General features: G+C 45.2%; 2 protein-coding genes and 1 long non-coding RNA gene across 8 annotated transcripts; 1 reads left to right on the forward strand and 2 right to left on the reverse strand.

Moving 5' to 3' along the window:
- Positions 1–65,737: 65,737 nt before the first annotated feature.
- On the forward strand, positions 65,738–184,938 carry LOC141100321 (adhesion G protein-coupled receptor E3-like). Of its 2 annotated transcripts, XM_073588712.1 has the most exons (20): positions 65,738–65,823; positions 79,589–79,624; positions 113,392–113,571; positions 121,575–121,670; positions 135,782–135,910; positions 136,575–136,658; positions 138,559–138,738; positions 144,889–144,959; positions 145,433–145,516; positions 150,206–150,374; positions 151,511–151,621; positions 151,705–151,892; positions 153,315–153,476; positions 159,054–159,248; positions 160,452–160,687; positions 160,893–160,953; positions 161,042–161,133; positions 162,793–162,961; positions 163,056–163,154; positions 183,606–184,938. In XM_073588712.1, exons 1-20 carry the CDS (start codon positions 65,793–65,795, stop codon positions 183,663–183,665), a joined length of 2,433 nt encoding a protein of 810 aa, XP_073444813.1. In that variant the 5' UTR covers positions 65,738–65,792; the 3' UTR covers positions 183,666–184,938. The 2 variants fall into 2 exon arrangements, with proteins under 2 accessions (XP_073444813.1, XP_073444814.1); XM_073588713.1 differs by lacking the exon at positions 138,559–138,738.
- On the reverse strand, positions 179,855–184,049 carry LOC141100323 (uncharacterized). The gene is made up of 2 exons (XR_012234674.1): positions 183,947–184,049; positions 179,855–180,951 (listed from the first exon to the last, which is right to left on the reverse strand). It is a non-coding gene; the product is annotated as an uncharacterized lncRNA (long non-coding RNA).
- A 10,159-nt stretch (positions 184,939–195,097) lies between the features above and the next one.
- Positions 195,098–229,255, reverse strand: TECR (trans-2,3-enoyl-CoA reductase). Of its 5 annotated transcripts, none has more exons than XM_073588717.1 (13): positions 229,118–229,255; positions 211,457–211,507; positions 207,795–207,846; positions 207,002–207,046; positions 206,611–206,714; positions 203,826–203,941; positions 203,324–203,429; positions 199,682–199,754; positions 198,612–198,655; positions 198,249–198,306; positions 197,985–198,073; positions 196,796–196,841; positions 195,098–195,478 (listed from the first exon to the last, which is right to left on the reverse strand). In XM_073588717.1, the coding sequence occupies exons 1-13, from the start codon at positions 229,130–229,132 to the stop codon at positions 195,351–195,353; spliced, it is 927 nt and encodes a 308-aa protein (XP_073444818.1). In that variant the 5' UTR covers positions 229,133–229,255; the 3' UTR covers positions 195,098–195,350. The 5 variants fall into 5 exon arrangements, with proteins under 5 accessions (XP_073444818.1, XP_073444816.1, XP_073444820.1 ...); XM_073588715.1 differs by lacking the exon at positions 229,118–229,255 and adding an exon at positions 228,955–229,090; XM_073588719.1 differs by lacking the exon at positions 211,457–211,507 and having other exon boundaries at positions 229,118–229,215.
- Positions 229,256–288,358: the final 59,103 nt, after the last annotated feature.

Genomic DNA, 288,358 nt, shown 5'->3' on the forward strand with positions numbered 1-288,358 from the left:
TAATGGCTAGAAATGAGTCAAAGGGAGAGGCTGGTGAAAAAGATAAGCCCAGACTTAAAACCTCCAATTGTGAAGGGGTTAATTCAATAGAGGACAAGTTAATTACCTGCATCTTAGTAGAACCCTGCATAGGCTGCCCATACGTTTTTTTCGGGGTGTGGCCCCTTCCAACATTATCATTTTTTCTCAAATTATAGGTTCGTTGTTGCGCTTTGCTGCTCTCCCTTGAGGATGCCGAGGAGATGGAAGAAGAGCGAGATGAAGATCGCCCATGCATACCACTGGAAGGCCATTTATAAATAGTACCATTATTAAAATCCTTTAGGTCTCTTTGAAATTTCCTGATTTTCACCTCCTTGACCTCCTTTTCCCAAATTAAAAACTGGTTATCCAAATCCTTGTTGAAAGCCTCAATCTCAGGGGCAGATAAACACTCCAACAGCTTCTGACGCGTACAATCTATATCGGTATCCAGCTTTTCAAGTGTTTTCCTATCGTTCCCAATAAGGAGCTCTATAAGGGATTTGGAACATAAAGTACAAGCATCCTCCCATCTAGTCCTAAATAGAGGGTCATCGATATTAAAAGAGGACATAATCCGAATACGCAATCCCCTTGGTATCAAGCTTTTAGCCAAATAGGTCTCTAGTGAGGCCTTATTCCACCATGTTCTAGTTCTTTTTTTAAGAAAAAATTTAAAAGAATTTTTAAGCTCTGTTTTCACCAATACCTGATTGCATGGTGTCCCCACAAAAAACAGTATCCACGCAAGAGAGCCAATTTTTGTCCCTTGCTTTGTAATCCATTCTGGCAGCAAGAACTGTAAATAAAATACAGTATTATAACAATTATCCAAAATAACAAATGCCTAATAGACAAAAATTCTTCAAAAGAAGTACATCCAACACGAAAAAGGAAGCAATGTCTAAAATTTCAAACTTTATTACGACATAATAAAAATTCTCAAAAAAATTTTTTTACAGATAAAATGGAGGACATAACAAACAGGTAGCCCCACCTTGGGGTAAACAGCAATGCTACATATGTGTATAACGATTGAAATGCTCTTATAAGAATTTTTGCAAACAGAAGCCATATGCATATAAGCCTGATTATACATAAAAGCCTGAAATGGGACCGTAATGGTACATGAAAATGCTGAATACAATTGTGCGGCTATTATATGCATATGAGAAAATGAGCAAGCCAAATTCTAAATCCATTCAAGACTCGAAGGTAAGGTTTTTTACCACTTACAATACCAACTGGCGCGGCATGCAGGATTCTTTAAAGAAATTCTGGCCCATCTTAAAAGAGGATAGGGGTTTGGCCAAATATTTGTTGGATTACCCATCTATCACCTATAAAAAATCTCCTAATTTGAAAAACTGCATTGTTCGCAGTTATTATCCGGGTCCTCAGCCGGGGAGGGCTTTTGGATCCAGGGGTCCTGTTTGGGGCTTTTTCCCATGTGGAAGTTGCATTGCATGCCCCAATATGACACGAGCCACCACATTTGAATCCAGTAATGGTAAAACTTTTTCGATTACACAACACATTACTTGTGACTCGTTTGGAGTGGTATATTATGCCCATTGCCCTTGTCCTAAAATCTATGTAGGCTTAACTTCAAGACCATTGAGGACCAGAATTAGGGAGCACTATCGTGACATTGTCAATGCCGCCGATATACAGGATGTTTCCTCCCTAAAACCGATACCACGGCACTTTAAATTGGTGCATAGTTGTAATGCTGGTCTATTGAGGGCTTTTGGTATAGATAAGGTAAATATCGATGTCAGGGGTGGTGATTGGAGGAAGATGCTTGCACAATTGGAAGCACGATGGATTTCCAAGATCGCATCTATTCAACCTGATGGTCTCAACGAGGTCATCAGTTTTGCTTCCTTTTTATAGTTCTGTTTTCTGTAGCTCTGTTTCTTTCCCCTTTATTTCTTTTTAGTACATTGTTTTAATTTTGTCTTTAATATTTCTTTTAGATTTTTATTGAGGTGTTGCTGTCTTTGCCTCTGTCTGCATATCAATTTGGATGTGATGTCCTATGCTTGCTCATCCCTGATTGTCTCACTTGGAAGAAGCTCTCCTGTCCCATGCCTGCTCATCCCTAATCGCTCTACTTGGAAGAAGCCCTAACATGTTATGCAATTGTTTTTCATACATGGACTCGGATGGTTTCCTTTTGGGGGGTTCTTCCTAAATATATTTATAGTACATTTTCATGAGGATGTATTAATCTGTGTTTTTATTTGGAATATAATTGCTATTGCACTATTACTATGATGTCTCTTAGTAGCACATTATTGATTCACCCATTTGGCACTTTTTGTTTATTTAGGATAACATGTCCGCTTATTTAATTGATTCATCTTATTATCAGTATATTTTATGGTTGTCACTGGTAACACGTTGTTATTATTTTAGTATATAACTAAATTTATCACTTCCCCTTTTTATAAAGGGTATATTCTTATCTAAATAACCGGGTATATAAAGGATTTTTTGTTTATCTAGTACATGCACTGTCACCTTCACTCTTTCTCCTTCATATCGCCCTGCTTTATTCCTGATAATGTGACGCGCTCTGTGTGTGATCCGATTTCCAGCATCGTCATGGCGACACGTCCCTGTGCTGCCGCCTCCCCTCTCCTGCTCTGACGCATCGAGTTTGGAGGAGGCGCGGCTTCACACGGCGCCGGTCTGTGACGGTGTCTGCCCTGGCCACGCACAGGAAGCGCTTGTTATTTTTGCCCTTTTCATTTCACCACTATATAAAAGAATGCAAAGGCAGCTCCATTGTATCCCCCTTGAGAAAGCTACCGCGAAACGCGCGTCGGGTTTCCTGCCCGCACCCTAAGGTAAACATGCCCTAGCAGCCGCTTTTTATCATCTGTTTGGATATATACTGGGTTTTATTTTCTCATTTTCACCAGCGCATATTGATTCTATACTGCCCAGCACTTAGTTATCTCCAATTTGGCTTGTTCATTTTCTTATATGCATATAATAGCCGCACAATTGTATTCAGCATTTTCATGTACCATTACGGTCCCATTTCAGGCTTTTATTTATAATCAGGCTTATACGCATATGGTTTCTGTTTGCAAAAATTCTTATAAGAGCATTTCAATCATTATACACATATGTAGCATTGCTGTTTACCCCAAGGTGCGGCTACCTGTTTGTTATGTCCTCCATTTTATCTGTAAAAAAATTTTTTGGAGAATTTTTATTCTGTCGTAATAAAGTTTGAAATTTTAGACATTGCTTCCTTTTTCGTGTTGGATGTACAGCTATTGCACTAGTTGCCCATTTGCTTCAGAATACTATATAAATGTATCACTATCAACCATAAAGCTCTCCACAGTGCTGCAGCTCCCTGCATTCCCTCTTTAGCTTTATTAACCACCCTGCTAAAGCTCTCTGTTCTGCCAATCATCTAAGACTAAGTCCGGAGTCACACTTGCCGCATGAAAAATCGGTCCGATTTTCTCGGCCGAGAATTGCAGGAGTATTCTCCTTAGGTCACATGCACACGTAAGTAAGCCAAAATCAGGAGTGGAACTGTCAGAGGAAAAACATAATAGAAACATTTGCACCACTTCTGCATTTTTCACCCACTCCTGGTTTAGGCTAATAAATACTGGGGTAAAAAATTCACCAAAAATACTGGATGTGTGCCAGTTCATTTTCCCACGCTCCAGAGTTCAGCGCGGGTCAGGCTGTGAGGGAGCGCAGACTCAGTGATGTCACTGCTAGTCACTGAAGCTCCGCTCTCAGCATCTCCTCATTCACCAGTGGTTTTTCAGCTGGGATGGTCGCTTCTTAGCACCATCCAGGTTGAAAAATGTATATCCTCCAGATTTGGATTACGGCGTTGGACACAACGATGGACACTTTTGGTATATTGTTGCTTTTTTATTTTATTTTTATTCCAGGAGAATGAGGGCTTCGCATGGATTAGGTGTGGTTGTAAGTATGGTTTAATTAAGAATAATAAAGGAGTCTGTAGGATATCATGAAATAGAAATCCTTTTCTATAGTGACTTAAGATAGATTACTTAATTTGCATACGATTCAGAATTACATATCTCTTTCCTTTTTTAGATATAACCGCATTCATATATAATACCACATACACATTCGCTTAAACTTTACTCTCTACAAACATTCACACTGCGCTTTTACACAGGAAGCGCCATTGCCTGTATATTTTCATTGAGATGACGAGCATTCCAGTGCCACCTCCCACAACACGCCCCCTCATCTTACTAAGCCTATCAGCGCATTCAAATGGACGCTGACGTCACTTCCGGTGACGCGGTCCTATCAACCTGACAATGTCCCGCCCACTGTCTATTTAAAATCCACGGTGCACGCTATGGGCACCCTGGCTACAAGCGGTGGATACCGCGTTTTCCTGATACACCACGCCGCCACCCACCAACGGTAAGCCCACTCCAAACTGGACATCCAAATATATGCATTATTCTGTAGCGCTATTTAACTCCTCACACACCATACGCTTTTGTTTGACAGCTTCAGCATACAGCGTGGTGTGGGTTCTCTAGTGTATTGAAACCTACAGTTGATTCCTAATCTGGCTTTAAGTGAGTAATTCTATTGATGGCTCATTATCAATTCCACTCCCCAATACATTGAGTGAAATCTCTTTGTTCTTTATGACCTACAGACCCTTCATATAGGATTCTTTTCGGTATCTCACAGATTACTCCAGTCATAAAATCCTTATCGGTTGGTATTCATAAAACCTTTTTGGTATTTAACATAGGAACATGGTATATTTACATTTAGTCCTCTGTTTTAGTCACAATTTTCTTTCTTTCAAGATGAATGAGAATCATTCTCAACACGGAATAGATCATCCACACCACTAATATAGTGGTACCTTACTATTGAGTGAGTAGTGACTTACCATTGATTTGTTACTAACTTAATACAATCATTGTTATGTATACTATATATGTACTCCTCTTTCTGTCACTCTAGATACATTACAGACTCTTTCAAGAGAGCAGTCTGGGTAGGTTATACACGTCTCCTCCCTTTTTTTAAAAAAAAATTTTTTTCTAAGAAATGTTTTTCCTCCCTTTCCCTATACCTCAACCCGTCCCACCCATCACTAGTGCACTACTATGAATACATTGTGTTATCCTCTGTATGTTATTTTAATCACTTGTACACCATGTAGCTTTGACTTGTATTGTACATTTGTATCTGATTTGCAGCTTACTGATGAAGGCTTATATGTGAAAGCCGAAACGTCTAATTATTGAGACTGCAATAAAAATCTTCACTTTGCAACAAGTTGAGTGCCAAAAATTTATTACATTATTATACTGGTGTGGGAACCTTCTTTTGTGCACCAACGCAGTAGTGCCACGATATATTTGTTGATTTATTTCAATTAAAGGATTTTTTACTGGGTGTCTGTGTTTTCTATACAATTTGACTATGGGGTTAGTAACAGGGGCGTCTTATTGACGCCTCTCTATGTGACTTCAACCCCCCAACTATTACCCCATATGCCACCACTACAGGGCAATGGGAAGAGCAAGGCTATGTGTCAGAACTGGTGCATCTTAGAGATGGATCTTTTCTAGGTTGGCTGATAGCTGATGTTTTTAGCTGGTGGGGGTTGGGGGTATTCAGTATCCATGGCCCATTTTTAGGCTATTAACATCAGCTGTCTGCATAGGCATTGCTGGCTATTAATTATTGGGGGACCCCATGCCATTTTTTTTTCGTAAAATAATCTTTTATTCGTTAAATACATGTCCAGAATTTTGCACACACTATACTAATTGTATTTGCCACTGAAATCTTTATATCTACCTATTCAATATGGATTTACTGTATGCAATTCATCTCTCCTATCCTGTCTCGGCGCCTACAGTGATTTTACAGAAGGCGGCAAATGAATTACCGGCTATTCTATCTATCTCGCTATGAAATATAAAGACATATATATATATATATATATATATACACACACAGGGGTTGGACAAAATAATGGAAGCACCTAACGTTTTGGCATCATAATCTTCGAACATGTTATAAACATGTAAACCGTGACATATGGTAATGTTTTGTAGTTGATTATTTGTGTTATGTGATATGTGTATGTAAATTAACTGTTTGTTTTGCAGAATTGTAAGGACATTGATGAGAACCTGATACTAATGGCAGACCTCTCGGATTTTCAAAGAGGCCAAATTGTTAGTGCTCGTATGGCAGGCGCTAGTGTAACAGAAAGTGCCCGAATGCTTGGCATGTCAAGAGGTAGTGTCTCCAAAGTAATGACTGCGTTTGAAAGAGAAGGAAAAACGTCCGCAGCAAAGCACAGGTCTGGCCGAAAGTCGAAGTTGACTGAAAGAGACCATCGGACTCTGAAGCGAATTGTGAGAGAGGATCACAAGACCACGGCTCTGAAAATCACTGATGAGCTCAATGAACACCTACAGAACCCAGTTTCCACGAAAACTGTTCGTCGGGAGCTGCACAAATCTGGATTCCACGGAAGAGCTGGAATTAGAAAACCGCTGCTTGCAATGACAAATGTTTCCAAGCGTTTAGAGTGGTGTAGAAACCTCCAGAATTGGTCCCTCGAGCAGTGTAAACATGTGATATTCTCAGACGAATCATCATTTACCCTATTTCCGACCTCCGGCCGACTGTACATTTGGAGACAGCAGAAAGAAGCATTCCATCCAGACTGTCTTCTCCCAACCGTAAAACATGGCGGATGTTCTGTGATGATCTGGGGTGCTATTTCGTGGAGATCCCTGGGCCAATGATATCCCTTCATGGAAGAATTAACAGCCGCGATTATTTAGGCATTTTGGGCAACCAAGTGCATCCTATGGTTCAAGCACTGTACCGGGAGGGGAACGCCATCTTTCAGGATGATAATGCACCAATTCATACAGCTAGAATCGTTAAAGCATGGCACGAGGAACATTGTAATGAAGTTGAGAATCTCATCTGGCCCCCACAATCCCCAGACCTCAACATTATTGAGCATTTATGGTCGATTTTAGAGATTCAAGTTAGACGCCGATTTCCGCCACCATCGTCGCTCAAAGAACTGGAGGTCGTTTTAACTGAAGAATGGGCTACAATTCCTTTGGAAACAATTCACACCTTGTATGAATCCATACCTTGGAGAATTGAGGCTTTAATCGCCGCAAAAGGTGGACCTACACCATATTAAACTAACTTTTGTTGATGTTTCCAGGTGTTTCCATTATTTTGTCCAACCCCTGTATATATATATATATATATATATATATATATATTTATATATATATATATATATATAATGTGCCACCGACATCTATATATATAAATATACAGTATATATATATATATATATATATATGTGTATTCTTTGTGTATATATCTATTTTTTTCTGACCGGCAGTGTGCTTTTACTGTACACCCCACACGAATTGTCGGCTTTTCAAAAGACACCGATGGGTATTTCTCGCAAGTCACATGGATGGTCCGTGTGGGTGTGCAATTTTTTTCTTGTACCCATAGACTTGCATTGGTGAGTCTCGGCCGATATACACAGCAAACTGGTGATGGGAGCTGCCCCATAGAGCGGTCTGAATGCTATTTGATGTTTTATTGCATAGCACTCATCCGTATTCCTCGCTAGGGTGACTCCGGCCTAACACTGAGGCCACTTTCACACGTTCAGTATTTAGTGAGTATTTTACATCAAGATATGTAAGCCAAAACCAGGAGTGGGTGAAAATGCGGAAGTGGGTGCAAATATTTATATTATTCTTTTCCTGTGATTGTTTCACTCCTGATTTTGGCTTACAAATAATGATGTAAAATACTGACAAAATAATGAACATGTGATTGTGGCTTATGTGTCTGTTTACACTAGGGGTGGGGAACCTGTTTTCATGTGGGCAGGTCCCCGGAGTCTCCAATGCTCGGGTGGCAGCCGTATTCTGCCGGCTGCCGACCCTTTAACCCCCAAGTGCATAACACGCAGCGTTCATTATAGAACTGTGCCTGACCTGCACATGAATGATAACTTTGTCAGGGTGGGCGGGGTTAGCGCTGGGGTGGGTGGGATTCGAACCCAATGCTTTACTGATCTCCTGTCCCAGAAGAGGAGCTGCTGCCAGAGAGTCCAGAGCGATCTCTGTACCGGCAGCTCTGTGCTTTTCTACTGGTGATCTGTTTCCCTTAGCTATGTGCCCCCCTGTGATCTATATGCCCCCCTACCTATGCAGCTATGTATCCCCTCATGATCTCTGTGCCCCCCAGCTATGTTACCCTATGTGATGTGTGCACCCCCAGCTATATGCCCCCTGTGATCTCTGTGCCCTCCAGCTATGTGCCCCCTGTGATTTTTTCCCCCCATGAACTGTGCCCCCCTAGCTATATGCCCCCCTGTGGTTTCTGTACCACCCCAGCTATGTGCACCCCTGTGATATCTGTGGCTCCCAGCTTTGTGCCCCCTGTGATCTGTGTCCCCTGTTATCCCTGTGCCCTCCTGCTATGCACCCCCTGTGATATTTGTACTCCCATGTCATCTCTGTGCCCCCTATGATCTCTGTCCTCTCCAGCTATGCTCCCCTCCATGATCAATGTGCCCCCCAGCTATGTGCAGCCCTGTGATCTCTGTGCCCCACCCCTATGATCTTCATGTCACCCCTCTGTGATCTGTGTCCCCCCTGGTGATCTATGAGCTCCCACCCCAGTGATCTATGTGCCTCCCCGGCGATGCCTGTCCTCCCCCAGTGCTGTATAACCACCCTCCCCAGGTGCTGTATATCCCCCCACAGCTGTATGTGCCCCCAAGTGATGTGTATATTCCCCAGTGCTGCATTTATCACAAAAGTGCTGTATATCCTCCCTAGTACTGTATATCCCCCCACTTGTGATCTATATAGCCCCAAGTAATGTATGTGACCCCACCAGTGAGGTTTATTCCCCCATAGACATATATACCCCCAGTGTTGTCTGTGCTTCCTAGTGATGTTTGTATCCCTTCAGTGATGTCCATTCACCTCAGCTTCCCTGGTGATGAATATGTCCCAGCATCTCCTGTGATGCCTATCCCCCCAGCCCCTCCTGTAATTTATATGACCCAGTCTCCTGTGATGCATATATAGCAGTTTCAATGTTTCCTATATGTATGTACAGCAGTCCCAGCGTCTCCTATGTCATGTATATACAGCAGTCCCAGCATCTCCTATGTGATGTATATACAGCAATCCCAATGTTTCCTGTGTGATGTATATACAGCAGTCCCAGCATCTCCTGTGTTTTGTATATACAGCAGTCCCAGCGTCTCCTGTGTTATGTATATACAGCAGTCCCAGCTCTTGTGTGTGATGTATATACCGAAGTCTCAGCATCTCCTGTGTGATGTACACTACTGTTCGAAAGTTTAGGGTCACTTAGAAATTTCCCAATTTTTTAAAGAAAAGCACAGTTTTTTTCCAATGAAGCTAACATTAAATGATTCAGAAATATACTCTATACATTGTTAATGTGTTAAATGACTATTCTAGCTGCAAACGTCTTGTTTGTGATGCAATATCTTCATAGGTGTATAGAGGCCCATTTCCAACAACCAACACTCCAGTGTTCTTATACTTTGTGTTTGCTAACTGTGTATGAAGGCTAATGGATGGTTAGAATATCCTTGAAAACCCTTGTGCAAGTATGTTAGCACAGCTAAAAACAGTTTGGCTGATTAGAGAAGCTATAAACCTGACCTTCCTTTGAGCTAGCTGAGAATCTGGAGCATTACATCTATTGGTTCCATTAAACTCTCAAAATGGCCAGAAAAAAGAACTTTCATGTTCTTAGAAATGACGGCTATTCCATGCGAGAAATTGCCAAGAAACTGAAGATTTCCTAAAACGGTGTTTACTACTCCCTTCAGAGGAGAGCACAAACAGGCTCTAACCAGAGTAGAAAGAGAAGTGGGAGGCCCCGCTGCACAACTGAGCAACAAGACAAGTACATTAGAGTCTGTAGTTTGAGAAATCAATGCCTTACAGGTCCTCAACTGACAGCTTAATTAAATAGTACACGCAAAACGCCAGTGCCAACGTCTATAGTGAAGAGGTGACTCCGGGATGCTGGCCTTCAGGGCAGAGTGGCAAAGAAAAATCCATATCTGAGACTGGCTAATAAAAGGAAAAGATTAATATGGGCAAAAGAACACAGACATTGGACAGAGGAAGATGAGAAAAAAGTGTCTTGGACAGTCAAATCCAAGTTTGAGGTGTTTGGATCACACAGAAGAACATTTGTGAGACGCAGAACAACTGAAAAGATGCTGGAAGAGTGCCTGACGTCATCTGTCAAGCATGTTGGAGGTAATGTGATGGTCTAGGGTTGCTTTGGTGCTGGTAAAGTGGGAGTATTATACAAGGTAAACGGGATTTTGAATAAGGAAGGCTATCACTCCATTTTGCAGTGCCATGCCATACCCTGTGGACAGCGCTTGATTGGAGCCAATTTTATCCTACAACAGGACAATGACCCGCACACCTCCAAATTATGCAAGAACTATTTAGGGAAGAAGCAGGCAGCTGGTATTCTATCTGTAATGGAGTGGACAGCGCAGTCACCAGATTTCAACCCCACTGAGCTATTGTGGGAGCAGCTTGACCGTATGGTACGCAAAAAGTGCCCTTCAAACCAAACCAACTTGTGGGAGAGGCTTCTGGAAGCACGGGGTGAAATTTCTCCAGATTACCTCAGCAAATTAACTGCTAGAATGCCAAAGGTCTGCAATGCTGTAATTGCTGCAAAGGGAGCATTCTTTGACGAAAGCAAAGTTTGAAGGAGAAAATTATTTCAAACAAAAATCTTTTTTTCAAACCTTGTCAATGTCTGGACTAGATTCTCAATTAATTTGGCAACTCATTTGATTAATAAAAGTATGTGTTTCATGGAAAACACAAAATTGTCTGGGTGACCCTAATCTTTCGAACAGTTCTGCGTCTCCTATGTGATGTATAAACAGCACTCCCTGTGTCTATGTGATGTATATACAGCAGTCTCAGCTTCTCCTATGTGATGTATATACAGCAGTCCCAGCGTCTCCTATGTGGTGTATATACAGCTGTCTCAGCTTCTCCTATGTGATGTATATACAGTAGTCCCAGCATCTCCTATGTGATGTATATGTTTTACAAAACTTATGACAAAAAGTTGACTGCTCTCCTTGCTGACACAAACCTGGAAAAGCAGCTCTAAGAAGCAACATGATCAGTATCACCTAACATCATAGCTGCACCAAAGAGAAGCAGCTCCAGCTGTCACATTAAGGGTGAGTTACCGTAATTAATTGTTTGACTAAATATACCGGGGCCATTATTAAGGTGATCATTTTTGTGTGGCTCCCGAATGATGGTAGAAATTTCCAAATGGCCCCCGGTGAAAAAGTTTCCCCACCCCTGGTTTACACAGAACAATTGAGGCACAAAATTACCACTGATTTGAGTTCCAATAAGGACCTGAAAATAATTACTACAGTTTACCTATTTAGATACTGTATACTGTTAGCGTTATTACATCCTTTACTGTTCTACAAGTTGTTTTTTTCCCACAATACACCTATCACAACTTGAAGTTTAGAGCAGGGTAGGTTTTCAGAATAACAACTGAGAACTTTTTTCAGCCCCTCGTATCCAATAGTCACATGTGTATGTTATGTAAAATAAATTGCTTGTTGGAAGATTGGTGAGGAAGACTTGATCAAGAGGCCTGGATTAATATGTTATGAGACTGAGTGCAGACAATAGGCCAGGGGATCAGGTGGATGTAAGCATTATCAGGATAACAAGGTCAAAGCAGTTGTAGGGGAAGTGGACTGACCTATGGACCTGTCTGCAGCGGGAGGGTAAGTGTACAATGTGCTTGACGTGGACTGCTGTATATGAAGGTGGGAGATAGCTGGAGATAGTAAAGGATGGTGAAGTACTGGGTTTGGCCACCAGGGTGAGACCAAGGACAGCAGAAGCAGAAGACAGTGTAATACTGTAGTTTGGCCACAAGATGGCAGCAGGAAGCAGTAAGGAAAGGGCTTAACATCAGCTTAAGGCTACGAAATCGCAGAGTCATGGGGGCGGAGTTACAGGAGCTCTTTAGGGGAATTCCCGAGAGAGGGATATAAGAAGGGGTAGAGAGTTCCAGAAGAAGTCAGTCCAGGGAGAGGAGCTGAGGAGGGGAGAAGACTGAAGGGAGAGACAGACCGAGAAGAAGCTCCAGTAGGGACTGAGAAGAGAGACAGTCAGGGGGGTGGCCCTGACAGGAGAAGCCGCAGAACAGAGGAAGCCCGGGGGTACCAGAGAGATGGACTCAGACGGGTGAAGCGCTGTGGTGGTAGGCCTAGGGTAGCCACAGTGAAATAGCCGCGAGGGACGTCAATTAGGAAAAGGAAGAAAGTGAAGGTACCCGGGCCTGTTTGCGGAAGGTGTCAGGCAGCTGCTGTGTGGTGCTGCGGTCATCGAGAGGACCGCCAATAAAGGTGACCTGTTGGACGCACATCTGTCTCTGTCTCAATTCTGTTCGCGGCGGAAAGTGGACCACCCCGCCGGCGGTTCACGTACGTACACAGTCAATTAGTGGCTCATTTTTGGTTGTTTGCACAGTTGTGAGAACCTGCTATGTAGTGATTTTTAAAGTCTTAGGGTCCCGTTTCACATAGCGACACTCCAGTGATCCCGACAATGATACGACCTGGTAAGGATCGCTGGTGCGTCACTACATGGTCGCTAGTAAGCTGTCAAACAGGCAGATCTATTCAACAGAGCAGTAACAATCCGGCGATCCATATAACGACCTCGGCGGTCGTTGGTACCTTGTCACACAGCAGCTATTATGACGACTCACGCCTGCGTCCCTGAGTTCTGCGTCGTCAACGAGGTCGCTCGTCGGCGTCAAACACAGCGATGCATGCTGGCCAGCGGGACGCCAGCGATCAAAAAATGGCCTAGGACAATCGAGCACGATCAGCGATATCCAGCAGGGGGACCGGTCGTCGCTATGTGTCACATGTAGCGAGATCGCTGGCGAGGTTGATGTTGCGTCACAAAATCTGTGACGTTTCAGCGATCTCGCTAACGATCGTGTTATGTGAGACGGGGCCTTAAACCACTTAAGGACCAGAGGTATTTCCGTTTTTGAGTTTACATTTTTTGCTCCCCTTCTTCCCAGAGCCATAACTTTGTTATTTTTCTGTCAATATGTTTTTACGGGACGAGTTGTACTTTTGACTGGCACCATTGATTTTACCATATATGTTTTACTGGAAAACAGGAAAATATTCATAGTGTTGTGAAATAGCAAAAAAGTGCAATTCCACAATTGTTGTTCTGATTTTTTTTTTTTACCATGTTCACCAAATGCTAAAACTAGCCTGCCATTCTTATTGTCCAAGTCATTAAGAGTTTGCAGATACCAAACCTGTCTAGGTTTTTTTTTATTTAAGTGGTGAAAAATAAATTCAAATGAAAAAAAAAAGTTGCCATTTTCCAAGACCCGTAGCGTCTCCATATTTAGGTATCTGGGGCTGGGTGAGGGCTTATTTTTTGAGGGCCGATCTGACGTTTTTATTGATACTATTTTGGTGTAGATACGATCTTTTAATTGCTCGTTATTGCATTTTATTGCAGTGCTGCAGTGAACAAGAAAAACTTAATTCTGGGGTTTTGATTTTTCTCACTATGCCCTTTACTGATCGGATTAAATATTTATATATATATTGATAGATTTTGAAAGTGACGATACCAAATAAGTGTATTTTTTTAAATTGTTTTATTTTGAATGGGGCTAATGGGTGGTGATTTGAACTTTGATTTTTTTTTTTTATATTTTTAAAACATTTTTTTTTTTACTTCTTATTTGCTTGAATAGCCTCCATGGTAGACTAGAAGCATCTGATCGCTTGTGCTACATAGAGCAATTCTCCAGCCCTGCTCTATGTAGCAGAAATGGTTGCTTTCTATGAGCGCTAGGGATCTGAGAATGACAACCATGGGGGTCTCCTGCAGACCCCAGGTTGTCATGCCAACACATCGGTGACCCGTGATCAGGCGACACGGGCGCCAATGGTTGGGGTTAATGACACGCTTCCTGCGCGTGCATGTTAAATGTCGCTGTCAGAGTTTGACAGAGGCATTTAAAATGTTAACAGCCGCGGGTGGATCGCGATTCCATCCGTGGCTGTTAGGGGCACATGACAGCTGATCAGATCAGCTCTCATGGGCCGGAAAAGGTGCGGGCTCCAGCGATCTGTTAAATATATAGAATAAAAAAATGTACCAAAAATGAAAAAGACCTAAAGTAGAAATTTTGGTCATGGTTCTCAGTATTTAGTGAGGCCATAATGAGCTGCATCCTTTGCAAAGTTAACTTCATACTATAACATACTATACTATAACAGGCCCTCCATTTCTACAATATGATATGTCCTTGTTTACCATGTGGTACAGTAGATAAGGATCTTTCTTCATGTAGAAATTAATGTTCTGAGTAATCTTGCTGTTGCACATGCTTATCTTCATGCCTTCCTCATTTTTTTTTTTAGAATTTCCTGCTTTGCAATATCAGAACCAAAGTTTTTCTATGCATTCGGTACAATTTTTCATGTGATATTGGTAGAATATTTTTGAAGTGCTTTTCCTGTCCTTTTTAATTTTGGGACTGCCTGAAATGACACCTAAAAAGGGGCAGTACATACGTGAGTGAAATTGGGATTTCATGTACAGCTCATTAATTGTGTGCAAAGTTAATAAGAAAATGAGTCCACGACAGCACCCACTTGGAGAGAGGGATCCGCCCATAGGAACAGGAAACCTACAGAGATAAAAGAGGGCGGTCCGCCTCTCCTCAGATGGATTTCAGAGTCCCCGGAGGACCGCCAATTATTAGGCCATTATATTATTCTATATGCTCATTCTATTTCTACAACTAAGATGGTGTATATATATATATATATATTATGTTAACTTCTAGGGAGGGTTAGTGAACGGGTGCTGTCGTGGACTCATTAGAAGAGCATTACCGGTAAGTAATCCGGCTTTTTACTCTTCGCCACGACAGCACCCACTTGGAGAGACTTTCAGAGACCTTCACCTGGGAGGGACCACCGTGCCGAGGACCGCTCTACCAAAGGTTAGGTCGGATGAGCATGATAACTCCAGTCTATAGTGGTTATAAAAGGTAGAGGGCGTTGACCAAGTAGCAGCCTTACATATAGACTCGATTGCGACATCTCCCCTCTCTGCCCAAGAAGAAGCCATTGCTCTGGTGGAGTGTGCCTTGATGCCTTTCGGGGGATCTTCATTGCTCGCGGAGTATGCCAGGCTGATCGCATCTCTGATCCATCGTGACAGGGTACCCCTTGTGACCTCATATCCCTTCTTTTGGCCCTGGAAGGAAATAAATAGAGCCCTACTCTTCCTCTAGATCTCTCGATGTATTGTAATACTGCTCTTCTAACATCTAGCGTATGAAATTTTTCTTCCTCTGGAGTAGAAGGGTTACTAAAAAATGAGGGGAGGTGGATTTCTTGTGATCTGTGGAACTTCCCTGCTACCTTTGGTAAGTATGAGGGGTCTGGTTTTAATATTAGCTGATCCTGGAATGTTAATAGGAAAGGGGGTTCTATCGATAGTGCTTGTATGTCGCTAACCCTTCTGGCTGAGGTTAGTGCAACTAGCAGTACTGTTTTGAGAGATAGGTGTTTAAGGGATATTGAGTCTAATGGTTCAAACGGAGCACATGTAAGGGCCTCCAGCACCAAATTCAAGTCCCAAGGAGGGACCCTAGGTATATGTACCGGTTTGCTCCGCTCACAGGCCGAGATAAATCTGGTAATCCATCTATTCCCTGCCACATTATAACTATAGAGGGCCCCTAGAGCCGACACCTGGACTTTTAGAGTGTTAACAGATAGTCCTAAATTCTTTCCCTTTTGTAGAAATTCTAGGATTGCTGTTATTGGAATTTCTCTGGAATCAGGGGCTGTGTGAAACTCTAGGAATTTTCTCCACACCCTGGTGTAAATTTTTGTTGTAGACAATTTCCGACTTTGTAGGAGAGTGTTGACTAGCCCTTCCGAAAAATCTCTTGCCCTCAACATTTCCCTTTCAAGTTCCAAGCCGTCAAGTGGAGATTGTCCACTTGAGGATGGAAGAATGGCCCCTGCGAGAGTAGCCTGGAGGTTGAAGGAAGCACCCAAGGGTCGGTCACTGACATTGCCCGCAGGCATGAAAACCACGGTCTCCTGGGCCAGAATGGTGCTATTAAGATTATTCGTGCCTTCTCTGCCCTGATCTTCCTGATCACCTGCGGTAGTAGTATGATTGGGGGGAAGGCATATGCCAGTTTGAACCGCCATGGGGCCTGGAGGGCATCCAGGATCTCTGGGCTGTCTGTCACATTCAGAGAGGCGAATCTTCACACTTGTTTGTTTTTCCTGGTGGCGAAGAGATCTATCTGGGGAAGGCCCCATAGTGACACGATGTTTGTGAATATTTGCCGGCTCAGGCACCACTCTCCTTGCCGCAGTGTGTGGCGGCTTAGAAAATCCGCTTCCGCATTGTCTTCTCCTCTTATGTGGAGGGCTGAGAGAGATGAAAAATGTTTTTCGGCTAAAGACAAGATCTTCCTTGCGGAAGACATTAATGCGACTGATCGAGTCCCGCCTTGCCTGTTCAGATATGCGACCACTGTGGTGTTGTCTGACAGGATTCTTACGTTCTCTCCTTGTAACTGTGGGAGAAAATGATATAATGCATGATCCACTGTTTTTAACTCTTTCAAGTTTGATGAATCGTGCTCTTCCCTTATATCCCATAAGTCTTGGGTGAAGGTGCTTCCCATGTGGGCTCCCCATCCTGTGGGGCTGGTGTCAGTAGTAATTATACGGGAGGGTGTTACTACCCATGGTACTCCTCCCGATAAGTTATTCTCGTCTAGCCACCATGTTAGGGAGGTTAGGACTATCTGAGATAAAGTGATTTTTTTACTTAAATTCCCCTGGTCCTGAATCTCCTCCATGAGGATTTGATGCTGTAAATCTCTTGTATGGAATTGGGCCCACCGAACCGCCGGGATGCAGGAAGTAAGGGACCCCAGGAGGGACATTGCATCCCTTAACGACATGTGTGGTTCGTTTATCACTAATCTGACCTTCGTTTTAATTGTTGTAATCTTTACCTGTGGTAGCAGACATTTTTGGCTTATGGAGTCTAGCTGAAGACCCAGGAAGGACTGAACTGATTGTGGTTCGATTCTGGATTTCTTGAAAGTTATTACCCAACCAATAGCCTGTAGGGATAAGATTGCATCAGCCACTCGTTCCTTACATTGTTTAGTTGAGTTACCTATTATCAAAAAAATCATCCAAATAGGGTACTATCAGCGTGTCCTTCTGGCCTAAGAAAGCCATCACTTCCAGCATCACCTTTGTAAAGACTCTTGGAGCGATGGAAAGGCCGAATGGCATGGCTGTGAACTGAAGGTGTTTTATGGTGCCCTCGAGGAAGACCGCCACTCTGAGGTATTTCTGGAATCTGTAATGGATGGGAAGATGATAATAGGCATCTTTCAGATCCAGGCCTGCCATCATACAATTGGGAAAAAGGAGCTTAATTGCTGATCTAATAGACTCCATCTTAAATTTATGATTTATTACAAAAGTATTCAGTTTCTTCAGGTTAATTATCGTCCTGAAGGAGCCATCGGGTTTAAGTATCAGAAAGAGAGGGGAGTAAAATCCCCTCCCTTCCTGTCCTTTTGGCACCTGGACCAAGACTTTTTTGTCCAGAAGACTGAAAATTTGAGTCTCTAAGGCCCGCTGTTGGACTGGGGAGTTAAGGGATGTTACGATGACTGAGTTACGGGGCACATGATGGAACTCTAATTTTAGTCCTTCTCTAATAATGCCCAGGACCCAAGGGTTGGTCGTGATTTTCTCCCATTCCTGAAGGAAAAATTTTAGTCTCCCTCCTACTGGAGGGACTGGTTCTTTAGCTCCGATCTCTGCGGAAGGAGGATCCCCTAAACATAGCACCTTTTCCTTTTCCTTCTTTCGTGGCCCAGCGGTTCTGATTCTCTGCTGTTCTTCCCCTACCAAATGGTCGTCTCCTGAATGCTCTCCTATAAAATGGGAGAGAGGGGTTAGGGAACCCTTTTCTCCTTTCTTTTGCTTTAGCAAGGATTTCGTCCAACGCTTTTCCAAACAAAAACTCACCCTCACAAGGTATGGCACAGAGCTTTGCCTTGGATTGGGTGTCACTTCTCCAGCTTTTAAGCCATAGGCTTCGTCTGGCGTTATTAAGCAAGCCTGCTGTTCTGGCTGCCATGCGTAGTGAATCGGCTGATGCATCTGCTATGTATGTCGCTGCGCCACGAATCAGTGGTATGGCTGCTCGTAGCTTGTCTCTGGAGACTTTTTGTTCCACTTGTTGGTCTAGCTGATCAATCCAGACCAGCATAGAGCGAGCTGTGCACGTACTGGCTATTGCCGGCTTAAACGTGCCCGTGGCTGCCTCCCATGCTCTCTTTAGTGAGGCATCCGCTTTCCGGTCCAGTGGGTCTTTTAGAATCCCTGCGTCTTCTACTGGTAAGGCCGACTGCTTTGAGGCTGAGGCTACTGCCGCGTCGACCTTCGGGACCTTAGACCACGTTAACTATTCCTCGTCGCTAAAGGGATACCTTCTTTTTGAAGTCGAGGGAAGATAACCTCTCTGATCCTGCTTCTCCCATTCCTTTTTCACTAAGGCCTTTATTGCCGGTATAACGGGAAAAACCCTCCTCCTCCTATCTGTCAATCCCGCAAACATAATCTCTTGGGTCGTTTGCGGCTCCTTAGTGTCTGTGCAACCCATGGTGTTTCTTACAGATTTCACCAAGTTGTCCATGTTCTCTAACGGAAAACATGAACGACCCTCCATATCAGAGGAAGATGATGATGTAGACGTATTGGAGCTGTCAGAGACTACTGCTTCGTCTTCATCTGTATCTAAGCTAACTGCCGTTGGTTTGTTAGCCTTAGTTTTCTTAGATATGCCGCTAGACTGGGTTAGGGCCTGTAGTTCCTCCCTTATTATAGCCCTAATATCTGTGGCTGATGTTGAAGCCTGTTTTGTATTTTCAGAAATGCATTTTTTGCACAGCCTCTTTGTATAAGAGTCCGGTAAAGGACGTGTACAGAGGGCACATTCCTTGTTTTTTGATTTTTCCTTCCTTTTAGCCTATGGTGGACATAGCGGAGGAGAGAGAGAGAGGGAGAGAGAGAGAGAGAGGTTCTTTAACAGCTTGATAGGCAGAGAGTCGTCCACTCCCCCAGAGAACTGTAGGTACCGGTTCAGGAGGCTGAGAAGGGGTTCTTTTGGCATGACTTCTGTGGCTCCTATCCGAGGAGCCTCGCCGTTCCGCTGCCGCTGTATCACCTGCCTGGGGATGCGTGTCCTGTCTTTGGGAAGACATGTCTGCACGCTCTATCACTATCCCCCTCGGTTTTTTATGCCACCCTTCAATACCTGGTACCTCCCCCTCCCAGGTGCGCCTGCTTCCGGTGCATTCATTAGCCTGCGCCCGGCCTGGAAACACCGTCCGGCGCCGCTATATTAAATCATGTCCCTTTTTTTTTTTTTTTTCCCTGGAGGGGGCGGGGAGTGCTCCTCTGCTGGTATCGCGCGGCTGTGAAAGACCGCGCATGCGCTGTCCGCTGAGGAACCTCCGGTAACCCGGAAGTTCCTCCTTACCTCTTCCCAGCGCTGTACCTGCGTCCTCGCTGTTTCAGAACGCCAGAGATAGCTTCTCTATCTCGGCTCCGCACTCCCACACGGACCGGGATGGCTGCCTCCAAGATCCCGGTGACGTGTATCCATATAAGAAAACCCCCGGTCGGCTCCACCCGGTACCGGTGTTTCTTCTTGCGCTGTCACCGTCTTAGACGAGGGGGGAGCCGGATTCCAGCACTCCCCCGACGCTGCTTCTGGACCGGAACCCCTGCCGTTCACACGGACACTGCACAGGCGGTTCCTTGGCCCAGGTATGTCTTCTGTAGAGATCCTGTGGTTCCGATAGGAACAGGAAACCAACTGAGGAGGAGAGGCGGACCGCCCTCTTTTATCTCTGTAGGTTTCCTGTTCCTATGGGCGGATCCCTCTCTCCAAGTGGGTGCTGTCGTGGCGAAGAGTAAAAATGAAATTATCCTTTAGCTACATGCATGGTTTCAAAACATCAAACAGTGATCCAACTTACCAGATGCGATGCTGCCTTCAACACACAAAGGCCTAAGGGAGGCCGTTGTACTTAGATTTCTTTGCTGTTTGAAGCAACGGCTCAATATCTGGAGACTACAGAGCTTAATTTCTTGCTTTTCCATCTCCATCCTCACTGTAGGGAATTTAGAAACTTCCTGCAAGCAGATTTTTCTATATTATCATATTACTGTATATACTCGAGTATAAGCTGACCCAAGTATAAGACGACCCCCCTAATTTTGCCACAAAAAAATAGGAAAACTTATCGAGTATAAGCCTAGGGTGGAAAATGCAGCAGCTACTGGTACATTTTAAAAAAAAGTAAAAATAAATACCAATAAAAGTAAAATCAATTAAGACATCAGTAGGTTAAATGTTTTTGAATAGCCATATTGAATCAGGAGCCCCATATAATGCTCCATACAAAATACGCCCCATATAATGCTCCATACAGTTCTTGATGGCCCCATAAGATGCTCCATACAAAATACACCCCATATAATGCTGCACAAAGGTTTTTAATGGCCTCATAAGACGATCCATAGAATATGCCCCATATGCTGCTCCATAAAGGTTATGGGCTCCATATGCTGCCCCATAAAATGCTCCATAGATTATGCCCCATATGCTGCCTCATAAGATTCTCCATAGATTATGCTCCATATGCTTCCCCATACTGTATGATGCTCCATATATTATGTCCCATATGATTCTCCATAGATTATCCCCCATATGCTGCCCCATAAGATGCTCCATATATTATGCCCCATATGATGCTCCATATATTATGCCCCATATGATGTTCCATATATTATGCCCCATAAGATGCTCCAAATATTATGCCCCATATGCTGCCCCATAAGATGCTCCATATATTATGCCCCATATGCTGCCCCATAAGATGTTCCATATATTATGCTCCATATATTATGCCCCATATGATGCTCCATAGATTATGCCCCATATGCTGCTGTGAATAAAAAAAAGACATACTCACCTCTCTTCGCTGGGGGCTAGGTGTCAGTGTCCTGAGCAGGTGGGGACCCCGGTGCGCTATGGGGTCCAGTTGCCGGTGTCACCACTGGCTCAGGGCCCCGGCACATGCTATATTCACCTGTCCCCGTTCCACTGCTACGCGCTGCTGTCTTCCAGGTCCTCTGTCAGTGACTGTTGAGGCAGAGGGCACACACTAACTATGTCACCTTGACCTCTGACCTGAATGTCACAGCCAGAGGATGCAGAGGACAGAGCGGCATGCGGCGGTGGAATGGGGACAGGTGAATATTGCATATACTTACTCTCTCATGGTGCGGTCTCTGCAGCCCCTGCTCTTTTCCCATGGTCTCCAGCAGCTCTTCCTTCAGCGGTCATGTGGTACCGCTCATTAAAGTCATGAATATGTGCATATTCGTGACTTTAATGAGCGGTACAATGTGGCTGCTGAACACAGGCGCCGGAGACCGTGGGAGAAACAAGGGCTGCAGAGACCGTGCCATGAGCGGGTAAGTATGATCTGACACCCCCACTACCCCTCCGACCCCCTGGCATATATGACTCGAGTATAAGGCCTGTTTCACACTTCAGTTTTTTTGTGTCAGTTAAAATCCGCCAAAATGGCGGAAAGCGGATCCGCTGCTAACTGATGTGAACGGATGCCACCGGATCCGTTTTTTTGACGGATCCGATGAATGAAGAATTTTAAAGGAACCGCTGCCCGGGAAGGAGAGAGAGAATTTTTTCTGTCCGCCAGAAATGATTTCAGGGTTAAATTCCCGGCTGACTTTCTTTCTCTCGGCATGCGCACTATAAAAATGCAGATCCTGCAGCAAAAACAACATTGCATGGTCCGTCCAGGCATCTCGGCGGACACAAAAAAATTGACGGATCCACAAAAAAACGGATCCAATGGATGGCCATCCGTCAAGATCCGCCGGTAATGCAAATCAATGGGGAAAAAACGGATCCGCCAAAAAATGGCGGATCCGTTTTTTTGCAAAAACGGCGGATTTTGACTGATGGTCGAAAACGGAAGTGTGAAACAGGCCTAAGCCGAGAGGGGCACTTTCAGCCTTAAAAAATGGGCTGAAAATCTTGGCTTATACTCGAGTATATACGGTATTTATGTTATATTTTTAATTATATTATTGGGCTTTCTAGTTTCTTGGAACAAAAAAACACACAAAGGAAATAAACTAAAAACACAACTCACTTGTTCAATTTCCTGCCGACTCATTGCTGATGTTCTGGCAGTCTTTGCTTGTCTTTGTTAACAGGTTGCCTGTACATGGAAGCAGGAGACAATCATTGGCCTCAGTGGTCACATGTTGTAAATGGTATCATGACTAGAGATGATCGAACTTGTTCAGAAAACGTTCGCCAATCTCAACTTTGGCACAAACATTGCACATTCAGATTCCTGTTTGGAATCCAGAGCATTTTCCTCAAAATCGGCAAAATTTGTCCAAAGTTCGGTAAATGACTAAGTTTCCACTAATAATCTTGTTACAACCTTGGCTGGTATAGTGGTGCTGTATGATGAGCAAGGGGGAACGTGTGTGATGAAGGGATGGGGTGGGGAGTGGTCAGAATAGCGGCAGAGTGTATTTTTTAATTAACTTAATGTATGGAGATTCCGGCAGCCAATCGGGTGTTATGAGCGGTGGAACGCACTAAATAAAATTATAAATAAAGTGCTTTCACCGCTCGGGGTCCACCGTGCGGTAGTTGGTAAAACCACTGCTAGATGGTTGCAGAGCTATCAGGCGGTGAAGTGCACAGGGTTTGGACGAGACCCAGATGCAGAAAGCAAGCTCTGTTGAACACACAGAGCTGCAAGCATAAAGTCATATAAAGTAATGCTGGAGCGAGCTCAGTTTTACTCACAGAGCTGCAAACACAAAGACAAGCTCTGTTGCAATCCCAGAGCTGCAAGCATACACAAGCTCTGTTTCACTCACAGAGCTGCAAGCACATACAAACTCTGTTTCACCCACCGAGCTGCAAGCATACATACATGTATAATAACGCTGAGTCTGTTTTTAGACTCACAGAGTCTCAGCGAAAGTGTCACGGTATTTACAGTCACAGAAGTAGCCTTCGGCAGCAGGACTACTCCCTCTAGACCTACCGTTTGTCAAGACACGAGGCGTCGCAACTGCGGACGCGGGTATAGGCTGCAACTGCAGCGCGGCGAGGGCCGCAGGCAAGACACTGCAAACTGCTGGCGCAATGCAGACGCTAAGCTGCTGAAAAGGTATAGCTGGAGCGCGCTGGCGCTAGCGCTGCTACTGGCGGCTGCCCAATCACTCACACAATCGTAATATCAGAGGGAAGGGGTTTCATAATAAGTCATCCACCAGTCCAAGCAGCCATACCAAACACACAGCAGCAAGTATGAGAATACTAGCGCATGGCGGAACGGCCATGCGCACTTTTTATAGCGTACGGGACATGCCGGAAATCTCCAGAGCCCTGAGCTGAACCAATGGAATCAGGAGCAGGACCTGAGCACCTGACTCCTGAACTCCAATGGGAACTCATTCCACGAGCATGCTCAGAAGCTGGCCGAAAGGACTTAGCCTCTGGAGACAAATGTGAGGATCTGAATCTCTGCATATGTATGGCAGGACACAGATTCCTAACATCGGGGAAACCATCCACAACATCCATATACGAGGGCTTCTGTCATTGGCTACCGAAGTCACATGTCCCTCCCCATATAAAAAGTGGGCATGTTAATTTTGCACCATTTTGTCAGTATAATGGCTTAGAGAGACTGCTCCTGCTGCAAGTAGTCAGATAGTTAGCTAGGCGGTTTATTGTCAGCTAGATAGTGTCAAATCGACCTTTCAGAATCTAAATTGTCTGTGCTAATAGAGTGGTGCAGCCAGGAGTCCACATTTCAGAATCTAAATTGTTTGTGCTAATAGTGTGGTGCAACCAGTAGTCCACATTTCAGAATCTAAATCCTTTCTGCTAAGAGTGTGGTTCAGACACCAGGTGACATTTCAGAATCTAAATCATTTGTGCTAATAGTGTGGTGAAGCAAGGAGATCATATTTCAAAATCTAAATAGTTTTTGCTAATAGTGTGGCCTAGCCAGAAGTCCACATTTCAGAATCTAAATAGTTTTGGGCAAATAGTGTGGTCCAGCCAAGAGTCCACATTTCAGAATCTAAATACTTTCTGCTAATGGTGTGGTCCAGTTAGGACTACACAGTTCAGAATCTAAATCCTTTCTGCTAATAGTGTGGTCCAGACACCAGGCCACATTTCAGAATCTAAATCCTTTCTGCTAATAGTGTGGTCCAGCCAGGAGTCCACAATTCAGAATATAATTAGTTTGTGCTAACTGTGTGGTCCAGCCAGTCCACATTCCAGCATCTAAATCTTTTGTGTTAATTCTGACAGGTGACTGACAGATGTGGGCCTAGGGTTGAGAAAGAGCTGGTCAAAAGAGGGGAAGGGTACATCCAACATGAGTGGGAAAAAGCGAGGTCATGGAGGAAGGGGGAATAGGCTTGGTGTTCGAGGTGTACGTGGGGTAGGTGGTAATATTACTGAAAGCTCTACTGAGCAAACACTGGATCATCCTATGTGAAGACAACTGACATCTTCTGTTACTAGACAGGCTACCTGACTTCCTTTGTTTGGCAGCCGCACAGCGGTACACCCTGTAGAAGAGGGCCAGAAAGAGCATGTGTTCCAGTGGATGGCAAGCGCTGCATCAAGTAGCCACGCCTCCTCTTCCTCCACCTTAAGATCACACACAGTACAGCCCTCAAAGGTGGCACGCCAATTACCCTTATTTGCCCCGTGTCACAACTCTCCAACCGGCCAACTATACAGTAGGATTCTGGGCCGGATGAAATAGGGTCCGAGCAGAATCCAGACCCTTTCTTGTCACTAGACGTTAACCCCTGGGGATGTAGGTGATCCTGATGAGACTCATCTTCCTGCACAGACACAGAGTGATGCGACCATGACAAGCAAGGCATCCTCAGCCACAACTCTGGCTGTGGCCAGCATAGGTCACGTGTCTGTAGTTCGCAGTACAATCTGTACAAGGTGTAGATGAGGGCATCCCGCAAGCTCTCTGCTTCACGGTAACCCTGGACTCTGATCTCTCCTCCAAAACACATATCCATGCCCTTTCCACTTGCTGATGACTGCAACTGAAAAATATTTCCTGGATTCGTACATCTGCAAAACCCCTAATCCATGCACTAATCATCTCCCGCCTCAACTATTGGAACTTCCTGCGCTATGGCCTCCCTTCTAACAGTCTCGTACCCCTCAAATCTATCTTAAACTCTGCTGCCTGACTAATCCAACTATCCCCCCACTTTTCCTCGGCCTCTTCTCTCTGTCAATCCCTTCATTGGCTCCCCATTACCTAGAGACTCTAGTTCAAAACCCTAACCATGGCATACACTGCCATCCACAACCTGTCTCCTCCATACATCTGTGACCTAGTCTCACAGTACTTACCTGCAAGTGTAAAGGGGGTTAAATAAAATTGTTCATTGCTGTATTTATTACTTATTGCATGTTTACATGTATTACCGCACGTATGAAATGGTACTGCTACCCCCTTCTGGGTATTACCATTGTTTTGTCTTTATGTTTTATTGTATTATTGCTTGTATTTGCACATAGTTGTGATGGTTTGTCATTTACAGTATACGGAAAGTGTAGTGCACTTTTTTGGACACTAGAGGGGGGCACTCTAGTGTATAGAACTCGTAGAAGGATAGGGTTAAGTGTAGGAGGAGCTGCCGGGAGTTAAGGTTAGAGAAGAAGGGAAGTTAGTTCAAACAGGGCCAGGGTGCCCAAAGTGTCCTCACGGGCTATAGACCCAGGACGGCTCGGCAGCCACACAATGTTAAGCAGCGACACCCCACATTATCCATGGCCACCGGACATCAATACAGTGGGCCGGAGTGAAGATGCAGTGACTCATAGCCTTTAGAGCGGGAGTCAGTTGGAATGAGGAACAGAAGGATATTGAAGCTTTGCAGGGAACGGTAGAGATGGGTCGGATGCTTTTCCAGAGGCAACCAAACCAGGTGGCTGATGATTTCAAGTCTGGAGCGAAACAGGCAGAAAGAATTGTCTTCATGGCGAGGTTAGGCCAGGAAGAAGTTGGGAAGCAGTCTAAGACGGCCCGGTCTGGACTTGTGCCGTATAGAAACGTCAGCAAAGTAGGGAGAGCTGAGGAAGCATGTAAAGATGTATCCAATGATGTGCCAACTGTGGATGTATTGTGTGAAGTTATCACTAAAGAAACCGTTCAAGTTACTATGGACTGTGTCTCAATTACTGGGGTCGTCTCGGAGAAGGGCCATCGACGCTTGGGAAGTACCCAGGCGGACCCAAACCTGGAGATGCAGGTACAGTGAACAGTGAAATGCAATTCTCTGTGAGGGAAGGTCGGGACACTGATGCTTTAGTGTCTCTGGCCACGACTATAGTCCTGGCCTCCCCCTTACACATGCAACCTCGGATCCTCACAAGATCTCCTTCTCTACTCCCCTCTTATCTCGTCTTCCAACAATCGCATACAAGATTTCTCTCGTGCGTCCCCTCTACTCTAGAACTCTCTCCCCCAACATATCAGACTCTTGCCTACCATGGAAACCTTCAAAAGGAATCTGTGGGACCACCTCTTCCAACAAGCCTGCAACCTACAGTAGCCATCATTCCATCATACTGCTGCACGACCAGCTCTACCCTCATCCACTGTATCCACCCATCCCTTTTAGACTGTGAGCCCTCATAGGCAAGGTACTCTTTCATTCTGTACCAGCTGGTGACTTCTATCATTTAAGATTATTGTATTTGTTTTTATTATGTATACTCCTTTTCAGATGTAAAACACCATGGAATATTTGTCGCTATAACAAAAAATAATAATAATAACACCACTATGTGACTGACAAAGAAAGGAAGTCGAGTATCCCGTCCAGTAACAAAAATTGCCAAAATGCTGCTCAATTATACTATTTCTACTTTTGGCCCCCTTGAAGGTGTTGTCTCTGCGTTTGGTTTTGCCTCCCATTAAATTCAATGGAGTTCGGATATGTTCAATGAACTATTTGGCGATCATCGGGACATTCACCAATCCGAACTGAGCCTTGAAAGGTTTGCTCATCTCTTATCATGAGCATGCACTGAGCAGTGAAGCCACAAACTATCACTGTAAAGTCATCCCTCCTGGTCAGTTGGTTGGTGTCCGACTACTAGTTAGTGTTACAGGAAAAAAGGAGAAAAAGGATCCATTGGCTGAATTCTGGTAAAAAGTTCTGATCTTTATTTCACATAATTAAAAATGGATTGACCAGACAATATAAAAAGTAGTGCCCATTCTGATGCATTTCTGGCCATAGTGTGGCACCCCAGAAGTCTGGTTGCCACAGTGGCATTGCCTCCCTCACAGGGGGTGATGTCATGCCTGGAAGCAAGGAGGGTTTCCTTAGCCAGGTAATACCAACATCCAGACCAGAAGGGGGAGCTCTAAATCCAATTTCCTATAAGTTCTGGGCTGGAGGTGGAGTTAGTTAGTTGCAGTCTGTGAGAGTCTGTACAGGGGACAGGAGCTGTGAGGAGCTCCTCCCAGAGCAGAAGGAGGAGAGAGGAAAGTGGAAGTTTAGGAAAGCCTGGGGATTGGAGCTGTGACCAACCTCACCCCACGGATGAGCGCTTAACACCGGACGCTGGAGTCCGTGGCTGCACGTGTACAACAGTCCCAGCAGCCAAATCTGGAGGGCATGAGACTGCAGGCCTCCTGGTCCCATAACACACCTGAAGGCACAGCAGTATACCAGAGCCAGAGCCACCACGAAGGAGTGACACCTGTAAAAGGCTCAAGCTGCCTGCCATACGGGCAAGGACTAAAGAAAAGTAAGGAACAGAGGACTGAGCATAGCTTCAGGCAGCAAGGACCTCTGAGAACAGTGTAGTAAGGAGGCCTCCAACACCATCTGACTTAGGGGATCTCAAATTGCATCCAGGCTACCCAGATCTCCATTACCATCTGTACTCAGTGCCCTGATCTGCACCACAAACTGTGAGTAAAAGTGTGAAGACAGCCCCCCGTTGTGTCCTCCTGTTTATTTGCTACGTCACCTCAGCCCTGCACTACAACCATCATCACCATCATTTTACACTATTACTGCCCTGGGAATTAGCTCTACCTGTGGAGAGCTGTACCAACTCTGCTGCATCACCATCAGCCCCAGCGGTCTCTTTAAGCAGTGTAGGCTATCCCTTGCCGAATACCACAGGTGGCATCACGAACTATATCTTATAAACTTTATTCCCCTTTTATCATCATTTTCATTGGACGACCAGGGCCATGAACCGGGTCACTGCTGCCGTGACATATCCCCTTAAAAACCGGCCTGGACCGAATTTCCCCACAGCCCTGGCGGGCGCTCAAGTTGCCCACAGTGATAGAATGTGGCAGTGTTAACAACGGAATTAATATATAAAGGGTTAACGCCTGGCCCTTGTGCTATAGTGACATAATTAGCATATATTTACATTGTTGCAAATCTAACTAAAAAAAGGGTACAAGGCAAACATCAAAAAGTGCATATCAAATTACTAAATATACTGCAAGATATGAGATGATACAACAATATAATACATCATTGAAAATGCAGACAGTAAGGGAAATCTGTTTCATGAAAATTGGGTTTATGTCTGAAACACCAAAGAGGAATTGCTTAGAGGTCATTTATAGATGTAAGATGTATAGTTGTAATATTTATCAAAGCACAGATCATTTTCTCGAAGTGAGTATGATGTATTATTAAACAAAATGTTTTCTGTCTTTTTTTTTTTGCATATTTTTGCTTTGCAATTTAAGTTTAATTTATGAATACTTATTGAATTATTTTGTTTAATGATGATAACTCTCATATACTCTTGTTCACATTTCGAGAAATTGATCTGTGCTCCAGAAGTCGTAAGAGACGACGCCATTTGTGGGTAGCGAGTTGCAGAAGGTCCAGCATGGTGAAACAACGACTGAGTCGAGTGAAGCCTCCGAGGGTGCAACCGGAGAAATAGAGAAACCGGAGGAGATCAGATCCACATCAAGGATGAGGCCTTCCCCTCTGGGGTTCCTGCCAACTGAGTACAGGAGAACCAGGAATCGGCAGCTGGTGATTGACTTAAGGGACCTGGGCTGGTTGGAAGAGAGAAGGAGGTGGGCCAGAACCAGGGCCGGGGACATGCTAGTGTGCATGCTAGCTAGCTACAAGGTATCGAGAGCTGGCAACCTTGGGAGAGGTCGTCATCTATTACCCGCAGCATAAACTGGGTTCCATACTGTAGAAGAATTTGGGACCTGCCACCATGTTCTGTTTGACCAGAGGGTAGTCTAGACAGAACATCTACCCCGAAGGCTGCAGGAACTGATGGCCAGAATCAGAGTCACCTTCCTAAAGATGAAGGGATGTCATTTGTCATATGCCATAGGCGTTATCCGGGAAGGCAGGGAGCAGGATGAGCCCTTCCTTCTGAATGAAAGGGCCTGGGAGAGGGTCATTGAGGTGCCTTGAATTGGGGCTACCACCTCCAGGGCATCAGATGGTCCCAGGGGTCCCCACCTCCTATGTGAGAACATGTAATGGTTCAAGTGATGCAGGGGGGCAGTAGTCCATTTCTACATGTTGGGAGCTCCAGGTCACTTGCGGCCCATCGGGCTCCAGGAAGCAGGTGGAGGAAGTCCTCAGAGGCACCTGAAGAAAGACAAAATGAGGATGCCTAAACTAGAAGGGTGAAGAGGAGTCTACTTTGTAAGCTCAGACGTGCTCTTTGCACAAGGAAAATGTAGTAAAAGAACAGTTCTGCATTCCTGTGGGAACGCATTGACCATGAACCCCTAAGTGGTAGCCAGGACTGCCAAAGTTTTGTGTCCCCCCTATCCCAGTTTGTTTTACACATGTTTGCATATCCCCTTGCTGGATTGAGGGGCTGTGAACTTTTAAAGAATCCCAAACCCTTTACTGTCCCTACGGATTGTACACATTGCCCTCATGAATTCTGTCCCCTCTCCCCATGGACTCTGCCCCCTGATTTTCCATGAACTTTGTCCTAAGGGACTGCGAGCCTAAAGGCCCCTTTACATTTAGCGATGCACCAGCGATCCCGACAACGATACGACCTGGTCAGGATCGCTGGTGCATCGCTAAATGGTCGCTAGTGAGCTGCCACACAGGCAGATCTCACAGCGATGTTGCGACGCAGCAGCGGTTGTTACTTACCTTTCAGATGCGGCGATCCTGACGTCCTCCCGCCTGCGTCCATGCGTCGCTCGTCGGCGCCAGCAGGAAGCGCCCGACGAGAAATGGAGCTGCGCAATCTCACACGATCAGCGACAGACAGCGGGGGAGCCGGTCGGAGGTAAGTATCACACATAGCGATATCGCTGCTGCGTCACAAAATCGGTGACGCTTTAGCTATATCGCTAGCGATATCGCTATGTGTAAAGGCCCCTTTAGTCTAGGGTGGCACTGTGCAATTTGAAGGGATTGTTACTCATGAAAAGGGATAGAGAGGAAATGAACAACCTGATGTTTCTAGCATGGAATTCAAAGTGATGTGCCCTATCCCACATGTCACAATCTGATAAACTTGAACTGACCAATAAACGTTTATTGGCTGAAATGAACTTGGTGTCCTCTGAGTTGTTTGTGGTGGCTCCTGAAGATGGAGGCTTGCAGAGAGTGGAGGCCTGCGCCCTACTAGTGAGTGTAATGCACCTCACACCTGACAGCACACTGGGACTGGAACATGGTTTTCCTGTAAAGTGCCAGAGCATAATGGGACAGTAGCTCGATCATGACTGCTGCACTTAGCCACTTTACAATTACACAATGAGATCCTGGACAGGGATGTTGAAGGGAATCGACCCAGCAGCAAGATTTATTTCTCTGTGTGAGGAGGAGCACATCCAGAGCCCTACAATAATAAGACATTAAATGGGCTACTGCTATTCATGTTTCTGACCATACTGTCAGAAAAAGACTCCATTAGGACCAGATTCCTGTAGTGAGACCTGTGCACAAAGTCCCATATCATGCAGCTTAATTGGAATTCACTAGAGAACACCAGAATTGGGAGGTCCTCAGATGGAAGCAGGTTCACTCTTACGTCCACATGGCTGACATGAAGGAGTCTGGAGACGCAGTGGTGTTATGCTGCCTGCAACATCATCTAACATGACAGATTTGGCTGTGGGTCAGTGATGTTATGGGAAAACGTGTCCTTGGAGGATCACATAAACATCCACGTGATAGCCAATGGTACCCTGACTGGTGTTAGGTGATAGGATGAAATCCTAAGAGCCATTATCAGATCTTATACTAGTGCATTGTTTCGTCCTGAGGAACAGAGGAAGTAAGCAGTTCCTGGATGATGAAAGAATTATTACCATTGACTGGTCCTCATGTTCCCCAGACCTGAATCCAATATAAATCCTCTAGCACATCTTCAGATGCATCTAACGCCACTAAGTAATGCCACAGACAGTCCAGAACTTCACTGATGCCATAATCCAAATCTGGGAGAAGACACCATCCACTGATTCATGAAAAACATGCCCTGACGTTTTCAGAAGAATGATATCTAAACTATCTAGACTTCTCGCAATGATCCAGAAGCAATTTGATGATGAGCAATGCTTTCTCCAGCATGACAGAAACTGTCACGATTCATTTTTGGTTTCGTGGCAGCTTTGGTTCTGCTATAATTTAAAAGTGTTTTTTTTTTCATTTTTAGCCAGCAAGGGTTAATGTCAGTTTCCTTGCTGGCAGTTGTTTTGTTGCTGCTCAACTGATGTGGGTGGTGACCACTCTCTCCATCCTTCAAATGACGCATCAGCTGACTGTTGGTAATAGAGTTATTCTATGAAGACCAGCCTAGGAGTTTGTTTTCCAAACGTTTTATTGGAGTTTTAATAAATGGGGAAGAAGGTGTAGGGGAGGTAAGGAAAAATGAAAAGGAAAAGAGGAAGGACAACAATGTCCAAATGTAAAGAATACATAAAATGTAACTTGTTAATGCAGAAGCATATTATACAATGAACTATTATAAAGGTAAGTATTTAAGCATATAATATATTAAATTTGTTCCAAGCCAAAGCCCTAACCCCAAAGGGGCCTAGGCAGGCGCACTTTGGTTGAAGACCTTAAGAGAACAGCTCCAGCCATCTAGACCATTTCCTAGCATGTTTGGCAAATTGATCATGCATATGTGCAAATTTCAGTTCAAAGGAATGATGAAGGCTAATTTTGTCTATAATATCGTTATTTTGTGGAGGTTTTGGATTTTTCCAAAGGAAAGCGATATTGTGTTTGGAAACTAGTCAAATGTGCATAATCAACAGCCTGTTAGTAGGGTCAATTTTGTCAGCGTCTAGAGAAAGAAGGGCCAGACGAGGAGACAAAATAAGTCGTGTTCCTAAGATAAAATCAATAAGATTTGAAACCTTTCTCCAAAAGGGAACAATTTTGGGACATTGCCAAAATATATGCATAATATTTCCTGGCCTTCCACAACCCCTCCAACAGAGCGGAGAATTGTCAGGATTGATTCTATGGAGTCTTCAGGGGTATAATACCATCTCGTCAAAAGTTTGAAGTGGGTCTCTTGTAGTGATAAGGAAATGGTAGAGGCGTACGAGAGGGAGCATGCCTGTTCAAGGCCAGGAGCGTCAATTATTGTATGTAATTCGTTTTCCCATTTGATAATATTTTGAGTCTTGACCACTGCAAAGCTATTATTACACCACTTGTAAGTATACTCAAAACTCCAGAAAATATTATGGTCTATATTACAAATAAGATTAACTGCTGGTTCAGAAATTCTTGGTGAAATAGCAAGGAACTCATGGAGTTTGTCTTTAAGGATGACATATTGTAAAAAAGCAGGAGTAGTAGATTGAAATCTATTCTTGAGTTTGTTATAAGGTGTACAAAGAGTACCATCGTATAAATCTTTGAGTCTTTTGAGACCAAGTGCAGACCAAACGGGGTCAATAGTCTGATTGGATGCTTGAAAAATAACTGATAAGTAGAGTTGAGCGATACCGTCCGATACTTCAAAATATCGGATCGGAATGGATCGGCTGATCTTTAAAAAAAGTATCGGTATCGCTGATGCCGATACCGGAAGTCCCATTCAAGTCTATGAGACTTCCGGTATCGGAATTGGAAAAACCCTTTCCTGCCCTTGTACAGCCTCTCGGGGGTCTGTACGGGCCTTCCGGGGGTCTCTGCCGGCCTGCCGGTGGGCTGTGCGGACTGCTCGGGGTCTGTGCACCCTGTGGGGGTCTGTACCGGCCTGCCGGGGGGCTGTGCCGGCCTGCCGGGGGGCTGTGCGGACTGCCCGGGGTCTGTGCTGATGTCCGGGGGTCTGTGCAGGCATCGTCCGATGGGACTACAAGTCCCATCGGGCGATGCCTGCTACCATGACAGTGATTGACACATTAGCCAATGATGGGACAGTAGTAGTCCCATCATCTGGCTAATGTGTTAAATGTAAAAAAAAAAAAAAAAAAATACTACATACATACATACTACATGCTACATACATACTACATACTACATATATACTACATGCATGCTACATACATGCTACATACATACTACATACATACTACATACATACTACATATATACTACATGCATGCTACATACATGCTACATGCTACATACATACTACATACATACTACATGCTACATACATACTACATACATGCATCATACATACTACATGCTACATACATACTACATACTACATATATGCATCATACATACTACATGCTACATACATACTACATACATACTACATATATACTACATGCATGCTACATACATACTGCATGCATGCTACATACATACTACATACATGCTACATATATACTACATGCTACATACATACTACATACATACTACATGCATGCTACATACATACTACATGCTACATGCATGCTACATACATACTACATATATACTACATGCATGCTACATACATACTACATGCTACATGCATGCTACATACATACTACATGCATGCTACATACATACTACATGCTACATACATACTACATACATACTATATGCATGCTACATACAGTACATTCATACAATACATACATAGACATACAGTACATATAACATAGAGTAACATACTTACCAATACTTGTCACATTGTTCCCCGAAGCCATTGTCGTCTACGGAATAAATATTAACATAACAAACCACAAAAATACTCACCCATGATCCAAAGCAGTCCACGAGTGTGTCCCACGACGATCTTGGGTAGAGAACTGCAGCATCAGCTGATGCTGCCGCTCTCTACGGGCTGCAGGAATCCAATGACGGAAGGTAGGTATCCTTCCGCACTGTATTCCTCCGCCACTTAAAAAAAAAAAATCCCTAGTCTGCAGTATGTATGTAGCATGCATGTATTATATATGTAGTATGTATGTAGTATGTATGTAGCATGTAGTATGTATGATGCATATATGTAGTATGTAGTATGTATGTAGCATGTAGTATGTATGATGCATGTATGTAGTATGTATGTAGCATGTAGTATGTATGTAGCATGTATGTAGTATGTATGTAGCATGCATGCAGTATGTATGTAGCATGCATGTAGTATATATGTAGTATGTATGTAGTATGTATGTAGCATGTAGTATGTATGATGCATATATGTAGTATGTAGTATGTATGTAGCATGTAGTATGTATGATGCATGTATGTAGTATGTATGTAGCATGTAGTATGTATGTAGTATGTATGTAGCATGTAGCATGTATGTAGCATGCATGTAGTATATATGTAGTATGTATGTAGTATGTATGTAGTATGTATGTAGCATGTATGTAGCATGCATGTAGTATATATGTAGTATGTAGTATGTATGTAGCATGTAGTATGTATGTATGTAGTATTTTTTTTTTTTTTTTACATTTAACACATTAGCCGGATGATGGGACTACTACTGTCCCATCATTGGCTAATGTGTCAATCACTGTCATGGTAGCAGGGATCGCCCGATGGGACTTGTAGTCCCATCGGACGATGCCTGCACAGACCCCCGGACATCAGCACAGCCCCCCGGCAGGCCGGCACAGCCCCCCGGCAGGCCGGTACAGACCGCCACAGGGTGCACAGACCCCGGGCAGTCCGCACAGCCCCCCGGCAGGCCGGCACAGCCCCCCGGCAGGCCGGTACAGACCCCCACAGGGTGCACAGACCCCGGGCAGTCCGCACAGCCCACCGGCAGGCCGGCACAGCCCCCCGGCAGGCCGGTACAGACCCCCACAGGGTGCACAGACCCCGGGCAGTCCGCACAGCCCACCGGCAGGCCGGCACAGACCCCCAGCAGGCCGGCAGAGACCCCCGGAAGGCCCGTACAGACCCCCGAGAGGCTGTACAAGGGCAGGAAAGGGTTTTTCCAATTCCGATACCGGAAGTCTCATAGACTTGAATGGGACTTCCGGTATCGGCATCGGCGATACCGATACTTTTTTTAAAGATCGGCCAATCCATTCCGATCGGATATTTTGAAGTATCGGACGGTATCGCTCAACTCTAGTGACTTCTTTATTAGAGCCTCTTTTTGGAACAGAAAATGTTTTCCAAGCTCCAGAAATAGCTTGAAAAATTGGATGAGAGTTTTCAATTAATTTTTTTATGAAGGAGTTGGTTCAGAATTAGTAGGTGAAGAGGTTTATAATTGTTAAAAGACAATTCTAGTTCATGCCAAGCTGGTGTCTTCTCATGTGGCCACCAGAATGTGCTTTGTTTGACTAAATTTGCAGTGTAATAAGCCGTGATATTTGGGGAACCAGCTCCACCATGAGATTTATGATTGTAGAGAATGTTTTTTGCTATTCTGGGTCTTTTGTTATTCCATATAAAGGAATTCAATGAGGCTTGGAGATTTGTAAGATAAGAAGTGGGAACTTTTAAAGGAAGAGAGCGAAGTAGATATAGGATTTTTGGGAAGATGTATGATTTAACCATCATGATTCTTCCCCACCAAGAGAGTCCATCATCTCTAGATATACGAAATTCATTAAAAAGCTTTTTGGTAAGAATCTCTAAGTTTTATTTCATAAGACAGTTTATATTTTTGACAAATTTTAGGCCTAGGTATGTCAGCCCATCAGTAGCCCAACCCCAAGGCGAGAGGCCCTCAATTTTTCCTTGGTCTATTCCCAGGTTAAAGCCAAGTATTTTGGATTTAGAGTCTTTATTTTAAAATAAGAGACCTTGGAAAAAGTCTGGATTAAAGTTTGTAAGGCAGTGATAGAGTTGCTTGGATCGGTAAGGGTAAGAATTATATCATCTGCATATAACGCTATTTTAAAATCTCTATGCAAGGTTTTAATTCCTGAGATCTTTGTACTATTCCTGATTAATTGAGCCAGAGGTTCAATGGCCAATGCGAAAAGAAATGGTGACAAGGGGCAGCCCTGTCTAGTCCCATTAGCTATATTAAACGTAGGGGAAAGATGATTGTTGGAATATACCCTCGCCCCAGGGCCGGAGTACAAAGCCATAATACCTCCCGTGAGTCGAGAATTCATTCCAAATTTTTGGAGAGTTGCTTCGCGATAAGACCAATTAAGGCGGTCAAACGCTTTCTCAGCATCAAGAGAGAGAACAGTGGCTTTGAGGTTTTTCGAGGAAATGAGCTTAATTATGTTAATGAGCCTTCTCGTACCATCTGTGGATTGTCTTCCTTTAATAAAGCCTATCTGATCGTTGGAAAATAGTGTCGGGAGAAATTGATTTAGTCTAATAGCCAAGATTTTTGTGTAAATTTTTACGTCTGTGTTGATGAGGGATATAGGTCTATAACTAAAAACTTGGCTAGTGTCAGAATTTGGTTTAGGGATTACAACAATGGTTGCTTTCAGCATCTCTTTGGGAAATTGACCTGATTGGAAAGCTGAATTAAATACTTTTACAAGGTGAAGGGCCAATAAATTACTAAAATACTTGAAATAATCATTACTAAACCCGTCTGGTCCAGGTGATTTAAATGTTTTAAGTTTTTTTTATAGTTTCCAGGACTTCTTGTTCAGTGAAGGGAGAAGACAAAAAAGATAAGTCTTCAGAGTTGAGTTTTGGAAGGTCCATGCTGGAAAGGAATGATCCAATCTCTGAGGTAGTTGGCTGCAAATTAGGGTTATCCTGATTAATATTATACAGATTTTTGTAATAATCGGCAAAAGCCTTTACAATATCTTTTGGGTGGACCAGAGATGTACCATTAGAGGAAGTTATAGTGTCAATTCTATTCCGTTTCCGTATATTCTTAATTCTGTTTGACATGTATTTTGAAGGGCGATTTATAGATAAGTAATGCTTGCATTTTGCCGATCTAATAGCTGAGTCGTAAAAATTGAATATGAGTTTCCTTAATTGCATTCTAAGATCGGTAAGTTCTGATAATACAGCTTGTTTGCTAAAGGAAACAGAGGATCTACAAAGTTCCTCTTCTTTAGATTTAACTGACTGTTGTAGGATTTTATCTCTGTTAACTTTTTTTGTCTGGAGGAAATTGGGATCAAAACTCCCCTCAGTACTGCCTTGTGAGTGCTCCAACAGGAAAATGGATTTAGGAGGATGGAGTCGTTTTCACTAAAATAATTCTGTAAGGCTGAGCTGATTTCAGATTTGGTGGAGGGGTTATGAAGCAAAGAGAAGTTGAATTTCCACATGAATTGGGGGTGCGTTGGAGGCCCTATTGTCAATTCTGCAGTTACCGGAGAATGATCTGAAATAGATTTATTAAGTATGAAGACGGAGGAGAACCTTGGCAAGGAGAAGACATCTGTGAGTATCAAGTCTATTCTAGAGGCCGACTGATGGCCATCAGAAAAATGAGTAAATTCTCTAGATGTGGTGTTCAAACAGCGGAATGAGTCGAATAGCTCGTGATTATAAATCCAGCAGTTCAAGGATTGCGATCTTTGTCTGCTGGGGGAGGTGGAGTCTAGTGTATTATCTGGCACCATATTAAAGTCACCTAATAAAAGTTCCTGAGTGTAAGGTGTCGATTTTTTTCATTAGCTTATTTAGGAAGCTAAGTTGTCTGATGGTGGGAACATAAGTATTAACTATTGTGAAGGTGTGGCCGTTCAATTTGCATAGGAGAATATGATAGTGACCTTTTACGTCCTTGACTTCAGAAAGAAATTCAAAGGAAATTGAATTACCAATCAGGTTTAAAACCCCAGCTTTCTTTCGTGGGCTGCAAGACTCAAATACAAATGGGAAATTTTTGAGATTTATAGGAGGGTGGTTGTCTTTTTTGAACTTAGTTTCTTGGAGGCATACAACCTCAGGATGTAACCCGTTAATTTCTTTACCAATAGAAAATCTCTTCCAAGGGCTATTTAGCCCCCTGACATTATAAGACACAACTTTTATTTTCATGTTACAAGAGTGGCAAGGACCGTATGAAGTGGGGTAGATGAAATAAGGAAACCAGAGGACACCTACCTTTGAAGAACTTAGTTAACAAAAAAAACCAAACCTAAAACTGAAGACCTGTTTAAAACCGAAAACCGAAAAACACAAAACAGTAAGAACAAAATTGTCCTTCAAAAAGAGCCTAGCCGGTAGGCTCTAATTCCTTAGGCCTGTTTCACACTTCCGTTTTTGTGTCCGCCAAACGGATCCGTTTCCGTTTTTTTGACGGAAACGGATGCAAACGGATCCGTTTTTAAAAAAACGGATCCGTTTTTTGACGGATCCGCGGTAACCGCTATGGGACAAAAACGGATCCTGCAAAAAAATGGCTTTTGACGGATTTGAAAAAACGGAAGTGTGAAACAGGCCTAAGTGGGGAAAGTTTGTGTAAGTATCCCATCAGAGGCATGCTTTAGCTGTCAATCATAACTGCACTGTTCCTAGAAGGAAAATAGTCTCATGTGATATATGAGTCCATAAAGAAGTAGAGAAGTAAGAAAACCTGTGGAAAGAAGAATAATAAGCAGAGTAATACACTGAACAAATCATCAAAAAGTGTAGAGAGGCCTTTTAACCAGGAGAGAAAATATGTAGGCAGGGTCTTTCTGTTGGATCATCCCATCTCTGAAGAGGGCCTGGGGTCTTGAGAGTTAGAGTTTCTATGGCGATTGGGTATCCTGCAGTAGGACAGGAAATCTCTTCCTTCCTTAGGCGAGAATAGGACGGTCGTCTTTCCTTTGTAGAATACCAAAAGTTTAAGTGGAAAGCACCATTTAAAGGGGATATTATTTTCCCTCAAGGTGGAGGTGACTGGCTTAACAGACTTTCTTCCTTCAATTGTTTCCTTTGAAAGGTCCGTGAATAGCTGAAGGTGAACATAGGGTTCTGGAAAACCTCCTAGATCTTTAACTGATTTTTGAATTTTTTCCTTGATCTTGAAGAAGTGGACCCTTAAGATGGTATCTCTAGGTAGATCTTTATCGATATTCCGTGGTTTGGGAAGTCTGTGGATCCTATCTATGATGAGATCTTGGTCTGTAAGTGCCGGTAGTAATTTTTTTGAAAATTGTCTTGACGAAGTCTTCCAGTTTATCCGGTGAGATAGATTCTTGTATTTCTTTTATTTTCAAGTTGTTTTGTCTGTTCCTGTCTTCTATTTCCGCAACTTTAATTTTAAGTCTGTGAAATTCATATTTGAGGTCATGGGTGTCTTTTGATAAATCATCAGTGTGTTCTTCCACTACAGTTAGCCATTTTTTGTGGTTGTCTAACCTGCTGCTAAATTTATCCAAGGTGGACTGTAAAATTTTATTTTGGTTTTCAAATGATTGAGACATACTGGACGTGATTTTCTGGGCGAGAGTATCCATGTAAGAGTGTATGGATAAAACATCCAGATTTTGGGAAGGAGAAGGATTGGTGTTATCCATCTTAAATTTTGACCTTTCCGGCGAAGTTTGGTGAATTATCTCCAGACTCAGGACTTGAAGCGTCGGCTGGCGATGTGAATTTTTCAGAAGTTTTACCAGGATTTTTCCTTTTTGATGAGAGAGATGTATCCATGACCTTTTTATGAGGAGATCTGGCCTTAAATGGGTTAACGATATCCACTTGATCTTTAAAGTGAGGATTGTAAGAATCCTGACATTTTTGTGCTTTTTGAGGAGTCGTATTAGACACTTTCGTAGATTTGGACACTGGAGTAGCCTTGTGACTCATCTAGTGCCCTTTTTTGAATCCTGCCTTGCAGGGATTATATTAGAGAGAATTGTTATTATTGGTGATGTTTATACCGAATAAACGTTAAAAATATAGAAAATTCTTGTGTCTTCCTATGCCTTTTTATAAAAGGGACCGTGAGGAATGAGATACACCACAGAATCAGATGGCACTTTAAATATTGTATGATGCATACAGTAAAATCCTTTATTAACTGCGCGCTGATATAGACGCGCTCCCTGTGACTTTAAATGCAGCCGTGACAGGCGGCTAGTCTTCACACAGGGCTCAGTGACGTCAGACCCCGCTCTTAAAATATGCAACAGGGGAGCCGGCAGCTGATACACGGCACCATTGAAGAAAGGCAGATCACCCCAGTGGAGCCGCACAGGAGCGGTGGGGAGCGGGAGTAACATAGAAATAGGCACAAATCACGGACTATTTTGTGTCCTTCCGCCTCACAGATCTGTTATGACAGGAAAATGGCGTACTTGAGATAGGACGTTGAGATGAAAGAGATCCCTCCGCAGCCTTTATAGCTCCCGCAGCTTCGCACAAAGCAGGGGAATATAGCTAAAGTAGGACACCCTGAGACTTCCAAAGGGTCTAAAACAGACAAGAGGAGATTCCAAAAAAAAAAGTCAATGTCTTTTAATTATGCGACGAGAGAAATCCTGTCAGATTAGGCCTGTTTCACACATCCGTTTTTCTGCTCAGTCGAAATCCGCCAAAATGGCGGAAAACAGATCCGTAGGCGGATTGAGAAAAACGGGTGGCAGAGGACCGTTGTTTTGACGGATCCGTGTAAGGTAGAATTTTAAAGGAACCGTGTCTGGAATAAGGAGAGGGAGAGAGTGACGGATCCGTAAAAAAACGGATCCAACAGATGACCATCCGTCAAGATCCGCCGATAATGCAAGTCAATGGGAAAAAAAACAGATCCGCCAAGAAAAATGGCGGATCCGTTTTTTTTTTTTGCAAAACGGCGGATTTTGACTGATGGAGACAAACGGATGTGTGAAAGAGGCCTTAGGCACAGGGTAGGGACTATTTTGTATCCTTCCGCCAATTAGCTGGTATATGACAGGATTTTTGTAAAAAAATATCTCCAAAAGACAATAAAAATCTTTAAAATGTGGTAGACAAGCGTGGAGATACTTTTTCTGAGGACAAGGACAGCGGGTGGGCAATGGAAGGAGCAGGGAAAGGATTTTTTCACTCACGGTTCAAAATGGTGTCACCTTGCAGTAAAATGGCGGGAAAAGGCCTCAGATTTCAGAAATGTCTTTTTTAAAGTCCAAAGCTCAGACAAGGGGTATCAGAATTTACCTCTGAGTAACGACAAAACAATCCTTCCTAGGGTTATCGAAGAGAGCGATTTTCTTTTGCTTTATTTGTCGCTTTAGGAGATGCCTCCTCAGCGATCCTGAGCCGTGCGCGTTACACCATCGCCAGCTCAGGCCATGCCCCCCCACCAGCCTAGGAGTTTGGAGCTCTCTGGTGCCAGCGGTTTATCTGCTACTTCTATGGAGTTCGGTTTCCTGATTCCATGTTTTCTGCTGTGTGGAGCTTGGCAGCGGAGCCTGGAGTTAACTTATTCCCTTTTCATGTCTGTCTCATGCTTGTCACTACCCCCCTATGTTTATACCATCTGCAGTGGTGATGCTAGTATCCTTGCCGGCCAGTGAACTAGCCAGGGTATAGTGAGGTTGACAACTAGGGACTAGGCACGTGACGGCGGCGGAGGGAAGGACCCGCATAGGGCGTTAGGGGAGCTTAGGGATAGGCACAGGTTGTGGTCAGGAGGTGCCCCATCCCTGGATCCCTACTGTTATGGCCTCCCTCTCCCTTTTTCAATCCCGTTCTTGGTGTTTGTTGTGTTGCCCGCTTGACGTACCCATATCCCGTATTGGTCGTGACAGAGATCATGTCACAAGGCAAAAGGATAACCAAGTTGCTCTGTGAACAAAGCATTAAAATTTTGAGTCCATGGACAGGAAACTTTCCAGATCTCAAACCTGTTAAAAACCTGTACTCAATCCTCAAAAAGGGGATATATAAAAAATAAAGCAGAAATTGTGATAAACCCCAAGCACTGATTAGAAAAGAATGGGTCATCAGTCAGGATTTGGCTCAGAAGCTTATATCCAGCTACCGGGGTGAAGGGCAGAAGTCTTCTAATATAAGTGTCAGTGCAGTAAAAATTGAGACTTTCCATAAACTTGACATATTTGTCAATAAAAATGTAAAAACATATGAAATGCCAATAACTGTATGTTAGTAACCATAGAATCATCCGACTAAAAGATCTAAAAGCAATATTTGTGAAAACCAAACTTTGTGTCAGTCTTAAAACCTTTGGCCATGACAGTACACAGCACTGAGTCAGAAAAAGATTTGCTATGGTGAAATTTGATCCGTTTGTGATTTTATTACTTCAATTTTTGGGGTGATTTGGAACCCAGCTCTCAATTGGATGATAATTTTGGTTTCCAATGACCATTAATACGTCATTTTGTTCTCAATAAATTACACAAATTCTGTTAGTAAAGATTGAATCTTTTGTTCAGTGAGATCCGATGTGTAATTTAAGTGTTCTTTTCATTTTTTGAGTAGTTTACTGCAGTGCTCAACATGACCTGACCAGAATATACTTCCTATTATTTTACAGCTCCTGAGAACTTCATCTGCACATACTGTAAGCTTTTGTAATGTTGCCTCAAAATTTGCATTTTTGTCTTGTGTATTCTATTTACCACTTCCTTCTTCTGCTGTAAATGCATCTCATTAAATGAAACCTGTGACTGTAATTCCCAAAGGGTTTCTTTTCCCCCATTCTGTCTATGCACCATCACTGGTAAAATGTTCTGTATTGCTCTTTCTTCCGCTCATCACCTAAAATTACTTTGAAGTGTAACTAAACTTTTAAAACATATTTTTAAAATGCTGTACAATTGTGGGCAAAAGTATTGACACCCCTGCAATTCTGTCAGATAATACTAAGTTTCTTCCTAAAAATGATTGCAAACACAAATTCTTTGGTATTATTATCTTCATTTAATTTGTCTTAAATGAAAAAACACAAAAGAGAATGAAGCAAAAAGCAATACATTGATCATTTCACACAAAACTCCAAAAATGGGCCAGACAAAAGTATTGGCACCCTCGGCTTAATACTTGGTTGCACAACCTTTAGCCAAAATAACTGTGACCAACCGCTTCCGGTAACCATCAATGAGTTTCTTACAATGCTCTGCTGGAATTTTAGACCATTCTTCTTTGGCAAACTGCTCCAGGTCCCTGATATTTGAAGGGTGCCTTCTCCAAACTGCCATTTTTAGATCTCTCCACAGGTGTTCTATGGGATTCAGGTCTGGACTCATTGCTGGCCACCTTAGAAGTCTCCAGTGCTTTCTCTCAAACCATTTTCTAGTGCTTTTTGAAGTGTGTTTTGGGTCATTGTCCTGCTGGAAGACCCATGACCTCTGAGGGAGACCCAGCTTTCTCACACTGGGCCTTACATTATGCTGCAAAATTTGTTGGTAGTCTTCTGACTTCATAATGCCATGCACACGGTCAAGCAGTCCAGTGCCAGAGACAGCAAAGCAACCCCAAAACATCAGGGAACTTCCGCCATGTTTGACTGTAGGGACCGTGTTCTTTTCTTTGAATGCCTCTTTTTTTCTCCTGTAAACTCTATGTTGATACCTTTGCCCAAAAAGCTCTACTTTTGTCTCATCTGACCAGAGAACATTCTTCCAAAACGTTTTGGGCTTTTTCAGGTAAGTTTTGGCAAACTCCAGCCTGGCTTTTTTATGTCTCGGGGTAAGAAGTGGGGTCTTCCTGGGTCTCCTACCATACAGTCCCTTTTCATTCAGACAGATAGTACGGGTTGACACTGTTGTACCCTCGGACTGCAGGGCAGCTTGAACTTGTTTGCATGTTAGTCGAGGTTCTTTATGCAACATCCGCACAATCTTGCGTTGAAATCTCTTGTCAATTTTTCTTTTCCATCCACATCTAGGGAGGTTAGCTACAGTGCCATGGGCTTTAAACTTCTTGATGACACTGCGCATGGTAGACACAGGAACATTCATATCTTTGGAGATGGACTTGTAGCCTTGAGATTGCTCATGCTTCCTCACAATTTGGTTTCACAAGTCCTCAGACAGTTCTTTGGTCTTCTTTCTTTTCTCCATGCTCAATGTGGTACACACAAGGACACAGAACAGAGGTTGAGTCAACTTTAATCCATGTCAACTGGCTGCAAGTGTGATTTAGTTATTGCCAACACCTGTTAGGTGCCACAGGTAAGTTACAGGTGCTGTTAATTACACAAATTAGAGAAGCATCACATGATTTTTCAGACTCGATGATGTTGAGATAGAGCACTGTGGGGGCCATATCATCACTTCCAGGACTCCTTGTTCTTCTTCCCATGAAGATAGTTGTTAATGACATTGGATGTATGTTTGTGGTCATTGTCCTGCTGTAGAGTAGCCAGTCAGATGCCTATCTGATTATATTACATGATGGATAAATAATTGCCTGTATTTCTCAGCATTGAGGTCACCATTAATCCTGACCAAATCCCCAACTTAATTTGCTGAAATTCAACCCCAATCATGCCAGAACCCTCCACCATGCTTCACTGCTCCTGCAGGCAATCATTATTATTCCGCTCTCCAGCCCTTCAGCAAACAAACTGCCTTCTGTTGCAGACAAATATTTCACATTTTGACTCCTCACTCAGTCCAGAGCACCTGCTGCTAATTTTATGCACCCCAGTTCTTATGTTTTCATGCATAGTTGAGTTTTTTGGTCTTGTTTCCATATTGATGTTATAGATAGAGTTGAGCGACTTTTGTTTTTTTAGGGTCGCGTTTCGTTTCGTGAAACCCGACTTTTCCAAAAGTCGGGTCGAGCAAGATCGTCCGATTATAGGGAAAAGTCGGGGTCGTCCCGAAACACGAAACCCAATGTAAGTCAATGGGGAATAAAAGTCGGCAGTGAGAGGAGGACAGGAAACACACCTACTGTGCCCATTTGAATGCCAAAAGCATCAATTCTTCTTACTTAAGCTTGTCAACCTTAATTAACTTCATAATACAAGTTACGCACTGAAAAATGGGGGTTATTTGGCTAAAGTTGTGGGGGGGGAGGGCTGGCTGCAGGTTTTCATGTGCCCTGGGCGAAAGAGCGCCCCTTTAACACATACCACAACTCATCATGCTCCGATACGGCAGATAAATAGCGGCATAGTACAATGAAAAATACCTCACTTTTTACATCTCATGACGAGGCCCATCTATTTCTCCATACAGAATCATTGGTCCCATATAATGTTTGAAACAGTATATGATGAGCTCCACATAATGTTACAGTATATGTTGGTCCCCATGGATGAAGCTCCACTGTCTTATAGGCCCAAATAATGCTCCAAACATAATGGGCCCCATTTCTAATGCTCTAGTGTATAATGGGCCCTGTAAATGCTGCTCCAGTGTCTGATGTCCACCTTTGGAATGTTCCAGTGTATGGTGGGCCCCATCTATCATTCTCCAGAGTATAGTGATCCCCAAAAATTGCTGTCCCAACATTGAAAACAATCAAATAAGTCTCCTCGCTAGGGAATCCCTGTACTTGTCTGGACAGGTGCTGTAGCTTGCTTAACAGCTCGCCAGCCGTTCTCACGCCCAGTATGGATTGCACGTGATTGCACAAAGGTTAGAAAGGGTACCGTATCCCTGGATAACATGTATGGATAGCGTACACATTCAAAATATATGTCTCAGGAGGCAGGCTCAGACGGTGTCAGGCCCAGTATGGATTGCACGTGATTGCACAAAGGTTAGAAAGGGTACCGTATCCCTGGATAACATGTATGGATAGCGTACACATTCAAAATATATGTCTCAGGAGGCAGGCTCAGACGGTGTCAGGCCCAGTATGGATTGCACGTGATTGCACAAAGGTTAGAAAGGGTACCGTATCCCTGGATAACATGTATGGATAGCGTACACATTCAAAATATATGTCTCAGGAGGCAGGCTCAGACGGTGTCAGGCACAGTATGGATTGCACGTGATTGCACAAAGGTTAGAAAGGGTACCATATCCCTGGATAACATGTATGGATAGCGTACACATTCAAAATATATGTCTCAGGAGGCAGGCTCAGACGGTGTTAGGCCCAGTATGGATTGCACGTGATTGCACAAAGGTTAGAAAGGGTACCGTATCCCCGGATAACATGTATGGATAGCGTACACATTCAAAATATATGTCTCAGGAGGCAGGCTCAGACGGTGTCAGGCACAGTATGGATTGCACGTGATTGCACAAAGGTTAGAAAGGGTACCGTATCCCCGGATAACATGTATGGATAGCGTACACATTCTAAATATATGTCTCAGGAGGCAGGCTCAGACGGTGTCAGGCACAGTATGGATTGCACGTGATTGCACAAAGGTTAGAAAGGGTACCGTATCCCCGGATAACATGTATGGATAGCGTACACATTCAAAATATATGTCTCAGGAGGCAGGCTCAGACGATGTTAGGCCCAGTATGGATTGCACGTGATTGCACAAAGGTTAGAAAGGGTACCGTATCCCCGGATACCATGTATGGATAGCGTACACATTCAAAATATATGTCTCAGGAGGCAGGCTCAGACGGTGTTAGGCCCAGTATGGATTGCACGTGATTGCACAAAGGTTAGAAAGGGTACCGTATCCCTGGATAACATGTATGGATAGCGTACACATTCAAAATATATGTCTCAGGAGGCAGGCTCAGACGGTGTCAGGCCCAGTATGGATTGCACGTGATTGCACAAAGGTTAGAAAGGGTACCGTATCCCTGGATAACATGTATGGATAGCATACACATTCAAAATATATGTCTCAGGAGGCAGGCTCAGACGGTGTCAGGCCCAGTATGGATTGCACGTGATTGCACAAAGGTTAGAAAGGGTACCGTATCCCTGGATAACATGTATGGATAGCATACACATTCAAAATATATGTCTCAGGAGGCAGGCTCAGACGGTGTCAGGCACAGTATGGATTGCACGTGATTGCACAAAGGTTAGAAAGGGTACCGTATCCCCGGATAACATGTATGGATAGCGTACACATTCAAAATATATGTCTCAGGAGGCAGGCTCAGACGGTGTTAGGCCCAGTATGGATTGCACGTGATTGCACAAAGGTTAGAAAGGGTACCGTATCCCCGGATAACATGTATGGATAGCGTACACATTCAAAATATGTCTCAGGAGGCAGGCTCAGATGGTGTTAGGCCCAGTATGGATTGCACGTGATTGCACAAAGGTTAGAAAGGGTACCGTATCCCCGGATAACATGTATGGATAGAGTACACATTCAAAATATATGTCTCAGGAGGCAGGCTCAGACGGTGTTAGGCCCAGTATGGATTGCACGTGATTGCACAAAGGTTAGAAAGGGTACCGTATCCCTGGATAACATGTATGGATAGCGTACACATTCAAAATATATGTCTCAGGAGGCAGACTCAGACGGTGTCAGGCCCAGTATGGATTGCACGTGATTGCACAAAGGTTAGAAAGGGTACCGTATCCCTGGATAACATGTATGGATAGCGTACACATTCAAAATATATGTCTCAGGAGGCAGGCTCAGACGGTGTCAGGCACAGTATGGATTGCACGTGATTGCACAAAGGTTAGAAAGGGTACCGTATCCCCGGATAACATGTATGGATAGCGTACACATTCAAAATATATGTCTCAGGAGGCAGGCTCAGACGGTGTTAGGCCCAGTATGGATTGCACGTGATTGCACAAAGGTTAGAAAGGGTACCGTATCCCTGGATAACATGTATGGATAGCGTACACATTCTAAATATATGTCTCAGGAGGCAGGCTCAGACGGTGTCAGGCACAGTATGGATTGCACGTGATTGCACAAAGGTTAGAAAGGGTACCGTATCCCCGGATAACATGTATGGATAGCGTACACATTCAAAATATATGTCTCAGGAGGCAGGCTCAGACGGTGTTAGGCCCAGTATGGATTGCACGTGATTGCACAAAGGTTAGAAAGGGTACCGTATCCCTGGATAACATGTATGGATAGCGTACACATTCAAAATATATGTCTCAGGAGGCAGGCTCAGACGGTGTCAGGCCCAGTATGGATTGCACGTGATTGCACAAAGGTTAGAAAGGGTACCGTATCCCTGGATAACATGTATGGATAGCGTACACATTCAAAATATATGTCTCAGGAGGCAGGCTCAGACGGTGTCAGGCACCGTATGGATTGCACGTGATTGCACAAAGGTTAGAAAGGGTACCGTATCCCCGGATAACATGTATGGATAGCGTACACATTCAAAATATATGTCTCAGGAGGCAGGCTCAGACGGTGTTAGGCCCAGTATGGATTGCACGTGATTGCACAAAGGTTAGAAAGGGTACCGTATCCCTGGATAACATGTATGGATAGCGTACACATTCAAAATATATGTCTCAGGAGGCAGGCTCAGACGGTGTCAGGCACAGTATGGATTGCACGTGATTGCACAAAGGTTAGAAAGGGTACCGTATCCCCGGATAACATGTATGGATAGCGTACACATTCAAAATATATGTCTCAGGAGGCAGGCTCAGACGGTGTTAGGCCCAGTATGGATTGCACGTGATTGCACAAAGGTTAGAAAGGGTACCGTATCCCCGGACAACATGTATTGATAGCGTACACATTCAAAATATATGTCTCAGGAGGCAGGCTCAGACGGTGTTAGGCCCAGTTTGGATTGCACGTGATTGCACAAAGGTTAGAAAGGGTACCGTATCCCTGGATAACATGTATGGATAGCATACACATTCAAAATATATGTCTCAGGAGGCAGGCTCAGACGGTGTCAGGCCCAGTATGGATTGCACGTGATTGCACAAAGGTTAGAAAGGGTACCGTATCCCTGGATAACATGTATGGATAGCATACACATTCAAAATATATGTCTCAGGAGGCAGGCTCAGACGGTGTCAGGCACAGTATGGATTGCACGTGATTGCACAAAGGTTAGAAAGGGTACCGTATCCCCGGATAACATGTATGGATAGCGTACACATTCAAAATATATGTCTCAGGAGGCAGGCTCAGACGGTGTTAGGCCCAGTATGGATTCCACGTGATTGCACAAAGGTTAGAAAGGGTACCGTATCCCCGGATAACATGTATGGATAGCGTACACATTCAAAATATATGTCTCAGGAGGCAGGCTCAGACGGTGTTAGGCCCAGTATGGATTGCACGTGATTGCACAAAGGTTAGAAAGGGTACCGTATCCCCGGATAACATGTATGGATAGCGTACACATTCAAAATATATGTCTCAGGAGGCAGGCTCAGACGGTGTTAGGCCCAGTATAGACTGCACGTGATTGCACAAAGGTTAGAAAGGGTACCGTATCCCTGGATAACATGTATGGATAGCGTACACATTCAAAATATATGTCTAAGGAGGCAGGCACAGACGGTGTCAGGCCCAGTATGGATTGCACGTGATTGCACAAAGGTTAGAAAGGGTACCATATCCCTGGATAACATGTATGGATAGCGTACACATTCAAAATATATGTCTCAGGAGGCAGGCTCAGACGGTGTCAGGCACAGTATGGATTGCACGTGATTGCACAAAGGTTAGAAAGGGTACCGTATCCCCGGATAACATGTATGGATAGCGTACACATTCAAAATATATGTCTCAGGAGGCAGGCTCAGACGGTGTTAGGCCCAGTATGGATTGCACGTGATTGCACAAAGGTTAGAAAGGGTACCGTATCCCTGGATAACATGTATGGATAGCGTACACATTCTAAATATATGTCTCAGGAGGCAGGCTCAGACGGTGTCAGGCACAGTATGGATTGCACGTGATTGCACAAAGGTTAGAAAGGGTACCGTATCCCCGGATAACATGTATGGATAGCGTACACATTCAAAATATATGTCTCAGGAGGCAGGCTCAGACGGTGTTAGGCCCAGTATGGATTGCACGTGATTGCACAAAGGTTAGAAAGGGTACCGTATCCCTGGATAACATGTATGGATAGCGTACACATTCAAAATATATGTCTCAGGAGGCAGGCTCAGACGGTGTCAGGCCCAGTATGGATTGCACGTGATTGCACAAAGGTTAGAAAGGGTACCGGATCCCTGGATAACATGTATGGATAGCGTACACATTCAAAATATATGTCTCAGGAGGCAGGCTCAGACGGTGTTAGGCCCAGTATGGATTCCACGTGATTGCACAAAGGTTAGAAAGGGTACCGTATCCCCGGATAACATGTATGGATAGCGTACACATTCAAAATATATGTCTCAGGAGGCAGGCTCAGACGGTGTTAGGCCCAGTATGGATTGCACGTGATTGCACAAAGGTTAGAAAGGGTACCGTATCCCCGGATAACATGTATGGATAGCGTACACATTCAAAATATATGTCTCAGGAGGCAGGCTCAGACGGTGTTAGGCCCAGTATAGACTGCACGTGATTGCACAAAGGTTAGAAAGGGTACCGTATCCCTGGATAACATGTATGGATAGCGTACACATTCAAAATATATGTCTAAGGAGGCAGGCACAGACGGTGTCAGGCCCAGTATGGATTGCACGTGATTGCACAAAGGTTAGAAAGGGTACCGTATCCCTGGATAACATGTATGGATAGCGTACACATTCAAAATATATGTCTCAGGAGGCAGGCTCAGACGGTGTCAGGCACAGTATGGATTGCACGTGATTGCACAAAGGTTAGAAAGGGTACCGTATCCCCGGATAACATGTATGGATAGCGTACACATTCAAAATATATGTCTCAGGAGGCAGGCTCAGACGGTGTTAGGCCCAGTATGGATTGCACGTGATTGCACAAAGGTTAGAAAGGGTACCGTATCCCTGGATAACATGTATGGATAGCGTACACATTCTAAATATATGTCTCAGGAGGCAGGCTCAGACGGTGTCAGGCACAGTATGGATTGCACGTGATTGCACAAAGGTTAGAAAGGGTACCGTATCCCCGGATAACATGTATGGATAGCGTACACATTCAAAATATATGTCTCAGGAGGCAGGCTCAGACGGTGTTAGGCCCAGTATGGATTGCACGTGATTGCACAAAGGTTAGAAAGGGTACCGTATCCCTGGATAACATGTATGGATAGCGTACACATTCAAAATATATGTCTCAGGAGGCAGGCTCAGACGGTGTCAGGCCCAGTATGGATTGCACGTGATTGCACAAAGGTTAGAAAGGGTACCGGATCCCTGGATAACATGTATGGATAGCGTACACATTCAAAATATATGTCTCAGGAGGCAGGCTCAGACGGTGTCAGGCACCGTATGGATTGCACGTGATTGCACAAAGGTTAGAAAGGGTACCGTATCCCCGGATAACATGTATGGATAGCGTACACATTCAAAATATATGTCTCAGGAGGCAGGCTCAGACGGTGTTAGGCCCAGTATGGATTGCACGTGATTGCACAAAGGTTAGAAAGGGTACCGTATCCCTGGATAACATGTATGGATAGCGTACACATTCAAAATATATGTCTCAGGAGGCAGGCTCATACGTTGTCAGGCACAGTATGGATTGCACGTGATTGCACAAAGGTTAGAAAGGGTACCGTATCCCCGGATAACATGTATGGATAGCGCACACATTCAAAATATATGTCTCAGGAGGCAGGCTCAGACGGTGTTAGGCCCAGTATGGATTGCACGTGATTGCACAAAGGTTAGAAAGGGTACCGTATCCCCGGATAACATGTATTGATAGCGTACACATTCAAAATATATGTCTCAGGAGGCAGGCTCAGACGGTGTTAGGCCCAGTATGGATTGCACGTGATTGCACAAAGGTTAGAAAGGGTACCGTATCCCTGGATAACATGTATGGATAGCATACACATTCAAAATATATGTCTCAGGAGGCAGGCTCAGACGGTGTCAGGCCCAGTATGGATTGCACGTGATTGCACAAAGGTTAGAAAGGGTACCGTATCCCTGGATAACATGTATGGATAGCATACACATTCAAAATATATGTCTCAGGAGGCAGGCTCAGACGGTGTCAGGCACAGTATGGATTGCACGTGATTGCACAAAGGTTAGAAAGGGTACCGTATCCCCGGATAACATGTATGGATAGCGTACACATTCAAAATATATGTCTCAGGAGGCAGGCTCAGACGGTGTTAGGCCCAGTATGGATTCCACGTGATTGCACAAAGGTTAGAAAGGGTACCGTATCCCCGGATAACATGTATGGATAGCGTACACATTCAAAATATATGTCTCAGGAGGCAGGCTCAGACGGTGTTAGGCCCAGTATGGATTGCACGTGATTGCACAAAGGTTAGAAAGGGTACCGTATCCCCGGATAACATGTATGGATAGCGTACACATTCAAAATATATGTCTCAGGAGGCAGGCTCAGACGGTGTTAGGCCCAGTATAGATTGCACGTGATTGCACAAAGGTTAGAAAGGGTACCGTATCCCTGGATAACATGTATGGATAGCGTACACATTCAAAATATATGTCTACGGAGGCAGGCACAGACGGTGTCAGGCCCAGTATGGATTGCACGTGATTGCACAAAGGTTAGAAAGGGTACCGTATCCCTGGATAACATGTATGGATAGCGTACACATTCAAAATATATGTCTCAGGAGGCAGGCTCAGACGGTGTCAGGCACAGTATGGATTGCACGTGATTGCACAAAGGTTAGAAAGGGTACCGTATCCCCGGATAACATGTATGGATAGCGTACACATTCAAAATATATGTCTCAGGAGGCACGCTCAGACGGTGTTAGGCCCAGTATGGATTGCACGTGATTGCACAAAGGTTAGAAAGGGTACCGTATCCCCGGATAACATGTATGGATAGCGTACACATTCAAAATATATGTCTCAGGAGGCAGGCTCAGACGGTGTCAGGCACAGTATGGATTTGACGGCCCAGATTACACAGCGGAGGAGCAGGGAGAGGTAAAGATTGCAAATGCTGGGGCCCTGCCCAAGCAAGGGGGGCCCACTCGTGGGCGTCGGTACTGGCACTGGGCCCCTCATAGTACAGCGGTGTGTCTGACGGCGGGTGTGCACCACCACCGTCAGAGACACTTGATTGCACTATGAGGGACCCTGTGCCAGTGCCCGCGCCCAAGAGTCAGCCTACCCACCTGTCCAGGGCAACGGCACTCGGGGGGGGGGGCAGCACAGTTAGGGAGTTTTAGAAAGTGGCATATGTTGATGTTGGACATTCAGCTGATGCAAAAGGCGAAATAGGTGAAGTACCAGGAAGAGGTGGACCAAAGCAAGCCATTTTTCTGTCACCCTATGTGTCATCAGGGGAAGGTGGGACAAAATCCTTGGAAACCCATGCGTGGTTCATTTTAATGAAGGTTAGATCATCCACATTTTGAGTTGACAGACGGGTCCTTTTTTCTGTCAGGATTGATCCAGCTGCACTGAAGACTCTTTCCGATAGCACACTTGCAGCTGGGCAAGCGAGCTCCTGTAAGGCATATTGGGCCAATTCAGGCCAGGTGTCCAGTTTAGCGGCCCAATAGTCAAAGGGGAATGACCTGTGTGGGAGAACATCGATATGGGAGGAAAAGTAGTTTGTAACCATAGTTGACAACTGCTGTCTCCTGTCACTTTCCATCGATGCAGTATTACCAGTTGTGTGAGCGGTATTTGAAAAATCAGTCCACAACATTGTCATGAAACCCCTGTCTCCAACGCCACTTCTGCTGTGTGCACCACGAACACCTCTGCCAAGCTGCCCCCGGCCCGTACGGCTCGTGTGAGAACCATCACCGCTGCTGTGTGCTGGGAATGCCTCAAGCAACCGATTTACCAGAGTTGCTTGTTTATTAGCCAATATTAGGTCAAGGTTCTCCTGTGGCATGATGTTTTGTAATTTGCCTTTATAGCGTGGATCCAGGATGCTGGCCAACCAGTAGTCGTCATCGTTCATCATTTTGGCAATGCGGGGGTCCCTTTTTAGGATCCGCAAGGCATAATCTGACATGTGGGCCAATGTTCCCGGTGTCAATGATGCACTGCGAGTGCTGGGTGGAGGAGCACTTTCTGGCAAATCCACATCCCTCCAGTCACGCACAAACCCTGTACCAGACCTTGCCACGCCAACATTTTCACTTGCCCCACGAGATGCATCCTCCTCCCCTAAGTAATCATCCCCATCATCCTCCTCCTCCTCTTCTTCCTCCACCTCGTCCAGGAGAGGTCCCTGAGCAGACAATGGCTGAATGTCATCAAGGATTCCCTCCTCCTCTTCCTCCTCATCAACATTGGCTGCAGACGCCTGCTCCTTAAGGTGCGTCAAAGTTTGCATGAGCAGACGCATAAGTGGGATGCTCATGCTTAGGATGGCGTCGTCTGCGCTTACCAGCCGTGTGCATTCCTCAAAACACTGAAGGACCTTATAAAGGTCTTTCAGCTTCGACCACTGCACGCCTGTAAACTCCATGTCTGCTCTCAAAGTGCCTGGCCGTGTATCCTCCCACAAATGCATTATGGCCTGCCTCTGCTCGCACAGCCGCTCCACCATGTGCAGGGTGGAGTTCCACCTTGTTGCAATGTCGATAATGAGGCGGTGGTTGGGAAGGTGGAGCAATCGCTGCAGCTTCTGCATACGAACGGAGTGTACAGGCGACCGGCGGATGTGCGCGCACAGTCTTCGCACCTTCTGGAGCAGGGCTGTTAACTCCGGATAATTTTTGAGGAAGCACTGCACCACCAGGTTCAAGGTGTGAGCCAAGCAAGGTATGTGGCTGAGTTTTGAAAGGGCTATGGCTGCCACAAAATTACGGCCGTTATCACTAACTACCTTGCCTGCCTCAAGATGTACACTGCCCAGCCATGACTCAGTTTGTCGCTTCAAGTACTCGGCCAGCACCTCGGTGGTGTGTCTGTCGCCCAAACACATCATCTGCAACACAGCCTGCTGACGCTTTCCACTAGCTGCTCGATAGGGGGACACATCGTGTGCAACAGTGGCAGTTGCAGATGGAGTGCTCGTACGACTGCGCTCTGTGGACGAGCTTTCGCTTCTGGAGGAGGAGGAGGAGGAGGAGGGTCGAACGCCTACAGCCAACTGTTTCCTATACCGTGGGCTAGGCAGCACTGTCCCACCACGGCTGTCCCCTGTGGACCCTGCATCCACCACATTAATCCAGTGCGCAGTGATGGACACGTAACGGCCCTGGCCATGCCGACTGGACCATGCATCAGTTGTGAGGTGCACCTTTCCGCTCACTGACTGCTTGAGTGCATGGACAATGCGGTCTTTCACATGATGGTGGAGGGCTGGGATGGCTTTGCGAGAGAAGAAGTGGCGACTGGGTAGGTCATAGCGTGGTACTGCATAGGCCATGAGTTCGCGGAAAGCTGTGCTTTCCACCAACCGAAAGGGCATCATCTCAAACGAGATTAGTTTGGCAATGTGGGCGTTCAAACCCAGTGTACGCGGATGAGAGACTGAGTACTTTCTTGACCTACTCATAGTTTCTGGGAGGGTGAGCTGGACTTGAGAGCTGCATATGGTGGAAGTAGCGGTGGACAGGGCGGACTGAGAGAGGGTTGATGATGGTGATGGAGTTGTTGTTCTTTCTGATGGCCTAGAATCAGTCTTTCGTTGATATAACAGTGGGATTCCCTGACTGCTGTGGTCTTGCAACGACACCTCAACATTTGCTGCTGTGCTAACCGGTGGGCTTACAGTGGGGGAAACAATGTAGCGTTGCTGACTACCTTCGTTGTGATCAGTTGCACATGTGGCACTTGAGGTTTGGTGTTGTGTCCACGCTTGCAAGTGCATGCTGGTTAAATGTCTAAGCATGCAACTGGTATTCAAATTTTTCAGATTTTTCCCTCGGCTAAAGGTCTTTGCGCACTTCTTACAAATAACCTTGGCCTGATCATGAGGATTTTGTTCAAAAAAGTGCCACACTGCACTCTTCCTACTTTGGCAGACATTTTGCGGCCTAGCACGCTGTGATCTTTTGACCCTCTGGACAAGCTGTCCAGCAACTCTTTTGATGTTTGGAATCTGTCTTTGGAGTGCTCCGGGCCTGCCAGATAACAGCTGTTGCGATGTCGATGTCTGCTGTGGATGCTCCTCATCTGAGCTATTGGAAGCAGCACCCTCTTCCCCCAATGGATGCCAATCTGGGTCAACAACTGGGTCATCCATCACCTCCTCTTCTATGTCATGTGCACCTTTCTCTGTGTCACCGTGTATGGTGGTATAGTGTGCGGGAAGGGGCACCTGAGTCTCATCAGGGTCAAAATCTGGCTCTGTACACTGCGAGGACAATGTAGTGCTCTGAGTGAATGTACCAGCAGAATCATCCATCAGCGGCTGTGCATCAGTGCACTCCATGTCAGATTCATCTTGGCCTGGGTAATGCACCATTTCACTTGATAATCCAGGCATGGTATGTGAAAACAGCTCCATGGAGTAATCAGTAGTATGGCCTGCGTCATCCTTCAATCTTGGTTGGGGTGAAGGACACAAGGAAAGGTGTGGTTCATGAACATGAGCCCCCAATGACGACTCAGTGCTTTTACTTTTTACAACTGAAGAAGAGGAGGTGATAGAGCTGGAGGCTGAGTCAGCAATGTAAGACAAAACTTTTTCCTGATGCTCTGCCTTTAAAAGCGGTTTGCCAACTCCTAGAAAACTAAGCGTTCGAGGCCTTATGTAGCCAGACGATGACGCAGGGTCAGCACCTCCTGCATTCGGTCCTATTTTGCTATTGCCACTACCATCAGATCCACCACCAACACCATCATTACCAGCTGCCAACCCCCGCCCAATTCCACGGCCTCTTCCACCAGCCTTCCTCATTTTTGGTAGAAATGTAGACAAAATCCAACAAACTATATAGTAATGTAAAACAAGGTACAAGGTGTCTATAGGACAGGGGAGATTTAGAATTTCTGCACACACTTGTGGACAGTGGACACTTTTGGATTGTGTGAGGCCCACTGATATCTGAGCGCTATGTGACAGGCTCGATGGCACAGCTGCCTGTGACCAAAGTGACGAGAGGATAATGGAGATTTTGAATCTCTGCGCACACTTTTGGACACTGGACACTTGTGGATTGTGTGAGGCCCACTGATATCTGAGCGCTATGTGACAGGCTCGATGGCACAGCTGCCTGTGACCAAAGTGACGAGAGGATAATGGAGATTTTGAATCTCTGCGCACACTTTTGGACACTGGACACTTGTGGATTGTGTGAGGCCCACTGATATCTGAGCGCTATGTGACACGCTCGATGGCACAGCTGCCTGTGACCAAAGTGACGAGAGGATAATGGAGATTTTGAATCTCTGCGCACTTTTGGACACTGGACACTTGTGGATTGTGTGAGGCCCACTGATATCTGAGCGCTATGTGACACACTCGATGGCACAGCTGCCTGAGACCAAAGTGACGAGAGGATAATGGAGATTTTGAATCTCTGCACACACTTTTGGACACTGGACACTTGTGGATTGTGTGAGGCCCACTGATATCTGAGCGCTATGTGACACGCTCGATGGCACAGCTGCCTGTGACCAAAGTGACGAGAGGATAATGGAGATTTTGAATCTCTGCGCACACTTTTGGACACTGGACACTTGTGGATTGTGTGAGGCCCACTGATATCTGAGCGCTATGTGACAGGCTCGATGGCACAGCTGCCTGTGACCAAAGTGACGAGAGGATAATGGAGATTTTGAATCTCTGCGTAAAATTTTGGACACTGGACACTTGTGGATTGTGTGAGGCCCACTGATATCTGAGCGCTATGTGACAGGCTCGATGGCACAGCTGCCTGTGACCAAAGTGACGAGAGGATAATGGAGATTTTGAATCTCTGCGCACACTTTTGGACACTGGACACTTGTGGATTGTGTGAGGCCCACTGATATCTGAGCGCTATGTGACACGCTCGATGGCACAGCTGCCTGTGACCAAAGTGACGAGAGGATAATGGAGATTTTGAATCTCTGCGCACACTTTTGGACACTGGACACTTGTGGATTGTGTGAGGCCCACTGATATCTGAGCGCTATGTGACACGCTTGATGGCACAGCTGTGACCAAAGTGACGAGAGGATAATGGAGATTTTGAATCTCTGCGCACACTTTTGGACACTGGACACTTGTGGATTGTGTGAGGCCCACTGATATCTGAGCGCTATGTGACACGCTCGATGGCACAGCTGCCTGTGACCAAAGTGACGAGAGGATAATGGAGATTTTGAATCTCTGCGCACACTTTTGGACACTGGACACTTGTGGATTGTGTGAGGCCCACTGATATCTGAGCGCTATGTGACATGCTCGATGGCACAGCTGTGACCAAAGTGACGAGAGGATAATGGAGATTTTGAATCTCTGCGCACACTTTTGGACACTGGACACTTGTGGATTGTGTGAGGCCCACTGATATCTGAGCGCTATGTGACACGCTCGATGGCACAGCTGCCTGTGACCAAAGTGACGAGAGGATAATGGAGATTTTGAATCTCTGCGCACACTTTTGGACACTGGACACTTGTGGATTGTGTGAGGCCCACTGATATCTGAGCGCTATGTGACACGCTCGATGGCACAGCTGCCTGTGACCAAAGTGACAAGAGGATAATGGAGATTTTGAATCTCTGCGCACACTTTTGGACACTGGACACTTGTGGATTGTGTGAGGCCCACTGATATCTGAGCGCTGTGTGACAGGCTCGATGGCACAGCTGTGACAAAAGTGACTAGAGGATAAGGGAGATTGGATTGCTTTTAAAAAAGCAGTTTGCGGAGCAGTGGGTAAACAGCAATGCCAGCGTGTCAGGAAGCCTTAAAAGGCAGCCCAACAACCAACACCACTGATACACCACAATATAGCCTCCCCTTGCACTGCACACACAGTGACTTGTGTGTTGTGCAGGCCAAATCGCTAGCAGCAGAAGCAGTTTTTTTGTCTTCTTCCCTGCCTAACGCTCTCCCTACAGAATCAGCAGCAACCTCTCCCTATACTAAGATCGGCAGAAGTAAGATGGCGGTCGGCGTGCACGCCCTTTTATACCCCCTGTGACGCCCACCAAAGCAAGCCAATCACTTGCATGCCCTTCTGAAAGATGGTGGTGACCCGTGCCTAGGTCATCACGTTGCCCACAGTGTCCGTGGATCCTGATTGGCTGAAAAAGAGCGCAAAACAAACTTTTGAAACGCGACTTTGGCGCGTAAGTCGCCGACCTCATCCTAGGGTCGGGTTTCGTTTCATGAAACCCGACTTTGCCAAAAGTCGGCGACTTTTGAATTTTTTCGACCCGTTTCGCTCAACTCTAGTTATAGATTTTAGACCGCAAATCATTTATGAAGACCACTTGTGGCCAGACTTCTCCAAACAGTAGATTAGTGTAGCTGGGTTCCACTGGTTTCTGCAAGTTCTGAGCTGATGGAACTGCTGGATATCTCCTCATTTCCAAGAGAAGCAAGCATGGTGTGTCTTTCATCTGGTCAATGACTGTGACTATGGTCCTCAATGTTGCCCATTTCTTGGGGTCTTCCATGCTGAGGAATATAGTCAGATACCTATCCATCATGCAATACCGTCAGGGAGGCATCTGATTGGCTCCAAACTTATTCTGCAGCAGGACGACCATCCCAAACATACAGCTAATGTCATTAAGTACTATCATTAGTGGAAATAAGAACAAGTAGTCCTGGAAGTGATGATATGGCCCCCAAAGAATTCTGATATCGACATCATCAAGTCGGTCATGAAGAATAAAGAAACAGAAGGATTTGCACAAACAAAATCCACAGTAAATCTGTGGTTAGTTCTCTAAGATGTTTGGAACAATTGTAAGGATATGGATATGCTGCCCATGCTTCCCTCTTGGAGAAACAATTTTTTTTGTCATTGTTAGGAAATGTTATGTGATGTGATATGTTATGTGATGTAATGTGAATTGTGATGTGCGTTAAGATGTTAGTGATGTTGATAATATGTGTAGTTTTGCCATGGGGATAGTTAGAGTTAATTTGCAGGACAAGCCCAGAGTGGGATGTGATAAATCACAGGGAAAGTGACAATTTCCTGCCAGAGAGGCAGTTAGGGCCTGAAGTACATAGTGAGTGGACCTAAAGGTCCAAGGTGGATAGTGCTGGATTCTGGGATGACCCTAAGTGATAGGAGACTGAGGAAAATTGGATAGCGAGACCTGGAGTAGAACTGACTAAGAGAAAGAGTGATCTTCCAGAAAAAGGGTACCGCAAGTGGATGTCTAGCCACAAGACCCAGAGCTTATAACTCTAGAAGGTAATGGGCCTAACTAGACAGGTAAAGTGTCCCTAGCGGGAGTTCCGTAGCATCAGCATTAGCGGCCATACTGGCACGTTAAAGAGAAAGGAGGATGTGCAATGGTAGGATGAGTAAACAACAAGTGCTAAACAGGAATGTAGTGTTAAGTTGGCTTGTGGTGAAGTAGTGAGAAAGAGTGGACATAGAGAACATTGGAGTAAACTAATGAAATAAGCTGTGTGGAAAATGCTTCGAGTTGTACAGGAAATGTTCATAAGACTGTGTACCCGCTATCCCTTTGTCAAAGATCACATAAAGGGTGGGTCGTGCAGATCCCATCGTTGCCTCCAATTGTCGTCAAGGATACGAAGCTGAGGGGTCACACCTATCCCACCACTGTTACCACTTTGTTACAGATGACACTGGGGAGTTCACACAGAACCACCCACTGTTAACTTTTTGTTAGGAGAATGCGACTCAGCTTCCTCCATTCGTCGGGACAATTACACAACTGTCTGACGAGTGATGTACGAGGCCGTGGCTGCTTCCACTACTAGGCCGGTTATTGGGGAACTCACAGTGAGCGTAAGGTATATACACCTCTCATTCCAACACAAGGAATATATATATATATATATATATATATATATATATATATATATATATATATATATAGATATATACCCTGGTACGGTCACTGCCAGAATAACAAAAGAAACTTCTCGCTGCCACCACCAATAGTTTATAAAAGCCAATTGGACACCTGTTACAGATAGCGTATGGCTTCAGGGGTGTGGTTTACAGAACAAGAGGAACACAGCTATTCAATTCTATATTTATTCCAGAAAGATAGGCTATGTTTATAACAAATATACATAATGTTACAGAATGGGAACAAAACAGTACAGTGTTTATAATTACATAAAATAAAAAGGGATAACTAAAGAAACTTACTAAACGTTGGTCACAGAAGTGGCTCCGAGCTTAGCAAAGGGAAGCACTTAGATTGAGAGAATGTCCGGTGAAAATGTGTGTCAAGCCTACATAACAATGTATCTTCCTGTTATTGAACAAGAATTATAATTAGCATTGGCTTTTTATTAGTTCCTAAGTTATGCCCACACACCTCCCCTTGATGACTTCATGTGAGTCAGATTGTGGGATGTCCTGGGTCTGTAAGAATTTTATGTTCAAGCAAAAAAAGAAGCACACTGTAGCGCCATAAAATGCTAAAAGGAAAAAGGAATTGCATTACTGCATTAGAAATATGAAAAATTGAGAAAGTTTAGCGCATAAAATGGCCAAGTTATGTGTACCTGGAAGCCACATTAAGGCATTTCTCGTTTTCCAGGTCCCTGTCTATGCCAATCCTCACTAAGACTGAAGTCTCCATCTGAATGGGAACCTATGAAAAATCCTCTGTTTAGACAGAAGTCTATATCTCTGTGGAGGGGAAATTTTTCATATTTCTAATGCAGTAATGCAATTCATTTTTCATATTTGCATGTTATGGCGCTACAGTGTGCTTCCTTTTTTGCTTGAATATATATGAGTTGGTGACTCTAGGGTAAGCACCTGTTCACACAATGTTTATGCTTAGATGTGACGGTCAGTTTTTGAAATTTGTATTCATTTACTTTCTGACTGAACACTCCACCTGTTAGCCGCAGGCGTTTTTAATCAAAGCAGGGCCACTTCCCCTCCACAGAGATATAGACTTCAGTCTAAACAGAGGATTTTTCATAGGTTCCCAATCAGATGTAGACTTCAGTCTTAGTGAGTATTGGCATAGACAGGGACCTGGAAAACGAGAAATGCCTTAACGTGGCTTCCAGGTACACATAACTTGGCCATTTTATGTGCTAAACGTTCTCAATTTTTCATATTTCTAATGCAGTAATGCAATTCATTTTTCATTTTTCATATTTGCATGTTATGACGCTACAGTGTGCTTCCTTGTTTGCTTGAATGTAAATAAGTTGATGACTCTAGGTTAAGCGCCTGTTCACACAATGCTTATGATTGGATGTGACGGTCAGTTTTTGAAATTTGTTAGAATTTTATGAGCTCCCCAAATTACAAGATATCTTCGCCTCTAAAGATCACTGGCGTTAAATATTGGCGTCAAATTTTTTATCATGATGTTACTGGTACATAGAGATCAAATATAACAAGTAAAGCATCATCTATCAGGCAGTTATTCTATTGGAGGGATTTTAATGGCCCCACAGCGATGTGAAGGGAAGCGTCATATCCGTCTTTCTGCTATAACGCTGAAAATCTGTATCCCATAAAATATTAGATTGATACAAAACCCAATATTCCTATCTTAACACTGGAGCTGGCCTGTCTAACGTGCATTGTTCAGGTTTCTTTCATCATAAGAGCTTCTGCCTGTGGGAGGACAATTTTCCTCCTTTTTGTACACAGAGCTCAGCCTTCTTGTCTCAGAAGAATTCCATGTTTTATTACCTGGCCACTGCATGGGGTTGCTGGCGCTGCTTAAAAGGTTGCTTTAATGAGTTTTTCTCTCCCTAGCTATAAATAATTTCCTCTCTTCCCCCACATGTTCCATTGTGAGGTCTTTCTTCCAAAAGGGGTTTGGATTGTCAGCTCTGTCTCCTTCTGGAGATGACTTATGGATTTTAATTTCTTTCATGACACGCTTCTATATACAGTATATATTCCACCCTAAATACCCATTTAGTAAAGTTTATTTTTGAATTGTGATTTCCCTCATTGAACTGTGAAACATTGATCCTGACGAACCAGCGTAATCGCTCACATGCAGCCTGCACGGGCTTAACTCCCTCACAGCACAAGTCCGCACACCCATCCAGGACCCTCATATTCATGTAATGTGTCGGGGAGCAACAGACAGGGCACCTTGTCCCTGTTGAGTTCCTTCAAAAACTGTGTACAAGCGGCAAGTGTAACTAGAAGAATTGATGCTGTTTTGAAAACAGAGTACACATGAAATATTAATTTAATTTAGATTTCTCTTTTGTTCATTCACTTTACATTTCCTTAATTACTGTATATACTCGCGTATAAGCCGAGATTTTCAGCCCATTTTTTAAGGCTGAAAGTCCCCCTCTTGGCTTATACACGAGTCATATACGCCAGGGGGTCGGCAGGGGAGGGGGTGTCAGATCATACTTACCCCCCCTGGCACATCTCTGCAGCCCCCCTGCTTCTCCCACGGTCTCAGGCTCCTTCCTTCAGCGGTCACGTGGTACCGCTTATTAAGTTCATGAATATGCACATATTCATGACTTTAATGAGCGGAACCACATGACCACTGAAGGAAGGAATAGCTGCTGGAGACCGTGGGAGAAGAGGGGCTGCAGAGACTGCGCCCGGAGGGGGTAAGTATATGTGATATTCACCTGTCCCCGTTCCACCGCTGCGCGCCGCTCTGTCCTCCTCGTCCTCTGGCTGTGATGTTCAGGTCAGAAGGCATGATGACGTAGTTAGTGCACGCCGTGCCCTCAGCCTGAACGGTCACTGACAGAGGACCCGGAAGACAGAGCGGCACGCAGCAGTGGAACAGGGACAGGTGAATATCTCAAATGCCGGGGCCCTGAGCCAGCGGTGACACCGGCACCTGTCCCCCATAGCGTGCCAGTGTCCCCGCCTGCTCAGGACACCGACACCTGGCCCCCAGCGACAAGAGGTGAGTATGTCATTTTTTTTTAATTTGCAGCAGCAGCATATGGGGCCTATTCTATGGAGCATCTTATGGGGGCATAATCTATGGAGCATCATATGGGGCATAATCTATGGAGCATCTTATGGGGGCATAATCTATGGAGCATCTTATGGGGAAGCATATGGGGGCATAATCTATGGAGCATCTTATGGGGGCATAATCTATGGAGCATCTTATGGAGCATCTTATGGGGGCATAATCTATGGAGCATCATATGGGGCATACTGTAATCTATGGAGCATCTTATGGGGCATAATCTATGGAACATCTTATGGGGCCATAACCTTTATGGAGCAGCAAATGGGGCATATTATTCTATGGAGCATCTTATGGGGCCATTATTAACCTTTGTGCAGCATTATATGGGGTGTATTTTGTATGGAGCATCTTATGGTGCCATCATGAACTGTATGGAGCATTATATGGGGCCCCTGATTCAATATGGATATTCAAAAACATTTGACGTATTGATGTCTCAATTGATTTTACCTTTATTGGTATCTATTTTTATTTTTGAACTTTACCAGTAGCTGCTGCATTTTCCACCCTAGGCTTATACTCGAGTCAATAAGTTTTCCCAGTTTTTTGTGGCAAAATTAGGGGGGTCGGCTTATACTCGGGTTGGCTTATACACGAGTATATACGGTAATAAAAATAAACTACTACTTGTCCATTTATTAAAGCATTCTTTGCAGCACGTTTTCCACACATACCTAAAACTTTTGCACAGGACCGTATATGAATGGGGTTGTCTGTCCCAAGACCCTCACTGCAAGACTGTGCATCTCCCACCTAAGCACACACATGTGTACTGGCTCAATCGAAAGTCTATGGGTTGATACACCAATGTGTTCTCACTCGTAAAGAAGTTCGGAGCTTCTGCTTGAGCTTTATAATTCTACATGCACTTATTTCCCCATGAGGCTACTAGTAGTAAAAGATCACTGTAATTTGCCCAATAGGCAGATGCCGACCATCACTTGGCACTTGCCCGGGCCATGTAGACTAAATCCACATCTGGACTTTCACAAGAAAAATAACATTTCTTTTAATTTTGAGTCACAGCTTTTTTTTTTTCGGAAGGAAGTACAATGTAACGAGGGTTATCACAAGAGATCGCTCTCACTTCTCTTTATCTCTGGCCATAATGCAGAGCTCGAGAAGACTCCTGCTCTATGGTGAGTAGCTGGATTTTTATATTTTCTTCCTAAAAATGAGAGAGAAAATTGCAAACGTAGGAGATCTCGACATGGGCATAGGGGGTCACCTACAATTACTTATGTATTTCCAAAGTGATAAATGTATTATTTTGTATGATCCTAGTGTTTGATCATTAAGCACTTAAGGCGTATAAATGAAACATTTGTACACGCCAGTTCTGACGAGAGCTAACATGTATGCATTAGAATATGCACAGTAATATTATAATGATTTGGCATGAGTCTAAACTTCCAATTATTATACCCTCACTGATTAGCTTGTCTGATTGCCCACCATCCCTACATTTTTGAGGTTATGGTTTATCTACCTTGCACTGATGAGGGGTAACAAGTCCGAAGCATCTATAAGGAACTTGGTAGAAATCTTTTTAAGCCTGGAAGCGTGGTTACAATACTAAACCATTCCTGTTTGGAAAAGTGTAATGAAAGAGTGTAAAGAACTTCTCTCTCAGCGAATGGATTTCAGGCAGTAGTTTAACTCCTGATGATCTAGGTCTGCTGTTGAGACGCTTATTCCTGGTTCAACCAAGTGCGATGCTTGGGCTGCAGCTTTATTGGGATCAGTGAATATTTGCCACTTGTCCTTGCAGAACTTATTGGTTTGGAGAATCCTAAAATAGCCCCGGGCTCCTTTACCTTTAAATAAGGGCTTGTGATTGATTTCATTCTTGTGCAATGTGCATTGTTGTGTGATTTACTTCTTCTTTTTGATTTCTGCACCTGGATGAGAAGCGTAAAAACATGTAGCTGTGTGTAGTGTGCACAAGCTCCATACAGTACTGTACTGCAGACCTGTCCTTGAGAAAATCTCCTGATCACAGTATGGGCTTGTAAAAGGCTCTAAAGAAGCCTTCTTCTGAATGGTTCAAAATTTCAAGTGGAGGCTTCACTAAAAGTTAAAAGTATCTAGAAAACATTGGACACAATAAATGACATCCAATTAGGCACACAATGATTTTTTTTCATGTGGACTCTATGTAAGCCAGGGTTCATGGTCCCAATGAAATCTATTACTGCCATATTCAGAGTCTGTGAGATACAAGTCCCATAGGAATGGTCAGGTACATGTGGCCTCAGCCTATATCTCAGCTCTCGATCCCAGGGCATTCCTAGGCCATGGTGAATACACTGAGTTGTGACTGTGCAGTACACAAAAAGTGAGGAGAGCTGGAAAGACTGTTCCCTATGGCATTAAAAGGCCATACAGTGGGTACGGAAAGTATTCAGACCCCTTTACATTTTTCACTTTGTTTCATTGCAGCCATTTGGAAAATTCAAAAAAGTTCATTTCTTTCTCATTAATGTACACTCTGCTCCCCATCTTGACTGAAAAAAACAGAAATGTAGAAATTTTTGCAAATTTATTAAAAAAGAAAAACTGAAATATCACATGGTCATAAGTATTCAGACCCTTAGCTCAGTATTGAGTAGAAGCACCTTTTGAGCTAGCACAGCCATGAGTCTTCTTGGGAATGATGTAACTAGATTTTCACACCTGGATTTGGGGATCCTCTGCATTTCCATCAGGTTCGATGGTGAACGTTGGTGGACAGCCATTTTCAGGTCTCTCAAGAGATGCTCAATTGGGTTTAGGTGAAGGCACTGGCTGGGCCAGTCAAGAATGGTCACAGAGTTGTTCTGAAGCCACTCCTTTGTTATTTTAGCTGTGTGCTTAGGGTCATTGCCTTGTTGGAAGTTGAACCTTCAGCCAAGTGGGAGGTCCAGAGCACTCTGGAAGAGGTTTTCATCCAGGATATCTCTGTACTTGGCCGCATTCATGTTTCCTTCAATTGCAACCAGTTGTCCTGTCCCTCCAGCTGAAAAACACCCCCATAGCATGATGCTGCCACCACCATGTTTCACTGATGGGATTGTATTGGGCAGGTGATGTGCAGTGCCTGGTTTCTCCACACATACTTCTTAGAATTATCACCTAAAAGGTCTATCTTCATCTCATCAGACCAGAGAATCTTATTTCTCATAATCTGGGAGGCCTTCATGTGTTTTTTAGCTAACTCTATGTGGGCTTTCATATGTCTGGCACCGAGGAGAGGCTTCCATTGGTCCACCTCTGCCACAAAGGCCCGACTGGTGGAGGGCTGCAGTGATAGTTGACTTTGTGGAACTTTCTCCCATCTCCCTACTGCATCTGTGGAGCTCAGCCACAGTGATCTTGGAGTTCTTCTTTACTTCTCTCACCAAGACTCTTTTCCCACGATTGCTCAGTTTGGCTGGACGGCCAGGTCTAGGAAGACTTCTGGTGGTCCCAAACTTCTTACAAGTAAGGATTGTGGAGGCCACTGTGCTCTTAGGAACCTTGAATACTGCAGAAATTCTTTTGTAACCTTGGCCAGATCTGTGCCTTGCCACAATTCTGTCTCTGAGCTCCTTGGCCAGTTCCTTTGACCTCATGATTCTCATTTGGTCTGACATGCACTGTGAGCTGTGAGGTCTTATATAGACAGGTGTGTGCCTTTACAAATCAAGTCCTACCAGTTTAATTAAACACAGCTGGACTCCAATGAACGAGTAGAACCATCCCAGGCTGTGTCCCCACGTAAGCGTTTTTATTGCGTTTTTGAAGCGTTTGTCCCAGTCAAAACGCTTCAAAAACGCATACAAGAAGCATCCCATTCATTTTAAATGAATTTCGCACTTTTTGTGCACATTGATGCGTTTTTTTCAGCGAAAAAAATGCTTCGCGGTAAAAAACGCAGCATGCACATTAATTTTGCGGAAAAGTCCACGTTTTTAGCTATTTTCTATGAGTCAGAAGAAGCGCTGAAAAAAACGCATCAAAAACACGTTGTTTTTCCGCAAAAACGCGTGGAAAATGCGCAAAAAACGCACGGAAATAAAATTTTATTTCTTCGCATTTTCTGGGAAGGAGTCCGGTTTTGAAGCAGAAATTTTCTGCCTACGTGGACACATAGCCTCAAGGAGGATCACAAGGAAATGGACAGCATGTGACTTAAATATGAGTGTCTGAGCAAAGGGTCTGAGTACTTATGACCATGTGATATTTCAGTTTTTCTTTTTGAATAAATTTGCAAAAATTTCTACATTTCTGGGTTTTTTTTCAGTCAAGATGGGGTGCAGAGTGTACAGTAATGAGAAAAGAAGGAACTTTTTTGAGTTTACCAAATGGCTGCAATGAAACAGAGTGAAAACTTTAAAGGGGTCTGAATACTTTCTGTATCCACTGTATATCTTTTTTTTAAGCCAAACATTTCCTGCAAGACTCACTTTTGTCTAGCGAACATCTGGTTATATTTGATTTTTTTGCACCTGGGATTTAGTAGAATAATTTTCCCACGTTGTTGTATTAAACCACTACACAAGTTCTTCCAAACTTCCCCCTGTTGTGTGTGAATAGGGTTCACATAAAGTGGATGTGACAACCTGACAAGTCTACATAAGTGCCTGATAAAATGCCAGGTATTTGTTATGCATTAGTTATTTATAAGCAAGTAAAATAAATAAATATGTACAAAAAAATCATACCAAGAAGAATCATTTTAGAACATTTTCCACCTTTAATGTGACCCACAATCTTTACATTTCAACTGAAATAGAAATATAACTAAAATAATGTGGTTGCATAAAGGTTATAACCCCTTAATGACCAAGCCAATTTTGACTTTAATGATCAAGCCACATTTTACAATTCTGCCCTCTGTCCCTTTATGAGATTATAACTCTGGAAAGCTTCAACATATCCCACTGATTCTGAAAGTGTTTTTCCGTGACATATTGTACTTAATGTCAGTGTTAAAAAATTTTCAAAATGACTTGCGTTTATCTTTGGCGAAAGTTTTGAAACTTTGGCAATTTTCAAACTTTCAATTCTTATGCACTTAAATCAGAGAGTCATGTCACGCAAAATAAATAACAATTGCCACATGTCTACTTTACATCAGCACAATTTTTGAAGCATCATTTTTTTTTTTGTTATGAAGTTAGAAAGGTTAAAGTTATAAGAGCTTTGACCAGCAATTTATCATTCTTCCAACAAAATTTACAAAACCATTTTTTTAGGGATCACATCACATTTGAAGTCACTTTGAGGGGTCTATATGACAGAAAGTACCCAAAAGTGACACCATTCTAAAAACTGCACCCCTCCAGGTGCGCAAAACCACATTCAAGAAGTTCATTAACCCTTCAGATGCTTCACGAGAACTAAAACAATGTGAAAGGAAAAAAAAAACTTTACTTTAGCTCCAAATTTTTTATTTTTACAACGGTAGCTGGAGAAAATGGACCTTAAAATATGTTAAAATATGTTGTGCAATTTCTCCTAAGTACAGTGCCTTGTGAAAGTATTCAGCCCCCTGGAAGTTTTCAACCTTTTCCACATATCATGCGTCAAACATAAAGATACCAAATGTAAATTTTTGGTGAAGGATATACAACAAGTGGGACACAATTGTGAAGTTGAATGAAATGTATTGGTTATTTAAAATTTTTGTGGAAATTCAAAAACTGAAAAATGGGGCGTGCAATATTATTCGGCCCCTTTAACTTAATACTTTGTTGCGCTACCTTTTGCTGCGATTACAGCTGCAAGTCGCTTGGGGTATGTCTCTATCAGTTTTGTACATCGAGAGACTGAAATTCTTGCCCATTCTTCCTTGGCAAACAGCTCGAGCTCAGTGAGGTTGGATGGAGATCGCTTGTGAACAGCAGTTTTCAGCTCTTTCCACAGATTCTCGATTGGATTCAGGTCTGGACTTTGACTTGGCCATTCTAACACCTGGATACGTTTATTTGTGAACCATTCCATTGTAGATTTTGCTTTATGTTTGGGATCATTGTCTTGTTGGAAGACAAATCTCCGTCCCAGTCTCAGGTCTTTTGCAGACTCCAACAGGTTTTCTTCAAGAATGGTCCTGTATTTGGCTCCATCCATCTTCCCATCAATTTTAACCATCTTCCCTGTCCCTGCTGAAGAAAAGCAGACGCAAACCATGATGCTGCCACCACCATGTTTGACAGTGGGGATGGTGTGTTCAGGGTGATGAGCTGTGTTGCCTTTACGCCAAACATATCATTTGGCATTGTTGTCAAAAAGTTTGCTTTTGGTTTCATCTGACCAGAGCACCTTCTTCCACATGTTTGGGGTGTCTCCCAGGTGGCTTGTTGCAAACTTTAAACTACACTTTTTATGGATATCTTTGAGAAATGGCTTTCTTCTTGCCACTCTTCCATATAGGCCAGATTTGTGCAGTGTACGACTGATTGTTGTGCTATGCACAGACTGTCCCATCTCTGCCGTTCATCCAGAGTGATCATGGGCCTCTTGGCTGCATCTCTGATCAGTCTTCTCCTTGTTTGAGATGAAAGTTTAGAGGGACGGCCGGGTCTTGGTAGATTTGCAGTGGTATGATACTCCTTCCATTTCAATATGATCGCTTGCACAGTGCTCCTTAGCATGTTTAAAGTTTTGGAAATCATTTTGTATCCAAATCCAGCTTTAAGCTTCTCCACAACAGTTTCACGGACCTGCCTGTTGTGTTCCTTGGTCTTCATGATGCTCTCTGTGCTTCAAACAGAACCCTGAGACTATCACAGAGCAGGTTCATTTAGGCTGTGTGCCCACGTAGTGATTTTTATGCGTTTTTTCCACGATTTTCGGCTCAAAAACGCTGCGAAAACGTTTAAAAATTGTGTACAGAACGCCCCCCATGCATTCCTATGGCATTCCGCACATGCTGTGCTAATGCTGCGCTTTATTCCGCGGCGGAATCACATCGCGGAAAAAATCGCAGCATGCTCATTCTTTTGTGCGGAATCGCAAAGAATTGCCGTGATTCCGCACCCATAGGAATGCATGAGAATCGCTTACTTCCCGCATGTGGCTATGCCCACCATGCGGGAAGTTAAGCGTCTCATGTGCGGTTGGTACCCACGGTGTGGAGGAGAGGAGACTGTCCTCCAGGCCCTGGGTACCATACCCCTGTAAAAAAAAATAAAAAATAAAAAATCGGGGTATGTTTACCCTCCGGCGTCCCGCGCTGCATTCCCGGCCTAAGCGTTCCCAGTAATGCCTTGCGGCAAGGTCCTGTGATGACGTAGTCTCGCGTTACTCTAGCGGTCTCGCAAGATCGCTATAGCAACGCGAGACTGCGTCATCACAGATCTCGCAAGGCATTACTGGGAACGCTGAGGCCCGGGATGGCAGCGCGGGACGCCGGAAGGTAAATATACCCCGATTTTTTTATTTTTTTTAGCATTTTAACATTCTATCTTTTACTATTGAGGCCGCATAGGCGGCCTCAATAGTAAAAACCTGGTCACACTTGTCAAACACTATGTTTGACGAGTGTGACCAACCTGTCAATCACTTTCCAAGCGATGCTTCAAATCGCTTGGAAAGTGCTTGAATATCGCACGCGAAAATCGCGATAAAATCGCGGTGAAATCGTGCGGGAAAAAAACGCGCGATTTCTGGGAAGGAGTCCGGTTTTTAGTGTCCGGAATAAAACGCTACGTAGGCACATAGCCTTATACGGAGACTTGATTACACACAGGTGGATTATATTTATCATCATTAGTCATTTAGGACAACATTGGATCATTTAGAGATTCACAATGAACTTCTGGAGTCAGTTTGCTGCACTGAAAGTAAAGGGGCCGCATAATACTGCACGCCCCACTTTTCAGTTTTTGACTTTCCACAAAAATTTAAAATAACCAATAAATTTCGTTCAACTTCACAATTGTTTTCCACTTGTTGTTGATTCTTCACCAAAAATTTACATTTGGTATCTTTATGTTTGAAGCATGATATGTGGGAAAAGGTTGAAAAGTTCCAGGGAGCCGAAAACTTTCGCAAGGCACTGTATGACAATACCCAATATGTGGGTGAAACCCACTGTTTGAGTGCACGGCATGGCTCGGAAGTGAAGGAGCAGAGTTTGACCTTTTCAATCCAAAAATGGTTGGAATGGAGAGTGGATGTCATGTTGTGCTTGGAGAGCCCCTGATATACCTAAACAGTGGAAAGTGACCCCATTTTGGAAACTAGACCTCATAAGGAATATATCTAGATGTGTTATGAGCAACTTGAACCACCAAGTGCTTCACAGACGTTCCTAACTTAGAGCTTTGAAAATAGAAAATTACATTTTACCCACAAAAATGTACTTTTAGCCACAATTTTTTTATTTTCACAAGGATAGCAGGAGAAAATGGAACTGAAAATTTGTTGTACATTTTCTACTGAGTTCGTCGATACCCCATATGTGGGGTAAGACTAGTATTTGGACACACGGTAGGGCTCAGAAGAGAGGGAGCACCGTTTGACTTTTTGAATGCAAAAACAACTGTAATTGACAGCGGACGCCATGTTGTGTTTGGAAAGCCCTTGATGTACTTAAACAATGGAAATACCCTACAAGGAACCCCATTTTGAAAACTAGACCCCTCAGGGAATTTATCTAGAGATGTCACGAGCACCTTAAACCCCCAGGTGCATTACAGAAGTTTATAAAGTAGAGCTGTGAAAATGCAAAATCACATTTTACCCACAAAAATGTACTTTTAGCCACAATTTTTTTTTATTTTTACAAGGGTACCAAAAAAAAATGGACCCAAAAGTTTGTTGTGTAATTTCTCCTGAATACGCCTATACCCCATATATGGAGGAAAACCACTGTTTAGGTGCATAACAGGGCTCAGAAAGGAGGGAGTGACGTTTTGGAATACAGACTTTGATGAAATGGTCTGCAGGTGTCATGTCGCATTTGGAGAGCCCCTGATGTGCCTAAACAATGAAAATCCCCGACAAGTGACCCCATTTTGGAAACTACACCCCTCAAGGATTTTAGATAGGGCTATAGTGACTGTTTTGAACCTACAGGTACTACACAGAATTTGATAACATTAGATTGTCATATTGAAAATATTCATTTTTTTTTCACAAAAACTTTGCTTGAGTTCCAAATTTGAATTTTCTCAATGGATAGGAGAAAACGGACCCCATAAATTGCTTTTCAATTTGTTCTGAATGTAATTATACCCCATATGTGGTCAAAAACTTTTGCTTCGGCACATGGCAAGGCTAGGAAACGAAAGAGCGCTATCCCTATTATAGATTATAAATGCTGTCACATTTGAAGAGCCCCTGATATGTGAAAACAGCAGAAACCCCCACAAGTGACCCCATTTTGGAAACTATATACATGTCATAGGAGAGAGAAATTATGCCTCCCAAGACTCCCAGTACCTCCGCCATCCTTGGACCCTCTTGATCCATCCCCCTTCCCACCATCTTCTTCCTGGGATGAAAATTGGTGGACGCATGCACCGCCAAGATCTGCCCAACGGAAATTTTTCCTACTTGTTCCTTTTGATCACTGTGATAGATCATTACACACAGAGTGATCATTATATAGAGTCATTACACACAGAGTGATCTATTACAAGTGTTTATTTCTGTTAATGTTGATTATTATAAGAGTCAGTGATAAGTGGTCATAGAGGAGCGCTTAGGAAGCAACCCAGGGGCAGACAAGGATGTCAGGTCTCCACCGCAGCTCCAGCCGAAAACCTCCAATGGAGGATAGGAGCAATGAGACATTTTTCCTAATTAAATCTTCTTTAAATTTATTTAATTTGCTATATAGTTTAGTATTATACTCAGTGAATTCAGCAGAAGAAGAGAATTGAGTAAGTTTCTCCTTAGTTAGGGCAAGTTGGGATAAAGCAGAATCAGCAAGAGAATTACGTTTAGAAATAAGGAGATCCATCATGTGCATGGAGCATTTAAACCGAATATCATCCCAGGATTCAGAAAATGTAGTATCATTAGGAAAAGAAGATTGTTGGGCTATAATTAGACCTTTGGGCACATATTGTTTTAAGAAGAGCACATCTATATGATTTGTGATCTCTATTTTACTAACATTTTCATAGTCAAGAAATAATTTGATCACATCCCTTCTTTCTGTATCGTTTAATTTCTGAGCAGGGAATTGATCCTTGGGTGCTGGAGGATTTACTAAAGCACCTAGTGCTTCTATGATGGATGTAATCCTAAGGGATTCAGATTTCAGTTTAAAATAATCCACAACAGTTGCAACTAGAGTTGAGCGACTTTGGTCGGATCAGGTTTCATGAAACAAAATTTGTTTCAGATGAAACTGGTCCGACTAGGGCAAAAAAAGTCGGAGTTTTATCCGAAACCTGACCCCAATGCAAGTCAATGGGGAATAAAAATCGGAACTGAGTGGATGAATGTCATCCACTCAATGCCGACTTTTATTTCCCATTGACTTGCATTGGGGTCGGGTTTCGGACAAAACTCCGACTTTTTTTGCCCTAGTCGGACCAGTTTCATCTGAAACAAATTTTGTTTCATGAAACCCGATCCGACCAAAGTCGCTCAACTCTAGTTGCAACAAATAAAAAATATACAGCAAAAAATAATGAATGTAAGGTACAAAGCACAAGGCAAGGCAAAAAGTTAAAAAATGATAAGGCACTTGTTGGGGAGCCAGACAACAATTATCGGGTGGACAAGCAGTAATTAAATGCAGATTTCAGAGAGAGAAAAAAAAAAGGCAGCAATGGATTAAACAGTCTACAGGCAGCAAGAGGAAGATTCAGTGTGCAGCAACTTGATTAGTAGTAGACGTCTGATAAGTAGCCAAGTGTTCAAATGCTGAGTATAGGTTTCCTCGGAAGACCACAACCATGCGAAAATAAAAGCAGACAATGGCCCCAGATGAGAAGTACCCCAGGAGGCAAGTTATGAAGAAAGCATTAATGGCTACTAACCTGTTAGGGTTATGCAGCCATGCATAACAGTGGTAAAAGTGTAAATAGAGGTCACGAGGCAACTATTGATTCCTCCGATATGGTGACAGGAAAGCAGACGCTTGTTGATGGGGGAATTCACGGGGTGCAGTACAGTGACCAGCACTACACTTACAATGAATTGACACACACAGCTGGAACCTCCAGGGTAAGCAGCTCCCTCAGGAAAATGCGACCATATGGAAAGAAGTATGAGAAAACAGGAGGCCCCGATGAGAAGTACCTCAAGGTGAAATTAAAAAGATCAAAAGATGGCTACTAACCTGTTATAGTTATGCAGCCATGCATAACAATGTTAAAAGCATGTAGTTAGTCCGCTAGGGATTCCTCAGGTGTCAGGCACCGACCGGTTAATCCAGGAATGCAGCCACACTGAAGAAATCCAGAGAGATGGGAGCGTGGGTTGTGTCTGAATGCAATAATGGTCACGTGACGGAAGGTCCTGTGAGTCACGTCACCAGGAAGGTCCTGTTAGTGGATAGTCGAGGAACAAGTGAATAAGAGTCAGTGCTAAGCGGTCATAGAGGATTGAATGTGGTTACGGCCTACAGTACGTAGGTCGAACCAAACAAACGATGCATGCTAGATTGAACAAGCATCGACAGAATATCCAAAATGGCTTTCTCCTACACAGCCTTTCTAAACATTTTTTAACTGTGCATCAAAAAAATCCAAAAACTTTGAAACTAACTATTATTGACCACATACCTGATACCGTGGCTGATCGCTTCAACAGTTTAATCAATAGAGAAAGCTTTTGGATATTCAAGCTTGGCACACTTGCCCCTGAGGGTCTGAATTTAACTATAGATAAAGTGACCAGATAACTTTATTTGCCTTTTTATCATCAGTGCGTTTTACCTAGATGCTATTGTTTACATGCTTTTATTATTAATATGGGTTCTCGCTTTTTTTATTGGTCTTTTTACTGGTCTACTAACCTGTTAATAATTTTATTCATTTTTATCTATATTATTTTATTGCTCCTTTTTGCACATTTTATACATTTAAAACTTGTTTACCTCATGCTGTTCTGTCTCACGTTTTATATAGGTTGCTTTTATCTTCTTTTTTTTTATCTTCTTTTTTTTTTATTATAATATATGATGTCATCTTGTCATAACATGTGACTATCGTAACATGTGACTGTTTTGACTGTTGTGATTGGCTGCTTCCCATTTAAATACCCCATCCCCTATGTCATTAATAAACTTCCACCTGATGAAGACGGATCCTCCGTCGAAACGCGTTGTGGTTTAAACCCATCTCTTGTTTGAGTCTCTTCCCTGCGCTCCTAAGACCGCTTCCAATTTTTCAATGTTGATTATTATGTCTTACAGCCACTAACACACCCAAATCTTTGCTGCAGGGTTTTAAACATGGAATTTGTGGCCATGGGGCACTTGTAAGACCCGGCTGGAGGGAGTGAACTGCCCCACTGCTATCCTGTCGTTCACTCCAAAAAGAAAAGCCCTTAACGGATTTTTCTAAAAATTTCCTTGGCCAAATAACTTGATCAGGTCCACACTTACTGTTATTCTGCAGTGCAGCCATAGCTATGCTTGTGACTGCAATGTACTACAGCGGCCTCAATACGCTTCTATGCGCATCCTGGGGGATACATATCGACCCTCGCATATGATATCCCTCAGTGCCTCACACCACATAAAGTGATACTGGTCAGATCAGAATTTTAAAATGTGGCTTGGTCATTAAAGACCTTAAGGTCAAAATTGACTCTTTATTATGGGGTTAAAGTTAATCAGAATCAGTGTAAATGATGGCAGCAATATACTGGCTACTATGTAACATTAATGTCATTGTTATCGGCTAATTCTGAAGACAACCACATCCTCAATTAAAAAAGAGGATGCAACCACTTTATTTTAGCTTTGTTATATTTATTTTCCCCATCAAAATGATTTTAGTTTGTTTGTCAGTTCATATGTACAGATTAAGGGTGACGTTAATAGCAGAAAAAGTTCTGAAAATGTTCTTCTCTGTATGATTTGTAATTTATCAGGGGCATGTAGACTTTTTATATCCATCGGTATTCTCATTAATACATACAGTGGGGAAAAAAGTATTTAGTTAGCCACCATTGTGCAAGTTCTCCCACTTAAAGATGAGAGAGGCCTGTAATTGACATCATAGGTAGACCACAACTATGAGAATCAAAATACGAAAACAAATCCAGAAAATCATCTTGTCTGATTTGGTAAGATTTATTCTGCAAATTATGGTGGAAAATAAGTATTTGGTCATTAACAAAAGTTCATCTCGATATTTTGTTACATATCCTTTGTTGGCAATGACAGAGGTCAAACGTTTCCTGTAAGTCTTCACAAGGTTGGCACACACTGTTGGTGGTATGTTGGCCCATTCCTCCATGCAGATCTCCTCTAGAGCAGTGATGTTTTGGCCCTGTTGCTGGGCAACACGAACTTTCAAATCCCTCCAAAGGTTTTCTGTGGGGTTGAGATCTGGAGACTGACTAGGCCACTCCAGGATCTTCATATGCTTCTTTCGAAGCCACTCCTTCATTATCCTGGCGGTGTGCTTGGGGTCATTATCATGCTGAAAGACCCATCCACGTTTCATCTTCAATGCCCTTGCTGATGAAAGGAGGTTTGCACTCAAAATATCACAATACATGGCCACATTCATTCTTTCATGTACAAGGATCAGTCATCCTGGTCCCTTTGCAGAGAAACAGCCCCAAAGTATGATGTTGCCACCCCCATGCTTCACAGTAGGTATGGTGGTGTTCTTTGAATACAACTCAGCATTCCATCTCCTCCAAACACAGCAAGTTTTGTTTCTACCAAACAGTTCTACTTTGGTTTCATCAGACCATAAGACATTCTCCCAATACTCTTCTGGATAATCCAAATGCTCTCTAGCAAACTTCAAATGGGCCCAGACATGTACTGGCTTAAGCAGGGGGACATGTCTGGCACTTCAGGATCTGAGTTCATGGTGGCATAGTGTGTTACTGATTGTAGCCTTTGTTACGGTGGTCCCAGCTCTATATGCAGGTCATTTACTAGGTCCCCCTGTGTGGTTCTGGGATTTTTGCTCACCGTTCTTGTGACCATTTTGACCTCACGGGGTGAGATCTTGCGTGGAGCCCCAGATTGAGGGAGATTATCAGTGGTCTTGTATGTCTTCCATTTTCTTATTATTGCTCCAACAGTTAATTTCATCACACCAAGCTGCTTGACTATTGCAGATTCAGTCTTCCCAGCCTGGTGCAGGGCTACAATTTTATTTCTGGCGTCCTTCGACAGCTCTTTGGTCTTCACCATAGTAGAGTTTGGAGTGTGACTGTTTGAGATTGTGGACAAGTGTCTTTTATACTGATAGCAAGTTCAAACAGGTGCCATTACTACAGGTAATGAGTGGACGACAGAGGAGCCTCTTAAAGAAGAAGTTACAGATCTGCGAGAGCCAGAAATCTTGCATGTTTTTAGATGACCAAATACTTATTTTCCACCATAATTTGCAAAATAAATCTTGCCAAATCAGACAAGGTGATTTTCTGGATTTGTTTTCTCATTTTGACTCTCATAGTTGTGGTCTACCTATGATGTCAATTACAGACCTCTCTCATCTTTTTAAGTGGGAGAACTTGCACAATTGGTGGCTGACTAAATACTTTTTTACCCCACTGTATGCAATATCGGTCACGCTAAGGCTGATTTCAGTACCCATATTACTCATAGGCTGGTTTCAGTTCCCATATATGTACCACCTGGACTCATACAGTGATTTCAGTTTGGTTTAGCATAACCTCAAGGAGTCTGGAGGCTATGGCCATAATATGACCTCTATGGCACAGAACCTCACCTTGCTTGTCTAGACATGACAGCTATATGTAACAGATTATTTTTTTTCCCAGGTCTCTACTTCTTCTTGCATTGCTGCCCAGTCAGAGGTAAGTTGCAGAAGTAATAAAGGGAATAATTTGGATGTGTGGGAGAAGTTTATATGGTGGCTGGTTATGTACTGTGTAATACAGAGATGCTGAGTATATACTGTGTGATGTGTCAGGGGCAGTAGTGTACTTAGAGTCTGATGGGCAAAACGTGGACCCCATCCTGAATACATTTGCACCCTCCATACTGGTATATACACTCACTGGCCACTTTATTAGGTACACCTGTCCAACTGTGTGTTAAGACTTAATTTCTAATCAGCCAATCACATGGCGGCAACTCAGTGCATTTAGGCATGTAGACATGGTCAAGACAATCTCCTGCAGTTCAAACCGAGCATCAGTATGGGGAAGAAAGGTGATTTGAGTGCCTTTGAACGTGGCATGATTGTTGGTGCCAGAAGGGCTGGTCTGAGTATTTCAGAAACTGCTGATCTACTGGGATTTTCACGCACAACCATCTCTAGGGTTTACAGAGAATGGTCCGAAAAAGAAAAAAAATCCAGTGAGCGGCAGTTCTGTGGCCGGAAATGCCTTGTTGATGCCAGAGGTCAGAGGAGAATGGGCAGACTGGTTCGAGCTGATAGAAAGGCAACAGTGACTCAAATTGCCACCCGTTACAACCAAGGTAGGCAGAAGAGCATCTCTGAACGCACAGTGCGTCGAACTTTGAGGCAGATGGGCTACAGCAGCAGAAGACCACACTTGGTACCACTCCTCTCAGCTAAGAACAGGAAACTGAGGCTACAATTTGCACAAGCTCATCGAAATTGGACAGTAGAAGATTGGAAAAACGTTGCCTGGTCTGATGAGTCTCGATTTCTGCTGCGACATTCGGATGGTAGGGTCAGAATTTGGCATAAACAACATGAAAGCATGGATCCATCCAGCCTTGTATCAACGGTTCAGGCTGGTGGTGGTGGTGTCATGGTGTGGGGAATTTTTTCTTGGCACTCTTTGGGCCCCTTGGTACCAATTGAGCATCGTTGCAACGCCACAGCCTACCTGAGTATTGTTGCTGACCATGTCCATCCCTTTATGACCACAATGTACCCAACATCTGATGGCTACTTTCAGCAGGATAATGCGCCATGTCATAAAGCTCGAATCATCTCAGATTGGTTTCTTGAACATGACAATGAGTTCACTGTACTCAAATGGCCTCCTCAGTCACCAGATCTCAATCCAATAGAGCATCTTTGGGATGTGGTGGAACGGGAGATTCGCATCAGGGATGTGCAGCCGACAAATCTGCGCCAACTGTGTGATGCCATCATGTCAATATGGTCCAAAATCTCTGAGGAATGCTTCCAGCACCTTGTTGAATCTCTGCCACGAAGAATTGAGGCAGTTCTGAAGGCAAAAGGGGGTCCAACCCGTTACTAGCATGGTGTACCTAATAAAGTGGCCAGTGAGTGTATATATATATATACAGTGCATACAGAGTGGGCCATTTATATGGATACACCTAAGTAAAATATCAACTTCCTGTTTGTGGCACATTAGTATATGGAAGGGGGGAACTTTTCAAGATGGCTAGTGACCATGGTGGCCATTTTGAAGTTGGCCATTTTGGATCCGACTTTATTTTTTCCAGTGGGAAGAGGGTCATGTGACATATCAAACTTATTGAGAATTTCACAAGAAAAACAATGGTGTGCTTGGTTTTAATGTAACTTTATTCTTTCATGAGTTATTTACAAGTTTATGACATTTAAAATGTGTTCAAAGTGCTGCTCATTGTGTTGGATTGTCAATGCAACCCTCTTCTCCCACTCTTGACACAATGATAGCAACACCGCAGAAGAAATTCTAAGGGGATCATATTCCTAGTAGGAATGGTCAGACATGACACCCATAATGTGGTGGTGCACCATCTTGCTGGAAAAACTCAGGGAACGTGCCATCTTCAGTGCATAAAGAGGGCAACGCATCATCATGTAGCAATTTCAGATATCCAGTGGCATTGAGTAGAGTTGAGCGAAACGGGTCGAAAAATTTCAAAAGTCGCCGACTTTTGGCAAAGTCGGGTTTCATGAAACGAAACCCGACCCTAGGATGAGGTCGGCCACGAGGTCGGCAACTTACGCGCCAAAGTCGCGTTTCAAAAGTTTGTTTTGCGCTCTTTTTCAGCCAATCAGGATCCACGGACACTGTGGGCAACGTGATGACATAGGCACGGGTCACCACCATCTTTCAGAAGGGCATGCAAGTGATTGGCTTGCTTTGGTGGGCGTCACAGGGGGTATAAAAGGGCGTGCACGCCTTCCGCCATCTTACTTCTGCCGATCTTAGCATAGGGAGAGGTTGCTGCTGATTCTGTAGGGAGAGCGTTAGGCAGGGAAGAAGAAAAAAAAACTGCTTCTGCTGCTAGCGATTTTGCCTGTACAACACACCAGTCACTGTGTGTGCAGTGCAAGGGGAGGCTATATAGTGGTGTATCAGTGGTGTTGGTTGTTGGGCTGCCTTCTAAGGCTTCCTGACATTCCTGCATTGCTGTTTACCCACTGCTCCGCAAACTGCTTTTTTAAAAGCAATCCCAATTTTTTTTTTTTTGTCCTGCTGAGGTACTGAGCGTGCATTTTTTCACACCATACAGCGGTGTACGCTCCTCACACAGTACCGTGTAACGGCTGTTATCACAGCCACAGTGAAGCTATCAGTGTGTCACTCTGTGAGAATAAAACGAGGACATGTTCCGTTCTTACAGACCTGCACTCTAGGGAGATTCCTATTCTGCCCAATTCTACATACACTTGTAGTTTGTGATACACTAGCCAATTTCTGCCTGTGACATAGCGCTGTGATATTCAGTGGGCCTCACACAATCCATAAGTGTCCAGTGTCCACAAGTGTGTGCAGAAATTCAAAATCTCACTTATCCTCTAGACACTTTGGTCACAGCTGTGCCATCGAGCCTGTCACATAGCGCTCAGATATTCATTGGGCCTCACACAATCCAAAAGTGTCCAGTGTCCACAAGTGTCTGCTGAAATTCAAAATCTCACTTATCCTCTAGTCACTTTGGTCACAGCTGTGCCATCGAGCCTGTCACATAGCGCTCAGATATTCATTGGGCCTCACACAATCCAAAAGTGTCCAGTGTCCACAAGTGTGTGCAGAAATTCAAAATCTCCCTTATCCTCTAGTCACTTTGGTCACAGCTGTGCCATCGAGCCTGTCACATAACGCTCAGATATTCATTGGGCCTCACACAATCCAAAAGTGTCCAGTGTCCACAAGTGTCTGCAGAAATTCAAAATCTCCCTTATCCTCTAGTCACTTTGGTCACAGCTGTGCCATCGAGCCTGTCACATAGCGCTCAGATATTCATTGGGCCTCACACAATCCAAAAGTGTCCAGTGTCCACAAGTGTCTGCTGAAATTCAAAATCTCACTTATCCTCTAGTCACTTTGGTCACAGCTGTGCCATCGAGCCTGTCACATAGCGCTCAGATATTCATTGGGCCTCACACAATCCAAAAGTGTCCAGTGTCCACAAGTGTGTGCAGAAATTCAAAATCTCCCTTATCCTCTAGTCACTTTGGTCACAGCTGTGCCATCGAGCCTGTCACATAGCGCTCAGATATTCATTGGGCCTCACACAATCCAAAAGTGTCCAGTGTCCACAAGTGTGTGCAGAAATTCAAAATCTCCCTTATCCTCTAGTCACTTTGGTCACAGCTGTGCCATCGAGCCTGTCACATAGCGCTCAGATATTCATTGGGCCTCACACAATCCAAAAGTGTCCAGTGTCCACAAGTGTCTGCTGAAATTCAAAATCTCCCTTATCCTCTAGTCACTTTGGTCACAGCTGTGCCATCGAGCCTGTCACATAGCGCTCAGATATTCATTGGGCCTCACACAATCCAAAAGTGTCCAGTGTCCACAAGTGTCTGCTGAAATTCAAAATCTCACTTATCCTCTAGTCACTTTGGTCACAGCTGTGCCATCGAGCCTGTCACATAGCTCTCAGATATTCATTGGGCCTCACACAATCCAAAAGTGTCCAGTGTCCACAAGTGTGTGCAGAAATTCAAAATCTCCCTTATCCTCTAGTCACTTTGGTCACAGCTGTGCCATCGAGCCTGTCACATAGCGCTCAGATATTCATTGGGCCTCACACAATCCAAAAGTGTCCAGTGTCCACAAGTGTGTGCAGAAATTCAAAATCTCCCTTATCCTCTAGTCACTTTGGTCACAGCTGTGCCATCGAGCCTGTCACATAGCGCTCAGATATTCATTGGGCCTCACAAAATCCAAAAGTGTCCAGTGTCCACAAGTGTGTGCAGAAATTAAAAATCTCCCTTATCCTCTAGTCACTTTGGTCACAGCTGTGCCATCGAGCCTGTCACATAGCGCTCAGATATTCATTGGGCCTCACACAATCCAAAAGTGTCCAGTGTCCACAAGTGTGTGCAGAAATTCAAAATCTCCCTTATCCTCTAGTCACTTTGGTCACAGCTGTGCCATCGAGCCTGTCACATAGCGCTCAGATATTCATTGGGCCTCACACAATCCAAAAGTGTCCAGTGTCCACAAGTGTGTGCAGAAATTCAAAATCTCCCTTATCCTCTAGTCACTTTGGTCACAGCTGTGCCATCGAGCCTGTCACATAGCGCTCAGATATTCATTGGGCCTCACACAATCCAAAAGTGTCCAGTGTCCACAAGTGTCTGCTGAAATTCAAAATCTCACTTATCCTCTAGTCACTTTGGTCACAGCTGTGCCATCGAGCCTGTCACATAGCGCTCAGATATTCATTGGGCCTCACACAATCCAAAAGTGTCCAGTGTCCACAAGTGTGTGCAGAAATTCAAAATCTCCCTTATCCTCTAGTCACTTTGGTCACAGCTGTGCCATCGAGCCTGTCACATAGCGCTCAGATATTCATTGGGCCTCACACAATCCAAAAGTGTCCAGTGTCCACAAGTGTCTGCTGAAATTCAAAATCTCCCTTATCCTCTAGTCACTTTGGTCACAGCTGTGCCATCGAGCCTGTCACATAGCGCTCAGATATTCATTGGGCCTCACACAATCCAAAAGTGTCCAGTGTCCACAAGTGTGTGCAGAAATTCAAAATCTCCCTTATCCTCTAGTCACTTTGGTCACAGCTGTGCCATCGAGCCTGTCACATAGCGCTCAGATATTCATTGGGCCTCACACAATCCAAAAGTGTCCAGTGTCCACAAGTGTGTGCAGAAATTCAAAATCTCCCTTATCCTCTAGTCACTTTGGTCACAGCTGTGCCATCGAGCCTGTCACATAGCGCTCAGATATTCATTGGGCCTCACACAATCCAAAAGTGTCCAGTGTCCACAAGTGTGTGCAGAAATTCAAAATCTCCCTTATCCTCTAGTCACTTTGGTCACAGCTGTGCCATCGAGCCTGTCACATAGCGCTCAGATATTCATTGGGCCTCACACAATCCAAAAGTGTCCAGTGTCCACAAGTGTCTGCTGAAATTCAAAATCTCCCTTATCCTCTAGTCACTTTGGTCACAGCTGTGCCATCGAGCCTGTCACATAGCGCTCAGATATTCATTGGGCCTCACACAATCCAAAAGTGTCCAGTGTCCACAAGTGTGTGCAGAAATTCAAAATCTCCCTTATCCTCTAGTCACTTTGGTCACAGCTGTGCCATCGAGCCTGTCACATAGTGCTCAGATATTCATTGGGCCTCACACAATCCAAAAGTGTCCAGTGTCCACAAGTGTGTGCAGAAATTCAAAATCTCCCTTATCCTCTAGTCACTTTGGTCACAGCTGTGCCATCGAGCCTGTCACATAGCGCTCAGATATTCATTGGGCCTCACACAATCCAAAAGTGTCCAGTGTCCACAAGTGTGTGCAGAAATTCAAAATCTCCCTTATCCTCTAGTCACTTTGGTCACAGCTGTGCCATCGAGCCTGTCACATAGCGCTCAGATATTCATTGGGCCTCACACAATCCAAAAGTGTCCAGTGTCCACAAGTGTCTGCTGAAATTCAAAATCTCCCTTATCCTCTAGTCACTTTGGTCACAGCTGTGCCATCGAGCCTGTCACATAGCGCTCAGATATTCATTGGGCCTCACACAATCCAAAAGTGTCCAGTGTCCACAAGTGTCTGCTGAAATTCAAAATCTCCCTTATCCTCTAGTCACTTTGGTCACAGCTGTGCCATCGAGCCTGTCACATAGCGCTCAGATATTCATTGGGCCTCACACAATCCAAAAGTGTCCAGTGTCCACAAGTGTGTGCAGAAATTCAAAATCTCCCTTATCCTCTAGTCACTTTGGTCACAGCTGTGCCATCGAGCCTGTCACATAGCGCTCAGATATTCATTGGGCCTCACACAATCCAAAAGTGTCCAGTGTCCACAAGTGTGTGCAGAAATTCAAAATCTCCCTTATCCTCTAGTCACTTTGGTCACAGCTGTGCCATCGAGCCTGTCACATAGCGCTCAGATATTCATTGGGCCTCACACAATCCAAAAGTGTCCAGTGTCCACAAGTGTGTGCAGAAATTCAAAATCTCCCTTATCCTCTAGTCACTTTGGTCACAGCTGTGCCATCGAGCCTGTCACATAGCGCTCAGATATTCATTGGGCCTCAGACAATCCAAAAGTGTCCAGTGTCCACAAGTGTGTGCAGAAATTCAAAATCTCCCTTATCCTCTAGTCACTTTGGTCACAGCTGTGCCATCGAGCCTGTCACATAGCGCTCAGATATTCATTGGGCCTCACACAATCCAAAAGTGTCCAGTGTCCACAAGTGTCTGCTGAAATTCAAAATCTCACTTATCCTCTAGTCACTTTGGTCACAGCTGTGCCATCGAGCCTGTCACATAGCGCTCAGATATTCATTGGGCCTCACACAATCCAAAAGTGTCCAGTGTCCACAAGTGTGTGCAGAAATTCAAAATCTCCCTTATCCTCTAGTCACTTTGGTCACAGCTGTGCCATCGAGCCTGTCACATAGCGCTCAGATATTCATTGGGCCTCACACAATCCAAAAGTGTCCAGTGTCCACAAGTGTGTGCAGAAATTCAAAATCTCCCTTATCCTCTAGTCACTTTGGTCACAGCTGTGCCATCGAGCCTGTCACATAGCGCTCAGATATTCATTGGGCCTTACACAATCCAAAAGTGTCCAGTGTCCACAAGTGTGTGCAGAAATTCAAAATCTCCCTTATCCTCTAGTCACTTTGGTCACAGCTGTGCCATCGAGCCTGTCACATAGCGCTCAGATATTCATTGGGCCTCACACAATCCAAAAGTGTCCAGTGTCCACAAGTGTGTGCAGAAATTCAAAATTTCCCTTATCCTCTAGTCACTTTGGTCACAGCTGTGCCATCGAGCCTGTCACATAGCGCTCAGATATTCATTGGGCCTCACACAATCCAAAAGTGTCCAGTGTCCACAAGTGTGTGCAGAAATTCAAAATCTCCCTTATCCTCTAGTCACTTTGGTCACAGCTGTGCCATCGAGCCTGTCACATAGCGCTCAGATATTCATTGGGCCTCACACAATCCAAAAGTGTCCAGTGTCCACAAGTGTCTGCTGAAATTCAAAATCTCACTTATCCTCTAGTCACTTTGGTCACAGCTGTGCCATTGAGCCTGTCACATAGCGCTCAGATATTCATTGGGCCTCACACAATCCAAAAGTGTCCAGTGTCCACAAGTGTCTGCTGAAATTCAAAATCTCCCTTATCCTCTAGTCACTTTGGTCACAGCTGTGCCATCGAGCCTGTCACATAGCGCTCAGATATTCATTGGGCCTCACACAATCCAAAAGTGTCCAGTGTCCACAAGTGTGTGCAGAAATGCAAAATCTCCCTTATCCTCTAGTCACTTTGGTCACAGCTGTGCCATCGAGCCTGTCACATAGCGCTCAGATATTCATTGGGCCTCACACAATCCAAAAGTGTCCAGTGTCCACAAGTGTGTGCAGAAATTCAAAATCTCCCTTATCCTCTAGTCACTTTGGTCACAGCTGTGCCATCGAGCCTGTCACATAGCGCTCAGATATTCATTGGGCCTTACACAATCCAAAAGTGTCCAGTGTCCACAAGTGTGTGCAGAAATTCAAAATCTCCCTTATCCTCTAGTCACTTTGGTCACAGCTGTGCCATCGAGCCTGTCACATAGCGCTCAGATATTCATTGGGCCTCACACAATCCAAAAGTGTCCAGTGTCCACAAGTGTGTGCAGAAATTCAAAATTTCCCTTATCCTCTAGTCACTTTGGTCACAGCTGTGCAATCGAGCCTGTCACATAGCGCTCAGATATTCATTGGGCCTCACACAATCCAAAAGTGTCCAGTGTCCACAAGTGTGTGCAGAAATTCAAAATCTCCCTTATCCTCTAGTCACTTTGGTCACAGCTGTGCCATCGAGCCTGTCACATAGCGCTCAGATATTCATTGGGCCTCACACAATCCAAAAGTGTCCAGTGTCCACAAGTGTCTGCTGAAATTCAAAATCTCACTTATCCTCTAGTCACTTTGGTCACAGCTGTGCCATCGAGCCTGTCACATAGCACTCAGATATTCATTGGGCCTCACACAATCCAAAAGTGTCCAGTGTCCACAAGTGTGTGCAGAAATTCAAAATCTCCCTTATCCTCTAGTCACTTTGGTCACAGCTGTGCCATCGAGCCTGTCACATAGCGCTCAGATATTCATTGGGCCTCACACAATCCAAAAGTGTCCAGTGTCCACAAGTGTCTGCTGAAATTCAAAATCTCACTTATCCTCTAGTCACATTGGTCACAGCTGTGCCATCGAGCCTGTCACATAGCGCTCAGATATTCATTGGGCCTCACACAATCCAAAAGTGTCCAGTGTCCACAAGTGTGTGCAGAAATTCAAAATCTCCCTTATCCTCTAGTCACTTTGGTCACAGCTGTGCCATCGAGCCTGTCACATAGCGCTCAGATATTCATTGGGCCTCACACAATCCAAAAGTGTCCAGTGTCCACAAGTGTGTGCAGAAATTCAAAATTTCCCTTATCCTCTAGTCACTTTGGTCACAGCTGTGCCATCGAGCCTGTCACATAGCGCTCAGATATTCATTGGGCCTCACACAATCCAAAAGTGTCCAGTGTCCACAAGTGTGTGCAGAAATTCAAAATTTCCCTTATCCTGTAGTCACTTTGGTCACAGCTGTGCCATCGAGCCTGTCACATAGCGCTCAGATATTCATTGGGCCTCACACAATCCAAAAGTGTCCAGTGTCCACAAGTGTCTGCAGAAATTCAAAATCTCCCCTGTCCTATAGACACCTTGTACCTTGTTTTACATTACTATATAGTTTGTTGGATTTTGTCTACATTTCTACCAAAAATGAGGAAGGCTGGTGGAAGAGGCCGTGGAATTGGGCGGGGGTTGGCAGCTGGTAATGATGGTGTTGGTGGTGGATCTGATGGTAGTGGCAAGAGCAAAATAGGACCGAATGCAGGAGGTGTTGAGCCTGCGTCATCGTCTGGCTACATAAGGCCTCGAACGCTTAGTTTTCTAGGAGTTGGCAAACCGCTTTTAAAGCCAGAGCATCAGGAAAAAGTTTTGTCTTACATTGCTGACTCAGGCTCCAGCTCTATCGCCTCCTCTTCTTCAGTTGTAAAAAGTAAAAGCACTGAGTCGTCATTGGAGGCTCATGTTCACGAACCACACCTTTCCTTGTGTCCTTCACCCCAACCAAGATTGAAGGATGACGCAGGCCATACTACTGATTACTCCATGGAGCTGTTTTCACATACCATGCCTGGATTATCAAGTGAAATGGTGAATTACCCAGGCCAAGATGAATCTGACATGGAGTGCACTGATGCACAGCCGCTGATGGATGATTCTGCTGGTACATTCACTCAGAGCACTACATTGTCCTCGCAGTGTACAGAGCCAGATTCTGACCCTGATGAGACTCAGGTGCCCCTTCCCGCACACTATACCACCATACACGGTGACACAGAGGAAGGTGCACATGACATAGAAGAGGAGGTGATGGATGACCCAGTTGTTGACCCAGATTGGCATCCATTGGGGGAAGAGGGTGCTGCTTCCAATAGCTCAGATGAGGAGCATCCACAGCAGACATCGACATCGCAACAGCTGTTATCTGGCAGGCCCGGAGCACTCCAAAGACAGGTTCCAAACATCAAAAGAGTTGCTGGACAGCTTGTCCAGAGGGTCAAAAGATCACAGCGTGCTAGGCCGCAAAATGTCTGCCAAAGTAGGAAGAGTGCAGTGTGGCACTTTTTTGAACAAAATCCTCATGATCAGGCCAAGGTTATCTGTAAGAAGTGCGCAAAGACCTTTAGCCGAGGGAAAAATCTGAAAAATTTGAATACCAGTTGCATGCTTAGACATTTAACCAGCATGCACTTGCAAGCGTGGACACAACACCAAGCCTCAAGTGCCACATGTGCAACTGATCACAACGAAGGTAGTCAGCAATGCTACATTGTTTCCCCCACTGTAAGCCCACCGGTTAGCACAGCAGCAAATGTTGAGGTGTCGTTGCAAGGCCACAGCAGTCAGGGAATCCCACTGTTATATCAACGAAAGACTGATTCTAGGCCATCAGAAAGAACAACAACTCCATCACCATCATCAACCCTCTCTCAGTCCGCCCTGTCCACCGCTACTTCCACCATATGCAGCTCTCAAGTCCAGCTCACCCTCCCAGACACTATGAGTAGGTCAAGAAAGTACTCAGTCTCTCATCCGCGTACACTGGGTTTGAACGCCCACATTGCCAAACTAATCTCGTTTGAGATGATGCCCTTTCGGTTGGTGGAAAGCACAGCTTTCCGCGAACTCATGGCCTATGCAGTACCACGCTATGACCTACTCAGTCGCCACTTCTTCTCTCGCAAAGCCATCCCAGCCCTCCACCATCATGTGAAAGACCGCATTGTCCATGCACTCAAGCAGTCAGTGAGCGGAAAGGTGCACCTCACAACTGATGCATGGTCCAGTCGGCATGGCCAGGGCCGTTACGTGTCCATCACTGCGCACTGGGTTAATGTGGTGGATGCAGGGTCCACAGGGGACAGCGGTGGTGGGACAGTGCTGCCTAGCCCACGGTATAGGAAACAGTTGGCTGTAGGCGTTCGACCCTCCTCCTCCAGAAGCGAAAGCTCGTCCACAGAGCACAGTCGTACGAGCACTCCATCTGCAGCTGCCACTGTTGCACACGATGTGTCCCCCTATCGAGCAGCTAGTGGAAAGCGTCAGCAGGCTGTGTTGCAGATGATGTGTTTGGGCAACAGACACACCGCCGAGGTGCTGGCCGAGTACTTGAAGCGACAAACTGAGTCATGGCTGGGCAGTGTACATCTTGAGGCAGGCAAGGTAGTTAGTGATAACGGCCGTAATTTTGTGGCAGCTATAGCCCTTTCAAAACTCAGCCATATACCTTGCTTGGCTCACACCTTGAACCTGGTGGTGCAGTGCTTCCTCAAAAATTATCCGGAGTTAACAGCCCTGCTCCAGAAGGTGCGAAGACTGTGCGCACACATCCGCCGGTCGCCTGTACACTCCGTTCGTATGCAGAAGCTGCAGCCATTGCTCCACCTTCCCAACCACCGCCTCATTATCGACATTGCAACAAGGTGGAACTCCACCCTGCACATGGTGGAGCGGCTGTGCGAGCAGAGGCAGGCCATAATGCATTTGTGGGAGGATACACGGCCAGGCACTTTGAGAGCAGACATGGAGTTGACAGGTGTGCAGTGGTCGAAGCTGAAAGACCTCTGTAAAGTCCTTCAGTGTTTTGAGGAATGCACACGGCTGGTAAGCGCAGACGACGCCATCCTAAGCATGAGCATCCCACTTATGCGTCTGCTCATGCAAACTTTGACGCACCTTAAGGAGCAGGCGTCTGCAGCCAATGTTGATGAGGAGGAAGAGGAGGAGGGAATCCTTGATGACATTCAGCCATTGTCTGCTCAGGGACCTCTCCTGGACGAGGTGGAGGAAGAAGAGGAGGAGGAGGATGATGGGGATGATTACTTAGGGGAGGAGGATGCATCTCGTGGGGCAAGTGAAAATGTTGGCGTGGCAAGGTCTGGTACAGGGTTTGTGCGTGACTGGAGGGATGTGGATTTGCCAGAAAGTGCTCCTCCAACCAGCACTCGCAGTGCATCATAGACACCGGGAACATTGGCCCACATGTCAGATTATGCCTTGCAGATCCTAAAAAGGGACCCCCGCATTGCCAAAATGATGAACGATGATGACTACTGGTTGGCCAGCATTCTGGATCCACGCTATAAAGGCAAATTAAAAACATCATGCCACAGGAGAACCTTGACCTAATATTGGCTAATAAACAAGCAACTCTGGTAAATCGGTTGCTTGAGGCATTCCCAGCACACAGCAGCGGTGATGGTTCTCACACGAGCCGTATGGGCCGGGGGCAGCTTGGCAGAGGTGCTCGTGGTGCACACAGCAGAAGTGGCGTTGGAGACATGGGTTTCATGACAATGTTGTGGACTGATTTTTCAAATACCGCTCACACAACTGGTAATACTGCATCGATGGAAAGTGACAGGAGACAGCAGTTGTCAACTATGGTTACAAACTACTTTTCCTCCCATATCGATGTTCTCCCACACAGGTCATTCCCCTTTGACTATTGGGCCGCTAAACTGGACACCTGGCCTGAATTGGCCCAATATGCCTTACAGGAGCTCGCTTGCCCAGCTGCAAGTGTGCTATCGGAAAGAGTCTTCAGTGCAGCTGGATCAATCCTGACGGAAAAAGGACCCGTCTGTAAACCCAAAATGTGGATGATCTAACCTACATTAAAATGAACCATGCATGGGTTTCCAAGGATTTTGTCCCACCTTCCCCTGATGACACATAGGGTGACAGAAAAATGGCTTGCTTTGGTCCACCTCTTCCTGGGACTTCACCTATTTCGCCTTTTGCATCAGCTGAATGTCCAACATCAACATATGCCACTTTCTAAAACTCCCTAACTGTGCTGCCTCCCCCCCATGGCCGGGGTCACCACCTAGCGCACGACACCGTGCGAGTGCCGTTGCCCTGGACAGGTGGGTAGGCCGACTCTTGGGTGCGGGCACTGGCACAGGGTCCCTCATAGTGCAATCAAGTGTCTCTGACGGTGGTGGTGCACACCCGCCGTCAGACACACCGCTGTACTATGAGGGGCCCAGTGCCAGTACCGACGCCCACGAGTGGGCCCCCCTTGCTTGGGCAGGGCCCCAGCATTTGCAATCTTTACCTCTCCCTGCTCCTCCGCTGTGTAATCTGGGCCATCAAATCCATACTGTGCCTGACACCGTCTGAGCCTGCCTCCTGATGTATAGACATATATTTTGAATGTGTACGCTATCCATACATGTTATCCGGGGATACGGTACCCTTTCTAACCTTTGTGCAATCACGTGCAATCCATACTGGGCCTAACACCGTCTGAGCCTGCCTCCTGATGTACAGACATATATTTTGAATGTGTACACTATCCATACATGTTATCCGGGGATACGGTACCCTTTCTAACCTTTGTGCAATCACGTGCAATCCATACTGGGCCTAACACCGTCTGAGCCTGCCTCCTGATGTATAGACATATATTTTGAATGTGTACGCTATCCATACATGTTATCTGGGGATACGGCACCCTTTCTAACCTTTGTGCAATCACGTGCAATCCATACTGGGCCTAACACCGTCTGAGCCTGCCTCCTGATGTACAGACATATATTTTGAATGTGTACGCTATCCATACATGTTATCCGGGGATACAGTACCCTTTCTAACCTTTGTGCAATCACGTGCAATCCATACTGGGCCTAACACCGTCTGAGCCTGACTCCTGATGTATAGACATATATTTTGAATGTGTACGCTATCCATACATGTTATCCGGGGATACGGTACCCTTTCTAACCTTTGTGTAATCACGTGCAATCCATACTGGGTGTGAGAACGGCTGGCGAGCTGTTAAGCAAGCTACAGCACCTGTGGTTTGCACACGTAAGTTTTTCATTTTTTCAGGAATGACGGTTAGGCCTAATTCTGGAACTGCGGTTGACCTGCACTTACTGGGAAATCATTGTTCGCGGGTAATAATTGTAATCAGTGATCCCCATCACTAACGTTGTTCAGCGGGTTATCGGCACCTGTAAGCGACAAACACTGGCCTTTTCAGTGTAGCGCACATGCAGCCACGGACATGTAAGGGCATGACACACCAGTTATTGGCCAATCTCATGTGCCAGAGCCTCACGTGTCCCTCTAGTAAGCCGGACTCGGACCGCGGGGCATGACGGAGTCTCGTTCGTTAACAGAATTAAGCTTGCAATGTGTGCATCTGTTCTGTAGCTGGCATGGTTGAGGTTTCCCAGGTGGAGTCGAATTTAACCGTAGTCTCCACTCCTGGTGGTGCCCTTCTGGACATTCCTTTAAGGTTCAGCTTTGCAACCATACTGCAAACGTAAAACAAACACTTTGCCTTCATGAACGCTGTTTGGAGGGTCATGACTCGTGGGAATAACGCCGCCCAATCAGTTAACCTGCTAGAGAGATCGTTCGTTGCTCCCAAGCATGACATCACACTCCCTAGGAAGAAGGTAATGCCACTGTGGCGACCGTACTCCTGGGGGCGACACAAGTGCACTGATGCCCAGCCACTGCTCGATGAATCTGCTGGTACATTGACCCAGACCACTACATTCCCCTCGCACGCTACATGGCCTGAATCTGACCCTGATGAAACTCAGGTTACCCTTCCCATATACAGTTCCATCTTACACGGTGACAAAGAGGAAGCTGCAGATGAAAGTGCAGGTTCGGCCCACCTGCCATCAGACACACCACCGTACTATCAGGGGCCCTGTGCCAGTGCCCTCGCCAACGAGTGGGCCCCCCCCTGCTTGCTCAGGATCACAGCACTTGCAAAGTTGAAATACTGTGCAGTGAGATGGAAGATGGGGACGACGAGGAGTCCAGACAAGTACAGGGATTCCCTAGCGAGGAGACTTATTTGATTGTTTTCAATGTTGGGACAGCAATTTTTGGGGAGCACTATACTCTGGAGAATGATAGATGGGGCCCACCATACACTGGAACATTCCAAAGGTGGACATCAGACACTGGAGCAGCATTTACAGGGCCCATTATACACTAGAGCATTAGAAATGGGGCCCATTATGTTTGGAGCATTATTTGGGCCCATAAGACAGTGGAGCTTCATCCATGGGGACCAACATATACTGTAGCATTATGTGGAGCGCATCATATACTGTTTCAAACATTATATGGGACCAATGATTCAGTATGGAGAAATAGATGGGCCTTGTCATGAGATGTAAAAAGTGAGGTATTTTTCATTGTACTATACCGCTATTTCTCTGCCGTATCGGAGCATGATGAGTTGTGGTATGTGTTAAAGGGGCGCTCTTTCGCCCAGGGCACATGAAAACCTGGAGCCAGCCCTACCCCCCCACAACTTTAGCCAAATAACCCCCATTTTTCAGTGCGTAACTTGTATTCTGAAGTTAATTAAGGTTGACAAGCTTAAGTAAGAAGAATTGATGCTTTTGGCATTCAAATGGGCACTGTAGGTGTGTTTCCTGTCCTCCTCTCACTGCCGACTTTTATTCCCCATTGACTTACATTGGGTTTCGTGTTTCGGGACGACCCCGACTTTTCCCTATAATTGGACGATCTTGCTCGACCCGACTTTTGGAAAAGTCGGGTTTCACGAAACGAAACGCGACCCTAAAAAACCAAAAGTCGCTCAACTCTAGCATTGAGGTTTCCATTGATGAAGAATGGTGCCACTATCTTTGTACCCCATATACCACACCATACCATCAATTATGGGTGTCAAATCCGAGCATTCCTACATGAACAGTTTCCTGGAAAGTGGATTGGTCGTCGTGGGCCAGTTGAATGGCCACCAAGGCTCCTGATCTGACCCCCTTAGACTTTTATCCTTGGGGTCATCTGAAGGCAATTGTCTATGCTGTGAAGATACGAGATGTGCAGCATCTGAAACAACGGATACTGGAAGCCTGTGCTAGCATTTCTTCTGCGGTGTTGGTATCAGTGTGTCAAGAGTGGGAGAAGAGGGTTGCATTGACAATTTAACACAATGGGCAGCACTTTGAACACATTTTATAAGTGGTCATAAACTTGTAAATAACTCATGAAAGAATAAAGTTACGTTAAAACCAAGCACACCATTGTTTTTCTTGTGAAATTTTCAATAAGTTTGGTGTGTCACATGACCCTCTTCCCATTGGAAAAAATAAAGTCCTTCGTCACCTCCCAATTTATTACAAGTCCCTGACAGCGTCTTCTCCCACCTTTCAATTCATTATAAAGTGTCCTATGCATCTTACGGCCTCATCTCCCCAATAAATTTTAAGCCCCCGATAGTGTTAAGGATAAGATTATGAAGATATACAAAATATGGACGCTTATATTTAAAATGGACACTTTGCTAAATATGTACTAAATGATGTTCTTATGTGTTCTCTAATTCATGCTTGTCAGCAGGCTATGATTGTATAATCCACTGAGCTTATCAAGAATGAATAATGCCTAATCTGCCTGTGCCAGGGTGTATCAGCTCTACTCCCCTCAGGTTGATCAAAGATCAATATGCTGCGTGCAAGACAGATGTCAGCTTGACCTAATTGATTAACCATTAGAGTAATAATCATTATAGTAATAAAGATAATGACATGTGACATGTGGGAGACAGGAATCAGCAATGACTAGCAATAATTATGTGATAACTAAGGCAATGAGGTAATATGAGGGAAAACACCTTATTTCTCTCTATAAATACTGTACATCTCAACCAATAAAACCAGAATTCATTTGAGACACGCCTCATTGTCTTTGTCCTTTGATTTCTCCTGCCGTAAACCTCCAAGATAAAATTTGGCAGCAGACGAAATACACTCACATTTCGTATGCCCTAACAATAGCATCACATTGATTTGTGGGGTGGAGGACGACATTATCAGGGGCTTAGCACCCTTCTCTACCACCCAATTCATTTTACATTCATAGCCAACGTCCTCCTCCCCTTCCTCTGTTCTTAAGTCCATTTTAAGTCCCTCTTAGTCCCATCCCAATCCCCCATATCCCTCATTGTCCTCTCCCCCACATTCATCATTGTCCTCTCCATCACCTCCATCATTGTCCTCTCCATCACCTCCATCATTGTCCTCTCCACCATCCCAATCATTGTTCTCCCACACCACCTCCATCATTGCCCTCTCCACCATCCAAATCATTGTGCTCCCCATCTCTCCCATCATTGTCCTCTCCCCATCCCATCATTGTTTTCCCCACTACCAAAATCATTGTCCCTTCCCCCACTTCCATCATTGCCTTCTCTCCACCACCCCCATCATTTCCCTTTCCACCACCTCCATCATTGCCTTCTCCCCAGCACCTCATCATTGCCCTTTCCACCACCTCCATCATTGCCTCCCCCACCACCCCATCACTACCCTTTCCACCCGCTCCATTATTGCCTTCTCCCACACCACCCCCATCATTGCCCTCTCCACCACCTCTATCATTTCCTCTCCACCACCCCATTGTTCTCTCCCACCACCTCCATCATTGCCCTCTCCAACACCCCAATTATTGTTCTCCCCTACCACTCCCATAATTGTCTTCTCCACCACCCCCATCATTGTCATTCCACCACTTCTATGATTGCCTTCTCCCCCACCACCCCATCATTGCCCTTTCCACCACCTCCATCATTGCCTTCTCCCCCACCCCATCCTTGCCCTTTCCACCACCTCCATCATTGCCTTCTCCCCCACCAACCCAATCATTGCCCTTTCCCCAGCTCCATCATTGCTTTCTCCCCACCACCCCATCAATGTCCTTTTAACCACCTCCATCATTGCCTTCTCCCACACCACCCCCATCATTGCCCTTTCCACCACCACCATCATTGTCCTTTCTACCACCACCATCATTGACTTCTCCACCACCACCCCATCATTGCCCTTTTCAACACATCCATCATTGCTTTCTCCATCACCACCCACATCATTGTCCTCTCCCTACCCCATCATTGTATTCCCCACCACCAAAATCATTGTCCTTTCCACCACTTCCATCATTGCCTTCCCCCCATCACCCCCATCATTGCCCTTTCCACCACCTCCATAATTGCCTTTTCCCCACACTCCATCATTGCCCTTTCCACCACCTCCATCATTGCCTTCTCCCCCACCAACCCCATCATTGCCCTTTCCCCACCTCCATCATTGCTTTCTCCCCCACCACCCCATCAATGTCCTTTCCACCACCTCCATCATTGCCTTCTCCCCCACCACCCCCATCATTGCCCTTTCCACCACCACCATCATTGTCCTTTCTACCACCATCATTGACTTCTCCACCACCACCCCCATCATTGCCCTTTTCAACACATCCATCATTGCTTTCTCCATCACCACCCACATCATTGTCCTCTCCCCACCCCATCATTGTATTCCCCACCACCAAAATCATTGTCCTTTCCACCACTTCCATCATTGCCTTCTCCCCATCACCCCCATCATTGCCCTTTCCACCACCTCCATCATTGCCTTTTCCCCACACCCCATCATTGCCCTTTCCACCACCTCCATCATTGCCTTCTCCCCCACCAACCCCATCATTGCCCTTTCCCCACCTCCATCATTGCTTTCTCCCCCACCACCCCATCAATGTCCTTTCCACCACCTCCATCATTGCCTTCTCCCCCACCACCCCATCATTGCCCTTTCCACCACCACCATCAGTGTCCTTTCTACCACCACCATCATTGACTTCTCCACCACCACCCCCATCATTGCCCTTTTCAACACATCCATCATTGCTTTCTCCATCACCACCCACATCATTGTCCTCTCCCCACCCCATCATTGTTTTCCCCACCACCCCATCACTGCCCTTTCAACCACTTCCATTATTTCCTTCTCCCACACCACCCCCATCATTGCCCTTTCCACCACATCCATCATTGCTTTCTCCATCACCACCCACATCATTGCCCTCTCCACCACCTACACACACACACACACACACACACACACACACACACTGCTCACCTCCCCGCAGGTTCCCCTGTAGCCACAGCATCTTCATCGCTGGCAGCTTTCTATCTGACACAGAAGCACGCTGAATGCTGATGTCAACCAGTTGTGTGGCTGTGTCAGACAGGAAGGGCGGGCAGTAAGCACAGGACTGATCCTTGCAGCTGCGCTCCACTGCCATATTCTCCGCACATGAGGGCAATCTGGCCAGGGGCCCTGGAGCCTCAAGGCCAGAGAAACAGGACAGATTTCCCTCAATATTAGCCACCCTGCAGGGGCCCCCCTTCACCTCTGGGCCCCAGTGGAGCTGCACCAGCTTCACATGCGGTATGTCCACCCCTGTCTCAGTGCCCAGGACCTGATGCGCAGGGTAATCTGACAAGGAAGATAGAGGAGTACCTGGGCGACCGTACCAGCGTCCCCTGCGATTCCTCTGTGCCATACAACTATTGGATATCCAAGCTGGACACGTGACATGAACTATCCCGCTAAGCCTTGGAGGTCCTGGCCTGTCCTGCCACTAGCGTTTTGTCAGAGCAGGTTTTTAGTGACACCAGCGGCAAAATGACTGAAAATACTGACAGACTGACTCTTAGCAAAATGAACAAGGCCTGTATTGGCCCAGAATTCTCAATCCCAACGCATACTACCCACTTCTCTTGCAGACTATGCGGCAGCTTTGAGACAAATGGGTTCACCCCATGGGCAGTGTCCAGGTAGCATAATCCAGACAGACGAGGATCTGTTTTTGCAAGTTCCAGCTCCATAAGCAGATCGCTTAAATCCAGAAGCTTGTGGGCTTCCTTAAGGTTGATCCTTGGAACGTTCTGCAGTCTCTTGAATAGGGACTTTTCTATGGCTTCAGCGCTGCCATAGGTTCTTTCGAGTCTCAGCCAGGCAGCAGCGAGACCTGCTTCAGCTTGCCCCACTTAGATGGCCCGAAGACTCTTGATACGGTTTGTGAAATCAGGACCCAACCATTTTACCATGAGGTCGAGCTCCTGTTCTGCGGATAGGTAGCGGTCAGCAATGGTGGCCTTGAAGGTTGCTTTCCAGGCTCTGTAGTTCTCTGCACAGTCGTCAAACTTTGAGAGGCTAGTGCTGATTAGATCTTTGCTCACCATAAACCTTGCAATCTCAGACATGTCCGATCCTTCACTCCTTGTTACCATGTTAGCTTGTGTTGCCTCTCGGGCGTATAAGCTGTGTGGCGTGGAAGGGTGAATTGTTCCCAGGTAGAATGATGTTGCTGCAGGGTTGAGCTGTGGTTTAACCTCTGGAGATTTCAATGACTGCAGCTTGAACTGTGGAGATGGACTGGAGTGCATCTTGTGGTCATCTTGTGATGACTGCTGCTCCTGAGGGGACACATTATGGCGCTGGTCTTGGGTCTCTGCAGATGCTGTGGGTAACACTGGCACCGTAAGTTGGGCTGACTTGGACGTTTCCACATTGTTGGGTTGAACGTCGCTAGAGAAGGTGTGTGCTGCAGCTGTCCTCTTGGTTCCTCTTCTTCCAGTGGTGGTAGGCAAATCGGGTCAAGGTTTTGCTTCAATGCTTGCTCGAGTATTTTTACTTCAGCTAATGCGATTTTTTTCCTCCATTTGTTTGATGAATCTTTGACCGAGCCTCTGCTTCTGTTTGAAGGATCTTTGCTTGGGCCTCTGCTTCTGCTTTCTTGGCTTCTGCCTTTGCTTCTGCTTTCGCCTTCTTGGCTTCTGCCTCTGCTCCTCTGCTTTCTTGCTTTCCGCCTCTTCTTCTGCTTTCTTGGCTTCTGCCTCTGCTTTCTTGGCTTCTGCCTCTGCTTTCTTGCTTTCTGCCTCTGCTTTCTTGCTTTCTGCCTCTGCTTCTGCTTTCTTGGCTTCTGCTTTCTTTTCTGTGTAGGAGCGTCTTAGTTTGGATCGCTCTGTGTTTAAACGGGCCTCTAGGATTCTGTCGCTGAGGGTTGAAGTCCTTGAGCAGGATGATTTGTATGACCGAGAAGAGTGTCTGGATGAGCCTGACCTGTGGGATCTTATTTCTTACAGATGAGCAATACGGAGCGCCGTTTTATCTTTGGCGTCTTACACGGCGGCGTCCCTTTCTCTTTCTGTGGAATCCACTTTGCTTAACTCTGATGAGGCTTCATCAATATTAGAGTCTTTTAGATAGGCAACGTACCTTGCGGACAGTCTCTTGTATCTTCCGTGGGCCGTGTCTAGCCGTTTTATAGTGTCCTGTAGACTCGCTGCATCATTTTTGTGGCGTTGGATGCTTGACATGAGGGCGGTGACTCGTTCCCATAGGTCGTCCAGGTTGTCATTGAACTCATCCTTCGTATTGTGATAGTTTTCGACAGCCTATATGGATGGTTTGACAGAGCGTTTGGTCTTGAGTCTTGGTCTGTTTGTGAAGCTGGCTCTGTTTCCCCCTCTTCATAATGGACAGTATCGGGTTGTATTTGCTCTGTTTCGGCAGTGGGAGACTGTGCAGGGTCTTTTTCGGCCATTTTGATTCAAGGTGCACTGTCTCTTTAAGAAACTGAACTTTTGAATTGGGTGCTGGAAATCACAGTGCAGCTAAGTTAAGACATCCTGATAAGATTCCAAATGTGTTTTTAGAGAATTGTGGGGTTTTGCAGTCCGACAATCTGCAGCGATGTTGTATAATATACAGAGAGTCTCTATGCACAATGCGGTCTGGGGTGACGCTGTAGACAGATTCTTAGCAGAGCAGGGCTGCAGTATGTCAGTTGGAAGTCGCCTTGCTACACTTGTAAGGAGAGCTTTAAACTAGAACAACATGGGAAGGGAAGCAAAAGACCAGAAAAAGCCATACACCTGACAAATGCTATTGAGAACTCTGCTATTAGAAGTGGAAAGGAAGAACAAAGACGAAAGAATCTAATTAATAAAAATATTGGAGAAATAGAAACCAATCACAAACTAAAATGTTTCTATACTAATGCACAAAGCATGGGCAACAAACAAGGAGAATTGGAACTACTAACACAGGAAAAGAAATATGATGTCATTGGAATCACTGAAACTTGGTGGGACAATACACATGATTGGAATACAAGACTAGAAGGATACAACTTATTTGCAAGAAACAGACTTGATAAACGAGGAGGGGGTGTCGCATTGTATGTTAGAAACGCGTATATCTGCACAGAGATTGAAGCTTCAGAGACTGGGAGTTCTGTGGAAACTGTTTGGGTAAGAATACAAGGACAGAACAATGGAAAGGACACCATTGTAGGCATTTACTACAGGCCGCCTGTGCAAGCTGAAGATATGGATGAACTCTTTATGCATCAAATGGCCAAGTTCTCCAAAAAATATGACATAGTTGTCATGGGAGATTTCAACTATCCAGACATTTGTTGGGAATCTCTCTCAGGCAAAACTAACAGGTCAAGGAAATTCTTATCCTCTCTTGCTGACAACTTTATCTTCCAAAAGGTAAGGGAGAAAACAAGGGGAACTGCTACCTTGGATCTAATCCTTATAAACAGGGAGGAAATGGTTGAGGAGGTAAAAGTGGCTGGGACCCTAGGAGGTAGCGACCATGCTATTTTAGAATTTTGGATAACTAGAGGCGGAAGACCTGTGAAGACTCAGACGTCAAGGTTAGATTTCAGAAAGGCAGATTTTAAGGGATTCAGAAAGAGAATTGGAGGAATCCAATGGCTGGATATCCTTAAAGACAAAAATGTCCAGGAAGGATGGGAAATCTTGAAAAATAAAATTCTCAAAGCACAGTTGTTAACAATTCCGAAAAGAGGGAAGAATAGGAAGCAGTTAAGGAAACCAGGATGGATGAACACAGAACTTAAGCACATGCTAAAAAGGAAGAAAAAAATGTTTATAAAATGGAAAGAGGGAGGCATATCTAAAGAAGAATATAATGCTGTCTGCAGAACTTGCAGGGCACAAATCAGATTAGCTAAAGCTGAAAATGAATTGAGGCTTGCAAGAGATGTCAAAAGCAATAATAAAGGATTTTGGGGATATGTCAAAAGTAAAAGAAAAGTCAAAGATGCTATAGGATTTTTACAGGATGAAAATGATGAAATGGTAAGACAGGATGTTGAGAAGGCTGAAATTTTAAATTCCTATTTTGCATCTGTTTTCTCTCAGAAAGGAAATGTAACATCAACTGTTATTCACTGTCCTATTAAGGGAATAGAAGAATCCAGGATATCTATAAACAGAAAGATAGTGAGGAAACACTTAGCTAGCCTAAATGAATTCAAGTCTCCAGGTCCAGATGAATTACACCCCAGAGTACTGAAGGAGATAGCAGAAGAAATTTTTGAACCCCTCTCTATAATCTTTGAAAATTCTTGGAGAACAGGAGAAGTGCCAGAAGACTGGAGAAGAGCAAATGTTGTTCCTATCTTCAAAAAGGGGAAGAAGGTGGACCCAGGCAACTATAGGCCGGTGAGTCTGACTTCTATACCAGGAAAGATCTTTGAACAAATTATTAAACAACATGTATGTCAATACCTGGATAAGAATGAAGTGATTAAACAGAGTCAGCATGGGTTTGTAACTAATAAGTCATGTCAGACTAACTTAATTTCCTTCTATGACGGTATCACTGATTGGGTGGATCAAGGAAATGCTGTAGATATAGTATATCTTGACTTCAGCAAAGCATTTGACAAAGTCTCTCATACAATCCTTATTGAAAAAATGATTAAGTATGGAATGGACAAGGCAACTGTTAGGTGGATTCATAACTGGCTTAGTGATCGGACCCAAAGAGTTGTCGCAAATGGCTGCACATCCAGTTGGAAGAATGTCTCAAGTGGGGTACCACAGGGCTCTGTCCTGGGCCCTGTATTGTTCAACATCTTTATCAACGATTTAGATGAAGGAATTGAGGGTAAACTGATTAAATTTGCTGATGACACAAAGCTAGGAGGGATAGCTAATACTAGAGAAGAGAGAGAGAGGATTCAAAAAGATTTAAATAAACTGGAGAAGTGGGCAGCAACAAACAGAATGGTTTTTAACAGGGAGAAATGCAAAGTACTACATCTGGGCAATAAAAATGGAAAAAGCATATATAGAATGGGAGGAATAGGGCTAAGTGACAGCACATGTGAAAAAGACTTGGGTATACTAATAGATCACAGACTGAATATGAGTCAACAGTGTGATGCAGCAGCAAAAAAGGCAAATGCAATTCTAGGATGTATTAACAGAAGCATACAGTCTAGATCACGTGAAGTCATTATTTCCCTCTACTCCTCTTTGGTCAGACCTCATCTGGAATATTGTGTCCAGTTTTGGGCACCACATTTTAAAAAAGACATCAACAAACTGGAGCAAGTTCAGAAAAGAGCGACCAGAATGGTGACCGGTCTGCAAACCCTGTCTTATGAGGAAAGGTTGCAGGATTTGGGAATGTTTAGTTTGCAAAAGAGAAGACTGAGAGGAGACTTAATAGCTGTCTACAAATATCTAAAGGGCTGTCACATTGTAGAAGGATCAACTTTATTCTCATTTGCACAAGGAAAGACTAGAAGCAATGGGATGAAACTGAATGGGAGGAGACACAGATTAGATATTAGAAAAAACTTTTTGACAGTTAGAGTGATCAATGAGTGGAACAGGCTGCCACGAGAAGTGGTGAGTTCTCCTTCAATGGAAGTCTTCAAACAGAGGCTGGACAGACATCTGACTGGGATGATTTAGCGAATCCTGCTTTGAGCAGGGGGTTGGACCAGATGGCCCAGGAGGTCCCTTCCAACTCTACGATTCTATGATTCTATGATTCAGATGGGTAAGGATATAAGGGTGATTTTTTGCCAGGCTTCAAGGCAGTTTTTTGACTGTTCTGTCCCCACATGAGGCGAATGGAGGTGTAGTTGATGGGGCTGGGAAAGATTCCTACCTCCTGTTTCCTCAATGCAGGGCAGACAGGACCATTGTTGCTGTTTTGCTGTTCATGCGTCCGGAGAGATGATACACACCAGGAATTGTGAAGTCCAGACTTGTTTATTTGGAGATCTGGACATACAGCATATGATTGGTAATGCAGTAGGTTCTCCAGACGTGCGGATGTTACAACCAAGGTGATACAGCAAATTGTGAAGCAAGTTGTGCAGCACTTGTGCAGCAAATGTGTTTCAGCAATGTGTGTGCAGCAAGGTGGTCAAAAAACTGAAGCCTTTCACAGCTCGGTACAGGCGCGTCTCTCACGGGTGAATATGAAACTAATAATGGCTGCAAGCAGGAATAGAAGGCGTGACTGACCCGGAAGTGGAAGGCATGTACTAGAATTAATTAGCTGCAGGCTGCTGTACAGAAAAAGGACAACAGGTGGCAGCAGACCAAATGCAAGACTGTACACAAAGAATGGTAAGATAACACAATCTATATAAACCATATAAGAATAACTTTAGACGAAACAGCACAGGGATGAGGGAGTGTCTGGTCCTGCTGCGAGGTGTGCGGTGCTGCTGCGGGGTGTTCAATGCTGCTGTGGGGGCTCTGCCGACATTTTGTGAAAGGCCAGAGCCCCCCGCAGTTCCCTGGATTCCTACGCGACACCTGGTTTTATTCCCCTCTTTACTACAGTATGTCATCTACTGTAGTCGTATTCGAAGATAAAACACGGTGAGAGATGACTTGGATATTAAGGTTTTTTTTTTTCTCTTTTTACAGTAATTTTGCCTTATATACAAGTCATTATACAAGAAAGAATGTTTCCTAAAAAATATTCCTGTAAAATCCATTTTATCTTTGGTTTGGTATGTTTTATTGTCAGTTTGTAAAAGTTGCATAATACTCTGAAAACCTTGTTCCCAGCAAGCGACCTGACGCCACTATTACGGACTGACAATAAAACATACCAAACCGAAGATCAAATGGATTTTACAGGAAAAAAGTGTTAGGAAACATTGTTTCTAGTATAATGACTTGTAACATAGTTTTGAAGGCTGAAGGAAGACCTTATGTCCATCTAGTTCAGCCTGTTTTTAGTGCAGCTGTTCTGCATTGTTGATCCTGGGAAAGGCAAAAAACCCACAGAGTAGAAGCCAATTTTCTCCATAGGGAAAAAAATTCCTTCCCCTAAGCTGGGTCAACCATCTACCTATAATATTCTGTTATTCGTAACCTTCTATACTGTTACTCACAAGAAAAGCATCCATTCCTTTCTTAAATTCATTCAGTGAGTTGGCCATCACCACTTCCTCAGGAAGAGAATTCCAGAGCCTCACTGCTCTTACCGTGAAGAACCCTCTTCTATGCTGGTACAGAAATTGTCTTTCCTCCAAACGAAGAGAATGCCCCCTTGTTCTTGTCACAGTCCTTGGTACAAACAGTTCATTGGAGAGATCTCTGTATTGCCCTCTGATATACTTGTACATATATATTAGGTCTCCCCTAAGTCTTCTCTTTTCTAGAGTAAATAGACCTAATTTTGATAACATTTCTGGGTATTGTAGTGAACCAACTCCATTTATCATTTTAGTCGCCCGCCTTTGAACCCTTTCAAGTTCAGTAATGTCTTTCTTGAGCACCGGCGTCCAAAATTGCACACAATACTCCGTGTGGTCTGACGAGTGATTTGTACAGAGGGAGAATTATGTTTTCATCTCATGTCCCCAGACCTCTTCTAATGCATCCCATGACCCTATTTGCTTTGGTGGCAGCTGCCTGACACTGGGCACTCCAATTTAGCTTCTTATTGACTAAGATGCCTAAGTCTTTTTCCATGTCGGATTTCCCCAGCAGTTTCCCATTTAGTAAGTAATTGTAGCAATTGTTTCTCCTTCCCATGTGCATAACCTTACACTTATGTGTTAAACCTCATTTGCCATTTTTCAGCCCAACTCTCCAATTTACTCAAATCTGTCTGTAGTTGCAAACTGCCCTCCTTTGTGTTAACTACCTTACTTAGTTTTGTATCATCTGCAAATACTGATATTTTACTGTGTAAGCCATCCACTAGATCATTAATAAATATATTAAATAGTAGGGGGCCCAATACAGAACCCTGTGGTACCCCACTAGTAACCCTGGCCCAATCTGAGTATGCCCCATTAATAACCACTCTTTGCTTTCTATCACTAAGCCAGCTACCTACCCATCTACACACATTTTCCCCTAGCCCAAGCTTTCTCATCTTACTTACGAATCTTTTATGTGAGACAGTGTCAAATGCTTTAGAGAAGTCGAGATAAATGACATCCAATAATTCTCCTTGGTCCATTTGAGAGCTTACATCCTCATAGAAGCTGATCAGGTTGGTTTGACAGGAGCGATCCTTCATAAATCCATGTTGATATGGAGTTAAACATTTATTAACATTGAGATATTCCATAATGGTATCCCTTAGAAACCCTTCAAAAATTTTACCCACAACAGATGTTAAGCTTACCGGCCTATAGTTTCCAGGTTCCCTTTTACACCCCTTTTTGAATATTGGTACCACATTTGCTTGCCGCCAATCAAAAGGAACAGACCCTGTTTCTATAGAGTCTTTAAATATAAGGAATAGAGGCCTGTCTATCACATTACTTAACTCCCTTAATACCCGAGGGTGAATGCCATCAGGGCCTGGTGATTTGTCAATTTTAATCTTACTAAGGCGGTTCTGCACTTCTTCCTTGGTTAGGCAGGTAATACTTAATGGGGAGTTTACATTATCACTCTGCATTTCCCCTGGAAAATCCTTTTCCTGTGTGAACACTGTTGAGAAAAAAGTATTTAAAACATTTGCTTTTCCCACATCGCTCTCTATGATTTCACCCTCATTGTTCTTTAAAGGGCCGACACCATCAATTTTATTCATTTTACTGTTTATATAATTAAAGAATAGTTTGGGGTTTGTTTTACTTTCCTTAGCAATGAGTCTCTCAGTTTCCACTTTTGCTAAATGTATGTTTTTTACACATTTTATTTTTTTCTCTATAACTTTTTAATGCTTCTTCATTGCCTTCTTGTTTTAGCTTCTTAAATGCCTTGTTCTTGTTATTTATTGCCCTTTTTACATCCTTATTTAGCCACATTGGTGTTCTCCTGTTCCTAGCCCTTTTATTTCTGTACGGTATGGCTAGCTCGCAGTGGGTGTGTAAAACTGATTTCAATATTTCCCATTTATTTTCTGTGCTCCTATTTTTGAGGACATTGTCCCAATCAATTCGGCGAAGGTCCTCTCTAAGCTGATCAAACTTTGCTTTCCTGAAATTCAGCGTTTTTGTAACCCCCTTCCAGGGCACCTTACTGAAGGACAAGTGGAATTGTATTATATTGTGGTCACTGTTCCCTAGGTGCCCATCGACTCGTACTTCTGTTATTCTATCTGGCCTGTTGCTTAAAAGTAAGTCCAGAAGGGCTGTCCCTCTAGTTGGGCCCTGCACAAGTTGTGACAGATAATTATCCTTGGTCACTGACAGAAATTGGTTTCCTTTCTGAGGTACGCAGGTTTCAGTTTCCCAGCCTATGTCGGGGTAGTTGAAGTCCCCCATAATAATCACCTCATTGTGATTTGCTGCTTTGTCTATTTGTTTCAATAATACATTCTCAGTGGTTTCTGTTATATTTGGTGGCTTATAACAAACCCCTATGAGGATTTTATTACTTTTCCCTCCTTGTATCTCCACCCATAGAGACTCCACCTCTTCATTTCCCTCTTGTATATCTTCTCTTAGTGCGGCTTTAAAGTGGACTTTATATATAGACAGACTCCGCCCCCTTTCCTTTTTTTACGATCCCTCCTAAACAAATCATATCCTTGCAAGTTAGCCGCCCAGTCATAGCTGTCGTCTAACCATGTCTCAGTTATTCCTACTATGTCGTATTTTTCCTCATACATTACCAACTCCAGATCTTCAATCTTATTGGTCAGGCTCCTTGCGTTGGTCAGCATGCAGGAAAGAAGTTTTTCTTACTTTTTCTTAGCTTTCTTCTGAGTACCCTGTCTTGGGTCCTCTGTACCACATCTAGTATCCTTGATTAGTTTGTCCTTCTGCTGCATGTTCTTGTCTGCTGTTTTTCCACCCATCCCCTCTTCTTCTAGTTTAAAGCCCTCCTGATGAGTGTGGCAAGTCTTCTGGCGAATGTGTGTTTCCCAGGTTTTGTGAGGTGTATCCCATCTCTTGTGAGAAGTCTATCATAGAGGTAATTCACACCATGGTCCAAGAATCCAAATCCTTGCTGCCTGCACCACCGTCGTAGCCAGTTGTTCACCTCTAGTATCCCATTCTATCTTCTGATGCCATGACCATCGACTGGGAGGATTGATGAGAAAACAACCTGTACGTTCCGTTCCTTTATTTTCTTCCCCAGAATTTCAAAGTCTTCACAGATAGTTGGTAGGTCATTTCTTGCCGTGTCGTTTGTGCCTACATGTATCAGTAGGAAAGTGTAGTCGTCCTTGGATTTGAGGATATTTGGTATCCTGTTGGCCACATCCTTGATTTTTGCTCCTGGGAGGCAGCATACTTCTCATGCGGTTATGTCCGGCCTGCAGATAGTTGCCTTCATGCCTCTTAGTAGTGAGTCGCCCATAACTACCACTCTTCTTTTCTTTCTGGACGCACTGCTTGTTGCTCGTGAGTGTTTTTGAGTGTCATTTGTTTCCGCCTTTGTTGACACAGTAACTTTTGTTGATAGTGTGTCTTCTCTTGTAGATACGGTATCATCCTGAGCTGTGCCATTTTCGTTCTCCAGCATGAGGGCTTCATATTAGTTGCTAAGCTGTGTGGGTGGTGATGACCACTTGATCCGTTCACTTCTTTTCGTCACATGGCTCCACTTTTCAGCCTCTGTATGTGCTCTGAAGCTTTTCTCACTTTCCAAATCCAGAATGGTTGCTTCTGCTTCATCCAAGAAGTCCTCATGTTCTTTAATTACCTTCAATGTTGCTATTCTTTCTTCCAGTCCCTGCACCTTTTCCTCTAAGAGGGCAACAAGTTTGCACTTCTGACAGGTAAAGTTGAGTTTTTGGGCCGGAAGATCCGTAAACATGTAGCATGTGTTGCAGGTGACCATGTGGATTTTCTTCTTTTCCGTATGCAGGCTATGATGGGTGGAAACTCACGCGCCGTTCAGAGCGCAGTTTTGCGATGTCCTCAAACAGCGAGACCCGGCAAGTCCCAGCGATCGATCAGCTTAAGGCGACTCTTCTCTTCTTCCCTGAATGCACCGGAAATATGCAGATAAGCTTCCTGCTTCTCCTATCCCTGTCTATCACATTACTTAACTCCCTTAATACCACAAATTGTATATTAGGAAAATTATAAAAGAGGGAAAAAATGCCTCCTCCACCCCTTAGGCTATTTTTATATAGGGCATTTTTGCACTTTCTCATTGCTTTCAATGGTGAAAAAAACATTCACCGGTAAATGTAATTTTAACATTTTACTAACTTTTCTGGCATGTGGTATGTGACAAGGTCAGACACATCCTGTTTAATGTATGAAGGAAGGACTCACTCAAACTCACAAAGCCTATGCGGACAATGCAAGAACTGCCAAAAATTAGATGGAAGAGGGACTCTGATACACCCTGCATTAGGCTGGAGTCACACTTAAGAGGTAGAACAAAGAAATGACATCACAATTCTTTTTTTTTTGTGTTAAATAATAGATCTTTATTTAGCTTACAAAAACGCATACAAATCCGCATGAGAAATGCATCAAATCCGTGCGAATTTTTACCTGCGTTTTCTGCCAAGAGATGCAGAAAATTCTGCAGGGAAATCTGCAACGTGTGCACATAGCCTTATACACTGGAAACCAATATTGTGTACGGTAGTCTAGGACAAAGTTGACCTAGTGCAAGTGCAGAGAAGAGCAACCAAGATTATTAAGGGAATGGGTGGACTGCCATACCAAGATATATTTGAACTTGGGGATTATTCAGAGGTCTTTCTAATGATCTTTTTATACTTAGGACTGTGAATCTCGTGCCTTTTAATGAATAAGTCAAGGCGCATAGTGGCATACATCACTATATGCGCCTCACACCAAATCCTACACCAGCCACTGCAGGAGTAAGATTTGTGGTGTAACGAACGCCGCCAATCAGCATGAATTTGACAAAGGAGATAACCAGGCCCTGTTCCAGCTTAGCCCACTTTTTTGGAGCTGGGGTGAATATAACATTAATATGCCAAAAATCGCACATTTTACCACAACCTCACATTTGCACAAATAGTGCAACTTTCCAAATTTCTTTTTTCAATAGAAACCTGGCAAAAAGTGCGTTACTGAATGTCCCCCATAGTCGCAATCAGCCTGGTTAGTTTGTTTACACCAAATATGACAAGAACTGTTCTGTCCCCACATGAGGCGAATGGAGGTGTAGTTGATTGGGGCTGGGAGAGATTCCTACCTTCCGTTTCCTCAGTGCAGAGCAGACAGGACCATTGTTGCTGTTTTGCTGTTCATGCTTCCGGAGAGATGATACACACCAGGGATTGTGAAGTCCAGACTTGTTTATTTGGGAATCTGGACATACAGCGTATGATTGGTAATGCAGTAGGTTCTCCAGACGTGCAGATGTTACAACCAAGGTGATACAGCAATGTGTGTGAAGCAAGGTGTGCAGCAAATGTGAGCAACGAAGTGTGAGCAAAGTGTGCAGCAAATTGAGCAAGGTGGTCGAAAAACTGATGCCTTTCACAGCTCGGTACAGGCGTGTCTCTCCCTGGTGAAAGTGAAACTAAGAATGGCTGCCAGCAGGAAGAGAAGGAGTAACCTGACTTGGAAGTGGAAGGCATGTACTAGAATTAATTAGCTGCAGGCTGCTGTACAGAAAAAGGACAGCAGGTGGCAGCAGACCAAATGCAAGACTGTACACAAAGAATGGTAATATAACACAATCTATATAAACTATATATGCATGACTTAGACGGAACAGCACAAGAACCTAGAGGACATATTCACACCAGCAACCATTTTCCCCTGGTCCTATAACAGGTAATATAGAGGCGGTGTCTGATTATAGTGATGGTAATAGTAATATAGAGGTTGAGGATATACAGTGGGGAAAAAAAGTATTTAGTCAGTCAGCAATAGTGCAAGTTCCACCACTTAAAAAGATGAGAGGCGTCTGTAATTTACATCATAGGTAGACCTCAACTATGGGAGACAAACTGAGAAAAAAAAATCCAGAAAATCACATTGTCTGTTTTTTTTTTCATTTTATTTGCATATTATGGTGGAAAATAAGTATTTGGTCAGAAACAAAATTTCATCTCAATACTTTGTGATATATCCTTTGTTGGCAATGACAGAGGTCAAACGTTTTCTGTAAGTCTTCACAAGGTTGCCACACACTGTTGTTGGTATGTTGGCCCATTCCTCCATGCAGATCTCCTCTAGAGCAGTGATGTTTTTGGCTTTTCGCTTGGCAACACGGACTTTCAACTCCCTCCAAAGGTTTTCTATAGGGTTGAGATCTGGAGACTGGCTAGGCCACTCCAGGACCTTGAAATGCTTCTTACGAAGCCACTCCTTCGTTGCCCTGGCGGTGTGCTTTGGATCATTGTCATGTTGAAAGACCCAGCCACGTTTCATCTTCAATGCCCTTGCTGATGGAAGGAGGTTTGCACTCAAAATCTCACGATACATGGCCCCATTCATTCTTTCATGTACCCGGATCAGTCGTCCTGGCCCCTTTGCAGAGAAACAGCCCCAAAGCATGATGTTTCCACCACCATGCTTTACAGTAGGTATGGTGTTTGATGGATGCAACTCAGTATTCTTTTTCCTCCAAACACGACAAGTTGTGTTTCTACCAAACAGTTCCAGTTTGGGTTTCATCAGACCATAGGACATTCTCCCAAAACTCCTCTGGATCATCCAAATGCTTTCTAGCAAACTTCAGACGGGCCCGGACATGTACAGGCTTAAGCACTGGGACACGTCTGGCACTGCAGGATCTGAGTCCATGGTGGCGTAGTGTGTTACTTATGGTAGGCCTTGTTACATTGGTCCCAGCTCTCTGCAGTTCATTCACTAGGTCCCCCCGCGTGGTTCTGGGATTTTTGCTCACCGTTCTTGTGATCATTCTGACCCCACGGGGTGGGATTTTGCGTGGAGCACCAGATCGAGGGAGATTATCAGTGGTCTTGTATGTCTTCCATTTTCTAATTATTGCTCCCACAGTTGATTTCTTCACTCCAAGCTGGTTGGCTATTGCAGATTCAGTCTTCCCAGCCTGGTGCAGGGCTACAATTTTGTTTCTGGTGTCCTTTGACAGCTCTTTGGTCTTCACCATAGTGGAGTTTGGAGTCAGACTGTTTGAGGGTGTGCACAGGTGTCTTTTTATACTGATAACAAGTTTAAATAGGTGCCATTACTACAGGTAATGAGTGGAGGAAAGAGGAGACTCTTAAAGAAGAAGTTACAGGTCTGTGAGAGCCAGAAATCTTGATTGCTTGTTTCTGACCAAATACTTATTTTCCACCATAATATGCAAATAAAATGAAAAAAAAACAGACAATGTGATTTTCTGGATTTTTTTTTCTCAGTTTGTCTCCCATAGTTGAGGTCTACCTATGATGTAAATTACAGACGCCTCTCATCTTTTTAAGTGGTGGAACTTGCACTATTGCTGACTGACTAAATACTTTTTTGCCCCACTGTATGTTGGAAATGATATTTTAAAGACTGATATTACTGTATATACCGTATACTTCATATAGTTTTATATATAACACATTGTTGATTTCTTCTTACTGTAGGAACTGTGTTCGTGCCCGACAAAGCGAGTAATTTTACTAAGTGTGATCCATCACAGAATCAGTGTCCCACTGATTCCTTCTGTGAGCAGTCAAACAACGGCTACTACTGTATATGTAGCCAATATTCCTACAATGAAAAGGACAAGACAAGCGTCGTTTACCCGGGCGGAGAATGTCTCGGTACTGTGCACCAATTTATTTTGTCCTTTTTTAATTTTATTTTTTAATCACTGAATTCTCATGTTTCTTAGGCACAATCACCTTGTAGCTAGGTGGAACCTCTCTAATGCTGTAATGGGCCAATACCTACCATGTATAATACTGATAACGTTTTATGCCGTAGTGATATTTTTTGGCCCACCACAAAAGTCACCAGGGTTGGGCGCGACTGCTACCTCTGCAACCCTGGAGCTCTGTTCTGCTAGACAAATTATAAATGTACAGTAGGTCGTTAGTTTCTTATTAATCTCTAGAAATATTGCCAAAAACGCATTTGAAGATGAAAACGATGGATCACAGGTACTAATGCTATCTATATAATATACATTTTAAGGTCCCAAACACATTAGACTAGTATTTAAAACAGTTCACTGTACAGTGCTACTCACCATTATTGGCTCCCCTTAATTTTTTTCATAGACTGTACAGTATCTTCAGAAAAAAATGGAAATGAATCAAAGTTATATCCTCAGGATTTTTGTGCTCCTGCACATCTACTGTGCAGCCCCATAACTGGGATGTATAATTACGGTAGTTTACATTAATGGGGTCCTTTGGTTAAAACAAGTTATCACCGTCACATGAGCTCCACAGGAGGTCATAGAATCATAGAATCATAGAATCGTAGAGTTGGAAGGGACCTCCTGGGCCATCTGGTCCAACCCCCTGCTCAAAGCAGGATTCGCTAAATCATCCCAGTCAGATATCTGTCCAGCCTCTGTTTGAAGACTTCCATTGAAGGAGAACTCACCACTTCTCGTGGCAGCCTGTTCCACTCATTGATCACTCTAACTGTCAAAAAGTTTTTTCTAATATCTAATCTGTGTCTCCTCCCATTCAGTTTCATCCCATTGCTTCTAGTCTTTCCTTGTGCAAATGAGAATAAAGTTGATCCTTCTACAATGTGACAGCCTTTTAGATATTTGTAGACAGCTATTAAGTCTCCTCTCAGTCTTCTCTTTTGCAAACTAAACATTCCCAAATCCTGCAACCTTTCCTCATAAGACAGGGTTTGCAGACCGGTCACCATTCTGGTCGCTCTTTTCTGAACTTGCTCCAGTTTGTTGATGTCTTTTTTAAAATGTGGTGCCCAAAACTGGACACAATATTCCAGATGAGGTCTGACCAAAGAGGAGTAGAGGGAAATAATGACTTCACGTGATCTAGACTGTATGCTTCTGTTAATACATCCTAGAATTGCATTTGCCTTTTTTGCTGCTGCATCACACTGTTGACTCATATTCAGGTCCGACCATTAGAAACGACACCGATCAGAAGAATGAGGAAGTTTTATAGTTGATAGGACACTTATCCCCATTAGTGATGAGCGAGTATGCTCGTTACTTGAGATTTCTGAGCATGCTCTGGTGTTTTCCAAGTATTTTGGGCGTGCTCGGAGATTTAGTTTGTGTCGCTGCAGCTGCATCATTTGCAGCTGCTAGACAGCCTGAAAACATGTGGAGATTGCCTAACAAACAGGCAATCCCCACATGTATTCAGGCTGTCTAGCAACCACAAATGATGCAGCTGCGGAGGCACAAACTAAATCTCCGAGCACGCCCAAAATACTTGAACACCCGAGCATGCTCGGAAAACTCGAGTAACCAGTATACTCGCTCATCACTATTCCCCATTTTAATATGGAGCGGCAGGTGAGATGTCTGACCGCGGCTCCATTCATTCTCTTTGGGGTTTCCAGAAATAAACAAGTGCATCCACTGAGGGACTGAATGGATCAGTGGTCAAGTCAGACATGCCACTACAGTCTAATGGGGATAAAAAGGTCCACATTTTGCTGAATGGGTCCAAGTAGTCAGACCCCCGCCAATCAATCCATTATCACTTATCCTGTAGAGAGGTGATTACTTTTTCACAGGAAAACCCTTGTAAGTGCATCTCTGCTGCTGTGTACAAAGTATCTAATCTCTAATGGAAATAAAGAATCTACTCCTAATTAATATCAGAGAGAACAAATGACCATAATACACAACACAATCCACTATATCAAGACCAATATTACCACATACAGGGAAGAAATACCACCACACCTTGACCAGACCACATATTGCCACCACATAGTGACCGAATAATACTACATACAAGGGACAAATACCACCGCACCATGACCAGACCACATAGTCACCGAATAATACCACATGCAAGGAACAAATACAGCCACACAATGACCAGACCACATATTACCACCACATAGTGACAGAATAATATGACATATTACCAGCATATAGGGACCAAATAATACCACATACAAGGAGAAATACTGCCACACTGTGACCAGACCACAAATTACCACCACATAGTGGCCGAATACTACAATACTGATCATGAATACAAAGTACAATACTAACACTAACATTACACACAGGAGCTTTGTATATAGTGTCAGTGTACAGATAATACAATGAACACCAGTGACATTATACACAGGAGCTCTGCATATAGTGTATAGTGTACAGGTTGTACAGTGATCACCGGTGACATTATACACAGGAGCTCTGTACACAGTGTATAGTGTATAGTGTGCATGTACATGTTGGACACTGACTCACCAAAGATGTCTGTACTTGAAGTCCTTCATCTTCACTTTTCTTCTTGAACCAGCACAGACTGCCATCACTTCTTCCAGCCAGGACTCATCTCTGCAAAAAAATAACACACAGTCATAAATAGCTGATCGCTTCCAGAGCACTTTCCCCACCTTTTTCCTGATTTCTACACTACATCAGATGAAGAAAAAAGTCATGTAGTGCCGCCATGCACAGTAACAGGACCTCCCTTTTGTTCCCTCCATGGAAAACAATTTCCTGAAAAATAAATTATATTATAGAAGTAATCATGTCCCTAATTGGACCCTAAAGAAATGATGTTCCCCACTTGTCACCATAAGCTAATATAGCATGTTCCTCATTCTGGCCATCAAACAGTAATTAAGTCTCTCATCCTGGCCCCCTTTATTTTATAATATGCCCCAGATATCCATCCTGCCCCCCAGCTATACAGTACATACTGGCCCTCATATTTCCCTACCATATACAGTATTTGTATCCTGGCTCCCTATATATCTGTCCTGGTCCCTTGTCCTGGATCCCCCATATATGCATCCTGGCCTGCCATATATATGCATCCTTTTCCCTTGTCCTGCCCCCCCATAAATCCATCCTGGCCCTCCATATGTATCCATCTTGGCCCCTTGTACTGCCACTCATATATCCATCTTGACCCCTTGTGCTGTCACCCCATATATCCATCCTGGCCCCCCATGTGCATTCATCCTTGCCCCCATATGTATCCATCCTGGTCCCTTATCCTGCCCCCCATGTGTATCCATCCTGCCCCCCCATGTGTATCCATCCTGCCCCCATGTGTATCCATCCTGCCCCCATGTGTATCCATCCTGGCCCCCCCATGTATTTCCATCCTAGCCCCTCATGTTTCCATCCTAGCCCCCCATGTGTTTCAATCCTAGCCCCCCATGTGTATCCATCCTGCCCCCCCATGTGTATCCATCCTGCCCCCCATGTGTATCCATCCTGCCCCCATGTGTATCCATCCTGCCCCCATGTGTATCCATCCTGGCCCCCCCATGTATTTCCATCCTAGCCCCTCATGTTTCCATCCTAGCCCCCCCATGTGTTTCAATCCTAGCCCCCCATGTGTATCCATCCTGCCCCCCCATGTGTATCCATCCTGCCCCCCATGTGTATCCATCCTGCCCCCATGTGTATCCATCCTGGCCCCCATGTGTATCCATCCTGGCCCCCATGTGTATCCATCCTGGCCCCCCCATGTATTTCCCTCCTAGCCCCTCATGTTTCCATCCTAGCCCCCCATGTGTTTCAATCCTAGCCCCCCATGTGTCTCCATCCTGGCCCCCCATGTGTCTCCATCCTGGCCCCTATGTGTAACTATCTTTGCCCCCCATGTGTATCCATCCTGGCCCCTTGTCCTGGCTTCATGCACACAGAGAGAAAGAGAGGAGAAAAAAAATATTCCTCTTACCTTTCTGCGCTCCCAGTGCCAGGCGGCATCCTCCTCCTCGGCAGGTCCGGCACGCTCATAGTAAAATGGCCGCTGAAATAGCATTCAACCCCCGAATGTGTGCGCCCGTCATATGCGGCACCTGCCACTGGCGTTGTACGCCATTGACGACGAGCGTACACTTTTTAGTATTAATCGCGACGTGTGCTGCGACAGTTCGGGTAATGAACACTGCGAGCGCACGTCCCTGCACATACTCTGCCTGCACTTTTAAAGGACCCACGCCCCTAAAAACTGGAGATTTTTTTTCTCCCTTCTTCTCCTCCTCTCCTTCTACCCACAGCCAAGGGCCCACCGGGGATTTCCCCAATACTCCGCCAGGTCAGTCTGACCCTGTACAGGTTGGAATTTCAAAAAAAGAAACAGAATAAACAGCATGTGCACCCCTACTTAACCCCTTTCTGACATTAGACATAATATTCTGTCATTGTGCACTGGGCCTATTTGACTAGGGACGGATTATTACACCACTGGGTGTCAGCTGAATCTGACAGCTGACACTCCCAACACTTTAACCCCCGATCGAACACGATTACAGCATTCCGGGAGCCATCAGAGGGCTGACAGCCCCTCTGCCTTTTTTTATCGGCGACCCTGCGGCATGGTGCGGGGTACCGATCGTTGCCATGGTGACACAATGTCGTCATGATGACATCTGGGTCACCAGATCTAGGAAACTTGCTGGTCATGCCCAGTGCATGATGAGCAAGTTTGTCTGTCAGTGCAGAGCTGACAGTTCCTACAGCATGGGGTTGCTGCTGTATTCCCATTCTGTGGAAGCGATCAGCCTGCAAAAAATGATAGTGCCACAGTGAGATAAAGTGAAAAAAAGTTAGAAAAAAGTAAATATGTTTAAAAATGTTTAAATAATTGTAAAAATATTTCATAAAAAAATAAAAAAAATTAAAAAAACAAAAGATACGGTATCTCTAAATAAATATTTGAATTAAAAAAATATATAAACATAAAAGTACACATACTTGTGTACTTTTAGTGTGTGTCCCACTAGTTAACCCCTTTAGTGAACACCATAAAAAAATAAAATAAAAAACAATGCTTTATCATTATACTGCCTAACAAAAAGTGGAATAAAACGCGCTCTAGAAGAGGGACATAAATAAACATAGTACTGCTGGAAACGTCATCTTTTCCCACAAAAACAAGCCACCATACAGCTCCATCAGCAGAAAAATAAAAAAGTTATGGCTCTCAGAATAAAGAGATGCAAAAATAGTTATTTTTTTCTATAAAATAGTTTTTATTGTATAAAGCGCCAAAACATAAAAAAATATATAAATGAGTTATGGTTGTAATCATACTGACCCAAAGAATGGAACTGCCTTATCAAATTTACCACACACGGAATGGCATAAACTCCTCTTCCAAAAAATAGGAAATTCCTGAATTGCTGGTTTTTGTTCATTCCACCTCCCAATATGACTGAAAATGGTAACAATAAAAACGTCAACTTGTCACGCAAAAACCAAGCCATCAATTGACTCTGTGGGCCAAAATATGGAAAAATTATAGCTCTCAAAATGTGATGATGGAAAAACTATTTTTTGCAATAAAAAGCGTCTTTTAGTGTGTGACAGCATAGAAAACATAAAAACACGATATAAAACTGGTATTGCTGTAATCACACCAACCCAAAGAATAAAGTCGCCTAATCACTTATACTGAATGACGAACATTGTAAAAAAATAAATAAAGAAAACCAATTCTTCACATGCTGTTGAGTTTTTCATTCTGCCTCCCAAAGACTGCAGTAAGGCTGCGCCGAGCCTTACTGCAGTCTTTGGGAGGCAGAATTAAAAACTCCTGCGCTCTGTGTTGAGTGCTTACACTGAGGTTTCCGTGTAAATCTCTGAAATACGTGAATCAAACGGAACCCCTGGCAGAAGATTCCCTATAAAGGCTCATACTCACTTGCGAGAGACTTGCACGATTCTCGTGCGAGTCTCTCGCATGAAAACCTGGCGCTGCCACTGGCACTGGGACCGGAGCGTGCAGCTACATAGAAATACATGTAGCCACACGCTCCCGTCCGAGTGTTGGCGGCAGTGTCAGATTTTCATGCGAGAGACTCGCACGAGAATCGCACAAATCTCTTGCAAGTGAGTATGAGCCCTAACGAGGCAGATGGAGGCACTGTGGACGCTGTCTGACCTGTGATCTGGCAGTGTCCGTCTTTTTAGGACTGCATAAAAGTGCTGTCAGCCACAGTTTTGTGCACTTCTGAAAAGAAGGACACTGGTGAACAGAGGCCAGATGGCGTCCAGAGTAATGCTGCTGTCTCATTATAGTGAATGGATCCATTGGGGGTTTCATCTGGATCACGTCACTCAGAGATTTAGATGGAAACCCCGATGTAAGTGCTCAGTGTAGAGTGCCGGATAAATATGATCCCAAACGTTATGTAAAACGTTCCCAATAAAAGCTCAGCTCAACCCACAAATTGGGCATCGGCATACTCAAGAGAAATTGCACAGTAAATTTTGAGGTCTATTTTCTCCTGTTACCCTTGTGAAAATAAAAAAAGTTTGGGTCTAAAGTAAATTTTTTTTGTGAAAAAATTAAATGTTCATTTTTTCCTTACACTTTGCCTCAGTTACTGTGAAGCAACTGAAGGTTTAATACTCTTCTTGAATGTAGTTTTGAGCACCTTGAGGGGTGCAGTTTTTAGAATGGTGTCACTTTTGGGTATTTTTGACATATAGACCCCTCAAAGTCACTTCAAATGTGATGTGGTCCCTAAAAAAATGGTTTTGTAAATTTAGTTGGAAAAATGAGAAATCATTGGCTGAATTTTAAACCTCCTAACTTCCTAAAAAAATTATTATGCTTCCAAATTTGTACTGATGGAAAGTAGACATGTGGGAATTGTTATTTAACAACTATATTGTGTGACATAACTCTCTGATTTAAAGGCATAAAAATGAAAAGTTTGAAAATGGCAAAAATTGTCTAAATTTTTGCCAAATTTCCATTTTTTGACACAAATAAACACAAGTTACCGTATATCGAAGAAATGTTAAAAAAAAGTACAATATGCCATGAAAAACATTCTCAGAATTAGTGGGATCCATTGAAGTGTTGCAGAGTTATTACCATATAAAGTGACACTGGTCGGAATTGTAAAATTTTGCTTGGTCATTAAGGTCAAAATTGTCTCTGTCACCAAGGGGTTAAAAATGGGCAAAATAAACCAGTAGCTCATACTAGATTATACATTTGGTGCATGTTTAGAAACTTTTATCTAACTTTTCACCACCTCTTGGTTGCTTTTATAATGGGGTTTCCACTTCCTATTCCATGACATTAGGTACGGACTGGGACAGAAATTCAGCCCTGGCATTTGAAATCACACAGGCCCATGATGTCACTGTCCCCAAGCACCAGATGGGATATATTACTAATATTACCCTGGATGGAGGAAAGGAAGATTTACTACAAGACAAATATTTCTAATGATACCTGTAGCCCGCTGGGGTAAGTGACGAAGCCAGCGACTTTGTGCTCCGTCACAACTCTTAACAGTATGGGTGTCTTTAGACATGGATTCTGTTATCAATGTAGCAGACAATGCAGCCCATGACCAGTCAGGCCCTTCTGGCATTTGCAGAATTGTCAGATGGCCAGTCCAGCCCTGCATGACATTATATAGTCCATCAGGGGATACTTTAGTTGAAGAAAAAAAAGCTGTTTGAACAGGAGAACGCCTTGTAGGGATCCTCGCTTTCTGGCAGCAGTACATACAGAAAGCAGCCTTATCTCCTACATCAAAAAAACACAAAAAAAACAGTCCATATAGTAGTACAATGTCCAGCAATGTGGGCTCACCTGTTTTTCAATGTAGATAATCCTATAACCTGTTTTTATACTCTCACTGTATGTTCACCCTCCAGGGCTCTGTGACACGAAAGGAAATATTTCCCTATGTGCCTGTCGTAGAGATGGATTTGTTGCCAAGCTAAATTACAAAGGGCTCTATGCATGTACAGGTAAGAATCCTGCCATCATGTTAAAGTAATATTTAGGCTGGCTTCACAAGTCCAATATTCATGGTCCAAGAACAGACCACCACTAATAATTTAAAAGATTTGTATCAATCTTTCATTTAAACAGTTTAAAAGGTTGTAGGGTACAGAAATAAAGAGAGGATAAGGGGTGAGGTACACAGGAAAGAAGGGGGAAGGGGACAGATCATTGCTTTTAACACGACAGGAGATAGTCCATACAAACATCTAGTGATTCCACACTGGAATCTCCAGTTAACTCAAGGTGAGATATTTAATGCCACACCGATTGAGGGATTACACTGGCGGTCTCTCCAAGGGGCCCATATGCTGAAGAATTGTTCAAATGCAAGGGTCCCGGTAGCTCCTATGGGTTCCTACATTAATGTGTTTATTCTATTCATAATCTCAGTTTAGGATAGTATTCCATTTAGAAACGATATGTATCTGTGAGGCCATAATTATAAAATTAATTAACCTATTAATTTCATTATTGGTACCCTTCGGATTATTCCCCAAGAGTAAGATTGCGAGGTCAAGTTGCAATGATTTATTTTATATATTATTAATTAATGTAATGATTTTTTTGCCAGAAAGTTTTCACATGTTGACAGGACAAACCAAATCTGCTCTATATCGCCTGGTATATTACATAGAGATGAGCGAATATGTGCGGAAAACGATCGGCAAACATTAATCCGACTCGAATATGGTACATTTGGATTTGTGATCGGTAACACAAGCATTTTTCTTAAAATCGAGAAAAGTCGGTAACATTCGGTAAAAAATAGAATAAAAGTCGGCAATTCATCTGGCGCGTTCACAAAATCACAGCCTTACAGGTTAGAATAGAATAGACAATGCATTGTTTAGTGCTCTCTTTATTTTTTTTTAGCAGTATATATATATACATATATATATATACACTCACTGGCCACTTTATTAGGTACACCTGTCCAACTGTGTGTTAAGACTTAATTTCTAATCAGCCAATCACATGGCGGCAACTCAGTGCATTTAGGCATGTAGACATGGTCAAGACAATCTCCTGCAGTTCAAACCGAGCATCAGTATGGGGAAGAAAGGTGATTTGAGTGCCTTTGAACGTGGCATGATTGTTGGTGCCAGAAGGGCTGGTCTGAGTATTTCAGAAACTGCTGATCTACTGGGATTTTCACGCACAACCATCTCTAGGGTTTACAGAGAATGGTCCGAAAAAGAAAAAAAATCCAGTGAGCGGCAGTTCTGTGGCCGGAAATGCCTTGTTGATGCCAGAGGTCAGAGGAGAATGGGCAGACTGGTTCGAGCTGATAGAAAGGCAACAGTGACTCAAATTGCCACCCGTTACAACCAAGGTAGGCAGAAGAGCATCTCTGAATGCACAGTGCGTCGAACTTTGAGGCAGATGGGCTACAGCAGCAGAAGACCACACTGGGTACCACTCCTCTCAGCTAAGAACAGGAAACTGAGGCTACAATTTGCACAAGCTCATCGAAATTGGACAGTAGAAGATTGGAAAAACGTTGCCTGGTCTGATGAGTCTCGATTTCTGCTGCGACATTCGGATGGTAGGGTCAGAATTTGGCGTAAACAACATGAAAGCATGGATCCATCCTGCCTTGTATCAACGGTTCAGGCTGGTGGTGGTGGTGTCATGGTGTGGGGAATTTTTTCTTGGCACTCTTTGGGCCCCTTGGTACCAATTGAGCATCGTTGCAACGCCACAGCCTACCTGAGTATTGTTGCTGACCATGTCCATCCCTTTATGACCACAATGTACCCAACATCTGATGGCTACTTTCAGCAGGATAATGCGCCATGTCATAAAGCTCGAATCATCTCAGATTGGTTTCTTGAACATGACAATGAGTTCACTGTACTCAAATGGCCTCCTCAGTCACCAGATCTCAATCCAATAGAGCATCTTTGGGATGTGGTGGAACGGGAGATTCGCATCAGGGATGTGCAGCCGACAAATCTGCGCCAACTGTGTGATGCCATCATGTCAATATGGTCCAAAATCTCTGAGGAATGCTTCCAGCACCTTGTTGAATCTCTGCCACGAAGAATTGAGGCAGTTCTGAAGGCAAAAGGGGGTCCAACCCCTTACTAGCATGGTGTACCTAATAAAGTGGCCAGTGAGTGTATATATATTACATAGATAGAAGAAAAGCCGGTAATTCATTTGCCGGGTTCTGTGAAATCACTGCAGGAGCCGACAGGAAAAGAGATGGTTTACATACAGTAAATCCACTGCTACAGGGCAAGTGGGATGATAATTGGGGGGGGGTTTGATGTCAATTTTGTATTGTCAGGTGACATCAAGCCCCGAGGTTAGTAATGGAGAGGCGTTAATAAGACGCCCCCATTACTAAACCCATAGTCAAACTGTATGAAAACACAGACGCCCAGATAAAAGTCCTTTAATTGAAAGAAAGACACAGACTCCTTTAATAATCTTAATTAAACCATACTTACTACCTTGCCTATTCCCCCAATGTCCTCATCATATGCAAATGTCACGTCGCTGCCTGCCCCGCTCCCACGCGCACCACCGCCGCCCATGTCCCGTCATACTCACCAGGTCCGGCGCGTCCCTGCCCTCTCTCCACCGCCTGCAGCAGCTTCCTGTCGGGCACGCGCGCACAGCCGGCCCTACTGTGCACGCGCATACCGCACTCTGTGAGACCGGCCGCCCCCCCCGGCTCACTCTAGGCTTTTGAGGACCCTGACCCGGAAACACCACCGCACTTGCCCTTATCAGGCTGCCCCTTCCTCCTGGCGTTGCCTGATCATCACTTGTGCTAAGCGAGTGATCCTGGCCCCATGCCTGCCTGTCACCTCCGCCCGATATCCGTCCTTCCAGCTCCGTCCTTCCTGCCGCTCTTCCCTGCTTCCTATCACCTCCGCCCTGATTGACGCTCTCCATTTTGTCTCTTCCAGTGCTCATCTGCCCATCACTACCTCCAGCCTGAGTTCCTGTGGCTCACCTTACCCTCCAGCCTGTGTCTCCATCCAGCCTGTGTCTCCGTCCAGCTCGTGTCTCTGTATACCAGCCATGCCAGCCTGTGTCTCCATCCTCTCCATCTTCCGTGGTTCCAGTCTTGCACGTCCGTCCATCTGCCTCTCCAGTCCCCTGCTGTGTCTCCTGTGTCCGCCCCGGGTACAGGCTGCCACGGTAATAGTTTCCCCTTGGCCCGTCCCTAACGCTCTCTGCATACGGGGTGGTCCAAATGGCCCGCTCGCCCAGGAGAGGTTCGTTGCCACGGTCCAGTGGGTTCAACCTTGGGAATCCTAACAGCACGATCAGGCCATGGACCCCGCTGGTACCTCAGCCGCTGCCCAGAATTAACTAGTGTTCCTACGAGAAAATCAGACCCGGATTATGGCCTTTCTAAAGACCATGGAGTCTCGGCTTCGGCATTACAGCCCTCTGATCATGGGAATGCGTCCCAGATGGCCAGCCTCCAGCAGGAGCTCACCCAGCAACGCGACACTCAGACCCATATCTTAAATTATATTGCCTCAGTGGATAACTGTCTCCTCTCTCTCCAGTCCACCGCCGCAGCTCCAGTTCAGGCCTCCATTCCACACCCACCGCCTCGTTTAGCTAAACCTCCACGGTATGGCGGAGAGCCCAAATTGTGTCAGGGGTTCTTGAACCAATGCCAGTTGCATTTTGAGTTGCTGCCTCAACAGTACCCCACCGACAGAGCCAAGGTGGCCTTTGTGGTATCCCATTTGGAGGGCGAAGCGTTGGCCTGGGTGAATCCTCTTTGGGAGCGTGACGATCCTTTGGTCTCCCGGCTCTCCACTTTTCTGGAGACCTTTCACAAGGTTTTCGACGAACCTGGCCACCTGGCCTCCACCACTGAGTCCCTCTTTAATCTCTGCCAGGGTACTCTTTCTGTGGGCTAGTTTGCTATTCACTTCCGCAGCTTGTCCTCCAAGCTGGGATGGAACAATGAGGCCCTGGTGGGAGCATTTTGGCGGGGTTTATCTGCCCGTATTAAGGATGAGCTGGCGTGCCGAGATACACCTGTGTCCCTGGAGGATCTCATTTCCCTGGCAACTCGCATTGACTTATGTTTCCAGGAGTGGTCCCGCGAGGCCGCCAGGGAACGAAGGCCTCTCCGCTCATCTCCAGCGACACGCAGTCCCCCCCGCTCATGATTCGCCTCTACCTCCATGACCTCGGCATCAGAACCCATGCAGGTGGACCGCCTTAAACCGGCAGAGCAGCGCCGTCAAGAGAGGCTCGCTCAAGGCCTCTGTCTCTACTGTGGCAGCTCCTCTCACCTTCTGCGCTCTTGTCCAGTGAGGCTGGGAAATGCCTCCGCCTAGGACAGGTAAGAGAGGCCTCCCTAGGTGTTAGCAATACCTCTCTACCCTTGACACTCTCTGTCTTATTGAATCTAGGTTTGAGGTGGCCTATATAGATTCTGGAGCAGCCGGGAACTTCATCCAGCTCGAGGCGGTCAAAAAATTGCGGATACCTGTCAGGTCCTTGGAGACTCCTCAGCAGTTAGCTTTGGTCGACGGTGCTTCCCATGAGGGAGACCGTTAACTTGGTCACCGAAGAGGTGGAGTTACAGATCGGTGCCCTGCATCAGGAGAAGATAGTCTTCTTCATACTGTCATCGTTATCCCATATGCTTCTCTTAGGTCTTCCTTGGTTAAGGACTCACGAACCCGTACTTGATTGGCGATCTGGTGACATTCTACGATGGGGTCAATCCTGTCAGTCCACGTGCCTCCTTCCTGTTCAGCCAGTCAAATATTCTCGGTCTCCTGCGGTGCCTGCGGGCTTGCCTTCGGCCGACTGGTCCTTCGCGGACGTTTTCAACAAGAAGGAGGCAGAGAGCCTGCCTCCGCATTGTCCCTATGATTGCCCATTCAATCTCGTTCCGGTCTCTACTCCACCCCGGGGTCGAATTTACCCTTTGAATCTTATCGAGTCCCAAGCCATGACCGAGTACGTCAGGAAAATTAGGCCAGGGGCTTTATTCGGAAATCTTCTTCGCCCGCAGGCGTGGGCTTCTTCTTCGTCAAGAAAAAGGATGGTTCTCTTCGTCCCTGCATCAACTACCGGGGCCTCAATGATATCACAATCAAGAATAAGTATCCGCTCCCTCTCATTCCGGAGTTGTACTATCGGCTGCGGGGGGTACAAATCTTCACCAAACTAGATCTCTGTGGGGCCTACAATCTCATCTGTATTCGTTCCAGAGATGAGTGGAAGACCGCTTTTAACACCAGGGACGGTCACAATGAATATTTGGTCATGCCATTCGGTCTGTGCAATGCCCCCGCAGTATTCCAGGAATTCGTGAATGATATTTTCTGAGACCTTCTGTACTCCTGTGTGGTGGTGTATCTGGACGATATTCTCGTCTTTTCCCCAGACTTGTCTACCCATAGAAAGAACGTCCGTCAAGTTTTGTTGCGCCTGCGGGAGAATCGCCTGTATGCTAAGCTCGAGAAGTGCACCTTTGAACAGACGTCTCTTCCGTTCCTGGGGTACATCATTTCTGATTCTGGCTTCTGTATGGCACCGGAGAAGGTGTCCACCGTGCTCATCTGGCCACAACCTCATGGAGTCAAGGCAATTCAGTGATTTCTTGGTTTTGCAAATTATTACCGGCAGTTCATCCCTCACTTTTCTTCTTTAACTGCCCCAATCTCCTCTCTGATTCGTAAGGGGGCCAACCCTCACGTCTGGTCCTCGGAAGCCGAAAAAGCTTTCCTTACCCTGAAACAAGCCTTTGCCTCAGTTCCCGTCCTCCATCGCCCAAAGACTAACAAACCTTTTATTTTGGAGGTGGATGCCTCTGCCATCGGGCCCGGAGCTGTACTCTCGCAGAGATCTTCCTCTGGGCGACTTGTCACCTGCGGCTTCTTCTCAAAGACATTCTCCACCTTGGAACGAAATTATGCCATTGGTCACAGGGAGCTGTTGGCCATCAAACTGGCATTGGAGGAATGGCGGTACCTATTGGAGGGAGCTGTGCACCCATTTAAGATCTACACGGATCATAAAAATTTGGCATACATCCGATCAGCACAGAGGCTTAATCCCCAGCAAGCTAGATGGTCCCTATTTTTTGCCCGTTTCGATTTTGAACTTCACTTCCATCCGGGTAGTAAGAACCTCAAGGCTGATGCATTGTCCAGATCCTTTCTTGCTGGCGATACAGAGGAGGAGCCCAAGCACATCATGGACCTTTCCAAGATCATCACGGTGGCACCACTCAGTCTGTCTGCTCTACCTCCGGCTAAGACCTTCGTCCCTGAGAACAACAGGAGGCGACTCTTGCGCTGGGGTCATGCCTCCAAAATTGCAGGTCATGTTGGGTCAAAAAGACTCTCCTTCTCGTGTCCCGCTACTACTGGTGTCCCACTCTTCTTCAAGATGTTCGAAGTTTTTTAGCTTCTTGCCCCTCCTGTGCCAAGAACAAAGTTCCCAGGCAATTACCTTCTGGTCTCTTGCATCCGCTTCCAGTCCCTTCGGCTCCGTGGCAGCACGTTGCTATGGACTTTATTACTGATCTGCCTCGCTCTTCGGGCTGCACCGTCATCTTCGTCGTGGTGGATAGATTCTCCAAGATGGTTCATTTCATCTCTCTTCCCGGCTTACCCTCGGCACCCGAATTGGCGAAGGTTTTCATTCATCATATTTTTCATCTTCATGGTCTCTCTCAGCATATCATCTCGGACAGGGGAGTTCAGTTCACGTCCCGGTTCTGGAGGGCACTCTGCAGATCCATGAACATCACGCTGGATTTCTCCTCCGCCTATCACCCACAGACCAACGGCCAAGCAGAGCGTACTAACCAAATTTTGGTGAATTACCTCCATCACTTCTCCAACGCTCATCAGAACGACTGGTCAGACTTACTCTCATGGGCTAAATTTACATATAACAATCACTCCAGCGAATCTTCTTCCATGTCTCCCTTCTTTATCGTATACGGGCAACATCCAAGTGTACTCCTGCCGGTCCCTCCTGTCTCGGGTGTGCCGGCTGCTGATCTTCTGTCTGGGGAGTTTTCCAGGATCTGGCAGGAGACCAAGACAGCTCTCGAACAAGCATGTGTAAGGATGAAAAAGCACGCAGACAAAAGGCGCTTGGACCCACCTCTCTATCATCCTGGCGATAGAGTGTGGTTTTCTTCCAAATTCATCCACCTGAAGATTCCTTCGCACAAATTGGGTCCCCGGTACTTTGGACCCTTCGAGATCTTGTCTCGCATCAACGACGTCTCTTACAAGTTAAAGCTCCCCGCCTCGCTCCATATCCCCAATTCGTTCCATGTTTCTCTTCTGAAACTAGTGGTTCTCAACCAATTCCATGCCTCTACTACTCGTTCCCCACGGCCTATTTCCGCTGATGATGTCTTTGAGGTTAAAGACATTCTCGCCATGAAAAGGCTAAGAGGGAGAACCTTTTTCCTGGTGGACTGGAAGGGTTTTGGCTCGAAGGAAAGATCTTGGGAGCCTTGGGAGAACATCCAGTCTCCTCTGGTTTTGGCATGATTTCTTTCCTGTCTTGGGAGGGGGGCGCGTATGGAGGGGGGTACTGTCACGCCGCTGCCGCGCGCACCACCGCCGCCCGTGTCCCGTCATACTCATCGGGACACAGGCGGCGTCCCCGCCCTCTCTCCACAGCCTGCAGCAACGTCTGCTTCCTGTCAGGCTCGTGCGCACAGCCGGCGCTACCGCGCACACCGCACTCTGTGAGACCGGTCACCCCCCCCCGGCTCACTATAGGCTGTGGAGGACCCTGACCCTGGAAACACCGCCGCACTTGCCCTTATCAGGCCGCCCCTTCCTCCTGGCATTGCCTGATCGTCACTTGTGCTAAGCGAGTGATCCTAGCCCCACGCCTACCTGTCACCTCCGTCCTTCCTGCCGCTCTTCCCTGCTTCCTATCACCTCCGCCCTGATTGATGCTCTCCATTTTGTCTCTCCCAGTGCTCGCCTGCCCGTATCTACCTCCGGCCTGAGTTCCTGTGGCTCACCTTACCTTCCAGCCTGTGTCTCCGTCCAGCCTGTGTCTCCATTCAGCCCGTGTCTCTGTATACCAGCCATGCCAGCCTGTGTCTCCGTCCTCTTCATCTTCCGTGGTTCCAGTCTTGCACGTCCGTCCGTCTGCCTCTCCAGTCCCCTGCTGTGTCTCCTGTGTCCGCCCCGGGTAGCGGCTGCCACGGTAATAGTTTCCCCTGGGCCTGTCCCTAACGCTCCCTGTATAGGGGGTGGTCCACCTGGCCTGCTCGCCCAGGGGAGGTTGGTTGTCGCGGTCCAGTGGGTTCACCCTTTGGAATCCTAACAGCAAAAGAGGTAAAAAAACACACAATATTTCTCATCTTTCCACAGAGATGCACATTGTGCTCAGTGTCTGCCTGTGAACTGCTATTCCTTGTCTGAGGGCATCGCGAGCTTGAGAACGTTCTCCTGCTTACGGTGCCATTAGACAGATCCACAGCCAATCAACTCACTTCACCTTTCTGGCGGCACATTGAGAAATTCTCACGGTGATCTGCTGTGAAGTCACTGAGCTTGAACTGTGGTGACCTCATCACTGACTTTTTCCCAAGGTGCTGAGGTCATGGCAGTTCATCCCTGCTGGGAACGCAGCCTCAGTGACCGGAGGTAACATCGATGTCACCACCGGTCACTGATGCTGCACTCGCAGCAGCTCATTCACCAGTGGTTCTCAGTCTGAACGGTCGCATCTTGACACTGTCGAGGTTGAAAACTATTAATCCCCAAGACATGAATTACAGCATGGGACAGAACGACTGACAGGTGAGGAATATTGTTTTTTTTATTTTAGCTTTATTACAGGATAACGAGGGCTTCAGTGGAATTAGGTGTTAGGTGAGTATAACTGAGTGTGCTATTTTTAAATAAAATGGAAAACTGTGTTTAGTCTTATTTCTAATGAAGGACTTTATTCTTGCTGTGTCTTTATTTACCATGTAACTATAGGATTAGTAACGGATAGGTGTCTTATAGACACCTCTACATTACTAATCCGTGGGCTTGATGTCACTTGACAATACAAAGGTGACATCAACCCCACAAATATGAACTCCACTTGCCACCTCTAAAGGGCAATTAGGAGGAGCTGGGCAAAGCGCCAAAATTGGACCATCTAATGCACCTTTTCTGGGCAGCAGTGGGCTGCTATTTTTGCGCTGGGGGGTCAATATCCATGGCCCCTTATCAGCCTAAGAATACCAGCCCCCAACTGTGAGCTTTAGCAAGGCTAGTTGTCAATAATGGGGGGACCTCATGACATTTTTTTAATTATTCATTTAAATAATTAAAAAATATGGTGTGGGGACCGCTCTATTCTTGATAACCAGCCTTGCTGAAGCTGACAGCTGAGGGCCTCCAGCTGTGAATCTTGCCTGGCTTGTGATCAAAAATACAGGAGAACCCACGCAGGTTATTTTTGAAATTGTTTATTTACAGTGCAGGATCGGCTGATGAATACTCCCATACACGGCTCCTGCTCTCACTGTTATTAGCGGCAGCAGGTGTCAGCTGATGGGAGCTGTAGTCTCAATCACTGACACCAGTGCCTGTAGGTAAACTTTATACCTCAGACCACAGCTGAGTGCTCATGCTGTCTTCTGACAGCGTGGGAACAACGGCTCTCTAACTGGTAGGAATTATTTCACTGCTGATCAGAAGCGCTACGCCAGTGTTTGCCACGCTGTCATACAGCATGGAAAACACCGGCTTTTGTGCTGTGTATGTTCGGCTATATTCGGTGATTAAATCGGTGAATATTGCAAATTCGGTGATCGTGAGATGAACCGAATATTGAAATATTCGCTCATCTCTAATATTACATCCCCTAAAGCATCTGTCTGAAGTATTAGGGTATATCTTACACAGTTTTATGGAGGCGTATTATGTTCTGAGCTGCAATTTGATAGATATTTTGATTAGAGAAGTTTGATTACTGCCTCTTGACAAGTTTTCACAGCAGTAAGACCAGGTCTCACTAGGTAGCACAAAACCCAGATCTTCTTCCCATTGAGTCATATATTCCATTTTCTTGTTCTTAGAGTAAAGTAGGGAGGTAGTCCCAAGTCCAAAAGGGTCATAAAGGCATTTTTGTTTGAAAGTTGTAAAGATAGGTGTATTCAAGTCACCTGAGTTTTTTCTAGCGAAATGTAAAACTTGGTTGATGCGCATTAATTCTGTCAAGGGTGGGTCGTATTTTTGAATGAACTCTGGCCTAGTCATAACAGTATTAGCTGGTGATCAGAGATGTTTCGAGTAATCTTTTTAGATAACCATCACTTGAATGAATTGACTTCTAGGCCAGGAATAGGATTGTAAAGTAGAGATAATAGTGGGGAGGGATTTGATTGTAATTGAAAACGGAACCTCAGTTTTTTCCTTAAAGACAGGGTGTGGGGTATATGGGGCCACCCTCGCCATGTTACGATATATTGGGTTTGCTGACCACAAAAGCCCTGTAACAGAAAATGGAGATTCTAAATTTACCCATCTGGGCATATTGGAGATGGAGGAGACTGTTGTCAGTTGAGCCATTTGAGCTGCTTTGTAAACCGCGGGTACTTTAACCAAAATTCAATAGCCTCTTATAGGCCTACTAGATGGTGGCCCGATTCTAACGCATAGGGTATTCTAGAATATATATGCAGTTTATTTTTGAAGATTTAATAATAATAATGCAATAATGCACCCCCCAATCCTGATATGTATGGTTTTCTCACCCCCAATCCTGATATGCATGCTACCCCTCAACCCCCTATCCTGGTATGCATGGTCCTCTCACCCCCCAATCCTGGTATGCATGGTCCTCTCACCCCCCAATCCTGGTATGCATGGTCCTCTCACCCCTCTTTCCTGGTATGCATGGTCCTCTTACCCCCCTTTCGGGGTATGCATGGTCCCCTCACCCCCCAATCCTTGTATGCATGGTCCTCTCACCCCTCTTTTCTGGTATGCATGGTCCTCTTACCCCCCTTTCGGGGTATGCATGGTCCCCTCACCCCCCAATCCTGGTATGCATGGTCCCCTCACCCCCCTTTCCTGGTATGCATGGTCCCCTCACCCCCCAATCCTGGTATGCATGGTCCCCTCACCCCCCAATCCTGGTATGCATGGTCCCCTCACCCCCCAATCCTGGTATACATGGCTCCCTCACCCCCCTTTCCTGGTATGCATGGTCCCCTCACCCCCCTTTCCTGGTATGCATGGTCCTCTCACCACCCAATCCTGGTATGCATGGTCCCCTCACCCCCAATCCTGATATGCATGGTCTCCTCACCCCCCTTTCCTGGTATGCATGGTCCCCTCACCCCCCTTTCCTGCTATGCATGGTCCCCTCACCCCCCTTTCGTGGTATGCATGGTCCCCTCACCCCCCAATCCTGGTATGCATGGTCCCCTCACCCCTCAATCCTGGTATGCATGGTCCCCTCACCCCCCAATCCTGGTATGCATGGTATCCTCACCCCCCTTTCTTGGTATGCATGGTCCCCTCACCCCCCAATCCTGGTATGCATGGTCCCCTCACCCCCCGATTCTGTTATGCATGGTCCCCTCAACCCCCTATCCTGGTATGCATGGTCCCCTCACCCCCCATTCCTGGTATGCATGGTTCCCTCACCCCCCAATCCTGGTATGCATGGTCCCCTCACCCCCCCAATCCTGGTATGCATGGTATCCTCACCCCCCTTTCCTGGTATGCATGGTCCCCTCACCCCCCAATCCTGGTATGCATGGTCCCCTCACCCCCCTATCCTGGTATGCATGGTCCCCTCACCCCCCGATCCTGTTATGCATGGTCCCCTCAACCCCCTATCCTGGTATGCATGGTCCCCTCACCCCCCAATCCTAGTATGCATGGTATCCTCACCCCCCCTTTCCTGGTATGCATGGTCCCCTCACCCCCCAATCGTGGTATGCATGGTCCCCTCACCCCCCAATCCTGGTATGCATGGTCCCCTCACCCCCCGATCCTGTTATGCATGGTCCCCTCAACCCCCTATCCTGGTATACATGGTCCCCTCACCCCCCAATCCTGGTATGCATGGTATCCTCACCCCCCTTTCCTGGTATGCATGGTATCCTCACCCCCCTTTCCTGGTACGCATGGTTCCCTCACCCCCCTTTCCTGGTATGCATGGTCCCCTCACCCCCCTTTCCTGGTATGCATGGTCCTCTCACCCCCCAATCCTGGTATGCATGGTCCCCTCACCCCCAATCCTGATATGCATGGTCTCCTCACCCCCCTTTCCTGGTATGCATGGTCCCCTCACCCCCCTTTCCTGGTATGCATGGTCCCCTCACCCCCCTTTCGTGGTATGCATGGTCCCCTCACCCCCCAATCCTGGTATGCATGGTCCCCTCACCCCTCAATCCTGGTATGCATGGTCCCCTCACCCCCCAATCCTGGTATGCATGGTATCCTCACCCCCCTTTCTTGGTATGCATGGTCCCCTCACCCCCCAATCCTGGTATGCATGGTCCCCTCACCCCCCGATCCTGTTATGCATGGTCCCCTCAACCCCCTATCCTGGTATGCATGGACCCCTCACCCCCCATTCCTGGTATGCATGGTCCCCTCACCCCCCCAATCCTGGTATGTATGGTATCCTCACCCCCCTTTCCTGGTATGCATGGTCCCCTCACCCCCCAATCCTGGTATGCATGGTCCCCTCACCCCCCAATCCTGGTATGCATGGTCCCCTCACCCCCCAATCCTGGTATGCCTGGTCCCCTCACCCCCCGATCCTGTTATGCATGGTCCCCTCAACCCCCTATCCTGGTATGCATGGTCCCCTCACCCCCCTTTCCTGGTATGCATGGTCCCCTCACCCCCCAATCCTGGTATGCATGGTATCCTCACCCACCTTTCCTGGTATTCTTGGTCCCCTCACCCCCCAATCCTGGTATGCATGGTATCCTCACCCCCCTTTCCTGGTATGCATGGTCCCCTCACCCCCCAATCCTGGTATGCATGGTCCCCTCACCCCCCAATCCTAGTATGCATGGTTCCCTCACCCCCCTTTCCTGGTATGCATGGTCCCCTCACCCCCCAATCCTGGTATGCATGGTATCCTCACCCCCCTTTCCTGGTATGCATGGTCCCCTCACCCACCAATCCTGGTATGCATGGTCCCCTCACCCCCCAATCCTAGTATGCATGGTTCCCTCACCCCCCTTTCCTGGTATGCATGGTTCCCTCACCCCCCTTTCCTGGTATGCATGGTTCCCTCACCCCCCTTTCCGTGTAGCTGTGACCAATCAGCGTCGCGGCCCCCTGTCCGCGACCAATCAGCAATGCGGGTGCGCCCCCCCCGCTCTCCTCTCCCCCCCCCGCTCTCCTCTCCTCTCGACCAATCAGCGGCATGCGCAGCTTACTGTTACAAACAGCTGCGCCTGTCGCTGATTGGTTGCGGCCTGGCGGAGGCCTGGCGGCCGTGACCAATCAGCGGCCTGCGATTACGGTTACAGACAGACACGATAAGGCGTTTATATATATATAGATGAAATTTTTGAGTTCAAGTTAAATGTGTAACACTGGTCTCAATCTGGTCTAAATGTCACCATGCTCAACACACTAAAAACCTTTGATTTAGAGGAACAATAAAGATTTCATTCTTTGGACTTTTTTCAATACCCCCCATTTTTGGTTTTTCTAATTTAATTTTTCACAAGTTTTTAAAATTTTGATAATAAACGATATTTGTTTCTGCTTATTTTAGTTGGACACTGCGCCCCCTTTACGTTATTAGATAATTTCTTTCGTCTCTAATTGAAAAAAAAATTAGCAGTCACTGGTGATGAATGCACAGTGTCTTGGGAGCACACCATGTGGGAATCATTATGGGGCAACATGAATGAATGTCTTTAAGCCGTGCTCAGTTTAGGGAACTCTTATTGCTGCAGATGAGGAGCCTAGAGGAATGGTGGCTCTAAACGTGCACAAAGATTAGAATTGGGTATTTGGAAAATCCCTTTAAAGGGAACCTATCAGGTGAGACAGTTTAACTCTGAGTCTGTCCAAAATTAATTTTAATATACCGTAATTGTTTCTGGCAGATAAATGCAGGAATGACTCCGATTGTCCTGCTCGAGCCTCTTGTCATTCACAAGCCTGCCACTGCAATGATATTTGCACAGGACAAATTAACTGTGTTACTCTAGTAAAACTGGATGAAGTATGTGCAGGTAAGAAAAGTGTTTAAATTAAAGGTATTTTCTGGAACAGGAAAGATGTATATCTTTGTACCGTGTTAGCCAGTAGATAGAAAAATATTCAGGATTGAAAGTCCTCAGTAGTTGATACCTTTTAATGGCTAACTGAAAAGATGGTAACACATTGCAAGCTTTCGAGACTACTCAGGTCTCTTCATCAGGCTAGACTAATACAAAATCTGAAGAGTCACATATTTATGCACAATACAGCCTAGAAAAAATCTTATCTATTGCATTTTTTCTAGGCTGTATTGTGCATAAATATGTGACTTCAGATTTTGTATTAGTCTAGCCTGATGAAGAGACCTGAGTAGTCTCGAAAGCTTGCAATGTGTTACCATCTTTTCAGTTAGCCATTAAAAGGTATCAACTACTGAGGACTCTCAATCCTGAATATTTTTCAGGTATTTTCTGGGATTCAGGGATTTTCTCTTGATGTTCTGTCTTTAGTATAGTCCATAAATGTATGACCCAAGCCCCCCCCCACCAACCAAGAGAACCAATGGGCCCCAGTGTGCATTCGAGTGCTGACACTCCTTCATTGTGCTCAATGGTGGGACCGTGCTACAAACGATCATGCATTATTGGCTATGCTAAGAAACGTACTTAAAAATATTTCTTAAATTGTCTTCATCAGTCCCAAGTACCACCACTAGTCCATTGCTGACATCATATAGGACCATGGGAGGCGTGCGTACAGTATTTCCGACAACACAACCAGGTGAGTATTGCATAATAGTCATCAACTTAGTGTGAGATGTTAGTCAAGTCCTTGATTTTTGAAGTTGGTGAGATTCTAAATACAATATGAATTTAGGGTTTCTCGGATTTTACTTAAATGGGCATTTGATATACCTACCTTTTATGAAAAATCATAAATCATCAGACCAGTGGTGGTCAGAGACCCAACACTCGCACCATACAGTTGTTAATAGCTCCAATGGCGGAAGGATATAAACATTGAACAGTGCTGCCATTCAATATGTAGCAGACACTACAGTGTACTGCAGAACAGCTTCTATTCAGCAGCGACTGACTATTACATGTTGAATAGAGCTTCGCAGTTCAGTGTTTCCATCCGGCCGTCACTATAAACAGCTGGAAGGTCCGAGTGTTGGGTGTCAGAACCACAGCGATCTGTTCACCTATCATAAGGGTAGGTCCTCAACATCAAAAGCCCAGAATACGCCTATAATATTAAAAATTCATATAATTTCCCTATTTATTTCTAATCTAATTGAACATACCAACCTATGCTGGTGTTTGTAATGCATTATCCGCTATCATTAATAACATAATGACATTGTCATAGAAGCAACAAGGCACTCTCTCAAATAATATGAAGCAGGTGCACAAGTAGGGTTTCCAGCCCACGTAGTAGAATAAAGGAACTTGGCACTCAAATGGCAAATGGAGTAAATCTTTTGTTTTATTTGCATCCAGACTATGCGTGTTAAACGCTTTCGATCTGATAATGGATCTTCATCAGAACTTCTCTAAAAGAACATCTGTATTTTGCTATATATAAGGGGAAGCAATGCGTTTGGCATAGCGACCTAAGTCGCTTATTTTGTGGCGCTGCTTCCTCTGGCCCTGGCATCCTCCATTTCAGCGGTTACTTCGCGAGTTTCCTGGCGTCCTCCACTTCAGCGGTCATACCGCAATCTATTTGGGCCAGAGGAAGCAGCGCCACAAAATAAGCGACTTAGGTCACTATACCAAACGCATTGCTTCCCCTAAAAGATGTTCTTTTAGAGAGGTTCTGATGAAGATCCATTATCGGATCGAAAACGTTTAACACGCATAGTCTGGATGCAAATAAAACAAAAGATTTACTCCATTTGCCATTTGAGTGCCAAGTTCCTTTATTCTTCCATAATGACATTGTCAATAATAAAAAAAAGAATGATTATCCTTTCTAGAGGGGTTACATGTCAAATGAAAAAGAAAATGCTATACTCCACTGCTAGTCATATTATCCGGTAATAAAATACTGTTAAATCTCACATTAGAACACCATTTCTTCTTGAATTAAATACTGTAAAGGAAGTATTTATCTAAAACAGTGCCAATCTTGTCAATGGGCTGTGTCTGGTGTTGCAGTTTAGTCATATAAAAACAGATCTCAATTTTTCATTTTTCTAATTGCCGATCTGCTGCCATAGTCATTATCTATTGTCATGACCAAAAGACCTTCTTTTGGCTCATTCAAGTGTAGATGAACAGGCGACATCAATCCTTTTTCTTAGCTAGATGGAACCTTGGATGTTTATCCCCTTGCCCCTAGAGGATTATCTGTCCTAAGATGACTACTGACACCAAGATCTGGGCTTGGTCCTCGGACTATGGAAAAAAAAGTTTCCATCCTTGACTCTGGGACATCTTGCATCTCTTCAATGGAATTTTTGTGGATGGTTATATTAGAACACTCCCACCTGTCAATGAGTAGAGATCTCTAGACTTCAATTGAACTTTATTTTTATATTTTTCCCGTGGAAACTGATTTGGTGGAGATATTCTTTTATTGGGAAGTTAATGGTAAACATGGCATATGGAGTATCAAAACTTAATTTCCTAAGATTTTATTAAAACCTCTTCATCAGCCCCAATCTCCACCACAGGTCCATTGCTAACACCGAGTGTGAACATGGAAACATCTACCACAGCGTATACGCATCAGAGGGTGAGAGAAACAACCCACTATACTCTAATAACCACATCACCAATACAGATACCAGTAACATCCCATATCATGCCTCCAAAAACCACAGAAGAACAAGGAACTCCAACACCACCACCAGGTGGGATATTCATAAGAGTCATTAATCCAATGTGAAGTTTCAGTTCTTGAAATTATTTATTCTATTCTTTACAATCTGGTGAAAAGTTAGATATTAGGCATCACATGACTTTATGATTTCTGGGATTCTGATTTTCTTAGTATTTAGAGTTTATACAATTATCACATTTCATTGATAATTCCTGATAAAAGGGCAAAACACACTGGGCTGTGCCGACCTGTGATGGACACTGATTTCTACCAACAATAAAGTAGGACTATTCACCATAGAAGACAACCAACATGGAAGTACTGTCCAAGCTAGATGAGGAAAGTGTTAAACGCTGTAGAAGAATGAAAAAAAATCCAATTCTGTTACTATTCTTACTTGGTGACTGGTATCGAAACGCAACTCCATAATTGCTTGTTTTCCAAACCGTGCCTGTCATATCCTTGTACCAGCACTCAATCGTCATTGTGTCTGACACCCCTCCATTCTGTTTTTATAAAGAAACTTTATCAAGAGCCCATACATTTGGCAGTTGCAGATTATGAATGTTAGGAGGTCAATAAGAAAGTACAACATGGTTTCCCATCGTCCATTTTTTAAACATAGTGGTGGCGATGATGTTACTGAGCAATGATGGAACAAACTGTTCATTTGACCAAAGCAAAAAATATTTTGTAGTTTATAGTTATTTCTGTAGAAAAACAAATCTCACTGGGGCTAGTAACCTACTTACTTGTTATATCAGCCGTTCAGAGGGAAATATTTACGGTATCCACTTGGGGATCAACCATTCCATGAAGCTATATTCTGGTATCAGGGAATTAAATGTGGCCATACATATGGGATTACACATCATACACATAACCAAGCAGAATATTACACTGACAAATAACTAAAAGCAGACGTGTAAGAATCTCCACCTCAGTATACAGACTACGTTATATATAGACAATGTTACCCATTCTTCGCATAAGTACGGAGTGACAAGAAGAATGATGGAAACACATAAAATATGGGGGAAAGAATAGGACGGCACCTTCAGAGCAGGATACGTTTTCAAATTTTGACAAATCCTAGGAGACCTTCTTAACAATTTTAACAGATGGGTCAGATGGATATTAAAATCCAATGTCCCGCCTGTCACTGTTCAGATGTTTTAACCTTCCCTTTGGAACATCACATCATAAGTCACTAAATAACCCAATGAGTGCGCCGTTGCTCACCCTGAACAACAGTTTTATTGCGGAAAAATGTCCCTCTAATATCCAACAGATACATGAAGAATGATCCAACATGGTGGTTATAAGCCCATGAGGATCTTTACTTATCATCCAGGATCCTGCCATTCATTAGCTGCCAGCAGGCTGCTTCTTCATCACTATCCCCTCTGCGTTTCCCATACATATGTACACTTGGTTCATCCCATGTGCTCTAAGTGCAGATTGGGGAGTGAACCGTAGCCAGATACCTTGTCTTGTTTGAGAACCACATAACCCTTCTTTTTTTTAATTCAACATGAGCAACCTTTTTAAATTCGACATTGGCCGAAATACATTAGATGGTGGTCCATTTGGTCAATACTAGTTTTGTATACATGAACACGTACTTCAAAGAAAGGGAAGAGCACTTATTGGGCAATGGGATATCAGATGGGGAGTAGAAAAAACCAGACATAAAATGTGAATGGCTGGAAGAATAACACCCTCAATCCCCCAATGGTGGCTCGCTCAATTCCATTCAATGAAAACGATCCTTTCCCTATTGAATCACTTCAGCATGCAGGGTTGTGTGCAGCAAATACTGCGTAGTTCTCCTGACACAGCATATGGCAAGTATCCCACAAGTGTTTGCATACTGTTACCGTAACAAGCTTCCTTTCTGGCGGCAGACTACGTGGTGTTATAAACCATAGAACTTCCTAAATTCAAAAATGAGAACTGATTTTTAGGAACTATTTTTAGTAAGGTTTGACAAAATGACCACGAGTGCAGTCCGTCTGAAAAAACACCCACAGTGTCTCCATTTATAGCACTCTCCTGATAAACATTGGCATTAGAAAGTCACTCTTAAAAATACATTCTTTTTTATCCAAAAACAGGACAACACCTTTGCACACACAACATAGAAAAAGATTTTCCAGCGTCTCCAGGAGATAAAATAACAATTGCTTTATTGAAAATATAAAATCTTCTTACCATCAAGTAAAAACAACATAAAGAGGCATATGGAGGGGAGCACTTTCCTACGCGTTTCACCCTGAAAGGGCTTAATCATGGAATGCGTAAAGGAGGTCTCCAAACAGATATTTAAGTGCAAAACATGTCAAGGAAACAGGTGATTCAATTAGGTGAAAAACACACCCATTACATTTAACATAGACAAAACCAAATTTGAAAAAAGTGTACAATGCATGGAAACCAACACATACGAAGGGTAAAAAAAAAACACCATTGTTTCATTCATTTACAATTTTCTTTCAAAGATATATATGTACAAATATATACCCTGTGTTAAGTACCCCTCGTATATCCAACTGTGAAAATGTCTAAGTTATTTACTGGAGAGGAAAAAAAAAAAAGACCACACATTTGAATGGCATGAACAAGAGAAAGAGATACCTAAGAATACTGCATGATTAGATCTCTCCTCTTGTTCATACCATGCGGTATTCTACTTCTACTACCAACTATTTAGATGTGACTTTGATTGGCGACCGCAATAAGATTGATATTCTTCCCTATCATAAAGAAACTGACTCTAATTCCATTTTACTAGCTAGCTCATGCCACCCTCCCCATACGGTGAAAAACATCCCCATTGGAGAATTAATCAGACTAAAGCATAATTGCTCCAGGTCTGATCTTCTCCAACATGAAACTAGCAAAGCTGTTGCTAGATTAAAACACAGGGGATATCCCAACTGGTGTTTGAATAGAGCTCAAAAAATAGTGAACCAAATTGACAGATCGGACCTTTTTCTAAATCATCACAAAAATAAACATAATATTAATCACCAATTAACTTTTTCTACCAATTTTTCTCCGCAATTTCAGGATATTGTAAAAATAATACAAAAACATTTACCTATTTTATTACAGGACAATCAACTTAGTCATATTCTAGAAAAAAATAAAATCAATTTTGTGGCGAAAAAAGCGCCCAATTTAGCCCACATCTTGTCACCTAGTCTAGTAGTCAGTAATAATAAAAAGAGCAATTCCAAAAATTGGTTATCATGCACTGGCTTTTTTGGCTGTGGGCACAATTTTTGCATATCGTGCAAACATGCCAAGAGATGCAAATCATTTACCTCCATGTACACTGGTTTGACTTACAACATCGGGGATTTCATTAATTGTAATACCCCTAATGTTGTGTATCTCATTGAATGTACTTCTTGTTCAATTCAATATGTAGGTTGTACAACTTGTCCTCTCAAACAGCGAATACGCAGACACATGTCTGATACTTTAAATCCTTCTGCAGTGAATGTTTCTGCAGTCTCGAGGCACTTTATTACTATTCATAATAGGTGCCTCGATTCTCTCACATTCACTGGCATTGAAAAAGGTGTACAAACCAACTAGGGGAGGGGACCACCGCAGAAAGATTCTCAATCGAGAGTCTTTCTGGATTGGGCACTAGAATACCGCATGGTATGAACAAGAGGAGAGATCTAATCATGCAGTATTCTTAGGTATCTCTTTCTCTTGTTCATGCCATTCAAATGTGTGGTCTTTTTTTTTTTTTTTTTTTTTTCCTCTCCAGTAAATAACTTAGACATTTTCACAGTTGGATATACGAGGGGTACTTAACACAGGGTATATATTTGTACATATATATCTTTGAAAGAAAATTGTAAATGAATGAAACAATGGTGTTTTTTTTTTGTTTTTTTTGCTGCAGTATTTTTCTCTTTCTTTCCGTTTGTTGTAATGCAATCAATTCCCACCATTTGATAACATGCTACGTACAAATTGTTCTCAAATTATAAGATCCTTGTTATAACGCTATCAGCGTACATTATGGCTTCCTTTAAATACCTATATGGTTTTTTAACTGCTTTACATGTGATATATCAAGTAATAAAAAAAAAAAATTTCTTTATAAAACATTTTTTATTTTTTTTTTTTTCCTTGATCTGTTTATTATTATACCCTTCGTATGTGTTGGTTTCCATGCATTGTACACTTTTTTCAAATTTGGTTTTGTCTATGTTAAATGTAATGGGTGTGTTTTTCACCTAATTGAATCACCTGTTTCCTTGACATGTTTTGCACTTAAATATCTGTTTGGAGACCTTCTTTACGCATTCCATGATTAAGCCCTTTCAGGGTGAAACGCGTAGGAAAGTGCTCCCCTCCATATGCCTCTTTATGTTGTTTTTACTTGATGGTAAGAAGATTTTATATTTTCAATAAAGCAATTGTTATTTTATCTCCTGGAGACGCTGGAAAATCTTTTTCTATGTTGTGCCTGCACTATACACCCGGGTCAGGGTGTTTCCGTGCGTCGGAGGTGTGATAAGGAGTGAAGAGGGGTGAGCAGAAAATTTCCTTTTGTGCATTAACACCTTTGCACAGGTTGAGTGTGGTATTGCAGCACATCCCCATTAATGGCAATGAAGCCGAGCCGTAATACCGGACATAATCCTGTTGTGATTCTGCTTCTGGAAGAAAGCAGCAATGATTTTCTAATTTTGTATGCACATTTTCTATAATAAAATGTCGGCATCCTCCAACCACCAGAATGGGGAGTCTGTGACTCTCAGAATAAATAAAAACATATCTTCAGGCCGTTAATAATATAAGACAATAAATGGAGCTGTCCTCTCCTTGTTGTCCTCCATCACTCCAGTTAAGGTTGCTTCAGTGGGCTCGATCCTGACCAGATCTGATGATGTCATCGGACCGCTGAGGCCTTTCATGGTCTTCAGGGATCAGATGACTCTAACGGGACATTATTAGGTGTAAAGTCAGTGATATCTCGTCTCGGCTGCAGCCAACTACAAGCCTAAGGGGTCAGATGATCTAAGAACATGATGTCATCACTTCTGATCCCAGTGGACAGCACTGGAGTGGCATGAGCTAGCTCGACAGGGGTTTTTAATCACCTATCCATGTGATAAGGGATAACTTACCAATTGCTGTGGTCACCACCAATCCCGTGAACCAGGGCTCGTGAGAGCCCCATGCGAATGGAGTGGTGGTTGACCATGTGCACCTCCATTGATCATGTGCACATCCACTCCATTCATATTGAATGTGTGATAGCCAAGCGCGGCACTCAGCTGGTCTTTGACACACCCGTTAGAAATGGATGGAGCAGGAGTATGCATGATCGACCACTGCTGAATTTCCATAGGTTGTCAGTATTGCTGGAAGTCCCAGTCGTTGGACCCCTAGCAATCAGAAAGTTATCTTCTAGTTCATATATCCTCTAACTTCCAATCTTGAGACAACCCCTCTACTATTATTTTTTAATTTAAGTTAGATAACCTATTTACATTGCTTTGTGCTTTACAAGCAATTGGTTCTATCAATCGTCAGGGTCGCAGTTGTTAAACCTTTACCAGTTGAAGATTGATGCCAATTTGACATCAATTTCTTTCCTTATACAACTCCCTCACTTGAAGATGAGAATTCTTTTTTGGTTGCATAAATTTTATAAAAAATATTTTACCAAATATATTCCCAGTTAGACCAGATTTGTTTGTACATTATAGTGATAGAAGACAGAGCGGAGGGGCCGCAGCTGCAGTTTCTGTGTATGTGCGGCTGCATGCTATGAGAGGTGCAACAACAGAGGCAGACATCTGACCGCAGAGACAAAAACTAAAGCCTTGATAATCGAGGCCCTTCTACTTTGCCAGTAGTCTTTCAATCACGGGTAGTGACTGGAAGGTGGAGTTGGCAGTTCTCTAGGGCAACACGAGGAGGCATAATTTACGAATGATAAAAAAGAGCAAGTCCTACAGTATATTTGCAACTTGGACCAATTAAATTAATGGCTATCGAGGAGGGTAGTGTAGTGTATTCTAAAACCACCACGATGGGCACCAGCAGAGCTTGTCACACCCCTGCTTAATTACATCTAACTGGAAGTCATAGCCCCTGCATTGCGAGAATGAGCTGCTTACCTTCTTTTCTTCTCTCTTTCCAGGGTATGACAGATGTCACAGTGAGTCCAGCACCGACCAGGAACTCGAGAAATGTGAAAAATATAATAGCACGGTATGTGATGCTACCAGATCCATGTGCAAGTGCATAGCTATTACACATCACAGAACACTTTTCTTAATGGATATGAGCACTTTTACAACAAACCTTGTCTTACTTCTCCAAATCATAAAAAATATCAAATATAATAACTTAGTTATTTGTTTTGATGAAAAAAAATCCTATTTGTGTATACAGCTGAAATGCAGAACTAGGTGTCCTCAGGTTACAGACTGCAAACAAATTTTTTATTTTAGGTTTATGACTGCTGAATTAAACATATCATTTAAAGTGAAAATATACAGGGTGTGATAGAGGAGCTTCTATCCCGATGGTGGTGCCTATATGGGATCTTGCAGCTACACCTGCTGCACTGGACCTCATTCACATGACAATAATATGAAGTGTGATAGCTTCACACCTGAAGAATAAGTAGACATTATTTTGTGTATATGTATTTTTAGACACATTGATTAATTTTTCTATAGGATCCGCTATGCGTCTTCTTGAAATCCATTGAGAATATTACAGAAAATGCCTGTGAGAAAAATAAAACCAACACTTCTGTCGAGGTAAGAAAAAAACTGACGAGATTTGTAAGGTTTTCATTTCCTATTGTTCTGCTTCTGTCACCTAATTAAAATCCGTAAATCTACTTTCTCCCATTTAGAATCTTATATAATTTTTCTATAAGAATTTTATTCAACCTGTTTGGATCTGAGTGCCCATATAGACAGGTTAGGGGCGTTCAGCCTACTGAAAGATTCTCTTTAAGATTATCTTTAATAAAGCTTAATTTTTTGTTCCCAACTGTTGTGGTTACCAGAAGTTTTCTTACATGTTATTCATTGTTTTAACCAATTAAGAATGTATTAGAGAACCCTTGTTTGTAATTGCTCTGCACTAACCCAAGATAATATCACTGATACATCCCACAATTCCCGTTGGACTGATGAGATGAATGTTAAGTAATTAGACCCTAAAAATTTACAAAAATCCCACTGTATAGATGTGTCAGGCACTGGGGTGTACTGGATCCATATGAGAGGACCTGTGAGAGTTGGGTCCCTATTGGATATTTTACTAGAGCTTGAAGTTATGCCAGTGTGTCACGGGGATACCATGACAGAGAGGGGCCAGGAGATCATGGCGGCTGATTTCAAGTACTCCTGCACTGGTTAGAAGTACTTCACCATCTTATTAAACAGCGCAGGTTTTTACCTTGCTGGCAATGCAAGGGTTAATCAGTTCAGTTGAAGCTCATGGAGCTTTTCTACATTGATTGTTTCAGCTGTTCAGTGTTGGCCACTCCCCTCTGCTATATATGCTCACCTCTGGCACTTAGGAATTGCCAGTGTTCGTTCTTACTGCCTGGTTTGGAGTTGGAGGTATAGTTTGTGGTTGTGTAACAAGGTGGCATGGGATGGTAGTCGTGGACAAGTTCACTAAGTCACAGTCAGTGAGTACCATGGCACCTTGTACATGGCAAGATAAGTGATGTCTCGGTCCTGAGGCACAGTCGATTATTGTCATAGGCTTCTCAGCTGCTGTCATGTCGGCTCCGCATCCATGAGCTCCGCAAATCAGTTCAGAGACAGGATCTTTTTCCAACTGTTGAACTTTACTTAACAACGGCATATTCATCTCATAGGCACCACAAGTTAAACATAGAGACATCTTCTTATATGCATTCATCACACAGGCACCACAAGTTAAACACAGAGACATCTTCTTATCTTTCTCTGCATTCCAGGCAGCCTCTGTCTGTATCCTTGCAACCTCTGTCTCACTCTTGATCAATCTCTGACCCATTATTGGGACAATCCCTGTCCCTCTTCTGGACAATCTCTGTCCCACTCATGCACCAGGCCCACCAGCCTCCTACTCTTTCCCTGGTCGGGCTGCAAGTTACAGGGTAACGGGCTCGCCAACTGAGCTCCCTCCTAATCCCAGCAGCTAGCTTCAGATATTTCCTTGGAATGGTTCTGTCTAAGCTGGTGACTGCCTGCATGATTTTCAGCCTGGGGTCCCTTACTGAAACAGCTTTATACCCACAGCCTGTAATACTCTGCTCATGCATCCTGCCCTGGTAAGGTGCCCAGGCATCTGACAGAACCAAGAATTATCTGTCCTATACCTCCCTGCTCTGTGCTGCTCTGCTCTGTAACTCTGCTTAACCCTTATGGCCTGTTTCACACATCAGCTTTTTCTGTCAGTTAAAATCCGCTAAAATGGCGGATAACGGATCCGTTCCTGTACTGATCATAATGTTTGCCACCGGACCGTTTTTTTAATGGATCCGGAGAAGGAAGAATTTTAAAGGAACCGCTGCCCGGGGAGGAGAGAGAGAGTGAGAGAGAGAGGGAGGGAGAGAGAGGGAGGGAGGGAAGGAGAGAGAGAGAGGGAGGGAGAGAGAGGGAGGGAGGGAGAGAGAATTTTTTCAGTTGCCAGAACTGAGTTTAGGGTTAAATTTCCGACACAGGCATTTCTCCCGGGCATGCACAATAGAAAATGTGGATCCGGCCGAGGAAAAAAACGTTTCATTGTCAGTCCTGTCCGCTCAGCGGACGGCAAAATCTTGGCGGATCCGTAAAAAAACGGATCGAACGGATGACCATCCGTCAAGATCTGCCGTTAATACAAGTCAATGGGGAAAAAAACGAATCCGCCAAGAAAAATGGCGGATCCTTTTTTTTGCAAAACGGCGGATTTTGACTGATGGGGAAAAACGGATGTGTGAAACAGGCCTATGCTGCCTGTATCTAACTGACACTGCTATCTATTTTCGAATGTGCCCCCTTCTATTCTAACCCTGCTATTACTCTACGCTAACTTCTATACCTAATCCTAAACATATACACAGTACATAGCAGATACATGACATCACAGTAGATAAACATTACACATTAATAACAATGAGGTGCCGCAGGTAATCGTGTGAACAGTGTCCAGGGGAGAGGAGGCACTTGAGGTTCCCCGCCACCTCCTTACAGTTGAAGTTGGATTTTGGAGAGTTGTTCAGGAGATTGTTGCTTGGAGTTTGTTTTCTGTGCACTAATTCATTGAGTGTATTTTGTATGATTGCTATTTTCATGTATCCCTGTCCGGCTTCCCTTGTTTGTCTGGTTAGTTTTATCCTATACACAATGGCTTCCAGGGCCAGACTGGGACTAAAATTCAGCCCTGGCATTTGAAGTTACACAGGCCCACTAGTCACATGGTGACTATATAATATCTTTGTACACTTGTAGGTTACAAGAAGTGAGAGGAGATTAACACGACTATATAACATGTAGTCACAGCTGTGCCCAGTATTTCAGCTCAGTAAAGAAGTAAAGAAAATAAAGAACAGAGAGAAAGAAAGAAAGAGAGGAAAGAAAAAGAAAGAAAGAGGGGAAAGAAAGAACAGAGAGAGAGAAAGAAAATGAGGGAAAGACAGAACAGAGAATGAGAAAGAAAGAAAGATTCTATAAAGATACTATTGCAGCCCGGCTCCCATTGTAGTGCCCACCTGAGCCTCCCGATGCAGGACATATCATGATCCGATCACATGGCCAGCATCCCCAATTCCAAGACGATCCTGCTGTCTGTCGGAGGAGGACATGGTGATGGATCCTTTCCTCATGAAATTATCTAATTTCCGGTCAGCTTCCAGCACATCACTTGCGGTGGAACGTCATGTGTGAGTTTTAAAATTCTCCTCGGGGCTCCGCCGTGTACTTCTGTGTCCGTGGGAAAAGCCCACTTTGTATGCTTCGTACACACTTGGCTCCGCTCCGTACAACCCGTACACACACGGCTCCTCTCAGTACACCTCGTACACACGCGACTCTGCTCCGTACACCTCGTACACACGCGGCTCCGCTCCGTACACCTCGTACACACGCGGCTCCGCTCCGTACACATCGTACACACGCGGCTCCGCTCCGTACACATCGTACACACGCGGCTCCGCTCCGTACACATCGTACACACGCGGCTCCGCTCCGTACACATCGTACACACGCGGCTCCGCTCCGTACACATCGTACACACGCGGCTCCGCTCCGTACACCTCGTACACACGCGGCTCCGCTCCGTACACATCGTACACACGCGGCTCCGCTCCGTACACATCGTACACACGCGGCTCCGCTCCGTACACCTCGTACACACACGGCTCCGCTCCGTACACCTCGTACACACACGGCTCCGCTCCGTACACCTCGTACACACACGGCTCCGCTCTGTACACCTCGTACACACACGGCTCCGCTCCGTACACCTCGTACACACACGGCTCCGCTCCGTACACCTCGTACACACACGGCTCCGCTCCGTACACCTCGTACACACACGGCTCCGCTCCGTACACCTCGTACACACACGGCTCCGCTCCGTACACCTCGTACACACACAGCTCTGCTACATCTACCCTGTAAACCCCTCCTGACCCCACACATACTTCCCTCATCCAGCACCATGACAACCAGCACAGCAGAGTCCTGCAGACACCAAAAGGCAGGGCTGTGCACACAGGACCTGTGATGAGGTCACAGGAGGGGCGGAGTCAGGGGTCTGGACAAAGAATCCTGATCATGTGACCTCTGACTCCTCCCCTCCTGTGACCTCATCACAGGTCCTGTGAACAGAGTAGAGAGCAGGCAAGCGACGCTGTGAGTGGCTGTGAGTGGCTGCGGGGGGGCTCATGCTAGAGTGAGGATGCGGTGAGTTTGGTGGGAGGGAGGGCTTATCTCCCTGCAGTGAGGGATAGAAAAATCCCAGGAGGGTTGGAAACTATAACCGCCGTGCCTGCAGAGAGGGCAGACGGCAGGAACAACAGCCAGGCCAGTGGCCGCATCAGCTGGCAAGCGGCCAGATGAGCGGGCGCTCCACATGACAGCGGCCCAGCGGGAAAATGCCCGGTTGGGCATATTACCAATCCGGGCCTGATGGCTTCCCACCTCCCTGGGTGGGGGCAGATAAGGGTTGATGTAGGAACATAGCAAGGCACAAGGTCCCTGAGTATCCACCTTTTGGACAAATCTGGGGGACAAGAATAGACTAGGGCACCACTAATTCTATAGACCTGGTTAGAGCCCATAGTCCCAAGGCACTGCTTAAAACTGTGTATGTACAATAATTAGTTTGATGACTTGGGACATTTGCCATATATCTCAGTAGACAGCACTAGAGTTATTTTTAAAAGACATTTGTATTTAATCTTTTCCTAATGTTATTGGATTTGCTTCTAAATTTCGTAAATTTCCCTATCTTCATAGAAAGTGGCAACTCAAACCACTAACCTTCTCAATCAAACTTCTTTGAAAACATTCAATTCCACCGAACTCCAAACACTTTTCATTGCTGTAATCGAGAAAGTGGAAACTTCACTACTTACATCTTTTGCTACAGACCCCAGAGATCTACAAATAAACAATGCTGAAATCAGTGAGTAGATAAACTTGAATTGCCAATATTGGGCAGGCAATATATGCCGTTTTTCAGGTGGGGGGGAATCACTGTGATTGCAGCTAACTCTTAAAGAGGTTGTCCACTACTTTTACATTGATGACCTATCCTTAGGATAGATCATCAATGTCTGATCATCCTGAGTCCGACACCTGACACCCCTGCCGATAAGCTGGTGACGGTGTTGACCGGCAGCCAGAAGTACTCATTTGTGAGCTGCTCTATCTTCTGTTAGTTGCCAGGGCTTGGTACTGGACATCCGCCTCCTATTCAAATCAATAGGAGACTGATCTGTTGTACCCTGCGGTGGCCACCCTCAGAAGACTGAGCAGCTCGGTAAGTGAGTATTTCCAGCTGGCTGCCACTGACACGGGTAACAGTTGATCGGCGGGAGTGCCGGTGTCGGCCCCCGGCCAATCAGACATTAATAACCTATCCTAAGAATAGGTCATCAATATAAAAATAGTGGGCAACTTTTTTAACTATTATATATCGGTTCCAAATATTCAAAAATGCATGAATAGTCCCTGTACTGACCCTACAGTGATGGAAACATCTCATTCCTGAGATCTTTCCACATATTTTTATGGCAACTTGGATTCCTACCAAGAAATAAAAACAGCTCTCATAGAGATTTATTAGATATGTCTAAATCAATCAGGACTGACCATAGCTTGGATGATGTCCTGGGAAGTACTTCTCCTTCTTATGGTGTACCAAAGAGTGACTAAATAACACTGATGAACCAGTTATGTAGAGATGCCACAATTGTAACAAATGCGTTCTTGACATTGCTTCTGTCCTAAATTTTCCACCATCACCTGTAAGTGATTGAGAAGTGGAAGGAACCGCAGCAACTCATCCACAAAGTGGAGACCACGTAACGTTACAGAGCGGGGTCACCAAATGCTGAGGAGCAGAGGACAGAAAAGCCATCAACACTCTGCTGACTCCAAAGTCAGAGTCCAGACCTCCTCTGGTATTTTGCACTTTGGTACTTTGTTGGCTAGTATTATAAGAAGGCTAATAATATCTTAGAAAGTAGGACATGGCACCTATATGTATGACCAATACACCCTAATAATCACATAAATTCTCTTTTTCATCTTCTATAGCGGCAGAGATGAAGGTTTCTGATGAGCATTGTGATAGAGGATCTTCTATTATTCTAGAAGTCGATAAAAACAATATGCAAGTACCATGTTCACTTGTCAACTTCAATGGTGGTAAGTTTGGAGTTGACTGTAGTGACTTTACAGTTGCGTTAGTTGATCATATGCTTATTCTGTAATATGTATGTGCTTATCAGGTGGAGCCATTTTCATCTCATACAAAGGTCTCAACGCCAGGCTAAATGGCAGCATTCTTGCATCTTTTGGGGATTCTGATAATAGATCAAGAGAAGAAATTATCTCCTCAGTGGTTAGTGGCGCTATCACAAGTGACAAAACACAGAACCTGAGCTCTCCAGTGAGATTCACTTTAAAACATATGATGGTCAGTACAAGAAATTTCCAGAGCTTATATATGTCATGCTATATGTAAGACTGATTTGAACAATGTTATGCACGTACCACACTCACACATGGGGAAAGGGAGTAAGGAAGACTTCTATAGAGAGAAGTCACACCTACACACAACCGATACCTGTACAGACTAGTAAATCTGTAGCCGCACAACTAATAAAAACACCACCTTGGAATTGACTTCCTAAAAGGTAGTTGAGGAGGGGAGGCATGATGCACACACTGCCAACAAAGGGAGAGGAAGGTGTGCAGGTAGACACAAAGACCCAGTGTGAGAAACTAAAAGCATGTTCATAAAAGGGAAGAGAGGGAATAGTAAGGAGAACCCAAAAAAAAATGAAACTACAATAACCTCCTAGAAACCTAATAGTGCTAAAAGGAAAAGGTGTCGGGAAGGATAACAAACAGACACACAGCGAGAACATAAGTGTTGTAAGTCTAGCAGGGAAATGCGTTCGCTAAAGGGCTGGAAACTTAGCACAAATCCACCTTGAAGTATAGCCAGCAAGGAAGTGCAGTGAAAGGATAATATATAACTCCCCAACCAGAAGGTGATATGGCAAACCAAAATGGCAAAATAGAAAACACCTCGAAATCATAAAACCAAGAAGGTGAAATAAAGACAACAGGAACAATACACATCAGCATGTGGTCAGGGAAGGAAAAGAGCAATAGTTAAACAGACTGAAGAACCAACCACAAAGGAACAGGTCACCATATCAAATCCCCAAGCCATGACAGACAAATAATATTTGGCTTCTATTTCTTTGGCAGATGTGTGTGCATATTGGAGACACACTGAGTCCCTACTTCTCTTTACTATAAGCCATAGTCACTCCACGTGCCATTGTATGACGCTCTGATTGGCTCTGGATCCTGGATTTATCATCCGCTAGATACATAGCCATGGGAGGTCCAGTAGTCCCACATGAAAGTCTAAAAGTGCCGTATTGTGGAGCCAAATGAATAAGGCTGTACAGAGCAGTAATATGCAGATGCCGATAGGCCCTTATGCTTGATTAGATTTTTGGAAAGCCTGGCTTAGAAGACATGAATAATCATATAGTACAATTGTCTACTTTGATCCAGATCACTAAGATGGTAATCAAAAAATATCTAGAGGATAATGAATGATTATGGTTGTATTCTTCATAGCCTGCAAGCATTGCAAAGAAGTAATGATTCTGTCTTGGAGCTGGTCATAGCCATTGGATGGGAATAAAATGATGTCTTGTGCAGGTTAATCTAATAATAAAAGGATCACTAAAAAGTCATATCAACTGGACCATTGACTGTCCTTTTCCTGGCTATTATTCATTGTTGGTTCATAAAATCAGCAGTGAGATGAAAAATAGCTTTATGTAACCTACCTATACCTCTTATTTCCATATAGGATGTAAAACCACACTACCCTACACGGTGCGTATTTTGGGACTCCAAAGTGTGGTCAACCCAAGGATGTGAAACTCGGCAGTCAGAGCAAGAGAACAGTACACTTTGTCTCTGTACACATCTATCCACCTTTGCTGTCATCATGGCACCCACTCCAATTGAGGTGATATGAATATGATGCTGGACTTGTTACCTATTTATTGTTGTTTAGGAGTAAATATGCAGCGTGTGCACATCCCACAATCTGTATAATGTGTAATGAACTGTCAAACCCAGAGATGTATCATCAGTCCCTGCAGAGGTAAAAGTTGCAAACACTCTCCATGACTTAAAGGGAACCTGTAATGTTCAAAAATGTTATTTACCTACAGAAAGAAGTATGTGTGCAGGTAAATTAATGAAAGTGTGTCTACTAGGTGATAATGAACCTATATCCTTCTGGAGCCGTTCGCTTTCAGTCAATGGGGCGTGCAAGGACCATTTACATTCATTGCTCCTTATACTTTGAGTGGCGGCTGCAATCACTGCTCATCACTTTGATTGACAGATGGCTCTGCAACGCATCTGTGCAGAGGGAGCTGTCTTTCAAATTTTGACTTACTACCCTTTGCCTTCAAAACAGCATCTAATCTTTTAGGTGCAGTATACAGTTTTTGAAGGAACATAGAACAGAGTTTGTAACAAGCATCTTGGAGAACTAACAACAGATCTTCTGTGGACATAACTTGGGCAAATCCTTCCGTATTGTCATGTAACACCTTACGGAGTGGATGATGATGAGATCAGGGCTCTGTGGGGCCATATCATCACTTCCAGGACTCCTTGTTCTTCTTTGTGCAGAAGATAGTTCATACTGACATTGGCTGTATGTTTGGGGTTATTGTCCTGCTGCAGGATAAATTTGAGGCTCCTTCAAAAGAACTTGGACAGCACATGATGGTGTCCCAGTCTGCTTTGTAATCTTTGCCAAGAAGAGACCTTGCTGATACAATATAACTACCTTGTGTCTTGATTCTTTGCTCAGTCTTAGACCTTCTTCACACATCCTGGTGATTTTTGTACTGAATACAAACAGTACTGGTGTAATCTGTGGTCCGTGTGCCATCTGTGTGTATGTATGTGACATCCGTGTGTCATCTGTATGACACCCGTGTCAGTGTGCTGCCAGTGTGACATGTATGGAATGAAATGCAGCATAGACATTAAAGAGTTTTATGTATTAAACATGTTCAAAGATAGAGAGAGATAGCGATGGGGAACATGATAGATAATGTCCCCAGGCTATTAATATCAGCTCACAGCTGTTTGCTTAGCCTTTACTGGTTATTATAGGGGAGACCCCCCCCCCAAAATAAAATGACTTGGATACCCCATATATTAACTAACCAGCAAAGGCTTACTTTGCTTACTTTGCAGCAATTTTTCCACACCAGGCTAAATCTTTTGCCTCATGTGTCCATGTTGCTGTAGCCCTGACCAGATAATTTAAGAATAGATGGAAGGCAGAAGATCAGATGACTGGAAATTGCATAGATTTTACTGGCCTTCAAAAAGCCCTGGGAAAACCATAATCCTTATAGAGCATGGTCTAGATCAGTGATGACTAGTGTTGAGCATTCCGATACCGCAAGTATCGGGTATCGGCCGATACTTGCTGTATCGGAATTCCGATACCGACTTCCGATATTTTTTCAATATCGGAATTCGGCATCGGAATCGGAAGTTCAAAGTTGATTGACGGCCTGACGTCATCATGATGCGCGGTGTGTGCGCATCATGATGCGCCGTCATTTCGGGCCTTCCGGGGGTCTCTGCCGGCCTGCCGGGGGGCTGTGTGGACTGCCCGGGGTCGGTACCGGCCTGCCGGGGGGCTGTGCCGGCCTGCCGGTGGTCTGTGCACCCTGTGGGGGTCTGTACCGGCCTGCCGGGGGGCTGTGCCGGCCTGCCGGTGGTCTGTGCACCCTGTGGGGGTCTGTACCGGCCTGCCGGGGGGCTGTGCCGGCCTGCCGGGGGGCTGTGCTGATGTCCAGGGGTCTGTGCAAGCATCGTCCGATGGGACTACAAGTCCCATCTGGCGATGCCTGCTACCATGACAGTGATTGACACATTAGCCAATGATGGGACAGTAGTAGTCCCATCATCCGGCTAATGTGTTAAATGTTAAAAAAAAAAAAAAAAAAAAAAATACTACATACATACTACATACATACTACATGCTACATACATACTACATATATACTACATGCATGCTACATACATACTACATGCTACATACATACCACATACATACTACATACATGCTACATGCTACATACATACTACATACATACTACATGCATGCTACATACATACTACATACATACTACATGCATGCTACATACATACTACATGCATGCTACATACATACTACATGCATGCTACATGCATGCTACATGCATGCTACATGCATGCTACATACATACTACATGCTACATACATACCACATACATACTACATACATACTACATGCTACATACATACTACATATATACTACATGCATGCTACATACATACTACATGCTACATACATACCACATACATACTACATACATGCTACATGCTAGCTACATGCTACATACATACTACATACATACTACATACATACTACATGCATGCTACATACATACTACATACATACTACATACATACTACATGCAGGCTACATACATACTACATGCATGCTACATACATACTACATGCATGCTACATACATACTACATGCATGCTACATGCATGCTACATACATACTACATGCTACATACATACCACATACATACTACATACATACTACATGCTACATACATACTACATATATACTACATGCATGCTACATACATACTACATATATACTACATGCATGCTACATACATACTGCATGCTACATGCATGCTACATACATACTACATACATACTACATGCTACATACATACCACATATATACTACATACATACAATACATTCATACAATACATACATAGACATACAGTACATGTAACATAGAGTAACATACTTACCAATACTTGTCACATTGTTCCCCGAAGCCATTGTCTTTTCCGGAATAAATATTAACATAACAAACCACAAAAATACTCACCCACGATCCGAAGCAGTCCACGAGTGTGTCCCACGACGAATTTCCCACGCAGCAATGGCATAAAGTGAGACTAGGGACTTTTTTTTTTTTAAGTGGCGGAGGAATACAGTGCGGAAGGATACCTACCTTCCGTCATTGGATTCCTGCAGCCCGTAGAGAACGGCAGCATCATCTGATGCTGCAGTTCTCTACCCAAGATCGTCGTGGGACACACTCGTGGACTGCTTCGGATCGTGGGTGAGTATTTTTGTGGTTTGTTATGTTAATATTTATTCCGGAAAAGACAATGGCTTCGGGGAACAATGTGACAAGTATTGGTAAGTATGTTACTCTATGTTATATGTACTGTATGTCTATGTATGTATTGTATGAATGTATTGTATGTATGTAGTATATATGTGGTATGTATGTAGCATGTAGTATGTATGTAGTATGTATGTAGCATGCATGTAGCATGCAGTATGTATGTAGCATGCATGTAGTATATATGTAGTATGTATGTAGCATGTAGCATGTATGTAGTATGTATGTGGTACGTATGTAGCATGTAGTATGTATGTAGCATGTAGTATGTATGTAGCATGCATGTAGTATGTATGTAGTATTTTTTTTTTTTTTTTTTTTTTTTAACATTTAACACATTAGCCGGATGATGGGACTACTACTGTTCCATCATTGGCTAATGTGTCAATCACTGTCATGGTAGCAGGCATCGCCCGATGGGACTTGTAGTCCCATCGGACGATGCCTGCACAGACCCCCGAAGCCTGCACAGCCCCCCGGCAGGCCGGCACAGCCCCCCGGCAGGCCGGCACAGCCCCCCGGAGTCTGCACAGACCACCGGCAGGCCGGCACAGCCCCCCGGCAGGCCGGCACAGCCCACCGGAGCCTGCACAGACCACCGGCAGGCCGGCACAGCCCCCCGGCAGGCCGGCACAGACCACCGGAGCCTGCACAGACCCCCTGGCAGGCCGGCACAGCCCCCCGAAAGGCCCGTACAGACCCCAGAGAGGCTGTACAAGGCAAAAACAGGGTTTTTCTTATTCCGATACCGGAAGTCCCATAGACTTGAATGGGACTTCCGGTATCGGAATCGGCGATACCGATGCTTTTTTTAAAGATCGGCCGATCCATTCCGATCCGATACTTTGAAGTATCGGACGGTATCGCTCAACTCTAGTGATGACAAACCTTTTAGAGACCGAAACCGCACCCGAAAAGCCATTTATTTATGGCAAAGTGCAAACATGGCAATTTAACCTGAATACTGAGGTTTCAGTTTAGAAAAAACTGATACTTTAACATCTTTTGTCTTAAAAGAAAACACAATAACAGAGATTTCAATCATGCAAACAACTTTTTAAAGAAAGGTAAAAGTTAACATTTTGCATGTATCTCTGGAAGGAACTGTGTTAGACCCTCTTCACATGTCCTCGTGATTCCTGTACAGGAAAAACCAGTACTGGTGAGATCCGTGGTCCATGTTTGTGTGCCATCTGTATGTACATACTGTATATGGCATCCGTGTGACATCGTGTATCTGTTTGCTGTTCCCTGGCGCCAGCTGCTGAAATCACCAGAACCATCAGCAGTATGGAAATACATCAGTAGAATCCCCATCAATATAGAAACACAGCATCACAACCCTCTTCAGTAGAGAAATACTTCACCAGAACCACCAGCAGTACAGGAATACAACACCTAATCCACATCAGTACAGGAATACATCACCAGGACCACCAGCAGTACAGGAATACATCACCTAATCCACCATAAGCACACAAATACATCACCTGATCCACATCAGTACAGGAATACATCACCAGGACCACCAACAGTACAGGAATACATCACCAGAACCACCAGCAGTACAGGAATACATCACCTAATCCACCATCAGTACAGGAATACATCACCAGGACCACCAACAGTACAGGAATACATCACCAGGACCACCAACAGTACAGGAATACATCACCTAATCCACCATCAGTACAGGAATACATCACCAGGACCACCAACAGTACAGGAATACATTACCAGGACCACCAACAGTACAGCAATACATCACCTAATCCACCATCAGTACAGGAATACATCACCTAATCCACCATCAGTACAGGAATACATCACCAGGACCACCAACAGTACATGGTTCATCAATTGTAATGTCAGGTCAGACCAATATACATTTTGTAGCATATACAGGTCATGATCTACACTGAGCCAAGAGACTCGACATATCAAAATGATCACATAATTAATCCAACCAAAGGTCATATGCACATGTATTTGTTACAGAAATGTCTGCACAATTTCTGCATCTTTTGACAGGAAAAACGCATTATTGAAATCTGCAGCAAATCTGCAAGGCAAAAATAAGCAACGTATGCATGAGACTTCAGTATTTTCATTCTCTTTGCTGGCATCAGGAAACCCTTAAGGTTTTGTGACAAATTTGAGCAGAGCAAATCTGCACTGTGTGCATAGGCCCTAATACTACATAGCAGGACTGCATTTCAGGGCTGTTGAAGTACAATTTTCCATATCAGAAGAAGTACAATGTCCTTCAGCATCACTTCTAAGCCTTTGTTTTCTCAACTCTAGGTGGACGCTGGCTTAAGACTGATCTCTCACATCGGCCTGAGTATATCCCTTGTCTGTTTGTGTCTCTCTTTTCTTACCCTCATCCTCTGTCGGTCTCTGAGAAGCGCTCACACCTCCGTTCTAACCGTTCTTTGTGGATGTCTGTTCTTGGGTCAATTTCTCGTTTTGGTGGGTCTTCAACAAACCCAGAATAAGGTAATTATGGCTCCAGGAAGTACTGCAGGTCTCCTAGAGCTGATGGGAGATCCTGTTTCTTTTCCTTTAGACCTAAAGTCTGTTTATAGTTACTTTAAAAGTGGATCTACATGACTGCTTCTTTCCCAAAACAGTGCCACACCTGTCCACAGGTTGTATGTGGTATTACAACTCATCTCCTTTTGGTTGGCTGCTTTTTGCTCTTATTTCATTAATACAATGCAATATGTTTAATGGCATAAAGAGCACTGATATGCTTCAGTATTCACTCCAGCCTGCAAGGTGAAACCCTTCAAATATCTACTGAAGCGCATGTAAACTTACTGTTGCACTCATAGATTCAAGATGGCACCACCTGAGTGCCAATTAGACCATTGATTTTACCATATCTACAATACAATGCACCGGAAAATGAGAGTGGGGGGGATTCAAGTGTGATGAAATTTTGAGAACAACAGAATATTACCATTGCTTTTTAAGTTTTGATTTTTCAGTATTCATTGTGCAGCAAAGATGACCTGGCCACATGATTTCCCTTATTATAGCGAATACTGGGATGCCAAACATGTTTTTTATGTCATTTAAAAAAAATTGGGTTTGTGTTTCTATATTTTTTTGTTTTTGCGACCTGTAACTTTTTCCATTGATGAACCTGTGTGATAGTTTGGTTTTTGGCTTAAAGAAAAGCATAAAATACATCTCACATATTCTAATCATAAGAGAATGCCCTTCATTGCCTGGAGACTTACATTATACATTTTTTGAGGACCATGTCTGTTTCCATATACCACCCTCTCATAGGAAGCTGCAATATTCACCATATTGACCCATTGTGAAATCCACAGGCCTCTTGCTTCCGTCCATCTCATGGCAATAGCCTTAAGGGCCAAATTAATTTTTCAATAAGAAAAGTGTCAGGATAGTGAGGCCAGGTCTCCTCATCAAGGTTTCCTAATAAACACACCTTGGGGCAGAGTAGAACATAGCCCATTGATGATTATAACCTCACGCCCTATATTTTACTGTCTTTGGTATATATCTGAATTGAAGACTTTATTCATTTGCTATTGTAAAATCATGGCTAGCATGGTGGCCACCAACGGCCCGTCTGTCTCACACCACAGATCTTTCTCTTCTAGGACAAAACAAAAAAATGGAAATGCAATTGTGAATAAAGTCTAACCCTAATTGTCTTCATTTCAGATCCTCTGCGCTGTGATTGCGGGCAGTCTACAGTTTCTCTTCCTCTGTGCATTCTGCTGGATGACTCTGGAAAGCGTCCTTCTCTTCTTGACTGTCCGAAACCTGCAAGCACTGAACTATATGAACTCTCAGCGCTCTAATTTCCCATTTGTCTGTCTGATTGGGTTTGGAATCCCCGTCATCATAACAATTATATCGGTATTATTATATCCAGATCGTTATGGGGGAGAGACACAGTAAGTCCATAGTTGAATCCAGTCAAATTCAGGTTGAATAAAACCAATAATCCTGGTAGACAATTGGATAATCTTTAGTGTCTGCATGGGCTGTGCAGCGACATTATAGTCCAAGATTCGGAACCCAAGATTATCGGACAAGACTGATGAAGCAATGAAAAAATAGAAATGTCCAGTTATGTTTGTCTTCTTTTTTTCCCTTTAGTTGCTGGCTTAAAATTAGTCACGTCTGGAGTTTCCTTGGTCCAGTTTGCATGTTTATCTCTGTGAGTATCTGGTATCCTTCTTGACTTCCGACCCTTCTGCGTTCTGTTATATCCTGATAACTTACTTCCTCTTCGACTCTTTCATTAGGCTAATTTCGTTCTGTTAGTCCTTACATTCTGGCTCCTCAAGAAGAAGTTGTCATCTCTAAACACTAATGTCTCCACTCTAACACATACTCGGTAAGCCCAAGCCAAAAAAACATGTCAGGTTGGATGTCAGGTGTCATGATGTTCCAATTTTGATTAACATTGGATTTATGGTCATTCAGTATATAAACACAAAAATTATGGTGCCGTGATAACATATCATAGTCACCTTCTTTACTGTTTTCATCTCTTTTTTGGCTCACTTTTTACTCTGTAGTAAAACATATACAGTCAACACGTGATGTTGATGTATTATTCTCATCACTGGAGTAACTGGAGTCCTTTAGCCCCTGTGAAAAATGTGGACCTGGGCTCCTACCAGCATGTTGTCAGACGGATGCAACCCTGTAATAATCTCCTCTGTCCTGGCCCCTATCTTTTAATTATGCACCCCATCATGGCCCCTATCCTGTAATAATGTCCCCTATCTTAGCCCATGTCCTGTAATAATGTCCCCCATCCTGGCTTTAATCCTGTAATACTGACTCCCATGTTGGTCCCCCTCTTGTGATAATATTCCCTGTCCTGATCCCTGTCCTATGATAATGTCTCCCATCCTGTGATAATGTCCCCCGTCCCAGTCCTCATCCTGTAATAACGTCCCCTATCTTGGCCCCCAACCTGAAATAATGTCCGCCCATCCTGTCCCCTTTTCTGTAATAATGTTTCCCATCTTGGCCCCCATACTGTAATAATGTTCCCCATCTTGGCAACCATCCTGCAATAATGTCTCCTTTTCTAACCCCAACCATGTTGTGATAATGTCACCAAATCCTGGCCCTTATCCTGCATTAATGCCCCCCATCTTGGTTCCCTCCTGTAAAAATGTTGCCTATCCTGGCCCCCATTCTGTAATAATGTCACCCATCCTGGTCATTTCCTGTAATAATGTCCCCTGTCTTGACCCTTTTCTATAATAATGTCATTGATCCTATAATAATGTCCCCCATTCTGGCCCCTTTCTGTAGTACCTTCCCCCATCCTTGCCCTTTCCTGTAGTACTACGCCCCTTCCTGTAATAATGTTCCCCATCCTGGCCCCTATCCTGTAATAATGTCCCCAGTCCTGGTGCTCTTTTACAACACATTTTAAAAATATACATAAAGAAACCATTCTTCTCATCTGTCTCTGCTACCGCGGAAAACCTCAGCCTTATCTTACTCCACATTCAGTGAATGGGGCAACACATGGCAGTGATGTCATGCACCACTCGCAACTGGTACAGAGACATCAGCTGCCGCCATCTGATTGGCTTGCAGCCTGTATAGCTTTTGTGGTGCAGAGAGCCGGTGCCTCTCTGCACTGCAACACGTTTGAGCTGAATGTATGTCCGAGAATACACATTCAGCTGAAAATAGCACTGACATTGGTTGGTCAACTGACTCTACAGGCCCGGTCGCACACTTTGTGACCGCCATCATTATGCCCCTGTTGAGCGCCAATCTTGGCTTTCTCTGGCATCCCCACAGGGAATGACTGGAGCACAGGATCAGCATGTGCACTGTTGGTCAATTCTAAAAACGTTCCCCATTTTGCTGATCAGTTCGAGTCTCAGCTGTTAGGCTCCCACCGACCTATAGTTATTATCTATTGTTTAAATAGGCAATCTCTTATCTACTGTATATTGGACAACCACTATAATAAACTCTGAAAATATGGAATTACATAATTTGATCCTTACTCTCCCTGCAGCCTTCTGACATTCAAGGCCTTGTCCCAGCTCTTCATACTCGGCTGTACATGGATCATTGGCCTCTTTCAGTTCGGATCTGAGTCTCTCGTTGCGTCTTACATCTTCACCATCTGCAACAGTCTCCAGGGAGTTTACATCTTTGTAGTTCATTGTCTGCTCAACCGCCAGGTGGTTCAGCACCCATTATTTCCTACATTTTCCTTATATGATCGCAGTCTCTAAACGAAGGTAACTGAATGCTCTTCTTACCTTTCCTTTATAGGTACGAGAAGAGTACAACAGAGTTTTCAGGAGGCTTTATTCCAAGAAGTCCACATCGGACACGATGACTGGTAGTACTGTGCCCATGACTATAAAATCAGTAAGTCTCTGTATTATCTAATATCCTATCCTTTTATCATTTTTTGGGTCAGTTTCCTAAAAACTAATGGAGGTATTCCCAGCTTCTCCTATCAAACTGTCTGTGAAAATTAACACCACACAGGTGACATCCAAGTACTGTTCGATTTTTTTCACGGGCCCATAGACGTTCATTGTCGAGTTTCGATCAATATCGCACAAGTCTCCATGCTTTTGTGTGGACCACTGGGTCTGAGGAAAAAAATGGACATGCAAACTACCTCACAGATACAAGTGCTATATGTGAAAAACATGAATAGCCCTCGTAAGTGAAAAACTGATGTTTGAATGAGCCCTAATTGAAATAATTACTAAAATAAATATGACCTTGAGTTGTCCTTTGCCTTAGTTTTTTGAAATAGCTGAAAACCGTTGTAACCTTACTGACGTCTCCTCAGTTCACAGCGGTCGGTCTCGCTGAGTGCAACTTGAGACCCGGCAGTGGCTGCTGCTCCCATCTATGAAGCTTCATTCTCTGAACGAGGCTCCATAAACTGGACAGAGAACACAGGGATCATTGTGGGACCGCCATATGTATTACGGAGGAACCTGTGGATTACCTTTTCATGGTAATAAATGGGGGAAAGGGGGACATTTTTGGGGACTGCTTTTTAAAAAAAAATAGGGACTTTTGTTTGTGTGTTTCATTTCTGGTATGGCTGATGGCTGTTCTAAATATTCTATTAATATCAGCCCGTAGCTGTCGGCTTAGTCTTTGTTGGGTATTAAAAATAGAGCGGACCCCACATCAATTTTTTTGGGGGGTCCCCCTTTTTAATAACCAGTAAAGGCTAAGTAGACAGCTTTGAGCTGATGACCATGGAGCTTCCCAGCCTATTAATATCGGGCCATTCCCAAAATAATAACAGCTCACAGCTGTCTGCTTTCCCTTAGCTGGCTATTAAAAATAGGGGTGACCCCATGCCATTTTTTTCTTTTATTTATTTTTTTATTAGCTAAATACAAGTACAGAAAACTGCACAGGCAAAGCACTGATTATATATTTCATTGACATATTTCTATCTAGCTATTCTATCTACTCTATTCTGACAGTTCAGGCTGTGAATTTACAGTACTTGGCTGATGAAACGTCGGGTTTCCTTTGAGATGTGTGCGTAAAATTCGGACGACACTTGCATGGCCGTGCGCCATTCGATTTTTTTTTTTCATCACACCCATTGATGCGTATGATCCGATTCTCACAGACAGTCACAGCACGCTGCAATTTTTTTTCTCAGCCCGATCCGAGTTGAGAAAAAAATTGCAGATGAGCACTGACTAGTGATGAGTGAGTATGCTCGTTACTCGAGAATTCCTAGCATACTCGAGTGTTCCCTGAGTAGTTTGGGGGTGCTTGGAGATTTAGTTTGTGTCGCCACAGCTGCATGTTTTGTAGCTGCTGGAGAGCCTGAATACATGCAGGGATTGCCTGTTTGTTAGGAAATCCCCACATGTATTCAGGCTGTCTAGCAGCCACAAATCATGCAGCTGCGGCGACACAAACTAAATCTCCGAGCACATCCAAGTACTTGGAGAACACCCGAGCATGCTCGGAAATCTCGAGTAATGAGCATACTCGCTCATCACTACCACTGACTCATTTATGAACATTGGGCAGAGTGAATGGGCCCTCATGTTGTCCCAGACAAATTTGTATGCCCATCAATTTTTCACACAAAAACCCCTGTAAGTTCAGCAGAAATTATGACATTTTGGGGCATTGGACTGGATATGGGCATAGTAAAAAAAAAACAGAGGTTCAGCAATACTGGAGTACTGATATACTATACAGAACACTAGTTTTCAGTATGACCATGAAAAGGACATAATTTGAAGCAATCCAAAAATGTTGCATTATAGTGATAATGTGCAGTGTCCTCCCCGAGATGATCCTGAGATGATCGTAACTTTCATCATCTATATAAAATTCGGAAAGTAGTTGAACACTTCAGCAGAAAATTTGCTAAGACGTACAACCCCCAAAATACTGACAATACCTGCCCAGTAAGAGGGCAAGGTACGGAATTAAACTCTACAAGCTGTGCAAGAGTACCTCAAGAAACACCTATAGATTTAGAGTCTACCAAGGGAGAGACACCCAGATTGACCCACCAATGCTCCCTTGTCCTGAGAGTGAGTGGGAAAATTGTGTGGGAATTGCTGCAACCATGGCTGGATAACGCTGATCATCTCTATGTTGATAGCTTTTACACCAGCATTCCACTCTTCAAGATCCTCTCTGTCAGAGCTACTGTTGCTTGTGGCACCATGCGAAGAAATCATAAAGGCCTCTCAAAGTCGCAAATTGAGTAAAGGCCCTTTTACATTTAGCGATGCACCAGCGATCCGACCAGCGATCCGACCCGGTCAGGATCGCTGGTGCATCGCTAAATGATCGCTAGTGAGCTGTCACACAGAAAGATCTCACAGCGATGCAGCAGCGACGCAGCGCATGATACTCACCTTTCACACACAGCGATCCTGACGTCCTCCCGCCCGCGTCCAGCGTCGTTCGTCTCACACAGCAGGAAGCCCAGCAGGAAGCTGACGACGAGAAATGGAGCCGGACATTCTCGCGCGATCAGCGATGGACAGCGGGGGAGCCGGTCGTTGGTAAGTATCACACATAGCGATATCGCTAGCAATATCGTTATAATGTCACAAAACCAGTGACGTTTTAGCGATATTGCTAGCGATATCGCTTAGTGTAAAACCCCCTTTACTGCTGAGAAAGAGTGACAGCAGAGGCTAATGTAGCAACAACATGCTTGTGGTCAAGGACAAGAGGGATGTCCTTCTCTTGACCACTATACACCATGACGAAAGCTCCCCTGTCACTGTCCAAGGTACCAGAAGTCACAAAGCCAGATTGTATCCTGGATTATAGTAAGTTCGTATGGGAGGTGTAAGGCTCTGTGCACACGGTGCGGATACTGCTGCGTTTCCGCAGCGGTTTTGGCCCTGCAGAAACGCAGCAGTTCCGCAGACCAAGTACAGTACAATGAAACCCTATGGGTTTTCAAAAACGTTGTGCTAACGGTGCGTTTTTTTCCGCGCGGTTTTGCTGCGGTTTACAAACCGCAGCACGTCAATTGTTTGGGCGGTTTCCGCAGCGGTTTCACACCTTTACCATAGTAGAGGTGTGAAACCGCAGGGCAAAACCGCAGGCTAAACCGCAGGAAAACCGCAGGTCACTTTACCTGCGGTTCCGCGTGGAAAAAACCGCAGGTGAATCTGCAACGTGTGCACATAGCCTTAATCTCTCAGGACAGGTCCTCAAACCATACAGTGCCATGCGAAAAGCTAAAGTATGGCACAAGAAGATGTCCGTGCACATTGTACAGATGGCATTGTACAATGCTTCCGTGCTGTTTTGGTGTGCAGGCAATATGAATACCTTCCTTCAGTTTTAGGAGGTTGTCCTCAAGGCCCTAATGTTTGGAACTCAGGAAGGTGAGAGTCCCAGTACTTCAGAAACTGATGGTACCCTTATCGTACCAGGTCGACATTTTCCTGGTGAAGTTCCCCAAACAGCGAAGAAGGTGCTGAGTATGCTGGAAGTTAACAACAAAAATTGCCGTTCAAAAAAGTCAGCCTAGTGTTATACTAACATAATTAACAAATTGCCAAAGGCAAATAATCCCTAACTAAAGACTTCTAAAATATAACTTTTATTTATGCTGATAAAAAGAAGTACTATTAAAAAATGCACTTTCCAGTGTGTATTATTTTAAAACACAGACATATTAGTTTATAGACTCACATCTTTTAAAGTAACTCACAGTCCTATTGACTCACATTTTGTAATTCACAGTCCTAATCCTACTTCACAGAGGCGTAGCTAGGGGTTCAGCTTAGGGGGGCGAAAAATCTGAGTGGGCCCCTAACCGGTAACCCTGATTACAACTCAGGTTGGCACACTTTAGTCGTGAGTATAGGGGAGCCTCAGCAGATGACCGCGCTGTAACTGAAACAAATCTCTATACAAAAACAATACTGATATTACCGCCATATGGTGACCTCATAGTGGTAGATGCCAGTCCTGCAGAATATACAACAGTTTACTATACAGTTACAGACGATAACTTACAGGTGACGTTCTTTCTGATAATTGTTCACATTTGTATCTAAAGGCCCCGTCACACATAGCGATCTCGCTAGCGAGATCGATGCTGAGTCACAAGTTTTGTGACACAACAGCGAGATCGCTGTGTGTGACAGCGATCAGCGACCGGCACCCCTGCCGGTATCGCTGATCGCTGCAAGAAACCTCTGTACTTTTCTTTCGTCGCTGATCTCCCGCTGGCCAGTACGCATCGCTGCGTGTGACAGGCGGGAGACCAGCGATCAGCTGGTAACTAACGTACACATCGGGTATCCAAGGGACGCACGTCCCTTGGATACCCGATGTGTGCGTTAGTTACCAGCTCCCTGCATCAGCGCGCTGGTAACTAACGAACACAGCGACGCCGCGCTCGGCGTCGCTGTGCTGATTGCTGGTGAAGTTGTCTGTGTGACAGCTCACCAGCGATCACATAGCGACTTACCAGCAATCCTGACACGTTGATATCGTTTTCGGGATCGCTGGTAAGTCGCTATGTGTGACTCCAGCATTACTCAGACCAGCATGACTTCTCCAGCCAGGAGTCATCTGCAGATATTACAACAAAGACAGATCTGACTTCTCACATTTCCAGCCCAGTACCCTTCTATCTCCAACCTACACAAACTACTCACCCAATACGGAGCTGCTGCTGCCGTATGTGTCCCTATTACTGCACCTGATATCCCAATGCTGAGCCGCTGCTGCCGTATGTGTCCCTTTTACTGCACCTGATACCCCAATGCTGAGCCGCTGCTGTCGTATGTGTCCCTATTACTGCACCTGATATCCCAATGCTGAGCCGCTGCTGCCGTATATGTCCCTTTTACTGCACCTGATATCCCAATGCTGAGCCGCTGCTGCCGTATGTGTCCCTATTACTGCACCTGATATCCCAATGCTGAGCCGCTGCTAACGTATGTGTCCCTTTTACTGCACCTGATACCCCAATGCTGAGCCGCCGCTGTGATATGTGTCCCTATTACTGCACCTGATACCCCAATGCTGAGCCGCTGCTGCCATGTGTCCCTTTTACTGCACCTGATACCCCAATGCTGAGCCGCTGCTGCCATATGTGTCCCTACTATTGTACCTGATACCGCAATACTGAGCCCCTGCTGCCATATGTGTCCCTATTACTGCACCTGATACCCCAATGCTGAGCCGCTGCTGCCATATGTGCCCCTATTACTACACCTGATACCCCAATGCTGAGCCGCTGCTGCCATATGTGTCCCTACTATTGTACCTGATACCCCAATACTGAGCCCCTGCTGCCGTGTGTCCCTATTACTGCACCTGATACCCCAATACTGAGCTGCTGCTGCCATATGTGTCCCTATTACTGCACCTGATACCCCAATGCTGAGCCCCTGCTGCCATATGTGTCCCTACTATTGTACCTGCTGTGTGGTACTAAAGCAGAGCTCCTCTAACTGCCTCACATAATAATGCCACCATTGTGCCCTATACATAGCAGAATGTCTGTTTTGTGCCCTCACAATAGCTCCCATACTGTATATAACTCCCAGTTTATGACAGACCCCACAGTAGCTCCCACACTGTATATAGGCCCCCATACTGTATGATGGCAGTAGCCTTTAAACTGTACTGTATAATGACCCCTACATTTGCTCCCATGCTGTACAATGACCCCTGCATTAGCTCATCGGCTGTGTAATGGCCCCCAAATTAGCTCTAACACTGTATATTGGCCCCTGCATTAGCTCCCATACTGTATAATGACCCCTGCATACACTGGCCCCACATTAGCTCCCATACTGTGTAATGACTCCTGCATATGTGGCGCCCCTGAGGCTCAGTCACAGAGGTACTGCACCTTCTCCTAAGGTGCGGTGCCCCACCATCCAGGTAAGTTGGAGGCTCCAGACCACGCTCCAACACTCGCACCCCACAAAACAGAGTAGTTCAGCAAAACCACATTGCGGCTCCTTGCTTAGAGAGAGGCAGAGCACCTTTGGTGGTTCCCTGCTTGGAACACTAGACATGCTGGGAGGTGGGTGGAGTTTAGAATACATATAAAAGAGCGGGACGGTTCCAGGATTGAGGTTTAGTTGAATTCAGAGGTTGAGTAGGAGAGGGGAAGCCACTCGAGAGGAGTGGGGATCCCTGGAAGAGGGATGGAAGAAGGAGTGCTGCAGCTGCCTCAGTGATCTGAGCCAGCTGGCACGGGAAAGGAAAGAAGGAGAAGGACATTGAACCGAAGCCTGAGCTTCCATAGAAGGGAAAAGACAAGTACGGAACGTAGGAGTAAAAGGGAACACAGAGGACGTGGGTTAGAGGAAGAACCCTGCCTAGAAGTTCTAAGCGCAAGGCCGGGGCCCGGTCCCCGAGGTTGTATGGACACTATTGGTTCTGCAGCAGACACCGGTGGAGTAGTGGGCTGTAAATGCACTACTCCCATCTAAGACTTGAGGACACAACAGCAACACGGATAGAGAGCCAGGACTCAGGAGTAGAGAGTCCCCGAAGCAGGCTACAGCTGTCTGCCGTGCAAGTAGAGTTCTTGGGAACATCTGTCAGGAGGAACTCCAGTGTAACACAGTACTTAAAGTACACTTAAAGGCGCTATAGAGGAGACGTTCAGAAAAGGCACATAAGTTGGCGAAGTGTTGGAAGGGAGCATTCTATCTTGCCTGGAGGTTGACTGAGTCCCTGACCCGGAGAACACGGCACAGAAGCGGGCACTACAGACTGTGAGTAAAGCTTTGGAACTACATGCCCTGGTGTTCTCCATTCCTTCCTGCGTCCGTCCGCCTGGCACTGCTACATCCCCTGTGCCAAACACTACACCATCTAAGTGTCTCCACATCTACACTGCCCTGGGACAACAGCCCTGCCTGTGGAGGGCTATAACATCATTGCTGCACCACACCATCTGTCTCGGAGTATCTGTCTGCAGCGTCGGCTTAACACCTCCCTTGCCGAACTATTCATTTAACTACATTCCACCATTCAACATCTTCTTATTACTTGGGTGCCCAGGGCCACGGTCCGGGTCACCACCGCTGTGACACGTCCCACTGATACCGGCCCGGTGCCGAGTACCCCACGGCCCTGGGAGGGCGACCCAACTTGGCGTCACGAACAGGATGACGAGACCTGATGCCATCGGGTTCTGTGCGCCTGAGATATGTTGGACTTAAAACTTTTGAGAATGTGCAGAAGACCCAATTTAATAGACTGTAAAATGAACATTAAAAATGGCCGTTGGCGTGGAGAAGAAGGGCGTGACGAGATGGGTGGTCCTAGGAAAAGACCGCGAACAGTCTTGGGCCTCCCCTGCCTGAATGACTATGTGACAGCGACATGGCCCACCCCCCGTGGGGTTCGTATACTGGCTTGGTATGGAGGCACTGGAAGAAGACGCCGCTCCAAGGAGGAGGGGCAGAAGTCAGTGGCGGGAAAGGGGCCGAGAGAGGAAGGAGAAGAACGCCATCTTAGAAGAAGAGGGAAGGAGGCCTGTGGAGTGCGGGGAAGCGGATCTCCCCAGCGCCATGGCTGAAGGCTCCAACCCCGTAGCGGAGATGAACCGTCAGCAGCTGGAGGACGAAATCGCCCCGCTGACCCAATGTTTGCAGCTCTTTATCAGATATATTCATCCTCAACTTTGTGGGGATTATTTTTTTAATAAAAAGTTATATACCGTAATTGGGTTTTGATGCTTGCCACCCTGGATTTACAATATGAGATGATAGGACCCTCACCCCAGCTACAGGGCCAAGTCACAGGGTGTGTGTGTGTATATACAGTATATGTGTGTATATATATGTGTTTATATATACAGTATACACTCACTGGCCACTTTATTAGGTACACCTGTCCAACTGTGTGTTAAGACTTAATTTCTAATCAGCCAATCACATGGCGGCAACTCAGTGCATTTAGGCATGTAGACATGGTCAAGACAATCTCCTGCAGTTCAAACCGAGCATCAGTATGGGGAAGAAAGGTGATTTGAGTGCCTTTGAACGTGGCATGATTGTTGGTGCCAGAAGGGCTGGTCTGAGTATTTCAGAAACTGCTGATCTACTGGGATTTTCACGCACAACCATCTCTAGGGTTTACAGAGAATGGTCCGAAAAAGAAAAAAAATCCAGTGAGCGGCAGTTCTGTGGCCGGAAATGCCTTGTTGATGCCAGAGGTCAGAGGAGAATGGGCATACTGGTTCGAGCTGATAGAAAGGCAACAGTGACTTAAATTGCCACCCGTTACAACCAAGGTAGGCAGAAGAGCATCTCTGAACGCACAGTGCGTCGAACTTTGAGGCAGATGGGCTACAGCAGCAGAAGACCACACTGGGTACCACTCCTCTCAGCTAAGAACAGGCATCTGATGGCTACTTTCAGCAGGATAATGCGCCATGTCATAAAGCTCGATTCATCTCAGATTGGTTTCTTGAACATGACAATGAGTTCACTGTACTCAAATGGCCTCCTCAGTCACCAGATCTCAATCCAATAGAGCATCTTTGGGATGTGGTGGAACGGGAGATTCGCATCAGGGATGTGCAGCCGACAAATCTGCGCCAACTGTGTGATGCCATCATGTCAATATGGTCCAAAATCTCTGAGGAATGCTTCCAGCACCTTGTTGAATCTCTGCCACGAAGAATTGAGGCAGTTCTGAAGGCAAAAGGGGGTCCAACCCGTTACTAGCATGGTGTACCTAATAAAGTGGCCAGTGAGTGTATGTAGAGAGAGATTTGAAATATACGGCTGAGAAACATTCCAGGCATTTACCGATCTTCACTATAGCAGCAAAAAAATAAAGGCGGCACATCATTTATACAAAATGAAAAAAAATGAGTTTTGGTTCTCCTGGAAAAAGGTTCTCAGTAGAACCGAAACATTGCTGAGCCCCAATGGGTTATTAAAACAAATTTTTTCAATTTTGTTAATGGTGCTCTGCCTTCATTTTTTTGCTACTATAGATTTTTACATTTACCTGTGTATAAATTATATATATATATATATATATGTATATGAAGAGGGAAAAACACATTCTTATCTGTGCTGTCCTGCAGCCGAGGTGACGTCTATTAGGGCAGTGCATGATACTGACCACTCCTGTCAGTGGCTCTGAGGTACAAGAAGATTTATGGCAGCTGATTTGCATTGACAGAGACGCCTTCTGAGCTGTTTAAAAATTCAAGTAGCCGCCACAATTCTACTGTGCCTCAGATACAAGACCACAAACAATAAACCATCCAGGACTTGTAAGGAGGAGAGCAGCATCCTGCCCCTCATCACTGCACAGACACCTCAGGGCCCCTGATCCACGCAGCAGCCCGAGTTCTTACTCACAGCATGGTGTCTTGCTCTGAAGGCTGCGTGGTGATGTCTCTCCTGCAGACACACAGGGAGCAGTGTGGGTGTGTCTGCAGTTTGCTGGAGGAAGCTTAAAGGTATAGTGTCCCTGCACTATACAGAGAAGCTTAACTACATTGGTGAGCTGCACACGCTGACAGGGTTAACAATGGCAGAAGCTCTGGGTGTGGGTGGGCCCCCTGAGAGCAAGGGGCCTGGGGCAACCGCCCCCTCTGCCCCCCTGCTAGCTACGCTACTGCTATTTCATAACAGTATTCATGGGTGTGGAGCACGGTGCGGCCGCTACCTATAACCCTATAAGAACCCACTATACAATCACTGGCTGGTGCTTATTAAAATTTGCTCCTAAAACCTCCCTGACATGTTTCGCCAGCGAACTGGCATCATCAGGGGGTTGAGGCTGTAATGAGCATGCTCCATTAATTTATGGATATAAGCAATCCTTAATACAAAGGTCAGGTGTCTCAGGGCAGGTTTCACAATGGTAAATTGTGTCCTTTTGTATTCCCCTCTTGGAGCATACTCTCAAATGGTGCTCCTTCCCTTCTGAGCCCTGCCGTGTGCCCAAACAGTAGTTTTACCGAATAAATGGAGTATCTGAATATTCAGGAGAAATTTCTCAACAAATTGTATGGTCTATTTTCTCCTGTTACCTTTCTAAAAATAAAAAAAAATGGGGCTGAAACATTTTTTGTGGGAAAATTAGATTTTTTATTTTCATGGCTCAATATTATAAAATTCTGTGAAGTACCTAGGGGTTCAAAGTGCTCACCACACATCTAGAAAAATTCCTTGAGGGGTCTAGTTTCCAAAATGAGGTTACTTGGGGGGAGTTGCCACTGTTTAGGCACATCGGGGGTTCTCCAAACGTGATATGGCGTCCGCTCTTGATTCCAGACAATTTTGCGTTCAAAAAGTCAAATGGTGCTCTTTCCCTTCCAAGCCATGTGGTGTGCCCAAACAATAGTATTCCACCACATATGGGGTATTGAAGTACTCAGGAGAAATTGCACAAGTTGTATTGTCCATTTTCTCTTGTTAAAAAATTGGGCAAAAACAACATTTTTTGGGGAAAATGTGATTTTTTTATTTTCATGGCTCAATGTTATAAAATTCTGATAAGCACCTGGAGGCTTAAGGTGCTCACCACACATCTAAGTAAATTTCTTGAGGGGTCCAGTTTCCAAAATGAGGTTACTTGTGGTCGGTTTCTACTGTTTAAGCACATTAGCGGCTCTCTAAATGCGACATAGCATCCACTCTCCCATAAAATTTTGCGTTCAAAAAGTCAAACGGTGCTCCTTCCCTTTCAAGCCCTGCCAAACAGTAGTTTTCCAGCACATATTGGGTATAAGGATAAACACAACAAATTTTGAGGTCCATTTTGTCCTGTTACTCTTGGGAAAATAAAAAATTGGAGGGTAAAGTAACATAATTGTTAAAAAAAAGTAAAATGTTAATTTTTTACTTCCACATTGCTTTAATTCCTGTAAAGCACCTAAAGGGTTAAAAACTTTTTGAATGTGGTTTTGAGCACTTTGTTGGGTGCAGTTTTTAGAATGGTGTCATTTTTGGGTATTTTCATTCAGATAAGCCACTCAAAGTCGCTTTAAATGTGTTGTGGTCCCTTAAAAAAATAGGTTTTGGAAATTTTGTTTGAAAAATTAGAAATTGCTGATCAGATTTTTAGCCTAAGTAAAACAAAAAAATCCAAAATGATGCTCATGTAAAGTAGACGTGGTAAATGATATTTATTAACTATTTTGTGTGACATAACGATCTGGTGTAAGGGGAAAAAAAATTAAAAGCTTGAAAATTGTCAAAAATTCCAATTTTTTGCCAAATTTTTCAATATTTCGATAATTTTCGTTATTTTCATAAACAAACACAAGACATGTTGAACAAATTTTACCACCATGATGAAGTAAAATATGGCATGAAAAAACACTCTCAGAATTATTGGTATCTGTTGCAGCTTTTGAGATTTGCTACCTCATAAAATATAGATGCTTATCAAAATAGTAATTCCACTGCTGCTTTTCTGGAATATATAATATCGGGTCACCATGGCAGTTGGTTCTGACAGCTGACACCTGGCACACAATGCCAGGAGCGGTCCCGCACTGCTCCCAGCACTTTAACCTCTCTGCCCTTGGATCAGAGACCCCGCAACGTCATCGCGGGGTCCCGACCGTTGCCATGATGACTCGATGTCACTGGGTCACCAGAGCTAGCAAAGTTGTTAGATCATACTTAGAGGATGATCAGCAACTTTATCTGTCAGTGCAGCATTGACAGTTTGCATAGCATAGGGATGCTCCTGCATCCCCATGCTATACAAGTGATCAGCCTGCAAAAAATGATAGTCCTATAGTGGGACAAAGTAAAAAAGTTAAAAAATAGTTTTTAAATAATTGTCAAAATATAAAAAAAATAAAAAAAGGAATACAAAATATACAGTAAATATATTGTACCCATAAATAATTGCATGAAAAAAAAATAACCATAAAAGTACACATATTTGGTAACACCATGTCTGGAACAACCCGACCTATGACACTGTCCCACTAGTTAACCCCTTTAATGAACACCATAAAAAACAAGGCATAAAACAATGTTTTATCATCATACCACCGAACAAAAAGTGGAATATAACGCAATCAAAAAGACAAATATAAATATACATGGCACCGCTGAAAACGTCATCTTGTCGTGCACAAAACAAGCCCCGTACAGCTCCATCAGCAGAAAAATAAAAAAGTTGTTGCTCTCAGCATAAAGCAATGCAATAATAATTATTTTTTCTATAAAATAGTTTTTATTGGGTAAAAGCGCCAAAACATAAAAAAGATATAACTGTGGTATCGCTGTAATCGTACTGACCCAAAGAATGAAACTGCCTTATCAATTTTACCACACGCGGTACAACAAAAAAAAAATCCTAACTTGCCGGCTTTTGTTCATTCTGCCTCCTAAAAATCAGAATTAAAAGCAAACAAAACATGTCATGTATCTGAAAATGGTACCAATAATACATCAACTCATCAGGCAAAAAAACAAGCCATCACATGACTAGTCGGCCACAATATGGAAAAATTATAACTCTCAAAATATGGTGATGTAGTTTTTGCAATAAAAAGTGTTTTTTAGTGTTTGAAAGCAGCCAAACGTAACAGACCGATATAAATCTGGTATCGCTGTAATCGCACCGACCCGAAGAATAAAGTAGCCGGATCACTTCTTCCGCAAAAGGAACGGCGTAAAAATAAATAAAACCAATTCTTAACCTGCTGTTGATTTTTTCATTTTGCCTCCCAAAGATCACAGTAAGGCTCAGCTCATATTTATCCTGCGCTCTGCGCTGAGCACTTACACCGGGGTTTCTGTGTAAATCTCTGAAATACATGATTCAATCTTAAGCCCCGGTGGAAGATTCCCTAAAACAAGGAAGATGGAGCCACTGTGGATGCCACTGGACCAATAATTCAGCAGTGCCGTCTTTTTGGTATTGCATAAAAGTTCCGTCGACCACAGTCTTGTGCACTTCTGAAAAGAAGGACAACACGGAAGAGATGCCAGACGGAGTCCAGAGTAACACTGCTGCCTCATTATAGTGAATGGATCCCTTGGGGGGTTTAATCTGAATCATGTCACACAGGGATTTAGATGGAATTCCCAAGGTATGTGCTCAGCGTAGAGCGCCAGATAAATATTATTATTATTATTAATTTATATAGCGCCATTAATTCCAGTACATGAGAAGGGGGGTTACATACAAAGTTATAGATATCGTTAACAGTAAACAAATTTACGATGACAGACTGGTACAGAGGGGACAGGACCCTGTCCTTGTGGACTTACATTCTACGGGATAGTGGGGAAGAGACAGAAGGTCGGGGGTGCAGCAGCTCTGGTGGTGATGAGGCATCAGAATGATCATTGCAGGCTGTAAGCTTTCCTGAAAAGATGGTTTTTCAGGTTCCAGTTGAAGGATCCGAGGGTGGTGGATAATCGGACGTGTTGAGGCATGGCATTCCAGAGGATAGGGGATATTGGGGAGAAATCTTGGAGGCGGTTGTGTGAGGAACAAATAAGTGTGGAGGAGAGTAGGATGTCTTGGGAGGATCGAAGATTACATGAGGGAAGATATTTGGAGATTAGTTCAGAGATATAGGGAGGGGAAAGGTTGTGGATGGCTTTGTAGGTCAGTGTTAGTAGTTTGAACTGGATTCATTGGGTAATTGGGAGCCAATGGAGGGATTTGCAGAGGGGGGAGACCGGGTAGGAGAGAGGTGGATTAGTCGAGCAGCAGAATTGAGGACAGACTGGAGTGGTGCAAGAGAGTTAGCAGGGAGGCCACAGAGGAGAGTGTTGCAGTAGTCAAGACGGAAGATGATGAGGGCATGTACAAGAGTTTTAGTAGATTGAGGACTGAGGAAGGGACGGATTCTGGAAATATTTTTGAGTTGGAGGCGACAGGAGGTGGCAAGAGTCTGGACGTGTGGTTTGAAGGACAGGGCAGAGTCGAGAGTTACTCCGAGGCAGCGGATTTCAGGTGCGGGAGAGAGCATGATGCCGTTTACCATAATAGATAGATCGAGTAAGGAAGATACGCGAAATGGAGGAAAGATAATGAGTTCAATTTTGTCTACGTTGAGTTTTAGGAAGCGAGAGGTGAAAAAGGAGGATATGGCTGATAGACACTCCGGGATTCTGGACAGCAGAGAGGTGACATCTGGGTCAGAGAGGTAGATCTGAGTGTCATTTGCATACAGGTGGTACTGGAAGCCATGGGACTTTATGCGTTGTCCTAGGCCAAGAGTATAGATGGAAAAAAGTAGGGGCCCCAGGACAGAGCCTTGGGGGACTCCAACAGAGAGGGGGCGGGATGAGGAGGTAGTGTGGGAGTGGGAAACGCTGAATGTGCGGTCAGAAAGGTATGAGGAAATCCAGGACAGGGCAAGGTCTTTGATGCCAAGGGAAGAAAAAATCTGTAGCAGTAGGCAGTGGTCAACTGTGTCAAAGGCAGAGGACAGGTCAAGAAGGAGGAGGATGGAGAACTGTCTGTTAGCTTTGGCTGTAAGTCATTAGTAATTTTGGTCAGGGCAGTTTCAGTGGAGTGGTGGGGGTGGAAGCCAGATTGCAGGATGTCAAGGAGGGAGTTAGATGAGAGGTGGGAGGAAAGTTGAGCATGGACATGCTGTTCAAGGAGTTTGAAAGCAAACCGGAGCAGTGATATGGGGCGATAGCTGGGCATAGCAGTTGGGCCAAGGTTTGATTTTTTGAGGATGGGTGTTATGGTGGCATGTTTGAAGCCAGAGGGGAAGGTACCAGAAGTTAGGGATAGGGTGAAAAGATGGGTTAGGGCTGGGATGATCATGTTAGTGAGGTTGGGGAGCAGGTGGGAAGGGATGGGGTCAAGTGCACTGGTGGTGAGGCATGATTTGGAAAGGAGATGAGTAAGCTCTCCTTCAGTGATGTTGGAGAGGGAGATTATTAGGGAAGGGCAGAGGTCTGGTATGTGGAGTGGTTGGGGTGGTGGAACTGTAAAGGTTTGCCTTGTTTGGTCAATCTTGTTTTTTGAAGTAGGTGGCAAAGTCCTCAGCAGAGATGAGGGGAGTTGGAGGTGGCAGTGGTGGGTGGAGGAGAGAGTTGAATGTGCTGAACAGTTGTTTTGGGTTGTGGGATAATGAAGATACAGGGTTTGTGAAATAGGTCTGTTTAGCAGAGGTGAGGGCTGATTTAAAGGCAAGTGTAGCTTGTTTGAAAGCAGAGAAGTCATCTGGCAGGCGTGTTTTCTTCTAACGCCGCTCCGCGACCCTGGATGCTTGTCGAAGTTTTTTGGTGAGTTTGTTGTGCCACGGTTGGCTATTGGTTTGTCGCTCTTTGCCATGCATGAGAGGAGCGACTGAGTCTATGGCTGATGTGAGGGTGGCGTTGTAGAAAGCAGTGCCACTGTCCGTGTTATGGAGTAAAGATATGGAGGACAGAGGTAGAAGAGAGTCTGAGAGTTTGTGGATGTCTAGGTTTCTGCGAGGATGTGCTACTAGCGGGACATGGGGGGGCAGGTGAGAAGGACAAGGATGAGAAGGTGAGTAGATGGTGGTCAGATAGGGGGAAGGGAGAGGTTGTGAGATTAGATAGGGAACAGACGTGCGTGTATTATTATTAAATATGATCCCAAACGTTTTGTAAAATATTCCCAATAGAAGCTTCTACTCAATCCACAAAAAAGCAAGCACCCACTCAGGTCTGTCATCTGTTAATGGAAATATAGGGGGCTTCCACATTACTGGTAGTACAAAGGCTCTGGAAAAGCCAAATGGCTCCTTACACTCCAAAAGAAATTCAGCAAATTCTGAGCTCTCAAATCTAAATGCTCACCTCCCTTCAGAGCCCCACAGTGTACCTAAACCACATATATCGTCCACATGTTTGGCATTTCTGAAGCGATGAGAGCTCGCCTATCTTATAGGTGCATGTCTCCAGAAGCACGAGCTGGGCATAATGTACTGGTCTCTACATCATACTGGTAACTACAACCTGTAGATAAATTCCCAAAGGAGTATAATTTCCAAAATGGGGTCACTTGAGGGGGGATTCTGCTCTTCTAGCAATTAGGGGCTCTGTATATGGAGTCTGCAAACTGTTCTAGGAAAATCTGCTCTCAAGGAGGCAAATAGCGCTCCGTTCCTCTCGAGTCTCTCCGTATTGTGCTGGACTCTCCATGCATGTGTTGTGACTGTGACACAGCGACGACACATGCAGCTGCAGAGCTGAACAGCTGATCAGCCGGCGTGCTCCATATATCCAGGTTCTCGCTGTAGCTTATTCAGTAAGCGTTATAGCTTGCCGAATAAGCAGGGACTCGATCAAATTCACTCATCTCTGTTGGCAAGTTGTTCTTTTCCTGAAATTCTGTGCCCATTTTTCTCCACACATACTGTACCTTTGATCATTGTGGCCAAAGAGTTCTATTTTAACCTCATCGGTCCACAGCCCTTGTTTCTAAAATGTATCAGGCTTACTTAGATGTTCTTTTGCATACTTCTATCACTGTATTTTATGATGAGGATGCAGGAGAGGTTTTTTCCTGATGGCTCTTCCACGAAGGCCATATTTATGAAGGTAATTCTAAACAGTAGAACTGAACAATGTACTGTAAAAAGAAGAGATTCGTTGGATGCAGTGAAGAGCCTGAGGCAGAGAAGGGGTTAACAGAATTTACTGAACAGATTATTATACAAGAAATATTCCACGCAGGGAGGCAAGATCAGTAACGGCAACAACGGGAATTGCACACAAACACAATGCTTTAGAAAAAGGTATACAAAAAAAGGTAACTTATCGCTTGCAGTTCCTGTTGGGGAAAGGCTGGAATATCTCCTGACAGTGTCGCAGATCGTGGACAATGTCTCTGGCTCTGTTACGGAGGAAAGAAAAGCACCGTCAGGAGCCGATGTATCCAGTCCTGTTTGGCTTGGGTGCGCTGGAACATAGAAACAGTCCTTTATGTAGATTCCTCGGGAATGGCGCCAAACACGAACCATGGGCACGCTTGCAGACCGCAGCAGTGTGCGATCCTCTAGAGCAGTCTCTAAGAACGGAGTAAGTCAGCTTATCTGTAACTGCGGGTGGGAAGGAACTGTCCAGCAAAGAAGGGTCTGAAGAAAGCTCGTTAGTGAAACAGTCCAGTTTAAAGTTAGAACGCTGGGGGAGAGATAGCATGGAGTCAGTAGTCGGAGCAATGGGGAGGGAGTCATCCTTCTACTTGTTCTCCTGTCGCTTTCCCGCCCAGTCTCCTCCGCTCCCGCGCTTAGTACCTTTTATCTCCCCCACGCCCCCTGTTGTCCAGTGCAAAGTTCCTCCCCTCGGCAACAGTGGTGACAGTCCCAATAGTTTCGGCCTCAAAGTGCACCGGAAACCGTTGACTCTGCCTTGGCTCATCTTCTTACAGTACCACAACTTCAGAGTCTACTAAATCTTTGTGAAGGTCTTTTGCAGTCAAGCAGGGGTCCTGATTTGCCTCTCTAGCATTCCTAGGAGCATCCCTCACTGAAATTTTGCTTGGTCTTCCAGCCTTATCTTGACCTCCACTGTTAATGTTAACTGCCATTTCTTAATTACATTTTGGACTGAAGAAAGGGCAACTTGAAAACCCTTTGCTATCTTCTTATAGCATTCTCCTGCTTTGTGGGCTTCCACCATTTTCATATTTGGAGTGCTAGGTAGCTGCTGTTTTTGGCACAAGGCTAGAGGAGGCTGTGTTTTTATAAAGCTGGGAAACTTGCATCACCTGTCCTTTCCTAATAATAATAGGGAACAAGCCATAACCATAACAGGCTAATTAAGGTTTAAAACCTTGGTCAAAGTTATCTGAGCACACAAATCTCCAAGGGTGCTGAAACTTTTGCATCAGCCCATTTTCCTTTTTGTAATTTTTAAAATGTAAGATATGACATTTTTTTTTTTGGGGGGGGAGCAAAAATACAAAGGAAATGTATCATCTTTAACGTTATCCCTTTTAGAGATCATTTCATATTTAACTTGCTTAACTATTTACAATAGTAGTGATTTTGACCAGGGGTGCCCAAACTTTTACATGCCACTGTATTTGAGGATTTATTTTTTTGTTAGATTTGCTGTAGTTTCCATTGGTTCCATTTTGCTTTTTGCAGTTTTGTTGGAGCCCTGCTGTATATTACTTCCTCCTCTTGCTGCAGTTGATGCTGGCACAGCTCCTGAACCTGCAACATCCCATAATGTTTTTGTACAGGAAGGTGCTGGAAAAAAAAAATTCACCCTCTTCAAAAGATGCACTGCCTCTCCACCGCTGTGTCGGTCTTTGAGCACATGACTGTTGCAGCCAATCACTGAGCTCTGTGGCCATTCCGAGATAGATGGCACAAACTGCTGAGCCAGGTGATTGGCTGCAGAGGCAGCGCAGCACCCAGGGAGGGTGAGTATTTCTGTGATTACTCTTTAAGGCTATGTGCCCACGTATGCAGAAAATTTCTGCATGAAAACCGGACTCCTTTCCAGAAAACGCACGTTTTCTTCTGCGGAAAAAAACGCATAAATATGCACAAAAAGTGCAGAATGCATTAAAATGAATGGGATGCTTCTTTTAAGCGATTTTTAAGCGTTTTTGCCGGTAAAAACGCTTAAAAAACGCTGAAAAACCGCTTACGTGGGCACACAGCCTTAACGGTATGCATTAACCCCTTAACGACCAGAGGTATTTTTGTTTTCATTTTCCTTTTTTGCTCCCCTTCTTCTCAGAGCCATAACTTTTTTTTTTTTTTTTTTTTGGTCAAAATGGCCGTGTGAGGGCTTGTTTTTCTGTGGGACGAGTTGTACTTTTGAACGACACCATTGGTTTTACCACGTTGTGTACTCGAAAACGGGGAAAAAAATTCAAGTGCTGTGAAATAGCAAAAAAAAAAGTGCAATCCCACACTTGTTTTTTTTTTCACCATGTTCACTAAATACTAAATCTGACCTGCCATTATGATTCTCCAGGTCATTAGGAGTTCATAGACACCAAACATGTCTAGGTTCTTTTTTATTTAAGTGGTGAAAAAAAAAAATCCAAACGTTCTTAAAAAAAAGACGCCATTTTCCGAGACCCCTAGCGTCTCCACTTTTCGTGATATGGGGTTAGGTGAGGGCTTATTTTTTGCATGTCGAGCTGACGTTTTTAATGATACCATTTTGATCTTTTGATCGCCCGTTATTGCATTTTAAGTGACCAAAAAAAGTAATTCTGGAGGTTTGACTTTCTTTCTCGGTGCGCCATTAGGTAAGGATCAGGTTAATCCTTTTTTTTTTATTGATAGATTGGGCAATTCTGAACTCGGCGATACCAAATATATGTAGGTTGGATTTTTTTATTGTTTTATTTTGAATGGGGCGAAAGAGGGGTGATTTGAACTTTTATATATTTTTTATTTCTTATATATTTTTAAAAACATTTTTTTTTTTTTTTTTTTACTTTTGCCATGCTTCAATAGCTTTCATGGGAGACTAGAAGCTGCCATAACCCGATCGGGTCTGCTGCATACAGACGATGATCAGATCACCTGTATGTAGCAGAATTGCTGACTTGCTATGAGTGCCAATCACTGGCAGTGACAACCATAGGGGTCTTCAGGAGACCTCTGGTTGTCATGCCAACTTATTGGAGACCCACGATCACGTGACGGGGGGCACCGATGGGATTTCCAGCCCGATAGCTGGAAGTGCATGTTAAATGCCACTGTCAGAGTTTGACAGCGGCATTAACAGGTTAATAGCTGCGTATGTATCGCGATTCCACCCGAGTCTGTTCTGGGCACATGTCAGCTGTTCAAAACAGCTGACTTGTGCCAAGAAAGATGTGGGCTCACTGCAAAAGGGAGGGAGTCCGACGTTGGCGTAAATTTATGCCCATTGTCAGAAAGGAGTTAAAGGGGATCTGTCACCAGGTTTTTGCTACCTCAACTGAGCACAACATAATGTACAGACAGAGACCCTGATTCTAGCGATGTGTCACTTAGTTTACTGGTTGGAGCAGTTGTGATACAATAGACGTAGCAGAGCTTAGAGGAAGGGGCATGGTCGGACCAGGTCTCACATTAGCTGTAGTCCAAGGGATGATAATCTCCTGGTAATAAAATATTCATTGTATGGAAACAACAGCATACAGCCTAATACGTGACACACCTCTGAAATCACTCAAGGCGGATTTCTAAGAAAAGATGTTAAAATATTATTATTTCATGTGGAATTAAATAATTTATTAAAAGAGATGTCAGAAGCTGACAACTAATAATACCTATCAGTAGAGTCAGCTGTCCTGTATAATCTAGTAATATTTTGGAGAGATGCCCCCCCCCCAGGCTATAGGACATTTTACATTATTATAAATCTCCTTCTAGTAACTCAGATCACCAAGTAATGCATTGTGATCCTTTCACAGAGTCAAGTCTTTGCGGCATCAAAAGAAGACGACGTGCGCAACATGGAGAAGAAATGCTGAGAATTAATGGATTCTTCATGTTCCCTTCCCTATACCAAAATGTATTATACCATCAAGTGCACAGAGTCCATATAAACAATATGGAGACTTCAGGGCACCTCCTCCCTGCTGGCAATATGATGATGAGGGTAGCCAAGCAGTAATGGATTTGGGAACCAGAGGACATGATTTTGAGTGCCCACTTACCATCATTACCAGCTTAAGCTTGTACTGTAATCTTCATTAGTACCACTGTACATAAAGGACCTATCATAAGGTATGATAAGTTATTTGTGACTCACCCCATGAAATATAGAACCTAATGACAAGTGATTGGCTTCAAAGTCACCCTCAAATGGAGTCATCTTCTGCTACGTTTGGTACACTTTATGGTGGCACAGCCTGGGTCACCGGAGGATCCACTGGTACTCTGCATCTGAATGGAGAATGAGAATTGATTTACTTTAAGAACTGAAATAAGGTCTGGAGGCAAGATTGGGAAGAGGATGTGTAGTGACCCAGTCCAGGGTGTGTGTCTGTAATACTGAATTGTGAGTAGGTGCTGTACACTACTGCTCACTCTCTAACTGGCTCTCTACATTATTTGTGAGCTGTAATTCTCCATTTCTAGTCACCTTCATATTAGATGCAATGCATTTCTCGTTTGCTGTGTTCTGTCGCCATCTAATGGTGAAAGTGTACAATGACTGAATTTTTGATTTGTAAGGATGTGAGATGTGATTTCGGTCTCCTATTGGCCAGCTCCTAGTCACATGGTCAATAGGAGGAGCTGTTTTCCAGGCAAGTCTAGAATATTCTTTAGTCTGAGGGATTCCTTCAGGGAGAGCAGAGCATACGTGGAGGAGGTTTTTACCTCAAGATCTCCTGCAGGCGTAAAAGCCTGATTTCCCTCTAACCTGTACAGACATCATTCTATTGCTGACAGGATTCACCACATTTAAAGTATTGCTGACAGGATTCACCACATCTAAAGAATTGCTGACAGGATTCACCACAGTTTCTACATTCACCTATAAGTACTTGTGCACGTGCCGTGACACTCTGTGGAGATAACCCCGACTACAGGTCTGTAACCTCTAATTGCTGCGTCTACCTCCCTCTGTAAAATACTAAAAGACATTGTCCAGTGCTCTTAAAGCTCCAGACCCCAATCACATCTCAGCATCTAAGTGTGAACTGTAATTGCTGTGGACGACCCATGAGAGACTGTTCCTTATTTGTTCCAAGTTATAATTCCCGTTCCTGCTGAAGTAAAAGCAACTGTTATCCCTGAGACCAGTGTGTGTCATAATTCCTTTGGCTGCAGACACCGTGTGGGCGTGGATAGCAGGGAACGTTCAGCCTGGTCATTACAGATGGTGGGCTTCCACTCCATCTAGACTATCTGTGTCCTGAACTGTATAATTAGGTTCATCAGGAGCAAGCTGAGATGTCTACTTAAAGGGGACCTGATACCACATCAAAAGTGGTCAGTTTTTGCTCTCATTTTGTTCCCCTGAGTATTCCATTTTTGAGATATTTTTAAATCCTCCATACGGTTCCACAGATATGGAAATTTTTATTTAGTGCTAAAATTTATGGTCTTTACTAAGGGGGTGTGGCTCCCAGGGAAATAATGCACAGAAGTCTAAAGACACCCCCCCCAAAGAATGTAGTCAGCCACGCCCCGTAATAAAGACCATAAGAATTAGCACCAAATAAAAAGGCCTCATATCTCTAGAACTGTATTGTCATTGTGGCCAAAGAGTTCTATTTTAACATCATCGGTCCACAGGATTTGTTTCCAAAATGCATCAGGCTTGGTTAGATGTTCTTTTGCACACTTCTGACACTAAATTTTATGGTGAGGACGCAGGAGAAGTTTTATTCTAATGACTCTTACATGGAGGACATATTTGTGCAGGTGTCTCTGAACAGTAGAACAATGTACCACAATTCCAGAGTATGCTAGATCTTTCACACTCAAGCAGGGATTCTGATTTCTCTACCAATCCTAGGAGTAAGGCCGGTTTCACATTAGCGCTTTTTAAGCGCACGCACGGCCGGGGGTAGCTCCGCCCCCGAGCCGGCTCTCTGCCCGGCGTGCCCGCCCCTTGCTTGTATCGCCGCCTACTAGCGGACAGCTAGTTCGATTTTGGCGCGCACGGCGCACCGTCAAAAGTGCGCAGCGCAGGTCAAAGCGCAACTAGCGCACGGCCTGCGCACGATCTGCGCACCCTATGCTAAAGATAGGGTGCGCCGATCGCAGGCGCCGCTGTCCGCTAGTAGGCGGCGATACAAGCAAGGGGCGGGCACGCCGGGCAGAGAGCCGGCTCGGGGGCGGAGCTACCCCCGGCCGTGCGTGCGCTTAAAAAGCGCTAATGTGAAACCGGCCTAACTCTCACTTCCAGACCTTATCTTGACCTCCACTGTTCCTGTTTTCTGCCATTTCCTAATTACATTTTGAACTGAGGAAAGGGCGGCGTGTAAACACTTTGCTTTCTTCTTATAGCCTTATATTGTGGTCCTCAATTCACAATAACAGTAATTTTGACCAGGGGTGCCACAATATTATAAATGGCCGGGGGGGGGGGGGGAAACTATACAGGCACCAAAACCTTTACATGCCAGTCCTTGATGGCGTCCTCTCCTACCTCCTAATTTATTTCCATGTATCTAGTTCATAGCTATTTATTTTACTCATTTATATAGCGCCATTAATTCCAAGGCGCTTTACAGACATCATCGCTGTCCCCGATGGGGCTCACAATCTACATTCCCTATCAGTATGTCTTTGGAATGTGGGAGGAAACCCACGCAAACACGGGGAGAACATACAAACTCCTTGCAGATGTTGTCCTTGGTGGGATTTGAACCCAGGACCCCAGCGCTGCACTGCTAACCACTGAGCCACCGTAGTGTATATTTTGCATCTCTATCCATTACGCAAAAGGACGAGTAGGTGCGTCAGCGTATGGGGCTTCATAACACTGACACACAGTGGTAACACTGGGGCATTTATTGAATTGCATAATGCAACACAATCCATGGGAGAGCAAGTGCCGACACCTTGAAATGGCGCCAGCACCAGAAAAGAGTGTTATTATTTTACTGGGGGGTAGGAATTAAGGAGTTGTCCGAGTAGTGGACAGCCCCTCTAACTTTAGATACTGAAATACCAGCAAGCAGTGTTAAATACAGACAACTAAGGCCAAATTCAGATGGCCGTATGTCACGGAGTATGGAGCGGGATGCACATATATGAGGCTGTCCAGTTCCGATCAATCTGTAGTCTGTAGTCGGACCGCGATATTTGGAATTAGTTTTAGATTTCTATTTGGTTATTTGAATATATAGGACATTTTTATCACCCTTTTAATGATAAATGTATCCTTGCTTTTCTGTATGCAGAACCCTAAAATGGCCACTATAGGGCGCTATATAACATAGAATACGTTATCCGTACTCGACCTCTTCATTTATACTTCCCAACTAGAAAACCATTGCTAACATTGTACAGAGGAATAAACAAATCTGGAAAGACAGAATCTGTAATAAATCATCTCTGTTTTGTCTACTGAGAGTCCGGTTGTCACTTTTCCCCTCCCGCAGCACTGAGTGCAGAGCAGCCGACACTTACAGAAGGTCAGCGAATGGTTAAATTGCCCAACATACAATATTCTCACATGTACTCAAAATTCTGCTCCTAAGCCGTCTTATACCTTTAGGGTATTCCAGTGGTCCCTGACCTGTGGCTCTCTAGTTTTGTAAAACTACAAGTCCCAGCATGCCCTGATGTGCTGCAGCCATGACCTAAATGAATAGGGTAAATCCCACATTATTTGAAAGGCAATCTGTCAGCTCATTCTAATCGCCATCAAACCGACTACACAGGTGTGTAAGGTATATAGGTGAATTCATACCTTTATTATGGGTTAGACCCTCCCTAAAAACAAGATAACCCGTGTCCATAGCAGTTGGATCCCAGGGCTGCAGCCTCACTCTAAAAGGAGCAGAGGTGCGAATGTGCGGCTGGCGCTCCATTCATTGTCTATGGGACTGATGGAAATAGCAGAGTGCTGTACTCGGGAGTCCCGTAGGCAATGAGTAGGCATATGGACCTGCACTCTATTAATGACGCTGCTGAAGAGCCCTTTTCTCGGTATCTATTCGGACCCCCAGCGATCAGAAAGTTATCCACTATCGTATAGATGGGGATATGTTGTGAACTCATTTTCTGGTCTACCAGTTGTGAGTTCTCCTTCCAGGCTCTCTCTGGTGGTAACAGGAGGTAGTGAGGTTGATTTAATTAGTAGAGATCTGCCACCTGATGATGAGGATAACGATTGGATCTCTGGAATCTCAGACTGGATTTAAGACAGCCGACGCCCTATTCTGGTGCTGGTGATTCCTTCTGGCTTTTCAAGTCTTGGTTATCAGCTCTGTTCCAGTCATCTCAAGCTAAGTGTTTCTGCTAATGTTCACACTTGATTTTGTTGGTCTATTCAGTTTTTTGTGTGGTCAGCCAGCCCCGACTGGGGCTGTGCTGAATTTCCACTCTTATTGATCTGTATTTGCCAATTTGCTTTTTGTCCCTTATTAGATTGGCCTCTTTTTTGCTCTGCCTCAGAATATTTCAGACTGCTGATATAGTGGGAGAAGTCTAGTGACTTCAGGGTTAATTTTGTTATCAGAAGTGTTGGACATTATTTTTGTAGGGTTTTTTGGGCAGATTGCAGACAGTGTCTTTCCTTTCCTGTCCTTGCGTTAGTTTGGGCCCCATCGTTTGCTCAGCCTATTTTCCTGCCTGTGTTTGTGTTTTCATCTTGTTTCACCGTCAATACGTGTGGGGGCTGTCTATTCCTTTGGGGTCTGCTCTGGGGCAGTTTAGATTTCCCCTTTCTTGCTTTAGGCTTATTTAGTCCTCCGGCTGTGACGAGGAGTCTAGATTCATCGTAGGAACGCTCCACGGCTGCTGCTAGTTGTGTGGTTGGGATCAGGGGTCTGCAATCTGCATAGTTACCAACCTCTCTGGTTTTCTGTGACTTAGCTTGTTTAGTTTTCCTCCTCGGTGACCCATTCATAGCAGGGATAACTACTTTTGGGGAATGACCCTTTAAACGAAAACCCTGCTCTGACGCAGAGAAATCAGAAAAATGTTCTAGAAATGGCTTGTATGGAAACCTCACCATTGGGGATGGGGTGTGCTGGGTTTTAGGGCTCGAAAGTATTGCACAGAGGTGACTCACGCCCACGAAGAACCACTGGACTATGTACATGACCCCCTGGCAGCTCCAGTGGCGAAAAGCACGTCAAGATGCTAAAGAACCTCACACATCAGATACGGACTGTCAATATATTTGCTACAAGGGTTTGAATCTTTTATGTTTTGGATTATACGGTGTGTGAGGCTTTGTTTTTGCGGAATAAGTTGACGTTTTTAATTATAATATTTTAGTGAGATTATCAGTTTTTACGCCATTTTTAGTGCTGCTGTATGATGAAAACGCAGCTTTTTAGTGTGATTATTTTGTGCAGTGTTCCCTGTACTTGTTAAACATGGCCATTTTATTGCTCAGCTTGTTATGAATGCACAGATAAACTACACAATTGTTTTTTTTTTTGCATTTTTACTCACTTTACTGAGTTGTTTTTTTTACCTAGTCCCACAATAGGACTTTAAAATATTACTTTTTGATCACTGGTTTAATACACTGCAATATTCATGTACTGCAGTGCATTAAAACTGTCAGTTTTACCTTGCCATAGAGCCTGTAAACACCGCTTATGGCAGGGCCTAGATTCATAGCTGCCAGACTGAGGTCATTATTTGGCCTCAGGTTGCCAAGGAAACACTCTGCATCCTGTGACCACATCAAATGACTGTTAATCGGACAGAAGCCATTGAGCATGTGTAGAAGCACTGCCCCTTCCTTCATGTGTAGGAATATGTGCTCCCAGTAAATATTCTGATATAATGAGGCAGCTCACACTGCTATCCACTGTGATTATCTGATCTAATACTGGAGATAGCAAATGTGCTGACATAAGAGGCTGCTCACACTGCTGTCTATCTGATCTAACACTGGAGATAGCAGAGGTGCTGAGGTGAGAAGAGGCTGCTCACACTGCTGTCCACCCTATCTCATCTAATACTGGTGATTCAAGGGGCGCTGAGGTGAGAAGAGGCTGCTGACACTGCTGTCCACCCTGTCTGATCTAATACTGGTCATACCAGGGGTGCTGAGGTGAGAAGCGGATGCTCTCACTGCTGTCCACCCTATCTGATCTAATACTGGAGATACCATGGGTGCTGAGGTGAGAAGAGACTGCTCACACTGATGTCTGCCCTGTCTGATCTAATACTGGAGATACAAGGGGCGATGAGGTGAGAAGAGGCTGCTGACAATGCTGTCCACCCTGTCTGATCTAATACTGGTGATACCAGGGGTGCTGAGGTGAGAAGCGGCTGCTCTCACTGCTGTCTACCCTGTATATCTGATCTAATACTGGAGATATCATGAGTGCTGAGGTGAGAAGAGGCTGCTCACACTGATGTATGCCCTGTCTGATCTAATACTGGAGATACCAGGAGTGCTGAGGTAAGAGGCTGCTCATACTGATGTACACCAAGTCTATCTGGAGATAGCAGAGGTTCTGAGGTCAGCAAAGGCTGCTCACACTGCTTTTCACCCATCTGATCTAATACTGGAGAAACCAGGGAAGCTAAGGTAAGAAAAGGCTGATGACACTGCTATCCACCCTGTCATCTATTACTGGAGATACCAGGGGTGCTGAGGCAAGAAGCGGATGCGCACACTGCTGTCCACCATGTCTATCTTATCTAATACTGGAGATAGCAGAGGTTCTGATTGAAGAGGAGGCTGCTCACACTGCTTTCCACCCTATCTGATCTAATACTGGAGATACCAGGAGTGCTGAGGCAAGAAGAGGCTGCTCACACTGCTGTCCATCATGTCCTTTTAAATGTTGACTGATTGCTATGGCGTAGAAATAGCTGGACAGTACATGGTATATATTATCTCCAGGTCACAGCAGCAGAGTTTCCTACTGCACATGCTCCTGTCCTATTAAGCCTCTAGGACAAGTTTATGTCAGAGTAAAAGGATGGCAATCATTTTTACTTCTAAAGCAATTATTACCTCCCTAGACAAAAAGGTATAATGATAGTTCCTTTAATTTTTTCTACTCATGGAGAAATCTTTAAAATGTCACAGTCGTGCTGGAGCAGAAAGCTGCCTTCCTCACAACAGTAGGCCTTCAATTGGCTATTATGTCTTTCCTTAGTGCTGCAGCCGATAGGCATCAGTAGAGATAAATAATTTTTAAAGTTGTCTAATTTTTAACTTTGTAATATTTCTTATCAGAGAAATCGGCTTCTTTCTCCTCCTTGTAAAACTGATTTTCAGTGAAGACAGAATTTCCCAATACTGAGATAGGAGATGGCAGTTGGTGCTTTTAAAATTCTATGCAGAGGGGAGGAGCTAGCAGAATACACAGACATTCTGCTGCAAGTTCTCCTGGACCAACAGTAAGGTAAAGTGTACACATTCTGGCTTTAGTGTTTTTCCTGCCAACACATCAAGATTTGAAGTAGAATTTTTTGCTGTAAATCTTGCTGTGCTGGCAAAAAAAAAAAACCCCACTGAATAAAATATGAAAGTTTTGACGCAGACTTTTCCCAACTCATTAGCATGGATGAAATACGTTGCAAAAATGATGCAAGAACTGACATTATGCTGCAAATCTTCAAGGAAAAAAAAAAAGCAACGTGGGCATGAGACTTCAGGGATCTCATTCACTTTGCCGCTATTGTAAAATGCGCATTTCTCCCATCAAATCTGTGCAGCAGAAATAAAAAAAAAAAAATATTAAAAAAAATGCAACTTGTGTACATAGCCTTACAATTCTCCATAGAACTTTATTGTACCAATTGTCTTTTTTTTTTTATCTCCGCAATGGGAAAATCTGTATTCAGATTGTACCCATGATTTTAGAATAAAACTTCAGCAAAGCATTTGACAAAGTATCTCATACAATCCTTATTGAAAAAATGACAAAGTATGGAATGGACAAGGCAACTGTTAGGTGGATTCATAACTGGCTTAGTGATCGGACCCAAAGAGTGGTCGTAAATGGCTGCAGATCCAGCTGGAAGAATGTCTCAAGTGGGGTACCACAGGGCTCTGTCCTGGGCCCTGTATTGTTCAACATCTTTATCAATGATTTAGATGAAGGAATTGAGGGTAAACTGATTAAATTTGCTGATGACACAAAGCTAGGAGGGATAGCTAATACTAGAGAAGAGAGAGGATTCAAAAAGATATAAATAAACTGGAGAAGTGGGCAGCAACTAACAGAATGGTTTTTAACAGGGAAAAATGCAAAGTACTACATCTGGGCAATAAAAATGAAAAAAGCATATACAGAATGGGAGGAATAGGGCTAAGCGACAGCACATGTGAAAAAGACTTGGGTATACTAATAGATCACAGACTGAATATGAGTCAACAGTGTGATGCAGCAGCAAAAAAGGCAAATGCAATTCTAGGATGTATTAACAGAAGCATACAGTCTAGATCACGTGAAGCCATTATTTCCCTCTACTCCTCTTTGGTCAGACCTCATCTGGAATACTGTGTCCAGTTTTGGGCACCACATTTTAAAAAAGACATCATCAAACTGGAGCAAGTTCAGAAAAGAGCGACCAGAATGGTGACCGGTCTGCAAACCCTGTCTTATAAGGAAAGGTTGAAGGATTTGGGAATGTTTAGTTTGCAAAAGAGAAGACTGAGAGGAGACTTAATAGCTGTCTACAAATATCTAAAGGGCTGTCACATTGTAGAAGGATCAACTTTATTCTCATTTGCACACGGAAAGACTAGAAGCAATGGGATGAAACTGAATGGGAGGAGACACAGATTAGATATTAGAAAAAACTTTTTGACAGTTAGAGTGATCAATGAGTGGAACAAGCTGCCACCAGAAGGGGTGAGTTCTCCTTCAATGGATGTCTTCAAACAGAGGCTGTACAGCCATCTGAATGGGATGATTTAGCGAATCCTGCTTTGAGCAGGGGGTTGGACCAGGAGGTCCCTTCCAACTCTGCGATTCTGATTCTATGATCAGTCCGGGAAGAGAAAGAAGCAGATTTCTCTGATAAGATACATTACAAAGACGCTTATTTTCATAGGATTATTAATTTATTAAATAAAAATTAACGAGCTTAAAGAGTAACAACTTTTTTTTTTTTAACCTTCACAAGAGCCTTGAAACGAAAAAAAAAAAAAAAAAAATTTATGGAAAACCTCTCTAACATTACCCTTCACGGGCATTAAGGGGCTCCTGTGTATTTCGGGACACGGTATTCTCCTGGCATCTGTCAAACCAATTTTTCTATCAGACTGAAGTCTCTCCACTAGTAAAATCGTGAGATCTGTTGGATCACTTTGGAGCCCACCGCTGGGATGTAGTGCCACATCGGGGGACTTACATGCACTGCTCTCGCCTCGCTGTAGGCTTTTGTCCAGGAGAGTCAATATTTGTCAGTGTTAGACTCGGGCGCCTATGTGCCCCCCTTGCCCAGTCATAGGTGACTGGGGCAGATCAGACGTTTGGGCATATAGCGTGTGACAGACAGTAAAGTAAGCACACGGCTATGTCACACAGACAAGAAACAGGTCCATGTACTACGTTTGGAAAAAAAACATTCACGTCAGAAGTTCCTCGGCCTGAGTGACGTCCTGAACCTTTTCTGGTACGGTAGGAAATAGTGAGTGCAGCAGATCAGTGCAGCGTCTAGATGATGAATACTTTAGGACCTTGTCAGAAAGCTCCTTCTGAACAGTGTCATCCACCTCCGCCTGGAGCCCAAGTTCTCGCGCTGCTATAAAACGTGTCTGCTTCTCATTTACAGTAAGAACAGAGGGGGGGGTGAAGTCATCCACGTGACGGGTCCTGACGTGGACTGTGCGGTATTTCCAAAATAATTCAATGAATTGAGAGATCCCAGGCCCCTTTTTATAAGTATTATACTAGCAGGAGATACATAAGCCATGACATCTGATCATGAAGAATTAGTAATAACTCCTTTAAGTGCAAGGTCTTAAACAATTGAGTATCTGGTCCAGAGTACATGGTGACTATACATACCGAGTGCAGGTTTCTTAGCCATTCATATATGTTCTTAAGAATTTTTCTCAATTTTGACCTTGAAAAAGAGTAAGAAAGCTTCTCCTTGTTATGAATCATGGTCATGATCTGAGTTTTCTCCGATCTTCGCCATTAGTGTAGCTGTCAATCACTCATTCATGGAATTACGTCCCATAGACAGCATGGCTCTCTTCTTCTGCTTGCGGGGGGAGCGCGTCACCAGACCTGGCCGCCAGCCTCCTCCAGTGGAAAGCCATTGCACGTGGATGATACGGGAGGACAGATCTGGTGAGAGGCCCCTCCGCGGCACTTCACCACAGAGGAGATGGACACTGAGCCTGTAATACTTATGTATAAGAAGGTGCCACAAAATCAGATCACCACATTTCTTAAAATTAAAGGTAAAGTGGCCAAACCCTTTAAGATGACTCTCCACAAAGGCGAAGACCAGCTAGTGCTTGAAATACAATGTAGGGAGGCATCGTTATTAGAATAAATCAGCCCTAAATGGTTATCCTTCCTCCAATATGTACTTTCTTACAGTGAGTTGGTTATAAAGGAGTCAAGTTAGAAGAAAAATGTTATTCAAATATCCCATCAATTTTTATTTTTTTTTTTAACTAGACAGACCCTTTCAAAAAGGTTTTTGCTAATCTGAGCCTAGCATAATATAGGGCAAGAGACCCTGATTATAGGGATGTGTCACTTTACTGGACTGTGATGCAGTTTTGATAGAATCCCTGTTTTATCTGAAAAAAAAAAAAAAAAAAAAAAAAAAAAATATTATATTATAATATATATATATATATATATATATATATATATATATATATATATATATATATATATATATTTGCCACGCCCACAACACTGTTTGGCAGCTCGCTGCCACTGGGCCTAGGCGGCTGCCAATCAGTGTTGAGGGAGGGGTTACACACTAACTTGACTGATGTGCACGTGAGACCTAGTCAGTGATAATCTCCTGCTGATTAAATACAATCAGTGTTTTGACTACCATACATATAATAGTAAGTAACACATCACTGTAATCAGGCTCAATTGCCCTATAATTATAAATAGCAAAAACCTACTGACAAATCCCCTTTAAGTACTTACAAGCTTCCACGCGTGTAGTTTTATAGAGGTCAGGAAGTATTGGAGCACCAGGCCAAATTTCTGTCACACCATTACTGGTACATGACATCATTGCCCAAAGTAAAGAAGCGCAGTGACCAGTTAGAGGTGACCAGAGCACAACATTTCACCAAAGACAACCAAGATCAACATCCAGATCTACTTTATAATTTCCCTCTGCTTTAGGCGTACCAAAAACATGCTGACAAATTTAATTAATAAAATTCATCCCATCGCGTCACAGTATATAAAAAAAAAAAGAAAAAATAATAAAGATGGGACTGATTCTTCCAGGGACGGCCCATGAGGAGACAGAAGTGTCAGTGTCGGACTTCAGTGCGGGGTCCTTCAGCTCAGTGCATACTGGGGAGGTCAGAGTTCTAGATTGGGGTTAGTAAATCACAGGATGAAGGGGATGATGGGAGAGCGGAGAGGAGGATAGTCCTTGAACTCCTTCAAGTAGCTGCGATGTTTCCCTTTGGCCCAAATAGTCATTTGGATGAATCCAACCAGGCTGAAGAGAGCGACTGTGCCAAAAAGGGAAAAAAATGGGTTAAAACGTGACAACCTTATTAGGCCGGGATCACACATGCGAGGAATACGGCCGAGTCTCACATGTAAGTACCCGGCACTGCCGCCAGCACTCAGGAACGCAGCGTGCAGATCCATGTGCTGCTATGCGGCCGCACGCTCTGATCCTGAGTGCTGGCGGCAGTGCCGGGTATTTACATGTGAGACTCGGCCGTATTCCTCGCATGTGTGATCCCGGCCTAACATGAAAAGATATGAAAACTGTCAGATAGTACATCCCATAACACAAATTTAGGATCTCAAAAATATTCCTAGGATAAAGAGCGGATTAGGCTTTATTTCAGAAATAAGATCATCTGTAAAGCAAATCTCAGTGTAACGTTATGTGATGACCACAATTTTTCTTTCATTTTTCTAACATCGTGGTTTTCCAGCCTGTCTTAGGTTTACAAAACACAGCATGTCAATTGTTTGGGCGGTTTCCGTAGCGGTTTCACACCTTTAACATAGTAGAGGTGTGAAACCGCAGGGCAAAACTGCAGACCAAGCCGCAGGAAAACCAAAGGGCACTTTACCTGCGGTTCCGCGCGGAAAAAAACGCAGTTGAATCTGCAGCGTGTGCACATAGCCTAAAGGTTGTACATGACACATACAGACAGGGCCTTTCACAAGTATGCCTGCCCATGTAATACAAGGACGGCGCAAAGTGGTTATCTAGGACCGGTTATATTTTTTCTCTCATGGGGCTGAATTGACGGGCTGGAAGTTGCCAACTTCTGTTCTGTCCGGCACAGGCTAAAGCGGCTCATCGACTGCTCCTGCCGGCTTCATTTTACCTCACTTGTAAAGAACCATGCTACCTCTTCCAGGCTACTGTCAGCAGAGCTTGATTTTTGACATCATGCTCATTAGCAGCCAGCTCCCCGCAGATTGATGGCGGGGAGCCCGCCGTCAATCAGCGTTATGTCGGCAGTCACACCTCATCAACAAACTAGAACAGAAGAAAAGAAGCTACTCTGTTGATGTGACATCACCGGAAGCCACAGAAGCGTTCTGTGACCTCTCTGATCCGGCAGAGACTGACGCCGGTCTGAACAGGCAGGTAGTTAGAAACTATCTGCCTGTCTGTTCTTAGGCCTATAAGAAAAAGGTTATCCAGTACTATTGTAAGTGCCAGAATAGGAGAGGATCTCCATTCCGCCTCAAATATGGTGGTCTCACATCCATCTGCTTGTATGGAGCATAAGACATTGTTCGTTCTAATGAGACAAACCCATCAGACCACTCCACTAGATAAAAAAGTTCACACTCACCAGGAAGACATTGGGTCATGATGGCGAATCCAATCCAAGAGCCAACCTGAGACACGAAAGCAGAAAATATGTACATTTGAGATAAACTATAGGAAATAAGATACAAGATGAAAGTCTCAAAGAGCCTTCAAGTAGTGATATGCCCCTTTAAGGCACGGGTCCCCAACCGGTAGATTTGGAGCCACATGTAGCTCACAGGCCCATGGTGTGTGCTTCCCGGCTGTCTGCCAGCTTGGTGCATTAGCTCCAGGTCTAGCAAACATCTATGAAGAGAAGGTCTCCAGATTGTGACTTGTGAGTAGCCTCAAACAGAAGAGCAGATACTTGCAGGGGGTGAAGAGGGCGAGAAATAAATAAGCTGGAGATGGGTAAAGTAGAGCTTGAAGATGGATGTGATAGTGTTGAGGATGCGTGTGATACAAGAATATGAAATGTAGGCGATGTAGCGGTATCATGAAGGGGGAGAGAGAGAGGGGGAGAGAGAGAGAGGGGGAGAGAGAGAGAGGGGGAGAGAGAGAGAGGGGGAGAGAGAGAGAGGGGGAGAGAGAGAGAGGGGGAGAGAGAGAGAGGGGGAGAGAGAGAGAGGGGGAGAGAGAGAGAGGGGGAGAGAGAGAGAGGGGGAGAGAGAGAGAGGGGGAGAGAGAGAGAGGGGGAGAGAGAGAGAGGGGGAGAGAGAGAGAGGGGGAGAGAGAGAGAGGGGGAGAGAGAGAGAGGGGGAGAGAGAGAGAGGGGGAGAGAGAGAGAGGGGGAGAGAGAGAGAGGGGGAGAGAGAGAGAGGGGGAGAGAGAGAGAGGGGGAGAGAGAGAGAGGGGGAGAGAGAGAGAGGGGGAGAGAGAGAGAGGGGGAGAGAGAGAGAGGGGGAGAGAGAGAGAGGGGGAGAGAGAGAGGGGGGGGAGAGAGAGGGGGGGGGAGAGAGAGGGGGGGGAAGAGAGAGAGGGGGGGAAGAGAGAGAGGGGGGAAGAGCGAGAGGGGGGGGGAAGAGCGAGAGGGGGGGGAAGAGCGAGAGGGGGGGGGAAGAGCGAGAGGGGGGGAAGAGCGAGAGGGGGGGGAAGAGCGAGAGGGGGGGGAGAGAGAGAGGGGGGGAGAGAGAGAGGAGGGGAGAGAGAGAGGGGGGGGGAGAGAGAGGGGGATTGTCGCACAATAAATGACAATCTTTTTCTATGTTCCCCATACATGCCCGCCTGCTTACCTCGTACGTATAGTTGGGGCAGGACACCAGTAGGAAGAGCCATGTGAATGGGTTACGAGTTGGGAAAGGAATCTTCCTGGTCTTTGAGCCTTTGGATAAACATATAGAAACCGAAACATAAGAGCATTACAAAAGAGGTAGAATACACTTCCATGTTCCTTTGGGGCCTGTTTTTTGATTATTTTATTACAGGCAGAACTAATTTTCGGACACTAATAAGATATCTGGGAACAGCCCTGCCACAACCTATGGCTCAGGACTTACCGGCCGGCCGCAGGTTCCTCAGAGCAATGTGTATGGAGAAGTTGCCCAGCTGACAAAACTGACAAAGGCAAGAAGAAGAATTATCATCCAGAATACAAGCATTTTGATTGTAATTATTATTATTGGGGGGGTTTTTTACGCTTTTGCTGATTGGGAAACATCTCGCATTTTTAACCCCACTCCCCCCTTGTAAACCATATGCAATTTCCAAATTTCCAGCAAGGTCTGTGAGACTTCTCAGGGTATGACCCAGCACAGAGCCGGGATAGCACCCATGTCTAGGATCTCAATCACAGCCGCCGCCACTGAAAACTGGGAAACAAATTAACCCTCCTTAAGGAGGATAAAAGTGATGTCTCTTACCAAGAAAATGGCCACTGCCAGCTTCACTTGTTCGTCTCCAAATACTGGTAAAAATAAAACACGTCAAGGTTAAGATATGTACTTTTAATTGTGTACCCTATACTAAAATGTTCCAAAATCAATTTTCGGGAGACTTAAAAGCGGTTGTTCAGGCTTGGGGTACAAGTGTGCCGTTACTATGTGACTGCAGACTTGTGAGTCCTCACAGCGTGCATTGTGCACACTCGGTCATGATTCTCCGGTGCCAGGAGCGGGTGATGTGACCTCAAGTGTGCAGCTTGCATACCCCGGCCACATTCCGACTAGATCTGTCCGGCTTCACTCAGTTCACCGGTATTGAGCGATGTCGCGCACGTCTAGTTGGCATGTATGCAAATCACATACTTTAAGTCACGCACACTACAGGCAAATCCTGACAGCGAACATACTGCGCGTGGTGAGGAGTCACATGTCTGCACTCGTATAGAGGGACTGCAGACTTGTGAATCCTCAAAGCGCGCAGTAGGCGCGCTGTCAGGATTTGCCTGTAGTGTGCGTGTTCGTGACCTGTGTGTACCTGAAACCTGGACAACCCTTTTATAAAGGAGAAAAAAAACAACAAATACCCACTGAATCAGAAGTGAGTGACGGTATAGAGGACTGCTACAGGATATGGGGAGTACACTAACACTTTATACCTCCTTAGTAGTCACATCAGTCCCCAAACAGTCACAGCTGTCCTCCAACAGCCATGAGAGACCCTCATTAGCCCCAATCATTACACAGAGCTCCCTCAATTGTAATCATTGAGCCACCTCCTTCCCCAATAGTAAAAGCAGCCCCCTGTAGTCACCGCAGCCCCTCACAGCCGGTGAGAGCTAGCGCCAGCGTACTCCTGTTTTATGACAGTTTGCGGCACAGGAGACATTTCCCATGAGGCGGGAGATCATTTACAGCCGGATCACAAACTATTATTGCACCGCAACACTTTTTTATGAGCCTCTGTGGTCTCCTTATAAGCCTCCAGGACAGGCCCAGATTGTGATCTGTGACGTCCCCACATAAGCCTGGTGTGATGCGTCGGCACTTACCTGGGGGGGTGTACAGGGGGTGATTGATGTAGTACGCCATCCAGGCTGCAAATCCCCAGTAATACATACAGTTCTGTAACACACAGCAAAGACGGGAAGGGGGAGATTGTAGACAAGCCGCGTGTATAACAGTGTGGTCGTAAAGTGGGAGTCTTGTGTCAGAGCCTCAATGCGTCATCTGCACATGGGGCACTTACTGTCTGAGTACACACAGGTTTCCTCCCATATATATTGGTTATTGAATTTCCTATAAAATGCCAGTTGAGCTCGTGCCAGACTCCACCGAAGGGTCCGCATGCTGTGCACGACTAGACGATTACAGAGATCTGTGCAACTCGGGCCGAGTATCTTCGCCGTGCTCGAATAATAATGTTAGCGTCCTTAAGGCTAAATGTCTCGCGTCCAACAGCCGTGAGGACGTGAACATATTTTTCGAGCACGCTGAAGACACTCTGTTAGCACACGAGCATGCTGAGATAACACCTTATCCCGCCACATTTGATCATCACTGTCAATAATACAAATTTAAATAAATAAAATAAAAAGGGATTCTGGCAATTGCTTCTTGTCAGGTCATTACCTTGAGGTAATGCTCGGCTATCACCTCTGCTTTACACTGCAGCCTGGATCAACTGGATGGGATGGGGGGTGCGTAGTTCCACCTGCCTAATGGGGCGCCTGTGACGTGATTGCAGGGCGCTGATATGTTGCAATGACAGCCAGGGGTCTGCTGTTGGTAGTCTGTAGCCACCGGACCAGAGACCTGCAATCTGCCTCCTACCTACTGGAATCTCCGGTGTGAAATTATGTCCAATTTGCCTATTTTTTCTGGGGTTTTTTTGTTGTTTCAGCAACACACAAAGAAAATAAACATGTGTAATTGCAATAATTTTCTGGGAAAATTTCAAGGATAGAAATAGAGTTGTGCTCAAAAGTTTACATACCCCAGCAGCAGAATTTTTGCTTTCTCTGTTTTTTTTTTTTTTTTTTTTTTTTTTTAGAGAATATGAATGACAACACCAAAACTTTTCCTCCACTCATGGTTAGTGGTTGGGTGAAGCCATTTATTGTCAAACTACTGTGTTTTCCCTTTTTAAATCATAATGACAACCCAAAACATCCAAATGACCCTGATGAAAAGTTCACATGCCCTGGTGATTTTGGCCTGATAACATGCCCAGAAATTGACACAAATGGGTTTGAATGGCTACTTAAGGTAACATCCTCACCTGTGACCTGTTTGCTTGTAATCAGTGTGTGTGCATATAAGCTGAGTGAGTTTCTGTGATCTAGACAGACTCTTGCATCTTTCATCAAGCCACTGACGTTTCTAGATTACGAGTCATGGGAAAAGCAAAAGAATTGTCAACGGATCTACGGGAAAAGGTAGTTGAACTGTATAAAACAGGAAAGGGATACAAAAAGACATCCAAGGGATTGATAATGCCAGTCAGCAGCGTTCAAACTGGCAACAACAAATGATAAATCAGGGCCTCTAAGGCTGAGTTCACACGTGGCGTTTTTTTCGCGTTTCCGCGGCTGTTTTAACCGCGCGATTTTGCCGCGAAAACGCGAAAAATAAGCATCCCATGCAATCCTATGGGATTCCGCAATGCTGTGCTAATGCTGCAGTTTTTACCGCGGCGGAATCGCTTTGCGGTAAAAACCGCAGCATGCTCATTAATTTGCGGAATCGCGGCGATCCCGCACCCATAGGAATGTATTGTTCCGCTTACTTCCCGCATGTGGCTGTGCACAACATGCGGAAAGTAAGCAGAACAATTGCGGATGGTACCCACGGTCCGGAGGAGAGGAGACTATTCTCCAGGCTTTGGGTACCATACCCCTGTAAAAAATAGAATTTAAAAATAAAAAATATTGTTATTCTCACCCTCCGGCGTCCCGCGCAGTCTTTCCGCTTCTCTTCACGCTCCAGTTCCCAGTAGTCCTTTGCGAAAATGCCCGCGATGGCGTCCGTTCTCGCGGGATCGCGAAGTCTCGCGGTCATTCGCGCGACGTCATCGCGAATTACCGCGAGACGTCGCGATCCCGCGAGAACGGACGTCATCGCGGGCATTTTCGCAAAGGATTACTGGGAACGGCTGCGCGGGACGTCGGAGGGTGAGAATAACACCATTTTTTATTTTTTTTTACATTTTATCTTTTACTACTGATGCTGCATAGGCGGCCTCAGTAGTAAAAAGTTGGTCACACTCGTCAAACACTATGTTTGACGAGTGTGACCAATCTGTCAATCAGTTCTCCCAGCGATGCTACAGATCGCTTGGAGAACGCTAGCATTTTGCAAGCTAAATACGCTTGCAAAATGCTAGTTTTTCCGCGGGAAAATCGCGGGAATTTAAAATGCGATTTTCCCGCGGACTGGAATTCCGGAATTCTCGCGGTAACTTCCGCAAGAGTTCGGGTACGTGTGCACTTAGCCTAAAAAAAAAAACAAAAAAAAAAAAAAACCAGTCAGGTAGACCAACAAAATTGTCATCCACAACTGCCAGGAAAATTGTTCAAGATGCAAAGAAAAACCCACAAATAACATCAAGTGAAATACAGGACTCTGAAAACTAGCGGTGTGGCTGTTTTCAAGATGGAGGCACTTGAAGGAAATGGGCTGCATGGTCGAGTCGCCAGAAAAAAGCCATTACTGCACAAATGCCACAAAGTATCTCGCCTACAATACGCAAAACAGTGCAGAGACAAGCCTCAAAACTTCTGCAACAAGGTCATTTGGAGTTACGAGACCAAAATTGAACTTTTTGGCCACACTCATAAATGTTACATTTGGAGAGAGGTCAACAAGGCCTATGATGAAAGGAACACCATTCCTACTGTAAAGCACAGAGGTGGATTGCTGATGTTTTGGGGATGTGTGAGCTACAAAGGCACAGGAAACTTGGTCAAAGCTAAAGTAAAAAAGAATGCAGCATGTTATCAGCAAATACTGGAGGAAAAATTGCAATCATCAGCTCGAAAGCTGCGCATGGGACGTACTAAGACGTTCCAACAATCCAAATCACAAGGCCAAGTTGACCTGTCATTGGCTACAGCAGAACAAAGTGGAGGTTCTACAGTGGTCATCTCAGTCTCCTCACCTCAATATCATTGAGCCACTCTGGGGAGATCTCAAGCGCGCAGTTCATGCTAGACAGCCCACGAATTTACAGGAACTGGAGGCTTTTTGCCAAGAAGAGTAGGCAGCTTTACCAGCTGAGAAAATAAAGAACCTCATCCACAACTACCACTAAAGACTTCAAGCTGTCACTAATGTTAGAGGGGGCAATACATGGTATTAAGAAATGGGGTATGTAAACTTTTGATAAGGGTCATTTGGATGTTTTGGGTTGTCATTATGATTTAAAAAAGAAAACACAGCAGTTTGACCATGAATGGCTTCACCCAACCACTAACCATGAGTGGAGAAAAAGTTTTGGCGCTATCATTCATTCTTTGAAAATAGGCCAAGAAAGCAAAACTTCTGCAGGGGTATATAAACTTTTGAGCACAACCATATACACATTCATTGTGATCGGTGTCCATACCATAGAGAATTTTACACCACATGCAAAATTATCTTAACTAAAATTCCCCCCCCCCACCCCCAAGTCCCAATTTAGCATTTACTCGTACCTTAAAAATATTCCTGAGCGGCATGGTGCCATGAGAGAAGCGGTGTACGAAGAGAGTTTCCAGGAGACGCTTAATATAGTGAAACGAATGACAGATACAGGCCAGGCTGCAGGAGACAAAGATTAGCCCAAAGTAAAATTACCCTATGAAATGTGATGTCAACAAAAACTGAAAATTGTCAGATAAGATACAAAGAGACGACCTTGGATAGTGGCAGATTTTAATTCAAAACTTGGAACACGCCTCTAAAATGCACCATCCCTTTAAAAGCAACTCTAGAGCAATAGCTTAACTAGCATAGCTGACGTCTTCCTCAAGATTGTGGGGGTCCAACGAGTCATCCCCTTCCGCTACAAAGTCGGAAAGCGACGTATATCATTACTTTATGTAATAGAAATCAACTTTCACATCCACTGCACTCTGAGGAATCTGTCACAGTCTACACAGTAAAGCTGATGTGCAATCTTCTGTATATCTATAATACAAGGTCAGCAATACTCACTGTACCACAGAGTGCCGGCTCGTGATGAAGTCGTACTTGGGGCCATAAATGAAGGGGACTCGGAAGTAGAAGAGCAAGTAGATGACCAGCGGCCCTGCGTACTCTGTGAGGAAAACCTAGAGGGGCAGACATCTCTCATCAGACAACGCCGTGTAACCGGGACCTAGTGAGCGCTGAGGCCCTGCAGCGCCAGGCGGCACAATATAACATCTTCACATTAATGTGACACATTTTTCAAAGGGAAGAGGGAGCAGCAAATCCACCTCCCTGTGTAATGAAAGCGGACATTTACAATTACACAGCCACAGCCCCGACTGCAGACACTTGCTCTGCGGTATGTGCTGCAATCAGGACGACACTTGGCTTTGACTTTGATGTACAATGATTGAGACATGCTTGGCAGCACAAGAAACACTGACATACCGCACTCATTAGCCTGACCGACCGTGCCAGCACCAATATAACCACCTGTATTTATGACCATACCACATGCACGCTTCCCTCTGCACAGCACGCGCACGCTTCCCCCTGCACAGCGTGTGCACGTGTGGTACGTGCACGCTTCCCCCTGCACAGCGTGTACACGTGTGGTTCGTGCACGCTTCCCCCTGCACTGCGTGTGCACGTGTGGTACGTGCACGCTTCCCCCTGCACTGCGTGTGCACGTGTGGTACGTGCACGCTTCCCCCTGCACTGCGTGTGCACGTGTGGTACGTGCACGCTTCCCCCTGCACTGCGTGTGCACGTGTGGTACGTGCACGCTTCCCCCTGCACTGCGTGTGCACGTGTGGTACGTGCACGCTTCCCCCTGCACTGCGTGTGCACGTGTGGTACGTGCACGCTTCCCCCTGCACTGCGTGTGCACGTGTGGTACGTGCACGCTTCCCCCTGCACTGCGTGTGCACGTGTGGTTCGTGCACGCTTCCCCCTGCACTGCGTGTGCACGTGTGGTTCGTGCACGCTTCCCCCTGCACTGCGTGTGCACGTGTGGTTCGTGCACGCTTCCCTCTGCACTGCGTGTATACGTGTGGTACGTGCACGCTTCCCTCTGCACTGCGTGTACACGTGTGGTACGTGCACGCTTCCCCCTGCACTGCGTGTACACATGTGGTGCGTGCACACTTCCCTCTGCACTGCGTGTACACGTTTGGTACGTGCACGCTTCCCTCTGCACTGCGTGTATACATGTGGTACGTGCACGCTTCACTCTGCACTACGTGTACACATGTGGTACGTGCTCGCTTCCCTCTGCACTGCGTGTACACGTGGTACGTGCACGCTTCCCTCTGCACTGCGTGTACACATGTGGTACGTGCACGCTTCCCCCTGCACTGCGTGTACACATGTGGTGCGTGCACGCTTCCCTCTGCACTGCGTGTACACGTTTGGTACGTGCACGCTTCCCTCTGCACTGCGTGTATACATGTGGTACGTGCACGCTTCACTCTGCACTACGTGTACACATGTGGTACGTGCTCGCTTCCCTCTGCACTGCGTGTACACATGTGGTACGTGCACGCTTCCCTCTGCACTGCGTGTACACATGTGGTACGTGCACGCTTCCCTCTGCACTGCGTGTACACATGTGGTACGTGCACGCTTCCCTCTGCACTGCGTGTACACATGTGGTACGTGCACGCTTCCCTCTGCACTGCGTGTACACATGTGGTACGTGCACGCTTCCCTCTGCACTGCGTGTACACATGTGGTACGTGCACGCTTCCCTCTGCACTGCGTGTACACATGTGGTACGTGCACGCTTCCCTCTGCACTGCGTGTACACATGTGGTACGTGCACGCTTCCCTCTGCACTGCGTGTACACATGTGGTACGTGCACACTTCCCTCTGCACTGCGTGTACACATGTGGTACGTGCACGCTTCCCTCTGCACTGCGTGTATACATGTGGTACGTGCACGCTTCCCTCTGCACTGCGTGTATACATGTGGTACGTGCACGCTTCCCTCTGCACTGCGTGTACACATGTGGTACGTGCACGCTTCCCTCTGCACTGCGTGTATACATGTGGTACGTGCACGCTTCACTCTGCACTGCGTGTACACATGTGGTACGTGCACACTTCCCTCTGCACTGCGTGTACACATGTGGTACGTGCACGCTTCCCTCTGCACTGCGTGTATACATGTGGTACGTGCACCCTTCCCTCTGCACTGCGTGTATACATGTGGTATGTGCACCCTTCCCTCTGCACTGCGTGTATACATGTGGTACGTGCACCCTTCCCTCTGCACTGCGTGTATACATGTGGTACGTGCACGCTTCCCTCTGCACTGCGTGTATACATGTGGTACGTGCATGCTTCCTTCTGTGCACTGTGGGTAAATGCAGTATATTTTTACTCTTACCTATACTCTGTGCTGAGGGAAGAAAACTTAAATGTACCGGCTAAAATTGAAAAATGGCCCAGCAACAAAGGGGCTAAAGATCTCTGAAGTTTAAAGTTTACAAATAGCGATGAGCGAACGTGCTCAAATAAGGTGTTATCTCAGCATGCTCGGGTGCTAACCGAGGGACTTCGGCGTGCTCGAATAAGTTTGAGTCCCCATTTGTGCATGTCTCACAGCTGTTAAGCAATCCCTGCTTGTGTTACAGCTATCAAACAGCTGCGAGACATTCAGCTGAGGGGACTCAAGCATATTATTCGAGCATGCCGAAGATGGTCAGTCAGCACCGGAGCATGCTGAGATAACACCTTACCCGAGGACGTTCTCTCATCGCTAGTTACAAAGGAGCTGAACGGTGCCCATTAGGGAGGAGTACTCACAGTGACCCAGCTGATCTGCGCCCCCAGGTCTCTGAAGTACAGGGTGGCAGTGGTTCCCACAGGCAGATTCTGCAGAATGTCCTCCTCTTTCAGCGACCGGCCCTCTGTGACACAGACGGAGAAACGAATTTATAAGGTGAAGTGCAGCGCTGAGATGACCCACACTAACGCACCACTGAAGAGAACGACTCAACAAATTTCCTAATAACATAAATAAAATCTTTTTTTAGGGAAAAAAAATCCCTAACCCAAAAAAAAATACAGCCCTAACAATTAGTCACAAATTCAGAGTATTTTTTTTTCTTTTTTTTTTTTTAAATCACACAGATAAGAAAGGGGGCCCCAGGTTCATCCCCCAATACCACCCACAGTCCAATAAGAGAAGACTTACTGGGGTCCAGACGCAGTGACTGGCGGGCCGGGTACCACTCCGGATCTAATGAAAGAAAAAAATATGTAACAGCCCAGTGCACAACCGGTGTCTCCATCCTAGATGGATGTAAAGGTACGAAAGTATGGAACGGGATCAAGAGCTGAGCCTGCGCCATACCTGGCAGGTGTGGACTGTGTTACACAGCCAGCATTTGCCTGTAACAGCAGTGGCTGGAGCTTGCTCTCTTCACCGTTAACCCATTTAAGTGCCACCATCAATTAGTGACAGCGAATATCGCTGTATCCATAAAAGACTGATCAAAATGAATTTATTATTTTAAATGCCAAACAGAGACTTTCAGAAAGAGTCGCAAGACCCTGGTCCAGTGGTCACGTCGATAATCTGTAGTGGCCAAACTTCGTCCTACCTGCAGGAACACCCGGCACCTATCCCTATTAGCGGGCTCAGTGTGACGCCATGCGTGGTCACAAAGGAGTGGCGCAGGGGAATCCGACAGGTAGGAGGCAGACTGCAGGGCTCTGGTCCACCAGCCATGGACTACAGACATGGCCACTGGTCCAGAGGCCTGAAAGTCTTTTTGCTGGACTCTTATTAACCCATGAAGTCATTTGGGATGAGAGTCACTTTCAGAAGAGCAGGGGAGTGAAGGCCGCTGTAATATGCTAGCGTCAGCAGAACACAGCTGTAAGGACCTGGTGGTGACATCTTTACACTAATTGCAAGCCGCTAATGACATTACAGCACAGTCACAAGGACACAGGGATTAATAGGACACTGGCTTCATACGTACGGGACTTGTTGAACATGTTCTTAATGTCTGCTATGGTAGCATTGGGCTCCACCTAGAAAACAAGGCAAATGCTAAATGAATAAACCAGGAGCTGATGTTACGTGTAAGGCACCAGCACAAGACGGATCTGCAACATGTCCAATCCCCCACAGTACTGTCAAGACAGGCCACTAAAAACCCTATTTCTGAAAGGGGTTCTCCACATTTTGAAGGACCTCTAAGGGGATGGCCAGACTTATGATATTGACGGCCTGCACCCTGACACCTAGCGATGGACGGATGTAAACGGAGCAGGAACATTAGAGCTCAGATTCCCGGTAAGTGGCCATTTTCGGTAATGGTGGCTTAGCTACTTTCGAACAGAAAGGAGCAATTGGGCACCATACCGTGAACGCAGCAGTGCAGTTGTGGCTCTGTTCAGTTTATATCCGGTCACTGCCTGAGCTACACTCTTCACTATTGAAACTGTAATACCGAGAAGGAAAAGTCGTGAAGTTATGGAAATCAACGACCTCCTACACATGTTTAATTGGAGACAAGTTCGGAGACGATGGAGGCCACAGTACCATGTTTAGGCCATGCAGGCTCCTCACAGTCACACGAGCAACAGGAGGCATCATGTGGTCATTTAAAAAACAGCTCCTAGATACTTTGGAGGAATGGCAGTACACTGGCTCCACAACCATATCAATGTAATCCAGAGTATTAAGTGTACCTGGAATAAATACCGAAGGGGTCCAGCTACCATGCATTATCCCTCTCCACACCATAATCCCAGGAGTAGGATCCATGTCATTTTCATTTGTGAAGACCTCCTTATGGCGTTGCCCACGTGGTCTCTAGACCATTCTCCAGCTCTCAATGCATCCAAGACAGAAAGGGGACTCATCACTGAAGAGGACGGATCTCAATCCAGCCTCCATTACCGTCTTGCTCAGCACCATGATGGCCTTTGAGTATGGTGGCGTGAGGTCAGTAGACACCTGCAGCTGGAAGTCAGACTCATAGCCCAATCTTGTGCAAATGACTTCTGATGACTTGTGTAGACACCTTAGGCTTGGTATGAGAAATCCAATTTCAATTACAGTAGAGAATGAATGAATCGTAAAACTAGTGGTACAGCTATTTCACCAAAGTGTCCCAAGAACCATTTTTTCAACAAAACAATGCCAGGCTGCATATTGCCCGTCCTACTGTGAGCAGCCTGTGTGGCCTAAACATGCTCTCAGCGTCTCCAGACTTGTCTCACATCAAAAACATCTGGGATGCCATTGGTCGGCAATTACAAAAGTAGCTGCCAGCAGCGGATCTTGATGATTTGCCCAAGCAGAACATTCCTCAGACAACCATTAATAACTCATTAATAGCAGCCAAGGCTTTAAGTGCGGGGATTTCTGAACAATATTGATCACTCGATAGAGAACAAATTCTTTCAGAATTTGCATATCATTAACACGTCTATCCATCCTGTGATTTACATAATTCACGGCTTTTGCTAGTAATATTGAGTAATGTATAAACAGCTGATCACTGGGGGTGCTGGACACCCACCTATCCGACATAGAACTATCCAAAAGGAATGGACAAGCAACTGCAAGAGAGAAATATCCGATGACACTATTCCAGGCATCTGACCGCTGCAGACAATCACAGGTTTCAGCAGTGCCGGGACATCCAGATGGCGCACTCCTTGCTTCTCGAGCCAACCACCGGGAATGGCACAAACTGACCAACGGGGGGGAGGGAGACAAGAGGAGATTATGCCTCTTATTTTAGAATGTCCCATGCCCACATTTTTGTGGCAACCTCTTAACCAGTTACAAATTGCTGGACTTAAAAATGAAATGCTGCACTAGGAAGAGCATTCACGATAATCTGTCTAAATCTCTGATGACAAGCAAAGGGATTTAGGATTAATGGAGTTATACGCAAAGAGAAAAACCATAGCTGATTTCTTCCAAATAGCACCACCCCTGTCCACAGGCTGTGTGTGGTACTGCGGCTCAGTCTTATTCACTTCAGTGGAGCTAAGCTGCAATATGGGATGCCACGTATGGACGGGTGTGGCACCCGTTTGCATTTCTAATCCTGGACAATCCCTTTTATACTAAGCTCCAGAGGCTTTCCTTCAGGCATCAGTGGTGATCTGAGCTCGTGTATCCTCCCTGACTTTATCTTCTGAGAAGTTTCGATGTCAGCGCCTAGCAGTGAGAGGATATACGTATGCATATACATAGACAACACTAGACCCATCACCATACCGAATGGACAGGCATTTGAGATTAGTTTATCTTACAGCTACATTTAGTCCTAATGCGTTTCGCAAAACATGCCTGCTGGTATATTGTCCTACACCGGATACCCATGAAATGGATCCCTGGAATGCATATATAAGTCCCGCCATAACTCTCCAGCTCTCAGGCACAAGTTATGAAACACACTCAGGACTGTGAGATCATCAGGTTACCCATCGGTGAACTATTCATGTACACCCTCCTCAAAACCCACCAATGTGGTAACCTCTGTCCCTAATTTTCCATCAGGTGCAGTATTGTTGACACCTGCCAAATATTCTCACTCCTCCAGCCTCTCACTGCTGATACAAACTACTCATGTCCTCTACTTTAATATGTGATGGAGCATTTAGATCTTCCCTTCCTATAGCTGTCCAGTTCTCAATGCTCCCTGCCCACTTTATGTCCATCCTCTTCTATCTTCCACCATGTGCGTTTCCTTCTACGACCCACCAAGCTGTGGCTTCATTTCAATCCTTGGTGGCACCCCCAAATGTCTCGAAATCCATTAGATTCTACTTTAAGTGGTTCTCCTGCCCTCTCAACTTTTATTATTTGTTACAAAAGCAGAAAACGCTATAAAATGGCCAAAACAAGTAATCAAATCCCCACCACTTTTGTGCCGACACTTTCTAGATCCCCCACCGGTATCTGCTTAACACGTCTCTAATGATGAGGACTTCAGCAGTCAGGTCAGTAATTGGCTGCAGTGGTGACATGTTGAAATATAATTAGAGGAGGAAAGGATATGAAGATCGTTGAGTGCAAAGTATTCATTATCTGAGAATTTCCATGTTTGTTATTATACAAGCAAATTTTGCAAAAGAGTTCAAGGGGCTGAATCATCCTCTTACTACCCCCTAATATTCATCTTCAATCCTAGCTTCAGCCATGGCCAAGAACAAGCCTATCAACATCCAATATAGGCATTGCATGTCTACCTTGCCAACCAATATCCTCCTGCCATTGCTTCTCTCCTACCCCCCCCACTGGTAACCAAAATACACTGTCCCCTGCCCACGATATGTCCATCTTCCTCATTCCAGTCTATATCACTCCAAGATTTTTGGACAAGATCTCTTGATGTTCTTTTTCAAAATTCTAACCAGTAGGAATCAACTCTAGTAGGTGGCACCGGTGTCATCCCATGATCCTTTTCCTGCCAATTCCCAACCTTATCACTCACTACTCCTGGCCTACTTTTTTGTCAATTTTCTTGCTGGACTGATACCTATCATTTTCACTCCCAAGATCTCCAAATAGGTTTTTCTGGTGTCCTCTCCACTACAATGGTACCCACCCACACAATATGGCCTTCCTAGTGCCAACTAACCAATACTTGAACTCATTCACATAGCGGCTCCTTACCTTGTCCAGGAAGCAGAGCTTCTCCCGTGTCTTGGCATCAAGGATCTCCACCTCAAAATAAACAGTAGCACGTTTAGCGGGGGCTTTTTTCTTTGGAGGTTTAGAAGTTGAACGCTTGACGCTAGCTGAACTATCATTCTGAGCCTTGGGCCGCCTTATTTCCGAAACCACAGAGTTCATATCCATGTCACAAAAAAAAAATTCTTGAAGTGTACCGACTTTTCCTTTTACCCTGTAGATTCCCCAATCCTCTCAGGCAAGCTCCTTCTGTGTTGCAAACTGCCTCTGCTTTCCTTAGCGATGATCTTATTTTCAGGGATATATTACTATCTCAGCAATCTTTTCGCTTCCTCAGCAGTCTCAAACGTTCTCTTTAAATGCAAACCTCTCTCTCCCCCGGGAAGTGGTCTCTATGACAGGTGTCGAAGCTTAGAGCACCACTTCTCCGACACTTGGGTAATATATCACTTTCTTAGGCGTTCTAGGTAGCTGCTTACATAGAGTCTCTCCCTCGCACGCTCTGTCTAATATCTTCCATTACTTTGCAGCATGCTGGAAAATTACACATACAGGTTCTCTCTTCCACGTTCTCACCCTGGCAGTCTCACACTCGGACTGTCCAGATGTAACATGAAGCAGATCTCTATATTTATCATCCTAGGCTATTTCACATCTGTTAGTGATTCTACACTTCCGAGACTCCCACCCACTGAGACCCCACACATGGACACTACCAACTTTACGATAGACCACGTCTTATGGTCTCTGCTCAATCTCCATGGGTGTGACAATTTTCTCTTCCTCACCTAACTTCTGCCATTCCTGTTTATGATTCTCTGGACATGCTGTACTCTCTCTCCCTCTTGGCCCTCCCTTTGGCCGGGGATGTCTCTCTACACCTCTGCGGTTGTCTCTTGGTATTCATTGATCTCAGCAAATATCTGGGCTCAGTCCCAAAAGCCTAAATATAGACTGCTCCCCATACTACCTCCCCTTCTGCAGAAGACACAAGACCCCCATACAACATGAGAGCGAGAAAACACATAGTACGAGAGGCAACCCCGAAAGAGATGAGACCTACCACACCAGAGGTGAGTACTCTATGGCGGACATAGTTTTAACCCTTTCGCAGGTGCAGACAGTATTAAGATTCTTTGGGAAATTGTGTTTTACCTGGCAGGGTCTGACCTGACGAAATCATATATCAGAGCAAATCCCCCTGTGGATTAACACTCTGCAGAGTCTAGCAGTCATGCCCTCCAAGGAGGACGCCACCATCCGGCGACAACTTGATAGGGGCAGTCTTGTGATTGTTTTTTTTTGTGTTTTTTTTTCTGAGTTTTGTCTTTTACATCTAATAGAAATTTTTTTTATGAGGCCAAGTTTTTTAGATTAGCTGACATGTACTTCATCTGAGCTAAATGGGCTGACTGATCACAGCATCTAATTAAGTATTTAAAGCTTTTAATAAGGGCCATCAGGTTTCTCCTAGGTTGATTTATTTTTTTGAGCGAGCTGACCGCAGATGGATGGTCAACTTCCAGCGCAATTAGAAGTCAGGACCTCATCAAGCGTCGTGGGTATTTTTATTAGTTCGACCACTAATGTGATTTATGACGATCAGATAAAAACAAAAGTTGTCAAGAAGAGCTTTCCAGTTTATAGATTTTATGCAATATTGTAAGGAAATGATGACATGCAGCTTTTGGGAGGTGCTTTTCCTGAGTGAATATATCAGGTTATGGCCAGAATACTGCGGCATTTTTGTTTCATTTTTTTAATGCCAAGCCATTTTTGGTCACAACAGGGAAAATTTGCACTAATAAAAAAAACACAAAAAGCTACGTGGAGACATACCCTACCATTTGAGAACATAACTCGGTCACATTCCTCCATCAGATGGCTTCCAGGGCATATATTTGGCACCCTGGCAGGGTGAGTTGGGGTGCGTAAAGAAGCAGATCTAGACAATGCTCCGAAGACTGCTTCTATGGAATACATATGGATCGGACATCTCGTTTTTTCCCCCCAATTGAAGTCTGTGAGGTTCCCCATGGTCGGAACTGCACCAACACATACTGATAGCCATCATAGTTTTGGGGCCATTTATGAAATTTTGATTAACACAATGTCCCATTTAGATATTTTGGGAGATGGGTTGACCGCCACTAGGAACAAGAAGTTTTATAGAAAGGCACAAGGAACTAGTAATAAAATTCTAAGAGTACCAAATACTTGGCGAGCAGGATTCCTAACTAAGAGGGTACTTCTAAGACAAGAGGCCATACAAATAAATAACCCTTGGCTTCCCAGGCAATACTTTAAATAGTCACCTCTTCTGTCGTGTCCTTTGTAGTAAATACTTGTATTCCCTTTGAAATAACAAAACTGCATTTTTTAATTTATATTTTTTTTAAACTCTGTTCCTCTTTTCCCTCCAGCAAATGTACACATTTAAATAATACCTGGGTCCCAACATCCTCCTTGTCAATAGGAGAGTCCCTGTCCGGTGTCTATGTCCAATCAATACTGAACGGGTCAGTGATTGTGCAAACTTTATACCACGACGGGCACCCTTGGCACACCAGATAGAGACAGTTCTCCAGAAGCACACCAATGCCCAGATTTAGTAAGAATGTTGGTTAGCAGGGCTGTGGAGTTGGTAAGTCAAACCTCCGACTCCTCAATTTCCATGACACCGTCTCAGACTCCATCAAAATGGTCTCCGACTCAGACGCCACGTCTCCGACTCCACAGCCCTGGTGGTTAGTCTGCCACGCATCTTTCAGCTGTGTCCCACCGCTAGAAATGTACGTCCATCCAGGGGTGCAAGTTATGATGAAGTCATCAGGAACGTTTGGCTATTCACCACCTCAGGTTTGTTTGATATCCAAAAAGTTGGTGAACTGACTGGTACTGGCGTGAAAATGCCAAAAAGTGCCAAGTTTTCATGCCATTTTAAGGCAACATCGGCTTGATGAATTGGGCCCACAGTCTTCAGAGGTTCAAAACTTGGAAGTACTATATTCTTTAAAGGCAGTACACAATGTTTTGGCTCCAATTAAAGACTTCGACAGGTGTGAAAAAAAAAAATCTTTAAATATATACATAGCGGAGCAGGGAATCTTTTGAAAAAAAAAAAAAAGGAGTCGCTTCCTGTAACAGACTTAAAAATATACAGCCATAGCGCATGGATAGCAAATCCCAACAATGATACCACTATTTGAAAAACACAAAAAAAGAAAAAGGATCCACATGGCCGCATGAATAAAAAATATGTAGCTTTATTTCACATGGTTAAAAAAGGGGTGTCCAGGCAATAAATAATAAAAAAAAAAAAAAAAAGTGCTCACTGTCGCGTTTCTGGACGAAGCCCTTCGTCATAGACCATGTGGATTTTTTTTGTGTCAATTTTCTCCAGTGGTCAACGGTATTGGAACCATGCCTTGTTAACAAGGAGCAACACTACATTTAACACATTGTGAGGCTTTTCCCAATTTTTCTTTTTGTCTTTCTTCTATATTTGAAAAACACGTCACCGCTTCCGAGGGATGCACTAAAAACCAGCCTCTGCTAGAGTACAGACCAAAAGTTTGGACACACCTTCTCATTCAAAGAGTTTTCTTTATTTTCATGACTATGAAAATTGTAGATTCACTCTGAAGGCATCAAAACTATGAATTAACACATGTGGAATTATATAATTAACAAAAAAGAGTGAAACAACTGAAAATACTGTATGTCTTATATTCTAGATTCTTCGCAGTAGCCACCTTTTGCTTTGATTACTGCTTTGCACACTCTTGGCATTCTCTTGATGAGCTTCAAGAGGTAGTCACCGGAAATGGTCTTACAACAGTCTTGAAGGAATTCCCAGAGATGCTTAGAACTTGTTGGCCCCTTTTGCCTTCACTCTGCAGTCCAGCTCACCCCAAACCATCTCGATTGGGTTCAGGTCTGGTCGCTGTGGAGGCCAGGTCATCTGGCATAGCACCCCATCACTCTCAGTCTTGGTCAAATAGCCCTTACACAGCCTGGAGGTGTGTTTGGGGTCATTGTCCTGTTGAAAAATAAATGATGGTCCAACTAAACGCAAACCGGATGGAATAGCATGCCGCTGCAAGATGCTGTGGTAGCCATGCTGGTTCAGTATGCCTTCAGTTTTGAATAAATCCCTAACAGTGTCACCAGCAAAGCACCCCCACACCATCACACCTCCTCCTCCATGCTTCACGGTGGGAACCAGGCATGTAGAGTCCATCCGTTCACCTTTTCTGCGTCGCACAAAGACACGGTGGTTGGAACCAAAGATCTCAAATTTGGACTCGTCAGACCTAAGCACAGATTTCCACTGGTCTAATGTCCATTCCTTGTGTTCTTTAGCCCAAACAAGTCTCTTCTGCTTGTTGCCTGTCCTTAGCAGTGGTTTCCTAGCAGCTATTTTACCATGAAGACCTGCTGCACAAAGTCTCCTCTTAACAGTTGTTGTAGAGATGTGTCTGCTGCTAGAACTCTGTGTGGCATTGACCTGGTCTCTAATCTGAGCTGCTGTTAACCTGCGATTTCTGAGGCTGGTGACTCGGATGAACTTATCCTCCGCAGCAGAGGTGACTCTTGGTCTTCCTTTCCTGGGGCGGTCCTCATGTGAGCCAGTTTCTTTGTAGCGCTTGATGGTTTTTGCCACTGCACTTGGGGACACTTTCAAAGTTTTCCCAATTTTTCGGACTGACTGACCTTCATTTCTTAAAGTAATGATGGCCACTCGTTTTTCTTTACTTAGAATTTGTATTATGGCAAGAAAAAAGCAGCTAACAGTCTATTCAGTAGGACTATCAGCTGTGTATCCACCAGACTTCTGCACAACACAACTGATGGCCCCAACCCCATTTATAAGGCAAGAAATCCCACTTATTAAACCTGACAGGGCACACCTGTGAAGTGAAAACCATTTCCGGTGACTACCTCTTGAAGATCATCAAGAGAATGCCAAGAGTGTGCAAAGCGGTAATCAAAGCAAAAGGTGGCTACTTTGAAGAACCTAGAATATAAGACATATTTTCAGTTGTTTCACACTTTTTTGTTAATTATATAATTCCACATGTGTTAATTCATAGTTTTGATGCCTTCAGAGTGAATCTACAATTTTCATAGTCATGAAAATAAAGAAAACTCTTTGAATGAGAAGGTGTGTCCAAATTTTTGGTCTGTACTGTATGTGCAGACCGTTTCCCTCATTGATCTATGTATTTGTAGTCATTGTCAGGACTTATAAAATCTAATATCACCGATCGTCTATTACGTGAAGCTGCACTTTTTCAAAAAGTTCCCTTGTCCTGTGTAGGTTATTAAACATTGTATTGTTATTCACACCTGATGAAAGTCCTTACGAGAGCCAAAACGCATTGTATAACGACTTTTAAAAAATAAAAGTACGTCCACGTTTTGAAACACAGAACTTGGTGTGTTTGTGGAGAGCTCGGTGTATCTGCAGCTCCGGGGCTGCCCATCAATAAGTAGGCATCTGTAGTAATCCTGGGATCTCACTTTAGGAGGATCACAAGGAGGATGAGGACATTGGCTGAAAGCGATCACCATTTACCAATACAAGTGGTCAAGGAGTTGTGCCCGGTGTTTCCATCATGTCAGGGCAGAGTCAGGAGAGTCCATGGGTCCTCCTGAAGCGGATACAGCTGAGTACAGCCTGTATACTGGTGATGGGCTCTCAGTGTGTCTTCTCTGCAGGACCCTCAGATTGCTTCCACATAGGCAGTAAGTGATTCGAATATCAGTATTAAGGAACTGCTTTATGTGCAGTTCCCGATCATCAGAATGACTAAACTTCTATATGAAAAATGAGGATGAATGAACTCATGGAGATCAACATCCACATATCAACATATTTTCACATTTCCCATAAGGGATGGGGGCATTGCTCTAGAATCACTGCGTTGAGAAACATGTGATGGTGTCTCCGCAGTGTTGGATGTTGATCTCCATGAGTTCATTCATCCTCATTTTTCACAGTCTTCTACTAGGCATTGCTCCTACTGGCCAGTTTCCTACTCTACACTGATGAGGGGCAATACCCCGAAACAGCTGTCTGTGGATGGATACCATGTTTTGGCATAGGTTGTTCCCTTCCCGTGGTTGTTCATTCCCGGGGAAAGACCTGGCTAGTCGATGGTGTCTCCGCGGCTTGTGTTTTGCATATTTAAACTTCTATATGAGGCACAGCTCACAGAACACTTATGGACCTTTGCGCACAGATTGCCGGAAAAGCAGGACGGACGATCAGCACAGTAGCTGGAGAGGTTTTAGGCAGCAGTAATCTCACCAAGGTGTTAACAGCATTTCCACATAGTGGATAAGAAGCAAAACAGCAGGAGGCATCACAGCGAGGCATGGATGTGTGAACAGGAATGATCATCTACCCCGTCCAGCTCTCGCTCTCATACTGCAGTGATTTGGGGTTAATGCATGTTCACCCCACCCCGGCCAGCTTCTCGCACCACTCTAGAAGATCAAAAGGTTTCTACCATGCGTATTCACAGGAGAGACTACACAAGCACCTGAAGTGGTGAGAGGAGAAGCCAGAGAGGTCAGGTCTCTTCCTACGGTCCCTAACAAGATCCTTTTGCTCGATGACAGGCTCTCATTCATTGTGCCAGTGAGAACAGGTTCCTCGCTATAAACACCACAAAGAGAGAGACCTGTAAACTTAAGGAGAGCGGGCGGGGAGAAGCCACTGGAGATCTACCTGTCCTACTAGACACTCGTGCAGCTCGCTCCCCGCTGAATTTGAAACCATGTTTTTCTCTGAAAGTTCGCAGCATTTCAGAGTCAAACAAACCTGGCTAAAATCAAACAGCCACTGTCGGATGTCTGTTGCCCGTGGATGAGCCGTCACCATCCCTTTAGCTTTTATTAAATCATCTGTAATAAATGGCACCAAATAATAAAAAAATAATAGTGTTGAGAGTATTAGGATGCCAAATTTTAATACAGGATGGGAAGTCACTAAGTTATTGTGTCCCCAAAGTCCTGAGGTCAAATACAGAAGAGAGGATTGGTATCGGTGGCCTGACAGATATTAATGTGTAGTATCAGAACTATTCCATTGCAAGATAGTCATAGTTCTACCCTGATTAGTATGAATAGATATATTAAATTCCACCCCAATCGGTGCAGTGTAGAGCAATGATACTGGTCACCCTAAAAAGAGCGGTTGAGGTTACTGCCCTCAAGAGTACGTCTGGTCACCACTTCTCTCAGTATTGTGAAACTCTTGCACCATTATTAACCAGTTAGCACCAGCCCTGATGGTCAGAAACGGATAGAATACACATCCTGACAAGAATAGTTGGCCTTATGGTGGAAGTTTGGTTACCTTGTCCTATAAGGGTAATCTCAAAACTATTTTCCAATTAGGACAAAAGGACCATTTAGTTCCACCCCAAATCAATGAAAACACATAGAACAAGGACAATGGTTAATGTCCCAATAAGTACAATAGGTTTATAAAATTCCACCTCAGTTGGTGGATTATAAGGAACCTGGATGGTGGTTGTCGTTCTAAGGACAGTTTAGGTTAGCACCCTAACCTAGGACACAGTCCAGCCCATGTCCCATTTAGGAGTATGGACAAATTGGTAACACCCCAGTCAGTGCACTACATGGCGTTTAGACAGTGGTTACTTGTCAAATAGGCATGGCCTGTACCAAAGAACCATCAGGTGGATGTTGCTCGCACCTGAGTGTTGTGCCAGTTACTGGTTTGGTTAGCAACTGCAATTTTTAGGGGATCCTCACCTCATTTTACAGCTAGGTGGGCTGATACTTTGGTGGACCTGTGTAACAATGTCTACTTTTACCTGAAAGGAGAGAGAAACTGGTGCACAAAGTATGAAAGGTGTGACAACCTCGGCGGGGTTGTATGTATATTTTTTTCCATTGGTTGTGATTAGAGAATAGAGCAGCAGAACATCTAACTTGCTTTGAATTTCTTGAAATTTTAGGTTTCACCCGAATTCAAATATTTTGAGATTTGTTTTGCAAAACAACTTGCCCATTTCCCACACTGCCGAAGCATCAGAGAGCAGGATAGCATCATTGTTTGGCGATGTCTGTTTCGCCATAATGCCATGCAGCTTAGACATTAGAGGAACATCATGTCTTGTACAGTGGTGGTGTACCTGGGCCATCACAGATCAGCTATTCTCATCAGAGCCCAGTTCCTACAGCAGAGTCTATTTCCATCTCCATAATCACTGGGTAAGTCTCTCTCTCCAGTAGAGTGTAAGCGTTTATGGTCTTAAGGATCCTCTCTCTCGCCTGTAGAGGGTAAGCCCAGCTGGGTTCTCTTTCTCGTTGTCTCTCCTACGTGTATTTTCCAGGTAACCACAACCTTTCCAGTATTGAGAATCTTCTGAACTTTTTTTGCCGCAAATCAAATTTTTGGGGACAAATTAGAGTTTCCGCTCATCTCTAGTTGTGCTGAAAGATTCTATTGCTTTACAACCAATAGGGCCAACCCATGAATGCGTGAAGGGTCCCCCCGGCAGCCCACATCATACGGAGCGATGATGTGGGAAGGTTTCTATAAAACAGTTTGGTTATTCCAGACCGGACAACATCAGAGTCTTGCAGCTTTGACAATATCTTTTATCTATCATCATCCTCTGAAGATTCCCAATCAAACTAAAAGCCTTCGGATAAAGAAACGTAAAAAGTTATAAGTCCGGCCCTATGGTCCAAGTTTGGACACAGGCCTTTAGGGGCTTATATGCAGCGGCTTTTGAAAATGTCCCTTTGAGCACTGATGCTATCCATCTCTTATAGGTCGCCTCTCCTAACCGTTCTTTTTAGAATATTTGACAATGACTGCAAATCCGTCAGATTATTCCAACAATCCTCATTGGGACTGCTTGGAGTGGAATGCGATTGATCGGTTTTGATGGGGACGCCAATACCAATCGTCCCTCCATTACTTGTTCTCAGAAACTGTGGGGACACAATAACTTTGTCATCTCCCATCTTCTATTCAGTTTAGCCTCCTAATACTTTCACCGTTAGGCACAGCTCCTTTCCCCACGTTGGCATAAGCTTTAATATAACATCTAAGCAGCGACGTTCAGGTGGAGTTGTGCAGTTCCACACCTCTACAGGCTTGACCGACATATCACGATCTGATAAAACCGGGTCTCGTACACATTACTGCACATAGGAGCGATTCCTCAAGAAAAGTCTGGATGAAGTGTAGGAGTGAACTGAAGCCTTTGTTTATTTTTAATTCAAACAAAAAAGGATCTTAGACCTGAGGAGGCTGGTGTATTTACTTTGAAAATTTGTGTCAGAATGGCTAAATAATCCTGATTTCTAAATGAACAATTTGCTCCAGTTATACAGAGAGCATATGAGTTCAAGTGGCTGCCCACCCAGACAGAGGGCTGCAGCTTGTACTGAGCAGTGTGAGATCTCAGCAGCAAGTGGGACACTATCTGTTTATGTGGACGGATATTGTGTTTACAGGGTTATTCCTAACATTGCAAGAAATTGCTAGCAATAAGATTGGTGGAGGTGAACGAAAGAACAACCACTGCTCCATTCAGGTGAATTTTGGAACCACCGATCAGCAAGTGATCACCTATTATACATAGGTGATAACGGCTAATTCCAAAATTGGAACTACATGGAGACTCTGGTCACGACACCTGTCGCACAAACAGAAATCACTAGATATTACGGATACAAATGAATAAGATCACATTGTGACCCGGAGGGTACTGTGCTTGTGACAATCAAGTCACATGGCGCTGGATTTTTTTGTAAGTTGCTTGTCACAGTACCTTTGGGGCCATATTATGCTGTGATGTAAAAGTGACACCTGGCAAACTTTGACCACATCAATGGTATCGCGGTCAAAAAAGTCACCATGGTTCCCAATCCTTACAATCTCTTCACTGTCACTCCTCCAAGCTGAGATCTCAGGCTGTGTGCACACGTTGCGGATTGAAAGCGTTTATGCCGCGTTTTTTCGCCGCAAAAACGCATACAAAACGCAACCCATTGAATTCAATGGCATTCCGCAATGCTGTGCTAATGCTGCGTATTTTTCCGTGGCGGAATCGCATCGCAGAAAAATACGCAGCATGCTCATTCTTTGTGCGGAATCGCGGGGATTCCGCACACGTAGGAATGCATTGATCCGCTTACTTTACGCATGTGGCTATGCCCGCCCACCATGCGCAACGTAAGCGAATCATGTGCGGATGGTACCCAGGGTCTGGAGGAGAGGAGCATGTCCTCCAGGCCCTGGGTACCATAATCCTGTTAAAAAAAGAATTAAAACAAAAAATCATGATATTCTCACCTTCCGGCGGCCCCCGGAGTCCTTTCCGCCTCTCACCACGCTGCCAGCATCTTCCGTCCCCAGTGATGCCTTACGACAATGACCTGTGACGTAGTGGTCTCGCGTGATGCTACGTCATCTGGGGTCATTATCGCAAGGCATCGCTGGGAACGGGAGTTGCTGGGAGCATCGCGAGGACCGGGAAAGCTGCGGGGGCCGCCGGAAGATGAGAATATCACGATTTTTTATTTTTCTTAATATTCTTAACATATCTCTTTACTAATGATGCCGCATAGGCAGCATCATTATTAAAAAAAAGTTGGTCACACTTATCAAACACTATGCTTGACAAGTGTGACCAACCTGTCAATCAGTTTTCCAAGCGATGCTACAGATCGCTTGGAAAACGCTAGCATTCTGCAAGCTAATTACGCTTGCAAAATGCTAGTTTTTCGCGGGAATTCCGCATGCGTACTTCCCGCGGCAGGGAGTTGCGAAATTGCCGTGGAGAATTCCGCACGTGTGCACATAGCCTTACACTGCTGAGTCAGGCTGGATGAGCGGAGAGAATACAATTGAGCTCTCTTTCTCTGGAATCCTAATTAATGCTCATCCTAATTTCAGGATTATATAGCCATTCTGACAACTTTTCATAGCAAGTACACCAGCCTGCTTAACTCTAGGCAATCTATTGAATAACGTATGCAGCTTGTATCGTGATATATATTTTATTTTTTTTCACTTCGGTCTCTATGCATTTCAGTATCTAAAACCTTTATACTTTTCAGGTTTTTCATTAGGATCTGTAGCTTGGTCAAAAGTGGACACTTTTTGAACTTGCAATATTCTACTTCCCCAATTTTTGTTTTTTAAAGCCACCATACAGTTCCGGAGATATATGCGTCTTTTCATTAAGTACAAATTTTGTGGTCTTTACCAAGGGGAGGAGTTGCTCGAGAAGTAATAGTGAAGAGCAGAATAATGACATGCCCTGAGAATCCAGCGAGCCTCTCCTCCTTGGTAAAGACAAATCTAATTAGCACTAAATAAAAAGTAGCCATATCTCTGAAACCACACAGCGGATTTAAAACAGAAAAAACATGGACTACTTAGGGGAGAAGCAAAAACAAGGCGGAAAAACCTGGCCACTTTGTTACCAGGTGACAGGTCCTCTTTGTAATTCGCAGCCCTGACTACAGCTATAGACAGTCTACAGTGAATTACCGCCACTATGAACGACTGAGTTCGTCACTTGACTGCCATGCAGTCAAGGTGATGTCAGCGATACAGTCAATGCCACAGAAGCGCAGACTTGTCAGTGGATCCGGGGGATTCAAAGTACAGAGCTGTTTAAAAAAAAAAAAAACGCCGTGAGGGACAAATTATATTTGAAAGGGAACAACCATCTCTACAGCTAATACCAGCCACAGAGGCCGTTGATCCATTTGGCGGTACTAGTCTCTGTTTGCCCCTTCTTTACTGACTCTGTACTGTACAATGACAGTGCGCTCTGTTGCCAGCTCGCCACTTCTCATCGGAGCCGGCAAGAGAGCGCACTGTCACTGTGCACTGAGAAGACAGGTGTACAGCGACAAGATCTTACTGAGTAAATGTCAGAAATGATCCCACCAAGGACAACATCTGTAAGGAGTTTGTATGTTCTCCCCGTGTTTGTTTGGGTTTCCTCCGGGTTCTCTGGTTTCCCCCCACACTCCAAAAACATACTGCTAGGGAATCGGGGACAGTGGCGATAATGTCTGTAAAGCACTGTGGAATGGCGCTATATAAATGAGTAAAATAAATAGAGAACCTGTGCATGCTCAGTAGAGCTGGACTAACCCAACTCCAGCAACGGACATCACTGACGACTCTTCCCTATCGGGATATGATTGATTTGTTCTACATTCACTAATGTCATTACATGTCGTGTCGTCATTTATTCACCCAGTTGTAGCACTTATATGCGGTGGTTGGTTTATCCTCTCTGTATAAGTTTCCCTTGTTACCTTGCTTTTAACACCCTATGACTAAGAGCGAACTTGCTGCGCCAGAAACGCGTCAGGTTTCTTTTAACAGGATTCAATAAATGTATGTTTTACCTGAATGGATGGATGTGCCGGATTGAATCCTCTTTACCACTACCATAACATTTCCAGTTTTCATTCTATGGAGCTGTTTGAGGGCGTATTTGTCCCACGGCTAGACATTTTTATTGAAATCCCTTTGGGATAGATATGACTTTTTTTTTGCTCTGTTCTGGGGACCAAAACTGCACAGATTTGCTGTTTTGCAATTATTATCAGTTTAGAGTTTAATTTTATATTATGATAGACAGGACTTTTACGGACACGTCAATATCACGTGATTTTGAAATTTGTATTTTTAGAGGGGGTGGAAGAGAGGGGGTTACGAATTTAATAATTTTTAAAACTTTTTTTTTTTTTTTACTGCATCTTTGTGTCCCTTTAGGGGACTTAAACCTGCAATTGTCCAATCGCTTGTGCCATATATAGTAATGTTACGGCTATTATCTGCCGGGTACGGGGCAAGCTCACCCAGGGATCCCATTCCATACACCTGGCTCCCAACTTGCGCCGCACGTGTATAGTGCATGTCAGGAAGGGGTTACAGTGAGAACAAGGGAGTGAGCCGAATTTATATATTTTTTTTAAATATTTACCTTTTTTAGTCCGCTTAAATGACTTAAAGTGAGCCTGTCAGCATGATTTTGCTAAGTGTAAGGTTGGCACTGTTATACGGATTACAATGATACCTGGGTTGATGAAATCCGTCTTAGGCTGTGTGCACACGCTGCGGATTGGTCTGCGGATTCATCCGCACGGATTTTGCAAAATCCGCAGGTCAAAATACCTGCGGTTTATCTGCAGATTATTCTGCGTTTTGGCCCTGCGGTTTCACCATCTCCATAATGAAGGAGATAGGAATCCGCAGAAAGAATTGACATGTCAATCCTTTCTGCGGTTTAGAAACCGCAGCAAATCCGTGCGGAAAATTCCACAGCGTCTGCACAGCGGTTTCCATTTCCCATAGGGAATAATGGTACTGTACAACGCAGCAGAAACTGCTGTGGATCCGCAGCAGAATCCGCAGCGTGTGCACACGCCCTTGTGGTTCCTGTGTAATCAGTGTTAGGAGTTTTCAGCTAATAAGATGCCCGTGCTCCGGGGCGGGACTGTAGGCAGAGTCTCATCTTCCTGCTCTAAGCCAGAGGAACCAGGAAAACACCTGTCCACAGGCCGCCCGGGAGCACAAACATGTTCCTCATCCTAGAGACAGACTGTTTGTACTTCGGGGCGGCCATGTCAGGAAGGGGTTAACGGGAAAACTGTCGGAAATATTCATGCTGGGAGATGTAGTTTCAAAGCAGCTGCCCTAGAGGATGACATCATAGGATCTCATGTTCTACAAGTCACCTATCGTTGACAGTGAAGGGTTAACAGATCAGCGGTGTTATCACTGGACTTTACCCCCTCATACCGTGGGACATCAGTCTGCTGATTATGGCGCCAGATCAGCCACAGTCTGACCGGTCCAGGGTCACGGAGCACAAGGCGTACGGGACTGTACGGATGAGAACATCCAAGTCAGAAGTGACAGTGATGGATTTGGAAATCCATGTGATCTCCATGACAACAGTGGAAGCTGTACAGGGACAGGAAGTGTAGTGCGGCCTCGCTCAGTGGGGCCCACAGCCTCGCTCACAGTACCGCCACCTTGCTCACAGTAGGGGGGGGGGGGAGGGGACACCGCCGCCTCGCTCACAGTACCGCCACCTCGCTCACAGTAGAGGGGGCCCACAGCCTCGCTCACAGTACCGCCACCTCGCTCACAGTACCGCCGCCTCGATCGCAGTAGGGGGGTTGGCCCCGCCGCCTCGATCGCAGTAGGGGGGTTGGCCCCGCCGCCTCGATCGCAGTAGGGGGGGGGACCGCCGCCTCGATCGCAGTAGGGGGGGGGGGACCGCCGCCTCGATCACAGTAGGGGGGGGGGACCGCCGCCTCGATCACAGTAGGGGGGGGGGACCGCCGCCTCGATCACAGTAGGGGGGGGGGACCGCCGCCTCGATCACAGTAGGGGGGTTGGGACCGCCGCCTCGATCACAGTAGGGGGGTTGGGACCGCCGCCTCGATCACAGTAGGGGGGTTGGCCCCGCCGCCTCGATCACAGTAGGGGGGTTGGCCCCGCCGCCTCGATCACAGTAGGGGGGTTGGCCCCGCCGCCTCGATCACAGTAGGGGGGTTGGCCCCGCCGCCTCGATCACAGTAGGGGGGTTGGCCCCGCCGCCTCGATCACAGTAGGGGGGTTGGCCCCGCCGCCTCGATCACAGTAGGGGGGTTGGCCCCGCCGCCTCGATCACAGTAGGGGGGTTGGCCCCGCCGCCTCGATCACAGTAGGGGGGTTGGCCCCGCCGCCTCGATCACAGTAGGGGGGTTGGCCCCGCCGCCTCGATCACAGTAGGGGGGTTGGCCCCGCCGCCTCGATCACAGTAGGGGGGTTGGCCCCGCCGCCTCGATCACAGTAGGGGGGTTGGCCCCGCCGCCTCGATCACAGTAGGGGGGTTGGCCCCGCCGCCTCGATCACAGTAGGGGGGTTGGCCCCGCCGCCTCGATCACAGTAGGGGGGTTGGCCCCGCCGCCTCGATCACAGTAGGGGGGTTGGCCCCGCCGCCTCGATCACAGTAGGGGGGTTGGCCCCGCCGCCTCGATCACAGTAGGGGGGTTGGCCCCGCCGCCTCGATCACAGTAGGGGGGGGACCGCCGCCTCGATCACAGTAGGGGGGGGACCGCCGCCTCGATCACAGTAGGGGGGGGACCGCCGCCTCGATCACAGTAGGGGGGGGACCGCCGCCTCGATCACAGTAGGGGGGGGACCGCCGCCTCGATCACAGTAGGGGGGGGACCGCCGCCTCGATCACAGTAGGGGGGGGACCGCCGCCTCGATCACAGTAGGGGGGGGACCGCCGCCTCGATCACAGTAGGGGGGGGGACAGTGATGGATTTGGAAATCCATGTGATCGCCATGACAACAGTGGAAGCTGTACAGGGACAGGAAGTGTAGTGCGGCCTCGCTCAGTGGGGCCCACAGCCTCGCTCACAGTACCGCCACCTTGCTCACAGTAGGGGGGGGGGGACACCGCCGCCTCGCTCACAGTACCGCCACCTCGCTCACAGTAGAGGGGGCCCACAGCCTCGCTCACAGTACCGCCACCTCGCTCACAGTACCGCCGCCTCGATCGCAGTAGGGGGGTTGGCCCCGCCGCCTCGATCGCAGTAGGGGGGTTGGCCCCGCCGCCTCGATCGCAGTAGGGGGGTTGGCCCCGCCGCCTCGATCGCAGTAGGGGGGGGGGGGACCGCCGCCTCGATCACAGTAGGGGGGGGGGGACCGCCGCCTCGATCACAGTAGGGGGGGGACAGTGATGGATTTGGAAATCCATGTGATCGCCATGACAACAGTGGAAGCTGTGCAGGGACAGGAAGTGTAGTGCGGCCTCGCTCAGTGGGGCCCACAGCCTCGCTCACAGTACCGCCACCTTGCTCACAGTAGGGGGGGGGGGGGGGGACACCGCCGCCTCGCTCACAGTACTGCCACCTCGCTCACAGTAGAGGGGGCCCACAGCCTCGCTCACAGTACCGCCACCTCGCTCACAGTACCGCCGCCTCGATCGCAGTAGGGGGGTTGGCCCCGCCGCCTCGATCGCAGTAGGGGGGTTGGCCCCGCCGCCTCGATCGCAGTAGGGGGGTTGGCCCCGCCGCCTCGATCACAGTAGGGGGGGGGGACCGCCGCCTCGATCACAGTAGGGGGGGGGGACCGCCGCCTCGATCACAGTAGGGGGGTTGGCCCCGCCGCCTCGATCACAGTAGGGGGGTTGGCCCCGCCGCCTCGATCACAGTAGGGGGGTTGGCCCCGCCGCCTCGATCACAGTAGGGGGGTTGGCCCCGCCGCCTCGATCACAGTAGGGGGGTTGGCCCCGCCGCCTCGATCACAGTAGGGGGGTTGGCCCCGCCGCCTCGATCACAGTAGGGGGGTTGGCCCCGCCGCCTCGATCACAGTAGGGGGGGGACCGCCGCCTCGATCACAGTAGGGGGGGGGGACCGCCGCCTCGATCACAGTAGGGGGGGGGACCGCCGCCTCGATCACAGTAGGGGGGGGACCGCCGCCTCGATCACAGTAGGGGGGGGACCGCCGCCTCGATCACAGTAGGGGGGGGGACAGTGATGGATTTGGAAATCCATGTGATCGCCATGACAACAGTGGAAGCTGTACAGGGACAGGAAGTATAGTGCGGCCTCGCTTACAGTAGGGGGGGGCCCGCCGCCTTGCTCACAGTACCGCCACCTCGCTCACTGTAGGGGGGGGACACCGCCACCTCGCTCACAGTACCGCCGCCTCGCTCACAGTAGGGGGGGGGGGGGAAGACATCGCCACCTCGCTTACAGTACCGCCGCCTCGCTCACAGTAGGGGGGGGACAGCCGCCTCGATCACAGTAGGGGGGGGGGACAGTGATGGATTTGGAAATCCATGTGATCGCCATGACAACAGTGGAAGCTGTACAGGGACAGGAAGTATAGTGCGGCCTCGCTCACAGTACCGCCACCTCGCTCACAGTAGGGGGGGGCCCGCCGCCTCGCTCACAGTACCGCCACCTCGCTCACAGTGGGGGGGGGGGGGACACCGACACCTCGCTCACAGTACCGCCGCCTCACTCACAGTAGGGGGGGGGGGGGACACCGCTGCCTCGCTCACAGTACCGCCTCCTCGTTCACAGTAGGGGGGGGGGACAGCGCCGCCTCGCTCACAGTAGGGGGGGCCCCGCCACCTCGATCGCAGTAGGGGGGGACCGCCGCCTCGATCGCAGTAGGGGGGGACCGCCGCCTCGATCGCAGTAGGGGGGGACCGCCGCCTCGATCGCAGTAGGGGGGGACCGCCGCCTCGATCGCAGTAGGGGGGGACCGCCGCCTCGATCGCAGTAAGGGGGGCCCACCGTATCTCAGCACAGATGAAAACGGGACACATCTACAGGAGTCTGAACTCTGGGTCCCCCCAATATGAATGTTGGCGGGGGGGGGGGGCACATGGCTGTACAGAACTCTAGTCACTGACTGTACCGCTGCCTCCATCAGTCCTGACCTGTGACTTTCTATCACTTCTGGCGTTCTGAGATATTTTTGTCCCTCCGCGGCCCCCGTCCTCATTCTCCGCAGTCACTGACAAAGGTCTCTCTGTGACAGCGGCCGCCATTGTGTTCTCACCCACTCAGCGCCAGCACACAGCCCCGCGGGCCGGCACTCACCTCATAATGCTTCATGGCTGCACCTGGCGCTTAGGCCACACACAGCAGCTCGCAGGTCCCTGCCGGAGATCCAGCCAGGGGCGGTGCCAACTAATCGACATAGTGACAGACAAGGGGCTCACCCAACCAAATTACAAAGTGCGGGCTATGGGGTGGAGTTATAGAACACTCCGCCAATAGGACTCGAAGTTCCATCTATGGGCGGAATAAGAGTAAGGTGCAATGGGCGGAGGGGCGTTAATGATTGACGTCTAACCAGCCAATAGCAGGCAGGGATTTTTGTCGTGCTGCTCTCTAGCCAATGGGAGTCGGGGGTTTGCCAGGAATGATTGACAGCTGTCAGGCTATTTGTAGCGCTGCACAGGGGGCGTGGCTGGAGTCCTGGACAGTCACAGCCAAATCTGTGTTCACACTGGAGTGCGCCTATGAGCTGTGCATTAGGAATACCGAAGAGATAGTGATAGTATCATCATCCATCATCCAGCTGGGCCTCAATCATGGGAAACAAAAGAGGTCAAATGTTACTCAAAGCAGCCAGAGTTCTGCCTAAAATCTGGTTGCCATAGGTGACAGCCTCCGTTGCAGTGCGCAGTATGCTGGGTGAGCGCCTCATCGATGCACTGCACGTGCCCAGACAGCGGTGACGCAGGACACGGACACCGCAAGCGTCATGGCTGCCTGTGTCCTTTACGTCACCGCAGCTTCCGTGTGCATGTGCAGTGCGGCGATGAAGCCTGGGAGCGTACACCCCGATCACTGCGTCCTTGTGCAGCATCCAGATGTTACAGCATAGTGAATTTGATTTCTGAAATCCCATGCCCACTATGTGTGCACATACGCCAGTGGAGACGGACATGCGGCGCGTCTCTCCACTACTAGGAAAAACCCCTAGTTATTCTGAATTTTGCCCCCCACTAAAATAAAATCACTTACACTCACCATCCGTGCTGGTTGGCGTTCCAGCGGCGTCAGCTCTCACGTTCCCGGGTCTCACATTAGGTTATTATGTCATGTGAGCCCTGCACCCATTCAGCGCCAGCATCACTGTCCCTGCACATGTAGGAGGGGGGAGTCCCCGCTGTGTAAACGGACTGGAACCAAGGGGACTGTCACCAAGGTTCCTAGGGGGACTGTTTCCAGGAGACATAATTGGAGAACGGACCAGAGAGGGTTCTAGAAGAGATGGGGTGGTGCAAGTATAAAAGGAGTTGAGGACGCCGGCCGGGGGCAGTCGACAGAGCGGGAGAGAAGAAGCAGGAAGGCTAGAGGGTGCCAGAGAGCCAGAGCTAGAAGAAGAGAGCAGCGTTAGGAGGGACCGGAGAGAGACACCGACTCACCGCAGCCCAACTTGTGGCTGCGTCCACCGCCGTTCGATTGCAGCTTGTGGCTGTGACCTGCCCGCGGCCTCTGCGGCTTGACTCCAGCCCACGTCTGCGGCCTACTCGCCGCAGCCCGATCCCAGCCTGCGGCTGCGGCTTGTTCACCGCCACCCGCGGCCGCCACTGCCCAGCCCCAACCTGTGGTTGCGGCCTACACGCCTCGGGCCCCGGCCAACGCTATCCTGCCTCTGCTGGGAGGTGCAACGCAGGAGAACTCTACAGGGGCCTGTTGTACCCCCACTCCGCCTGGGCGTAGGAACGCCCAAAGCCTGTGCCAAATCCTCGTCGGCTGGGCCAAACGGCTGAAACGCCGAAGCAGCATCGACCACCAGTCTGCCGGACGTCAGAGGAGGATAAGTGACACGTTGTAGTTAATAACCTATAGTTTTCTGGACCCGTAATCGGCCATACCGCGGCCCTATAGTGACTGGTCTCGACCTGGTAGTCGTGTTCGTGTTACCGGTGTATTCTTGTTTTGATCCCTGCGAGGATAATTGCTGTTAACGCGTTGGTTACTCAAGATAGCCCCCATAGGGACAAATATATATATATAAAAAGTTACATCCTAAGTTCATCCCGTCTCCCATCTCGTCACTGCATCCTGCGAATACTACACACACATAATGAATAAGCACTTGTGACGGCTACGCTTACCTCCCCTTAATTACTTGTATCCAAAGCTGGAGACAGTGATGCCGGCACTGAGTGCTAACACCACTGGAACGGCGCCGGTACGGGGTGTGAGTATAAGTGATTTTATTTTAATGGGGGGTAAGCAATCAGACTGAGAAGTGATTGTCGTAGTGGTGTATGACCCCTTTAATATATTGGGTTGGGGTTTTTTTTTGGTGGGGGGGGGGAGTGATAACTTTTAGATTTTGTGAATGTTTACATTTTTTTTTTTTTATTGACTGTTTTTTTTTTTCTGCTGTTTATTTCCACCAGGGAATTTGAACCTTTGTACAGGCCAATATATGGCGACACTTCTGTATTAATCCTGCGTCACTGCAGCGGCCACACAACTGTACGGCCATAACAGGATGTACTTGTGACGGACTCAGCTTCTGCTGAGCCGATTTTTTTGAGTGGACCCTCTGGGTCGTGGCACCCACCCATCGAGGGCGAGCTTGCCTTGTGAGAAACCACCCCCTATACAATGAGCGTCAGGGGCAAGACCAAGGGGGTGAGCCACCACGACTGCTGGGACCAGACGGCCGGCTCAGGCGAACACTATGTGCAAGTGTCTGACGACAAGGACGAGCAGGAAGCAAGACAAGAGGTAAGTTCAAGGTATCTTCATTAAGAACTTCAGGATAACATTCAGTGCGAACATGAAAACAAGCAACACAGCAGGGTGCGTGCGTGGGCACGCCAAGGTCCATAGCATGGTACGTGCCAGGAGGCACGCCTGGGTACAGGTAAAGGCACAATGGCATCAGACTCCGGACAGCTGGCAACGATCGACATGATCAGGGCATCAGGCTGCGGACATAAGCTCCGGACATCAGGCTTACGATCTCTGGCAGCGATTGGCAGGTTCCAGGCATCCGGCAGGCTAACCAGGGTTCCGGCAAGGAGGCATGACAGATCTCCAGGCATGGTGCGTGTTAGGAAACACGCCGAGGTCCAAGGCAAGGTGCAAGGCAGGGTGCGTATGTAGGGGACATGCCAGGGATCAAAGCAAGATTCCAGGCAGGATGTGTGCTAGGGGCACACCAGGGTCCAGGGTAAGGTGCAAGGCTAGGTACATGTGTAGTGACACGCCAAGGTTCAAAGCAAGGTGCAAGGCAAGGTGCGTGTGTAGGGAACACGCCAGGGTTCATAGTTCAACAAACAAGACAGAGATCAAAGTTTAACAAACAAGACAAGGTTCAAGGTTTGATAAAGAAGACGGTGCGTGTATAGAGACACACCAAGGTACAAGGCAGAGTGCGTGTGTAGACATGCCAAGGTACAAGACAGAGTGCATGTGTAGAGACACGCCAAGGTTCAAGGCAAGGATGCGTGCTAGGAGCCATGCCGGGGTTCAAGCCAAGGGTGCGTGCTAGGAGCCACACCGGGGTTCAAGCCAAGGGTGCGTGCTAGGAGCCACACTGGGGTTCAAGCCAAGGGTGCGTGCTAGGAGCCACACTGGGGTTCAAGCCAAGGGTGCGTGCTAGGAGCCACACCGGGGTTCAAGGCAAGGGTGCCTGCTAGGAGCCACACCGGGGTTCAAGGCAAGGGTTCGTGCTAGGAGCCACGCCAGGGCTCAAGGCAAGGGTGCGTGCTAGGAGCCACGCCAGGGTTCAAGGCAAGGGTGCGTGCTAGGAGCCACACCAGGGTTCAAGGCAAGGGTGCGTGCTAGGAGCCACGCCAGGGTTCAAGGCAAGGGTGCGTGCTAGGAGCCACGCCAGGGTTCAAGGCAAGGGTGCATGCTAGGAGCCATGCGAAGGTTCAAGGCAAGGGTGCGTGCTAGGAGCCACGCACAAGACACACCTCACTGGCCAGTGCACACGGCTGTACACAAACACGAGGCACGACTCAGGCACAGGAGGAGGCCAGGGGAACCCACGCCGGGGTTCAAGGCAAGACAGGGTACGGAAAACGGAGCGGAAACATAGGCAGAAACAGAGCCAGGTCAGAGCGAGGACAGAGTCTAGCAGCGGAGCGTAGGCCGAAGCCCAGAGCCGGGCCAAGGCAGAGCCTTGGGACTAGACAGGAAACAAGACATAGAACTAGCAGCAGAGCGTAGGCCGAAGCCCAGAGCCGGGCCAAGGCAGAGCCTTGGGACTAGTCAGGGAGTGTGCTAGAAGAGCACCAGAGGACAGTGTCTAGCAGCGGAGCGTAGGCCGAAACCCAGAGCCGGGCCAGGACTAGACATAGAAATGTGCAAGAGAGCACAATAGAACAGAGTACGGAAAACCAGGCTGAGACAAGAAACATGAGAAGTACTACAAGGCTCACAATAGCAAAGACCAGACATGGCGAAACAGGCAAGCCAGAGCAAGGACACAACATGGCGAAAACAGGCTAAGGCAGAGAACAGCGGAAGTACTACAAGGCAAAGCAAGGAAAGGACAAACATGGCACGGGAGATAACACAAGACATGGCATGAGACAAGAGGCAGAGTACAAGCACAGAGCGTGTGCAGAGACGCACGACAGGGCAGAGTGCAGGGGCACAGAATACAGGGAGCGACCCAGCAGACCAAACAGCCATGCAGGGAAGCAACACAATAATCAGGCCCTGACCATAGGGAGGGGTGGTCTGATATAGGGCATTAGCACCTCCACTTCCGGGTCAGGACCAGGGAAGAATTCAGATCCTCCAGGATCACAGAGAGCAGTCACATGATCAGGGATTCCAGACATGCAGAGATGATTGCAGAACCAGTCAGTGCTGGAACCTAGGAAAGGTCACATGATCAGGGGTTCCAGACATGCAGAGATGATTGCAGAACCAGCCAGTGCTGGAACCTAGGAAAGGTTACATGATCAGGGGTTACAGACATGCAGAGACGATTGCAGAACCAGCCAGTGCTGGAACCTAGGAAGGACACATGATCAGGGGTTCTTGGAACTCGAGATGATCACAGAAAGCAGAGCAGAAACGCAGGCATCTTGCAGCCCTACAGTCATGATGTGAGTGTGCACACTGCAGTAGGGAACATGCAGGATAGCAGACATGAGATGCGCGTGCACACCGCTCCAGGGGTCTTGAGGCAAAACAGACAAGGCGGACGTGACAGAACTCAACTGGCTGGACAGTTTATTAAAAAGCTAAATAAATTAGAATTCATGAGTAGACGACCACGTGAATTACAATTCGGGAGGGGGGGGACATACCAAGGGGGCAATTACTCCTTTCCCTCCAAAGCAGATGGAATTGTAATAATGAGATGTTGGACTGTAAAGGGCCCATATACTGTTTGTTTTTTTTCCACAGGGTCTCTTTTGTCTCCATCACTGCTACAATTTATGCCACAATGTCTATGTCTAAGGAAAAGATACAAAGTATCCAAAACACACCACTCAAAATAGGTAAATCTGAAAATAAATTTTCTTCAAAATAGATACATATTAAAAGAAAATTTGAATCATGGGTTAAACATGATGAATGTAAGAGGGATCGAAAAGAGAGGAAAAATACTCAAGTAAGGCTGGTTTCACACTTGAGTTTTTTAGCGCTGAGCCTTGTGCGCTATCGTGCGCATGCGCATTGCTCCCTTATATTTAACATGGGTGTGCATTGTCTAGCGCATGCACGCGTTCGTATGCGTTTTCGTGCACATGCGTTTTTTGTAGTGCTCGCCGGATGCAACCTGTTGCATTTTTGGTCCATCCGACCTGTCTCAAAAAAATGCATGCGCACGGAATGCGCAAAAAAACAGCATTACAGTCTATGGGAACGCACGCGTGCGCTAGGACATACGCACGCATGCGTTTAAAATCGCATGCGTTTTTCCAGTTAACATGGTGACAAACTGGTTAAATCGCATGCGCAAAAAAAAACAGTAAACGCATGCAAAACACATGATGCGTTTTCTTAATGTGTTTGGTATGCGCACGAGACGCAGCGCAAAAAAACGCTAGTGTGAAACTAGCCTAAGAATTGGTGGTATAGCGGAGTAGTATCAGGCTGTGGGTAATAAGAGAGAAAGCACATCCGCAAAACGCGCGTTGGGGTGTCTGTGGTCCTGCGGACGGGCATTAAACAGCACTACGGGTAAGTTTTATTTCACATCCCTTTCCATGTGGTTTGAATAAATGGTTATTTATGGTTTACATTATATGCATTTGCTTACCATTTTGGCATCCCTAGTACTTAAGGCTCACTTACTCTGTTACATATTACATCTTGAGTAAGCTTAATGGAGTACAATTAGATTCTTATGTTTTTTCATGTAATCCTGTACTCCTCAGTGATAAAGTACTTTCTTGGAATCAATACATAGACGATGTTTTGTTTCACTGGGAGGTACAAATACCTATCAAATTACCCATACCATATCCTGTACGACATCTGGGATTATATACTGTTTTGTACAGGCTGCCCTTGCCACAAGATGTACTGTATATTGGCCTAACCTCACATGAGCTTCGCGGACGTCCCTGTGAGCATGTCTTGGACATCAACGCTAAAAAAAGATGTCATGACACTGACAAGTGGCACATTCCTTGTGTCAAGCCACTCATGACCAAAAGACAACGGTAGAAGCGTCTTACCTGGGCCAAGGAGAAAAAGAACTGGACTGTTGTCAGTGATCCAAGGTGTTGTATTTAGATGGAAGTAAATTTAGCATTTAATTTGGAAATCAAGGTCCCAGAGTCTGGAGGAAGAGTGGAGAGGCTACAATCCAAGCTGCTGGAGGTGTAGTGTGAAGTTTCCACCATCAGTGATGGTTTGAGGAGCCATGTCATCTGCTGGTGTAGGTCCACTGTGTTTTATCAAGACCAAAGTCAGCGCAGCCGTCTACCAGGAAATTTTAGAGCACTTCATGCTTCCTTCTGCCGACAAGCTTTTTGGAGATAGAAATTTCATTCTCCAGCAGGACTTGGCACCTGACCACACTGCCAAAAGTACCAATACCTGGTTTACAAACAACAGTATCACTGTGCTTGATTGGCAGCAAACTCGCCTGACCTTAACGCCATAGAGAATCTATGGAGTATTGTCAAGAGGAAGATGAGAGACACCAGACCAAAAATGCAGACGAGCTGAAGGCTGCTATCAAAGCAACCTGGGCTTCCATAACCCCTCAGCAGTGCCACAGGCTGATCGCCTCCATGCCACGCTGCATTGATACAGTAATTGATGCAAAAGGAGCCCCGAGCAAGTATTGAGTGCATTTACTGTACATACATTTCAGTAGGCCAATATTTCGGATTTTTAAAATCATTTTTCAAGCTGCTGTTATAAAGCTTCTAATTTCCTGAGATAATGACTTTTGGGTTTTCATTGGCTGTAAGCCATAATCATCAACATTAGCAGAAATAAACACATGAAACAGATCACTCTGTAATGACTCTATATAATATATGGGTTTCACTTTTTGTATTGAAGAACTGAGATAAATTAACTTTTTGATGCTATTCTAATTTAGTGAGAAGCTCCTGTATGTGTATGTAACGCTGCATGTTATCACCTCTTGTGAATCATTTCTGATGTCCTATTTATTGTTTTCTTTCTTTTTATTTATTATATTCCTTTATTAGATACATTTTGGGTCCCTTATCACTAATATTGGCATTCTCACTTATGTTTATCACCTCTTTATATATGCCCCCTTTACACACTGTATATTGGTCTTATCGGTTTATTCACTATGCAATATGCAACCACTGTCCTTAAAGATTGTTTTCTATATTGTGTAATACACATAACACTCTGTATTTGGCTATATACTTATACAGTCATGGCCAAAAGTATTGACACCCCTGCAATTCTGTCAGATAATATTCAGTTTCTTCCTGAAAATGATTGCAAACACAAATTCTTTGGTATTATTATCTTCAATTAATTTGTCTTAAATGAAAAAACACAAAAGAGAATGAAGCAAAAAGCAAAACATTGATCATTTCACACAAAACTCCAAAAATGGGCCGGACAAAAGTATTGGCACCCTCAGCCTAATACTTGGTTGCGCAACCTTTAGCCAAAATAACTGCGACCAACCGCTTCCAGTAACCATCAATGAGTTTCTTACAATGTTCTGCTGGAATTTTAGACCATTATTCTTTGGCAAACTACTCCAGGTCCCTGATATTTGAAGGGTGCCTTCTCCAAACTGCCATTTTTAGATCTCTCCACAGGTGTTCTATGGGATTCAGGTCTGGACTCATTGCTGGCCACCTTAGAAGTCTCCAGTGCTTTCTCTCAAACCATTTTCTAGTGCTTTTTGAAGTGTGTTTTGGGTTATTGTCCTGCTGGAAGACCCATGACCTCTGAGGTAGACCCAGCTTTCTCACACTGGGCCCTAAATTATGCTGCAAAATTTGTTGGTAGTCTTCTGACTTCATAATGCCATGCACACGGTCAAGCAGTCCAGTGCCAGAGGCAGCAAAGCAACCCCAAAACATCAGGGAACCTCCGCCATGTTTGACTGTAGGGACTGTGTACTTTTCTTTGAATGCCTCTTTTTTCTCCTGTAAACTCTATGTTGATGCTTTTGCCCTAAAAGCTCTACTTTTGTCTCATCTGACCAGAGAACATTCTTCCAAAATGTTTTAGGCTTTTTCAGGTAAGTTTTGGCAAACTCCAGCCTGGCTTTTTTATGTCTCGGGGTAAGAAGTGAAGTCTTCCTGGGTCTCCTACCATACAGTCCCTTTTCATTCAGATGCCGACGGATAGTACGGGTTGACACCGTTGTGCTCTCGGACTGCAGGGCAGCTTGAACTTGTTTGGATGTTAGTGGAGGTTCTTTATCCAACATCCGCACAATCTTGTGTTGAAATCTCTTGTCAATTTTTCTTTTCCGTCCACATCTAGGGAGGTTAGCCACAGTGCCATGGGCTTTAAACTTCTTGATGACACTGCGCACGGTAGACACAGGAACATTCTGGTCTTTGGAGATGGACTTGTAGCCTTGAGATTGCTCATGCTTCCTCACAATTTGGTTTCTCAAGTCCTCAGACAGTTCTTTGGTCTTCTTTCTTTTCTCCATGCTCAATGTGGTACGCACAAGGACACAGGACAGAGGTTGAGTCAACTTTAATCCATGTCAACTGGCTGCAAGTGTGATTTAGTCATTGCCAACACCTGTTAGGTGCCACAGGTAAGTTACAGGTGCTGTTAATTACACAAATTAGAGAAGCATCACATGATTTTTCGAACAGTGCCAATACTTTTGTCCACCCTCTTTGTTATGTTTGGTGTGGAATTATATCCAATTTGGCTTTAGGACAATTCTTTTTGTGTTTTTTCATTTAAGACAAATTAAATGAAGATAATAATACCAAAGAATTTGTGTTTTCAATCATTTTCAGGAAGAAACTGAGTATTATCTGACAGAATTGCAGGGGTGTCAATACATTTGGCCATGACTGTATGTATACACATTCTTATTATGTATGTATTATAATTTCTTATATACAATATTTACGGTCAGTTAATGTATGCCGCTTTTCTTGTATGAGAAATAACGATATTTCCGGCACTTGCGCTGTACTATGGAGCTGCTTACACTTCCGACCCCTGCCCTGACGTCTGCGCTCCATCGTGGAGCACATGACACTTCTGTTTGCATGCTATAGCGCCACAGAATGCTACTTTATTAGTTATATATGGAGATGGCTTCTCTTAGTCAGCATCTGTTCACACCTGATTTCTGTTTGGAAGTGATGATCAGTCTTTTGATATCGGCGTCATATCCAGTCCAGAGGACGCGCTCCGCCTGAGTCGCATCCCTGGATGCGGATGTCCCCCAGATCATATCACCCACATGGGGTAAATGGTATTTTTCATTGAATTATATTCCTCCCAGCGATTGGCCCATCACTGAATAAAAACCTGGCCCTCACATTCAGAGCCACTTCCCTCGTGAAAGCCACCGGCGATACGTGCTTTGGGAACATGCTCCTGTGTGAGGTTTGAACTTTTCACATGCTTCTAATGCATCTGCTAGTTTGGACAATGTACTGATTGTATGCCATATTCCTTCTCACTATGTCAATGCTTATTTAAGATGCCCAAGTGATGTAGGGCGAGCTTCTGTTCCCACTTGCTTTGGCATCCTACAGGCATCTTGTGTCCCAGTCCCGGTGTGCTGCCGTGTGTGAGGTGCATCTCTCTTACTTCAAGGCTGCAGGCCTGTTCTAACTCCACAAATCATTCTTCTGGAATCAGGGCAGCAATTATTCCAGGAGACACCAGGTTCACAAAAAACAAACTTTTAATGGAGAATGGCAGTATTTACAGGCAGATTTAGAGAATAAGGCCCAACGGGTTGTCATCTTTCCCACAGGTACTGGACACAACTTCAGCCCTGGTTCCCGAGAGAACATCCCTTTTACTATCTCTTCTAGTTCTAGGGGCTCTTCTCCTTTTCTAGCAGTATATCTGGATTCCTTCTCACTCCGCTTCTCACTGTTTGAGTCCAGTTTCTCCTGCAGCTTCGCAGAAGGAGTGTGTCCCTGGGCCCTAATGTATATTTCGAGGTTCCCAGGCCAGCAAAGGGTACTCATGTGGACGGGTTCTCTGGCAATCCACTGCCTCAAGGTTCTAGGCTTACATTGTCTCTAGCAGCCCAGTCCTGAGCCTGTCACTTATCACTGCTCAGCACTCACTGACTGTCTCTTCCTGTCCTTGATACTACCTCTCATCTCCCCTCTGAAACTGGGCTGGCCATGACAGTTAACCCTGTCTAAACAAACTGCAGCCCCAGTGAGTGTTATCCTTTTGCAACATACATGAATTAGGCTACTTTCACATTAGCGTTTACGGCCGCATCATCGGGCTGCGCACGGCCGCCGCTAAGCCCCACCCCCCTGCCGCGCCTCCGCCGGTAGCTCCGCCTACGGCGCATGACGCTGCATGCGTCCTGCGTCCCCTATCTTTATCACTGGGGACGCAGGCCGTGCGCAGTATGTGTTTGGCGGCGCATGCGTCCTTTTGACGGTGCGCCGAACGCAACCAAATTGCAACAGGTTGCGTTTGGCGCTGGTCGGCGCACCGTCAAAAAGACGCATGCGCCGGCAAACGCATACTGCGCATGGCCTGCGTCCCCAGTGGTAAAGATAGGGGACGCAGGAGGCATTCCCATTAAAATTAGATTTTAATGATAAATTTAAAAACACCTATTCCCGTGAGCAATTGATAAAAAAGACAAAAAATTGTAAACAAAAAAGCCCTATTAAAGGCTACAATGGACTACCTGTACCCTTCCTTGCCGTGGAGGTTGGCACCCTAATAGATACGATTGTTTGGCGCCCCCACTCAACGTCGACTGACCCTGTCTCCCCTATCTCACCCTAGTGACACAGGTGGGAAAACAATGTCAAATAGAAAAGAAGGAAGGGGAAAAAAAGGAAAACCTTTTTGAAATGGAAAAAATTGCTATGGGCACGGGACTATGGGATGGAGGATATGTATGATGGGTATATGGGCACGGGACTATGGGATGGAGGATATGTATGATGGGTATATGGGCACGGCACTATGGGTTGGTGGATATGTATGATGGGTATATGGGCACGGCACTATGGGATGGAGGATGTGTATGATGGGTATATGGGCATGGGACTATGGGATGGAGGATATGTATGATGGGTATATGGGCACGGGACTATGGGATGGAGGATGTGTATGATGGGTATATGGGCATGGGACTATGAGATGAAGGATGTGTGATTGGTATATGGGCATGGGACTATGGGATGGAGGATGTGTGATGGGTATATGGGCACTCGACTATGGGATGGAGGATATGTATGATGGGTATATGGGCACGGGACTATGGGATGGAGGATGTGTATGATGGGTATATGGGCAAGGGACTATGGGATGGAGGATGTGTATGATGGGTATATGGGCATGGGACTATGAGATGAAGGATGTATGATGGGTATATGGGCATGGGACTATGAGATGAAGGATGTGTGATGGGTATATGGGCATGGGACTATGGGATGGAGGATGTGTATGATGGGTATATGGGCACGGGCCTATGGGATCGTGGATATGTATGATGGGTATATGGGCACGGGACTATGGGATGGAGGATATGTATGATGGGTATATGGGCACGGGACTATGGGATGGTGGATATGTATGATGGGTATATGGGCACGGGACTATGGGATGGAGGATGTGTATGATGGGTATATGGGCATGGGACTATGGGATGGAGGATATGTATGATGGGTATATGGGCACGGGACTATGGGATGGAGGATGTGTATGATGGGTATATGGGCATGGGACTATGAGATGAAGGATGTATGATGGGTATATGGGCATGGGACTATGAGATGAAGGATGTGTGATGGGTATATGGGCATGGGACTATGGGATGGAGGATATGTATGATGGGTATATGGGCACGGGCCTATGGGATGGAGGATGTGTATGATGGGTATATGGGCATGGGACTATGGGATGGAGGATATGTATGATGGGTATATGGGCACGGGACTATGGGATGGAGGATGTGTATGATGGGTATATGGGCATGGGACTATGGGATGGAGGATATGTATGATGGGTATATGGGCACGGGACTATGGGATGGAGGATGTGTATGATGGGTATATGGGCATGGGACTATGAGATGAAGGATGTATGATGGGTATATGGGCATGGGACTATGAGATGAAGGATGTGTGATGGGTATATGGGCATGGGACTATTAGATGGAGGATGTGTGATGGGTATATGGGCACTCGACTATGGGATGGAGGATATGTATGATGGGTATATGGGCACGGGACTATGGGATGGTGGATATGCATGACGGTATATGGGCATGGGACTATGGGATGGAGGATATGTATGATGGGTATATGGGCATGGGACTATGACATGAAGGATGTGTGATGGGTATATGGGCACTTGACTATGGGATGGAGGATATGTATGATGGGTATATGGGCACGGGCCTATGGGATCGTGGATATGTATGATGGGTATATGGGCACGGGACTATGGGATGGAGGATATGTATGATGGGTATATGGGCACGGGACTATGGGATGGTGGATATGTATGATAGGTATATGGGCATGGGACTATGGAATGGAGGATATGTATGATGGGTATATGGTCACGGGACTATGGGATGGAGGATATGTATGATGGGTATATGGGCACGGGACTATGGGATGGAGGATAATTATAATTTGCTATAACTAACCACAGTTGGTTACTATGCCCGGGCAGCGCCGGGCTCTTCAGCTAGTTATAAATATAAACAATCCTTCAGTTTGATTAGTGGAGACATGGAATAAAGTCACCAATGTTTCCCACTCATAGTATGCACATATCATTATGGAGAGTCACTGATTTGCTATGTTCACATGTTGCTTTTTTGCTGCAGACAAAAACCTAACCTCTTAGCAATAAAAAAAAAAAAAGTTGTAGACAAAATGCAGGCTGTGCTGCGTTTCTGAGGCTTTTTTTTAGGATCCCACAGTTCAGATTTGCTTCCACTATACAAACATGAACATTATAAGGTGTTAGGCCACCAATGAAAGACATATGTGAAATCATAAAACATTTTTGAAATAAAGGTCAATTTGATAAAATTATTTAGTGGAAAAAGTTTTTTTGTCTGAAAAAATAGTGACCCCTCTGAACAAAAAAGTTCAAACTAATTTATGAAAAAATACACAATTGCAAATGTAAAAACAGCGGTGGGAGTTGAAATGGTTAGACATTGTTTACCTAAGACAATGGAAGAGCATTGAGTTGGAAGAACATTGTTCACTTTCACACATTGGTAGGGCATTGAGTTAGTCAGGTATTGTTCAATTTCGCAAAGTCGTCAGGCAGTGCTTACTTTTACACATTGGTCGGGAAGTGAGTTAAGGGAACTTCACACATAGCGAGATTGCTAGTGAGATCGCTGAAACGTCACAGGTTTTGTGACGCAACATCGACCTCGCCAGCGATCTCGCTACCTGTGACACATAGCGGCGACCGGCCCCCCCGCTGGATATCGCTGATCGTGCTCGTATGTCACGGGCCATTTTGGTGTCCCGCTGGCCAGCGCGCATCGCTGTGTTTGACGCCATAACAACAATGAGCGAACTAGTTGGCGACTCAGAAGTCATGGACGGAGGCGTGATTTTGCTTTGTCTTTTCAATGCCCCCTCAGCTCCGATTGGTGGTCTCAAATTAGGATCTTTGTAGCGTTTCCTTTTATAGGTCAGCTATCAATTATATGCAATCATAACATTTAACATGTACAGTTATAATAATCGCGTGTCCCCGTGTCAGTGACTGTGGATCCACGAATAAATAGCGCACTAGCAACTCAGACAGGGATGCTGAAGCAAACCGCGTAGTGGTAGCGCGGTAGTGGCCACCAATCGGAGCAGAGGGGCGTGGAAAAGGCAACGCTGAAGCACGCCTATCGAGGTCTGAGTCATCAGAAAAGCTGCTGTGTGACAAGGTCCCAACGACCGCCGAGGTCGTTATACGGATCGCCGTATCGTTGCTGCGTCGTTGAGTAGATCTGCCTGTTTGGCAGCTTACTAGCGACCATGTAGCGACGCACCAGCGATCCTTACCAGGTCGTATCATTGTCGGGATCGCTGGAAGGTCACTATGTGTAACGGGGCCCTTAGTTAGGCTTTGTTTACTTTAATACATCACTAGTTTAATTAAACTGTACTAATACTACCATCTATGCTCATGTGAGGGCACCAAGATATTATGGTTTAAACTTGGGAAAATTACAAAAATAAATGGGTTTTACATCCTGCTTTGCCAGCTTTTTTCACCAAAAACACTGCAAAAACTGATGGCAGCATTTTGGCATTTACTCAATGCTTTCTATGGGTGAAAAAAACCACTGTGAAAACGCTGAAAGAATTGACAACCTGCAGTTTTCAAAAATGCTGTAGTTTTCCAATATCCAAATTGCCTCTTCAGAGAGGAAGAGGACTTGAATTCTAGTGCTACCTAATGCAAGAAGCAATCCAAAAAGTCAATGTCGACCCATTATCGAGCTTTGCCATATCATCATTTCATACAGCTAAATCAGATCTCATACTTTGCACTGGCGAGGGGCAAAACCCCAGATCACGTGTCTGCAAATTAAGATTCTTGTTTGGCTTTTATCCAAACTCATGTGCTGCCGTATGTGTCCCTATTACTGCACTTGCTGTCTGGTTCTGTGTGACCTCTAGATAGCAAAAAAAAAACATAGAATATATTAATGTCCTGTAAAAGTGCCATAGAAAACAGTGCCCACAGTTTGCCTCGTAGATACCAATAGTGCCCTGTGTGCCCCTTTGACAGTCACATTAACCTGAGTTCCCCTATAACATTAAGCGCCCAGTTAACATTTAAAATATCCTGAGTCCCCCCTGTACAGCTCCCCTATACACAGTATAATGACCCCTCGCTGTATAGTACCCCCCACACAGTATACTGACCCCTTAGTAGCCCCCAAACTGTTTGATGGCTCCAACACTGCATGATGGCTCTCATAGTAGTCCCCACATAGTAGTCCCCCCAAGTAGTCCACAGTAATCTCAACAGTGTATGATGCCCCCCTCAGTATCCCCCAAACTATATGATGGCCCCCTCAGTAGCCCCCACACTGTATGTTGACCCCCTCAGTAGCCCCCACTCCGTATCACTGCCCCCTAAGTAACCCCCACTCTGTATCATAACCCCTTTTTTAGCCCCACTCTGTATCATGGCCCCTTTGGTAGCCCCCACACTGTGTCATGGCCCCCTTAGCGGACATTGCTCTGCATCATGGCACCTTTAGTAGCCCCCACGCTGTATTATGGTGCCTTTAGTAGCCCCAACACTGTATCATGCGTTCTGACCACAAGCAGCGCTGGCTTCTCCCCTTTTTTACTTGATGTTGGTTTGTGGCTGACCACCACGGTTGCTGTGCGTGCTGGGTTATGTTTGCCGTTTTTTCTATATTCAATGTGAGTGATTAGGCTGCTGTGCACACACACAGCAGCCCAACCCTGCCCCAGGGCTCTATTTAATTGTGCACCTGTGTCTGGGCCTGTATTGCCCTTCATCTCTGATTGCTGGTCAGGAGAGTGTGGAGGTTAAAGGGAATCTGTCACCTACTTTTGGCGGGCGATGAAAGCGAGGTCGGTCCAGTCCGATGGGCGGTGTTCCCGATGTGTGCCGCCTCCGCATCCTAGGCCGCTGTCCGCAGATTTTTGAGGAATAGGAGTAGGTCTCCGCCTTTTGTTGTGTGTGCGCTAAGCATTCTTGGCTAGCGCACGCGCAGTATGCTTTGCCCAACTGCGGGCAAAGCCGAAAAGCCTTACTGCGCATGCGCCGGTTAACTAAGCCCCGGAACACAGCAAAATACTTCCGGGGCTTAGTTAACCGGCGCATGCGCAGTCAGGCTTTTCGGCTTTGCTTGCAGTTGGGCAAAGCATACTGCGCGTGCGCTAGCCAAGAATGCTTAGTGCACGCGCAACAAATGGCGGAGACCTACTCCTATTCCTCAAAAAACTGCGGATGGCGGCCAAGGATGGGGAAGCGGCACACATCGGGAACACCGCCCATCGGACCGGACCGAGCTCGTTTTCATCGTCCGACAAAACCAGGTGACAGATTCCCTTTAAACCTGAAATGTCTGTCTGGACCTGATTGGCCTTTATCTGCGCTCACCTTTTCTGGCTCCATGGGAGTGATTAAGAAATGCTTCAGGTACAGTTTGCATTTAATATGGTGTTGCTTTTAATACATTTAGGAGGCCACAATGGCACAGCGAATATAAAAAACATAGAGTAGGACTGCCCCATATGAGAATGCCTTGGCATGGCGGGGTGGCTCAAATGATTGATCAATTTTTTGCTAAATGTCTCATTTTGAAATACAGTTAGAAATCAATATGTGCATATGCACTTTATGTATTGAGTTCTGACCACTAGCAGCGCTGGCTTCTCCCCTTTTTTCTTGCTCTATCATGGTGCCTTCAGTAGCCCCCACGCTGTATCATGGTGCCTTTAGTAGCCCCCATGCTGTATCATGGCCCCTTTTGTTATTGTAATTGCTTCTTGTACTAAAAGTATCAGAATGTGCCCTATCAGGCACCCTTCCTACATGTGGTATAGACATTGACTATGTCACGTATATTGAGTGTGACATAATCAAATATAGGCAGGGGTATACATAGAGATCATTGGGCACCATTTCAGAAGTTCTAGTTAGGCCCCACACACCCCACCCAACAAGAAAATAATAATATTCAGGGGGGTCACAGAAGAGCATCCCGCACAACTTTGCAGCATTTACAAACTATTTTTTTTCCTACTGAAGCCCTAGATTCTCCTTTTGCACCTATAAAGTATGATGACAACAAAAGTGCCCCCAAACACTGTGTGATACCTCCACAGTGAATTTCTCCACAGTACCCTCCACACGCACGGTATGATGACCCCACTGTACCCCACCTCAACTCCCCTGGCAAAGTATGGTGACCCCCAACTCAGTATGATCTCCCAACTGTGACCCCCACACAGCCATCTATGCAGTATAATGGCTCCACACCTCATCACACTGTATGATGGCCCCCTATATCACTACAAATAGTATAATGTTTCCCACACAGCCCTCCACACAGTATGATGGACACCACACAAATTTTCACGCCATTAAATTTCTTGAATACAGTATAATGACCTCCACATAGACCTCCAAATATTATAATGGCCCCCACATAGACCTCTATATATTATAGTAGCCCCCACATGAAAATCCATATAGTATAATGGGCCCCATAGTCTTCCATATAGTATAATGCACTCCCCATAGTCCTCCATATAGATTAATGCACTACCTGTAGTCCTCCATATAGTATAATGCACCCCCCATAGTCCTTCATATAGCATAATACACCCCATAGTCCTCCATATAATATACTGCACTCCCCATATTCCCCCATACAGTACACTACATTCCCCATAGTCCTCAATACAGTATGCTACACTTCCCATAGTCCTTCATACAGCATAATGCTTTGCCCATAGTCCTCCATATAGTATTATGTCCCCCATATTCCTCCATTCAGTATAATGCACTTACCATAGTCCGCCTCCATACCATATAGTGCACTTCCAATAGTCCTCCATACTGTATAATACACCCTTATAATCCACACTACAGTATAATGCACTTCCCAAAATCCTCCATACATTATAATTCACTCCCCATAGTCATCCATATAGTATTACGGCCATTTCAGTAAAAAAAATATGCAATACTCACCTCTCCCCCTTGTTCCACATCTGCTCCAGTCTCTGCAGAGAGGGCTTTGAAAAGCTGCACATCTCAACGCAGCAGGAACCAAGTAATGACGTCATCGCACATACTGCGCTGAGACGTCAGGCGCCGAGAAAGAATGATGGGGGAGGGCTCGTCAGCTAACTCTCCGCTTTTATCAGTTACTTTCAACTATATCGGCATCCAGGATGCCGATACAGTTGAACTTGTGGTGATAGGCGAGGATAGCTCTGTACTGGCACCGGGCCCCGTCAGCTCACAGGCCCCATAGCAGCAGCGTAGACTGCCGCCATTGATGGTACGCCATTGAATGTAGGTCCACCTCTATGAAGCGTTCAATATTCTACATGACCTCAAAGATCAGATCACTTAATCCTGATATTAATATAGGTATTTTGTGATTCCAAGTAAAATAAAATGAAATAGCTCATGAGTTCAAATATTATTCAGTCTCTGCCAGCTCATACTGGCCAGCTGCAGATGGTACTAAGAATTGTGAGGTCTCGGATGCAGGGAGGAGGGACACTGAGGAGCTGTCATTCAGGCTAGGTAGGCAAAATACCACTTCAGCCCTGCAGTCTACCAGCGGCCATTTCACTCTCACTTCCTTTGGACAAAACTGACATTCAAAAGAAGTGAGAGCTGCTGCTGATCTCGTAACGTTCGGCAAATCTCCAACTCATCCAAAGGAAGTGAAAGTGAAGTGGCGCTGATTGGCTGCAGGGCTCACATTGGCATAACATTGTCATTCCGCCCCTCTGGAAAGGCATCGGATGTGAGTACAAGCTGTTATTATTTTACATGGGGGGATTATAGCAATTTAGAAGGGGTTTGTCTGAGTAGTGGATAACCCCTTTAAACTTTCATAAATGATTTTACAGCAATTCTGACATGGATTTTCAAAGTAAGCACAGCGGCATCATCAAGTCTAAGAGATCTGTTTAGTAATGAATGCAAGTTTGTTTTGTGAAATCTGGCTACAGGTCAGCTTTAAATGATAAAGAGGCTTGAAAGAGTTTTCCTTGAAGGGCAAAACAATCGCTGTGACGAGCAGGAGACACGATTTCTATTAGGCTAATGTAATCCCTAATCAGCAGCATTCATGTGAGCTAATTGTCACATTAATAAAAACACAAGCGAACTATTCTGGGTATCGAAACTGCTGCCTCCGAGTGCCATTCAGTGACATGTGGAAGCGATACCCCCTGTTGGAACGGCATCAGGTGAATACTTTAAGGAGGTATTTGGCTGCAGGAGATGTACTGCACATAAGCAGAATTACTGGGGCACAGGGCCACACTCGGCACGACAAGACTGCTCAACATTCACAATATTCTTATCTGTTCCATTTTATTCCTATCACTTATATGCAGAGTTGTTGTTTTTTTTTAAATAAAATGTATATTTGTTCCTTTGTATGCTGGGAAATAACTTGTATGCAATTAACTCCTCCTGCACAGCTTCCCAATGAATGGCAAATCTGCAACACAACTAGGCCAAATTACAATTCCGGAGTGTGGGTGACCATCTATGAGTCAGTGTGATGGTGGCCAGAGGTGTAGATGTAAGATCCTGAGATCTTTATCTCTTTTAGACACCAGGGCTTCAATTCATCAAAGCGACTACACCAGAATTTTGGCATAAATTGCTTTGAAGCTTCTCGAAATTGTTGCGCAACACAGGGTTGTTAAAAAAAAAACTTGCAACTTTTAGCGATTTTGCACCAGTTTTATTCAGTTCTGCCAAAAATGGACAGAACTGGGGTGGGACGAGGGCTGGATGGCAAAGGTCCTCAAATTCATGATGAGCTGTGATGCACCAAAAATCCAACACGTCCCCTCACCAAGACTGATGAGAACAATGCTGATCTTGATGAATTGGTGGCCAAGGGTCTCAGTGCAACTGGTAACCCCGGCACCCCTATTGATCATATTTTGCATTTAAACATGACAGAAGGATTTCTAGAAAAAGAGTGAGAGTGCTAGGAGTCCTAGAAGAGATGACCACTCTCCCAGGTGCCTCCATGGCCATAGATGGTAGCTTTTGGAGTGCTGCCTTTTTTTTGGAAATTATATAAGAAGATACTGGGGTGGCTACCTGAAGACTTTCACCCATTATATCAGAAATCGGGAACGCTTTAATCTATTTTTTGGCGATTGTTAGTAATTGGTGGTAAAGATGACAGGGGAGTAGTTGAAGATGTGATTTATGGAAATGTTGTTGGTATAGGAACCGGAGAAGCGATGGAGGGCGGGCTGTGTTGCTGAAGGTGTCGGTATGAGAATAAAATTACAAGTCTGGCAATCTTCTTAATATCATAGTTACTTGTGATGTCCTACACAGCTCAGCAGTGTGCTAGTCCTCCAAGATCCCAACGGACTCGCTTTGATCAGTAGTCCCAAAAGTATTCGAGGATGGCTAGAAGATAGGAAGAAATATGATATCAGTTTATGATAAACGGGTTATCCTTTAAAGAAAGAAAAAAAATGATATGTACCTCTTAGGAATCTCTGAATTTAGAGGAAGCCCTCTTTTTAGGATCTTCATCTTTTGTGGAGAGCGGATGCACAGAGCATCTCTTGCTCCGGAGGAATCATCCTGTTCTCCTATACAGACAACCCATTCATTTGGATAGATGAAGTGTAATGATTCTCTTCATTTGTGGTGGCGCTGTGGGAATTTGAACACAGAAAGGCCCCGATTAATCCAGATTGGTGTTTTGTATGTCAATCTTGGAATTGCGGTGCTTTGAACTTCGTGAAATTTTCCACATTTTTTCACGTTACATCCACAAACTTAAATATATTTTATTGGGATTTTATGTAATACACCGAAACAAGTACCAAGTATTTTGGAGGTGTAGAGGAAGTAATCCATGGTTTTCTAAATATATTAAAAATGTTTGCAGATGGTTAAAAATAAATATTAAAAAAATAAAAAAAATATGTCGGACCACCTTTTGTTGTAATTGCTTCTGCAGTCTTTTGGGGTGTGTCTCTATCAGTTTTGCACATTAAGAGGTGACAATTTTACCCATTTTTCTTAGCAGACTCGCTCTCGCTCAGTGAGATTGGATGAAGACATCTGTGAACAGCAATTTACAAGTCTAACCACTTGGCCATTCTCACACATGAATTGCCCTGTATTTAGCTCCATTCATTTCCCATCAACTCTTACCATATCTCAGCTTCCCTCTACCTGCTGAAGAAAAGCCTCCCCATGGCATGATGCTGTCACCACCATATTTGATGATGGGGATGGTGTTTTCAGGGTGATGTACAGTGTTAAATTTTCTGTCACACATAGCATTTTGCATTTAGCTCAAAGATTCTACTTTGGTCTCATCTGACCAGAGCACCTTCTTCAAACTGCTGTCTATGCCCCTTACATGGCTTTTTGCAAACTGCAAATGGGACTTCTTATTGCTTGATTTCAAAAATTGGCTTATTTCTTGCTTCTCTTCCATAAAGGCCAGATGTGTGGAGTATACGATTAATAGTTGTCCTGTGGAAAGATTCTCCCACCTGAGTTGTGGATCTCTACAGCTCCTCCAGAGTGAGAATGGGTCTCTTGGATGCTTCTCTAATTCTTGCTCTTCTTGCTTGGGATGTCAGTTTAGGTGGACGGCCATTTCTTGATAGATTTGTAGTTGTGCCATACCCCTTCCACTTTTCGATGATACGAGTTGAACAGTGGTCAGTGAGAAGTTCAGAACTTGGGCTATTTTTTTTATAACCTAGCTCTGCTTTACTCTTCACCACAACTTTATCCCTGACCTGTCTGGTGTGTTCCTTGGTTTCCATGATGCTGTTTGATCCCCAATGTTCTCAAACAAAACTCTGAGGCCATCACAGAACAGCTGTAGTTATACTGAGAATAAATGACACACAGGTGGGCTGTATATACAAATAATGTGACTTCTGAAGGCGATAGATGGAAAAAGTGGCAAACAGCACTTACAGGATCAGGAGGATGCACGCTCAAAGTCCAATGACCCAGTTGGACAGCAGAAATCCCAATAAGAAGAAGAAGAGCAGCATCCAATCCAGGTGAGAGTAGTATAAATTTATTCAGCCATGAAGAAATGCAACGTTTCAACCACCAAGTGCTTGAAAAAGACCACTTGGTGGTTGAAACGTTGCATTTCTTCATGGCTGAATAAATTTATACTACTCTCACCTGGATTGGATGCTGCTCTTCTTCTTATTGGGATTTCTGAAGGCGATAGGTCACTCAGGATTTTTTTTAGAGGCTTTAGACTACAGGGGGCTGAATTTTCTGATTTATATTTAAAAATGTTTAGAAAACCATGCATCATTTCCTTTATACTTCACAAATACTTGTTACTTTGTGTTGGTATGTGACATAAAATACCAATAAAATACATTGTAGAAAAATGTAGAAAATTTTACAGGGTATGAATACTTTTCCAAGGCACTGTACAATACATGCAGCAAACTTATGAAAAGGCATGCGCTATTGGGCTGCAGTTCTCTCACGTCTTTAGAACGTCCACGGTTTGTTCAAAGGGAGTGTGAGCGAAGCCGCCCATTAGCTGATCGGCTGCACTGCTCGCAGGGCATAACAATGTCACGTGAGCCCTGGGAAACTTGGCGCTGACATTGCTGGAACGGCGCAGGTCCAGGAGGTGGGAATCTTTTATTTTACACTGAGGGGGTATAGAATTGATGAAGTGACAATTCATGTTTCAGCTACGACAATTCTGTGGCATAAATTCTGATTAATTTGATGCTCACGCTTACTCATGCCCTTCCCCCGATCTTTGCCCAATTTTGAAGAAGTTGTCAAAGCCGGCATAAAAAACCGCCAAAAGTCTTAACATTTCCAAGCAGTTTTACAGTAGAAAACTGGCGTTAACGGCTTGATCAATTGGCCCCAAAGTCCTTTCCAGTAAGATTCTCATCATCCAGTGTAATAGTATTACAGATTTTTCTATCCACACCAAAGGCAAGAATTGAATGGAAACTATGGCACCAAACTCCCTCATATGTATTATTCCCCCGTTATCTCCCCTTAAAAAACTTGTAAAAACTTACCACAGTATATAAAGGATGATCGCACTATTTGTTTCAGCAAAATCAGTAATTACAAATAAAATAAAACTAAATCAGGAAATTGCTCAAATAATAATTCAACGATGTATTAATTTTACCTAAATTGATTCCTTATAATTAGGGCTAATAGTACAGCAGGGACGCTATAAGGTACAGGTTCTCGTGGCATCTGTCAGCTGGCACTGGCAGACCTGCTGTTTTATGGTGGCCTGTAGTCTGCGTTTTGTTCATAACCTATCTCGTGCCCGGTGCATAGAACATAAAGGTATCGAGTTTATACTGTCCATTTATTATAGGAAATGGCAAATAACATAATGAGGCTTAATGTTCAGATTAGGCTATGAAAATGGTGGTATAAGTGATAGCTTCTAGCAGTAATGCCCATATCACCACCTGTAGCTGCTATGCCCCCAGATCAGCTGTGCTATGTGTGAACAGGTGGTGTTATGGATCTGTAAGGTGGACGGTCTGGCATCTTCATCGCCTGCAAGCTGATATGTTCCTGTCAGGGAGGCCCTGTTTGACTTGTGCCCGGTGTGGACTTAGCATAGCATTAGCAGAAACCGCCCTATATGTGACTCTCATTAGCCACAGTTTAGACTTTATACTGGCTTTTCATTATGGTAGCACATTACTCCAGGCAGGGCCATATTTGGGGTTGATGTTGCCCCTCCTGGTATGTTGAAACAAAGTGCTCATACTCTTTAGATCAGGGATTCCCAACCTAAGGCCTGGTAGCCACATGTGGCTCGCGGGACCATGATGTGTGGCTCCCGGCTGTCTGCCAGCTTGATGCATTAGCACCAGATCTAGTAAACAGCTATGACGAGCAGGTCTCCAGATGGTGACTTTTGTGAGAAGAGCATATCAAATACAAACATACAGGACTTGGGGTTGGAGAGATAAGTTAAATAAGTGCTAAGCTGGACCCAAGATGATATTGCCAGATAGAGGGTGTGCTTGACACTGGATGCGATAGCTCGGTAGGAGTTCTTGATGTAAGAATATTGAATAAACGCAAGGTGGTAACCCCTAAATGCAAGTATACTACCTTGTGATTTCTGGGGGTAAGCTTTGACTGTGATTAAACTGATGATGGGGTATTGGGTGTCAATACAGTGGGGGATACAGAAGCTGAATGTCAGTATTCGGGGTGGGGGGCTCTGGATGTGGCTTGTGACCATCTCTAGGGCAGGTGTTAGGGGAAGGTAGACTAGGCTTTTTCCTAGGGTCCCCGCTGCCCCAAGGGACCCTATCCTGTTGTGTACCACTAATGCCTCTGCCTCTAACGCAGCTGGTACTTGATGAAGTCACTTCATTGCGCACCATGCTGTGCCAGGCAGTGGAGCTGCTGCATTATACTCTATGAGAGGGCTGCATTATACTCTATAAGGGGGCTGCATTATACTCTATAAGGGGGCTGCATTATACTCTATGAGGGGGCTGCATTATAAGCTATGAGGGGGATGCATGATATTCTATGGGGTGGCTGAATTATACTCTATGGGGTGGCTACATTTTACTCTATGAGAGAGCTGCATTGTACTCTATGAGGGGGCTGCATTATACTCTATGGAGTAGCTACATTATACCATATGGGGTGGCTGTAATATACTCATTGAGGTGGCTGTATTACACTCTGAGGGGGGCTGCATTATACATTATTGAGGACTATGGGATGCATTGTACTATATGGGTGCTGCATTATACGCTATCAGACTATGGGGAGTGCATTATACTATATGTACTATAAGGGACCTGCATTATATTGTATCGAGGACTTTGGGGAATGCATTATACTATATGAAAAACTATGGGGTGTATTATATTATGGAGAGTGCGTTGTACTACATGGAGGACTATGGAAGTGCATTATACAATATAGAGTACTATGAGGAGTGTTTTATACTATATGGAGGGCTATGGGGAGTGTATTTTACTATATGGAGGACTATAGGGGAGTTTATAATATTATATGGAGGACTATGGTGCACATTATACTATATGGAGAACTATGGGGCACATTATACTATATGGAGGACTATGGGGCACATTACACTGTCTGGAGGACTATAGAGCACATTATACTATATGGAGGACTATGGGGAACATTATACTGTCTGGAGGACTATGGAGCACATTATACCATATGGAGGACTATGGGGAACATTATACTATATGGAAGACTATTGGGAACATTATACTATGTGGAGGAATATGGGGAGTGTATTATTCTATATGGAGGACTATGGGTGTGCATTATACAATATGGAAGACTATGGTGCACATTATACTATATGGAGAACTATGGGGTGCATTATACTATGTGGAGGACTATGGGTGTATCACACTAAACAAGTAAAATGCTGCCTATTCATTCAGTAACTGGATTGCTTATGCCGGAACAAAAATCATTGTTCTCAGCAACACATCACCAGGTGAAAACTACAGATGTGCTGCTGATAACATGATACTGTATGTGGACAGATTGATCTATTAGAGATTGTTCTGTCTCCATCATAGTTCCTCAGGCAGTGTAAAGAGGCCCGGGAATAAGAGTCGAACGACTTCAATATTGTCGATCATGCTTTAGTGGCCTGAACTCAGCGCATGTAAATGCAACTGAAAGGTTTGTGTGATGTGCAATATGTTAGCATTTGGAGTCCCACTTTAAACTTTTGCCCAGGGCCCCACTTTGACTAAAACCACCCTAACCCTCTTTCAGAGATGAATGTGGTTCTCGCAGTAAGAATGATTGGGGATCACTGCTTTAGATAATGGTTAAGGCTCTAATACATATTAATATTGACAGGTTTAGCAGATAGTCTAAGTATGGGGACCCCTTACAGATGCTTATTTTTGGACATTATCATGACCAGGACTGCAGGTTGTTTTGTTCTTTAAGAGCTAAGCAGCATCTCTCTCATAGAGAACATAGGAGCACTCGACAGTGCGAGAGCTCCTGTATATTGGACCATCGAGGAAGCTAGCTCTCAGTAAAACAATCAGCCGAACCATCATCTGGCTGACAGCTATCTAAAGTATATGGGAAGCTTTGATCAATGCATATTTTGTCTGACATGTTTGTTCAGATGGCTGTATTTCCACTCACTGTTTTGTCCTTGTGTGCAATAAATAACACACTGGCCCTATGATAATAATCATTGTCAGCTCTAACAAATTAATAATTACTACATCTACACTACATAAACACAGGATCAGAACCACCATCAGTATATGAATACATGTACTCCTGGAAGGTTTAATCCTCTCCCATCTGATGTGCCATATCTCACATAACTCTCTTCTTGACCATTTGCAGTTGCAAAATATTATTTAACTAGCTGAAGAGCCCGGCGCTGCTCGGGCATAGTAACTAACTGTGGTTAGTTATAACAAATTATAATTATCCTCCATCCCATAGTCCCGTGCCCATATACCCATCATACATATCCACGATCCCATAGGCCCGTGCCCATATACCCATCATACATATCCTCCATCCCATAGTCGAGTGCCCATATACCCATCACACATCCTCCATCCCATAGTCCCATGCCCATATACCCATCATACATATCCTCCATCCCATAGTCCTGTGCCCATATACCCATCATACATATCCGCCATCCCGTAATCCAGTGCCCATATACCCATCACACATCCTCCATCTCAGTCAACCATTATGACATCATAATGAGCGGCGGGGCTTGCAACCTATGTTGACATCAGTGTTGCCATGGCAACCATTGTGACATCATAATGAGGGGCGTGGCTTGACACACACACACACACTTTTTCCCCATTATGTAGATAGGGGCAAAATTGTTTGGTGAATTGGAATGCGCGGGGTTAAAATGTTGCCTCACAACATAGCCTAGGACGCTCTCGGGGTCCAGACGTGTGACTGTGCCAAATTTTGTGGCTGTAGCTGCGACGGTGCTGATGCCAATCCCGGACGGACGGACGGACACACACACACGCACACGCACACGCACACACACACACACACACATACTTGAGCTTTATATATTAGATAAAAATTTTGAATAAGAACAAACTGCCCTTACTAGAGGCTCTTATGATCTACTAACAGCTAAATCTAACGGTCAATACTCCCTGCTGGATCTCCTGGATCTCTCTGCAGCATTTGACACTGTGGATAACCCACTCCTCCTCACTATGCTCAGCTTTATCGGCCTCATGGACACCACTCTCTCTTGGATCTCTACCTACCTCTTTGATCGTTCATTCACTGTATTAATTGCCAGCTCTTCTGCTCATCCTCTGCCTATTACTGTTCGTTTCCTTTAGGCTCAGTCCTAGGCCCCCTCCTCTTCTCCCTCTATACCGCCACTATTGGTTTTCAGTACTTTCTCTATGCTGATGACAACCAATTATAGATGTCTTATTCTATCATCACCTCCGCATTCCGACAAAATACCACTGACTGTCTGTCCGCTATCACTTACTTATGTCCTCCCTCTGTCTGAAACTGGATCTTTCCAAAACTGAACTCCTTGTGTTTCCTCCTTGTACTGACCTACCTAAACCTGATATTGCCATTTCCATGTGTGGTTCTACCATAACTTACAAGCAGCACGCTCGCTGTCTTGGGGTTATATTTGACTTAGATCTTTCCTTTACTGTTTACATCCAATCACTTGCTCATGTCACCTGCACCTCAAAAACATCTCTAAAATCTGACCTTTTCTTATGTTTGACCCTGCAAAAACTCTTATTGTTGCTTTTATTCATTCTTGCCTGGACTACTGCAACTCTCTATCAATCCGTCTCCCTATTACTCAACTCTCCCCTCGCTAATCTATTCTGATTGCTGCAGCCAAGTTCGTATTTCTGACCAGCTGTTACACCGATGCGTGCACCCTGTGCCAGTCATTGCACTGGTTACCTATCTGCTACAGAATACAATATAAACTTTTCACTCTCACCTACAAAGATCTCCACAATTCTGCACTGGTCTACATCTCCTCCCTTACCACTGCATACCACCTTTCTTGTGCTATCCATTCCGCTAATGACCTCTATATTCTAAACCTCTCATTTCCATCTCTAAGACTTCTTTCAAGCTCCGCCAGTGCTCCTGAATGCACTACCCCAGACAATTCAGTTAATTCTCAGTCTCCACAGTATCAAGTGTGCTCTAAAAACACATAATTTTAGACTAGCCTTACCTCACTAATGTAACAGTTCCCCATTCTTCCTTCCTAATTTTTTTGAGAAAACTGTTCACCAGTTTCCACATCCTCCATGCATTCAATAGCACTTTGTATCTGTAGTTATACAGATACTGACTGATGGTGAGTTCATGCAGCGTTATTTGAATTTCCTCTATTTTTTTTTATTATGCTAATGGCTGGACCACCCCTATTTCCTGATAGATTGCAAGCAGGTTCCTAACCATGCTTGTTAATTATTGAATTATTTGTTACTCGGTAATGCTTGATATTGTTTGTACATTTCCCCTCTACATTGAATCCACCATAAGTACACAAATACAGCACCAGATCTGTCATCAGTAAATGAATACAACACCAGAACCATGAAAACATCACCAAGCTTAGTAAAGAAATCAATTACAATGTCAGGTCATCATTAGTACATAAATACATATCCACAACCATCATCAGTACATGACTAGAGCACCAGAATCACCATGAGTACATGAATACAAAATTAATATAGCACAAGATCTATAAGCAGTACATGAATACCATACCAGAAACAAAATCAGTAACTGCATGCTGCCCAATAACTATTATCAGTATATCAATGCAGCACCAAAACTACCATCAGTATAGAAATACAGTACTAGAATCATCATCATTACATCATTACACTAGAACCATCGTCAGTACATAAATACATCACCAGACCCCTCGTCAGTATATGAATACAGCATCATGCTTAGTATAGTGACCAACAGCAATAGCCCCTCAGCCCTCCTATATATTCAACTGTATCATATGAACCTCCAATTCCAGGTATGTGCTTAACAATGGTAACCTACTATGACCCCTCTTCACACTGTCCCCATTCTTTACATTGTTCCAAATGCTGCTCACTCTCCGTATTGTGCCCCACTTCACACTTTCCTCAACACACTACACACTATCCATACTGTGCCCCCTTTTCACAGTTCCCTACATGCTGCCCGCTCTTCATATTATTACTCCACATCACCTTCTCCACACTAACCTCTCTTCACGCTGCACCCACTCTCCATACTGTGCATTCAAACGATGGTTGAGGAAGTAAAGGTGGCTGGGAATTTTAGGAGCCAGCAATCATACTATCCTCGAATTTTGGATTACAAGAGGAGGAAGACAAGCGATGACTCAAACTTTAAGGTTGGGCTTCAGAAAGGCACAGTTTAGTGGACACAGAAAGAGGGTAGGAAAGGTCCAATGGCTGGATGTTCTAAAGGACAGAAATGTCCAAGAAGGATGGGAGATTTTGCTAAATGAAACGCTCACCGCACAAGCAGTAACAATACCAAAAAGGACGAATTGGAAGCATTTAAAGAGACCAGGATAGATGAACACAAAACTTAAACACTTGTTAAAAAGTAAAAAAGAAATGTGTAGGAAATGGAAAGAGGGGGCAAAAAAAAGCAGTAAAAAGGGATTTTGGGGGTATGCCAAAAGGAAAAGAAAAGTTAGAGATGCGATAGGATTTTTACTGGATGAAAATGATGACGTGATCAAAAATAATATTGAGAAGGCAGAACTTTTAAATTCCTATTTTGCACCTGTGTTCTCTAAGAAAGAAAATGTAACATCGACTGATCTTCACGGTGCCATCGAAGGAATAAAAGAATCCACACTATCTATAAACAGAGAGATGGTGAGGGAACACTTAGCTAATTTAAATGAATTTAAATCCTCTGGTCCAGATGAATTACATCCTAGGGTACTGAAAGAGTTAGCAGAGGAAATTGCAGAACCACTAGCCAGAATCTTTGAAAAATCCTGGAAAACAGGAGAAGTCCCAGAAGATTGGAGAAGGGCAAATGTTGTTCCTATCTTCAAAAAAGGAAAGAAGACGGAGCCATGAAATTACAGGCCAGTGATCTTTACTTCTAAACCATGAAAGATCTTTGAACAAATTATTAAACAGCATGTATGTAAAGGCCCCGTTACATTTAGCGATGCACCAACGATCCCGACCACGATACGACCCGGTCAGGATCGCTGGTGCATCGCTAAAAGGTCGCTAGTGAGCTGCCAAACAGGCAGATCTCACTAGCGATGCAGCAGCGGTCGGCGGTTGATACTTACCGTCAGACGCAGCGATGATGTCTTCCGCCTGCGTCCGTGGCTCGCTCGTCAGCGCCAGCAGGAAGCCGGCGACGAGAAATGGACCAGGCCGATCTCGTGCGATCAGCGATAACCAGTGGGGGAGCCGGTCGGAGGTGAGTATCACATGTAGCGATATCGCTAGTGATATCGCTGCTGCGTCACAAAATCGGTGATGCTTTAGCGATATTGCTAGCGATATCGCTATGTGTAAAGGGCCCTTAAGTACTTGGATAAGAATACAGTAATTAACCAGAGCCAGCATGTGTTTGTAGCAAACAAGTCTTGCCATACTAATTCTTTCTATGATGGAATCACTGACTGGGTGGATCAGGGAAATTCTCTAGATATAGTATATCTTGACTTTAGCAAAGCATTTGATAAAGTATCTGTCACACCCGGTTCCGTACCTCCGCGGGGTCCCCGTCGGGACTCCCGATCTGTGCCGGCCCCACGCCGTCCTGCTGCAGCTTCTGCGTCCTCGCTTCCCCCTGCTTCCTGGCGCGCGGCCAGCAGGTCCCCGGGTAGAGTGCTTAGCTCGCACACGCTCCCATTCTCGAAAAGAAACAGCATGCATTTTTCAAAAATACTTCTGATCAATGGTGTGTTAATGATTACTATTTCTGGCACATTCGCCATAGGGAGGGCGCCAGAGCAACAAGTATCCTCTGTTGCTAGCTTCCGGTTTCTGCTAATGTTGTGCCTGTGCTTCTGCAGTGTTTTGCCAGTGCTTCGCTTACACTGTTTGTCTCCGCAGACTGTCAGCTACCAGTTACTCGGCTATCCAGGATGACGTCCATACTGTCTATGCCAGTTCCGTCTCGTTCCACTACTCAGCCATCCATACCTCTGAACAACGCCAGTACCACCTGTGCCAGCTCCAACCCGTACACCCGGAGTCCACCAGTCAGCTCCACGACAACTGATAAACCTGCTTATCCGTCTATCCCGCTGGGACAGCTACCACGTGTCCGGGGTCTAACAGGAGGTAGCACCCGTGTTCCCCAGGCATTCCATTCTGACCTTGTTCGAGGGGACTTACTACGGTGCCTGGAGCTCACGTAGTCACGCCCCCTTCGGAGCCCCCCAGACCATGGTCCCGAGGTTCCACAAAAATATCAATAAAAGACGAATATGAACTTCACCACCTGTGCCTCCGCTTCCATTCATTACAGTATCTCATACTATCCTTATTGAAAAAATGACCAAGTAACCAAGTATGGAATAGACAAGGCTACGGTTAGGTGGATTCATAACTAGCTCAGTGATCATATTCAAAGAGTTGTAATAAATGGTTGCACATCCAATTGGAAAAGGGTTTCAAGTGGAGTACCTCAAGGCTCTGTCCTGGCCCAAGTGTTGTTCAACATTTTTCTAAATGATCTAGATAAGGGAACTGAAGGTAAACTAATCAGATTTGCAGATGATGCCAAGCTAGGAGGGATAGCTAACACTAGAGAAGACAGAGAAAGGATTTAGAAGGATCTAGATAAGCTGGAACAACGGCCAGCAACTAATAGAATGCTATTCAACAGGGAGAAATGCAAGATTCTACATCTGGGCTAGTAAAACAAAAATTACATCTACAAAATGGGAGGAATGGAACTAAGCAACAGCACATGTGAAAAAGACTTAGGTATAATAATAGATCGCAGACTGCACATGAGTCAACAGTGTGATGGAGCAGCAGAAAAAGGGAAACCACATTTTAAAAGACATTGAAAAACTGGAGCAAGTTCAGAGAAGAGCTACCAGGATGGTGAGTCGACTGCAAGGTATGTCCTACAAGGAACAGTTAAAGAATCTGGGAATGTTTAGCTTGCAAAAAAGAAAGCTAAGAGGAGACTTAATAGCTGTCTACAAGTATCTGAAGGGATGTCACAGACAGTAACAGTGTAGAGGGATCATCATTATTCTCATTTGCATATGGAAACATGAGAAGTAATGAAAATGAAAGGGAGAAAATACAGATTAGATAATAGAAAAAACTTTTTGACAGTGAGGGTGATCAATGAGTGGAACAGGCTGCCATGAGAGGTGGTGAGTTCTCCTTCAATAGAAGTCTTCAAACAGAGGCTGGACAGACATCTGTCTGAGATGGTTTAGTGAATCCTACATTGAGCAGGGTTTGAACACGATGACCCTTGAAGTCCCTTCTAACTCTAAAATTCTATGATTCTATGTATACTGACCATCCCCCACTCCCTTCTATAGTAAAAGCCCCTTGCATCTTCAGCTTTGCGGAGTGCTTAACTTTCTCAGCTCCCTCTTGTTGTATTCTGTGGTTTTACAGAAACATGTCATGACTCTGTCGGGTGACCTGGGACCAGTGACTCCTTCCCTGTCCCTAACACTAGGGGGCGCCCTAGCTCGTCCTGTTGTCCTGGTTACTTCTGAAGGTGAAGATGCCAGGGCCACGTACCTTGTCTTATCTCCTGAATACGCCCTCCGTCTGTACCCTTCCCCCACCAAGAGAAGAGCTGAGTAGTTGTGCTCTGTATTTCACCAATCAGACAAACAAGGTAACACGAACATGGGAAACGGAAAATACCAGGCATACAAATATTCACTCACATATAACAGAGGAATGCACGGGGGAGTGGAGGATAGGGTGAAACCAAAGTAGGAGAAGAAAAGGGAATTATCACACTTACTAAGCCAAGCAACAGTCACAGATAAACCCAAATGCCTTCTCATATAACCACCAACTTCTATCCTCCCACCCATGCAGCAAAAGCTAGCTCTGACGATGTGTGTCAGTCAGGACCCAGATTATATAGGGGATAGGAGTGGCTAACCATGCTCAGCTGAGAGCATTAGTTCCCAGAGCTCTCAACATGGCTAATTAACCTCTGTACTGCCAAAAGAAATGTACAAAATTTAAAACAAAGGTGAAGTGCTTACTTTCAGCTCAGGAGTAGGAGCAATCAGACGCTGCAGTTTTCTGGCTTCTCTCTGTTGGGGTAACCCTGTGACACATGAGAAGTATGATGAGTTGACCAAGGTTCTGCAGATATTTTTACTCACCTATAATTAAAATAAGTCTAATAGACAGGGCGTACGTTCGTAAAAATGTAATTGCATATATTACGCTTTTTCTTCTCTATAAACAGCTGACTGTGGATGTCTCATGTAACAAGACCTTTTGTTAAAAGCTTCTGAAAATCCCCTGTAATTCTCACTGCCGCCTCCAGTTTTGGCCTGACTGATACAGCCCCATTTTTTTTAAATATGGCACATCACTTTGTGTGGTAATAATTTTGGCTAATTCTACAGATTTTTTGCTAGACAATTTTTGCCTTTTTAATGAAATTTACAGAATTGTTTGAAAAATGTTGTATTTCTAAACCTTTATTTTTCTCTTTCCTTGAATGGGTTATTCCTAAATGTATTATATTTTGTTTTCAATCTCCCGGTACACGTCCAGCATCACCACCCGGCGCACTCAAGCAAGTGCTGAACTCAGGACAAACGCTGGGTCCCACTCGCCGCTGGCAGGGACATAACTACCGAGGCAGAAATGGTTGTCGCTGTGACTGCCCGGCCTGGCAGGTGAGTGGCCCACAGATGCCAGCATATACTTCAGCAGAATGTACGACCTCGGATGCACATTTATCTGAAGTGTATTGCTGCGCTCAAAATCATTCGGTCCCCAGTCTGCAATACACACTGCCGGTCAATCAGAGGCAAGCAGCTGACGTCAGCATGCACGTGACCCGGGGCGCATAGTAGTGATGTCATGTACTCCCGTCACTTGCACGCTGAAGTCATCTATTGGCTTTAGAAGAGAACACTGTGCAGCGAGAAAGCGGATGGGAATTTTTTTTTTTTTCTAAATCAGGTAAGGGCAAGGGCATTGGCAATAGCTTACAATGACTATGGACTGTGAATTATACTACATGGATGACAATGATCTGTGCATTATATTAAATGGATGACTTTGGGTTGCGCATCATACTGTATGGATGACTATGGACTGTGCATTATACTGTATGGATGACTATGAGATGTGCATTATACTACATGGATGACTATGCGCTCTGCATTATACTACATGGATGACTATGGGCTGTGCATTATACTACATGGATGACTATGAGATGTGCATTATACTACATGGATGACTATGCGCTGTGCATTATACTACATGGATGACTATGCGCTGTGCATTATACTACATGGATGACTATGAGATGTGCATTATACTTTATGGATGACTATGAGATGTGCATTAAACTTTATGAATGACTATGGACCGTGCATATTATATGAAGGATATGAGGTGGGCATTATTCCACATGGATCACTATAGGTTGTGCATTATATTATATGGATGACTAAGAGCTGTGCATTATACTACATGGATGATGATGGGCTGTGCATTATACATGGAGTATTTTACTATATGAAGGACTATGGGTCTTGCATTATATTATATGACGGCTATGGGTTGTGTATTATACTGCTATGGATGACTATGTGCTGTGCATTATATATGAAGGTGCATCATATTATATGGAGGACTAAGGGGGTGCATTATAATATATGGAAGACTAAGGGCTGTGCATTATATATGGATGACTGTTACACACGCAGGTGGACCCACTGTGCCATGGGGCCGGACTTACCTAGGAGAGGGTAGCTAAGCAGCTATCAGGTGTTGACTGGAGCTCCTGATGGAGGAGTCAGGCTTCGCTGCAGGAAGCCACCAGATACCACTCCTAGGAAGTCCCTGGTACTGCAGCGGATCATCCCGGAATCAGGTACGCAGATGGGTCACCCTCCCAGGGCTGTGGGGTACTCGGTACCGGACCGGTATCAGTGGGATGTGTCACAGCAGCGGTGACCCGGACCGTGGCCCTGGGCGCCCAAGTAATGGGAAGATGTGAATGGTGGAATGTAGTTAGATGAATATTTTGTGACGCCACCTGTGGTGCTCGGCAAGGGAGGTGTTAAGCCGACGCTGCATGCAGATCCGCTGGGACTGATGGTATGGTGCAGCAAAGATGTAAAAGCTCTCCACAGGTGAAGCTATAGTCCCAGGGCAGTGTAGATGTGGTTGGCCTGGAGTGGAACTGTGTTGCATGCATAGATTGACTGCGAGAGATACTGACACAGACACTGATTTGTACTCCGTTCACACTACTAGGTTCAGGATCCATTGCAGAACTGTTACTGACACGGAATCTCAGACAGGGCTGATTCTGAGACTGTTAGGACAACCTGGATACACGGGATGGTCGGATACTGATTTATGGACTAGCCGGACTTGGACCGGGGTACAGGATTTAGGCACTGACCACACTTGAACCAGAAACTTTGGGTTCAGGACCGACTGCACAAGGACCAGGAACTTCAGTTTCATGACTGGCTGCACAAGGACCATGGACTTTGGGTTCAGGTCTGGCCGCACAAGAACAAAGGACTTTGAGTTCAAGACACTGGCCACACCAGGATCATGGGACCTCACAACTCATTAGTAGACTATCACACTACCTATTGATTCACGGTTGCTTCGCACCTCACTATTGGGGAGGGGTGCCTTTTAAACAAGATGTCTGCACACTATTTGCAGGGAGCCATCTTGTAGGTGCACTCTAATACTATATGCCTTCCGGCCATTGGTTGGGGGCATTTAGCTATGTGTGTGCACTGCCCCTTTAAAACATGGGAAGTGTGTCGCGCACACAGCTGAAGACAGGCAGCATGCCTGCCACGCGGCCAAGGCATTGAGTATGCATGAGACGTTCCAAGCCTTCTCCATACATTTATCTTAGTTTAATCTGTCCAAAGAATGCTTTTCCAGAAGTGGGCGGTTTCTTTAGATGGCTTTTGGCAAAGTCTAATCTGTTTTTTCTGTATTTTTGGCTGATTAATGAACCCTCTGTATTTGCTCTCTTGAAGCCTAGTCTTTATGGTAGACTTACTTACTGAAATACCTACTTCCTGGAGAGTGTTCTTTTTTTCAGCTTAATGATGGTCTGTTTCACTTCCATTGATAGATCATATAACTGCATGTTGTGGTTTCACAGCAACAGCTTATAAATTCAAGTACTACACCTGGAATCAGCTGGATCCAGACCTTTTACTTAATTGATCATGCACTAAAAAGGAAAAAGCCCATGCAGGCCATTAACCCCTTTACCATCTTAGACATATATGTACATCTTAGATTGCCTCCCCCTGTTTGCTGCGGGTTCCAGCGATGAGCCCGCAACATTTCTGGCACATGTCAACTGAACTGAATGGCTGACATCTGCCCCTAACAGCTGCAGGTGGAATATCAACCCACCCGCGGCTAACATGTTAAATGCCGCTGTCAATCTCTGACAGAGGCATTTAACATGATCTCGCCGCAAGTGCCTCACTAATCTGACGTGACCTCACATGACCACAGGTCGCCGATGGGTTAGCATGACAACTCGGGGTCTGCAGGGGACCCCTGTGGTTGTTATTGCCGGATAGCTATGACCGGTCGGCGCTCATAGGAAGTGAGCATTTCTGCTACTCAGAGATGAATCCCTGCTCTGTGCAGCACAAGCTATCACATGATCGCAGGTTCTAATGTAGGCTACTGAAGCAGGTAAAAAATAAAAATAAATGTTTTTAAAAATATTATAAAAAAGAAAAAAATATATAAACGCTCAAATCACCCCCCATTCACCCCATTCAAAATAACACAATAACAATAAAAAAAGACACGTATTTGGTATCGCCACATTCAGAATCGCCTAACCTATCAATATATAAAAAGAATTAACCCCATTATCGCCCATTATCGCATTTTTATGCAATGCTTCGGCGACCCAAAAAAGGTAAATCTGGCGTTTTGATTTTTTTTATCTTTACGCCATTTACCCTGCTCTACCTCTGACACTGCGGGTGTGCGATGACGTCATCGCGCACTCACTGTGTGCCAGGCAGAGCAGCAGCTGAGACAGGAGCCGGGAGCATACTTGCACAAGGGTTTTCAAGGGTATTCTAACCATCCATTAGCCTTCTTACACAGTTAGAAAACACAAAGTACCATAAGAACACTGGAGTGATGGTTGTTGGAAATGGGCCTATATTCACCTATGAAGATATTGCATTACAAACCAGACGTTTGCAGCTAGAATAGTCACTTACCACATTAACAATGTATAGCGTGTATTTCTGAATCATTTAATGTTAGCTTCATTGGAAAAAACTGTGCTTTCTCTAGTCACCTTCCACGACAACCATATCGGAGAATGTCTCCCCGCCCTAATGGGGGACAGGAAATGCACAAGAGGTTAAATAACCCTCCCCTTCTGGCTACCTCCAGAGGTCCGGATAGTGCTGCCGTAGCCGGTGACCGGAGGCACTACAATTACCTGGATGACGGGCGGCCGACGGTCGGGGGCTCCGCTCTCCTCCGTGTAATGGCTGCTCCCGTCTCCGCTTCGGCTGTACTCAGGACCCCTACCCGCCTCTCCTGCGCCCCTCTACGGGGTAAAGCGGGGCGGTGATGTGCGGCCGGAGTCCTCTTGGGAGCTCCCCGGCGTCCTCCTCCCGATGCGGCAGACGCACGCGTGCACCGGAAGTGACAGTGGGACCGGCGCCGGACTTCCGGTTTTCCTCCCACCTGCATTCCAGACTGGAACGCACATGTGGCCTGTATTACGGGGCTGCCGACAGTGTCTCGGGCCCCCATCAGCGTTCGAGCTCCACAGACAAGTGCGTCACCCGACACCGGCAACTAATCAATGAGGCTGGACCGGGACCAAGTGGGTGGAGCCAGCAACCCCAAACGGGGTGGGGGACGGGACGGCCGCTGAACAGCTGAAGAATCCGCTGCAAGGAGGGGTGATTGTAATGACCCCCACCTGTGGACTGGGGGAGGAGCACAGAACATGCTGGATGGACCTCGGCTATTTAAATCCTGGTGTGGATGCGTCCAGGTAAGGCCATTTTCTGTACAGGTGACTGTGTCAGACTGACCATGGATGCTGACAAACCCTCACTACCTGCTTCTGCAGAGCCCAGCATTCACCCTCCTACTGTAAGTAGCGGGGTGGGTCCCCCTTTTTCTGTCCGGGTGATCTCTGATGTGACTTAGTATGCCTTCTCTCTCTGTTTTAGGGAGACAAGGCCTCTGACCCTAAAAAGAAACCGAGCCGCAAGTGTGTGTGTGTGGTGCCAAACTTCCCTTGGCATATAGGAAGAAGCTCTGTCAGCCCTGCACAGACGATGTACTACGTGCAGAGCAGCCCTCCCTAATGGACAGTATAAAAGCTCTCATCAAACAAGAAGTCCAAACTTCTATGATGACCATTTCCCAGACCCCGACACCACAGCCCCCTCCTACTAGGAAAAGGAAAGTGGCTCCTGTGGACTCTGACTCGGGTGAAATTGATACCTCTAACTCAGAGCATGCGTGGGAATAATAATAATCTTTATTTATATAGCGCCAACATATTCCGCAGCGCTTTACAGTTTAACAGTTTCAAAACACAGGTCATAAGTAACAACGTTAACAATACAATAATTAAAGCACAATAAGACGAAATGAGACGACCCTGCTCGTGAGAGCTTACAATCTACAATGAGGTGGGGGAGATACAAAGTACAGGGGTGTATTTACAATGATGTATTTACAATGAAGGTCCAGCCATCTTGAGAGAGTGAGGGATGGATGGAGATAGTGAATGGACTACACAAGCACACTTACACAGAGAATGACTTTGATCACTGAACGTGATAGGCCGCTCTGAACAAGTGTGTTTTGAGGGAGCGCCTAAAACTATGCAAATTGTGGATAGTCCTGATTTCTTGGGGTAGAGCATTCCAGAGGATAGGAGCAGCACGGGAGAAGTCTTGGAGTCGGGAGTGGGAGGTACGGATTAATGCAGAGGTTAGTCAAAAGTCTAAAGGGGGTGCCGCACTGTGGAGAGCTTTGTGGGTGAGAACAAGTACTTTGAATTGGATCCTATAATGAATGGGCAGCCAATGTAAGGACTGGCAAAGAGCGGACACGTCCGAGTACCGATTAGCCAGATGGACGATCCTGGCCGCTGCATTAAGTATGGACTGGAGGGGGGATAGTCGAGTGACGGGGAGGCCAATTAATAGAGCATTGCAGTAATCCAGGCGGGAGTGGATCAGTGCAACAGTGAGGGTTTTTGTTGTTTCCATAGTGAGAAAAGGGCGGATTCTAGAGATGTTCTTTAGGTGTAAGCGGCAAGAGCGGGCAAGAGATTGTATATGGGATGTGAAGGAGAGATTGGTGTCAAACAAAACACCCAGACAGTGCGCCTGCTGCCGGGGTGTTATTGTGGTACCATCCACGGAGAGGGAAATGTCAGATTTAGGGAGGTTAGTAGACGGCGGGAGCAGAAGAAGTTCAGTTTTAGAGAGGTTGAGTTTCAGATAGAGAGTGGACATGATATTGGAGGCTGCGGACAGACAATCACTGGCGTTCTGTAGTACAGCGCGGGTAAGGTCGGGGGAAGATGTGTATAGTTGTGTGTCATCAGCAAAAAGATGGTACTGAAAGCCAAATTTGCTGATGGTCTGTCCAATTGGGGCCGTGTAGAGAGAGAAAAGAAGGGGACCAAGGACTGAGCCCTGAGGTACCCCAACAGCAAGAGGAAGAGGAGATGACGTGGAGCCAGAGAACAAAACACTGAAGGAGCGGTCAGAGAGATAGGAAGAGAACCAGGAGAGAGCAGTGTCCTTAATGCCTAGTGACTGGAGCCTAGAGAGTAGGAGATGGTGTTCAACAGTATCAAAAGCTGCAGATAGGTCAAGAAGAATGAGCAGAGAGTGGTCACTGTTACGGTTTGCTGTCAGAAGGTCATTGGTCACTTTGATGAGTGCAGTTTTAGTCAAATGTAGGGGGCGGAAGCCAGACTGTGAAGGGTCTAGAAGGGAGTGAGTGGAGAGGTAACGGGTAAGGCGGGAGTAAACTAGGCGCTCCAAAAGTTTAGAGATGAAGGGGAGATTGGAGACTGGTCTGTAGTTGTTGCGCAGGATGGGTCGAGAGCAGGTTTCTTTAGTAATGGAGTAACAATGGCGTGTTTGAAGGAGGATGGGAAAATGCCCGAGGAGAGGGAGAGATTAAAGATTGTAGTTAGGTGGGTTGTGACGACTGGAGAGAGAGACTGGAGGAGATGTGAGGGCATGGGGTCGGTAGTGCATGTAGTCGGACGAGAGTCTGGAGACTTCTTCTTCTGTGATGGGATCAAATGTTGAAAGTGAGCCAGGGGAGATGCAGGAAGGGATGGGAGTCACAGCACTTGGTGGTTGGGAGCAGATTTCTTGACGGATATTATCTATTTTTTCTGTAACGTGGGAGGCCAGGTCATCAGCACAAATGTCTGTGATAGGGGCTTGTGCTTTTGGCCTGAGGAGGGAGTGAAAAGTGTCAAAAAGTTTCTTGGGGTTGTTGACTAGTGAGGAGATCAGGGTGGTGAAGTAGGTCTGTTTGGCGAGGTGAAGGACAGCTTTATAGGTTCTTAACATAAATTTGAAGTGGATGAAGTCTTCTGGTGTGCGGGTTTTTCTCCATAGGCGTTCAGCACTCCTGGAGCATCGCTGGAGAAGTTGAGTTTGCGATGTGAGCCAGGGCTGTTTTACTCTGTGTTTGGAGGTTCTGAGGGTGAGGGGAGCTACTTGGTCAAGGGTGCTTCTAAGAGTGTAATTGTAGTGATGAACAGCCAGATTAGGACAGGAAAGAGAGGAGATTGGGGACAGTGATGAGTGTAGGGAATCTGAAAGTGTCTGAGGGTTAATGGCTTGTAGATTTCTGAATGTGTGATAGGTAGGAGTGTGCTGGGGTGGGTGAGGATTTGTGAGCGTGAAGGAGAGAATGTTGTGGTCAGAGAGTGGACGCGGCGAGTTATTTAGGTGGGAGATTGAACAGAGCCGGCAGAAGACCAGATCAAGGGTGTTACCGTCCTTATGTGTCTCAGAGATTGAAAGCTGTGAGAGGCCTAGAGAGGTGGTTAGTGATAGAAGCTGGGATGCAGATGTGGAAGTAGGGTTGTTAATGGGGATGTTGAAGTCTCCCAGGATGAGGGTTGGTAGTTCTGAGGACATGAAGTGCGGCAGCCAGGCTGAAAAGTGCTCAAGGAAGTGGGTGGGTGAGCCTGGGGGCCGGTATATGACCGCTACCCTGAGGGAGAGGGGACGGAAGAGCCCTGATGGTGTGGACCTCAAAAGAAGGGAATAAGAGTGATGGAACTGGGGGGATGACCTGGAAAGTGCATTGTGGGGACAGGAGTATGCCGACTCCACCACCATGTCTGTTTGTGGGTCTCAGGGAGTGAGAGAATTGTAAGCCACCGTAGGAAATGGCAGAGGGAAGACAGTGTCAGAATCCTGAATCCAGGTTTCAGTGAGGGCCAACAGATTAAGAGAGTTGTTCAGAAAGTAGTTGTGTAGGAAAGGAAGCTTGTTACAAGCAGACCGTGGATTCCAGAGGGCACAATTAAAAGATGGAGATGAGGGAGAGCAAGTAATGTTAATAAGATTATTATGGTTTCAATATGAGGTAGGGTAGGGGTTGAGGTTGGGGGATGGTGGACCAGGGTTGGGGGAGATGTCCCCTGAAATCAGTAGGAGTAGGAAAATAAAGAGCAAATAGTTGTTGGAATTGTAAGTAGTTTTTTTCTGTGATGTGTTTGGGCAAGATGGGCTGAGGTTTCTCAGGAAGGTGAGGAGTGCGTGGGAGCTGTACATGGGAAAGGGAAGTATAGAGGGGCTGATGTGTATGAGTCGTGATGGAGGGGGGATGGGGTGGTAAGTGTGGATGGCAAGGGAACACAGGAGGGTAAAAATAAAGCACATGATTAAAGGGGAGAGCAAAGTGTGGGTTACCTGACTCCTGCCCTGACTAACTGCCATGTATAACTGCCGTTTTGCTCGATGCTCAGCTTCTGTGATGCTTTGCTTATGGGATGCCTGCGTGCACCCCACACTGCGTGCTTCCCCTTATGAACTACTACATATATAGGCCACACTACAGGGTCAGGAGAGAGGGATTGTGGGAGCTGGTTGGGTATAATTTGGCAGCTGGGGCCAGCACACCAGGGGATGGTTAGATGATCAAAGGCACTAGACCAAGATGTGTCAATATGCTATAGCACCTTCCACCTGATAAGATCTAGAAAGGCCCCAGTCACAGATCTAAAGCAGTAAGTATTACATACAGTGCAACAAATGAATTATACCTAAGCTTTAGCAAGCACATTAAAATATGCAGCAAAATGGTAAAGCAGCAGAAGTATGGAGTTGTACCATTTGGATATATAGCAGCAGAGAATAGAGGCAGCAGAGGTGGGAAGTTGTATCATTCAGGCTGCTTGCTAGCAGTGAATGGAGTAAATACATGCAGGGTGGCTCAGTTGATTACCATTTGGATATATAGCAGCAGAGAATAGAGGCAGCAGAGGTGGGAAGTTGTATCATTCAGGCTGATTGCTAGCAGTGAATGGAGTAAATACATGCAGGGTGGCTCAGTTGATTACCATTTGGATATATAGCAGCAGAGAATAGAGGCAGCAGAGGTGGGAAGTTGTATCATTCAGGCTGCTTGCTAGCAGTGAATGGAGTAAATGCATGCATGGTGGCTCAGTTGATTACCTGTGTGAAGAGAGAAGATGAATGTTAATTCCATGCCATGTATTACTGCCGTTTTGCTGGATGCTTAGCTTCTGTGATGCTTTGCTTATGGGATGCCTGCGTGCACCCCACACTAAATGAGAGTTCCACTTCCGCCCCCAAATCCGATAAAAAATACTACTTCTCGTCTGAAGATATGGGAGAATTAGTTAATATCATGAGGGGGCACTATGGGATTGGAAAAGGTGGAGGTGGAATACTCTATACAGGATGAGATGTTTGGGGGACTGAAGCCAAAAGACCAAAAAGGGTTTCCCATTCACGTAAATATCTGAAATCTGGTTAAACAAGAATGGGCCCTCCCCGAGAAGGGACTTATTGTCCCCTCAGAGCTGAGGAATCGGTTTCCCTTGGATGGAAATTGCACCCTATGGGAAGTCCCTAAAGTGGACCTGCAGGTGTCCAGGTTAACTAAGAGGATTCATCTCAGCTCAAGGATCCCATGGATCGGAAAACGGAGAGCTTGCTTAGGAAATCCTGGGACGCCTCCACAACCCTGCTTAAGGCCAATATAGCCTCTACGTGTGTAGCCAGGTCCCTATTCCGCTGGCTGCATACGCTGGGGGACCACCTCACTTAGGGGACCTCCAGGGAAGAAATCCTTAACTCTCTTCCCCATTAGAAAAAGCGACAGGGTTCCTAGCTGATGCTTCTGCTGAATCCATACGAGTAGCAGCAAAGTGTCATGATCCAGGACGGGGTTTCGCTTTGGCCCATCCTGATCAGACTGGGGGTTAATTGTTCCGCCTCTCTCTGGCAGAGGGCAGCTATTTAATGCTCACTGGACCTAGGTCCGGTGTCAGTTATACTCCTGCCCTCGGCTGAGTTAGTTGACCTTGTGCGTACGTGTGCCTTGTGCCTGATATCATGCTTGCTTGTTTGGTTTTGATCCGGTTCTGTCCCTGTTACAAGTTATGCCTGCCCCTCTTGTACTGCGCTACCTCTCGTGTATGACTCTCTGCTTGTGACCCGACTTCTCTCTGCTTGTCCCCTTGGTACCACACCGCCCTCTTGTGTATGACCTTTGCTTTGTCTGACTACCCGTCTGTTTGTCCCTCCTGTGCCTCGTTTGCCCGTACTGTTGTGACCTCCGTTTTTGCCTGACTCTGAGTTGCTGTATGGTGGCCTGTCATATCTGAAAGCAGGACGCCAAGCCTCGCCCCCTTGCAGTCACCTGACCATAGGTCCTGTGCCAGCTTGCTAACTTCAGTGTCCGCAGGTCCTGTGCCTCTTTACTTTGAGGCACTGACTGGACCCTGACACTAATAGTTGAAGCATGCATTGTCACCTCTGCTGCCCTGCTCCACAGGTATCTTTTAGCACTGTTTCTGTACTCAGGACACGCGCACTGGCTCTGTGAGCGAGTGTAGTGTGGTGTCTTTGACACAAAGGCTGCGGTCCTCTCCAACTCAGCCAGAAGAACACTGTGGCTGAAATCTTGGGGAGGAGACTTTATGTCAAAAACAAAACTTTGTGCGATTCCCTTCCAAGGGAATTATGTATTTGGCCCAGCTCTGGTTGACATCCTGGAGAAAGCCATGGATAAGAAGAAGTCGCTTCCGGAACAAAAGAAACCTAGGAAACGATTCTTTCGTCCCCCCTGTGACCAGCCCTCCCAGAGGGATTTCAAAGGGAAGGTCAAAACGGGCTGGTGGAGTTATCCGAAAGGAGGTAAGGGCAGAAATATTCTGGCCCCCCAACAACAAAATACCACGGACAAACAATGACAGTTCTCCGGTTGGGGGCCGACTCTCGAATTTCATAGATCAATGGCAATCCATAACTTCTAACCAATGGGTTCTTCGCACCATTCGTGACGGACTGAAATTGGAATTCGAGAGTCCTCCCCCTCAATGCCTGAGAGTAACCTCCCTACAGGCACACCTCCATAAATCCTTGCTGTCAGACATAAAAACACTTCTGCAAGCAAGAGCGATCTCCCCAGTTCCACAACAGGAGATAGGCAGAGGCCAATACTCTCGCCTCTTCGTAATTGTAAAACCCTCAGGGAAGCACAGGGTTATAATAAACTTAAAATCCTTGAACCAAGTGGTAAAGTACAGACGAGTCAAGATGGAGTCGGTCAAGTCAGCAATCCCCCTCATAGTACAAAATTGGGTGATGGCCACAACAGACCTGAGGGACCCTTACTAGCATGTCCCGATTCATCCAGACCACAGGAAATTCCTCAGGTTTGCGGTTTCCCAAGGTCCGCAGGTCAACCACTACCAGTTCAATGTCCTGCCATTTGGAGTGTCATCAGCCCCTCGAGTGTTTACCAAAATAATGGCAGAGGCAATGATCTTCATTCGCCAGCAGGGTTTTTGCATTGTGCCATACCTAGACGACTTTCTAATAATGGCTCCATCCGTATCTCGCCTGAACCAGGACGTAGAAAAATCCCTGGAGATTTTACAGTCCTTGGGTTGAATCCCCAACCTGGAGAAATCAGACCTTCTTCCTTCTCCAAGGAAGAAGTTCTTAGGGATACTCCTGGACTCAGAAAAGCGAACATCTTTCCTACACAGGGAACAACAACTCGACCTTGTACAAAGAATCTCCAGGTTCAGAGACCAGAGAGCACCAACCCTGAGAGACTCAATGTCCATCCTAGGTTCGCTTATAGTGTGCATCCAAGCTGTTTCCTGGGCTCAAGCCCATACTCGAATCCTTCAGTCCTATGTACTCCAGTGTTCGAAGAAGTATCCGAATACACTGACCAAGAGAATCCCTCTTCCTGGTCATGTGTAGGCGTCTCTCCTATGGTGGCTGAACTAATAATAATAATAAATTTTATTTCTATAGCGCCGACATATTCCGCAGCACTTTACATTTCGGAGGGGATTTGTACAGACAATAGACATTACAGCATAACAATAATCACATAGATTATAACAAATACCAAGAGGAATGAGGGCCCTGCTCGCAAGCTTACAATCTATGAGGAAAAAAGGGAGACACGAAAGGTGGGTGGTAACAATTGCCCTGATTGTATGGAGCAGCCATAATGTTAAGTGTGTAACAGTACAGACGCAGAGGGCTAATGGATGCATAAAGCATGTGGGAACATGATGCGGGGAACCTGGTTATGGTAAAACTTTTGGCTGTGCCACACAGGAATAGATTAGGTTAATGTGTTGAGGCGGTAGGCCAGTCTGAATAAATGCGTTTTCAGGGCACGCTTAAAATTGTGGGGATTGGGGACTAATCGTATTGACCTGGGAAGTGCATTCCAAAGAATTGGCGCAGCACGTGTAAAGTCTTGGAGACTGGACTACCAGAACCTCCAGCGGGGCGTCAGCTGGAATCAGCTCCCCCTGAAAATCGTCACCACAGATACCAGTCAGAGAGGCTGGGGTGCTATAGTGGAGAAATCACACTTCCAGGGGGTATGACTCCCAGACGTCAGAGCAAGCTCCTCAAATGTGAGAGAACTGAGAGCTGTAGAGGAAGCGTTGAGAGCAGCATCAACCCTTGTCCAAAATCATCATGTATGTATCTGCTCAGACAATGTGACTACAGTGTCGTACACCCGACACCAAGGAGGCTCGAAATTCTTCAACCTAAAATTGGTGGCTGCAAGAATTTTTTCTTGGGCAGAGAAACATCTGTTGTCCATATCAGCAGTACATCTAAGGGCATCGGACAACGCAGAGGCGGACTTCCTCAGCAGGAAGGACGTTCATCCCGGGGAATGGAGGCTAGACCAAGCAGTATTTTTGTCTCTGGTGTTAAGGTGGGGAAATCCCGATGTGGACCTTTTTGCCAGCGGTCAAAACGCAAAGATGGAAACATTTTTTTCCCTCTGTTCCACCGACGGAGCATGGGGAGTAGATGCCTTCTCCCATCCGTGGCAGTTCAATCTGGCTTACGCCTTCCCTCCAATTCCCATGATAGTGGGAACACTGCAGAAGATACGGGCAGAGCAAGTCACTACAATCCTCAGGAAGGCCCAATACTTCTGCCCCAGAGGGCCAATCTCCTTCACCAGGGCCCTCTACTGCACCCAGACCCGCACAAAATGAACCTTGTGGACTGGCTACTGAAGCCGGAATTCTAAAGGCTAAAGGCCTTTCCGAGAAAGTGATTCAAACTCTACTGAAGAGTAGGAAACCAGTGACTAATGCCATTTACGGGATGGTTTGGAAGAAGTTCTCATCTTGGTGTTCCCCAAATGCTCCAGACCCCTTCCATCCTAATATCGCACAGATCTTAGAGTTTCTTCAAGACGGCTTAGATCTAGGGCTCACACAAAGGTTCAGGTGTGAGCTCTTAGTTTATTTTACGATCAAGATCTGGCAAGCCATCGATGGATCAAGCAATTCATGACCTCAGCAACTAGAATCCGTCCCAGACTCCGTAGTCAGGTTCCCCCCTGGGACTTGAACCTAGTTCTCAAAGGCTTGACCAGGGATCCGTTTGAGCCACTGTCTTCCACGACTCTGAAAAACTTAACACTAAAAACTGTGTTTTTGGAAGCAATTTCTACCGCCAGGCGCATAGGAGAATTACAGGCCCTTTCAATACAGGAGCCATACTTGACCATCACGGAGGATAGCATCATCCTAAGGTTAAGTCCCTTCTTTATGCCTAAGGTAGTCTCGAACATTCATAGGTTCCAGGACATTGTATTGCCTTCGTTCTGTCCAAACCCCTCCAACACGAAAGAAGAAGTCTTTCACACCCTCGATGTCCGTAGAGTAGTTCTCTTCTACCTCCAGCAGACGGAGAGTTGGAGGATTGACCAGAATTTATTCATTCAAATTTCCGGTCGGAATAAAGTCAAAAAGGCGGCAAAAAGTACAATCGCGAATTGGATCAGGCAGACTATCAGCCTCACCTACTCGTCACAGAACGTTCCTCCTCCTACATCTCTGAAAGCCCACTCTACACGTTCAGTATCAACATCATGGGCAGAAAAAGGGAACGCATCTTCTGAGCAGATATGCAGAGCCGCCACCTGGTCGTCTGTCCATACATTCACCAGACATTATAGACTAAATTTCAACAGGGATTTAACGTTTGGCAGACGTGTTCTGCAGGCTGTTGTCCCTCCCTAAGAAATTAGTTGTTGGTATTCCTCCGATATGGCTGTCGTGAACGGTGACTAGAGAAAACAGAATTAGTTTTACCGGTAGTTCGGTTTCTAGGAACCTTCCACGACAGCACGAATTTCCCTCCCTATCTGACAATTACTGGATGATTCCTGCACTTTGGTGATAACTCTACATGCTAGTGTGTCCAGAAAAAACACTGGAGGTAGAAGGAAGGGGAGGGTTATTTAACCTCTTGTGCATTTCCTGTCCCCCATCAGGGTGGGGAGACATCCTCCGATATGGCTGTCTTGGAAGGTTCCTAGAAACCGAATTACCGGTAAGACTAATTCTATTTTCTTTCAAAAATAAGGAAATTTCTTAGTGACCCTAAACTTTTGAGCGGTAGTTTAGGTGAAAAAGTAGGGTAAATAAGTATTTTTCCATTTTTTTATTTTTATGACCACGAAGAATGTCCAAAATACATTTCAAAATGTGTTCCCCATTCTGTAACAAATATTTTTATTTATCAGACTTTTTTTGTTTTCTTTTTTACGGGGGAGAAGCTAGTAACAGCGATTTTGATTGACGGTGGCATTTATATGTGTTCACTGCTTTTTTTAAGTTATTTTTCATTTATTTTACACATTGTACACCCCAAAAAGGTCATAAAAAATGTATGGGGGCAATTCAATATTTAAATTTCATACATATTGTTCTGTCCTTACTAATGAACCAGGATTCATGTAGCTTATACAGGCAGGTAAACTGCTATACCGGGGGGTCCAATAAGAAGACTGTAGGTTGAATCTGTGCTTTATTGAACGTGATGGTATATTGGCGCGGTGAAACTACACGTAAAACATATAATATAATCAGTCAGTATGGGGTACATAGGAATACATAATATACATAGATTATCTGCGCTAATAGCTAACCAGGGGAGAGCCAACTAAGCAGGGTGATCTAAGACAGGAATTAGATGTGGGAAGCGTGATTACCTACCGATGATGCTGACACAAGAGGAGTAGAGAAATGAGATGTTCACATGAAGCAGGCTTGATAGAAAATGGAGGACTGGAGAGAAAAATGGGGTTGGACTAGACCATAATGCTTTGCAAACTTACCCAAAATACATTGAGAATTGAAGGGAAAGAGACTACAGGAAGTACAATGCATAATAACATGCAGTTATGATTCTGGCCACTAGATGGAGCCAAAAACAATGAAAACACTAAATCTATGGCTGAAACTGAATACTCTGGATATTCACAGCAAAACATTGTATATATATTATCAAAATAGACAGTCAAAGATCATGAATTATGTCGGAGACAGAACACATATTTTTATCCAAGCTTCTTGGCTGCATAGCAGAGCTGTCGGGGGTCTCCGATGAACCAGCAGTTCTTGCTCCCACCCTATAAACAGCGATCATATGGCCGGAGGAGGAATCGCCGTTGGTGCTTCCTATTACTGCGTACACTGTGCTTGTTTAGTGTTATGTGCACAGTGTTGAAGAAGGCAGGCACGGTAATGAACCGTCTCTGCCTTCTCTATGGGGAATCCAGCTGTGTGTGACAGCCGGACCCCCGCTCCCGTAGCAGGAGCTGGATGCTTATATTATATTGTATGGGTGGTCCAGAAGTGGATAAAGGGGATGTCCACTTTCAGTAAGTGTGTAAAGTACATTAACCCCTTAACCCCCAAGGGTGGTTTGCACGTTCATGACCGGGCCAATTTTTACAATTCTGACCACTGTCCCTTTATAAGGTAATAACTCTGAAACGCTTCCATGGATCCTGGTGATTCTGGCATTGTTTTCTCGTGACATATTGTACTTCATATTAGTGGTAAAATTTCATTCAAATAACTTGCGTTTATTTGTGAAAAAAACGGAAATTTAGCGAAAATTTTGAAAATTTCGCAATTTTCCAACTTTGAATTTTTATGCCCTTAATTCACAGAGATACAGCACACAAAAAACTTAATAAATAACATTTCCCACATGTTTACTTTACATCAGCACAATTTTGGAACCAAAATTTTTTTTTGTTAGGAAGTTATAAGGGTTAAAAATTGACCAGCGATTTCTCATTTTTGCAACACCATTTCATTTTTACGGACCACATCACATTTGAAGCCACTTTGAGGGGTCTCTATGATAGAAAATACCCAAAAGTGACACCATTCTAAAAACTGCACCCCTTAAGGTGCTCAAAACCATATTCAAGAAGTTTATTAACCCTTCAGGTGCTTCACAGGTTCAATTTTTTTTATTTTACCAAGGGTAACAGGAGAAATTGGACTGCAAAAGTTATTGTGCAGTTTGTCCTGAGTACGTTGATACCTGATATGTGGGGGGGTAACCACTGTTTTGGCGCATGGCAGAGCTCAGAAGGGAAGGAGCGCCGTTTGACTTTTTCAATGCAAAATTGGCTGGAATTCAGATTGGACGCCATGTCATGTTTGGTGAGCCCCTGATGCACCTAAACAGTGGAAACCCCCCCACAAGTGACCCCATTTTGGAAACTAGACCCCCCCAAGGAACTTATCTAGATATGTGGTGAGAACTTTGAACCCACAAGGGCTTCACAGAAGTTTATAACGTACAGCGGTACAATTAAAAAATCATATTTTTTCCACAAAAATGATCTCTTCACCCCCAATTTTTATTTTCCAAAGAATAACAGGACCCTAAAAGTTATTGTGCAATTTGTCCTGAGTACGCTGATACCCAATATGTGGGTGTAAACGACTATTTGGGCGCATGGCAGAGCTCAGAAGGGAAGCAGCGCCATTTTACGTTTTTGGCTGGAATTGAGATCGGACACCATGTCGCGTTTGGAAAGCCCCTGATGTAACAAAACAGTGAAAACCCCCCAAAAGTGACACCATTTTGGAAACTAGACCCCCCAAGGAACTTATCTAGATGTGTGGTGAGCACTTTGAACCCCCCAGTGCTTCACAGAAGTTTATAACGCCTGGGCGTGAAAATAAAAAAATCGTATTTTTTCCACAAAAATGATCTTTTCACCCACAATTTTTATTTTCCCAAGGGTAACAGGACCCTAAAAGTTATTGTGCAATTTGTGCTGAGTATGCTGATACCCCACATGTGGGGGTAAACCACTATTTGGGCGCATGGCAGAGCTCGGATGGGAAGCAGCGCCATTTGACGTTTTTGGTTGGAATTGAGATCGGACACCATGTCGCGTTTGGAAAGCCCCTGATGTAACAAAACAGTGAAAACCCCCCACAAGTGACACCATTTTGGAAACTAGACACCCCAAGGAACTTATCTAGATGTGTGGTGAGCACTTTGAACCCCCCAGTGCTTCACAGAAGTTTATAACGCCCAGGCGTGAAAATAAAAATATCGTATTTTTTCCACAAACATGATCTTTTAGTCCCCATTTTTTTTATTTTTCCAAGGGTAACAGGAGAAATTGGACCCCAAAAGTTGTCCAATTTGTCCTGAGGACACCAATACCCCACATGTGGGAGAAAACTACTGTATGGGCACACGTCGGGGCTCGGAAGGGAAGTAGTGACGTTTTGGAATGCAGACTTTGATGGAATGGTCTGCGGGTGTCATATGCGTTTGGAGAGCCCCTGATGTACCTAACCTATTGAAACTCCCCACAAGTAACACCATTTTGGAAACTAGACCCCCCACGGAACTTATCTAGATGTGTGGTGAGCACTTTGAACCCCCAAGTGCTTCACAGAAGTTTATAACGACCGGGCGTGAAAATAAAAATATCGTATTTTTTCCACAAACATGATCATTTAGTCCCCAATTTTTTTTATTTTCCCAAGGGTAACAGGAGAAATTGGACCCCAAAAGTTGTCCAATTTGTCCTGAGTACACCGATACCCCACATGTGGGAGAAAACTACTGTATGGGCACACGTCGGGGCTCGGAAGGGAAGTAGTGACGTTTTGGAATGCAGACTTTGATGGAATGGTCTGCGGGTGTCATGTGTGTTTGGAGAGCCCCTGATGTACCTAACCTATTGAAACTCCCCACAAGTGACCCCATTTTGGAAACTAGACCCCCCACGGAACTTATCTAGATGTGTGGTGAGCACTTTGAACCCCCAAGTGCTTCACAGAAGTTTATAACGCCCGGGCGTGAAAATAAAAAAATCGTTTTTTTCCACAAAAATGATATTTTTGCCCCCAATTTTTTATTTTCCTATGGGTAACAGGAGAAATTGGACCCCAAAAGTGGTTTTGCAATTTGTCCTGAGTAGGCTGATACCCCATATGTGGGGGTAAAACACTGTTTGGGCGCATGGCAGAGCTTGGAAGGGAAGGAGCACCATTTGACTTTTTCAACGCAGAATTGGCTGGAATTGAGATCAGACGCCATGTTGCATTTGAAGAGCACCTGATGTGCCCAAACAGTGGAAACCCCCCAATTATAACTCCAACCCTAACCCCAACACACCCCTAACCCTAATCTCAGTCCTAACCCTAGCCCTAACCCTAGCCCTAGCCCTAACCCTAATGGGAAAATGGAAATAAATACATTTTCTTTTAATTTTATTATTTTTCCCTAACTAAGGAGGTGATAATGGGGGTTTGATTTACTATTTATGGCGGGTTTTATATTTGGCAGCTGTCACACGCTAAAAGACGCTTTTTATTGTAAAAATAGTTTTTGCATCACCACATTTTGAGAGCTATAATTTTTCCATATTAATATCATGTTCGGGCATGTGACATCTTTTGATCGCTTTTTATTCCGATTTTTGGGACGCAGAATGAACAAAAACCAGCGTTTCATGAATTTCTTTTGGGGGGTGCGTTTACACCATTCTGCCTGCGGTAAAATTGATAAAGCGCTTTTATTCTTCGGGTCAGTACGGTTACAGTGATACCTCATTTAGGTTTTTTTATGTTTTGGTGCTTTTATGTAATGAAAACTATTTTATATAAAAAATAATTATTTTTGCATCGCTTTATTCTGCGAGCTATAACTTTTTTATTTTTTTGCTGATGATGCTGTATGGTGGCTCGTTTTTTGCGGGACAAGATGACGTTTTCAGCGGTACCATGGATATTTATATGCGTCTTTTTGATCGCGTGTTATTGCATTTTTTGTACGGCAGTATGATAATAAATCATTATTTTTTGCTTCGTTTTTTATTTTTAAGGGGTTCGCTAAAGGGCTTAACTAATGGGACAGTTTTATAGGGCGGGTCGTTACGGACGCGGCGATACCAAATATGTGTACTTTTATTGTTTTTTTTTTGTTTTCAAAAAATGAATTTATTAGGGATTTTTTTTTTAAATTTATTTAGCGATTTTTTTTTTTAATTATTCTTACACTTTTTTTTAACTTTATTACATTGTCCCAGGGGGGACATACCTGTCCTGTGACAGATTGCTGATCTGTCACATCACAGATCACTGTGAGAGATCAGCAATCTGTCACAGGCACTGCACAAGGCTTCCTCCTTGCCTGCGCTTTGCAGGCATGAGGAAGCCAGCTCCCTGCAGGCCCCCGAAGGTCCCCGTCTCCATCTTGGATTCGGGGACCTGCAGGGATGGAGCCCCCCCCGCAGCAGCGCTGCACATTGCGCTGCTGTGGGGGGCTCAGGGAAGCACAGAGGGAGCCCCCTCCCTGCCGGTGCATCCCTTTAACCCCCAGTACACTGTTTGATCGCGTGTGCAAGGGGTTAACGTGTCGGGGGCGGTCCGTGACCACCCCTGACACATTGTGCCGGGTGTCAGCTGTGATAATCAGCTGACACCCGGCCGCGATCAGCGGCGCTCACCACGTGGGCGCTGCTGATCACTGTGACGTACTATCCCGTCCCTGGGAATTAAGTCCCAGGGCACATGGACGGGATAGTACGTTACATGACAGCAAGGGGTTAAAGAACAAACTCATCAGGACCAACCGTGGTTCCAGCTCGGCATTTCCATCACTACTGCGGTCGAGCAGAGGTTGACTTCACGTGACAATGAGCTCACAGATGTCTGGCTGCAGCGGTGACGCCACTTTACATACACTGTGTTCCAAATTTTTATGCAAATGATATTTTTCTATGATTTTCCTAAATAGTCGGTACAAATGACAGTCAGTCTAATAAAAGTCATCACCTGTTAGAGTATACATCAAATTTTATTGAAGAAACTTCCCAATGATAACAGTATAATCTCCAAAATTAATAAAAACTCAAATTGCACTGTTCCAAATTATTAGGCACAGTAGAATTTCTAAACATTTGATCTGTTTTAAAGAACTGAAAATGTTCATTTGTGGAATTTGCAGCATTAGGAGGTCACATTCACTGAGCAACACATCCTAACAGGCCAAGTTACATGGTAACATAGGAACCCTTCTGTGACATCACCTTCACAATTCTTGCATCCATTGAACTTGGGAGTTTTTGGAGAGTTTCTGCTTGGATTTCTTTGCATGAAGTCAGAATAGCCTCCCAGAGTTGCTGTTTTGATGTGAACTGCCTCCCTCATAGATCTTTTGCTTGATGATACTCCAAAGGTTCTCTACAGGGTTGAGGTCAGGGGAAGATGGTGGCCACACCATGAGTTTATCTCCTTTTATGCCTATAGCAGTCAATGACTCAGAGGTATTCTTTGCAGCATGAGATGGTGCATTGTCATGCATGAAGAGGATTTTGCTCCTGAAGGCACATTTCTGCTTTTTATACCCTGGAAGACAGCTGTCAGTCAGAAACTCTATATACAGTACTTTGCAGAGGTCATTTTCACACCTTCAGGAACCTTAAAGAGCCCTACCAGCTGTTTCCCCATGATTCCGGCCCAAAACATGCCTCCTCCTCCTCCTTGCTGACGTCGCAGCCTTGTTGGGACATAGTGGCCATCCACCAACCATCCATCTGGACCATCCAGGGTTGCTCAACACTCATCAGTAAACAAGACTGTATGAAAAATAGTCTTCATGTATGTCTGGACCCACTGCTACAATTTCTGCTTGTGAACACTGTTTATGGGTGGCTGAATAGTAGGTTTATGCACCACAGCAAGCCTTTGAAGGATCCTACACCATGAGGTTCGAGGGACTCCAGAGGCACCAGCAGCTTTAAATATCTGCTGGTTTGTAATGGCTTTTTAGCAGCTGCTTTCTTAATCCGATGAACTTGCCTGGCAGAAACCTTCCTCATTCTGCCTTTATCAGCACAAACATGTCTGTGCTCAGAATCAACCACAAATCTCTTAACAGTACGATGGTCACGTTTACATTTTTGGGAAATATCTAATGTTTTCATCTCTTGACCAAGGCATTGCACTATTTGATGCTTTTCAGCAGCAGAGAGGTCCTTTTTCTTTCCTAAATTCCTTGAAACCTGTGCCCTGCTTAATAATGTGGAACATCATTCTTAAGTAGTTTTCCTTTAATTGGGCTCACCTGGTAAACTAATTATCACAGGAATTTGAGATTGATTTCAGTGATCCAAAGAGCCCTGATACACAATAGCATCCATGAGTTTATTTGAAAAACAAAAAATTACATCTTTATGACACTTAAATTTGCATAATAATTTGGAACGCAGTGTACGTTTGGAGACCACTTTAGTGAAAGTGGGCATCCTCTTTAACATAGGCAGCTGTATTTGGGCTTGTGAATGTGAGTAATTCCTGATGTATAAAAACTAACACCATATGGAGGTAAAAAACAGACACATGGATGAAAATTCCTTTGTTTATCAGTTTACAGCCTCAATGTTTGTTGCTTTCCTGTCAGCAGACCACCGATCCGATTTTCACATACGCAGTCAGCAGACCCATATAAGGGGGTGGCGGCAATTACCTCAGGGGTCACTATGGCCTGTGTGGGACGTTTGAATGGCAACTCTAATGCTAGACTGCTCATATTGGTTTTCATTGTGCTTTTGTGGTAGGGGGCCAGATTGGAGGGTGGTCCACTGCTTACCACGACCGGACGCGGCAAAGACGAGACGGAGGCAGAAGTCTGTTGTAACAGATCCGGATTTTATTCGTCGTCCTCCGACCACAACCATGCACCGCAACCACTTTACAGTTCTCCGTCTCCAGGCCCGGGTACCTGCACCTTTCCTCCAGTCGAAGTAACGTCCCTCGCGGATCTTTCGCTGGGGCTGTCCTAGACCAATCTACCGCCAGCGCTTCGCCTGCCCGAGGTCGTCATCCAATTGGTACCCCCGGGGCCTCGTCTGTCCTGCGGTCTGTCGGGTCAGGGCCACCCCCTGTCTCTTTCCTGTCAGTCCCCTGGTCAAGCTCTTTGCTGTTCTCCATCTTCTGCCGAGCTCCTCCCGGGTCTAGCCTGCCTGGAACCCCAACCAGTCCTATTTATCCCCTCTCTCACCGGGAATTCCCCTCCTGGGTTCCTATCTCCCCGCCCCCCCATGACAAAGCGTTTCTCAAGCCCTAAGCTGCTGTTGAGTCCTGAAATACTCCCCCTGCCATCTTGTGGTCATTTCTAGGTACTGCACTCTCTTGTCTGTCTTTCCCAGCTATCACCCTGCTGTCCTTGTCAATCTCCGTCCATAGTGCACCAACCGTTCCCTCCTACTTCCAGTCAGGTCTGTCCATCAAGTCACCTTCGCCACACTCCCCCTTCGTTTGTCCATTGTCGTCCCGACAATCGTACTCCCTACCTACGTCGTCCTAAAGCTTGTCCACAGTCTGTTGTCGGACCGGTCGTTGGGCCAAACCCGCCGCCCACGGAGGCCGAACCAAACCGGGAGCACCATGCTACGAGCAGCCTACTGCTACTCGCCGGCGCGCACGCCACGTGACAACTTCTTTCAGGTTGGCGAGGTCCACCCGGACTACTCTACGGCGTGTACCTCCCACTACTCTCCCCTACTACTTCCTTCAACTATCCGGAACACCATGACCGAGGCCTTTCGCCTACCAGGTCATCGTTAGTGCCCGCCCTTCCTTTTGGGGTGTCCGTGGTGTCAGGGACCTGACTGACGGACCACTGTCTGGTGCGATATCTCTCGTCTCTTCGTCCTTCACTTAAAAAGAATCATGGTCGGCGTCTTCGTCACATCTACCTCGTACCCGGGACCTGTTACACACACATTTTTTTTTTTTGTTACACACACTACTCATTAAATCAACTTTTAGAATACCATTACCTCTACTTTAATAACAATAGGAGTTACTCAACCGGAGTAACCCCTTTTTCTTTGTTTGTTTTTCCGTTTTTCTCTTTTCTTTCAACATAACATTTTCTCACAGCATCTTTAAAACAGAATATAACTACTCCCCCTTCCTTTAGCATTAGTACTTCCTCCCCCACATCTCCGCTATGTCAGGAAAAAGGTCAAACAATAAAAACATTCTTCTTAACCTGGACAAAAAACTGTCCTCGTGGCCTGCACAACGCTGCAGCGAAATTCCGACAGTCCGTGTCATCCCCTGACAGCCGGTAGCAAGGGGCCCCACAGCCGTGGAGTTCCCGGGATGCAGGGAGTGTCTCTAGGGGTCCTTTTTACGGAGGTTCGTGGCCTTCGGGTTCGGCGATTACGGCTACCGTGTAGTAGCCACGGGGACAGTACTCCTTGTGAAGTAGTATGACACCAAGTTCCCTTCCTGCAAAGGCCGGCCGTGACAGATGGAAGTCACGTTGACGTATATCTTCTGGCCGGTTGCGAGGTCCCGAATGAACCCATAACCCTTCTGCAGGTTGGTGTACACAAGCCGCCCCGTAGATCGTGAAGCCGCAATGCCAGCCTCCCCTCTCTCATGGAGCAGGCTCCAGACCTCCCGCTCCCTGGCTTTTTCTTCTGTATGACCTCCGCGACCCAGACGGAGGGTCCAGTGTAGGCCACGGAGTCCGGTGGGCGGGACACGGCCGGGGTTGAGAGAGGGGCAGAGGCGGCCGCAGATTCCGGCAGCCCAGCAGCCGCTGGGGCCGGGCGGCGGGCAGGGGCGGCCGCGGGTCCTGGCGGGTAGGCCGCAGAGCCCGACAAGCAGACCGCAACCGACTCCGGGGAAGACGTAGATGCGGTGTCACGTCGCCGTCAGACTTGGGGCCTGCTGTTCCAGTCGCGGCCACTAGGAGGCGCCGGACAGCCACTTCGCCATCAGACTCAGGGACGGCTGTTCCTACCTCAGCCACTGGGAGGCGCCGTGGTTCTGTTATGTCGCCATCAGACTCAGGGCCTATTGTCCCGACTTTAGCCACTAGGAGGCGCCGGTCTATCACGTCGCTGTTAGATTTGGCGCCTGCTGTTCCGGTCGCGGCCACTAGGAGGCGACAGACCGCCACTTCACCGTCAGACTCGGGGACGGCTGTTCCTGCCTCGGCCACTGGGAGGCGCCGTGGTTCGCCCGTGAGTTATGGTGGTTACAGAGAAGGGGCTCCTGCGCAAGCATCTGGTGGGCGCAGGCTCCGCCCCTCTGTCAGTCGTCAGGGGGTTACTGCATCACCATCTGGCCTGGTCCTGGGGGCGGTCCTAATGACATCAGTCCAGGAACCTGTGAGGGATGACCTGATCCCTCAAATACCTTGGGACTGGTCTTGCAAGCCGCCGGATATATTCTTGGTTCCCCTGTGTGCTACTGTGTGAATTGCTATAGTTAACTTTGACCTCAGTCTGGATTTCTGACCATTCTATTGCCTGCCGTTTCTGTACTTCTGCCGCCCTCCTGGTTTATGACTCTGACCTTGGCCTGGATTTCTGACTCTGCTTCTGCCTAACGATTTTGTACCTCTGCCGCCCTCCTGGTTGATGACTCTGACCTTGGCCCGAATCTGACTCTGCTACCGTCTGCTGTTTTTTGTACCGTTGCTGCCCGACTGGTTTAGACTCGGATCCCACTACGTTTTTGGTCCCGTATTGGAACACCTCTCTGGCGACCGCCCTGCTCTGGTCCACTGCTCTTATTCAG

Source organism: Dendrobates tinctorius, unplaced genomic scaffold, assembly GCF_039654945.1.
Source record: "Dendrobates tinctorius isolate UK_male_01 unplaced genomic scaffold, ASM3965494v1 ptg000104l, whole genome shotgun sequence".
Classification (NCBI taxonomy): Eukaryota; Metazoa; Chordata; class Amphibia; order Anura; family Dendrobatidae; genus Dendrobates; species Dendrobates tinctorius.

Coding starts and splice junctions, on each gene's coding strand:
- LOC141100321 (XM_073588712.1), top strand. CDS start 65,793: ATGCAGAGCTCGAGAAGACTCCTGCTCTATG. Junction 65,824..79,588: donor GAGAAGACTCCTGCTCTATG/GTGAGTAGCTGG, acceptor TTTTTTTCCCAG/GTCTCTACTTCTTCTTGCAT. Junction 160,688..160,892: donor CGTTATGGGGGAGAGACACA/GTAAGTCCATAG, acceptor TTTTCCCTTTAG/TTGCTGGCTTAAAATTAGTC.
- TECR (XM_073588714.1), bottom strand. CDS start 211,642: ATGGATATGAACTCTGTGGTTTCGGAAATAAGGCGGCCCAAGGCTCAG. Junction 199,755..203,323: donor CGCTCAGGAATATTTTTAAG/GTACGAGTAAAT, acceptor TGTGTGTTACAG/AACTGTATGTATTACTGGGG. Junction 198,307..198,611: donor TGGCAGTGGCCATTTTCTTG/GTAAGAGACATC, acceptor TGCCTTTGTCAG/TTTTGTCAGCTGGGCAACTT.